The sequence below is a fragment of the Sinohyriopsis cumingii genome, chromosome 1 (assembly GCF_028554795.1).
Source record: "Sinohyriopsis cumingii isolate HCF-2022 chromosome 1, ASM2855479v2, whole genome shotgun sequence".
Taxonomy (NCBI): domain Eukaryota; kingdom Metazoa; phylum Mollusca; class Bivalvia; order Unionida; family Unionidae; genus Sinohyriopsis; species Sinohyriopsis cumingii.
The window spans coordinates 118,572,002-118,860,359 of NC_142961.1; the positions used below are offsets into that span (position 1 = coordinate 118,572,002).

General features: G+C 34.7%; 2 protein-coding genes across 4 annotated transcripts; one reads left to right on the top strand and one right to left on the bottom strand.

The window, feature by feature from the left end:
• Positions 1-8,189: 8,189 nt before the first annotated feature.
• LOC149807731 (receptor-type tyrosine-protein phosphatase T-like) lies at positions 8,190-143,837 on the bottom strand. 3 transcript variants are annotated; one of them, XM_089969937.1, is made up of 30 exons: positions 143,742-143,837; positions 141,108-141,203; positions 123,609-123,848; positions 109,942-110,160; positions 107,931-108,050; positions 85,773-85,892; positions 81,346-81,465; positions 80,371-80,490; positions 75,925-76,044; positions 74,950-75,069; positions 60,639-60,830; positions 52,342-52,530; positions 45,460-45,571; positions 43,894-44,009; positions 41,428-41,636; positions 38,632-38,719; positions 37,642-37,718; positions 37,373-37,409; positions 36,719-36,816; positions 33,788-33,907; positions 28,720-28,895; positions 27,250-27,385; positions 26,549-26,698; positions 26,208-26,307; positions 25,684-25,757; positions 21,309-21,440; positions 18,114-18,242; positions 13,308-13,453; positions 11,733-11,868; positions 8,190-10,035 (listed from the first exon to the last, which is right to left on the bottom strand). In XM_089969937.1, the coding sequence occupies exons 2-30, from the start codon at positions 141,199-141,201 to the stop codon at positions 9,955-9,957; spliced, it is 3,771 nt and encodes a 1,256-aa protein (XP_089826063.1). In that variant the 5' UTR covers positions 141,202-141,203; positions 143,742-143,837; the 3' UTR covers positions 8,190-9,954. The 3 variants fall into 3 exon arrangements, 2 of the variants coding, with proteins under 2 accessions (XP_089826063.1, XP_089826070.1); XR_016423352.1 differs by lacking the exon at positions 13,308-13,453; XM_089969944.1 differs by lacking the exon at positions 74,950-75,069.
• A 29,813-nt stretch (positions 143,838-173,650) lies between these two features.
• Positions 173,651-217,112, top strand: LOC149807732 (fucolectin-6-like). The gene is made up of 4 exons (XM_089944310.1): positions 173,651-173,716; positions 176,407-176,502; positions 201,898-202,137; positions 215,082-217,112. Exons 2-4 carry the CDS (start codon positions 176,409-176,411, stop codon positions 215,327-215,329), a joined length of 582 nt encoding a protein of 193 aa, XP_089800436.1. The 5' UTR covers positions 173,651-173,716; positions 176,407-176,408; the 3' UTR covers positions 215,330-217,112.
• The last annotated feature ends 71,246 nt before the right edge of the window (positions 217,113-288,358 follow it).

The window sequence follows — 288,358 nt, forward strand, 5'->3', positions numbered from 1 at the left end:
AATGTTAAGGGATAAAAGGCGATATCAGAAGAAGCAGCAAAAGAACACATGCCGTCTAAGGCGTTCAAAACATGAAACTCCTAGAGAACCTCCTTCACATGGCTGATATGTCATTGTTTTTCTCATTCACATTATGTGTAGAGGTGCTGTTTCTTTGCTCCTTGTGTATTTGATTCGGTTGGGGAATGATAGAGTAGTATCGCATTTCTGAAATAACTGGAAATCTTGTTCTTAAAATAAATAATGGATTTTTGTTTATCAGTTGTAATTTGTCTTAAACAGTTCTACCCATCCGATTCCACCGTCGCTGCTTTCGTGTAGTTGCTTAACCTTATGATTACGATGACGATGTTTTGAATTTTTGGACGTTAGTGTAACTTTGCTTCTCCTGGACGTTTCTAACACCATCATCTCCTTACTGTGTATGTATGTATGTATGTATGTATGTATGTATGTATGTATGTATGTATGTATGTATGTATGTAATGAAGCTTGTCAATGAAACTATCTATTTAATATATTCCATCTCCTTTCACACTGCATGTAGGTCGATGAGTGTTGGGCCGAAAAAATTATTTTGATTGTAATCAAGTATGATAAGAAATCTTAATATTTTGATATTTATATAAATCACCCGTGTTTGTACTTGTGTGGTGTTGGATAGTACGAGTCTGCGTTTGATTGTTTGACATAAGCAGGTGTGAGTAACCAGCTATCCCCGTTCACTCCACAGTTTTGTGTATATGTTTATTTATAAGTGTATGTAACATCCCATCCTAACATACTAGCTTAACCACAAACATTTATCTACATGGCATTATGTTGCAGAAGTTTCCTGACCGCAGCTTGTTTCATGATATGGTATTATGTAGCACACTGTCAATAATGGACGTCTTTAGTTAGTTGTGCATATGTTCATCTCATATTCTGATTTTACACAATTGTCATAAATGGCTAGTGTGGTCTTATTACAAGCATTATGTGCTGGTATTTTGTTTGTATATGTATGAATTTGTCTATTTTCTTATCTTCAATGCAAACAGTTGAAAACTCCTACCACCCGTGTGTCCTGTCCATGTGTGATAATATCAAAGCATGTTGGTCTGTTTGTTTCAGTGGTTGAGTACTCCAACTTATTTCTCCTATCCCCTACTTCGGATAGGTGTGGGTGACTAACAGCACGTGTTGCATGTTGTTCTTAACTAAATTTCAAACCTACCCTTCTGTTTTGTAATGCTAGATGTAAATATGAGTGTCATGTATTTGTTTACGTATGAAAATACCTAATCTTTCATATTATTTAACTTCTCTTTGTATCTATATAGTAGGCATTCTTCCAATATTGTTGATAATTTTGTCCTCTAATCAACCTAGTAAGCAGCTAGCATTATATTTCCTTAGACCAATGCTGGCGCATCATGGTAAACCTTAGATCTAATGTTAAATGTCCCTTTTTGCCGAGAGACCCAGTCAAATAGGGCTAAGTAATGATAAATTCACATTGTCCCCAGGGTATCCAATTTTCATGTAGGTTGTCCTTAGGCCATAACGCTAACAAAAAAAGCGTAAAACTAAAACCCGTGTCAGGAAAGTATGTTGCTAATGGGAAACCCTCTAATGTAATCTCGTGCATAAAATTAATTTTACAAACATTGATTGAGGTTGAAAATATTGCTGGTTTAATGGGCTAGTTTGAAAACTTCTAAACTATATTGTTTGGGAGATAGACTGGCGGATGAGATACGTTTTACAGATAACATAAAAAGATTTTGAACTATAAGGGACATTAGAAAGCAGGAGTAGCTTCGCTTATGATCGGGAAGAAATCCGAAAGAAATTATACTCTATGTCGAATACTTAGAGCGGAAATGTCAAAAACATGAAAAGAATTTCTAAGTATCCGAAGACTGGAATCGCAAACACTGATTCTGCAGCTAAACGTTTAGTAATGTCTTTGACAATTTATATATGGTGGTTTTGAGTAAAAGACTTCTCAACATTAAACCAAAGGAGCTCGAGAATTGGTTGTATGAATGCAAATCAAATCCGCAATTGAGCTTGTGTATTTGGAAAGGGCGTATCAAATCAAGTAAAACCTAATCTCGTAAAGTCAATTCAGTCCACCTAGCTAGTTACACAGGTAGTGAAATTGAATAACTGTTCGTCTTACATATGCAAAGGTATGTATTATTTATATAACTGGAATATGAAACACTAGAAAGTCCGGTATATACTACAAGAAATTCTAAAACGAAGTTACCTGACAAGTTCTCAATTATTTTTATGTTTGCCACGACGTACGTTCTCGTACTAAATATCTAAAATTCAAGGATACCAAGAAAACCCACTTACATGAACAGACACGACGGGGTAGGCATATAAAAGTTTGACCTGCTGGCAAATAACAATATCTTGTAAGTGTATGGAAAGATTATATGGCAAAAACTGAAATTTAAACAACACAATATATCGATGTAATAGTTGTTGGCTTGATGCGAGTATTAAGACCGGTTTGCAGAGTTCACCCACTTCATCCTATACTGAAAGTATGGTATTAACAGGAAACAAAACTCCCAAAATGGAAACACAACATTTCACTAAGAAAATTGTCTCTTAGTCAGTTGTCTATAAATTTTGGAGAATTTGTGAATAATTGACCCCAAATGTAGATGGAAGGTGTCCCAATAAATTGCCATGAAAAGAATGCCTCTTATGTCTAACATATGTGTTGCAAGCTCAGAATAACTATTTATTTATATTTACATGGTTCGTATGTTGTAAACTCGAACCAAAAGCAACCTCATCATCATCATCAGTCTCACGACTTAGTGTGGTCGTCGAGGCACTGTGCTGCTAAACATCTGACCAACTCCCTCCACTTGTCTCGATCATGTACCAATGCCTGCTTCTCCGCAATACTTTTCCTGTGCATTCTGTGATGTTGTCAGTCCACTTTTGTCTCTGTCTACCTCTCCTTCTGTCCCCTGGACATTTCCCTACAGGACCGTTGTGGATAGACTGTTGGCTCTAGTGACATGGCCATACCACTTCAGCTTTCTCTTTTTTACCGTGGTGAAGAGGACCTCATATTGGCTTACTTTGTGCCTGATGGTGTTACGCACTTCTTCATGTGTGATGTGGTCCAAGTGCGAGATGCCAAGGATGGTTCTGTAACATCTCATTTCAAGTGCCTGTATTCGTCGTTGTATATCTGCTGTCAGGGTCCAGACCTCACATGAGTACAAAAAGATTTAGATGACTAGTGCTCGCAATAGTCTGATTTTAGTGTTCAGACAGATATTCTCGTCACTCCAGATGGGTCTTGGCTTTGACATAGCTGCAGTTCTTTGTGCTGCTCTTGACGAAATATCTGTTCTTGATCACTCTTCGGTGATTATGGGACCAAGATGTTTGAACTGGTTCGCTGTTTCCAGTTCATGTCCTCTGACTTTAACCTTGGCGGAGATTTGTTTGCCACTATTTTTCATCCGCTTTGTCTTCTCGGTTTCAGTCTGTTCAAGATGATCTTCAGCATTACTTTACTAGCATGGAAGATGAAACTGATAATTCTGTAATTTTGGCACAACTGGAGACTGCCTTTTTGGGGGAGTGTTATAATCAGTGAATGGGTCCATTGTGTTGGCCATTCACCTGTCTGCCAGATATTGTTGCAGATTTTTGTTAATAGCTATTTCACTGATTCCCCTCATTCTTGATAAGTTCAGCTTGAATGTTGTCTACTCTAGCTGCCTTCCCATTATTCAGTGCTCTTATTGCTGATTCCACCTCGTCTTTGAGAATGGGGAAATCATCATCATTTGTGGAGTTTGGAACTTCAAGCACCTCTGGGTCTCCTGTGGACTGATGGCTGTAGAATTCTTTGCAATACTCAGTCAATCTTTCTGCAATGTCACTCGCTTCTGTGAGGCATTTTCCATTTTCGTCTTGAATGGTACTGACTCTTGGTTGTTTCTGTCTGGTGAGGTCTTTCACGATTTGGAATTCCTTTTTGGAATGCCAATTTGTAAAAATGACCTATTGTTATAATATTGACATAAAAATAGACAACTACTGTTTCGCCAAGCTTAATAGCAGCTGGACATTGGAGATCTGCGATTTAAGCTAGACGGGTAATTTGCCTACACAGCTCAAACCTCTAGTTCCTCTTTTCATAGACTCAAATTTTAACGCTGCAGAAAATAAAATTATATTGAGCACTATATAGCCAATTATACAACTCAATTTTCTATATATTCAAATTAACACAGAACTTCTGAATACTAACAGCTACGTGCTTCAAGGAATTTATTTATTTAATTCATGCAAAAGCTTCCTTAATCAACAGTTTAGCACCGGGAATACGACGTATGATTTGTTATGCCCGGAAGAAAATCGAAATCAAGTATGTGCACAAAGAGAATCTTTTTAAAAGTTTAAAAATGCTACCAAAAACAAATTCCGCGCTGATATTACAACAGTGAACCGAACAGAAAGTTTTAAGTATGCAGTCCAAGTTAGACACTAGTACTTTCCTGAAATACTAATTATTACTAATTATTAGTCCATGAAATAAGTAGATTGTAGTCTATAAAAACAAGAGAGAAAATGACAAGATCAAGAATAATCGCATCAATATATTCAAGTCTTGGGTAGATACGCCAAGTTTTCATACAGACGCGCAAGACTAGCACATGTGTCTATAGCTGATTTGGTCTCGTTCTCAACACCTCTCGTTCAATCTCCCTCACACACGAGTACAGGCACACATACTTTCAACACAGATCTCGTGCAAAATACCATCAGACTTTTTTTACAGGGAAAGACAGTGTCAATCCAAATGAATATAATTATAAGTGTCAGCTACAAGCCCTCCAGAAAATAAGGAGATAAAACGTTCCTAACAACAGATGGTTTCCATCTTAATTTTATCAAACTTCTCAGACATTGCTGCACCGCTCAAATAGTAGAGTCCAGAATAGATTGTACGACACGGTTTATTTTAAACTGAAGGAAGCCATTGCCCATCTCCGGAGGTTTGATATTCAGAATTTTTTAAAGCATTGTATTCGACACGGTGCCAGTATTTTATATAACACTTTGTTTCATGAAGGAACATACACACCAAACATTTGACGTAAGCAGCCAGTGGCGACTGTGAAGCGGAATATCATGCGAGCTTCTTGGGTGCAAAATCACTGCTTAAGTTTCCCCTCAGTCAAAGATTCACATAACTATAGTCGTCGCGGACATCAACGGTATAATAGTTCGCTTGAATCTAGATCTAGAGGATTCCTTCTCTACTGCAAAATACGCTTCTGGCAGCAAGAACACGACCGATGGTATGATGTGGCGATTCTAGTTCACTAAAACTATTCTTACAGTACGTTCCAGGTGTCAAACACATTCTTTAAAAAGGATTGAATTTACACTGCACATATAATAAGTCTGTATTACTTTATTTTTTATTTATTGCAAATGTTGTCAGGGACAAATGTTTACAGGCTGGATATTACTCATTATTCAGTCTGGGTGGTTGTCAGTGGGAGGTGGCAGGTTTTGATGACGCTAGTTGTGACAACGGATGTGGCTGCTGATTCTAAAGATCGATGCGCACAGGATATGACAGGTTGGCATGTGACGTCCCTAGACCTGATGGTCTGGGATGCTGCGATGTGCCGTTTTTCTCTCGTGGCTGTGAGGTGTTAGCGACGGTCATCATAGTTAGACTTGTCCAAGGCCGAGACTTACTGGTCGCTTGGTTGCATGCTCTACGATTGCAGGTTACACTTGAGTTTCTTTTTATACCTTTTCTTCGGGCGCACGTGGAAATGCTCGAGCTGCTTCACGTGCGTGTGGTATACAATTAATATTTCGCAGGCGTAGAGCAGGGATGCTTGGACAAGAGCTTAAAACACTGATCTTCGTGGGCATTTGAAGATATATAAATAAATAGATAGATAGATAGACAGACAGACAGATATCCACACAGACAGACGGACAGATAGATAGATAGATAGATAGAAAGACAGACAGACATACACATTAGTTCAGAGCATACTTGTAGAGTAAAACCATTAGACCTCTTGTAGCGAAAAGCACCATAACAGAGCATCTGGCTGTCACGCTGACAAGACGAAGAGAAAATATAACTAGCTCTTTAAAAAAGAGACTATAGTTTATTAGGCTTAAAATGAGCTACATTAATATAGTTTCATTGAAAATAATCATAAATGAACAATACAAACCTGCATTCGTAGAATAGAAATACTATAGTACCGGGTGATATTGGGACAAACAAGCATTGTATAATCAACATTAATTGCATTGTTTTGAAGAAAACGAAACCAGCTATAGTTTTAACATATATGTTACGCTCCAGTGCTGAGCATATGCACAAATTGTACATTAACTAGAGACTTATCTGAGGTGTTGTTCTTAATTAGAAACAATATAAATGACAAGACAAGTGGACATATTAATTGCAGCAGGTAGAACTTAACATATGCTAAATGATGTGTACATACATAATGACGATATAAAACTGTATAATTGTTTGACTACTATTCAAAAGGTCAAACAATTGAAAACCGATTAGCCTAAAGAATACGAGACTAGAAAGAACGTTTCATCTTCCTGCGAATAAAAGCAAACACGCCATCTTCATTTAAAGTTTTCGTCAGTTCTGCAAACGTAACAATTGCACCTTTCGTAAGTCAAGAAAGGTGATGAAGTCGTCAAGAAATCAAATTGGGTAAACTAGTGGCATCAGACCCAATATGTCCTCAGTAAAGTCCCCCTTTAAATATAAGCACTTGAACACAAAAATAAAGGATATCTGTGCATTCTTTCAAAGATTTAATTATTTATGTTATTAATACATTAAATAATTAACCCTTATTAAAATACCTTTCTGCACAAAAAATTAAAATTGACAAAAACTTTAAAGAACACAAATGAAGTGCATTTGATATCCTTCCAAGTGGTGAAAATGCACGAATCATATCGATTGCTGCGCCAACTTGTAGGGCAAATTTGGACAACGGTAGAATGGGTAGTTATAAAAATAGCTTTGGGCAAGCAATTTTACCTACAAGTTATACGATAAATTCATATTTCAAGAGACGGGTGGGTAGATAGCACATAATTGCATAAGAAAAACACAGATAATACATATTTACACTGAAGCAATATATATCAAAACGTTACAATGCCGGCAGTAACATAAAATTAAAAGACTGGAGTAAAATATCTAACATGCAAATATATATTGGCTTACTTCTGAATGTCTCAAGTCTACGATTACGTCCATAATATTATTAAAAACTTTTATAAGAAATGAAATTGTTTAAAAATTTGAAAAATGTCCTAACGATACAAGAGGTGCCCATAGTAAACAACAGGCTATCTGATATTTTATTCCTCGTGAGATTAAGTATTCTACATTATTTTATTTTCATGTTGGTGTATTCATTTTGGAAAATGCTAAAACAAATGACCACACAATGAACATCTCTATTTCATTCAAGACAGGTGAATATCTGATTTTATTTAACTTAGGGAAAAGACATACAATGTTGAAGAATTATCTTTTTTACACAAAAACGTAATTTCCAACACTCATTTGAACGTATACAGCCAACGAAAATACAATCTTATGAAATATCACAATTATATGCGGGAGCATACGTACAAGAGAATTTTTATGCTATAGTTTTGTTTGAACAGTGCTAACCTTTTATCCCTTCTACCCCATGTTTTGATAGGTGGGTGTGAGCGACAGTAAGTAGAATATTTACTAGAGCCGTGACCAAGAATAAAACACATTCTCTGTACAAAGTAGTGTATGCAGAATAATTACAGTGAACGATATGATGTAGCGAACCTGGTGAACTAACGGTAACGAGAACAGACCATGTAATCCGTTTGGCATAAACAAATAAACAATGTGTTTAATCTTACAGTGATGTGCGGGTGTAAAAATCAGTCTATACATTGACACATGTTGTAATGTGGGTATACGATGTCTGCACCATGTTGTCTCTCTGATGCTACAATAAGGTAATTTTAAAGAAAGCCCATTGGCTACATATATATATATATATATATATATATATATATATATATATATATATATATATATATATATATATATATATATATATATATATATATATATATATATATATATATATATATATTTGTCTAGAGTCGTGCAAATAGGCCAGCTGTGCCGAACATATCAAAGCCTCTTGAAATCTACATTGCATAAAAGATTTAACTGAAATGAGAAGGGGAAAATATAATTATATTTTAATCTAGAGTTTAGAATTTACTCGCATTACAAATAAGCGCATATTTATAAATGCCAAACAATATAAGGTAAAAGTTATCTGGAGAAGGTAACATAGAAAGATTGTTTCTAAATCAAAATACGTTGGAATCACGTAGATCAAAGAAAAGTAACAATCGTTTTGCTTTTCACGGAGTGGCTATATTACAGTACAGAGCATACGCTCAAAATGTACAAGTTACTAACACTATAAGAGGATAATCATAAGCAATGATTTTGTGAGCATTAATAAGAATTATACGACTGAGTAACATGCTAATTGAAACCAGTCCAACCTAATTTCTGCTGAATGGTATTTACATGCATACTGTCTGTAGAAAGCATAAAAAGTTCACAGGTTTTGCATACATTGCAAAGAGTTAATGGGGTAATGCTCGATAACCATTTTCGCTTGAAATAATACAGGACAATGAAATGCTCTTCAATATCTTTGTCAATGGAAGAAGTCTTGCCATCTTCATTACACCTTATCGACAGTCATTGCTGCAGACTTACCATACTTATTTGACAAAGATGGTGCATATAAAGATGAAGAAGCTAGGGAATATGATAACATGTGTCCTTTGTATAGTTTCTTCATACAGATAAGCAATTATTAAAGCACAAATATAAAGGATTAATCCGTATTTGTAAGTCAATATCAGATTATGACTGATTTACTTGAAATGAATGCTCGCAATCTTGTTTTCACTCTACATTGCATTCATCATGTGTCTATCATAAAACAAATGTAATTAAATTATATATGTGACATAAGTATTAAACATTTCAGAAACGTTGAAGAATACGAACACCAGGGAAAAAAGGTTGTGGAAGACGACAAGATACATAGATTAATCTGCACCGATGGAAATACAAAATTAGTGGATGACCTCGCTAAGTTCTGCAACAAAAACGCAATTAGGTTGCATATCATTTAGTGCTGCGTCACATTGCTACAGATTAGGTGGTACATCTGTATTGTGGGTAACAAATTACATTCTCTAGGCAAGCTACGTTCCGATACAAGGTAAGTACAACACATATTTTTTGTATGAGCCAAGAATGTATAAGTATATCAAAACAATACACATGTTATATTTTATAATGAATCAATATATCATAAACATTAAAATGCTAAAAGTAACGTAAGGCTAAATCCACGACAACAATACACAATATGCAAATATACTTTTGTGCAAGTACAGGATGTAAGTTAAGTCCAGAATATCATCAATATTTTCCGAAATTTGAGACTGCTTAAGAATACGAAGCTTACTGAACTAATTTACAAGGAAATCAATCTGATTTTGATCCCTGTGTGATTGAAAGTAGTACATGTTCTATTTCGATCGAGTGTGTTAATTTAGGACACTCTTTTATCTAACCATACATTCAACCCGTCCACTTTTTTCAGTGTAGCTAAATATCTGATCTTATTCACATAAGCGGGAGCACCATAAATGTAGAAGAAATGGCAATTAATAAAAAGACGCTTAATTTCCTGGGACCAAATTAAACGTATACAGTCAACAAAGTAGTTCTTGCAACATATAACAATAATATGGGTCAGCAGTCTAATCTCAAAGAGCAGATTACTACTAGATGATCTCATGTGCAGAAGTTCAAGGTCGTGAGAAGTTGGAGTGGCTCTCGTACTGCTCCAAGTAAGTCTTAATGGCATCATGGCAGAACTTGAACTGAACCTGTAATAACGAAAATAGAATAATACGATTGGGACCGGCCATTTATAAGGAATGTCAAAATTACCAAACTCTATAAATATATAATATTGGTTATTATAAACAAACTATGTGTCCAGAATTGTTTACATTTGGATTTTGAGTCATTTTGATATCGTTTTTGGACTATACGTTTTTAGAATTAGCTTTACTCTATGTCTAGCTAGCTTTGTTTGCTTTAAGTATATGACTATGGTTTTAAAGTATTTCTATGCGGTCTTCGTTAAAAGTACCTGCACCCCAATGACTGTAATATACCTCTGAGGCGAACTATATTTCTCATTCACCACTGCACTGAAATTGTGTTTGAATAACACTGAATAATAATTATTAGTTCAGTCTCTTTGCGATGCCTGATTTATGATGAATTTGCTGCAACATTTTACAAAGTTGTCCTTTATGTAAGCTGGATTTAGTGTTTCTTCATCAGAATTTTGTATAAAGATATCTACTATTGTCCTTTAGGTTGAGATATGTCATATTACATACTTTCAACGTTCCATGTTCCAGTTTTATGCTGTTGTACTTTGGTGTAATCATTTGTACTAAATTAAATGGGAATATGCTTAGTACACTGCATTTGGTAGATTGTTTTGTTGTTCAGACAACTCAAACTTTTATCCTAAGAGACGCCAATCAGGTAGAGGCAGCAATTTCTGCCAGACAACTTGTCCAGAAGTAATCTCTAAATAATCTTGAGAATTATTCGAGTTCTTTAACAATATATTAATTGCTAATATACTTTTCAATGACTTCGTAATGCACACAATTTCAAAAACAGGTGCTCAATGCAGCCTTTAAAAAATTACTCTGTCAATAAGTTAGAAAATATATCATTATACACTTTCGTGTTTGATTGCTTTTTGAATTTCATGCTCACGTGACAACAAAATGACACAGATATTATGTTTATCGTCACCAAGTTCATCTTCTTGCCTGACATTACTAAATATAATCATGATTGTATCACACTAGTTGACCAATTATTTCACCCTCCTTTCACCCTTCCATCGTCAACCCCATCTCCCTCTCTAATGCTGACAGATAAAATGAGTTCCCCTTCTTCCCTAAGTGATGTTAACACTCAATCAATATTCATGCTACGTTATAGAAGTACTTCATTATAAACAGTTCCTTTAAGATATACAAGTAAATTTAACTTCGCAACATTTTGCGCATATAAATGCTATTTTAAATTAGGAGTATAACTTAACAAAAAGTATCCATATATTTGTCAGCGTATTAACTATAGGCATGTGCACGTATGGTTTAAAAATATGACTTCATCACTCACAAAATCTTAAGATACATCATACAATTCTGAATAGGATTGTTTTAAGTCTTGCTGTAGTATATACTCATTTGTATAGTTACTGAACATAAAATTAATTCATCTTAATGGATGCCAGCCTTTAACTTCACTTTGTAATTCTCAGTTCTAAACTGTGTAAAAATATGATACAATTTCAGATATCTGAAATAATGGAGTTGATAAATTAAAGTGGCCTCAATAAAAAAATATTCAGTTTCCTGCATTGGAGCTAATATATATGTATAGGCCACATTCTGTTTGGTCACTATGTCACTTCCTTTCCAAGCGAACCACTGAGCAAATTGTTTATCACTCATGCAATCTCCCTTTTTTAAAAAGCTTTTCTCACCACGCTAGGAATGACTTGAGGCCGTCTGCTGCGCATTTGGTTTATAATTTGCTCAATAGCAACATCGTGTTTAGACATCATCCTTTCTATCAGGGCAGCAACAACACAAAACAATCCGCTTCTCTCGGCTCCATTCCTGTATGGGTTACATTTATATGTATTATTGGACTATTCTTGTTTTGAATTGTTCAAATTAAAATTATGCTATTTATTAAAAACAAGTACTACTCGATTATTTAAATTTCATGCTAGAAACAACTGTGTGCTCGTTTTCGTAAATATTATTGGATGAGGAAAACGTCGGAAACCATTAATGTACTTTATAGATGAGAGACGGAGAACAATGTAGTCGGATTTATTATCACAGACAGTGACACATCATTGGGTGTCAAACTGAATGTCAGGTTGATTTCGATGTAACCCACATAGACAGTTTATTTGGTACAAAGTATTATCTCAGTGCTTTTATATATCTTTAAGCGCTTGAGAAAGAACTATTTTGATGTCATATTTACCACAGTCCGGTAAGCAGGTCCAGTGTGCGTGTCCAATTTCAATACACATGCGCAAAATATTATTGATTATTGTCCCTCTCCATTGCCTTAACAGGCACATACATATAATTGATTCAAGGCAGGCAGATCATTATACATGCCTTCTTACAGCTAAGTAAGGTATTGCTTTTCCTTATAGGAAACATGTTTATGTATTTCTTGGGTGAAATGCAAAGAGAATAATCACAACATGTGAGCCATGACTTTTCAATAACACATTGGCAGCAGTTATTTAACGTTTAAGATCTGAATAGTACATAGTGATTTTTGGTAGTTGATGTAATGTTTTGATTCAACAATGAGTGTTTGCAGAAGCCGATGATCTTTTAATTTCGAAATTAATAATTTTTTGGAGAAGATATAAATATGTTGTTTTTCATTTTCAAAATAAACCGTTATATAAATGATCAAGTCCTTAAGGTCAATCACTTTTGCAGTTGTATGTTTTAGATGGCAGGTGTTCTCACATTCCTCATTAATGTATTGATTTTAGTGTTGGTGAGGGATGGGTTTAGGTGTACCGTGTAAAGACATTGTAATATTGAGATCGTTTGAAGTGCAGATTGCATTCAGTTTGTTACTCGTGATTATATAACTTTTTTAATTTGGTCATCTTTATTTTTATTCACTGCTGAGGAATTTCGCTTAAAGTGATTTAATGTTTTCTTATGAACAACACCGAGGTAATCTGATTACTCTCCAAACCACATATCGCACTACAAAATGATGTGCGTATTATTGTTAAAGGCCATCACATTTGACACTATCAAGAAGACATCGCACCAGAACGTTGTTGGATACTCTTTTATTGGGAAGAAGATTTATACAGTTGACACCAAAGCTAATAACTAAAACAAATAAGGATATATTTCAGAACGTGCACCAAAATTAATAATGCATTGGTTCTGGCATGTTCAATACTTAGGCAAGACTCGTCCTCTATATCCAACTGTCAACGGAATATTTGTAAACTCTTTGCCGTGTGCAAGCCAAGTTAATTTATATCATAAATGCATCTTACATGCAATGAACAATTATAGGCTTGTAGCCCGTTTCCTGTTGCCTGTTCTGTATCAGATCGATCTGCTTCAGCATTGCCGACGGTGACTCGGGCACTGGTTCATCATCGGCCCAGTACATTGCTCTGCTCAGCAGCACCTTGCGAAGCTGAAAATATTTGAATTGATTGCCTTGTACAAGATAAAGAGACCGTAATTCCTGTGTCATATCATCATACACTTTAAAGTGTTTCCAGCTGGACACGTGTACCGTTTATGAATGTATTTATTTTCCTTATTCCATTGCACATAATCCATAAACGACAATGTCTCGATAGAATTACACTGCATTACAGTTTCCGAATTTTAATCTTCATGTTTACGAGCATATAACCATATAGATCGGGCCAATTTATGGGTCTAATTATATTACAACAGTGAATCAGAAGCACAAACGTTATATAGTATATAAGACAATTTCAGTAAATTTTAAAATGTCAAGTAGAACGTAAATATTTTTACACCGGTCAATGCAATAAAGTAATAAGATGGTCAAGAATAAAGTATAACAGGGTGAACAAAACATAATATCATAAGGTTTGATAAATCCGTAAACTATGAACTACACAAGTAGCTCAAATACTACCTCAACATATATAACTTTGCATCTTTCATTATGATTTGAACTTTTAAAACATTATTATCTACATTATGCTCATACATTGGAAGATAAATGCATTTCCCAAGCAAAGAACAAAGAGGCAGCCAACTGAGACTGTCGAACTTGTCTATGGAACTCGCGACCCATGAATTACTGTTAACCGAGCTAGCGAGGTTAACCGTGAACACAGAAGAAACGCCACAAAGAAAACATTAGGAAAGTAGAACAACGGCGTCATAATATGAAAAAAGACCATGATTAGCCCCTTCTCTTTTAGACAATGATCTTTTTTCGTGCATGGATATGCTTACAACCATATGATGTTATTAGCTTTATTAATGATTACTAAATTGACGGTATGGAATATCAAAATACATATGTTATATGTTTGGCAAAGAAATTACATTTTACAATTAGTGTACACGGTAATACATCTTCACTAGATAAATAATTTATATTGAAATAATATGATGTATTAGTGTCAAACCCGTCGCACTACTGGATCTAATTACGTACATTGAAGTACAAGTACAATTAAGTTAACCAATTTGAAATCAACATGCCATTAATATCTAACAATGCCGATGTTTTCGTTGTTCGAACTGACATCTTATGTTATTAGAAAGATCTATTCGCTATAAATTAATAAATAAGAGAGACTTGATGAACTACATTTATTATTCTTAACGTAGTAAATATTTAAACCTTACCAAGTAAACGCATTATAGTTTACAAATTAAATTACAACATTTTTGGAAAAACCAATAGTTTTATCAGATTAGTTTATGTTAGTGATCCCTTTGTCTGTTAATATGACCCTTGGAAAACGAACTCGACTAAACAACGTCATCTGTGTTTAGCCACTAATCTTCAGTTTACATAGTAGTATCATCAACTACCTGCACTATGTACCAGAGACCAGCATTTGTTCTAGATAACGACCCCACAATATTCATTGAAATGTTTGAGAACGGTTCTTTTATCACCTGTGGGCAAACCATGCGTGCTTTCTCGCGTGAAGTCATTGCTTTAGGTTTGCCAGCTTCAATGTCATCAAACATCGTATTTATTCTTTTACGAAAAATATTGTTCAGCCCGTGTTGCTGTGTATTAGTGGGATTATAATCGTCTGCAGCCTCGACAACTGAACTGGAGTCTTTGCTCCTCCTTATCCACTGTACCTGATTATGTGGAAAGACTTTCAGGAACAATTCGTCACGGAGACAAATACGTGGGTCACGATCATCCTTGAAATGCTTTATGTCTTGATCTATCCTGGCCGTCAGTTGTATATGCGTCGTAGTAATTTCCTTCTTCACACCTATCAAAATTATCAATTAATCCATCCCTGAGACACCGTGTAATAACTACAAGCATGAGTTGTAACCTGTCTTGCCTCTCGTCTCAAAAGTGGGTTTAGTTGCAATATGTTCAGATCATCAGACTATTTTCCTTCTTTTGAAACTGCTTCAGTAATTTAATAGGACGCTCAGGATGTCTTATCCTAGCTCAAGCTTACCCTAATCGTGCAATGCAATTGTAAATGTTTTCCCCTCGCATATTCCTGATTTTTTACTCTAACTTAAGATGAAAATGCTTCATTTCCAATACATGTTCCATTCATAATTTTGTTCTTTCGAATTTAAATTTCATTTTTCGAAGTTCAATTTCCAATTCAAACTCTTTCTGTCTCAACTTCAGTTATTTTTCATTCTTCTTTGAGGCAGCTTTTCTCTTTTATTCCCTGTGTGGCGGCACGTCCTGAAGTTAACATTCTTTTCATACTCCAGTCTCAGCATCAGTAAACTCCGTTACCTTCTTTACTGACAGTTTTCGTCGAGTTTGTCTTAAAGCATACATACTTCATCATTTTCAACGTCACAAGTAACCGACATATTGACAAGCTATATGCACGTATTGCAAGATTGATCAATTTATCCATAGCCACTGGACTAGTTTTTTTCTTCCACGAATTTGGGGATATGTACATGATCACTCTTCACATTGATGCAAACTTTGGAGTCAACAATTGTCCGTTATTCGTTACAGTATAACCAGTTACTGCTCATAACACAAAAATGATCGCTGAATCCACAGCTTCTAGAATTGTGAATAAAATTCGAACAACTCCAAAATCAAATCTAGAAATAATGGATTCTTAACGATGCCATCAAAATTGTTTCATTTGGGTTTAAATGACACACAAAAAACAGGTAAGTGCTATACAGCTGTTTTGTAAAACTAAAGCTAAATATATTAATGCCAAAAAATGTATTGCTTACAGTAGGAAGTAAAACTATATAATTCCCTGCTCTCTCACTCTTATGTTGTTTTAATAAAGGTTGTAGATAATGGAACTAAATTAATTTAACATTTGTGTTTAATCTTAGGGCATGAACTGCTCAACGCTAAATTAGGTATGGGAAGATAACCAAAGGAACGGCGACTGTTAACAGTCTTGTCCGAAATATCCAGAATGATAGAATTCGTATTCTGGCCAGGTATTACTAACAATAGCTAGGCTCCGAAGTTCAGGGACAGCGCATGTACGCTGATAGCAGCATAGACTATTCAAGTGATGACTACGAATTTGAATGTGGCCGTGTAAAAACAGTGCATTCTTCACACATTCAATGGTGTGTATATATATATATATATATATATATATATATATATATATATATATATATATATATATATATATATATATATATATATATATATATATATATATATATATATATATATATATAGATACACACACACATACATATATATATATATAGTCAGAGAATTTTTAATTCGTACTCTACTTAGATTCGAACCCAGGTTTGCGGGTAAACGGCAGCGATCGCCTTGCATGCTTACACGAGCCATATTCTCTCACGACTAAGCACACTTCACCAAAAATGATGTTACTTAATCGGTGTTATATGCACTCGTGCGTAGCAGACACAATCGCATGACGACCTAGCAATTAATTCTCATGTATGTACACAGTCATTCCGGATTCCTATGAAAGAAATCAAGGTTTATAGAATTAATAATAGAGAACTATAAATATACACCATAAAGAACGGGAATTGCTATCCCTGGATTCTACAGAAGAATGCTTGATACTAGTAGGCAGAATTATTATATTAATACAAATAATTCTATCATACAGGCTAGAGAAGTTTTAATTCGTACTCTACTGAGATTCGAACCATGGTCCGAGGGTAAACGGCACCCATCGCTTCGACTGCACACACGAGCCCATATTCCCTCACGACTATGCACACATCACCAAACAATGATACTACTCAATCGGTGTTATATACACTACTGTTTTCAATCATCCACTAAAGGTAGGAAAATCAGATAATATAACAGCGCAAATACATGGTACTTGCATTGACCCATGCACCAACATAGTGATCATTGATATTTCAATTAGACTGAATAATAACTGTTCCTTGCGATTCATTGTGTTTGGGCAAATAATTAAATTAGATAAAGAATAAACTGATGCACAACGAAAGAGAAGACCATATCAGCGAGTTTTGTTTTTTAAGATCAATTTAATTAAGCCTCAACAGATTAAAATATGCTCCGAACTTATTACTTCATTTCAAGCTTTAGCCGTCATTGTGCATAAGTGAACTATTCATGTCCGATATTGATCAGCTTTGTTCCGGAAACTGCCTTAACGATCTTCGATTTCAAAAGGTGATATGTGTCGACTTCAGGTATACATACCTATGAGTACATGCGACACTTCTATATTCTAGACGTTGATTCTTTCAAAAGCAGCCAATGACATATCGCAGATCTTTGTAGAATTAGCGGATACCAAACAAAAATAGATCCATGCCCGATTTTCGATTAACTTTTATATTTACCTTTGATCCTGCTTGTGATATTAAAGCAATTTCATGCATGTTAATGGCAATAGTCTAGGTTATATAATTCTTTCTTTACAAATGGGTGTCAACAAATAGTTATATTTGTGACTATTTTAAATTCACCAACATATAAAGATTTTGAAAGCAAGAATTATTTCTGGAAGTGATTATGCTTAGCGATTTATTAGTAAGAATTTAATCAAACTAATGAGTTTATTTTTCATAGCGTAATATCATTGTCGTACTTCAATATCAAGCTATTTGTTGTTCATATAATTACTCACATGTTCCTGGTATCTAAGAGAGATGATGTAGTTGGTGTTAATGTCATCGGTGGATTTACTCTCCAGTGTGATTCGAAAAGGCGATATCTCTAACTCCTCTTCATCCTCCGGCCAGTAACACTCCTCATCCTAGAAAATGCTATATCGTCAGACGTGATCATTGAATAATGAATTAAATCATTGTTTGGCTATAATAGATTTGCGTTTAAGTTATTTATTTTATAACGATATAAAATCAAACCGTCGTTATTGAAATAGAAAACCTATATTTACGTGCTACTTTTAGGTAGGATATCCTTTGCTATCTTAAGGTAATATGCCTCCCAATATCCGACTACTAGGAAAAATAAAGCTGCACACATGACAGCCCCTAAACTAAAACCTTAGGAATAAAGGATTAAGTAACTCAGGTTACATCCTCCTGACGGCTGTAACAGGTATAAAATGATACGCCCAAGTTTAAAGAAAATTTGTCCTAGCTCCTTGTCTTTTCAATAGTGCGTTAGCCAAATCATAAAGGATGTGAATATTACATCTATGGCACAATTTAAACAAGATAGCAATCTCCTTGAGATATGTCATACAAATGAAAATATATGTTCTTTTCAAAATATAAGACAAAGTGGACCTGGTACGAATGGTAGTACTATTTGTTAAGATAGAATTAGGATACGAGCTACGGGTAAAAGATTTATATTTTTCGTAAGATTTTGAAACATCATTTGCGACGACGGATTAAAGCCTAAGAAAAGTAAATCTCCACGATATTCAAATTACCGCTTACATATTGTATATTCTCTCAACCCAATCTAAACAATGTGGAAAATGTGATAAACGATCATAACAGGGGGCCACTTGTGTACAGCACAAACTAGTATCTTCACAATTTATCTTTGAAATAAAATTCAACGGAATAAATATACTGAGATGCCCACTAGCGCTTCCAGAATCAACACCAATCATTCACAAAGAAAATGGTGAAACAAATCATGTTCTCTATGCTTTTCTGCACATTTGCCAGGCTGCTAATAGGTTGGAGCATTTTAATGAGTTTTAAATAAAGGATTAAAACAATCTTAAAGTATTTCATTTCTACCTTTCTACCAAATATAATATGTACCTTAAATAACCGAACTATTTTGAGATAATTTTTAAGTTATTCCTAAAATTGAATATATTTAAAATAACACAAAATTGCATTACATTCGGAAGTGTTATTAAACTGCCGAATTCATCTCGTTACTCCTAAATATTAATTACATTAAGATAAAAACGTTCTTAGTGTTCAAGTCTTCTGATTTAGTGCGAGCCACATTATTATGTTTTTATGCAAATGCACGTTGCAACACATTATGTATTCAGAGTGAAATGATTTTTTCAAGTCGCATGTAGACATATGTTAAGGTCCACCTAATATCTGGTGTTAAACAGAGTGTCCATCTATCCCAATCTGCAACCAATATTCAGTAATACTAAAAGTAATTGTTTTGCCTTATATGTAATTAAAATTTTTAGACAATCAGTTAGCAAATGTATGATTCATCTTTTCATTTTGTCAAAGATGTGGAAAAGACAAACACACGCTATCAAATCAAATAAACTTTCTATTTGATGAAGATAACCGTACTGTAAACGCTACAATCGTTCGCACACTGAGATCGCAGCTGTTAGTCGACTATATGATATGTACGATCAATTTTACTGCGAACTAATTCGATAGCCAACTGGAGTGAAATTTGCAGAAGGTAAGAAGCCAAAATAAAAACATGCATTATCATTCTTTGTAAATGTTTTCAAGAAAATACCCCGAGATCGCTGGCTAGTAGAGCAAGGGCATCTATATATTTTGCACACGAGCTAAGCTATGCTTTACTCCCTGTTTAAGGTAACGGAAAGCAGACTATTCGAGTCTAATCCTCGTGTGCCTTTTCATTCTTCTTAATCGAGTATAAGATAATTTCATACAAACTTTTAATCGTGGAAAATCTCTAAAATAAGTGATGACATGGGCGTCGTGATCAATATTTATTCCAAGGAAAGAATACCTATAATGTGTGATCTTATTCACCATTAATATTATGGTCAATATATGATCAAATGCAAGCCGACCACCTCTTGAATATAACAAATGAGAGTTTCTAGTGGGTTAAATAATGTATCTTTGAATTAGATTTTTAACCTAATTTTAACAATTATAGTCAAATCGATACGATGGTTGCAGTGTGACAGTTTCTAGTGATTGATGTATAGCACTTGGGCAACATGACATAGACATTTAGCATCATGTCTCACCCTATCACAGTATCCTGACACCAGTCCCTCCTATCCTAATACTAAGTTGTTAATGTTGAGCTCCAAGCTGCCTGCTGCTAGTACTATTATTATAAGTCTTTGGTATGACTCTGTCGGGTTCGAACCCACAACGTCCAGCATACGAGGCAGATGCTCTAACCACTTAGGCCATCCAAGGTGCTTGATTAAATATAGTGATGTTGAACTAACAAAATGGCCTTTAAAGGACGATCCATTTTCCACAAAAATATAACAAAACATTTTTTAATTTTGTTGATAAATTAGTTTGATAGTCCAGACGACCGTTAACGCTGCTTTAACGCTATATTTTCTGGCGTCTAAAAGAGTCCCACTACACGTAAAAAGTTGTTGCATGTGGTACCTGACTATACAGACCACTGACAAAGTAGCTATTTAACACGAATTTCAAACGAATATCACATATTTTCCGCGGAGTAACGTTTCCTACTAATATGTTCAGGGGATATAGTGGATGAATGTGATGCTTTTAAGATACAGTAATGTATAGGACTGTGCTTCAGACATGTTTAAAACTAAAAGACCTTAACCATTAATGTTTTGACTCTTTAAGCGTAGGTTAATCGTTGTTGTTCTACTTTCTCGTTTTCAATTGAAATTTTAAAAAAATCCGCGTGACTGCAGCTCTTCAGCTGACACGCAGAAGATTCAGTTTTCAGAATAAATGTGTCCTGTACATATAACCGATGTCTTGTTGCAAAGAATGTGTACCTATAAACAGACATCTGTCCACGTACAGAGTGTAACTATTAACGTTAGTATGTACGATTATTTTGTTGTTGTGCAAAGATGATCTGCTGCTTTTTGTCATCAAACATATAGGGGGAAAATATACTTCCATGCAGGTTCGTTATATAGTATTACCTTCATTTGGGACAGCGTATTCATCATGACGATCGAACGGACATCGAACTGATACACCATTCTCCAGAAATCCACTTTGGTGTTCTCCAGAGGGGTTTGGGTGATAATGAAGCTGTCATTTTTGTTGTGTGCCTGCAGAAAGTATATAATATATCGCATTCTTAATTCTTACGATAAATGTGGTGCACTGGAATATAATGCTGGTAGTTAGCAATTGAAGATAAAGAATAAAGAGAAAACAATATCAAGGTATTAGATTTGCAAACCACATCGTTATTCTTTTGAAAATTTTTGAGCTAAAACATTAACTCATGTATCATGAACAATACACTCTACATATTCCCCATTTTAAACAGTGTCTTCTATGACAACTAGCAGAGTAAAACTAACTTCTGGCTACATTGTCTGTCCGATCGCAATTACCTTGACCGTAACCTGTTCATTCTAAGAGGGACGAGCTCCTTCCCAGATGCAAGGGGCGGTAAGTTATGAAGTTTGTGCAAATCATATGAGAGCATTACCGTTAAATGGTGTATTGTGTTTGAGCTTGGGACATATACAGCCTTTGGTTCCTAATTATATACAATAGCAAGCCATGCATACAATTTGGTAAATTTATGGTGTAATTTGCTATAGGATCATTCTAACAACGGCGTTTTTCTTGTATGGTACTAACGTTTGCATCCCTACATCAGAATGGTGTCCTTCATTATAAATTGTCTACTTTGTACAAATTATAATTAAGGTATATATTATTGAATTACTGCTTTGACGAAGAAGATTTTTTTGTCTGTGAAATAACGTGCACTCCTTGATAAACATACGACCCACTCAAAATACACAAGTAGATTCCCTTCAGAAGATTTAGACTTGATATATAGACCAGAGTTTCAGTCATTGTTTGCCTTCATATTTGAATATTATAATTTAATCATTGAACTTTTCATCTTACCCTGAAAATATCCGCACTATATTGATGTACTCGTTAATACGATAATATTTTAGTGCAAACTGTACGGTTAAACATGATCGTAGTCTTTCCAATTTTGTTGACAATGGGCGGACCTAAATTTAGCTTGAAAGTACAAGATTATGCCAATTTCAGTTTAAACTCAAGCACTTCAATAGTTATGAAAGGAAAACGAGCGTCGCCATGGACGGGATCGAATGTAATGTGCAATGTCACGAGACGGACCTTAGTAACATTATATATTACTTCCATACATATGGCAGTGGCCTAAAGGTCAGAGCCATTCCTTTTATACCCCAAGTAACAACTATCCACAAAAAAGTTTCATAGTAAATGAAGGCATTCTGGAATTGAAATTATTGTTCCCAAACTGAATTGAACACATAAAGAATTGACAGACGATGTCATAAGATGGAGTCCTTCATCGTACGGATGGCGTATTAAAGGGTACTATAATGCTGAATATTCTCAGCGATTTCAACTCATATGTAGGCAGCTAAGGATAAAATGTACCATATCACAATAATTGCACATCATTTATGGATATAGCGAAGACAACAATGTCCATCACTTCAAAAACTTTCATCATAATAATTGTAATCAAATTAATTTGAGAATTGAACCAACTAGATATTCTGAGTAGAAAATATACCCAAAGTCAATCTGCAAAAGCTAGTTAATACATTTCGCGTAACTAATCGGTACAAGTTGCCACCGTTATATTCGCAAATATTGGTAACGCCGGTGACCTGATGGTGTTATCGCAAGAAAATTGCATTTGCTCAAGAGAGAATTCTATATGATATACCAATATCAAGAATGAACATTATGAAAATTTAAATGTACTTATTTATCACTCATAATTATGCTGAATGCATTAGATATTATGCCATTCACATTGGTGTTGGAGGTGGTAGTAGCGGTAGTAATGGTGATGATAGTGCGTGGTCTTTTTCTGGTAGTTCGGAAAAGGGAATGTGGTTATATTTATCGTGCAAGTATAATCAAATTCATGGAATGGAAAGGAAATGCATAACATAACTAATACAATTGAAGGCAAACAATAGATTTTAGCATTGTTCTTGCATTGTCTTTAACTATATTGTACGACACTAACTCAGTTTAAATTGACAAGTACCACTGTTGTCTTATGTAATAATATATTTCAAGTATTAAACGTGATGCCTATTATATCAAAGTGTGAATTTATCCCATTTAGAACTAATTTACTAAGATAGTCAAACTCGTACAGACATCAACCCCACAACCAAATCCATAATTATATCCGAAATCTTTGCGTATTATATTGTATCGCTGGTTTATATAGTATCCATGTGCGTGTCCTTGCCATATGGTTACTTTCCTACTCGATCATTATAGATTGGAAGATGAATTATTTTATAACAACTGGAATAGGTCACAATATGAGTATACAAATCCGACAATTGCACATGTAACTGTACTATTGAATGAACCTCTCCAAAAAGTCAATATAGCACATGTAACAGTAACATTGAATGAACCTATCCAAAAAGTAAATATAGCACATGTAACTGTAACATTGAATAAACATCTCCACAAAGTCAATATAACACATGTAACAGTAATATTGAATAAACCTCTCCAGTAAGTCAATATAGCACATGTAACTGTAACATTGAATAAACATCTCCACAAAGTCAATATAGCACATGTAACAGTAACATTGAATGAACCTCTCCACAAAGTCAGTATAGCACATGTAACAGTAACATTGAATGAACCTCTCCAAAAAGTAAATATAGCACATGTAACTGTAACATTGAATAAACATCTCCACAAAGTCAATATAGCACATGTAACAGTAACATTGAATGAACCTCTCCACAAAGTCAGTATAGCACATGTAACAGTAACATTGAATGAACCTCTCCAAAAAGTAAATATAGCACATGTAACAGTAACATTGAATAAACCTCTCCACAAAGTCAATATAGCACATGTAACAGTAATATTGAATAAACAAGTCTATATTGCACATGTAACTGTAATATCGTATAAACCTCTCCACAAAGTCAATATAGCACACGTAACAGTAATACTGAATAAACCTCTCCACAAAGTCAGTATAGCACATGTAACAGTAATACTGAATAAACCTCTCCACAAAGTCAATATAGCACATGTAATAGTAATATTGAATAAACATCTCCACAAAGTCAATATAGCACATGTAACAGTAACATTGAATGAACCTCTCCAAAAAGTCAATATAGCACATGTAACTGTAACATAGTATAAACCTCTCCACAAAGTCAATATAGCACATGTAACAGTAACATTGAATAAACCTCTCCACAAAGTCAATATAGTACATGTAACAGTAATATTAAATAAACCTCTCCACAAAGTCAATATTGGACATGTAACTGTAAACATCGTATAAACCTCTCCACAAGTCAATATAGCACACGTAACAGTAATATTGAATAAACCTCTCCACAAAGTCAATATAGCACATGTAACAGTAATATTGAATAAACATCTCCACAAAGTCAATATAGCCCATGTAACAGTAACATTGAATAAACCTCTCCACAAAGTCAATATAGCACAGCTGCAGCTCATATCCTCATAATTATCGGTGCTGTCTGTAATTTCGACTAGCAGAAGATGAAGTCAGTGCAGCTTTCGCTAACCTGTGTGAACATTATGTATGCTAGATTTGTATATTTGCCAAAACACATTCTAGTGATTGATAATTATCTAACACTGATATGTTCTAGGTCGTCGGTCGCAGATGCTACAGGAAGTTGCGACTTGAGTGCTCAGTGAGCGATGATCGATAGAAAATGTAACTTGCTGATTTAGTGATGACTGAAAACAGAAATGTTAAAGAGCTTTTTCGTCATGACTTCCACACTATTTCTTTTTATATAGTAGTAGCACAGTAGCCGTTCTTATTGCCGCTGGAGTAGAAATGCCAATGAATTTAAATGTACTATTGCTGTTTTCATAACCATAATGATACTAATGATCATAAAGATTTGGTCATAAAGTAAACAAGTTATATCCTATAAAAATATTATAAACTACCTGCAACCACATATCGTGTATGTTTTATTCATATTCTTTTCAATTCAGTCTATATAACCCTTAGTTGATCACTGTTTTTCAGTGACTGATCGTGCAGATTAATTTGACTATGTCATGTAGATACGTTTATAGACATGTGTCTATGGATACTGAGCCTTTTGCCGTCATTGACAGTTCAGAGAGATTTGTGTATTATTCACTATCACTGTGAATCTGACAAGTAAATGAGATTGTTCCCAGACCTTAATTTCGATAAATGAAAATTATTTTTACTGTATTTCTTCATTTTGCCACACTTGAGTGATATCATATCGGAACATGAACACTTACCGGTAATACTACCGCGTTGATATAGGAGTCTCGCCCTTCGACGTAGACGTTTAAGGATGGACAATAGTTCTTGTCTGGAATATCAACAAATTCACAGATCGTTTTTATTTATGTAAAAACACAGGCAGATAAATCGTTTGTTTTCTCTAGTTTTGCAAACTGATGTTAAAAAATAACTTGGTTTTAAATTCCTTCCATGATGATAATTAGAGCATAGGAATGAAAAACAATTTAAGCAAAACGTTGAAAAGCCTTAATCTGGGTCTGTCCTTTCGCTCCTACAAAATCTTTCTACTCTATTTAATGGATTGTTTTTAATGAAAATAAATGTTTATCGTATGCCGCAATTTAATATTTTTACCACTTTAACTTAAGGAAAAATGAGATGAATGTATATATGTCTTCCTAAAATCTCCTAATGTCTTACAGCTAGGACAGAATAAACATAAAACATTTTAAAAGTCACAAATGGTTTTAGGTATTTAATCCTAACAAAATATACGTGTGCTAAAGTTTAGTAATACCGGGTAAAATGTTTGAATATCTGTTCTTCTGTCTATTCTCTGTCCTCTTTCCATTTTCAAACACATCCTCGGTCGCTTCATTTACATACATGGTGAGCTTCTGAATATGTAAAATAGTTGTAGCTCTATTATATTAATAACATATATCGTAAGATAACGAACGAAACTTTAATGTTGAACTTTTTGCGTATAAAATTGTGAAAGAAAGTCACATGATCAATGCATATAATACAGAAAATCATTTAAATTTCGTTATTATTTACACCAAAAATTTGTTTTTTTCTTCTCATTAGTAACATTAAGTAAATGTTGTTTTGCATCCAATGAAACAAATTATTTACCTCAAACTCAAAGTCAATCTTCCGCTTTAAGCTGGTAACGTTTTCCTTCAGTAATGTACTGTATGTTTCAAGGAACTCACTGGTTGATAGTGTGGATGTGGTACACGTCAGCGCCTCTACCAGAGCTTCGTGGAGAAAAATGTACTGCTCCTTAAAGTATACAGAAAGGAGACAAATGGCGGCTAAATACATTGTCACCATTGATTGATGACGAAACGGAACTATAGTTGTTCCCTAGGTATCTACATTAATTTTAGTATACTAAATACTGATGATGATAACACAACCAACCACATATGCTGTTCACGTAATGGTATGTATCTACGTGCACATTTATGAACCGGTTATATTATTGCTTAGTGACAAAATTATTGCTACTAAAACTACTGCTGCTCTTGTTTTCGCTTTCAACACTTATTTACCAGTAGCTTGTTCACATTTTATACGACGCTTCGGTTTTTCCATCATCAGCTAAATACTTGTTTGCATTTGCTTCTTAATGCTATTACACTTATCATAATTAATGTTTTTATATGTTATCTTTATTCAATAGTAATTATGGAAATACTAATGATATCTATAATTGTAAGGATGGGCGAATTACAATGATGATACATTATGAAAGATTAGACATTCTGACATGAATCCATTATCAGTATTAAATACTATGACCTGTTTATATTATACACTTTGTTGCTTACAGCAGTCTGGACAAGACCCACTCGCTGCTTTCTGAAGGTCTCCAGACATTGGACCACATTGATGTAGCCGAGTTGTTCAGCCTGGTCAACAAGGTAATCGAGAGCCAAGAATGTTCCTGTCCTACCGATACCGGCACTGAATAGGGAAGAAATTTATATATGCACACACAAAGTATGGAGCAAGAACATTATCTTCAACATTTCAGATTCTTTTGAACAATCACATTTTACATTAGTTGCCTTTGTCGCAAAATATAAGACATACGTTTTAGCTATACATTTACTACACATGCTCCGTACATTCATGTGCAAAACCGTTATGCTCAACTGCAGAAACAAAACAAGATTTTGCTAGAAACATTTTAAGCTGGCATTGTTCTATACAGCGATATTCATGTCACCTAACTGTGATAGACGATGCCTAAAACTAAAGTAAATATTAATTTGTCTCATAAAGCTCCAATCTATAATTTTATTTTTTGAAAAACATGAATAACCCCATGACCGTCTTGTCTTCCGAATATCCGATTTCTAGACACCAAATCAGCGTTTTGTGTACAAAAGAGAATAAACTGAAAAAAACAAAGCAAAAATGTGTATTTAGACAGATTAATTAATTGGAACAGGGCTGGTAAGGAATTACATATGTCGAATATCTCTTGAAACACTTTAATAGTTATCGCTCTGCTGCGCATCATGCTTTTCATATGTTGATATATTGTATGGTGATCCTCAAGGCACGCAACTAGGTTTTTGTGTGACATTACTAGTATAGTTATTAAGGGACAGTATTTTATGGTGTATTTTTGGACGCATATAAAAGCACCGGTAACCCACATGGAACTGCTAAGCTCAAAGTATAATTTTACTGATACAAAAATTGTTCAATCTGAAAAATATACTACTAAATAAATTTGTCATCCATGAGTAATCATTAAGTGTCATAATGAAATAAGGATTTATTATTTTGATTATTACACTCAAGGGCCTATGACAATCATATTACACAAGACTATATTGTATCAACCTGTAACAAAAATCAACATCAAAAGTGTCCCTACTTATATATTCAATTGTTTAAACGTCACTCAGTGTAATACAATCATAGTTCCTAATAGTAATGCACTGAACTAAAGAAGTAAAAGAAATTATATGACTTCATAAGCTTAAATATGCTTCAACCCCTACTTTGCGCGTGTAGAACTTTTGCCACACTTGTTCATTGTTCCACCACAAGCCAAACACTCTTGTTTCAAATAAATTAATAACTAACTACATAACAAATGCATACATCCTACAATTAATACATTCAGAAGACAAATGCAACGATATTATTTAGAACAAGAGGGACTATATGAAGCACAGTGTGCAATTTTAATAAAAAAATAACAGTCGTCCGCCAGTATGATACTGGATATAAAAAAAATGATGCATTTGTATGAAATAGTAAAAATCAAATTAAATTCAAACCTGCAATGAACAACGATCAGACCGTTTGTGGACCCCTGTACCTTGGTGTTGCGAACTGTTCGGCGAAAATGAACTAAGGAAGACGCATATCTGGGTACACGCTTATATGGCCAGGCAGTGAAGTGAAACTGCTTCACGTGTCGTTGTTCTAGTTTTGTATTCCCTTTCTTGTGTACCTGCAGAAATAGCAATTAACTGGGTTTTATTTTTGGTGCTTTCTGCCCATAATTTTCCTTATCCTTATGGATCCAGGCTGACTTCTAAACAGTATGAACAGTACTGAACAATGTCGTATTTTGCTAGATGAGGAATTCCTGTCTCTTTTTTGATCTTTCTTTATCAAGCTGGATGCATAACAAATACTGATAAAATGATCAAATATAAAGTTAAATGAAATGAGTATGCTCCTACATGCAACTTTACGTTGCAAAAGCACAACGGCAACGGAAATGTATCATCGGGGACGTTTACTATACCAGCAATACTCGATGTGAAATGGTTGCGACTGCAACAGTCTTCCATATTTGGAGCAAGTGGATATTGTCATCTCTCATCAGGTAACTGGTCGTATTAAATACTTAGAATGTGTTCAGTTAATTAAATTTCCGGATCGTTCGTCAACATATATGATTAGCCTATTATTTGAAATGACATCACTGAAAACAACATAAACTGGAATTGAGTATTCTTTTATATAGCTAAACTAATAATTTCCATCAGGTTCTTACCTGATAGTGTGCGAAGAGTTTAGGTAATAGGTATACACGTTTAAACTTACATATTCTACATCCCTGTACAGTTATTATATCTTCGTCAGGCTTATAATCTAGTTGAAACAAGACATTGTATCAGAATTATCTATTAGTACTATTGTAAATTGGTCACCATAGTGTGCAAGGAAAACAATTAGTTATTTTGTGGTAATGTCACAGGGCACAATCTACAGCATGATGAAATAAATGTGTACATTGTACTTGACAATTTTAATATTTATATGTTCTGTAAATAGGCCTTATCAACCGTTTGCAATATGTCGTATTATTTAACAGAAATTGTCATGTGATACATTAACTTGTATTTGTATTTAAATACGATTATAATTTAGTGTGATCAACTTAAGCAGACTTAAACACTTTCTACTTCAAATTTCTGAAGTGATTTGAATTAATCGTAACATCGATTCACACATGTCTGATCGTATTATTTCAGCATAATCTTTTTTTACAATATGTAATACAGACGTTAGCCAACCCCTCTTCATTTCTTTTCGACTGCGAAGATTATACCACATATAACATCGAAAGGTTGCTGTATATATCGCGGAATTTTACGCGATGAACAGATTCACAAGGTTCGCATGTGCCATATAGCCCTCTCTTTAATGCCATTCTTCATAAACGACGTGTGCAAACTGGCGAACAATTTTTACATGGGGGGTATATCTCAGGCCAATCTGTCTAGTCCGATTTGGGGTCGAGTTTATCCAATAACGCAGCAGCAGATCTTCCTATCATATAGTATGAGAGAGATAAAAACTATGACTGAGACCTATACAGAAGCGGCAGAAACAATAGATTCAAGCATGAGAGGTTTAATCTAGAAATTAGAAAGAAAAGTTAAACCAGGAAACCTAATTAATGATTTATTCATATTGAGTGTTCCCTTGATTTCATAAAAAATGAACCTGAATTGCTTTTAAATTGTAATATGGTCATGTGCAGGGATATTGAAAACCTGAGATTGTTAATAAAGCAATTGAAGGCGAATGAAAATTTAATATAGTATAGTGTGCCTAAAGACCGGGTCAAGAAATGTGAGGAAAGCATAAACATCATTAAAATTTTATTTGAGATGTTGTTGGATTAGATTTGGAGGCGATGAAAGTTAAAAGTCCCCCATTAGGAAAAATCATAACGAAACCCATGAACAGTGATAGTCCAATTTTCCAAATATAAGAACAAACAGAATGTGTTGAGACGCTATAGAGAGGCATGGAAAGAAGCCGGTAAAGCAGCCGACAATACTACGGCAGCTTAAAGACCAACTGTTGTAGCTTAAAGACCAGTTAATGTGTCTCCAGCTGAGGGTTTCATATTCAAAGTAAGAAAGCTCGTGCCAGCCTCTAAAAGAATTCAGAAAATCCTTTAAAACAATGAAAAATGCTTTGTACAAATATAACAAGATAATAATATACTATTGCACCTCTATGTAGTTGATAAGACCAGAAATAATGATATAGTAGAAGAATGATTGGACTACGGCGGAATCGTACACAATGTCTAGCATGCGGACTGTTCTAATTGTGTATAAAGTTGTTAATGTAGAATATATCCGGACTAAATGGAACACATTATAGAGTAGAAGTAGGATTTTATTAATTATGTTATTATAATTAATGTAGATCCTGTATTAAGCAAAATATTTGCATCGATTTCAAATAATATGGATAAATAGATGGGCGGACAAAAATAAATTACCTGTCGAAAAAATTGCAGATTCTAGAGCGCGTTATTCAATAGTCGATGATATGTTTTGGATTATATAAACTAATCTGTAAATATTTAAGAAATCACAGGGCTAGATTCTACCATGTATTCATATATTATGAAAATTCCCTTGTTAGAGTTAAACCTATTGTGCCTTAAGGTAGTTAGAGAAATGACTAGAGGGAAAATGTTACGAAATTATTAAGGCAATGTATGATGATGAACAAGTATGTGTTAATTAGAACAATTATATTACCGATGGCGTTAATTGTTCAGTTCAGTTTTAGTGCATGCACCCCTAACCGTCGTTATCGGCATTAAACCCTTCTTTGATGACAGAAACGTGAATTTTCGCAAGGAAACGTTGAACTAATTTTACTGCTGTATCAGAATAAATGTTTGGTTTGGATGGCAATGCTCACCAGTTGAACAATATGTCTAAAAGACTTCATAATAATTGCGTAAGTGGAAATTGAAAGTGAACGCGTAAAAAAGAACCCAAGATTGATTGAATTTTGCAAAGGTGGTTGTCTGATTGAAGCAAATTTATATTATATATGACGGATATTTTGTTCAAACCTTTCACGGTATATATCCCGGAAAAATATAGTTGACGCTGAGGCATATCTGAAAGAAGGGCTTTAAACACTTGTCAAAACAAACTTAATTCGTTCGCTTCGTCTGACCGATTTGTTGTAGCACCCATTCTGAGGTCTGGAGGTTTATGATATCAGTTCTATTGAAGAAGGTTAAAACGTGTTGTGATAATATATTTTTGTTTACTATTCTGCATGCATTCAAATATAATAAATTATAAATTCCAAAAAAAAGACATCATAAGCGATGTTACAATTTACAACCATGATAGGGAGCAATGTGTGACCAGTGGGCTAAAATGTTAACAAGGTAATGAAGATAAAGGGATTCGGCAATGCTTGGTGTAACCATTGCATAAATTATGAACATTCTTTTCTTATAATGTTTAGTCAGAGAATTAACGACAATTTTAGGATAAACATCATAGATAAGATTCAATCAATTGAATGACAGAATTTACTTGTTAGCAATAAGGAAAATTAATCAAAAATTATTTACCCATCTTTTTAGGAATATTAGGGCTTTTATACAAATTATCCTTGGAGAACGCTGACGACTAACTTAGCAATGTTTACTATACAAGCCGTAAAGATTTCTAAAGGATTATATCATCATCTTGTGATACTGACGCTAGATCAATATCATTCATATTATGTTTGCTCCAATCAGTCTTTAGAGTTATCCTTAAATTATATTGTGTAATTAATGCGTAATATGTATTGTATTTCTCTCAGATAGAAAACTATACAATAGTGTTTTTTTACATATATAGCAATGCCTGTTGCTACAATGTTGATATGTTATACACTGAAATACCTTTTCGTACCGTATTATGGGCCAGTGGACTGTCATACAGACAAACACGAATGGTATTAATTTGTGTACAGTTTCCCTGATATGACTGGAGCAAAGTGCACACGAACCTTTTCATTATAAGGTTACCTTTTCTCAAATAAACAATCACACGGAATATTTATGATGATAGTGTCACAGTGTACGCATATATTTGTTTATATAATGGATATAAGTCGAAATGTATATGTCAATGAAATCTTATTTTATGCGACTATAAATATCAACGAAAATACTTGCATACTTGCTTCTTGTTTGTGCGATACGGATATAAGGAACGTTTATTCTTATCGAAGGTATAATAAAATGCGATATTCCATTCGAACGTATTACATTTATTTACTAAAAAAGTATAAGTTTTAATTTATTGTAAAAATACAAACAGTAATAGTGGTATCAAATTATCCAAAATGATTCCAATAACACCACTCTTACCGAACCAATCTGAAAACTTAAATATCCTAGCTTAGAAACGAAACAATGCGTTTCTACTGCATTTTGAACTCTACAAATAGCTATATAACATACCTTAGTTATTCTAATAAACGCCATGGGGCGGTATAATTTCCAAAAAGGGGTTTGGGAATACCGTACATAACTGTTTTACTGAATACGTTCGTAGATTATGTTGGTTTTATTTTTCTAACAATTGTAGAGTTATTCATGTAATATTTTAATTAGTTTGGACATACCATACTGGATATGTACTTTTCTATAAGCCTCGATAAGATAGGATTTTGTGGGGGGGGGGGTATTAGTAAAGGCGTTTTTAACAAAGTGCTTTTATTTTTTTAAAAAATGTATGGTATAATAACTTAAATGTTCTTAGAGATAAGCATTGCCAATAAAGGAAGGTGATAAATGAGTTACAAACATCAATACAGATCGAAATATCACAAATAAAACATAATGAATATAGAACGTATATGTATTGTGCTTAAACAATTATCGCGTATCTCTTTACTTTTGGGGATTAGGAAACCGCTATATCTGCTTGGTTTCTTTTGAAATAAAAAAATTAAAATCTAGTTCGTGTTCCATAACATAAACTCATTTATGAAACTAAAACAAATAACTTGATTTTCTCCACGCTTCATACTTGGACAGTTTAGCTAAATTATTTCATGTCATACCTTTGTAAGCTCTAGAGTCCTTACTGTGAAATCCGAAAATGATTCGCATTGAACAAGTCTGACAGAAATTGCACCAAATTCAATGGAACCCTCGTCAGGCCAATATTTCTCACACTGATGCTGCAAAATATTTATGAAAACATGTACATATTTTTATTCTGAAACAAAGCATACAATATGAGTAATCTGAAGGATATTTTATCCTGTTCAACAACGAGTCAGCTTCATTAATAGCAAATATTCCGGGAGACAAAATTGCAGATATGTTATAAGTAGCTGGAATATCATATTAGTAAAATGCAAAAATTTATATTTAATTAATTCGGTAATTCCGAGTTAATAATAATGATGATGATAATAATAATAATAATAATAATAATAATAATAAGTGATCTTCTGCTTTACGAAAACTTCCTAAGGCGCTCACTGGCATAAAGTCTGCATTGTCTACTTCAGCAAAACAACTTTATTCCGCATCAGCAATAGTTTCTGACTCTATGCGAATGTTAATAATGCACCGTTCTATAACAGGTAGCATTCAAAAGTTGACTTCATTATAGATTAAACAGCAGATCGACTTCCAGATCAATATAACTGTTAACAGAGGTAACCATGTTTCAACAATGGACCTATGCTGTAAACTTCGGAACTGTATGATGTCTCATCGTTTAGGCGTGCAAGATTATATAGGAGCAATGCAGTCAGTAGGCCTACATCGTTTTGATTGCCTAAAATATCTTGACCTAATGTGTGTCAACGCCGCTACTAAGCATTCTAATTTTGCGATAATCCTGTGAAATGCCGATGTCAGGATGTAGACATAACTTTTATAATGTATGTGTTCAAGGATTTTTGAATTATTTAATTTGGAATATAACTGGAGGCATGGACACATTTTATTAAAAGTTGAAATTGTATCGCATAATCAGGCACATCAGCAATGTTTGCACTTCAGCATAATCAATTATATAAGTAGATAATTACATTCGCGACCTTGAGATCAATCTGATTACTCTAGTCTTTCGAAGCTATTTTCCTCGAAACATACTCAGGTTAGAGAACTATCTGTCTGGGAGTCCGGTACATGTACGCCATTGTCTCGCTACCGTCTATGTTTTGTTTGATAACCTTAAATATATTTTTAACGAGCTCGATCGTGGCAAATTGTCCATATTCTAACCGACGTGACCTTTTCCAAAATGCCCCTCGGGCAAATGATGACAAATTTGGCTTCCTAGTATTGATAGTGCTGTCCTATAAGTTTACATTCCCAAAGTCTTCGCCAGTCAGTAGAAAGACTAATGCAATGAATTTCATGGGCCATCGAGGACTAACAAGAATGACATACGTTGATATGTCACATGTACTAAGATCAAAGTAATTAAAATAAACACTATGTGTGAAGCGTACCGATATGCATATATATACATATATACATATATATATATATATATATATATATATATATATATATATATATATATATATATATATATATATATATATATATATATATATATATATATATATATATATATATATATATATATATATATATATATATATATATATATATATATATAGTTGCAACTCTAAGGTAATAAGCTAAATAGCAGAGGGAAACAAGTTTTGTTAAACTTAACAGATAATTCAATTTTCTAAGTCGTTAAATTATACTGCAAGAGGAATTTACTGTATTGCTATTAAAAAAAATGTCTAAACAGTTGTGTCACACGTCCAGCAGCACAGTGCGCCGAATGAACATAACGTCTCAGATGTGTTAATGTGCAAGTGTCATTGAATATTCTAAAGTGACAAAAGTGATGATGTATCACAATGACAATCCAAAACTTGTTTGTATGAAGTCACTATGAACTCGATATATCGCTATAGTTCACGCTCAATGAGCACCTTACAACTCCATTAAATAACCCAAACAAGTGATTTCTCACATTTCATATAAAAAATCATTAAATACATCTTTAGAATTATTACACGACAAGAACATATTAAATAGGAATATGGGATATCTATCATACAATTCATCTCCTAGACTTTATTATGACTATGTCGTATTTCATCCGTGAAATATATATATATATATATATATATATATATATATATATATATATATATATATATATATATATATATATATATATATATATATATATATATATATATATATATATATATATATCCCCACCTTACATACACCTTTTTCGCAATAACTCGGTTATCAATTCAGAAACTTTCTGCAAACTGTAAGCAGGATTTTATATAATCCTTTACGGTCATAATCTAAAACTCAATCCAAATAAACCCACAATATTGTATAGGTGTTTGCAATCTACAGACAAGAAATAAACGTTTAAGATAATTCAATTTAACACCACACGGCTAATTTAATTTTTGCTGATAGTTGAACTTCCTCAGTTTGATTCTAATCGAGCTCTACATGTAACACATAGATCTGATATGCGCCGTTCAAGTTCATATAATGGAGTGTGTTCGTATTTCTGATACCCGTAGTGTTACCAACCAATTAGATATGTGTTGCTTTATGACTATGGGACACTTAATTTATTTAAACGATAAGCACACATTACATTTTTCACTTTCATGGACTTCAGAATTGTACTTTGACTGGTGAATCGAATATTTAGCTTCCAATGATCTCGAATTGGTGTATCTGACATACATCTGTTATGACGGTGATCTCGATTATAATCAAATTTCTAAATTCCGAACCTTTAAAAGATTTATGCCAATTTAGTGGAGTTCTGTTTTCTCTACGATAGTTGTAAGAAATGCAAACTAAATCCTACGGTTGGAAGTGATTTTACTGATGTTGATTTTCCTAGCAGCCTTGTCACATTTAAACATAATTTAAAGTATAGCATTGTTCATCTTCAGAGTATTTGAAATTACCTTTCCATCTTCAACCAAATTTGTTAGCATGACAATTTTGAGGGACTCGGTTTGCCATATCATTCTCCAGAAGTCGTTTAGAATTTCCAATGTGGGTCCTGTGAAAATATATTCATTGTTTCTTAAGCGTTGACTATTATGTGACCAATTAACTTTTAAGTAAGTAATATCCTGACTAACTAAGGATATTTAATATATTCATTGATGTGGCATTATACGTACGAGGTTAAAATGGTATAGTTTACCAATCCTAATATAATTATTTCATGAATAATTCAATATTTCATTTATAGTCCGTAATACTTGTATATCCGAAAAAAATTTATTCATTCACGGTAGATTGTGACTACTAACTTAAAGATAATCTGAGCTAATATTTCAATATAACAACTAAAACCAACAAAGGCTTTTGAAGCCAGAAGATATGGATAATTGAAAAAGATGTGGCAAATGCAACAGTTTGCAGATCTTTACGCTCATGACTGAAAAGAGATGGATAAGTTAAAAGTTACGAGCGAACTTCCTAATTTCCAAAAACTTAATAAAAACCGCTTGTCTGAAAACAAATACAAAATTTGGTATTTTTCAGAAATAAGACAGTAATAACCTGTGATAGCACTTCAAATTTCAAACATTGGCAGATAATGTACTCACCCTGTGCGGCAATGTAGGCATGAAATGACTTGAAACCCTGAAAAATAATTAACGCATCATGTAATATTATGTGTATGCTATCAGTATGAAATGATAATTTGTATTACTACTATAAATTAAAGCATTTCCCTCAGTCATTAATGCATAATCTAGATTTGCGCGTAGAAAATATAGATCAGTTCAGAGATCATAGAACATTTGTTGTGATGGAATGTGTATCCTTTTAATAAAAGATTTTGTACATGTTTTAAGATAAATTAGCTACTTACATTCACGTAACATGCATTAATATAATCAGTTTCAGTAGCTGGGTCCCATATCTCCAGCTGAACCCGTGTATCATCATCTGCAAAATTGAACATTGGACTCAATTGTTTTGGTAGGTAGGAAACATTATAAGCTGTTCATGTATTTACATTAGCTAATATACAATTCCAAGACGGTTAACCCTTGTAATAGACAAGGATCATGTTTCCGTTTACGTAAATCTTTGCGACAATTATGATACTGGTTTCTAGCTTTAAGACAATTGTAATGAAATATTTAATACCAGATATGATTAACCAACAAATTTATCACAACTCTCTTAAATACATTACATATAGGAGTAATATTCGCCCTGTCAACCCTTTTTTAATATTACATGCATTTTTGTTTCAAGGGACATATATATATATATATATATATATATATATATATATATATATATATATATATATATATATATATATATATATATATATATATATATATATATATATATATATATATATATATATATATATATATATATATATATATATATATATATATATATATATATATATATATATATATATATATATATATATATATATATATCTATATATATATATATCTATATATCTATATATATATAGCGTTACTTTTAAAATTATTCTAACGTTTCAGTACTTTGATAGCTTTCTCAAGATGATGCATATGCACTTAATTGGTTGTTACAATGAAAAATCCCCAAATGTATGTTACATACGTGTTTTGTGTACCTGTTATGCTTTAAAATTTGTAACATTCGGAATCTAATGAACATGATGGAATCTCTCTCAAAGAATAAATCAAGAATGTCGTTAACTAACACTTAATGCTTACTGGACGACCGAGACTAAACATGTAATACATTAGTTTATCCTCCAAATATCTTATTGTTGCGGTCAGTTGGATATGCGAGTGGTAGTGTAAAACGTCAAATACAAAACAATACATTCATGATATATACATACATGGGTAGATATTCTTATACCGATTTTTCTTCTTGTTCTCTGGCCGGAGTGCTGTATCGTGTCGCATAGTTAGTCCCTGTGGCAGTTTCTACATATATAAATGTATTGAGATCATAATGTTCATTTTGAACAATTCATAGCTTTTTTATTTACTTTTATTTCTGTAATAGAAACATTAGATTTCCCAAAAAGGATTTGCTTATCTGTATGTAATGGTACCATCTAAAATACAGACAGAGAAGCGAAATCTCTACGCATCAACCGGCTTCGCAACCCACCTCACATTCCAATTGACAATTCATCGCAAGACAACTGGAACGCTTATCAGTGCAAGCATTTTTTGCAGTTAGATGGTTAAAAGTAAGCACTTGGAAGACTTGAAAAGCGGAAGAATCCGGGAGTATGACCCATCGACCCCCATCGGGGATTCGTCCCCTAGACTCCTTGCCTAAATGTTTAATATGGTCTTCAATAATATTCTACACTTTGCATGCAAATTGTTAATTGGCGAATAAATTGCATACCCAAATAAAAACATGCCATCTAATGAAAAATAACATTTCTTCTTCAAGAAAGGATCTTGTCAAACACTGAGTAAACATATTACACACTGCTACACTTATACTGCTTTATAATTGATTAAAAATTATTTTTTGTATTAATTTTCCATCATGCTTTCAAAGAATGGCATGGCAATTTTACGAGGTTAGTAAGTACTGATTTCACTAGAAGATAAAGAGCTTGGTCAACAATAGCGTGTTGGTGTAAATTGCTCTAACGCTTATGCTAATATTACTACCACTTTAGGGGAAGGCCTGTGGAGATGGAATAAAAATGGGCATATATTTGATTCTTTTATAGGTATCCCTACTTTATGATTATTGCCCTATTTGGAGCCGTTGCAGATCATTTTGGTTATTCTTCACATTTATAATCCGTTTGTCACGTGTTCAGTACTTGCATCACATCGTGTGCGTGTTTGGATAAAGTTTTGTCAGTTGGGAGATCGGGCTCTTTCCACATTCTTCAGTTAAAGGAGGTGAGTTTTTTCACTTTTGAAAGATACTTAATCAACGCTTGCATATATGTTGGATTCTATATTACAGATATACCACCTCGTCCACTTCCAGCCCACCTGCCCGCAATAAACTAAGCAATAACTTTAGTTTTAATTGTTGCTGTTTATCTTGTCTTAGGGTTTGAAATCATTTTTCATATGATGATATTGTTACGCATGACAGAACAATCACCAGTGGGGGTAAATTAGCTATATTCTGACAGTTGAGACAGCTTTTCCGCAATTCCTGTTCGTCATTCGAGTCAACAAATTTCCTTCAAAATGTTCATTGCACACAAAACTTTCCAGTTAGGTTATAAAGGTTTTCGCCCAATTACAGCCAATCACTAAAGATAATAGAGCACGATAATTTCAACGGCTTATTTGGACCGACCGATCGAAATCACATAAAGTGACATTTAACAGGTTGTTATATCAAACACATGACATTGCAATACCATATGAGAACTGTACTAACTAGGTGATAATTGGAATACTATAGGATAACTGTACTAACTAGGTGATAAAACCAATAATGTATTGAAAGTGCCGTTACATTCAGCCGAACATAAAGTCATAAGCATAACCATACTTGCTGGAACGATAAGATAAATATATATGTGTAAACATTATGTACCTTAGTAAGACACAATCGTTACGAATATTAACTCATGTCGTATTTCCAAACTCTCATTAATTCTGTCTCTATTTACAACTTTGAAACTATTAATACCCCACTGTATAACGTTATTTACATTTCATGTAAATCAAAAGACGAAGTCAATCGTATCACCAGCATATGCACTGGAAAAACTTAGCATTTAAAGACTAACACATACACATATATAACATGTATGTATGTATGTATGTATGTATGTATGTATGTATGTATGTATGTATGTATGTATGTATGTATGTATGTATGCATGCATGCATGTATGTATGTATGTATGTATGTATGTATGTATGTATGTATGTATGTATGTATGTATGTAGGAATGTATGTATGTATGTATGCATGAAAAAGAGTGTTGCCAAGCGTTGAAAGTGATTTGCATGAACATTGTATTCACTATGTGATGTATTCTGCCTTACCGTACATAAAATACAAATACTTGTTATAGCTGACATTGTCCTCCTGATATACAATTGTATTCAATAAGTTAACAAGGAGCCTAAGGCTTGGGAATTCCGATGTAAACTTGAAAGCGTGGGTAAGTCACTTTTCGAAAGAAATAATTCACTTTGTTGAAGTCAGTTTACACAGAATTTGAAAAGTATATGAAGTTGATCATTTGTTTTAAAGATAGCTTGATACAAGAAATGGTCTTGCTTTTTATTATGTTATTTTGAATCATTGATCTAATATTATTTTATGGAATAAAAATTATGCATCATGAGTCAGTATCCCCTTGAGCGCACACATAGTGCTACAAGTTCACACTACAATATTAAATTTAATTTGTTATAAACTAATCTCCCCATATTAAATTCATTTATATACAACAGTGCCCCACAATGAAATCCGTTCATTACCACAATGTATCAACAATGGACATTGACTGGAAGGATATTTTAACAGACTTTGCGAGTATGGTATTCCAGTCATTAAACTCTGTGACATGACATAAAAGACATAAAATATACTCGAGGCACCTCTGATACGTTCTACGTCACCCTGTCATGCAAATCATCGTTCCGTCAAACGCTTAAATAATAAAAGGAAATGTAAAACCCACATTGTATTCCTCATGGTACAATTTTAGATCCATTTTGCGGCTGAGAAAGAAAGAAGTCAAATCTTCCAATTGGATTGCGTGTTTGTCTGTCACTTTCTTGGGAAGGTAGGAGGAGTACTCCATGGAACAATCGCCAGTAGTCGTGTACTCATTATTGCCTTTGCCCTCTGGCGTCATTGAAATTTGTTCCTTCATCTCTATAGGTTTAGCTGAAAGATATTTTGAACACAAGAATGATGATGTGGGCATACTGAGAGATGCATGAAAGATTTACTTTTTGAAGAAAATACACAGGCCAGACATGTGACAATCTGTGAGCTTGCTCACTGTGAAAATCATTGTTAACGAAAAATTCTAATGATGAAGTTTCGAGCTAATTATCCTAGTGAGAAGTATTATTTATAAAGGAATAAAATAGTGCATGTGTTGGCACCCAAGATTAAGTAACAAAAGTTGTATTCCTTGCACTAGGTCTTTAGCATCAATTGTTGTATGACAAAGCATAATGCACACGTTGACTTGCTTTATCTTCTGTTTATCTGTAACATAATGACACTCAAAAACGAGAACGTATCTAAACCAAAGACACTGCAAAACATCTGTTCTAACGATATTTTACTTTTAGATCCTATATTACGTATTTCAGGTCTGTTATCTTCCCCATATTTAATGCTGGCGTACCACAAATTCACAAAATATGATAACTGATGCGACTGTTGGTGTTGATGGCAACTGACACAGCTTATTTAAAGTCAATCCATTTATTGTGTCATAATTGTTATAGAAACATGTCATACTGCCACGAACATACATACATACTGGGAGAGTCGCTTTAGTATACATTATACACGATATAAGAAATTTGCTTTTTCTTTGATGAGAGATCTGTAACTATGGCGTGTATGGCTATATATTAAGAACTACTAGTATTTTAGATTTGTTCGTGCTGCTAGGATGAATAGCCGACAACGAGATAACGCAGATAATGCTAATTGTAAAAAGCACAATAAATGTAATTCATGATAAATTATATAAAAACTAAAGATTAAACTTAGAGACTCTCGACCAATGAATACGAGTATAACATAAACAAATGTAAATGCTCTTTCGCCAGCTCTTCTAAATAATTTTAATTAAATTTTCGATTAACCACTTGAATAGTTTGAATGAATGAAATAAAGCTTAAACTTGACAAATGGTCGCATATCTTATAAAATTATGTGATACAATCGGGGTTATTTTTTGTGGACCGGTATATTAATTTTTGTACTGGTCCTATAAACCACGCTGACATAATGAATGCTTACTAAAATTGTATTCATGAGGGGACACTCCTTGGACGTATTGTGTTTTCTATGCCTTCATAATCGAGTTAATTGCTCAGGAAATCATTCCCGATGCGACCGTCTCTCTTCTTCTGCCTTACAATCGATTCGAATGAACTTCACATTACAACATAAACACAACTGTCCTTTTCCGTCCTATATGAATTGTAAAGCTCAGATTGTATCATGACATCTAAATTTTCCAAGGCTTTGATAATAAAGGCCGTTTCAACAGCTATCAGGAATAGATGCACATCTTTTCTCTATCTCACCGACAGCTTGTCTACTTGTAATTCATTTTCGCTATATGGCTTTTGGTATGTTCTCGTGAAGGAATAGTTGTCAGTGACCACTAACATACGCGTTGATGGAATATTCATTTAAACATTAGTTATATAAACATTTATCATTCGGAACAAATAAAATAAAACGTGGTTGTTTAGAATCCAGGTCACTCTGCAACAATATATAGTTATCATGCAACCAACAAGTCACCTATACGTGTACATTCATATTTGACACGCAATGGTGACATAAGAATCATGTATCAATCATATTTGACACTCACTGGTGACAAAAGGATTGTGTATCAATCATATCTCACACGCACTGGTGACATAAGGATCATGTCTCAGTTGATGGGATGTAAATCAGTTATAACTTGTGAACATCACAAATTTGTGAAATCTCCAGTGCTCAATGTACTGACTAATGCATTCTATGTCGGTATGCGGCGAACAAATATTCACATTTTCTCAATTTATCTCTAACTATTACAAATGAGAACATTTAAACTGAAACAATGGGGATAAAACGTAGAATTTGGTTATGTATAATGGACAAGAATTTCGATGAAGGATTGAAATTTGAACTGAATGTAAATAGTACATACTGTAGATTGTATCAGCGTCAATAACTGCTTGAGGTATATAGAGCCTATAAATACGCGATATTAACTTTAGGGTTCATAACCAACCCATGCGGAGACAGCATTAACAACGGAAGAATAATACTTTAGAGCTCCAACTGTTGAAACTGACATTATTTGAAAGCTGTTAAAGGTACAATGTTATGTATGTGCTTTCGGGAAAAGTTCAGAAGGTGTTATTGAGTTTTAAACTATGCTTCTGTGCGAACATACCAAATATTACTTTGTGCGTGGTACTCTGTTCTCTGATTATATGAGAAATCCCTTCTGAGGATGTCGGGAGTTCCTCCGAAGCTGTTTCGGCAGTCTTGTCTAGACGGCTTCTTTTTCTGCGCATGGAAATATTAACAAACATCAACCAAATGAATCAACTGCGCATTAAAACGCAGGTTCAATGTGCAGTTTTAGTTTGAAACAAATTAGAAATGTACTCCTTGTTTTGTCTAGAATGAAAGAAGCTATGTCAATAATGAATCATTGGTTTGTCAAAATAAGCTCCGATATCTTGATCGGAAGATATGTTTCCTTGGGATAATTCATCAGTGCACTTTAGGGTACATTTTTAAGGGCATTTTAGACTTTAACTATGTGTACATTATATCGGTTGCAATGATCCGGTCAAAAGTAAAATATTTTGTCAAACTGTATGGTGGGGAATGATGACAGCGGGCTCTGGTATGACAATACTTTCTTTGCCTACTTTCGATGTGAATTAATAAAATTAACTGTAGCATTTTATGATATACACATTATATGAATCATAACAGTTGTTATAATCTCTCTGATTATATTAACCTGAGTTAACATAATTATGTTCACTAGCTCTTGTTCTACATCTGCTCAGGTCAATAACAAAATTAAACACTTTTAATAGCAATGCTGCCTGTAAAGATCGTGTGGCAAATATTGCAGACCAAAATGTTAGGATTTCTATCTAAACGACATTAATAAAAAGTCATCTCGAAGATCACGGTCCATTCTAGTCTTTTGTGTCCAGCTAGATCCAGAGTAAAGCTAGGTTTTAACCAAACTGAGAGGACAATCGGTAAACATAAAAAGCGCTCAAATTACAAACTATTACCTAACTATTTCTAATGGATTTAAAGCTTCCAAATGTTTGATGTTTCTCCTAGTTGGCATCACCTGTGCTGATTATGTGGCAAACTGGTTTCAATACAATGTATACCATATCATCAGCTTTTATTACGTCAGAAACAATCATTTACAACATCTTGTAATTTCAATTGTTTTTGAGTTTTTTGTTTGTTTTGTCAGATTTGTGTTTGCATTTAACAATTATTCATTTGGAGACAAGAGAACTTAGAATAATCACACAAACGAAATTTGACTGTTATATTTCTGATTTACTGGCATTTGTCAGACTGAAAACAAAAACTGAGATGACAATCAGTAAACATAAAAAGCGCTCAGATTACAAATTATTACCTAACAATTTCTAATCGATTTAAAGCTTCCAAATGTTTGATGTTTCTCCTAGTTGGCATCACCTGGGCTGATTATGTGGCAAACTGGTTTAAATACAATTTATACCATGATATCAGCTATTTCTTACGTCATAAACAATCATTTACAACTTCGTGTAATTTCAATTGTTTTCGAGATTTTTGTTTATAAAAAATATTTCTGAAACAATATAGCACAATGTCAGGTATGCCTTAACGTTATATATGAATTCCACTTGAGAACCATGTATATACAACGAACATTTAAACAATGCAAATTAACAATCCCAACATAAATGTTAGGAAAATATACAACCTACTGTAAACGAGGACACCAATGGCAGCTCCCATTACAACAAGAAACACTGCGACAACACCTCCTGCAACATATCCTGTAGCATGATAATCTGCGTGCAGAGATTCCATCGCTTCAGGGATTGTGGTGCCACAAAAGAAAGCATAATTTATGATAAATATTTCATACATAACTGTTTTATGTTGAATTGTATGTTTGTATATATATATATATATATATATATATATATATATATATATATATATATATATATATATATATATATATATATATATATATATAGATCTCTGTGTGTGTGTGTTGGCAAAAACACAGAACATTCAGTAACAATGATACTGTATACGTAAATATCTGATATATGTCTAAATAAAATCTGGAAACAATTAGGCATACTTATTTAAGTACGTCAAAAATGTGTAATTACAGACGACAAGGTAGGTGAAAGTACTGAAGATGGATTCAAAGAATTGAGGTCTAAGAAACAAACAAGATGCAATGTAAACAAACCAAATAGATAGATGTGTGAAAGTTCAAATTATGTGACCTTAATGACATTTTATTTTCAAAATCTTGTCGATGTCTCATATGTTGTGCAGTACTGAAAATGTAAAAGCACATGAAATTGAATTTTTTGCATATAGCTGTATACTACGTCAGTTTTTGTATGTTTGTTTGACACATATGTAGCGCATTTTACGTTATAATACGTATTGTGCATTAATCCATCGTGGTTATGAACAAATGTTATTTATACATTTAACAAAACGACAATTTTTCGAACAAGAAACATTGACCACATTTTGTGATATTGTGTTAATTAAAATGACGAATTATAAGTAGTCTTATTAATGTCTTCATTCTGAATTTAACCCTTCAAAGTATATAATGCTTACGTAGTTTGGAATGAGTAAGGAGAGACTAGAACACATCGTTATCGTATACATACACCAAGCAAACCTGGTTGAAAATGTTGGCTTCAATATTAATATTGGAGATAATGGGCGTTCTTTTTCTTTTAAAATTATACCTAGTTTGTCGAGTGGGAGCAGAATTTATATTTTCCTTTTGATATCCTTTGTCAGTATTGAAGGGTACAGAGGGCGCAAGTTATCATGAAATGCGTTATGTGAAATAAATAGCCACTCTCACTGCACCTATTTATTACAATTGTGGGAGGCAGCAGTGAATGGTATGAAACAATTATGTAGTGGGACTACCAATTGATAACGTAGGTTTGGTGAGTTATTCATCCAATCGATTTATTTTAATGTGTTTAATCACTAGAGTTGAATTTATCAGCCAATCAGATCAGATATGTCTATATAATACTATGAAGCAGGACGAAATCAATGTTGGGAATCGGTAATCTTCAAATTTAGTAATTCATTATTTCAGCTTTTTAGATTAATTGATTGACACTGTAGCAAGTACATTTTTTCTTTTAGTTTTGCGTATTTACGCCTTAATATTATTAATCATTTGTAATTGTTCTTTTCTTATAATATCAATCAATCAGTTAGCTATCGTGGCTGGGAATGGCTTGCCAGTTGCCAGTTTTGAGCAAGGCGCTAACACGGATTTGATTCTCTTGATTACACTATCCTAAACTTGCATCTGAATTATTTAAAATTGATTTCTTATAATACTAAGGTCTAATTCCTGACGAATCATCCTCGACTTAAGCAATTATATAATTTCGGCATTGCATATCCGTGCTTCTATGACATATCTAACTATAAAGCAATTCCATTCCATAACTGTCGTTGACTGAGTATGCGCGACTAGCAGTGCTTTTAATGTGTGATGCCTACTTTACAACCCACATGTATGTTTCTTGCAAAGTTGCAGCTAATCTTGTTAGCAGACGTCTCAAATCAAGCTTTGCCTGTTTCAGATGAATATGACATTTAATTGTTTTGTCATTGTCAAGGTACAGCTAATTTGTTAATGTTCGATACACGTATTTGCTATTTCAAAATATTGTATATTTAAATTACTTTGTCCTTATACATTTCTGGATGAAACATTGCATATTTTCAAATGTTATGGTCAGAGTATGCTTCAAACTGTTTCTAACAATTGCATCTCAATACTACTAACACATGTACACACCACTGAGTAAAACTATTGGGTAATACTAAGCGCATAAGTAGAGATAAAATATAATTTGAAACTTACTCATATAGATTACGATTCTGACGTGAGAAATATTTGAAGGAGTATTATTTTTGAAGTTAACATTTGTCTCAATTTTACATGACCTTATCCGAAGGAGATTACATTTCGTTTCTTTAAACAGACCATAATATGTATTCAAGAAGCTAGTCACGCTCTAATGTTTCACATTTATTCGTTTCATAACGAAACCACTGGTTTACTTAAATTGTATGTGGCTTACAAATAATTTTTATACCATTCTTGTTTAATGACACACTAATGCAGAGTTTATGTAATTATATACATTGTAAAGTTCATGAAACAACTGATTTAAAGTGGCCACAAATTAGACGCTGAAATAATACATACAAACCTAGGGTTTGTGATTATTCTGTTTGTTAAATAAACGAGAGAAAAAATGCATTCAATTGAAACCACATAAAATGATACTTCATCTGTATCGAGCGGGAGGGCTATGAGTCACGTGGTTGTAAAATAAGTATACACATTCAACAAAAGTGGCGTACGCACGAGCGAGACAATACGTAAAGATTGCCAGTTTTAGTCGCGTTCTGAAAAGAAACGTCAAATTATTGTCAGGAAAACCGAATGGAGCATATCATCTTGTTGACCACTTTGGTCTATGGAGAAGTTAGAAGTGTAATTTGAGACTGAAAAGCCGAAATTGTTTTTAAAATGGAAGGCCAGTGTCTATCCTATAAAGTGTTATCCACTTGTCATGTCTTGTTGATATGTTTTGAATCAGTTTTGTTAGTATTATCATTGGACAAGGATTTTACTTGCTTTGCAAGATTCCAAAACTCTTCATGTTTGACTAATCGATTTTTCACTCAGTGATTGCGTTGTGTAAGGAGAGAGGTATCTATCAGCATGCCCAGTTTATTTTGCATACATGTATATTCCCTTCATGATATCGGTTCTTTAAATTATTTTAAATGACTTGTATACATGTACACATGTTCTCTCCCTCTCTCCCTCCCTCTCTGTGGCATATACACACATATACACACACCCTGGAATAATGGGAAAAGAACATTGCTTACACAAAAGGTTAATAATATGTGCATGTAAATGTGTAGAACAAATAATAAATGTTTGATCTTGAGCTGTTCATAGAATTTTCTGGATCTGATAATTAAACTGTAAATTGTTCACCATTAACAGTCCGTAACAATGCTGTCACAGAAATTAAATTTATAACATTAAAAGGGTTCCATGTTTCATAACCCATCCCACTCCTCCTGGGTCAGGTGTCTTACAATATCCAAGAGAAAGGCAGTTATCTTTTGAATTCTTCTGCCTGAGAGTGCAAATAGCGCTGAATTTGTTTTTAAATACCTAGCAACCCATGGGCTAGCAAACGATCACATACAAACATGCTTGTCTTAAACATATTTACTTGAAATTGAACAAGTCAACCTCTAAATGCTTTTGAAGCCTGCGGTCATGGACTAAAGATATTTATTTCAGTTGCCAGTTATTATTCCATCTAAAACAATTAATATAATTAGTCTTGATCATATTGAGTACTTTATATGTTGATGTAGAGAAAGTCAAAGATTGATAGAGAGAAGTGAGTAATTAACTGTAAGTTTAAAATGTAGTTCTAAGTATGTTGCATGATATATACTGCACTAAATGTTTTTTGCAACTTCAGGTTATTAGTCTGACACACATATGAGTTACATCACATATAATGCACTACATATGTAATGTGACTGAAGAAGGTACTGGAACCCGCATGACTATATACCAGACAAGCTTAAATTAGAATAACATGTTAGGGATACTGTTATTGGAAATATTTTCAGCCTCTACAAGTAGGAACTACTAATTATGTGATGTATGCATTTTCTTTATGAAATGTGAACTGACCCATATAATAATCACCAGAAGAAGCGGGGCTGTCGAAAAGAAGCAACTGATTCTTTTGTTGACCCCTTTATGATCATATTTGTGGGCAATTGCAGCCTATTGTTTAACTGAGCAAAAGAGTAGCTTTATATAATGACAATTATTATCGTGAAAAATTCGTTGTAATTGGAAAACTATTTATGTCGTAATGGTTGCTGTTCATACAATTTCTACATTATTTTATCTGCCTTTTTCCAAAGGCGCCGAGAAAAGAAAATGTAGTTTGGTTGCAATGGTCCAAAGACATCTCTAAACATTTTTTTTATAAAAGACTGCCACTAGCTATGAACAATTTTTGGCGAGATATCTCTCCTTGTGTTTTGAACAGATAAATGTAAACGTTTGTAACTGTGTACTGATATAATATGTCTTGTATTAAAAACAAGACACATTTGATAATTTGTATCTTTTTATTTATGTTAATATGTATTTCATACATGTTTATAAATCATACAATTGTGTTGTTATGTAGTGTGTGGGAAGTAATCTCCTTTAAACGTCAGTGTAATATGGAATATTGAAGACCAATTGCTCTAATATTGAAAGTAAAGTCATTCTGAGTTGACACGAGGACAAACGTAAAAGAAATAATATTTTCTTTCAAACAGGTATCATCGATGATATAACAATAAAAGTGGCAGATTGCCTGCAAGGAGAATAACACATCCCCTATTTGGGAACTTATACAGAACTGAAATATAGCTCTACTTGAGGACGACCTGGGTATGAGATGGACAATGGAAGGCAAGGGGCGTGATCTCAGGTGAATTAGTAGAAACCTGGCGCCACAGGAACTGTAATCAACCTTAGTGTTTGTTAAGATATTTTGATTTTCACATTAGCTATATGCAGAATTAAATTGTGTCTGCTACGGAAGATTATACTTAACAGTATATGTGTAAAATAACAGCAAGTGAAAACAAAGTATAACGTAGTATCGGCAATCACTGAAAGCTTTATATGTTGATTGTTGCTCAGCTTGTTGTTCACATTGTATATAGGGCAGAAATAGCTAATGTTTTATAAAATCTGAATGAAAGCATTATTGTATGATGCAAGAAATAGGTAATATTATGTGCAGTTACAACGAAACAAAGAAATGTCACTTGTATTCATTTATATACAAATTCTTAAACACAAGAAAGTGTAAATTTTCATGCTATCTTACAGGGGAGAGGCCATGGTACTGTCCCAAAGCATCAGGATATTTGTCACGTATCTGCATTAATGTTTATGAATACAGATTGTACGGGGCATTGAGTAAACAAGTAATTAAACAGCCAATTGTGTCCACTGGGGATTGTACTTTGGGAAGACTTAATTTCATTTGAGTAATTATGGTTCTTGGCCTGTAGAACCCCTCAAGGTGAAACTTTAATAATGTTGTCGAATTTCATATGATCTGAATTCTGGTCACGTGTTTCCTGTTAGAAGATTTTGGGCTCACATGATATCTGATTAGTTTGGTGCTAAAGGACCCGACCTTGCCAGCATATGGAATGTTCTGGAAATGAATAATTGACCATCATCATCATTCTGCAATTCTGTCAGATTTTTTTTATAAAGGTAATGAATAACTAAAGTATTATTCCTATCGTGAATATCTATTGTGGAGTCAGTAATTTAGTTGTGTTCAATTATTGAGTCCATGTTAGAGGATTTATTTATTTAAATTATACATTGGAATTACAATATATAGTAATATATGGGATCTGTTTCTTTTCTACAGAATGTACAATTAACTTTCATAGCTGAAATGTCGCTTTCTAACACTATAACGAATCGAGTAACAATAGATTTGTTGCAATATTTTACAAAGGAAGTCTCGTACGATAAAATATTTTTAATGATAACTATGACAATTACTGCTAAATAAATCGCAATGCTTCCTCTCAAAATATTAAGTAAATAAGAGAGGGATCAGAAACAGAAGAATATCGTACTCACCGTTTTTTACATGTCTTGTGGTTTGGTAGTGTGGGTGTTTTACACGTCATCAGCTTCGGTGTACACAATATACAGCATATAATTATGCAAATTTAGGCTACCATCATTTTCCCCGGTTCTGTCGATCATTGCAGGGCGCGAGGTCGAAGATTGAGACATTGGATTTCTTAACACTACTTACAAAGATATGTGAGCACTCGTATTTCATAATTATGAACTATACGTACTTCATAATAATCACAATTTCCCTTTAACATAATATTTAATGAATTAGTGTACATAAATGTCACAAAAGGATCATAAGCATGTCAGCCTCATCTGCACCATTGTGCCTTTAAGTTTGTGCTGATGCTTTTGATTCTAATAAGAATGACTGTTTGTAACAGTTCAATCCTTTTTGATTGTGCGGATTAGTATGCATATCGATTTATTCAAGAATATTAACATTTGGGGCATTTCGATTGAGGTACAGGTACGAAAGATTCCCGTATAAAAAAAGGAAAGTCACAATTTTAGCAGCTATTTACGAATATAGTAAATTCAATACATTTCCCACGATTATAGATGTTGTTTGAGACCTTAATTTAAGAAAAGTCAGATAGCAATGGACTTATTTAAAGAGATATTATAAGGTTCTGTTTTTTGCGCTCGGCTTTCTTGTCATAACTGAACTACAGTCACCATGATATCAAGCATATATAATATGTAAGTATATATGTTTAGACCAAAGTATAAACATTTGTAAAAAAAGATATATCCTTATCCTTATTTCGTGGTTTACAATAGCTACGCCGATATTAGATTATACATGCAATACGCTGTCAAACAATCTAGCATACGTACCTACGCAGTAGCCGATAGACCCATTCCACTGACTGGAATGGTCACAACGAACCGTTTTGTTTCCCGTCAGCGTATAACCTTGGTCGCATGCAATAGTAGCGGTTGTATTATATGTCCAGTTGCCTTCAATACCTCCATGTATGTAGAGTATGCTATTATTTGGCCGTAAAAGCCCTTCGCAAAATATCACTGAAATGAGATTCCAAAATTACTAAGATATCGAACAATACGCATAATAAGCGGAATTAAAACAGAATGTTTGACTGGAATGCACACTGGTTGGAGCATTTCATTTACCGTCATCAAAATTTAAGTTGAAAAACAAAAAGAAGCTCAAACGTTGGGAATGTTAAAAGCATAGACACGAGGAACAGGTGGGTGTGGGGTGGGGGTGGGTCAACCGCCTTTTATCGGCGCGAGAAACCACCCATCCTCGGCCAAATCCCGTCATCGCCCCCACACTCCCTTCCATGGGATATGTTTATTTTTGAATTGCTATTAGCCAATCGTTACCTCGTATGCAAGCTTGGCTGGCTCCAAACAAAAGGAAACACAATTAATTAACAAAAGGAGATGACCACGCCCAACTGAATGAGGTTTGGGTTACTATTTCACGAGTACTAGTTAAATGTATTGTTAATTTGTCATAATTGTTAATTAATAATTAAGCACCCGCCTAAGTGAACCGAGGGTGCAAAATGAACACAATATTGGGTTGTGTGAGACCGAGGAAAGTTTCACCTGGGTTAAGTTATGTGTTTTACAATTAACCGCCCATTGAAATTTCAACATCTTCTCAGCCGAACGCTGCTGTACACCCAATTCTAATATATTTTTTTACAAACGCTGACAAATTGTCCGTCACTTGACTCGAACACAAGCACATTTTCCAATTGCCGACCAACGGGTCATTTGATAATAGCTTCCAAACTCGCTAACCTTTACACTACCCAACTATTTGTAAGAAATATATTGTGAGATTCATATAGACACATACAACGCCAATAACACAACAGGCATGTCTTAAACGTGATTCAGTTAAGTACATGTCACTGTGATTTATCAGTATTATTCTACCCCGCCTTTTATCAGTACATTTGTTTGTGTCGGACTATACCACTGCGCTGAAAATGACATGTTCTATTTTTAGACTCCAGAGGTCAGTAAACCAATATAGGCGCATCTGGGGAATTTTTGTTGTTAATGGAAGTGTTGTTGACAATTATCCGCAAGATGTTCCGGTAGATCGCTTAGTAGGTAATAAAATACGGTACATTACTTATCTATAATGAAATCTTACATTTGATTATACCGCTTCGATACAGCCGATTCTTTTTCTTCTAATTAATAAGGTTGATTTCTAAACACGTAAAATCTATAAAGTTTTACTAAGATAATCCTTAACTTTTTTGTGACACTTCGTCGTTCATAGCATCGATTCAGCGCTCTGTATTTTCTACCACAACAGGAAATACAAAGTTCGGAGTTTCCTTTCACCCCATTCCGCTTCTTTCTCGCATGGTTGTAGCCCTAAACATCCTCGCCGGACACTCTCTAGATGGATACACAAAATGGCATTCAAACATGTCTTATGCATGTTGTTTTCAACACAAGCATAAGCCATTTACTCGTATTTTTCGCTCGTGACATTATGAAATAATCTTCGGTGATAATGTTCAATTTTAGAGAAACCTTGCCTTAATTATACAATTGGAAGGTGGACTGAATCACTAAAAAAATGAACAGTATTATAATCTCACATTCATTAGGTGACCACTTTTTATTTAAAAAAAGGACCCATAAAATAATTCGAAATAAGATTAAATCGTTGGAAACTAACGGGGAATACTATGCAAGATAATCCATGACTAAACCAGCGGCGGCCAGGTTTCGTTTAGATCGAGTAGCCAATAAGAACGCCCACTGTTTGATTTACAATTGCACGAACAGATCACGACGGTATGTTCATTGATGCTACGATGATTTTTGACCGTTTAGACGATGATCTAAGGTATATATTTGTAATTATATTTTTTGTTGAACACGATGGCAGAGAGGATGGTCCAACATGAAATATCCGAGATAAACTCTATCCTGTTCAAGAATTACTAGTACATGACCAGCATATCACCTTCGCATATAAAAATTCTGCACCGAAAATGCTGATGGGCATTGACTAGCCATATTATGAAAACTAATTTCCTGCGACTGCTGTTGTTCACGCACTTTATCGTTGAAACGAGCTCAATATTAATGTTTTTTATCCGATGGGAATTTAAATTGTGTGGCTCAGATGATCACAGAACATTTTATGAACGCCTTACGATGATTTGGAAATCGACTTACAGAAAAACGAATGGAAAATATAAACGAATGGACACAGTGTTAACGACTCTGAATCCCGCATGGAAGACATCGAAATGTTTAAAAAGTGATTACAGTTTTCGATAGTAGTTCAAACAATAACCGACGAGGTTTTGTACGATTCCGACAACTTGTGTAGTATATGCGCCCAGATAGTGTAAGTTGACCTGAACGCTCACGCATGAGCGGCAAGTGTAGCGAAATACCCACCGAAAAAAACTACAAAAATTTACCACGTGGAAATAGTTTTGAGTAAATTTATAATATAATAGGCAGCAAGATCCTGTATCAGTCAGGCTGTTTCAGATTGATCCAGAATCGGAATTAGGATTCATATCTTGGTTTTATCAATACATGTTTCCGTCAAGTACATTTTATCGTGAAGAATCTCTCCGTGGTAAAATCAAACAGGTGGCTGTACAATACACGGACGACATAAATGTCGCAAATGAATTGTTGAATAATTGTTTTACAATCTAGTATGTGGTTGCTTGTGTGGCCGAACAAAACAATTCATTCCTGTAAACAGCGCAGGTACTACTTGATGATAAATCGCGTTCATATATTGAATTATGACAAAGAAGCCTTTGGAACACACAATAATAAGTGTCAATTCTTGCTAGCGCGAATCCAATATGGGGTAATTGTGTGTTTTCAGGAATTACCTGCAATTGCTCAATGACAAATTTACCACGAGGAACCGCTGAATATAGTCTGTAGATTGCGGGCCTACAGTATATCTTAACAGGCTGGAAAATTTATGTGTCGTTACTTTCCGAATAGGATCAATTGCTCTTTTTACCACCTTCACGTTCACATGGTTCGCAAAAATATCGGATTGTCACATTGCTGCCGTGCACTGGTCTCACCCGCGAGTAGCGATGCTCAGCTGGTATGTGTTTCTTGGCGCGATTGCAGCGATGGTTACATTGCAGGTCCTTGCGTGACTTTCTTGCCTAACGCGAATATAACGTGCGGTAGTCTCGCAACCCAATCATGAGATCTGATCTTGCCCAATAATTCCTGAGCGTTCTAAGTGCCAACCAATCTTTCAAAAAGTGTTAGATTCGATTGCTCAACCTTTGCCTGATGAAGATATCTGGTGGCGTGTACGCCTCTGATTGCCACGTTATGTTGTTGCATCAGCGATGATACTGCACCAATAAAGTGTTTGCTCTGATCATCCTGCAGCAATCATGACCAGCGAAGGTTGCCAGAAAGCCCGGGTCCACGGGAATACATTCGTTCAAACGCGGAGGCGACTTCAGGCCTGTTTGTATCCGATTGCAACATCGAAAACCGTCAACACGAATTTGCATGTATTAGTCTGTCGTTTGCTTGATGTTCCAGTGATAGTGACACGTAGAAAAACACAACATCTGCCTGAAGAACTTCGTTGCACGTCTTGACATCAAACTGTCTATGTTGAAACGTTTTATAAGGCGGCAGGTGCATTTGCCATATTGCTTCTCGAGACAACCAATCTACGGCAACACCACGCGAGGGCCCTGACGCATCGGAGAGTTTGCTAATCGCTGCTGTAACTTTTCAGCATCCTTTTTTTTGTCTGGTCTATAATAAATCAAGTCCATTAGTATAATTACCGGACAATTATTTGAATGCCTCCAAGGCCATAGCTGATCGTATCAACCAGTTTGTGACTTATTCTCGCATGTTTTTATTATTTTATCCACTTTAATGTATAAGATAACTTGCCATCAGGTATATGTCGTTGTTGAAAACCTTGATTGTTGTACGCGATATCATGAGCATGGCACGCTTCATCGAACTAATTTACTGGAAATTAGCTCGCGTTTGGTTGATTATTTTCGTCAGGTCTGATATCAATTCGGGTTCCATGATCATATTAATTATCTCTCGTAATGTTTCCAATCAAGATACAAAGCCATGCTTTTCCTGAACATTTTCCGAGAGTCGCGGCGATATCACCACCAGCGTCCATGGCGACCGGTGGTCGAGCGTCGCCACGTACAAACGTATATTTTTAAGTCATATTTTACACTCTTGCCTGTAAGAGCACGTCTGTTATTTGCCTTCGATGTAACTCTTAACGTAGTTGTATCAGTGACAGCCTTGCATCAAACAGAATATAGAATTATGATTATTGGTAATATATATTACTACAATATGAACTTAATTGGCCTTTCAAGCTATCACCCATCAAACATCATCCGCTGTTTCCGAATTGTATTCAAGTCATTAGCATTGGTCCGTTAATGTCTAGTTAAATCCAATATATGTTCAACGTGTAAATGATGCTGTTCAAAAGGGACACAGTTTATTTAGTAGCGCATTCTACAGACAACCAGGGATGTTATGATAACCTGAATAAATGTAGCGAAGCCGCGAGCAAAACAGGTGCTGTTGAATGTTTCACCAACATCAATGATGCATCTTCTATCGAAGATAGTAATGCTAGTATTAATAATCATGTGGCTTATGATGATGTCACGCTTAACAACCAAAGGAATCCAGAAAGAATATTTTTACGAGGCAGACATTGAAACACAGCTGTCATTTAAGTTACACAACGGTACACTCAGAATCCCAAACTGATCAAAGATAACTGTTCATGTTTGGTTATCTTTAACGGCGTTAATAAACATACACTGCGACATATTCATCAGACTTGGCGTCCCGGCGACATGGACAACGTTAAGTTTAAAAAGTTTGTTGCACTCGCTCAGAGAACTCCACATGGTTTCATTACAAACCAGTTCACATGATACAAAAACACATTATTCCATAGGTAACTATATAATATTTGGGTGAGCCCGCGCTGGTGGGAGTCTCCTTTTATTAACAAAATATTTTACTATATAATGAATAAAGACAATATTAACACAAACAACTCCATGAGTGAGAAATTACAAGAGGGTCTCGCTCTTCAACTTAATGTTGAAACAATTAACCATGATTTTGAAATGATAAAGCAACGAATGCTAGAGGGTTGATATACAATAACGGCAAAAGATACAATTATCAAATTACTGCAGCGCGAAATGGCATTGTTCCTGGCTGGTTTACCCGCCTGTGTCAACAATAATAGCGAGATTGTTAAATTTGTTCCAATGGCTAGCGCCATTGCAAATATCAGATCAGAGCTGTCTTGCCAATTTAAAACCCCAGCGACTGTAGGCAAACGTGCGAGACAGCTAATGATTGTTTGAATCCCGCATCCATATCGACTAATGTTGAATCGCTACGTAAACAATACGATAGGATATAAACATTAACATAAAGTTTCGCAGGACAAAACAATATGCCTTATATTAGTGTTCTTATTGGCTGAGTAATGCACCATTTCTTCACGGTCTGTCACTCAAATGCAAACCGACGAACTATACCTTCCCGTGGATGTCAAGCAGTTACACCTCTTGGTCTGTCAGGCGAAATCATATTCGTGACAACGATGGATTATGTCATCGTAAATAAGAAAGGATTCGTGGGTACCGATACAATCAAATGCCCCGTGGTGGGACCACTGGAGAAAAACTGTGAGGAACATATCCGTACTGGGCAAGCCCTCCACCTAGCTGGTACCAACTACTTCGTCACAACCATGATTTACATAAATCAGACGTCGACGAGATAATAACTATGCCCGGCGAGCTGTCTGATCGTTGTCGGAGAATATCTCTAGGGCATCTTATTTTATCCAATGCCTCAAAAATCTTTGGGCAATATTAGTGAATTATGTTATTGGGATCATACTGTATTTTATATGTATCCAGTAGGGGTAATTTGAACGTAAGCAGTTGGAATTCGGTGATATTACTAAGTAAAGAAATACATTTCTATATAATGATATGCTTCCTACTATCCTAGCATTATCCTTGTTAACTATTACTAATTTATTAACGATTTCTGCATTAGATTTCATTAGGTTCAGATATTATACTGTGTGAATGATCTTTAGTGTAAGATCATCATTCGAATAGTGAAGTATATACTGCTTAGGCAACTTTTCCGGAACATGTGTACTCGTTTGCTTCTGAACTATTTTATCGACAAGTGTTTTATTAGAAACTGGCAGCATTTGTCCGTCACTTAATTGTGATTCCGTCATACTTACATTGTGATATATCCATCCCAAATGTATCACGGTTTTCCCTAGTTCTCCACTGCGGGTGTCGTCTGATATACTCTGAAATTCTTATGGTTTTTTATTTGCCTCATAACTAATCAGATCGTTGTGGTTGTTGTCCAGCAAAAGCCGGTGCTACCCTCGGCCACCCAAAAAAAGTTATAATCGACGACCTGTATACGTCAACAACGCAATGGGAATTCTCGGATTCCGGCGCTGTTATTTCAATGTCGGAGATAAGCGCTGGCTCATGTATTTTGACAGAAGCCTTCGATTATTTTCCTGTTATAGATTTAATCTGCAATTAAATTCATGATTGATTTGATCGATTTGATATGATCCTGTTGAAATTCCTACGACACTCAAGTCGGTGAATACCCGATCCCTCTATACCCCTATACGCAAATACCAGTGAATTGTTAGCGTCTAATCCACCAGATGAGATTGATCTAATATTGGGCCATCTATAAACAAAGTCGTCGTAATTATACCGGTGCGATCTCAAGGACCAACAATTAAATGCCTTTATCGGCGCTGGAAACTAATATCGAATTCCGGCTGCGTTGACATTACTAATATCATCGGGGTTCTCGGTTTTGTTGTATTAGCGATATTCTGCTCCAGCCAGGTAGTTATTTATGCGGTCATGATTATATTCTTACAGATTCTAAATCTGAAATTTGCAACGATGTCTCCTGGAAGGCATCTCTGCTGACGTCTATCTTGTGATACCGAAAATAAATATAACCAATGACAGCAAACTCACTATCTAATATTACACCATCGTTTAAACCCGTTGACAGTATCAGTGATATATTCTTACATGCGTGCATCGCTCCCCATGCTATTTGTGTGTGTTCATGTACTTTATTACGACTACTTCTTCATAGTTTTCTTCGCGAATAATATTAAGGACGCAAGCAACACTGATAAAACAGCGACACCGATTCCAAGCACCGGCGATATCACGAGCCTCGCTGATGACGTACCTATTAACTTCGTTGCAGTAGTTACCAGTGAGGGTTCCGCATATACAATATTGTCGATGACGATATAGGTCTGCTGTATTTCTTTGTTTAGTCGTGTGCTCGTCTATGCTTTGTATGCGATGCCTTTCACGCACGTGCTTAATTATATCCGTAAGATTGTGTGGGATTCATTGCTATTGGGTAAACAAATGAGGTGTTTGCGCTATGATTTACAGATCCAAAATGAAAACTGAATGGATATTTTGATTCAACACGACGAACACGGTTCTGGAAAATTTATAGGTAGAAAGACGACGTGTTTACGTGGTCAATTTGTTAAATTTCGCCGAGTTAAAACTGGGGTGCAGATGGGAGTTGAAGACCATCAGCGCTATCCCCGGGTAATGCAAGAGCAGTATACATCACGGATAAGTGGATGGACAATATTTCAATATATCTAGTAATGTACCGTATCTTTTAACCACTACGACCTACTGGAACCCTTCGCGCACTGATTTATACAAGTGATTCCCGAGACATATTTCTGGTTATATGTCCTATAAGTAACACGTGTTTTTAGCGTACAGAACCATAATTGTAACACTTCTGTATATATATATATATATATATATATATATATATATATATATATATATATATATATATATATATATATATATACGTAATTCTGCAATCTTGACATTGTTACGGCCACAGGAATTGACTTTATACAAAGGCAGGACAAATTAGTTATTGTTGTTTCATCTATAGTTTTAAGATATGTTTTTCTTTTATTTTCAATACACATCTGTTGCACAAATGATATGTGTACAAATGCGTATAAAGTATATATTTACCCGAGCAAGTTCCGCTTGATCCCTCCCATTCACCCTGATCATTGCAACGAATCTGGGACATTTCGGTCAGATTATAACCTTCCTTGCATCTGGCTGTTACCACAGTATTGTACGTTCTACTGCCCTCAATGCCCCCAGTGTAAGTGAGTTCACTGTGGTCTGGTTGAGCAGGTTGTTCGGTACAATGTATCACTGAAATAAACGACTTTTGCAGATATAACACTTATTTTGTAATAAATATGTATCTTATGTAAAATATACAATAAATATGTTCGTTAATATTGATAAATTCAAACTTTCAGCCATGCATTTGCTATAACAACATTGACTAAAACTCAGATACAATAGTTTTTGATCTTAAATATGTTGATATAAAAATGATTATAGAATACAACATTACATAAGTTACAAAATCATGTTCAACGCCCAAGTTTTAAATGCAATAAATAACTGACTGTATTGCTGCCACTTTTTGCATCACATCTGTCATGCATTTAATAGTTAAGCTGTTATCAATGTGGTTATATGATTAAATATTCATGTGTGTCATGAATTTGATTAAATGTTTTTGTAATTCAATGGTCCATTTCATCTGGAGATTTATTTTCCTTAAAGTATCTTGGAAGAAATGTTTTAAATCCAGACACAACACTTAAAGGCCGCCTGTATGCTGCCATTAATACTAATTCGTGCATTACGAACATCATGGTCTCAAACTTCTGTATCAATTTTTCAAATGTCAGTTCCTAATATAGTTACAACACTACTTAAAGAGAATGAATCAAGGAAGGTTTTGATATTAAAAGTTATTACGTTTAGGATCTATTATTATATTTGTCAGACTATATCTTGAGATTATGTCAGTTAAATGTGCTAAAAGGAAGCCGTGTCACATTGGAGTTTCCAACCCGTCCCAGAAACAAAGTAATTTGACCTATACACTACACCATCGGCTACTTTATAACAAGGTAACATAGTCTGAATCTACATAGGTTCAATTATATGGCCGCAAAAGCTCAAATAAATCGGACATTTGTTTCTAAGTTTATCAAATTCCTATGCCATGGTGTACAATTTGTGTTAAAAGCATCAAGTTTTAAATTAAACACATTGATTCTAGACTTTAAATGTGTTTCGTCAAAACACTAAACTGAAACAGTTCTGCTATACTTTACAAGTAATCATGTTTTTATTGGATGTACCTAATACACACATGATGTCAAAATATTTTATTATCCTAGCTAGGTCCAGGGTATTTTCTAAATCCCCAAAATGTTTAGGAAGGGTGAGGTCAGTGACACGAATCGAATAATGTTGAGGTATGGTAAGACATAAACTGCAATGAACGGTTTAAACAAAACATTTTTGAAACACGTTTGTGATTCTTATTTTCGTTCCTTTTCCACTTAAAGGCAAACATTGGTGATGCAATACCACGGTGGAGGTTCTATACTAAATTATGAACTTTTGCATAAACATTAGTAATTTTTTTTGGTGTGTTCTCCATTGAAGGTACTCGATATGAAGATAAGACATGAAACATCATATATAAAATGGTGATTGCACGATGAACGTGGTACTGACAATGTGTATGATGCAAGAAAATGAGTAATACAGCAAAATAGATAACAGTGCAATGTATTCGAGCATGCTTAGAGGTTGCTAGTGATTGATATGATTTACTAGAAAACTTGCATACAGCTAGTGAGATGTAATTTACTTAAAGTTGAAAAATAGACTTGATGCGGTGTTAAAAATGTACACTAAATATCGTCAATAATGATTGACAAAATACGGTCTCTTATTTCAGCACGAAACCATAATTACACTGTATCTAAAAATAATGTTTTATCTTTCCTAACGTGGCACATTTTAATGCCTGCAGTTTTATCAACACATATACCCATACAAGCACTCATTCTTACACACACACACACACACACACACGCACACACACACACACACACACACACACTTACGCACGTACGCAAACAAGCACACACATACATGGATATATAGGTACACACACAAATTATGCATATATTTGCATTGCTTAATTGGACAGACATATCGATAGTAAAGTGCGACGGATATACATGTAATCAACTGTGTATTGAACATACTGTACACTCTATATAAGAAGGCATCTGCAACATATGTCTCATATACTATAAGTTTTTTGAACGAACTGCAATAAATAGACTGTTTTGACAGTCACCCTGTTGCTGAGAGAGATACAGAGAGAGAGGGCGGAAAAGAGTGAGAAGGTGTATGTTTGCACATGTGCGTGTCTGTTCCAGTTCATTACACCCACACATGACACTGGAAAGCTGTCGTTTTCTTTCCATGTAGTGGCAAGTCGTATACTACCACGAATATGCATTTAAGAAGTTCCTGAATCACACAGCAAATAACGCCCGAACGGCATTATATAAGCTTTTTAAGTCTGCAACTGACAAAATATCTAGAATCTAGTAATCTTCTCATAAAGGTATCAGCATAGATGACACATTACTTCATACAATTTGGAAAATAAAATGTATTACTCCAATGTTGAGGTTTTTACAAAACTAAACGTGATCGTACCGTGTGAAAGATGCAACAAAGGCTAATTCAGTGGCTCATCATGGAGAAACATCGTTCTATTTATTGCATATACCCGCCCTCCCGACGCCATCTTGAAGACTGTGAATCAATAGATAAAACCTTTAATCCGTTCCGTATGGGTTCTTTTTTCCTCGTGCTAAGATGTCCAACCTAACATTTGATCTAATTATATTTTGGAATGTGTTGGCATAGTAACACTTGCATAATAAACTTGTTCCCCTCCATGGGAAACGAGACGCAAACAACCAAGAATAATCTACATTATTGTAACTGAATTGGTAAAGTATGTGTCAAGTTTGATGACTTTCTACCAATAACTTTTCACAAAAGCGAGCACTAGTCTGAGAACTGGATTGACATTACTCTGGACTCTTGATTTTTCTTTCCCCCGTACTACTTTGAACAAATATGACGTAGCCTATGCACGTATTGTGCTATAACAACTAAATAAGAAAAACCAAAAAAGGTTAAAGTCATTTACACAGTTCTAAAGCACACAGCTTCATGTATTCAAATTAAAATCATAATTCGTTCACGTTTATTTGTGTGTATTCATGCCTGTGCCTAGCAGAGAGATACAGATTTTAAGTTGAAGAGCTAAGCTCTATTTTTTATTCCATACTTTCGAATCCTACAGGCGTAATCGTTTCTATATGAATATATACAAGTTATAAGTAGTTATACAGATGTACAAGCAGAGATGTGAATTATTTTCTGCTCAAATAGTCTCTTTTAAGTTATTAAAAAATGAACTTTCAAACGATTTATGCACTATCGATTGGCCGGGAGCTACTTCAACGGTCACAATGAATGGCAACAATTTATCAACAATAGAAATAGGAAAAACAATCTGATGACATGTGCAAAACTTAATTCAGCAAACGCAAGCATAAGACAAGAAAACACAAAGAACTTGATATAATTTCGGGTTCCGCGGAACATCTTCTTTTGGCAACCTTGTCCATTTTAAACTATATCTTGGTTACAGGTGCATACTCAATTTTTCACTAAAAAGTTCACTCAAGAATTTGTTTATTCAAACACGGTAGGTACATTTTGCATTTTGCCACATCTAAATATTATGCTTTTATGTGCTTCTATTTTGTACGTCAAATAGCCAAATTGCACATACCCAAAAATACACCTGTTTCCTAATGTGAAAGCAAAAATGTAATTTATAAACATGTCGTATGTGTTCTTCCTGCCCTCCCCACTATATACACACACAAGCATGAAGCATTCTCTATGAATAAATACAGTAATAAAAAGCGCGCGCGCAAGTTGTTTGGGTTCATGTACCTAACATAATTTTAACATAAACAAACACATTGAAAACTGTTGTGTCTTTAGTAAAATTAGATTAGCAAAACAGAAACAATTGCTCTTAAAATCGTTTGGTTGCGCTTCATTGCGGAAAATGCCCACACCCCAAAAATGTAATGAATGTCTAAATCGTCTTGAATACACTGAGACATATGAGCTTAATTAATGTTTTAATCCATCATTTCTGAGGTCCTAAACTCTACTCATAAGACAATGTTTGAATGTAGAACAGTGTTGACGATTTATCTAAGAAATTTATTGCGAAAGCTGCATGTTTTTTTCTGTCATAGATTTTCAATCATATACCCTGCCATATATAAAGGCTACAGTTTTCTATGTGTAACTATGTGTATCCAAAAGTATAAGAGAAAGCTTGCAAAGCTTTTATATATATATATATATATATATATATATATATATATATATATATATATATATATATATATATATATATATATATATATATATATATATATATATATATATATATATATATATATATATATATATCCGGTATGCAATCGCATCTTCTATGTGGTTTTTTCAGATAAAACAGTGTATCATTATTGATGAGTGTTATGCGAGATTTTTAACTTATACGTTGCTATCGGCGATTAATTTTAATTCACAGCAAACACAAGAGAATCTTACCCTTGTTAATGACTATCAATGATATGCATGTGTGACAATTCGTTATTTATATCGTATACCTAGTTTTATGACAGACTTACAGGTTACCAAATAAAGAATTTCCGATGCAATTTATACGAACAATATAGCGCCAATTCACGTAATGAGTTTTGTTGAACAATGTGATGAATTAAAATCAGCGGAGACCTTTGAAATAGCAACCAGTTTCTTGGTATCCCAGGTGGTGTTGTTATGGTTTTGGTTACAGGTTTGCGTGTGTGTGTGTGTGTGGTTTGGATTTTTAACGTAGCTTTAACATTTTTTCAGTCATATCGCTACGATGTCTGCAGTGTGACAGCTTAGAGTGATGTCTAGCACTGAGGCATCATGCCGCAGACATGTAGCATGATGTCCCACCCAGACACATTATCCTGACACCAGGCCGACCAGTCCTAACACTAACCTCTTAATGCTGAGCGCCAAGCTGGGCAGCTGTTAGTATCATTTTTGTAAGTGTTTGGTATGACTCGGCCGGGGATCGAACCTACGACCTCCCGCATCCGAGGCGGACGCTCTAACCACTAGGCCACCGAAGCGGTGTTTACATGTTTGCAATTGTTTTTATGTCATAAATGGTGTCATATTGACATGATAGAACATTTCGAATGCTTTTTGGTAATATTGAAAGAATTATTATTAAGTAAAGACAGCTCACGTTGAGAAACACGTTTTCGTCTTTTGACACTGAAGTCCAATTCATAAGCTTAAACGATCCCCTTTTAGGCAAAATTTGAAAATTCCTTATATTTACTAGACCATTTCTGTTCTTTCTTGGTATTCTGAAAATAAAGCAAATACAATTCATTTTTTCAGACATTTTACCCATCTAACACTGGAGTCACAGTAACAAAATTTACAGAAAGGTAAACTGACCTTATAATATCAATGCTTAGTATAAATATACAGTAACATTTCCGGTGGAATGACTATATAATTGGCAATCGCTGATCTTTCAGTCGAGATAGACCTAAAAGATGACTGATAGTAAAATGTTTCTCAGGGAATATTGTACTGTAAACCAAATGAAATTGGCAGAGGTTGACAGGCAATTATTCCGAATATCACATAGAAAATACCTCGCAATAGTTTCCTGAAATAACCTGCAAACTGTAGATACAGCGAAACCTCTGGAAGCAGGATTCTGTCCAATTCAGAGTTCTCTATGAAGCTGATATTTTGGTTTGCTGATGTTTCTTCCGCTACAAACTGGATTATCCGAGTTCCGGGTACCGTGGACAATTTCGGAACAATGCTTGCAAAGGTAAGGTAAACATATCTCGAAAAATAGGACGTGTTTACGTTGCTTCCTATACAAATTAATCCGTGAGAAGTGTTAACCTGTTAAGGTGATTACCTACAACTGATATACACGGTGTCGTGTTCTCTAGCGAGTAACGTTTAAATATATGCGCATGAATCACCTGTCAAATAAATCCATTAAATACAGTTGAAAACTAATCGTTTGTTTCTGAATTGAAATCTTCACAAGAAAATATATTTAACAAGGAATGTATCACGTGCTTTTGAATTCAATTTCATCCATTCTACAGAGATCGAAATAAAAGGTTGTTCAAAAGCAAACTATATTACTTAGAATAAATCAACGCTTCCTTGGCTGCATACATGTTGTATATATGCATAGTTCAAAAGTAAAGATTGCAATGAGGTCATTTAATAAGTTCGTTTGCTATACTGTGTTTATGTATACTACAAATTGTCTAAATTGCTGAACTGTCTCTTGAAGATAAAGTCGGTATGATAAGTCAGTGGGATGCAGTTCTGAAAGCCTTTCCAAACAAGTTCTGAAAAGCTTGCGGTGTCTTACATACATATGATGTATCTGATAGTCTGAAACGAAAATATCAATAGAAGGCATTGCACGAGAACTATCACATGCAACCGTATTTAAAATCAGCACATCTTGCAAATTTGCAAGGACCATCCAGTGCAATTTTTATTTCGGGTCCCATAGTACAGGGAAATACATATGAATTTCCATTTCAGTTTATCATTCCTGATTTCAAGGCGCCGAATATTCAAAGCTAATTATTTCACTAAAACGAGATCAGTGTTTGGGGCAGAACTGTTGCTTACACGAGATAGGGCATTAATGTGACCGTATCACAAACAAGGTGTCAGAATATCCTTCAGCAAAAATAAATTCAACTACGACATGGCTCTTTTATTCCATCTTTCATCTCCCATCTCTCTAGGACAAAGGTGTAAAAAGTACAACGGAAGATTTACGTTCATGCTAAGATGCAAAACGAGAATAATGAGAAATGCATGGCTACTTAAAAAATTAAAACAAAGTGGTTTTCCTGTTACTTGAGAAGATACGAGAACAGCTTGTATGGATTTTACAATATTCTGTGGCTGGATTATAGGTGTAAGTCGTACTATAACATGCGAAAATTGCTCAAAATTGTGTTCCATGACAACTCCATGTTGTATTATGATAGAATTACTCTGGCAAACATTACAGTATATTTCCTGCCTCCAGATATGCTATCGCATCTGTAGCCGCTGCTGCCTGTTCATTTCCTTTTTGGTTTTTGCGTTTTTATTTATTGAAATTTTTATCAGCATGCATTCATGAAAAATATAAATGCTGCTCGAAATAAGGGAGCCTGTTCATTAGAAGGTTTGCTTTTTTGATTTGTGCAATTACTTCCCGTACATTATCAAATAAAATAGCAATTTTGGCAAATACGATCTTTGTGGCCAATACAGCTTTACAGAAAGACAATTCTTTGTACGATGCCATAGTTTACATAATTGTATTGAAATTTTTACAAAATGTTTAAAACAAATATACGAGTATCCCCAAAGTTTGTAACATAAATATTTGGACGAAATATGCATTCTAATAAAACTTCGGCAATATGGGTCATCTGTAGTAAAGGGAACAGGAATCAATCGAAAAAGGACAAAACAAACAACAGTGGCCCTGCGCTGCACGTCCTCTTCCTTATTCATTCACTGATAATGGCTCTGCTGTGTTTACTTTTTGACCCAAACCTTTCTTTTTCTTTTACGGCTTGCCTTATCATATGAATCATTGTACTAAAATACTTAGAAGTCACATGTATAGCCTTTACGAAAAAGGCAAGCATATAAAAGACTCATGTGATAACTCTCCCCTCAATCAGTATAAAATGGCATATGATGAATACTAAGAATAAAATTGATTGATTCCACGATGCGGTAGTGATTTACGAATATAAGCTAATGGGAAATTTACAATACAATGTATCAGTATGCACGAAATGTCATTAACAAAATTTTAATTTGAACACTCCATGCATCTGGCACTTGAAAATAATAAAACTTTAACTGTCATCGCTACCATAAATTCTAAAGACACGAAATTGATAACAAGCATACACTTTGCTTCTCAATTTATCGTGTTGAGGTAGGGTATCTATTCAAACATTATAGTATGCTTACAAAACCTCAGTGAAGTAAAATTCAAAGCTTCTACACGCCAATCATGAAAACTTATTTCTTTCTGAATTTTTGTTTCAAAGGCATCTACGCCAAGTGTTTCATTGGACAATCACCAGTAGAACGATTAATATCGATGGGAAGATAAACAAAGACGCAAGAAACTGATGTAGAGCTAACTGCTTTATCATGATCATATAATTGGTAATAATTCACGAAGCACAATATTCCATATGCCATCACGCCTGACCATCAAGATCAGAACACAATTGTATCATATCTAACGATGAACGTCTTGTAGTGTTTGTAAAATCCAAAGAAGGACCTGTCCACATTTAATTTTTTAAGTAGCACATAAATTGGCGAATTGCTTTTCATGGTCAGAAAATTAATATGTATGTTAATCAGACCACAGAACACAGATCATATTCCTCTTATCGCTTCCTTGTGCTTCATATTGCTTAGAGCCATTAGTGTTAAGCGGGTTATGCACGAATATCCTTTAATAAAGAGATGAATTCATTTTGAATCGTGCTTAGGATTATACATGATATTAAATAGTCAAGATGATTATAGTAATGTATTGAACAGATGTCCTCCTATCGCTGCGATATCAAAATGGTTGGTTCTATATTTCAGATTCCATGAAATGGCTTCTTATACAGCAGAGAGGGTTTACAGATGGTTTCTATCCTTATATTCCTATTGTACAAAATATCATGTGCGGTATATAAGCAACATGCAATAATGCTCTTCTTGTGTGTATATTTTCCCTCATGATTCAGTCAAATTACATGATTTGTAATGAATCACTGCTAAATAATACTCACGAAATAAAATTAAGACAATGGAAGTTTCATTGACGAAAGGTTGATTCTTTTTCTGGAAAATATGCGCGTGGACTGCGAAGGATACCGTATTAGATCTATACAAATAAAGATGGTACCATCTTCCAAGCAAAACTTTATAATTGTAAAATAAAATGCACTAACTAAACCTACGTATGTATGCAGGAATGCATGTATGTTTGTGTATATATGTTTGTATGTATGTATGTATGTATGTATGTATGTATGTATGTATGTATGTATGTATGTATGCATGCATGCATGCATGCATGTATGTATGTATGTATGTATGTATGTATGTATGTATGTATGTATGTATGTATGTATGTATGTATGTATGTATGTGTGATTGGATGTACTTTTCTCTATATAAACCTACTCTAAAATTGTGACAGGGCCTCAGGAGGAGTTTCTGTTGTTGTGAACAATAGAACCCCTCATAGTGTCATTGATTTAAACACAAATTTGCAAGCCATTGCTATAAGCGTCAATCTACATCGAGCAATTACCTTTCGTTATATTTACTTAACACCAAACACCAAACTAGTACCAAACAAATTAGACAATCTTGTTCAACAACTACCCGCTCCAATTGTTTTACTCGAGGATTTTAATGCCAATAACATTTTATGGGGACCAAATCACACAAGTCACAGAGGCCACAAAATAGAAGATTTCATTTCTAGACACGATTGTGTCTATTTAACATAAATCACCGACATATTTACACCCAGGAACGGGTACATACACGTGTATCGATTTGACAATTTGTTCTCCATCGCTGCTTTTGAACTATGAATGTAAGGTCGATGATGACCTTCACAGCAGTGATCACTTTCCAATCTCTCTTAGGAACATCGTCGTTACAATAGGCTTAACAGGGATATCGTTTTAGGCGACAAAAACCCTTTTCAATATTTTATTTCTGTTTTAATCGAGGTTGCAGAAGAACATATTCCCAAGTCCTCATCGAACTATAAAAGAACCCCAAAACCGTGATTCACAAACGAATGTAAAGAGGCCAGTAGACAAAGCCTAGAAACATTGAAACAAATTGATAATCGTCCAACGCCCGAACATTTATCTAAGTACCGTATTGTTCTGGCCAAAACCCGCCGCACGATTAAAGAAAGTAAAAGAGCATCATGGAAAAAATATGTTTCAACTTTAAATTCTCTTTCCTCTATAAAGAAAGTTACGGATACGATCCGCAAAATAAATGGAAAGGGGAAACACAATTCCTTAAGACATCTCAAACTAAACAACAAGAATTTAAGTTCCAAACTTGACATAGTTAATATACTTGCTGGTAGTTTCTCTAAAACTTCCACATCGTCTAATTATTCAGAAGCCTTCAGAAGATTAAAAACTCAAAAAGAAAATACACAGTCGAAATTCACATCGAATAACTCAGAAAGTTATAATCAACCGTTTTCACTGTTTGAGCTGATGGAATATCTGAATAAAGCTCATGATACATCCGCTGGGCCTGACGAAAAACATTACCAGTTTTTGAAACACCTTCCAGAACCTCATTAACAGTTCATCTGGAAATCTTCAATGATTTATGGATTACTGGTAATGTACCAAAATTTAGAAAGAAGCAACAGTAACACCAGTTAAAGATAGCACAGATCCTAACAGGTATCGACCCATAGCTCTGACGAACAGCGTGTGCAAAACAATGGAACGAATGATCAGTTGTTCGATTGTATTGTAACTGGAAACTAACAATTTAATATTTCATTTCATTATGGCCGTAGCACCAATGATCATTCACTCAGACTTGAAATATTTATTCGCGACGCATGTATCAAGAAGGAACATTTATTAGCGGGTTTTTTATTTAGAAGAGGCTTATGGCTCGACATGGAAGTACGGGATACTAAATGACCTGCACGATCTGGGTCTAAAAGGCCGTCTGCCCTCTTTCATACCAAACTTTCTCTCATACGGAGAATTCAAGGTACGACTGGGCTCTACCCTCTCAGATTTGCACGAGCAAGAGATGGGTGTGCTCCAGGGCAATATTTTATCTGCGACGCATTTCAGCATCAAAATTAATAGCGCCACCAAGTATTTTGCTCCTGGTGTAGATTGCTCGTTATACGTTGATGATTTTCTAATGTGTTATCGATCAAAACACATGCATACAATTGAAAGACAACTCCAACACAGTATAAAGAAGATTCAAAATTGGGCTAGTTCTAACGGTTTCAAATTCTCTAAATCAAAAAGGGTATGTATGCATTTTTGTCAGTTACGAAGATATCATGATGAACCTAACTCACGCTGGACGGAACACCTATTTCAGTTGTTGAGGAAACGAAGTTTTATGTATTATCTTCGACAGAAAATTGACTTTTATTCCACACCGAAAGAACTTGAAAGCTAAATACCTGAAATCTTTAGATCTACTTAAATTAGTAGCTCACAGTGACTATGCTGCTGTTAGACCAGTCATCCTTAATGTGTATAGAACGTGTATTATATCCATGCTAGGCTACGGTTGCGTTTTTTTATGGCTCAGCCAGAAAGTCATATCTGAAAATGCTTAATCTAATTCATAATCAAGAAATACGACTCACTCTGGTAACGTTTAAGACATCACCCTGTGAAAGCTTTCTCGCTGAAGCAAACGAACAACCTTTATTACATCGTAGAGAAATGTTTTCCGCCCAGTATGCTCCCAAATTAAGATCAAACCCTCTACCCTGCTTTTTTGGCTGTTTTTCAACCACAATACAAAACCTTATTCGACAATAAATCCAACGCCATACCGTCCTTTGGCATTAGAATATCATCCAGCCTTGACAGTAGAAAAATTGATCTTTCTAAAATTCAGAAAAAGCCCATCTCCGAAACACCTCCCTGGCTATGTAAACAACCAAAAGTACTTTTTACGCTACACGATGAAAACAATCCGAGACAAACCCTTCCATCCTCTACAACTCTTATCATGAACTCCTCACCGAATTTAAAAACTACACAAGAATTTGTACTGGTGGATCAAAGGATGAGAAATAGGCTGCTGCAGACTTCGTTAGTGGATAACGCACAACACAAGTTCGCTTACCAAATAGCACATCACTTTTTTCTACCGAAATCAGAGCAATAGACCTTGCTCTGCAATACATCGAAAACAAATTTATTTTAAATAGCATCACTTCTCCGACTCCCTATCAGTACTTCAGTCACTACACAATAGAAAACTGGAGAACCCATTGTTGACCAGGAGTTTCGTGACAAATACTAAGCTGAGTACCTCCCACAATATCGTATACGGTTGGTTACCCAGCTGTGTTGATATTAAAAGTAATGAAAAAGCAGATCACGCTGTTAAAATGGCCCTAACTCAAAAATCATCTGATATTAAAATACCGCATGATGATTTTAAACTTAGCATCAAAGAGACATTACTTCAGATGTGGCAGGCATCACGGTATGATGCAGTGAATAATAAACTTCACGCCATCAAGCCAACCATATGAGAATGGACTCCTTCCTACAGAACCATGCGTAGGGAGGAGGTAGTCATTGCAAAAATTAGAATTGTCCTATGCATATAACCCACCGCCATATGCTAAAAGGCAAAGACCCACCAGAGTGCATTTCTTGCAATGAACCATTCACTGTTAAACACTTGACGATAGAGTGTTTCAATCTACAATCTACCCGCGATCAGTATTACAATGTGCATGACATGAAGGAATTTTTGGATACAATAAACATTACTTGTATTATAGAATTCCTGAAAGCAGTGAACATTTACTCTAATCTCTAACTTGTATGCATTCACTCTGAGAATTTCTATGCAATGTGTTTACCGTCTTTAATTTTCAACAACTTCTCATTTGTTTTTATTAACATATACCATTTACATTCCCCGTTGATCGCTAAGCTTTATATATTGCCATTAACCATCTTATCGTTCTACTTTCAACTATTTGGATTTCATATCGCTGGTCGATATAAAACCTTTTATCTCTTTTATATAATATACATATAACATTTTGTATAGTGCTAAATAACCTAACAGTGCTGATGCGCCGAAACAATAACAATCAATCAATCAATTTCTGTCTTAAAGAAGATATGTCGGCCGCTGTGTTTGCATTGTATAAAATCAACGCGTCACACAAAGCCTGCACAGAATGTAAAATCCTACTAGACCGACCAAATATGGATATGTGAAAACTATCCATATTTCATCATGTTCGTACTGTATGTATGTATGTATGTATGTATGTATGTATGTATGTATGTATGTATGTATGTATGTATGTATGTATGCATGCATGCATGTATGTATGTATGTATGTATGTATGTATGTATGTATGTATGTATGTATGTATGTATGTACGTACGTTTCAGTTGAGCTACAAGATTAATTTAATTTACCTTCTTCCTCATCTTACATTATCAAACACATCTATTTGGTCGAATATAAAATTAAACAAGTCAAAGAAAATCTAAACATTTGAAAAACACAACGATATAAATTAAATGGTACAACTAGGAAACGTTAAACAAAAATAATTCAAAATAATAATGAAACGTTTCTTAGATATATTATTTCTAGTATGACATATTTGTCTCAATATTTTTAAATTCCACAAGTCATCTCGACTACTTTAGATATTCTCGTCGGATTCTGAGCATGATTGCTGTAGTTTATTACTTCAAGGATATCACCTGTAATTCAATATAATCAAGGAATGATAATTATGTAAATATATGTAGCTCTAAATTTCTTCACAGGTCAAATAAGAGGTGATACCTTAAGTTCTCTCACATGAAGCCTATGTAATTGATTAAAGAACTAGCAGAAATATTGTCTTCCTTATGAACTGTTTCATAACGATTTAATTAATTGTAATGGACATGTAACCGAGTAATAAAGATTTATTCTTTGTTTTGTTTTTTTTGTATGGGTTGGGTGACGATTGTACAGTCGGATTTGGACAACGAAACTAAGATTTAGTGTTAGGTGAACTGTGTAGAATCACGTCAGTTATTGTTCATTTTGGAAGTATCACAAATATTTGATTTCAAACAGAGTATTTATTTTCTATAAATTTGTTTCTTGGTTCATTTTGATATTGATAGGAATCCTATTGTCGTTTCATATTATACTTAATGTTAAGGGCTTTTATAATTATTTTATTCTTGCGCAGTGAAATTGTGTCAGAACGCTTCTTTCATGTCTTTTTCTGATTTATAAGTGAATGAAAGTCTATCCCATTCGTATTGGCCTCATTTACACATTTGTTGTTATTCCTTAATGATTCCTATTTTTGTACCTTAGCATTTGTTGCACATCTACGATGTCTCGTTCATCCTAATTACGGAAATTACACTTCAGGGAAAGGAAAACAATCAAAATCCTTCATACCTGTGTTGCATATTTGTCCAGTGTAACCATCATGGCACTGGCAAATAAAACTTCCCAAAGTGTTGCTACATCTTCCGCGTCCGCTACAGACATTCGTACTACCGTTACACTCATTCACGTCTGGAAAACGAAAAAGATGTTTCGATTGTGATATTGATATATTGTAAACAAACCATCCTGTGTGTCTCTTCTAATATTGTATAAATATCTGCGGTTTTACTATAGATAATTAATACAAATTTACATACCTTGCAAATGTCGTGTAAGGCTAGCAATACACTTCCATCCTAAACATTACTTTATTCTTCAGATTAAGCGATATAATTGTTTTGTTTCAGTTGAGCTAGAAGATTAATTTAATTTACCTTCTTCCTCGTCCTACATGATCAAATACATGGATTTGGTCGAATATAATACTAAACAAATCAAAGAAAACCTAAAAATATGAATAACACAAAGATATAAATTAAATGGTACAACTAGGAAACGTTAAACAAAATAATGCAAAATAACAATGAAACGTTTCTTAGATATATTATTTCTAGTATGACATATTTTTCTCAATATTTTTAAATTCCAAAAGTCATTTTGACTACCTCAGATATTCTCGTAGGTTTCTGAGCAAGGTTGCTGTAGTTTATTACTTCAAGGATATCACATGTAGTTCAATATAATCAAGGAATGATAATTATGTAAATATATGTAGCTCTAAATTTCTTCACTAATAACATGTAGGTCAAATGAGAGGTGATACCTTAAGTTCTCTTACATGAAGCCTATGCAATTGATTAAAGAACTAGCAGAAATATTGTCTTCCTTATGAACTGTTTCATAACGATTTAATTAATTGTAATACATATGTCTATTTATATATTTGTATATTTATGTGTCTGTAATTCAACGGTGATGTAGTTTCGTTAACCAGAAACTACTTCAAGCTCAGTCAACTTGGTTTGCATGAAGACAAAATAATACCTGTTTCACAGTTTGTTCCAGTGAAACCTCCATAGCAATTGCAGTCGAAACTTCCTTGAGAATTATAGCATTTTCCGTTGTTGTTACAAAAACTGTCTCCATATGTGCATTCATCCACATCTGGAAAAAACAAATCTGAATTCAGCTTCACTTTCTGTCTTCAAACTATATTTTGTGTCTTATTCATTTAGAGTGCCGTATATTTGTAAAGTATAGGTAGTAATTAATGTTATCAGTAGAAATTAATATACTTTTGCATTTGGTGAGTAAAGCTGCTAAGTTGCATATTTGTACTTCTATTCATTTCTTTCTCGCTTTAATGCATGTGAGGAACGTCATAAGGGTAAGGAGTGATTGACATTTTGTCCCAAACACACATACTCAGCTATCTTTGTGGCAATATGGATATATATTTTAGCACAAAAATGTCATCATGAAGTGCTAGTCATGCTCGTTTTGAGTTTCTAATGATCACACATATATTTTTTGTAAGAGAGTGATATCACAAACTATAGGAAATGTAGTTGTGCACAGACGTTGCTCAGTGACATGATAGCTCGGCTTAATATAATCGGTTTACATGACATGCAATGATTCAAGACATTATGCTAACGGACTTTTACATTTTGTATCATTATTTCCTTATAAAATACAAGTTTTTAACTTAAAATCATAAGGCATCTATATCTTCCTTAATATGGATTGTACACAACTAGTTTTCAACAACTGAGTCATCAGTCTGGTGTTAGCCCTAACTTGCTTCCTGTACCATATATTGAGTAGATAATATGGATTGAGCTGCGGCCTTCGCTTGACCAATCAAACACGTGGATACATATTTAAAATGCTAATGAAATGGGTTATATATTTTCCTATCTCTTATCTCGATTTCAATTATATGCATCAAAGGTGGCGAAACACAACATTGAAGGTGGACATAAATAGCCTAATTGAACGATAATGTCAGGTATGTCACAGGAGGAAAAAGAACATAATAGGTACAATAATTGTAAACAATATTCACTAAATGACCTATAAATGTCTGTATGTATGTATGTATGTATGTGTCTAGGTAGGTACGTAGGTAGGTAGGTAGAAAGGTATATAGATAGTTAGGTAGTTAGTTATGTATGTATTTGTTTTTATGTATGTATGTATATATGTATGCATGTATGTATGCATGTATGTATGTATGTATGTATGTATGTATGTATGTATGTACGTACGTATGTATGTATGTATGTACCTACGTATGTATATATGTATGTATGTATGTATGTATGTATGTATGTATGTATGAATGTATGTATCAATAATAGTATGTATGTATCCATGCATGGATGTACCTTTCTGTATATAAATACAGATATGTCTGCTGCTGTGCATATATAATGCCTTGTATACAATCAACGCCTCACAGATAGCCTGCTCTAGATGTGAAATCCTACTAAATCGACCAACTATGAATATGTGACAACTAACCATATTTGATGATGTTCCTGCTGGAATGAGATATCAAACCCTGCACATACTATTTGTATAAAACACCCTCAATAACAACAGGATAACCTTCACATGATCCAAGACGGGGGTAAGAATGGCAAATTCCCAAACACTGAACACATATATATGACAAGTGCCCATGCTACATATGAATCATAGATAGAAACCTTAACAGGAACTATAAAAACGCTAGTTAACTATTGCGGTAATAGTCTGAACGTAGGAAACAGTTTGCGATAAACCTATTCTACGATGTTTAATGTGATAATGTGACATATCGAAATACAATAAAGTTCACGCAGATACAAATTTAGGAAGACATATGAACTTATCACTACTGTTATATAATAACTTGTCAACATTTTAAACTACCCATCATGGATAAAAGACTGTATTTACCAGTGCAACGTCCAAGAGATCCGTTCCATAATCCAGACTCAAGGCAACGCAGACCTGTGTCTTCAAATGATTGGTATCCCTTAGCACATTTTATTAAAACCGTCGAATTGAAAGTTTTTGTCCCAGCGATTGTGATGTTTGCATTACTCGACAGGTATTCATTGCATTCATTATGATTTGGGTCGTATCCTAGTCATATTTAGTTTTAAGTATTGGTTACAAAGATTCAGATGATGTGTAAGATTATTCTTTCTTGTGTTAGCATCCCGGGCTCAGTTTGTGTTCAGTTTTTAATTTGTGTGGATTTATTGATTCAAATTATTATATCTACTTTTTTCAGTATAATTATTGTCCTTATATGTCTTTGGCATTTTATTAATAACTGCATTGCTCAAGAGAAAGTTCACTACTTGTTATCGATATATATCTTCCTTCCATTTAACAATAGCTGAGTGCATGATGCCTATAGTTGTCACTGTGATGACAATTATTAACTTTGATATTTGGTTATTGCATTTACAGACTTAGAAGAAAGGGCATTATAATATGGTATGCATATTTAATCTGTATTATGTCTTGGATTTCGTCACTGTCTTGCCTACATAAATAATGCCGTTTTTGCAAGCATTATGTTAGATAGCTATTATTTGTTTGTGATTTTAGATTATATATTAAGATTACTACTTGGAGGTAAACATGTTTACTTGGATCCGAGTCAGGACATATCTAATATTCATGGGAAATACCTGCTCTTCCTGATTTTTTTACACGTTCTTTACTAAATGTTTAGTAAGAGACCTAACCTTGTTTAAATCGTAAGATATTTTGCAAACAAATTTTATGTGAAAATGACTCTCCACCTGTTGCTCTTATTATATTTTATTTTGTATATAAAGTTACTCAAAGACAAAGTTACTTATTCCATAGCTTATCCTCAGTCTTATTGCGATCAATTTTTGCTATCCGAGTTTTCATTTGTGAGCATGTATTTATTTTAAATATTCATTGGAATTACAAAGTGATCTTTGATTTTTGGAATTAATCAAAGTTTTAAATTTATTTTTAACGTATTCAAGGACGTTTTGGATTATGATATTGAAAAACGTCATCACTATTCATACGTCAACATTATATCAGATTATTCTCACATAAACACATTCCAAATTGGAATGGATTCGGAAATTCTCTGGAATTCATTGGTTGTAATTTATAGCGTTATACATGCGCTAGACCTTTTAGGACTAATTGAGATTGATTCAGAATAGAGTAAGTTCTTTATAAATTTCAATTTGCATTCAAGGTAAATAAGTTATTTGCTGAAATCGCTTGTTTTCGGTCTTTTTGTTATTTAGTTTAAGAACATAAAGTAGTAACAAATTGTACATTGTATGTATTGTTTAGTATAGCGTCCTAAGGACTATGCGACCAGGGTCTAATTTATGAATAATACAAACATGTCACTGATAAAAGATGACGGAAGGTTCTTCGTTACTGATCAGGTGTGGGGTGGGAATTAAGTCAGTGCAAAATTAAAATAAGTTATTTTGCTGCTGATTAATCAACCATAATACCAAACATCATTTGCATTATGTGTGTTAGGATCCTTTGATTGATGAAAAAAGAAAATACAATTGCATTGTGGTCATTTATGGTGCAGTGTTGCTTTTTCTTGGCATGACAGTAAAGGTGCTGGTGTCACGTATGCTAGGCGTTTGATTTTGAAGAATTAATTTTCGCTTGTGTAATGGACATGTAACCGAGTAATAAAGATTTATTCTTTGTTTTTTTTTTGTATGGGTTGGGTGACGATTGTACAGTCGGATTTGGACAACGAAACTAGGATTTAGTGTTAGGTGAACTGTGTAGAATCACGTCAGTTTTGTTCATTTTGGAAGTATCACAAATATTTGATTTCAAACAGAGTATTTATTTTCTATAAATTTGTTTCTTGGTTCATTTTGATATTGATAGGAATCCTATTGTCTTTTCATATTATACTTAATGTTAAGGGCTTTGATAATTATTTTATTCTTGCGCAGTGAAATTGTGTCAGAACGCTTGTTTCATGTCTTTTTCTGATTTATAAGTGAATGAAAGTCAATCTAATTCGTATTGGCCTCATTTACACATTTGTTGTTATTCCTTAATGATTCCTATTTTTGTACCTTAGCATTTGTTGCACATCTACGATGTCTCGTTCATCCTAATTACGGAAATTACACTCTAGGGAAAGGAAAACAATCAAAATCCTTCAAAATGTGTACAACTATCTATGAAATAATTTGGCAAGTCCATGATTGCGGACTGCTGCGCATTTGCAAAGAAATTTAACGACATTCCAAACATTTCTGCATTTAATGTTACCTTGGTCTGGAAGCGTTTAATGTCATAAATCATTTCCAAATTTATTTGCTGAATTTGCTGATTATTTATGAACAACACAATTTATATGTATCCATCGTTACTTTTAGGAATTTTTGTTTGTATCTGATTTTAATTTGGCAGGAAGAGCATCCATTAAGAAGTTATAATAACCATTGATACCTGTGTTGCATATTTGTCCAGTGTAACCATCATGGCACTGGCAAATAAAACTTCCCAAAGTGTTGCTACATCTTCCGCGTCCGCTACAGACATTCGTACTACCGTTGCACTCATCCACGTCTGGAAAACGAAAAAGATGTTTCGATTGTGATATTGATATATTGTAAACAAACCATCCTGTGTGTCTCTTCTAATATTTTATAAATATCTGCGGTTGTACCATAGATAATTAATACAAATTTACATACCTTGCAAATGTCGTGTAAGGCTAGCAATACACTTCCATCCTAAACATTACTTTATTCTTCAGATTAAGCGATATAATTGTTTTGTTTCAGTTGAGCTAGAAGATTAATTTAATTTACCTTTTCCCTCGTCTTACATTATCAAATACATGGATTTGGACGAATATAATACTAAACAAGTCAAAGAAAATCTAAAACTATGAATAACAGAAAGATATAAATTAAATGGTACAACTAGGAAACGTTAAACAAAATAATGCAAAATAACAATGAAACGTTTCTTAGATATATTATTTCTAGTATGACATATTTTTCTCAATATTTTTAAATTCCAAAAGTCATTTTGACTACCTCAGATATTCTCGTAGGTTTCTGAGCAAGGTTGCTGTAGTTTATTACTTCAAGGATATCACATGTAGTTCAATATAATCAAGGAATGATAATTATGTAAATATATGTAGCTCTAAATTTCTTCACTAATAACATGTAGGTCAAATGAGAGGTGATACCTTAAGTTCTCTTACATGAAGCCTATGCAATTGATTAAAGAACTAGCAGAAATATTGTCTTCCTTATGAACTGTTTCATAACGATTTAATTAATTGTAATACATATGTCTATTTATATATTTGTATATTTATGTGTCTGTAATTCAACGGTGATGTAGTTTCGTTAACCAGAAACTACTTCAAGCTCAGTCAACTTGGTTTGCATGAAGACAAAATAATACCTGTTTCACAGTTTGTTCCAGTGAAACCTCCATAGCAATTGCAGTCGAAACTTCCTTGAGAATTATAGCATTTTCCGTTGTTGTTACAAAAACTGTCTCCATATGTGCATTCATCCACATCTGGAAAAAACAAATCTGAATTCAGCTTCACTTTCTGTCTTCAAACTATATTTTGTGTCTTATTCATTTAGAGTGCCGTATATTTGTAAAGTATAGGTAGTAATTAATGTTATCAGTAGAAATTAATATACATTTGGTGAGTAAAGCTGCTAAGTTGCATATTTGTACTTCTACTCATTTCTTTCTCGCTTTAATGCATGTGAGGAACGTCATAAGGGTAAGGAGTGATTGACATTTTGTCCCAAACACACATACTCAGCTATCTTTGTGGCAATATGGATATATATTTTAGCACAAAAATGTCATCATGAAGTGCTAGTCATGCTCGTTTTGAGTTTCTAATGATCACACATATATTTTTTGTAAGAGAGTGATATCACAAACTATAGGAAATGTAGTTGTGCACAGACGTTGCTCAGTGACATGATAGCTCGGCTTAATATAATCGGTTTACATGACATGCAATGATTCAAGACATTATGCTAACGGACTTTTACATTTTGTATCATTATTTCCTTATAAAATACAAGTTTTTAACTTAAAATCATAAGGCATCTATATCTTCCTTAATATGGATTGTACACAACTAGTTTTCAACAACTGAGTCATCAGTCTGGTGTTAGCCCTAACTTGCTTCCTGTACCATATATTGAGTAGATAATATGGATTGAGCTGCGGCCTTCGCTTGACCAATCAAACACGTGGATACATATTTAAAATGCTAATGAAATGGGTTATATATTTTCCTATCTCTTATCTCGATTTCAATTATATGCATCAAAGGTGGCGAAACACAACATTGAAGGTGGACATAAATAGCCTAATTGAACGATAATGTCAGGTATGTCACAGGAGGAAAAAGAACATAATAGGTACAATAATTGTAAACAATATTCACTAAATGACCTATAAATGTCTGTATGTATGTATGTATGTATGTATGTATGTGTCTAGGTAGGTACGTAGGTAGGTAGGTAGAAAGGTATATAGATAGTTAGGTAGTTAGTTATGTATGTATTTGTTTTTATGTATGTATGTATATATGTATGCATGTATGTATGTATGTATGTATGTATGTATGTATGTATGTATGTATGTACGTACGTATGTATGTATGTATGTACCTACGTATGTATATATGTATGTATGTATGTATGTATGTATGTATGAATGTATGTATCAATAATAGTATGTATGTATCCATGCATGGATGTACCTTTCTGTATATAAATACAGATATGTCTGCTGCTGTGCATATATAATGCCTTGTATACAATCAACGCCTCACAGATAGCCTGCTCTAGATGTGAAATCCTACTAAATCGACCAACTATGAATATGTGACAACTAACCATATTTGATGATGTTCCTGCTGGAATGAGGTATCAAACCCTGCACATACTACTTATATAAAACACCCTCAATAACAACAGGATAACCTTCACATGATCCAAGACGGGGGTAAGAATGGCAAATTCCCAAACACTGAACACATATATATGACAAGTGTCCATGCTACATATGAATCATAGATAGAAACCTTAACAGGAATTATAAAAACGCTAGTTAACTATTGCGGTAATAGTCTGAACGTAGGAAACAGTTTGCGATAAACCTATTCTACGATGTTTAATGTGATAATGTGACATATCGAAATACAATAAAGTTCACGCAGATACAAATTTAGGAAGACATATGAACTTATCACTACTGTTATATAATAACTTGTCAACATTTTAAACTACCCATCATGGATAAAAGACTGTATTTACCAGTGCAACGTCCAAGAGATCCGTTCCATAATCTAGACTCAAGGCAACGCAGACCTGTGTCTTCAAATGATTGGTATCCCTTAGCACATTTTATTAAAACCGTCGAATTGAAAGTTTTTGTCCCAGCGATTGTGATGTTTGCATTACTCGACAAGTATTCATTGCATTCATTATGATTTGGGTCGTATCCTAGTCATATTTAGTTTTAAGTATTGGTTACAAAGATTCAGATGATGTGTAAGATTATTCTTTCTTGTGTTAGCATCCCGGGCTCAGTTTGTGTTCAGTTTTTAATTTGTGTGGATTTATTGATTCAAATTATTATATCTACTTTTTTCAGTATAATTATTGTCCTTATATGTCTTTGGCATTTTATTAATAACTGCATTGCTCAAGAGAAAGTTCACTACTTGTTATCGATATATATCTTCCTTCCATTTAACAATAGCTGAGTGCATGATGCCTATAGTTGTCACTGTGATGACAATTATTAACTTTGATATTTGGTTATTGCATTTACAGACTTAGAAGAAAGGGCATTATAATATGGTATGCATATTTAATCTGTATTGTGTCTTTGCTTTCGTCCATGTCTTGCCGACATGAATAATGTCGTTTTTGCAAGCATTATATTACGTAGCTAATATTTGTTTGTGATTTTAGATTATATATTAAGATTACTACTTGGAGGTAAACATGTTTACTTGGATCCTAGTCAAGACATGGACAATATTCATAGGAAATACCTGTTCTTCCTGATTTTTTTACACGTTCTTTACTAAATGTTTAGTAAGAGACCTAACCTTGTTTAAATCGTAAAATATTTTGCAAACAAAATTTATGGGAAAATGACTCTCCACCTGTTGCTCTTATTATATTTTATTTCGTACATAAAGTTACTCAAAGACAAAGTTACTTATTCCATAGCTTATCCTCAGTCTTATTGCGATCAATTTTTGCTATCCGAGTTTTCATTTGTGAGCATGTATTTATTTTAAATATTCATCGGAATTACAAAGTGATCTTTGATTTTTGGACTAAATCAAAATTTTAAATTTATTTTTAACGTTTTCAACGACGTTTTGGATTATGATATTGAAATGTGTCATCACTATTCATACGTCAACATTATATCAGATTATTCTCACATAAACACATTCCAAATTGGAATGGATTCGGAATTTCTCTGGAATTCATTGGTTGTAATTTATAGCGTTATACTTGCGCTAGACCTTTTAGGACTAATTGAGATTGATTCAGAATAGAGTAAGTTCTTTATAAATTTCAATTTGCATTCAAGGTAAATAAGTTATTTGTTGAAATCGTTTGTTTTCGGTCTTTTTGTTATTTAGTTTAAGAACATAAAGTAGTAACAAATTGTACATTGTATGTATTGTTTGGTATAGCTTCCTAAGGACTATGCGACCAGGGTTTAATTTATGAATAGTACAAATATGTCACTGATAAAAGATGACGGAAGGTTCTTCGTTACTGATCAGGTGTGGGGTGGGAATTAAGTCAGTGCAAAATTAAAATAAGTTATTTTGCTGCTGATTAGTCAACCATATTACCAAAGATCATTTGCATTATGTGAGTTAGGATCCTTTGTTTGATGAAAAAAGAAAATACATTTGCATTCTGGGCATTTATTGTGTAGTGTTGCTTTTTTTGGCATGACAGTAAAGGTGCTGGTGTCACGTATGCTAGGCGTTTGATTTTGAAGAAATAATTTTCGCTTGTAATGGACATGTAACCGAGTAATAAAGATATATTCTTTTTTTCATAGGGTGGGTGACGATTGGACAGTCGGATTTGGACAACGAAACTAAGATTTAGTGTTAGGTGAACTGTGTAGAATCACGTCAGTTTTGTTCATTTTGGAAGTATCAAAAATATTTGATTTCAAACAGAGTATTTATTTTCTATAAATTTGTTTCTTGGTTCATTTTGATATTGATAGGAATCCTATTGTTTTATGATATTATACTTAATGTTAAGGGCTTTTATAATTATTTTATTCTTGCGCAGTGAAATTGTGTCAGAACGCTTGTTTCATGTCTTTTTCTGATTTATAAGTGAATGAAAGTCTATCCCATTCGTATTGGCCTCATTTACACATTTGTTGTTATTCCTTAATGATTCATATATTTGTACCTTCGTATTTGTTGCACATCTACGATGTCTCGTTCATCCTAATTACGGAAATTACACTTCAGGGAAAGGAAAACAATCAAAATCCTTCAAAAGGTGTACAACTATCTATGAAATAATTTGGCAAGTCCATGATTGCGGACTGCTGCACATTTGCAAAGAAATTTAACGACATTCCAAACATTTCTGCATTTAATGTTACCTTGGTCTGGAAGCGTTTAATGTCATAAATCAATTCCAAATTTATTTGCTAAATTTGCTGATTATTTATGAACAACGCAATTTATATGTATCCATCACGTTACTTTTAGGAATTTTTGTTTGTATCTGATTTTAATTTGGCAGGAAGAGCATCCATTAAGAAGTTATAATAACCATTGATACCTGTGTTGCATATTTGTCCAGTGTAACCATCATGGCACTGGCAAATAAAACTTCCCCAAGTGTTGATACATCTTCCGTGTCCGCTACAGCCATTCGTACTACCCATGCACTCATCCACGTCTGGAAAAGGAAAAGATGTTTCGATTGTGATATTGATATATTGTAAACAAACCAACATGTACGTCTCTTCTAATATCTTATAAGTTTCTGCGGTTTTGCCATAGATAATTAATACAAATTTACATACCTTGCAAATGTCGTGTAAGACTAGCAATAAACTTCCATCCTAAACATTACTTTATTCCTCACATTAAGCGATATAATTGTTGTTTTTCAGTTGAGCTAAAAGATTAGTTTACTTTTCCTTCTTCCTCATCCTACATTATCAAATGCATACATTTGGTCGAATATAATACTAAACAAGTCAAGGAAAATCTAAATATATGGTTAACACAAAGATATAAATTAAATGGTACAACTAGGAAACGTTAGGTTCTCTTACATGAAGCCTATGTAATTGATTAAAGAACTAGCAGAAATATTGTCTTCCTTATTAACTGTTTCATAACGATTTAACTAATTGTAATACGTATGTCTATTTATATATTTGTATATTTATGTGTCTGTGGTTCAACGGCAATGTATTTTCTTTAACCAGAAACTACTTCAAACTAACTCATCTTGGTTTGCATGAAGACAAAATAATACCTGTTTCACAGTTTGTTCCAGTGAAACCTCCGTAACAATTGCAGTTGAAACTTCCTTGAGTATTGTAGCATTTTACGTTGTTGTTACAAAAACTGTCCCCATGTCTGCATTCATCCACGTCGGGAAATACAAATCTGAATTCAGCTTCACTTTCTGTCTTCAAACTATATTTTGTGTCTCATTCCTTGAGAGCGCGGTATATTTGTAGACTATGTGTAGTAATTAATGTTATCAGTAGAAATTAATATATGTTTGTATTTGGTGAGTAAAGCTGCTAAGTAGCTTATTTGTAATTCTACCCATTTCTTTCTCGCCTTAGTCCATGTGAGGAGCGTCATATGGCAATATGGATATATGTTTTAGTACAAAACTATCATCTTGAAGTGCTGGTCATGCTCGTTTTGAGTTTCTAATGATACACATATATCTTTTGTAAGAGAGTGATATCACAAACAATAGGAAATGTACTTGCGCACAGACGTTGCTCACTGACATGACAACTCAGCTTAATACATAAGGTTTACATGACAGGCAATGATTCAAGCCATTATGCTAACGGACCTTTACATTTTGTATCACTATATCATTTAATATGTTTTAACTTAAAATCATAAGGCATCTTTATCTTCCTTAATATGGAATGTAAGCACCTCTTTTTCAACAACTGAGTCATCATCCTGATGTTACTCTAATTAGCGTCTTTTAGCATATATTGAGTAGATAACATGGTTAGAGTTGTTGCCCTAGCTTGACCAATCAAATACGTGGTTACTTAATTAAAAGTCTATGGAAATGGGTCGTACATTTTCTTATCTCTTATCTCGATTTCAGTTATATGCATCAAATGTGCCGAAAGACAGTATCGAAGGTGGACATAATTGGCCTAATTGAACGATAATGTCAGGTTTGTCACTCGAGGAAAGGGAATATAATATGTTGAGGGAAAACATTAAACGCAATCGTGTTATAATTCAAAAATACCAATTGTATAATCCATCGATCTACACTTAACTCCAGAACCTATCCGATATCTTAGTACTTTGGAGAGTAGAAGTTTTGTATTATATTGAACTATAATTTTGTTTATCTCTTCATGTATGTGTTAAGTGAAGATCTGAATATTCGCCAACGGTTCGGAAAATGCAGTATTTGGCTAATTCGGATGAAAGTTTAAGGCTAGTCTTCGGGCAGCAAATTAAAACAGAAATTTTAAAATTTGAATTTGGCTGAAATTAACGTTTATATTTTTCAAAACTTAATCAACGGACTCTGCTGTACGGATTTCGAAAGTGTAATTTGTGTTAACGTGACAGAAATATTAAATATACCATATCCGTCTTGATCCTGTGAAATTTAACTCTTGAAGCAATTTGTTGTACCCGTGGACGAACAAATTATCTACAGTAAATATTTTCATGCAATGGAATGGCGGATACAATGCAAATTATATTTATAGAGTACTAGTAAATAGTCATGAAAAAAAGTGACTGTTCCTTGGATAAGTTCAAATATGCATGCAAAATGATGCTAGGAAGTTTGTGTGCAAGAAATCCATTTCTCTTCCGAAATAGGAAAGGTCATATAATCTGAATTTGTCTTTGATCATATGTTTAACACTTTAAATTCAGATTTGAGAGAAGATGTTTGTTTATTTATAAGCGTGAAAATAAACGTGGTATGGAGAAAATATATACTAGTGTCTGATTTTGTTACGGGCATCATTTGTAATCCCTTATGCCTTTCGCCACATCAGTGTTGTTAAGCAACGTTTGGTCTGTATATCTCTTGGTTTTTTGTTGTTTTTCTCGAGTTAGAGCGTTGGGATCGTTCATAGCGATATTTAGTATTGAGCTGTCAGTGACTTATTTTTCTCACACAAAGTAGCAATAAATAAATCATAAGTTATTATTTCAGATCTGATCATAAACTGAATCACACATATTTAGTCATTTTGTTTGTTGTCATCTGTCTTTCTGGCTAGCTCTGCTATAATATTTTGTTTTATTGTTCGGTAACTCAATTAAGTATTGACATTAGCGGCCAATTTATCTCCAATTTTTTATGCAAGCTGTATTATCGTCAACTAACATTTAAATAACTTAGACAGTTTGTATTTTCTTGATGTTTATACAAATTGAATCACGCATAGTTTGTTCTTTTGTTGGATGTCATCTGTCCTTCTAGCTAGCTCTGCTATACTATTTGGTTTTTTTTTTCGGTAACTACGACATTGAAAAATAATTTATCTGAGCTTACTACTGTGGAAATTTATTACCTTGATTTCTCCACTTATAATGCCGATATTCAAAACATGCACGTTTCTTCTTTGGACATGTTGGTATGTGGTATTTAATACATATTATACAAAATTATAATAAGAACATTAAAAAGAGAACGACTCCATGAAATTTGCCCCGTTACGTTGCATTAATTATTGTTGTTTTGTGTTTCTCTAATAAGGTAGATACCTTTAAAGCTTGAACATTTAACAAAATGTTTCCGAATAAACAGTTCCTTGCAGAGATGGCTAGGAAATCAATTCTACCTACTAGGATTTGCAATTTGTTATGTAGTAAGCGTTATAATTGCAATGAATGACCATAACTTTAAACAGTGGTTTCAACACTCAAAAAGATTATATTTTGGCTAGTTTTTGCATCAGTCATTCCATCTCTCATTGATCGTAGACATTTCAGTCATACAACCGCCATGAATTTATATAGCATTTGTTTCAGTTTTGTTATTATTGTAATAGAATATAGCGTTTCTCATAGTATGAGATATCATAATAACCGATGACAAAAGATACGTTCTGCAATAAAATTCATACTTTGCCATCCCTGTTGTCAAACATATTTATAAAATACGCGTATTTATATGGTTTTCCAGCTGTATTTATGGCTCTTTTCATTTATGTTGCAGAAATTAAACAGTTAACGTTTCAAGAACTAATAAATATATATTTTAAATCAGCCTTGTTACTTCCGCAATTAGAAAACGTCATGTGTGTGCGGAAATCTTTCCCTATTTTGTCATATATATATATATATATATATATATATATATATATATATATATATATATATATATATATATATATATATATATATATATATATATATATATATATATATATATATATATATATATTATATCAACCTTCTTTGCGTTTGCCAATAACGCAACTTTCTATGTTAATTGCTCACTAGATTGTAGCTTAAAGATTTTGCTACACACCATACCAAACTTGCAGCAAAACTACATAACGCTAGTCGAACCAGAAGGCCTGTTGCAATTCTTCTAATTTAAAAACAACCAGTTGTTGTAACCATTCCACCTGAAGCTGTTGCCAAATTAATCTATACTATGTTAATAATGTAGATGCTTTTTGATGCCGTCTTCGAACATGCTTCTACTATTTGGTTTATAGTATCAGAGAATTGTTGGTTGTGTTTGCAACCTAAAATAATGATGTTGTTATGTTGGTGGTAATATTGCTTACATAGGTAATACATTTGGCATGTCTCCCAATTTGAATCTAAAGAACAGCAAACCACTGAAAATATAGACTACAACATATTGATACAACGGAAAGATACTAGTGAAATCACAAAAGAAGAAACATGGTAAGATGATCGAGAATATCGCATTCAAATATTTAAAATCAATATGTACAGAGGCCCAAGGAAACGAAACTGTTTTAGTATTTCAACGAGTAGCTACTGGTAATAATCAGCTTGTGGTCTTGCATTTCATTTCATATTTAAGGTATAAATGTAGCCACAGTTATTTGTATTAGTAAAACAGAATAGATAGGAACTATTGTTACTCTTATTTGAAGCCTTTATGGTTTATGAAGCAATTGCTGTTCAAATGTGATATGTCGCTACATTCACGATCTACTGGTACTTCCTAAATGATCGTCATACTTATAGATAATGCAAATTTACACGATTATGATTTCTTGTCAACAAGAAAAGATTTAATACTCCAAGTCAAGGAAAACATACACACATGAGAAGCTAAATGGAGAGATTGTGTCCTTCAAATAATCTGGATTTCTTATTTGATCGATTTTTATAGAATGTGTTCAAATTCATTGTATAAGAAAACAATTACCTAGATGTTGTCTACGTCTAAGAGAAACTAATTGCTAAACCTGTACGAAAACGCTAATAGAATGTATGAAAGCAAACATAATTAACATCATCGTCACTCAACAGCTAAAAGCACTTACCAAGGATGTGTGACATAAAGACATTAACGACAATGCAGATCAAAAACAGCATGCATACTTAGTTAAGAAATTGTACGACAAATTAAACGTAGGCAAAGTTCTAGTGCAACGATGATTCAGTAGTAGCATTTACTTGTCTACGTGACCTAAGATAGGGAAACCTTTAGATATTGATTCAAAATTCAGTGCAATGTGCTCATATTTACCACTAACCTAACGGTCCTGTCTAGATCGCGCATTTATGAGCACATCTATACCATTTAAAAGGTGTTTTTATATTTATTTGATAGTTATCCAATGGACTACTTGTGTCTAAGTGTTTTACTTGTGTTTCTTTATCACAACGACAAGATGTAACGATGTCATAAATATCTCAATAATTAGTGGATTTATGCTCCCTTAATCTATTTTTCTCTCTCTTTTGCAATCTTTCGAAGTATCAGTCCTTATCAGATACCACTGAAGAGATTCACCATCACAGTTTTAATTCCGGAAATATTGATCTTAATCATTAAAAAAGCAAATGACCCATACATTACTAATTGCGAATAGAGAGGTCTTCCTGATTAGAGAAAATGGACAAAATGTTTCTTTAATGCGTGTAATTTACTATAAAAATAAACTATAACCAATTTCGTTTTCATAATCACATCCATTGCACATCTGAATGGGGACATATCAAATCTGAATCAGGATTTGACTTCTTTAATTCACGTTCTAGAATACACAAGTGCTTGAATCGACATTTAAAAGTTCGATTTGTTCAGTGACATTTTATTCCAGCTTTATTCAATATTTATTATCAACTTTCTTTCTCCATGATTTTATACTTTTCAAATCGAAATTGGAGGAAGTTATACATATTTGTCTCACGTATTAGTTTTCACATAATATTTGTTAAATTTGCATCGGCCATTTCCTGCAAGAATTATATTTGCAACTTGATGGTTGATTATGTCTAAGACACTATCCATTGATCTGCTGCATCAACTTATCTGTTTGCTACAGACTAAAACCTAAAATACCTAAACATACTTATCCGGTCATGGTAGTAAGTATGCATACTTTTTAAAAAAAACGGCAAAGCGATTTCACTGAGTTTTACTACCTTGGAGATTTAACACCGTATAGTCTTTCTATAAACGCCTATATTAAACATATATATGGTTCCTCTTTGCAGTTGTCTCTATGGACTATTTATAACATACGTAATCGAATCGTCGTAAAGGATAATCAATATGTTATGGGGATTTTGACACGTATGAACAGCACCTTTGAAGTAATTATGATGAATTTACTTTTTAATTGGCATAAGCATTTAGCTTTCAAATTCCCCCAGACTGAGTAGAAATGAGTAGATGTATGCACATATTTTTAGAGACTGAATTATATCAATATATAGTTGCAGTTTGTTTTGTAGATTGTTTAATTATCGTTATGTATTAGAACACAGTTTAAAAATTGCTTTAGAAATAAGTCAATACCTTTTTGTTCCACATTTTATTAGAAGATAGTCATAACAGTTTTGAATCTGTTAATGTACAAAATCATATAATACAGCAAGAGTTTAAACAGTGGCCTTATGATTTTCATAAGTGAGTAGTATCATTAGGCCACTTTGCATTTCTTTGCATTCTATTTCTTCATATACGTCACATGCTCTAGACCCTCCACCCATAACCGCTCCGGTTGCATAGTGGTTAGAGAGTCCGCCTCGGTTGCGTGAGTTCGTAGATCCAATCCCCAGCCGAGTCATACCAAAGACTTACACAAATGGTACTCACAACTACCACGCTTGGCGCTTAGCATTAAGAGGTTAGTGTTAGGACTGGTCGGCCTGGTGTCAAGATAATGTGACTGGGTGGTTCATCATACTATATGCCTGCGGCATGATGTTCCAGTGCTAGATATCACTATAAACTGAATTTTTTTTATAGCTACGTTAAAACTCTAAGTCACACTTACAGACCCCCACCCATGAATTGTGCGTAATGTTGGCAAGCACGTAATATATTATGTGCAACATGTGGATTATAAATCACGAAAGTGCTAATGAATACATGTTCTTGAGCTAGAGTCTGCATACGGCATCAAGCTCATATCTGCGCCGTATATAACAAAGTTTGTTCTGCTAATATTGGAAAATACTTTGCAATTTTCGACTGCACACTCTGGCAATATCTAGTAAACCTAAATTTAATATTTCTTTACTACGCATGCTTATTATTAAACGGGTTTGTAGATATGCAAAATTTCATAAATGGTATTTTTCCGATTTTAACTTCCTACGATGAGATGTCACTTGCAGGTTTTCTAAACATTTCTTAACCTAAAATGCGAATTTTTTATTTACAGTATTAACATCGACAATGGCTGCGAAAGCCAAATTGTCGTGCTATCAACCATAGCAATAACGAGTGGAGCCCCAGTCCCGCAGACACTTTCTTTTTTATCATTTAGGGTAGCCTAATAGCCTAATCTGGTGCAATATGAACATGAAATTCAAGTCGGTTATGCAAAGTCGATTTCAGTTACCGGTACGTGACACGCATAATCCTTGAAGCATATGCGATTTACAGTGACATCTGATCCTTCATCGTAATAGTTCAGATCAAACGGTTTACAATTAGCAGCGTTCCAAAAATTCCCAAAAAAATAATTAAAAAGGAAAGCTCGGACTGTTAGACAGCCTTTCATATTAAAGAATTGCCGCGGCAAACACAGACACATGCACACACACACAAACACACACACAAAATATATATATGTGTGTGTGTGTGTGTGTGTGTGTGTGTGTGTGTGTGATGCCAATATCAGATTGAGTATCAATATATTTTGAAGGAAATTATGGTGGTCCATAAAAATGCCGTTAATTTCCCAGATTACTGGATTGTAAGCCATGTACTTTTTAAAAAAATGGTGTTTCGTCTTAATGCATCAGATAACTTCAACAAACTCGATCAAAATATGTTACATGCGTTTTGAGGCATATATGTTATATGCGCTTATAGACATAATCGTAACATACTGATACATTCGTCGACTGATGATCCCCGACGTGGAACGCAAACAACATGGCCAAGCTGATTAGCAGGCAAATTCAAAAATATATATACTAATGTGCAAGACAAAATGTAGTCTGTAAAGCTGACTAAATCATCCGCTATATTAGATGCGAGCTAGAATTCCTATTCAAAATAATCTAAGAAACGCTGTATAATGAAGCAGAAGAGGAGAAAGGGAAAAACAATTTTCAGAAATATTGCTACAAGAAACAAAGACAAACTAAGAGGATAGTTACCAACACTGTAAGACATTTGCTGTTATTGCATGCAAGCGCACAAAGTCTGGCCATACTCGAGTTGTAATTCTCAGTGATGAATAATTCGAGTTACATTGTACTGATTTTAATTTGTACTGGATTTTATCCGCATTCGCGGATGAGTTTACATATACCGTTTGAATATATTTTGTTGATTCAAAACGGATCAGTCCTTTTTGTTTGCGAAAGCATGATTTTAAACATTATTTACCGTACATTCCATGCATTCACGTAATGGACAGTGTAAAGTTGTCTATCCGCCTAACCTTAATATAATTTTATCATATGATGCGAATGAGGAGATACAAACGCTGAGAGTGTTATCTGGTGGTTGCGCAAACCTGAAAATACTATTAAGACACTTAAATTCACATCTATGTGAACTTTTCAATTGAATATATTTTGCATGTATCAAAACTCAGTCGCATTAGGCGCAAGAAACGCAACGCGGTATGGATTGTAAAATATGAACTCTGCGTTGTAATGCAATTTGCCGGTCACTTGGATCTGTTAGTGAATATTATCGTTCTCATAAACACAGACCGACACGAACATGCTCAGAAATATATGAAACAGACACCAAACTAGATAAAACATGCAGGAATAAATACAATAGATTCAGAAATAAATGAAACAAAAAAAGCAAAAAAAAAAAGAAAAAACAACTACGATTAAAGCGACCAGTTTCTGATCCTGGTAGAATATACAATTACAAAACAATTGACGTCGTTGATGGACTACTTGATTAGAGAATTTCGTTTCGTTTGTATGATGATATCGTTAGTGCTTCAACTGAAACAAATCGCACAACACTATTGGATGCAAATGCTGCTCGGTATGTGATAATCGGACATAACTTAATTATTGAGACCGATAATTGCACTCGATCACCTTGTTCCAACATCAGTCACCAATACAACAATAGCTGTTAATACAATAACAGCACTATAACCGAAACAATTTGCACGTAAGAGTAATATAGGAATACCAAGAGGTGCAAGAACAGTTAACATACTTGCGATATTATGTGCGCTTGAGGAGTTAAAACCGACATGTTGATGAACAAAATCGCCATCGGTAATAACCAAACACGTATTGCATATGCTATTGCTACCGAAGTTGCTTAGTATGTTCGAGAACGAGCACAGCAATCTAATTTATCTGAATTTAAATTTCAAAAGCGTTGTTGTTTATTAGACATTCGAGTGGCATTTATCCCACATAAACCTAAAAAGCATACAAAGACGCTTGACTATTAACGAATATGATTCCTAGAATCACGTCGATATTGCAACACAATGGTCACTCTGAGTTAAATCACCTATTGTCCATATTGCGCATTTGGTTATGTTACTATCTCGTGGCAATGATTGGTTGTAAACAGTACACAAGTTCAACATATGGGTCAGGAGTTGATACATGAATACACGAATGACTTTTCAAGCATCTTTTTAAGTCACACGAGTGACTTTTTTGTGCCTCATTTCAGAAATAATGAGGAAGAGCTGAATACAGAATAAATTAAGATATGTAACGTAACTAACCGTCGAACTCGTTGTTATAATCTTGTCGCCACCAGTCATTAACTAGGGGAACCTATCAATCTGTTCTTGAAACGTCGCTGAGCAATTATGGACTGCTAATAAAATGTCATAGCTAGATTGCATCGCATAGTCTCTCTCAACCTATTTAGCTGATAATTATCCCATTACATTGTAGTAATCGCAAGGACAAAAGTACAGATAAGCAAAAATGCAAATAACTAATGGATTTATGCTTTCTTCTGCTCCATTTTCTCTGTTCATTTTTGTTGTGGGTTTTTTTTTTTTTTTTTTTTTGTTGAGAAGATTTGCTCCTCATCGTTTGCTAATGAAGGCACTGGTCTCTGCAGTTTTCACTCAGGGAGTATTGATTCAAATTATAGAAAGAGGAAAACGGCTCCTAAATTGCGAATTATATTTATAGAGGTCTATCTGATGGCGTAAATGAAGAGAATGTTGGATGCAAAACCTCGAACATTTGTCGGGTTAATATCCACTTTACACCAGAAACACAAACTACTATAAATTTTGATTTGGATTTCGATTGTATATTTGGCTATATTAATGCTCATAGGAGAGGAAACGTCTGTTTCATTATGCTAGTGTCCGTTTTGGTTTAGAAACATCAGATGTAATCATTTATCCTAGCTCTTTTAAATGTTTCTTAATCATTTGACTTTGCAGTATAATACATTTGCGTGTGTGTTTGTATTAAATCATTATTGTTAACTAACTGCAAAACTGTATGTCTTTTCGGGCTGTCGAATTCAGCATTGGTTTCATTTATATAGATATTTGCTCTTTCACGGCCTTACATTTGTCACCTAAGCAAAAAATATATTAATCGTAGGTCATGCGTTTAGATTTAATCATTGTTTGAAGATTATAATTATTTTGTTTTTGTTGTTGTCTATCTTCAGGCTAGATATGTGAAAATTATTTTTGCAAATAAATTTTAGCGGTCAAATTAGTTTCCAAACGTTATCGCACCAGCTGTAAAGTCGTCAGTAAACTTTGAAATATCTTATTTATTTTGTAGTTTTTCCTAATGTGTAAGTCTTTTGTCATTATTGAAGTCATTTTTGCAAAGTATTGTAGTTTTCAGGTGATGCTTCAGAGGCCTTGATATCGGTCATTCTGTTCACTATCACACTGTTTACAATTTGTTTCCTGCGATGTATGCATAGATGCAACTTGGGCATGTTTGTATTTCTTTATGACTGGTTTGTGCAATGTAATGCACGGGGATGCAATAATTAATCTGTCATAAAAATGAATCCAGATCAACCGCCCCAACCCATCTTCTTCTAATATAATATATTATTTTCTCAATAATCTAATGCTAAATGATAAAAACTACGATCTGCAATGAAATTCGTAAAGCAATATTTACAAATATATTTGAAACATATATTTACTTTTCCATGTGTAATGCTTTGGTAAGGACACGTTTGATTTAAGTTGAGGAAAATACAACAGATGACATTAAATTAACTAAAACATATAAGATTTGACCATTGATCAAAGTCAACATATTTTAGATGGCAGAACCGTGTATAATACAATTTTATTAGAACTTATAGTATTGTTTTAGATTTGATATTCCTCAAAAGGAATTGCTACTGGAAATCTTGTAAACGCACCGACTATGGTCAACAAATATAGGTTCTTTGATATGTTCATATGTAAATGACCAAAACACTCAACCATTTTCAGCTAAATCTTTCGTCAAATGCAGGAACAGGCTGAAAATGAGCCTGATTCATCTTCTGCTTTCGTTTCTAACCATTTAAGAATTGTGACAAGATATAGAATATTTACACCCCTTCTTTATTTTAAATAAGCGATTCAAGATATTGTGATAAGCTGTATTGATCCCTATATGACTATCCAAAGGAGCGTTCTGTCTACACGAATTTGCAGCTACATTGTGGTAGCTAACTCTCATCCATAACCAATAGCTACCTGACTGTATGTTTTTGTCTCATAAGGATTCTTATAATACTCTGAGTAGCTCCTTTCACTCTTCAAATATTAACCCGCATTGGGTTGGTATATTCAACCAATAGTGATATAGCACCGTTCGACTTCAATGGTTGATAATTCTCCATAATAACACTGGTATATGTTTGACCCAACAAATGCATTGTTTTCAACGAATGACCGTGACGTTCACCTTTTAGAACTAAATACAGTTTGGGTAGGTCTGTGTTGATTCTTTGTCGTTTCTCAATTTTTAGCAATAGTAAATAACGTGGTCTTTCTTCCTGCAATAGATACACAAAGAAAGACGCAAGGATTTCTGATCAAAGTTTTCAGAATCTTGATTTCTAAAATATGTGACAGGTTCAGGTTTGGAAAAGCTCGTAGTGAATTCAACCGTTTTTCTTTTTACCATGCGACTTATTAGTGGAAGTCTTTCTGACAAAATAAAACGACGTCGAGTCCACCCCTACTAGATGTCGAAAACCCCCTTATTTTAACGTTTTTTAATAGACAAAGGACATAACCTCTTGCCCATTACCTCCCCTTGATAGCACCAAGTGTCGCAAGTTTCTAGTTGAGATTGATAATAACGAGGATGCTCGTATGACGGGGCGGGGGGGGGGGGATTTAAAATAATGTGATTGGGTAAATATTCTCGGATAAAAATTTAGTATTCGTATGCAGGGTAAATGAGCCACGTGCCCTTTCAATCGACCCGAACTATTTTCCGTTCAGCTAAGAGTGTCCTACTTATACAATAAGGCTCTGTAGCTAGAACCGGTTACCGTCCGTCGGTAACCAACGATTCGTCATTAACTCCCTCTCTTTCAAAGATAAGTTGAGATCAGCAACCATTCAAGGTAGAAACGTTAGAGAAGTGTGGGCTAAGGGCTCGAGCTCACGTGAGTTGCGTTATGTTAGAACTCATTTCAGATTCTATTTTGGAAACGATCAGAATCAATTCGCACTTCCGTCCCCGGTACTTCTGGATTATTGTTGGTATCAGCACTGTGGGTGGGAAGGCAAAGGCACACAACCCTTCCAACTGCTTGACAACACATCAACAGCCCAAGCTTTAGGACCTGGACTGGAGATACGTAGGTGGGAAAATTCTCATTCCACTTCGTCGGAAAAAGGCAGATTATCGGGTCTGCTGAAGATCGATGCGTTGAGATTCCATTCACAGTGAAGGATTTGACCTCTTCTGAATAGACTGTCTTCCAAGACAACCAGTCCGCCGAGAATGTGTGAGACTTGGACGTCACTATGGAAACGGTCGCACAAAGAAACTGCAAAATCAGGACACGGTGGTCAGGTGAGTTGGTGAACCCTTATTATGTGAGGAGATAGGTCATCATATCGAGTTGTCGATCATAATCTGAACCGTTTCACCCCAGAATCGATTTTTCCAGAAGTGAAAACCTTGACGACAGTCCTCATTTCGAGACGGTTGATGTCCCGAAGTTGCTTCCATGGTTCCCACGTGCCGCACCCTGGTAGTGAAGTCGGACAACAGGTGGGAACAACAATTACACATAAGGTTATTAACGTATGGGGCTTTTTCAGTGGGATTACCATGGTCAGCCAACCTGCGTTGCGCCACTTACGCTGCAACGATCATATTTTGCTCTTGAACAGAATGCCTTGAACGAGGGGACTTGTAAATATACACAACTGTGGAAGTGATGTCATTTGTAAAGGCGCATAAAAGTAGACAGAGCGTGATCAGGTCAGCTCTCGCATTGAAAATGCGATGAGTTCCAAAAACTATCTTGCTGAAATCCAAGTCTTGTTGGAAACCGACTCGACGTTTTCCACGATTCTGGTGACTCGAAAACAATGAAGCCGCAGCAAATTCCGGTTCGTCAAGAACGCCATACCCAGATGGACAAAGTTCTGAGATGGACGCAGGTCTGGTTTTCCCCATTTCACTAAACAGAAGATCGTTCCTACCTTTGAGTAGGATATAACTTACCATTTGATTCTTAATCATATAGTTCCGGGTATGTTTCCGCCGTTGTACATAACATCGACTGAAATAGGAAGACAACGCAATACATAATTTGAATGAAAGTCGAGGAGCAGATGTTGAGGCCAAAAGGAAGAAATGTGAATTGATAAAATAAATAGTCGCTATAAGCGAAACGGAGAATCTTGTGGGAGACGGAGTGGATAGGGACATGAAAGTGTGCGTCTATATAATCAATACTGACGACATACTCGCCCCGTCAGACGGAGAGGCTGATAGACATCGCCGTCTCCATGATGAATTGGTTGAGCGGACTCCAGTCGATCGTTGGTCTCAACCTGCTGTTTGCTTTATGAGAAAGAAACAGTCTTTAAAAAAGGACCGAGGAATGTGGCCTTTTCACACGCAGCACCGAATTTTATGAGGAAGCGTATCTCCTGTTGCAAAAGGCATCCTTTACATGATTGATCTGAAGTTGTATTCGTGAAGAAGAGACAGAAGGATGGGGAGAGGATTGTTGATGAACAAAACACGAACCTCCTCCGAATGAGCTTTATCATCCCCTCCCCCGTTGTTAGGGAATAGGGAGAACCAGTGAGTTTACCGTCTCTATGATTGCTTCCTAGGGTTAGATGATAGTACACATGTGACTGAGAAGATCATTTGTCCTACGGCCGCCTCACATACCTTCACACTGACGGTGACTGAGGATTGCAAATACCTTTGTGGGTTGAACTGCGAGGTAGAAAATCAGATCTTTAGCTTTCCGCCTCCTAACGTTCTATATTCCTCAATCCGGAAAGGGTGTGGACGATCATTTTGGAGAGACGTGGTTTGCACATATGCCAAACGTCGCATCAAGAGTAAATTGGCAGCCCTATTCATTGACCCTAGCAATCATGACCTTCTCATCTCAAGCGTAGCTATTGCCGGCTGTCTGCAGCAACATCGCGAACCAGGTTTGATTGATATGAGGCAGATAGTCAGCCCTATACAAAGACGGCTTACATATGAACAGCCTCGTCCTTCATTTCAAGTACAGGGAGATCAACTCTGTCCCTGCCTTCCTTCTCATCGAGATCAACATATTGTTTTGTTAGCGGTAAGGGTGGTGGACATTCTGAAGAGGCCGACACCCTGGTTTTGTTACGTGTTTAAACTCAGAAACAGTAACAAATGAAAGAGACAAAACAACAAGGTTTGAAAACTTTAACAAATATTTTATTTCCCTGGAAACACTCTGTAAAAATGAAGAAAAGAACTTACGGAGTTAAGAATCAAATCCAAAAATAATCGAAGAATAATCCACGAATTAAATTTTAGAAGTCCTAATAATGAAATGTTCTATTGCAATCCAAGATGGAAGGCGATGAAGTATAATGTAGCTATTATTGTGCTGTTTTGTCTACAGTTCTGTGTTATTCATCAAAAATAATCCGGTGTTTGAATTTCCCATTAACATTTAATAAAATGTCTTTGTACAAGATTTCTGTGTGAGCACTCATATATTTCCTGGAAAAAGAATTAATCCTTTAGAATCCAAATAATTCGAATAAACATTAAACAAATTCTAAAGTGACACAACAAAGTAAAACATTTACGTCCCAGTGATGTTAAGCCCGACTGAGAAATATCTCTATAAATAAAGATTATATAGTAAGTTGAAATGCAAAACAGATTTAGGTGTTTACAACTGAAGAGACAATGTCAAACTACTAGCTGAAAAATAACGAGGTCCTAGCAAATAAAGCTACAATATTTTGACATGTAATGAAATACAAAAATATTAAAGATTTTAAAACTTGCAAACAATTTAAGTAAATCCAATATAAATTAAGTCAAATATACGTTTCGCCATATAAAAATCATCGAAAGGTTGGCTCTGAGTAATATGTGAAAAATGGTTGATGTGAGAACGTTGCGTCGCACTCCCTGTGCGTCGAGTCCCATCTATGTCTGTCTGCAGCGTTATGGAAGACAAACCAGGTGGTATGAAGACAGACCAGGTGGAATGAAGTCTCAATTATATTCCTATTAAAATTTCACCAATTCTCCATAGTGGACATGTAATAAACATACGGAAGCAGGCACTTCCGGCACGGCGCCCGGTAAATGGTCGGCCTGGAAGCTGGCCGTAAAGAGGACGGTCCGGCTATCAACGTTACTGGCCGGTCGAAAGGCACAAGATCCCCGTAACTCATAATTGGCGGGACCGATTCGATGAAAATGTCCCCGTGTTGGAATAGTTGAACGGCCGGGGACGGTCCGGTTTTAAATATGCATTATATCCGATATATCCGGTGTGAACTGCGTGTGATCAGCCCGGATGCTGGCGAAATATAAAAAGGTCTGCCAATAGCCGGCACCGGCGTCACCAAAACGCTTAGTTCAACGGACAGATTTGTCATTGAAATATTTGGTATAGTAATGATTAGATTCCGACGGAGTGACTAGAGGGACAGATTTGCCATTAAAATTCCCGTATGAACTATTTTCGTCGACCATTTCAAAAACAAAGTTCCCATGCTAGTATGGCTGGACAGCCGGTATGGGCTGGGCTGCTGATGTAGGCTGGATTACCAAGGTCCCCATGCTGGGACAGCTGGACTGTTGCTGTCGACTAGACTGTCGGTTTCTTCCGGGATACCGGTGTTGGCAGGATTGCCAGTAACGGCTGGTCGGTTGGCGATGTCGGTATAGCCGGTGACGGCTTGATGGCAAATAATTTTATGACAGCATTCGGGATTTGTATCCAAGGGATCCGGTATGAACCCCAAGCGCCCGGAATTACATCCTTAAGGTCATGCTGGGATATGCGTGGGTACATACACCTCGTGGGCTACCGATAATCGGGAAATACTCTTAATGAACTTGTATCGCCAGCAACGAATATTATGTTATCTTCCTGGATTTATTCCTTCTTTCCTTCCATTCAATGCCGAACGGACGATTGCATTGAACGTAAATGTTATACTGCAGTAACCATTTCTCGGTTAAATACTATCGTAAGTAAAATAGCACTGAACGTGTAGTATCATATACCTTTGGCAATGTTATGAACTTTATTCACAATGCTTAGTTAATAATCAAACCAAAATTCTGTCAGCAGCACTTGAGAAATTTGCTAAAAGATGGACGAAGTAAGCAAAAAAGTTTTAGTTAATTATGTATAAGGTCAGTGATAGCGTGGTGGAAAGGTGATATTAAAACAAGTAGTTCCGAGAGGTCACAAAATAAATCAAATTTGGCAGAAATTGTGAACTAGTGCATACAACCTGCATTAGATGGTAAATTTGTTGTTGATGTTGTTGTTGTAGGGATTAACGCAATTTTTTCAGCACACGATAGGCCATATATGGAGGCCAGTATAAATGGTGGACGAAGAACCCAGGAAATCCACGGAAAGAACCACCGACCCACGAGAAGCTACTGGCAAGCTTTCTCACATACCCACATTGGCCGAATCCGATACTCGAACCCACGCAGACAGAGGTGAGATGGCAGTGATCCGTAACGGAAAGCACCTTAGACAACTACGGCCCATCGGGACCCCTGATAAATCTACAACATAAATCCAACATGAACGTTTGATGGGTGTATAATAGCACAAAAACGGCTGGATTGTCGGAGGATGAATTGTACGACGTGTAATCTATACAGCAGGGAAGCTAAGAACTGTCTACACCTGTTGGTATCAAGGGGAGGTAATGGCCAAGAGTTACTGCCCTTGTATATTTAAAATAGAAAGAATAAGACCAATTTCTGATTTTAGTAGGAATAACATTCCTGATTAAATGTGACTGGGGAATGTATTTGAATACTAAATTTGTCAGCTGTGCGAGCAATATTTTATGAAGTCTGTACCTTGTTCTCATCAAAGTAAGTGTTAATATCACCACTGAGGCAATTCTTGAAATATTTCACTAATATGAGTTGTCAGCGATCTTCATAAACTTTTTCAACAATCTGGCTAAGCAAAACTGATAAAACATCTGCTCTTCCTCTCTTGCAAAATGGACATGGGTTTGTCCAGTTTTTAATAGTTCCTAAACTTTGTCGATAAGCTTCGGGTACCAAATCATAACCCTTTAAGATACATTACTTAACCTAATCATAATCAACACTGTTCCGACAGGGATCTTTGTATGTAATGAGCTTTGCCAAAACGTGCAATTTGCAATAACATCCGGGCTGCTCACACTTTCTTGGACATGTCAAATTTTCAGACATTTTCTTTTTCAAAACAAGGACATCATACATCTACCTCCTTCTCCTTAAAATGGGTAATTAGGTTTAGTATCATCAAAACCTGAATTTGTGTGTAAAATTGGAATGCGCATTTCACCTACCAACTCTAATTAATTTAATCTAAATTGAAATCCCCTTTCTTCCTTTACTCCTTCTCTCTGTGTCTTCATTTGTCTTTCGTCCTTTATCTTTGTATCTTAATTTGCAATAGCCTATCTTCTCTTTCTCTCTCTCTCTTTCCTATTTCTGAAATTGCAATCATTTGTATTCTCTCTGTAGCTTGGTTTGTCTCAATCTCGTCCGTGTACAACTGCATTCGTTTTTCTTCTTCCTGAAGCTAAAGGATTCTTAACTCTATTTCCTTCTTTTATTTTAATTTCAATTCCAAAACTTTCATGGCAAATCTAGAAAGAAATCCAATCCAAAACTCTTGTATCAAAAACATTCTTTTCCAACAAAAAATTGGACCAAAATAATTTGTATTCCTTGCTTCGTTAAAGATGCATGCACCTCATAACGATAATATTAAAATTAAGGTCTTCACGTTATATGATATTAAGAAAAATTGTTGGCTTCAATAAAGATGTGTAACATATGAAGTAATAATTAGGACTTAGAAAATTCCAAAACAACGTAAATTTAAAGTTCAAAAGTACGTTTTCCTGAAATGTTTTTAAAGTAATTATTATCCCAAGGACGAGTGAACAATCTTCCATTACGATTCTACAGTCTTATGAAAAGTATTAGACAAAAGTGAGAAACAATAAGGTTTGTAAATTTTTACAAATAATGTATTTCCTTCAGTACAAAGTAAAAAATGTTAAAATAACGTACAGTATTGCAAATTAAAAAACACTCTTAGAATTAGTGACACAAATCCTTATTATTTAAGTTATTAATATCCTTCGGTGATATTCCAAAAAAAAAATCCAACACTGGAAGCGTTGATGTGTTTATGGTGGCCCGTGTCTTGGTTATGTACCAACAGTTTTCTACTGAACCACAATATTACAATCCAATAATGTTTCCGTCTTTCATTATAAATACGAGTCTCAATTTCCAAAAATGTTACATTTGTGCACTTAGCATTTCGATGGAATAATACCTTGCATGTTATACTTTGAATAAATAATTTTCAACTACAATATTAAAATGATACATTATGAGTGTAGCATGTACTGTGGTCATTGAATACCAGTCGGGTGGCTAAGTAAATATTAAATCCAGTTAACAAACTTGTCCAAAGACTTTTCAATAGTTCCATTCAATTTATCCGTTAACCTACAACTATTGAAACATATAACTGAGTTCTTCCAACGCCAACGAGAAGTTACTATGCCTCCTAATAAAATGTCATACCTACATGCAGGATTGTAAGGCGACCTTTTAACAGTTACAATATATTTCAAATTTTGTTGTACTTAAGACATGCCACAGTATTTAATAGTGTGCTGCTATTCACATGTAGAGACATCTAAATACAAAACTGACGCAAAATAATTCTGCAATAAGGAATACAGTAATCATTGTTACCTGTGTCACATGCTTTTCCAGTGCAACCATCATAGCATTGGCAACTGTAACTTCCCCGTGAATTAAAACCCATACAAAGTAGTTATACCACAAGTCCAAATCTATGAAGTGCCAATTTCATAAAAGTGGTGTTAAATTATATTGCAATATTACATGTGTTTCGCGTGGATGTGGTCACGAGCTTGCTAAGATACAAATCGCATGAAATGTGGTGATATTTTCACAGTTTTTATCTATTACAATAACATAATCTAAAATGACATTTGCAGGTTTCGTTATACTTCCAAATTAATGTTTAATCAAAAGATATTAATGCGCACTTTGTAATTCCGGTGAATAATAATTTCAATAAATAAATCCACACTAATTAAAAATTGAACACAGTAATAGGTCAGATTCAGCTTCGGATATTAAGGAAAGAGTGAATATTTTTTAATAAACAAACTTATATGAAAAGGTAAGACACAACATTATGGCTATTATCTAAGTATGTTTCCTTCCTTAATCTTTCAGTGTTGTCAAAACCTTTGAGAAATTTCGAGTGAAATAATAAAATCATACATTCCTGTAGAAGTTATCATGTTAACCTCCACTGGTGATAATCCAAACATTCAATCCACACCCACAGAGAAATATCAGCTATGTAACACGTTGCTTTCGAGGTAAATTTCACTTATGTACATCACATGCGCAACAGGACAACGTTGAGTTAGAAAATACAGGTATTCACAGCATACAATCAATGAGAAAAGCCAACGAACAATACATCTCAAGAACACATAGCTGTGCATATTATTAGTTTGGCTGTACATCATATTAAACAGCAGTAATAAATAGAAGGAAGACAAATATACATGTAGAAAAATGAAGTGATTATAAATAAGCAATATTAAACGCTAAACAAAAGAAAACACGAAGTAACCTTTAAGTGTTTTTACGGTGTTAATGTTAGCAATATGACATGTGTATCTTTGTGTTTTTTCTTTTTTCTTTCTATAATAAAACGAAGCCTTTGTAATGGAAATTATGGAGAGTAAGGAACAATTATGATTGACATTTTCAACCAAATAATATAAACGTTATTATCGGACATATACCAAACATTTGGGTATTATCTTGGCTAGTGATTCCTCATGGTACACATATGTTCAATATGTTTTTTATATAAAATCTCGGAGGATTTTCAAAAATTTAAAAAGGCTTAAATTAAAACCAGTTTGACTATCTTTGGTAAAATTGTCACAATTGTTATATTTTAGTTGTTTTGGGCAAAATGCAGTTTTTTAACTTTGGACTTGAAATGACGTGAAGGACATAATAATTACTGCATTAAGATTCATGTACAAATCTGTTTAAAGCATGACAAAAATATTTCACCTTAGAAGATATGGAGATTGTCATACCAAGTTATCAGTGTGTGGAAGGGGCATCGATTTTCTTGTTTCATGTTTTAAATTTATATTTGCGTTTAGTATACAGAATGCTTCACTCAGCATACATTCCATGAATTCTGTATTTTTCAAGAGCAAATATAAGCTACCTGTGTAAACATTTAATAAAATGTATAGCCATGCATGTGTATCTTTTTTTGAGATACTATTAGAGTGGCATGTGTATGCATGCATATAACACACTAGGGCTGCATCGGTTATTAAATTCCTTAACAGGTGAACTATAATACATTAACCGAACCTATATTGTTAGGTTAGAATATTTCTGTTCAAAACTTTATATGCATCACATATGTAAACCACATAGTGAAACATATTTATACAGTGGAATCCGATTGAATTTCTTGTTATATAGTTTTATATAATTTGTACACAATAAATACATTTTGAAAGAGAGGTAATCAATGATTTCTGTATACAAGTGATAAGACACCATCTTAAACCAGGTTTTTACAAGTAGTTTCTGACATCAGCACTATTTTTGTGAAAAGATTTTTCATTTACAAACCCAAACCAATGAAAATTACCACATAAATATAATCATTTATTAATAATAAATGGTTAAGAGCTGCATAAGTGAGTATGCTTAGAACAGACTGATGCAGAAATAGTCATACAGTTAACAAGATTCTGAAAAATTGATAGCATCATAGCTTTTGAGTACTAACTTTACCTAGTGTTTTATAAACTGAATTCTCATTATACGTTAGTAGGAGAGAAAGAGAGGGAAGTGGGTACACAACATATGAGTGCATAATGCTTGCAGCTTAAAAATACTTATAATAATCATTTCAAAATAGACACAGTTCTAGATGTAAATGGTCATGATTTATGTACTTGCTTGAAAAATCCTCATGTAATATGGTTTTGAATATTATAGTTTTTTCTCCTTTTTTCTTTAGTGCTTTTAGTGAACTGCTAGTTCCATTTCGTTAAGTAGTGTACACTTTTACAGGTGCGGGGGATCTATTCACATGAAATTATTGATTCTTATTAGATTTAGGTATTTTTTCCTTCACCTATTTTTATATTTATTTACCTAGCTAGCGGTACTTAAACATTGATATACCCATCTCCAATTTATTGTACCTTTCTCTAATTTAATATACCAGAAAAAAATATCAGACTAACTCAAATATATTTGCATGAACGTGACATAATACCTAATCCACAGTTTTTTCCAGTGAAACCTTCCTTGCAGTTGCATTTTTGGCTGCTTTGGGTGGTGATGCAATTCCCGTTGTTGCTACAAACACTTGTTCCATCCATGCATTCTCGCAAATCTGAAAGAAGATGAGATTGAAATTGTTTATTCTTATGGCAGTAAAATTACTGTTTCATTTCTGTATATTCAAATGATTCACTTTTCTCTTAGATTGAACTGTTCCATGCTTATACCGATTCCAATATATTTGTAAAATGTAGCTAGCAATTGCTTTTTTCGTATACATTAGCAAAGGTATGATACTTGGTGATACAATCCGCTTATTTTGTACTTAAACCTAAATATAATATTGTAACGCTTTCAACATGAAAAACTGTATATGAGTATTGCTAGACAACGTTTTCTAACGTACGTTTTTGAAGTTGATGATATACAGTTCGTGTCATTCGTAGGAAATTTTAGTGCCAACACATCATGAAGTTGTTTTCGGGACAACTTTTATTTGGTATGTAGAAATATCAAGATTGTTAACAAAATCGTAAGCGGTATACTCCCAAACCAAACTGATATTTTAGGTCAACTAGCACGACATTGAAATATAACAATGGCTCTCATATGAAATGTTTGTTAATGAATAAATTTGATGTTCTGTATTTGCACATTGCCGTCACTGATTGTCACATTGATGCTTCTGAAACTGACATAAATGTAAAACGTCACCGCAGTCACAAACCCGTCAAAATATGCACAAATGCATGCTTTCTGGCCAAACCTACCCGAGAAACTGGCATGACCTTGGTGAATTCGGACTGTATTTACCTAGGTGCATTAACAAACAAAGCTGAGAAACCTGCGCAATATCGATATCTGAGAAAATGACCAAGCAAAAAACAACAACTTAATCAAAGTCTGTGAAAAACGAACTTTGCAAATTCTCCAGGTAATGGAATTATATTTACTAATTGTCTGCATTGCAAGCAAAGTGTCAATGCTGCGATTTTAACATGGCCTGTGAAATTAAGATAAAGGCAAAATACGGGGACTGAGTAACGGTCGGACGGACGGAAGTGGAATGGTACTTTACCTTCGATCTGCATTTGTGAAAAGTCTCAATAAACCTCTATGAAGTTATGTACATCGGAAACAAACATTAGCAACGTCTTGGGACATATTACTTCCAGCTTTAAAAGCATACAATTCAATAACAAAACACAGCAAAAAATGCAGTATGCCTATCTTCAGAACCAAGTCATAACACAGCGCATGTTTACATTATTTTCTGATTACAATCATTAGAAACTTAGCTAATAATTATCGTCACATCTTTGCGATATGGATTACAATCAAGCTAAGTTGAACAGACAAAAGAGAAAGAACTCAAAAATATATAAGTGATACGTCAAATGTTACATCACTCGTACAAATCTGCTAGAAACTTTGTATTTAATCACATATATTTCATATCGTATGCTTAGCTCTAGCTAAAATATTTCTAATTATGACATATCAGCGGAGCACTGTGCTTGTTCATAATGCACATCTCAAAATATTGACCATAATCCAGACGGTCTTAATAGAGTGAGGGGTCATGAGATTAGCGTGTTTTCTTCTGGCTCGCTCCAGTGATATAGAGAACTTGAGCAAGCTAAACACAGGACTTGTTTACGGTTTCAGCTGTTAGTTTGACCATAATTTGCACTAAATTTCCACAGCTACTCATGATAAAGCAACCATAGTCGTATTCACAAGATAGTGTTAAACGGAATAGCAGACAGAAATAAGTAATTAAACACACCATTTAAACAGGTACGTATTTGCATTTATAGTCTGATGTAATATACTTTCTCTTCTGGCAACTATATAAATGACGGAGCGTGACAAACTCAAAGTCGATTTTCGTCATAATCATTGCAATCTTTTCAGTACAAATGCTTTGATAAAATGTATAGTCTTTGATTTGTGAGGAAAGTGTAGATCTTATCACATCTATGTACCATTTGCCGTCTTACCTGCAAACACCTGGACTTCACATAAACATACAAAGGCATTGTTGTTATCGCGCCCCAATCGTCTTTCGTTAGTTATCCTTATTGCCTTGAATAGTGTCCAGGGCGATATATCTACTGTGACTACTAGAGGATCATTCTTGTTTAACGTTGTGAGCATTTTATTGACATTGTTTTCCTGTTTTCCATATATCGTGGACCCGTCATAACGATGCGAAAAGCCTGAAAAAAGCAAACAAACATATCGTATAATAAGGAAAGATGTTCATCCAGTACTGCTGCTTTTCTGTGAGAAAAATAAATCTTAAAAACAATGATCCTAATATATCCACGAAAGTCTCTTTGCCTGTATATTTGTATGTTCTCTCCTTGTTCTCATTATCTATGTCTGTACGACATGTGTAATATTAACATCATAAAATATATATATATATGCACACCGCTGAATGTATGGATAGTTAACATATGATAACAAGTATCATCTTTGCCATTGCAGGGTTCCTTTCCTTTCATTTATTTTTTATTCTCAGAACAATCTATTGGCTATTTGAATGATTATGTTTATAGTTGTGTCAGACATCATCATTTAAACAATGAGACGCAAAATAGAGAGAGAATATTTGTTTGTAACTAGTGTATAATAAAACCTAGAATGGCGAAAGATTCACCAAGTCTTTCTGTAAAAGTACAATGGAATACAAACTGGCAGCAAGATAAGTATAGATTATCACAAACATTGATAACGCAAATGCAAACCGTTTCGAGCTTAGAAAGGTTTTAGTCATGGGAATCAGCAATATACAGCCACAAAGCAATTACTAAGCAGAAATCCAAGAAAAAGTACAGATTCGTGTTTGTTTTAATAACAGCATGGATCTACAAACAAGATTTACTAAATGAAGAAAGACAAAAGCATTGAAAGCGAAAACTGAAAGTTGAAAGCATTGAAACATGGTCTTAAAATTGGCAAACTACAGGTCTATTTGCGCCTTTGTAAGTTCAACGTAATTATATCAAAACAATCAAAGGTTTATCGTGTCAATCGCACGCAGAGTCAGGATGCAGCCCCACACCCCTACCCCCGGCCTATGAAATTAAGATGAGAGGATTGGATAAAGCGAAGAAGAGAGCCAAAATCCTAAATTTCGTTGTAAGTAATGGGGTATTGGGGACCATTTCTCATTGTTTTTGTGTCCACGACATTTGAAATTAAGCAGCTGACTGCATGATCTGACCTGATTCCAGGATGGGGACAGAAGACTAAAACCATGCGTAGCCAGAAATCAATATCATGTACAAACTTTACTAAAGAAAGGCTACTCATGCGTTCCATATCGGTCCACCCCTGGTTAAATTAAATCGGTACCCTCCCTAAAGACTGCTTTACACTGAAATTGTTCAGAGGTTTGACGACAGGAGTAACCTGGAAATCAGTTTAACGTTAGGATACCTAAACAATAATATCACCAATATCCTGATATGCAAGATATATAACACCTATTACATTGGTTAAACCGCTTATTTCACACAATGAATGGATAAGTCCCAGATCCATATTAGCAAAACTATTAACATTCCAATGCAATCTTTTCTAAAGTATAGCCAGGCATCATTTTATAACATGTCTACCCAAGTAAATGTTCCGCAACTATTTAATATTATTATTATTAGTAGTAGTCGTAGTAGTAATAATAGTAGTAGTAGTTGTTGTAGTAACAATATTTGAACGCTTTAGAATATTTCTGGACATACACCAAATATAGTAGTCAATACTGTGATAAACACATTCAATCCTTTGAGGTTTTTATGCAGCTATGTTGCTTTGAAAATCATCAGTTGGGGGCGGTTTGGTAACTTCCCATATGATCGCCAATTTCCGTTTCGATGGTTCAATATCAATGATGGTTTGATCTAATCCAGATCATAAAGTTTTAAATTCATCATTCCTCTCCCAATATATGTTTCCAAAGCACCTAGTTTGTTTGGCAATAACAGCAATGTCATCGCTGATGGAGTTCTTATCAACAACGGCAAAATCTGCGTATAATCTTGATTATACGGAAATATTCAAGATTTATTTCAGATTGTCACCATTTAATACTACTGTTCGATGTTTCCAGCGTGGTGAATTTCATGGTAATATAGACAAGATTTAATGTGATTTTCTTGGGTTATCTAAAAGAGTTGGCTTCAGAGTCTCCCTGGAGTTTGTACTTAACCGTTCAAATAGCTTTTTTGTATTCATCATACAATTCTTTATTTTCGAATCTTGAATCTGCCCAACACCAGACGGCAAGATCCCCCCTCTTCAACACCTTAGGGGCCGTATCCGTCACATTCAAATTATTAGTTTTAGTTGGACCAAATTGATTCTGAAACAAAACGTTTATTTCGATATACATCGTTAAGGTCACTTCATTTGACTAAATCGTCCCTGGTGGCAGATTTTGCCAAGTGCATGACAGCAATCTCACCCTGTCCGTGTGGCATCTTGATCGTATATATATTTCCACGGTTATATTTATAACGCGATTAAATTGCCAGTCGTGTTTGTTTTGTGTTGAGGCGCTTGAGCCTTGCCGACAGAAATGATAATTTCAAGCGGCCCTGCAAACCTCTATGAATGAAAATGAATAATCTGATTGCGTATGCAACCCACTGAGTACCAGGACGTTTGCTGGGATTTACATTGATTGTTCATGTTTCACGTATATGTAGCCACGCAGGTAGTTGATACAATCTGCATGGAAATATGTGAATTGTAATCGCCGCGCCAGAACATTCAATTCTACATTCGAGATTGGTACTTTATTCTCGGTAGTCGCATTTCCAGGTCAATATTAGTTCACAAGCAACTTGTTATTGTATTCAACGCAGTCCCCAACTATGTTGCATTTTTCGCCGTCTTATTTATCTTGCTTATTCCGTCAACGGTTCGAACGGCACCCAACGTAGGGGCTTTTCAGCAGCTTGTGCTGCAATATCAATTAATGCTGGTAATGCAGCAAATAATGGAAGTATTTCCCTGGTTTTGCCAATATCGGCTAACCCTGAAGCTGATCTTGTTAATGTTGAACTCCCTTCCTTAGTACTTCAATAAAATGAACCATCTTTCGTTTGATTAGCGCTCGTTTATTTGGTCCGTGATGCATTGGCTAGCCCTTTAATCGTATTGTTGCTTCATAGTTGGCTTTCGCTCAATCTCAAATGCACATGGTCGTACGTCATTGTATTATACTTTGTGTATTTAACTTTGTCAATGACTTTCATTTGTCCATCAACCCCATCAGACTTGTATCAGACAACCATACGCTGATAAATCTACAAGCGACAGCTTGACCAGGCACCGCTACCAATAGAGCTCGAAAATGGATAGACACTAAGTCTTATCTGAATACATTCTTACGTCCCAATGAAGAACAATACCTGACTTCAGCGTTGTATAATCGGTCTGAGGTATCTGAAGTCATGTACCAATAGTTCAATCTCTCGTCCACATGAATGACATCAGTATGTGGTATGCTCTCTCGACAGGGTTCTGCTGAAAATCAACGACGACCTTTGATGGTTGATGCCGAATATGTAGCTATAACTGAGACATGTTAATCTGGTCAAGTTCCTTGTTGGACACTGAACTGTATCTAATGGACCCTCTTATTGTGTACTGAACCATATCTGACGTCATCATGGACCAAAACATCGTTGTCAGACACGATGACGACTTAATAAAAGTAGTATTGTTCTTCTGCCAGCGTGACCAGTCACAGCGAGAGTTTTATTAATGTAATTTGTGCCTGTAGAACTGCAGTCGAGGCAGTATGTGCACATTCAGTGTGGCAGAAAACTTAAGCGTCAGTACCACGGTGGGCCAGCTTTGTGTTTAACTCTGAAAGTAACTTGTCTGAAAGCCCTAGAAAATCCGAAAATATGTGGAAGTCAAATTAAACAACCAAATTTTCCTAGCACGTTAATTTGCTGTTTGCGTGCTGAGGTTTTGCAAATGTTGCGCTATTTTTTCAGCTGGTTGGGGAACAAAAGCCGTAACAGTCTGTACTTTGAGAAATTGTTTATCATCGGCTATTTAAGTGATGTCGCTAGCAAAAATCACTGGACGGCCTTAATACAAGAATAATCATAGGATTATCATAATAGACGAATAATCGTCGTTGCGATATCAACGTTTACCAGGCATGTATCGATGTATTTGCCGAATTATCACTCTTGCCCGGATAACAACACATATATCATTTTGGGCGCTGTCCTTTATACCTGCGAACACTGCAATTAGTTGATGATGAAACACCCCAGAGAAATTTTTGATGCCTTCGTAAATCACACTGAATAATTGAGTGATACATTCGACTCGGCAAGATTTCCCATATTTGACCGTTCGATACAAATATGGATAATCTACAAGGGACGTGGCTTTTGACATGGTTAATCCCTATGGTGAATGAAAGACACCAAGAAAGAAGACATCGCACTTTCGTACATTGACCACGTCATTCATAAAACTGTCTTATGCGGAATGTTTATACGCTCCATCTGATATCTTCGAAACGTTGTTTTGAACACGATTATCACCTTGGTGGTACTCGAGTAGAACTGGCATGCCTACAAATATTGTATGATGAAGATTAGAAACAGTTTGCTGGCTACCATCGCGAACTCTTTTTCTTGAACAGGGGCCCACGTCTCAATAAAAGACTAGTTGGAAGTCTCTGTAATTGCTTTACGCATATCTTCACTCTGAACGTGGTCGGATTTTAAACGCATTTAAACTTTTAGCTGTTTGAAAAGATAGTTACTGGCACGATAATCATCGATAACATATTCGTAGAAATCGAAGTAGCTATGTACCCAATCGTTGGTAACTACACCGGTGATCGGAGGAAGTCGACACTGATCTCCGAACGCGATAACTGCAACTGGTTTAGTTTGCAACCATATGAGAATCATTTCCAATATTTTCACAGGCACAGTACAGATCTCATCACATATAATAACACAAGGAATGTATTTGGTTCCCATTCACGCAGAATCACTTTCGCCGCAGCTCCATCGAAATAAACTATGCTATGGATGTACGCAAACCTTCTTGATAATTTCGCGATAATGTCAGCGTTGGGGCTGATGCACACTAACTAGGTTGCTGCCCGGGTAGTTTTACCAGATATCATGCGCTGGATCTTTTCCGGATGGCTCTGTTGCGAATTCGGCTAAATTACTCGCGGATACATATTCTTGCGCGGCGTGAGAGTTAGCAGCTTCTGTGAAGATTTTATTTGTTCTTTCTTAATTCTCCTAATAACGTATGGAACAGATTCATCAGGTGGTGATATCCAGAGTTCAAAAATAAAACAATGCAGAACTAGTTTTGAAAAAGGAAGATTTTCAAGAATACATATCTCATTTCTCAATGCAGAATGAAACTTTGGCAACTCGGACTGGAGATCTATTACTCATTGACAACAGGTACAATTGGTTTGCATATGCACGTTTCTAGGACCTTAAATGAGTGTATTGGGGACATTTACCGTCGTTATACCAGATTACATACTTTCGAAGGTCCTCAAATAAGTTGATTTACATTTAAGTAACGAATGTGCCCTTGTAAACTGTGTACCTGATGAGAAGATAAACTTCAGCTTTGTCGACAACATGCCTCTTACTCGGATGTTTAGATTCCGCAGATAATCGACGCCCCATATATGTTAAGTCATATTTATCAGACACGTATGCATACGCGTAGAGAATTTCAAGCCAGACTTGGTTAAACGTTTTATACGAAATATCAGTCAGTCAATTATTGGATAAAGTTTAGCGTCTTCTATGAGGAACGGTTACTGTTTAACGATTTCAAAACTGAACATTATGGTTACCATCGTGTAGGGAAAACAAAAGGTCAATACGATGAAACTTAGACAAAGAAACACCATACCTTCTCTAAAATAATCTCTAAGTAGATAAAAACAAATGCATGTGAAGTGCGACAAGTATGTGTTATTTCATAGCAAACTTCTGGAAGAACACGTTTGCAGTTTAACTTATCACAAACAGGGATATTTGGAAAATATTTCAGTGGAAAGAAAAAAGAACTGTACCCAAATCTGCATAATATAAATAACTAGTATGATGTACCGGTCTGAGGTAGGCTGTAGCTTAACGGTCAAAACCTTCTTTACATGAATAATTTAGAAGGCGCATTGTAGAACTTGTATTTTTCTGATGGGAAGACATTTAGACTTATTTGTACTCATTCAAATGAAACATAAATAACAAATAATCGCAGTTATTGTTTGACAATTGGCATCGGACTTGGATAAGCAGGCTTATCATGAAAATATAAAGAAGTTCAATGCCATGATTTTTATACTGTCTTCTAAGTAATTTTCATGAGAAAATGTCTTGCAAAGAACTTAGGGCTTTGCAGATTGTTATGTGCATTTACAATAGTTAAAGCCAAATGACGATATCCTTTCAGTTTGGGACAAAATGTAGTCTGTTGTAATCATCATGTAATTTCTATTTCAAACACCTTAAAATTACTTTTAGCAAGTTAGTCGACATTGCATAAAGAGACACGACCACAATGACGACAGCAACACATACTCTGCCTGTTCATAAGAAAATAGTTATATTAAAAATATTGCAAATAAGATAAGCACAACTCTTTATCCGTGTTTATTGTCAAAGTACGTTTAATGCCTCACCTCTCTATATCAGTCTCTATCGTACTAATTATATTAAAATTGTCAAAAGTGTTCCAAAACAGGACTGATATATTATATCATTCCTTTCTCAGGTATAATATTAATCATTGACCAAGATATAAATCGTGTACTTGTACACATTAATCGATCATATCACTATGTAATGTATAAATAAATCCAGTTTTATACCATGGATAACAATATAAGCTATAATATGTTTATATACATATTTATATAGAGATGGAAAAACGAGGAGCTAGTAGTCAGCAAAGAAACTATCATACTAGATCTTTGTTCCCTTGAAAGTTTGTATCTGTTTGTATGAAACCGGTTAATGTCAGTAGTAAGTTTTCACAATGTCATTCTTTATTCAGTCATATAATTAAAAGTGATACATCTCTATAGATTAAGACTAAATTATTTTGCAACACGTGCAAGACCTTATATTGCAAAGTAAAGAGTAGTTCACACATACCAACGTTACGTTACGTATGTGTACGCTTAAAGTGATGTCTACTCAATAGAGAGCTGGCGTTTTGTATATCAGTTCACTTATATATCTATCCAAAATATAATTAATTTGGTAGATTCCGATTTAAATACATATGTAACAAGTTAGCAATCAACTTCAACCAAATGTTGTGTCATTTCTCTAACAATGTATTAAAAGGCACATTTACATCTCACAACTGAAGACATTGGTTACATACTAGGTAATAGAAGATAATGGATTTCATTTTCTATTGACCACTGCAATTATTATATTTAAAAGAATGTATTTTCAATCAATATATGTGCATTTGCAATCGTAAAATGTATATCTTCTGCTCCCTCACACTCTTTCTTCTTACATCCCCAATAACGTACATATGAAGTGATAAGAAATAGAAATCAAATATGGAAAATTAAGAATACTGAATGTGCTTATTTGTTCTCTCAAGACATGCTAGTGTGTATATGTAGGGTATTAGAACAAACGAATGTGTGTTTGTCAAATGTTCTGTTCTGCATTTGCTAACGCCACATTGATGCAATATATGTCATACAGGAATGTAACACACATGCTGGTTTCGCCAATATCTGATTTTTTATAATTTTACGAGATGAACTATCCTTTCCTATCAAGTCAAATACTTACAGCCCATCAATTGTATCGTTCCCACACGATGTTTATTTTTTAAAATTAAATATTCAAAAATTGAACCTTCCATTGAGATCAATAAATTGACTATCGGCACAAAAGATATTCATTTTTAATTACATAATCTCAAAAATGAAATCATTAGTTTATATATTTATAATGGTAGCTGTATCAAAATCCGTATTGATATATGAAAAGATGAGAAGAAAAAATAGTATATAATTGGGTGATGCTGACCAGCCTCAAAACATAGACAACCGAATACTGGTATACTTAGTCATTGCTGTTTTGAACACATTCTGTGCAAAAGAACAAACAATGCAATTGTCTTCCAATGATCAACATACATATTATCAATTACATATTTCTTACATCTTTTCGTAGTTAGAAGTGCCTTAATAGGCCAATTATATTGTTATTCTCATATGTCCCAATGAGCTGAAACGTTTCGAATATTTGCCTACATTAACGGATGGCCTTTTTGTGATCTGGTGTTTTTAAGGTATATAGGCCACTGTTTACACATTTGCATAACAAATCACGTAACCAGCAAAAGTCAATCGCTACATAATTTTTCTTTACTGGCCATACGTAACTCATTTTCCAAAAACTGCTCCTTAGAAGCTTTAACTACATCTTTTTACCAAACCCGTTATTAACCATAATGTTTCGTTATGATGTCAAAGTTTGGCAGTTATTTGGAGATATCTTTACAGTACGTACCTTTTTGTTTGATATGTGTATATAGCAGTTTGGTTTATTCGATGTAATGCTTTCTTAAAATGAATTATGCTCATGCGAACTCGAGATTGTAGAGTAGGCTTGATGCGTCAATATGCATGTTGTAAGAGGCGATTGAGTAGAAAGCCTCACATTTTGTCGGGGATGCATATCCTATCATTGTAAGAGAGGGTAGAGATGATCCCGATGACTTACACTTTAAAGCAATACACTACTTAGGCGAGATCAGAAGGTTAGTCACTGAGAGATTCAGAGACTATGCTAAAAACATAGTCTAATTCAATGATCCTGTTTCTTTTAAGCGTCATCATTAAAATAGAAGGAATAGTATGATGTGTTGGAAACCTAAAGATGTCATAAATGTCATATCATCTGAGTGCGATGGAAAGTATCAATTCTGCAACGCATGTTCTTTCCCCGTGTATGTCACTATCTGATGTCCCCATATGACAAACGCAATAGCTGAGGGCAAGTCTTTGTTCCTTTGTAAGGCTCTGATATCTGATGGAGAGCACGTTTTGCGAAATAATGGTATTTTGTTCTGAGTGATAAACAAAGCCAAATATCATTAAATCTGAGAGACATGGGCACTTACTCGACGAAGGGTCGACGAAATTGACCTAGATTTTTAATCAATGAATACAATGACGAAAACCAAACTGCCACTTCGTGATTGTTGTGACACTTCTGATCATGGGTGGAGAGTCAAAGAATGTAGACAATCTAGCAGAAGTAACTGCATCGGATACATAGCTTCAAGGATCACCCGAAAATACCTTGTTTTGTGTAGATACCATTTCCACATAACTGTCAACTTCTCTAGATTTGTGGGGCTGTGGTAGGACTGTGATGGTCAAACATCTTGCAAGAGAAAATAATCGAAGTTCTCAGTAAAGCAAGTAGTTTGACACGAACACTAACATTTTCACTTTCCATTGCTCTTCAATGTATACATGAATCAAAGTTTGGTTCATGTGTATACCAATTTACCTTGGCATATGTTAATGAATTGTATACAATTTGTTTGTTTACATTTTAGTGGAATATAACGTACTCGTTCATTTATGTGTAGAGCGTTGCCTGAGGGTGCTTTATAAATATTAAACATTATTTCGATACAGTGAATTCAGTTCACTCCATGCTGCATAAACAAAGTGCTTATGATGAGAAAACCGATATATCTTGAGCGCATAGATCTTGCATTGCTTCGTAGCCTGTGCAGATATATACTCATGATAGAGACAAACATTACATTACGGAAGGTCTTTACGACGCGATATACCCAGTTGTAGAGGTATGTGGATTGTGAAATTATTGTCTTATTTGCACTATAGGATAGAATAAATTCATTCTATTATGTACTCTGTATTTAGGTAGTTCCGACATGAGTCATAAAATGCGATGTTATTACAGTATGGTTTCTAGTTTACTGGTATGTTCGTCTTGCTACATCGCCCTTAATCTTATGCAGTGATTTAACTGCCAGAGATATGGTCAACAAAAGATGGGTGAAGGTAGTCTGCATCAGAAGCGGGCACAAAGATGACAATGGTTCGACCTGAGCTAACTAAGAAAATATTTTTGTGTAATGCCTGTGCTACCACTTGTGATTTTATAGAGGTTGACCTAACTAGAAGTAAGATAATGAAATAGAGCGTATGCGACAGGTCATATGCATGTCATTCTCTGAAGCGAAAGACAGGTTAAAAGCAACAATTCCACAAAATATACTCGGCAAATCTGGATCAGCTATGCTATGACTGATAAGTAATATTAAGCAAATTTAAATATTTTCTGGCCATTAGTCCAGACCACGGTTAGGTTCTTGACCAATCCATAACCTGTGCAAGCATTCACAAATAATGTGGATTGAGAGAACGTGGATATCAAAAGAGCCTCTGAGGAAGTGTCCATTTTCAAAACCAAAAAATCTTAACAGCCCAATGTACCTCAGTACTGTATAACAGTCTACAGTTGTAAGTCTGCATAACACAAAACTCTTGCATTCTGCTCAACTTGGCCCAACCCAATCACTAAAATCAATCAGACTATCAAGACAATCATATTGAACAGTTACCAACAACCCGAGACTTACTAGGGCTTTAAAGCTACACTAGTACTTTAGGACTGTAAAGATATGGACGAAAAAGAGAATGAAATATAATGATCATCTTTCAATGATACCTTACATATCTTCGCACCATATGATCATGCCGTTCCGTACGTGTTATCATCTGCAAGTAATCATGTTTGCTTGACTTCTGATGAGAAGCTGGTGATCACTTTTATCACAGTGACCACTTTACCGTACACTTAGTAGATAATACTCCCATACTTCAATGGCTAGAACAGAGAATAAACTTGAAAAAGGCAAATTGGGAATCATTTCAGTTTTTTTTTTGAATCACATTTGGCAGTTAGTGGTTTCATAAACGTGGTGAACCAAATTATCTTACTTCCAGAAATACCCGAACATGTTACATGGTTAAATTACCTATGACTTCGGCGACTCTTAAATGTGCCAACAATCTCCACTGTTGTGATGCTTATGAAAGGAAACTTATGTAAGGAAACTTATGAAATTAATTAGAAACATCAGCTCCAAACTAACAGCTGAAACCGGAAACCAGTCCTGTGTTTAGAGACCAAGAAGAAAACAAGCTAATATCATGACCCCTAACTCTTCTATTAAGAACGTATGGATTGTGGTACAGAAAATCATTGGCAAATGTAAACAAATGTGTATAATGCACTTCCATTTTAACCTCTGAAATCACAGCCGTACTTAAATGAATGAAATATATTGAAACCCCACAAACGAAATTACCATTTTTTTTTTGGGGGGGGGGATCTCTTTAAACACGGAACGCCATTTCAAACCATGATTTGAGAAACCGATAACATTCCAATCTTACTGGAACACGAACTGCTCATAAAATTGTCAGGTTGGTATTATTGAGAATGAAATGTCAAGTTCGGTTGGCAAAGCTGTCACGCAGTCTAAATTTTGAAGGAATTATGATTATAAAACAACTTTGACGATGCGTTAGAAGCATATTACATGACTTGCCGTATTTGTTTGTTTTATTTTATATACCCTTTTCGTAATTGTAACAATTTTATTAATGCTTTTTTATTGCTGGGCATCTCATGTTTATGAATATTTTGAAGGGTTTTTATTACTATGCATGAGCAACTACTTTATCAAAACTCGGAGATATTAGCTTTTAATCCGCTATATATAGCCAGAGTTGTTCTGATGTACCGCTGTACAGTACTGATACTGTTCCTGCTAAAATTACTAAAGCTTATTATGTAGCACTATACCTGCATGTATTAGACCGTTTCTATTAAATGCGGCGATAATAATTATACAGAAGAAAGTATTTAGGTTATTAGTCATGCTTATTTTGAATAATATATTGGACATAAAACAGTAGCAGAAATTCTCCATTTAGGTTTGTAGCCGTTGCGATGAACATTGCTTGCTTTGTCGGTCATTTATATTGAACGTTTCATTTAGAAACCTTTACTAAAGTATACAAAATTTCTGCACTCTAGAGTATAGAATTTTGTTTTAGGACTTTGATATACAGGATGTGCCGTGTCTTGGTTTCTGTTCCTCTGTGTTGTTATATTGTTTTATTTTGAGGCGGTTTCTTGAAGAGCGTCAACTTTCTGCCATAAGGACATTTTGATATAATGCTGTAATAAATGCATCATTCAAGATAAGCGAGACAGCAATACACAAAAGTAAGTATTGTATTCATCTCGTCATTCGGTGTCTTTTCTTATGATGGTTCCCATGTTCTTCTTTCACCAAAGTACTAGGCGTCATATATTGCTCATCGTGTTTGGCAAAATGAAATTCAACTCACGGCAACTACAACAACAACAGCATCAACAACAAAAAATATTGCATTTCTAAAGTAATATCAACACAGCTTCGTTATACGGCAGCGAAATTAAAACTGTCAAACATTTCAAGATATACTGTGGTAAACTTAGCCTTGTGTAATGAAATGGGTTGTTTGCAACGACTCTGTAATTCAAAAATGTCGGTCAAAAAGTTACAACAATATCGTATATAATCGGAAACCAAAAAACATAAACACACAAAGTAGCTTGGATTCTTATAGGGGAGATAAATCGTCGTGGCAAAATATATGTTAATGAATCTTGTTGGATACATGCTGATCGTTTCAGATGAGGTATGATCCCTATCCATGCAACAAAAGTGTGTTGGTTCGCAGGGAAATAATATCTTAACCAAGCAGATTAGTGGCCTTAAGCATTAATGGGAGCTCTAATATAAATCCTCCAAAGTGCATATATATATATATATATATATATATATATATATATATATATATATATATATATATATATATATATATATATATATATATATATATATATATATATATATATATATATATATATATATATATATATATTCTTTCAAATTTGTTATCATATCATTCTTAACATCGCGTCAAAATAGGCATGTCAATCTATGGGAGAATATAGTACAGTCGGGGACAATGATTGCATTAGTATCGAATAGTGTTAATGTAGTAAACACGACCTTATGGGATAGCAAAATCGAAAAAGCATGTGCAATGATTCACACAATAGTTAACTCAAGGACGTATCCTTAGCGGAAAATGATGTATTCACTGCATGATTCTCTTTTTTAGAAAGAAGTCTTAAACTAGTGAACGGTTCATATGTGGAAAAGAATATTATTTTACCACCCTGATACAAGTCAAGAACCTTCTCCATATTTGTCGACAGTAATTTTCAGTGTTCTGCTTATGGAATACAGAAAACGAACTCAATCTTGTCATTATCAAGTCAGATCTCATAATTTACACAACTCAATCTTGTCATATCAAGTCAAATCTCATGATTTACACAAATCATTGTGATTGAACCAAACAGTGTCCGTCTCCCTTATATATTTAACTAATGCATTATAGACTTCAGTTACGTAAGAGTGCTTAATCGGTAGATAGCCATGAACAACATATTTGCATTGGGTAGTGACTAAACCGGAATTACTTTCAACTTACCATCACCTCTTAGGGATATAATCACTTTAGTGATCGGGTAAGAACCTTGTAGATCTACCTCCCACCAGGCACTGTCGTGACCTGCATCTGTACAGCTACAGCTATCAAGCTTAAAGTTGGTGGAATTATTTCCGTCGACAGCCAAATATGCTGAGTAATGGAAATATACTGTATCACGATACTCCGCACTTCCAATGTAAGTGGATGACTGGCTGGCAGGTTTCCCTAATGCAACGTTTACTGAAATGAACAAAATGTATGCATTTATGTTTTAGGATTCAGAACTAAAAAGGACGTGGACAATATTCTAAAAGTGAATTCTGTAAATTTTCCGCTTAAGCAAATACAAGCCATACTGAACATTATATCTGCTGCTGTGATTTAACCTTAAATGAGCGGAATACGTGACATGCATGCGACATAGGGTGATACATATAAATTCAGTCTTTAGCTCCCACTTTCATTTCTATCCAACTTTATTTTATACATGAACGTTTCGTATCTCTTTGTCTGAGTTTTAAGTTTCAGAAAAGTCATCGTGTAAATTCGGAGGTACTATATTTCCCAATTACTTTTTTTTTCAGCATAGCCCTAGGTATTAACAAATGGTCAATCTAGTATATGCATGTAATGTGACATTGAAGTGCTACTTAAGGTTGATTGACATAGGGTCCAGATAGGATTACTTGATGACACCCATTCAACAAATCTATTTATTGTATTTGTATTAATATTTGACAATAATATATCAGCAAAATATGTTTCTGTTGTTAGCGATATCCCACACAAAGTGACTTTGATATCTATAGATGTCATTTTATCCTGTGACATGTTGGCAACATTCTCTGTCGCTGAGATAGCTCTATGAAAACTTGGCCTGACGGGTGGACCTTCACATAGTGTCAGATAAAGACACATTTTACAGTCTCTCCATTGCAAGTGTAATTGACAACTGCTCAGGTTTAATACAGCGTAACCTATCTGTAGCTGGGATGTACAGTTCGCATTCAATATATATGTAATGCAACGATCACAACCACATTTTGCCCGAGGGAAATCAATCAAACGTCCTCGACACCAATAAATATATTTAACATCAGGAACTCTAGTGCAATTTTCAAACGGAATTTTGGATCGTGGGAGAAGGATATGATCTTACTGCACATAGGCACTAACGAAGTTGCCGCACACTGCAAAACACAAAGGCAAAGCTTTAAAATCAGCCCCTTTAAAGACAATTTAAGAACTACATAATGAAAAAATTTAATTATCACTTTTTCTTTTCCTTTCTATAACTGTGCAACTTGATTTTTCTATTCTTACAAAGTCAGATTATCGTACTTTAAACCTGTGATCACTTGTTTTTACTTATCAACTCATTTCTCTACCTTATGTGAATATACAACAGCATGCACTTAACATCAAAGCGAATTGGTGTTTAATGATGCAATATCACATACTGTTAAATCAGGTACACTTACTGACAATAAGAGTAGATATTTGTATCTGTCTTAACATAATTCAGTAGTTTGAATTATGAGTGATTTGTTTATTCGGATTGCGTATATTAAATAAATGAAACCTACATTAGATGACAAATGCAAAACTGTATTGAGAACATGAAAATGAATATCTTAATAAAGACGGATTCACTTTTACATCTTTGCAATATGATTCAATACAGATATTCAGTTCGTCTCTTCCGATCAAAAATACATAAAAAATAGTTGAATACGTATATACATTAAATTTTAAAAAATTCTAATGTGCATCGGATTATTTTCAAATCTTAAAACTGTGTATATGCGGCACGCGTGATATAACCATTGAAAATAACCCATTAAACTTGGCTTTAAAACTGTGTGCCCGGGTGTATGTGTAGTTTCGACGCAACACATGCTCGAATTGGTGATGCATACACACAATAATTATAAAGTATGTAGTATGAAATGAGAGAAGATGTTAAATGTTCTGACGAGAGTGCACTGCCTTTATGAAAGGTAATACATTTACGCAGTAGTTCAGCAACAAGTTTTATTGAAATTGGGTCTTTAACAATCGTCATTGTACTTTAAAGCAACTATTTGGTATATATAATTAATGTATTTTGTTTACCTGAATTTTGTTATGTTCGTAATTAAATTTTGTGATTCGATGTTTCCTATCTGGCTTTTGTCATGATTATAGGAAGCGATCAAAATGATTACCATAATTTCGTTTCAATAATTAGTTGAAGTTTCCAGCGGAAATTTAATTTTTCTAGAATATTTAGTAGCATAATAGGCCAGATGATCATTTGTGTAAATAGAGTTATGGAAACAATTATAAATTCGTATTTAACATTAGCATTTGAAAATCTATGATCAAAGTTTGAAGTTGTCGTCAAATATTATTTTTGAGAGGAGTTAATTATTAAATTATTACTTGGAATTACAAATTATCCATTGACTTATTGGACTAAAGCAGGATGCTTTATATTGAGAACTCAAAAAATTATATTATTACATCATTGCGGTACATCAAGGGACTTAAATGTATTGGAAATTATTCGGAATATTCTATACCTCTATATTCTATTATTTGGAATTAATTCACAATACTGTAAGTGTCTTTCTAATTTTCATGTTTATATTTCTTTGAAAATGATTGTTGGTTTCAGTTACTTTAAGTTATTCATTTTATGACCACGCAGCCTAACACTATATTTTAATATAATTCTTATAATTAGAGCTTATTAAAAATTAGAATATACAGATTATATAGTACTAGATATGATGTATCAATGTATGTATGTATGTATGTATGTATGTATGTATGTATGTATGTATGTATGTATGTATGTATGTATGTTTAGTATAGTATAGTATTGCTGACTTAATGCAATACCATTTCCTGATAAATGTAATTGGTTTCGTTATTTACATGTTTGACTGTCTGGTCCCTGTGAGCAGTTTTATATCTGATCATTTGAAAGGACTGTCATTGTATTACGTGCCATAATGTTATACACTCAATCTGCTTTTAAAGATTTGACACAAATTTAGGCAAACACCGGTATATTAACAATTTTTGTTTGGTTTTCAAATTTTTGGCGATGATATATACATAGGTGGCACTAAATAACAACTTTAAATTGTAAGAAGTACCCCTGTCAAAGACAATATCATGATTGCACGACTTAGGTATATTGCTCACGGAATTTAAGTAGGAAAGGACAGGAACGATACTTAATTATATAGTAAAACATAATGTTTCACAATCTTCGATAAACATAGACGAGTGTCATCTCCTGTTGAACGGTGCATTCAATGCAAACGTAGGCTGCATTAAGTGAACGTGCTATTATACGTACAATACCATATGTAAAGTGGTTAATGATCATAGCAATATTGTGAACGAATCAAACACAATGATGAGAAAGGATAAACACGAATTCTTAACAATATAAAATATATCGCATGTGGGGGGTTTGCATTAATTTTGAACAATTGTATTTTAATCTCCTTGCAAAATGTTTTAGATCAAATATGTTTTAGAAAACCGTACACATGTTGAACTGATAGCACGTTAACGGACCGTTACTTGTTAGGATTACCTGAGCCTAACATCCAAAAGTGCATTGCTCAGCAAAACTTCTAACTCTTGATTTAAACTATATAAGATATAGTAAGCAAACGTCATTAATATGGATGACATTAGGAATGAAATATGTTGTAAAATACTGTTATACTATCGTTTGAAAATGTTGTTTTACATTAAAAAAATATAGACCCTTGATTGAAAGCATAAAATCCCTATATCATATTGCACCAGCATACGATGAATTGAAATTGGTATATATTTTATGTCTATATTTCAATCAAATATCGGTAAATATTGTTAATTAACTTATGCTATGATGTAACGTTCTGCTACTTTTATCCTATTACTCGTCATTATCAGATAATTTCCGTGCATCAAATACAAGACGTGCGGAGTTATGTAGTTTTATGAAGTTTTACCTTCATTGGAAATAAAGGTAACGCATGGAATAAACAAGTATTCACCACCACAAATGTTTAATTACACATATATTATATCCCATTCAACAGTTTTATCCATTTTAACAATGAATACCGGTCATAGATCTGGCGATTTTGTTTAAAGACCATTGATTTTATTATTGCATTTTCTCCTGTCGGATAAAGAAAATTTTTAAGACTTGTTACTAAGAGGGTCTAGGAAAAACAAATAAATGAAATCAAAGAAGAAATTTATCATGCCTGCAGGATTCGCTGAATGATCCATAGAGTGAGAAAAATGTCTTATTAGTTTTATAACAAACATTATTCCAATTTCGATTTCAATCAATGACAGGTGTAAAGCTGTGGATGCCATGCATATGTATACATTGCCAAAGAAGTTTCAGACAACAGAATGATCAAACTCCCTGAGCTAAACTCCGAAGTAGATGTGTATTATACATGACCAATACTAAGCAACAGAGGCAATGAAGCCGGTATGTGCGAGTATAGAAGTTATAAGCCAGACATTAGGGTACGAGTGGGTATAGATACTCTAAGAAAATGCAAGAAATTTCGTTACGAAGGACAAGTCTGTAAACGAAGCCACATGAAGAGAAAGACATGGAGAAATAGGCAAAACCGAAATACGTGACCGCAATGACATAAGCACCTGAAAGAATATCATTCCCGCAAATAGATAGACTAAACTTCCCTACAGAATGTGACAGAAGACATGAAGACATAAAACACCAAACTAAGATAATATCAGCAAGTGTCAAAAGGTACGAGGTCGTCAGTATGCAATATATAAAAACAATAATAATATAAAAAGATTAACCATTGTTAGGTATACAGATCGCTTGATCGTTAAAAACAATAATAATAGCTACATCATCGCAATACCAATCATGGCAATACTAACAATAACAACAGCAATAATGATAATAATAATAATAATAATAATAATAATAATAATAATAATAATAATAATAATAATAATAATAATAATTGTATGGAAGCCACACAGCTATAAATGAAGCAGTAACAATAATTCAAACTTACTACGATGGTGAAAAATCTAATTATGATCAGCAGAACTAAAATGCATTCTAGTATACAGAATAACTGCTAAATCAAGTCCGATAGATCGGCATTTGGAGAGGCCTCCGTCTCAAATGGTGTCGGTGGATTATACATAATACAATTAGTCATCTATCATGGAAGTAGTATATAGAAATGGGAGTTCTGGCTCGCCTTTATCACTGCATGATAAAGAGTGGTTGAGAGATCTTTCCATGGATCTAAATACTACTGGGGTATGGGGTTTCTGGCTCACTTGTATCTTGGGGGGGGGGTTGTGTCGACTCCAGCGCAGAAATAATGTGTGTGTCTGGGACCTGTAAGATGGCTCAATGTGTGATTACTAATTTTCCTTGTCCATATACTAGGGACTTCTGACTCACTTTCTATGTTGTGTTAGAGGTGTTCTTGTACGATAACGAAAATGTATCTTCCGTGTTATCCAACAAGTGTAGATCGATTGGGATTGAGTGAGATTGGCAAAAATCCAGTTCTGGAATGAAGTGAGGAGAAGTCCAGAGAGTGGTTGAAGCACGCCAAGGAGTTAATAGCGCACGCGAATAAGGATCTGAGTTATTTGCCAGAGATGATTTATTGTCAGGAAAGCGAAGACGTGTGTGAGAATGAGAAGTGAATGAGACACAGTCATAGTCATCAGGTATTTGTTTTGTAATACCTGCTTGTAAAAGGAACCCTGTATGTGATCTCCCGAGGAATCTTTGAGCATGTACATGATCGGAATGATTTTTGACCATCTTCTTTGGACCAGTCAGGGGCTTTTCCCTTTTCGAAGTAGTTTGTTTTCTCTGCTGATTTTGATGTGGTCTCATGCTTTTAATTTTCGATTTAAAAAATAAGTAGTCTGTGGCCTGTTTTTAGTCAGCCGAAGAAGCTTCCGTAAGTGTCAGTTTCATGTTTCGACGCCATGTATGATTATATTGGTCTACGATGTATGGCAAAAATCTAAGTATAAGTTGCTGTTATCTCTGGAAATTCTCCTCAGCGTGTGATTTTTTAGAGTTCTGTTAAACCCTTTCTACGAATGCCGCTTTGATTGTAGTGTGTGTGCTGTACAAGATAATACTATTTTTTGGAGGCCAAACTGAGACAATTTTGTTATAAAATTGAGTACTATGGTCTGCCATTAATTTATTGGGCTTTCGTGTACCTACAATTGCATCAAACTTTGTCTAAATAGAATTTACTTTTTTGTTTTTCAGAGGTACTGCTCATGCGTATTTCCTGAACACATCGATGGCCGTAATAAAATATTTAAAATGATCGCTGTACGCCCTGTAATCTCTCATGACGAGGAGATCTACCGACCATATATCGTCTGACACGACTTCGATGACTCTGCGTCGTGGAAAATGCTTGCGTGCTGGTTTATGCAGTTATTCTGCGAGCGTCGAAAGATCTTCTAACTTTGCCGACTTTTTCATTCTACCTGGAATCCCGATGGCCAGCTTAGGTTTCGTGCCAATTATTCCACGCACAAGAGCTTGTTCTCTGAATTTGTTTGGTTTGAATGTTTTTAATTCCCTCAGCATGACTCGGTCGCATCCCGCTTTGTCGTCGGGTTGATCTCTGTAATATACATTATGTTGCATTGCCCTTCTAGGGCTCTTGACTGAGCCGCGGATGATTGTTTTCATTCAGTTTCTGTGCTAAAGCCATTATACAATCCGGTATATTATGTCCTGGCAACGTCCATCTGCCATGGGGTCTTGGAAGGTTTGAGATCAGCGCATGGACGTCAACGGCGCCACAGAGAATTTGTTTCTCTATGCAGGATTAACAGTCTCCCACGCACAGATCTTTACCACGCGAAGGTCTTTGCAGCTTGTGTCCATGCCACAAGGGTACATTTGTTACACTTAGTGATAACACTAAGTCGCACACAACTCTGTTGTAGGCATCATAGTTGCACATAGTCTATATTTTACTGGTCTCCACTGATGACACTGTTACTGTCGGCGTCGCTTTACCGGTAACTATGTTTGCTTCTTTGGAACCACATACAGTACACCTCAATTTGGACATCAGGAGATGCTTCTTTGGGACCATCTAGACGGGAGCGATACTCCCCGTTCTGCTTTGACAGCTCCGGTGGCCTAGTGGTTAGAGCGTCCACCTCGGATACAAGTGGTCGTGGTTTCAAACCCCGGCCGAATCATACCAAAGACTTTCTAAAAACTGTACTAACAATTGCCTCGAGTGGCGCTCAGCATTAAAAGGTTAGTGTTAGGACTGGTCAGTCTGGTATTAGGATAATGTGACTGGGTGGGACATCATGCTACATGTCTGCTGAATGATGCCCCAGTGCAATACATCATTATAAGCTGTCCCACTGATAACATCGTAGCGATATGACTGCAAAATTGTTAAAGCTACGTTACAAATCTAAATATATATATCTCTCTCTCTCTTTCTCTCTCTCAAACAAACAAAACATACACATAAATTTCTGCCACGAAGACTTTGGCTGCAGGAAACACCATTTCCCATCACCGCTTTATGTATTGCAAACGTAATGAATACGATTCACCCAGCAAGTCCTAGTGGTGCAAGAACCGATGCGAATGTTTTTGGAGTCATAATCATCACGAATGAAGAATCGCGCTGCGATGGATCCTCTGTCTAGTTTGGATCTCCGTTCTTGTGACGACTTTTTCTCCAGCAATTCTCTATACAGGAAAGGAGGATGTTCATTTTTCCATTGAGCACATCCAATGTAACGTCATGAGTCGTTCTGACGTCAAGAGCGCGTAACAGATGTAATCAACACCCGGAGCAGTTCATCTGATTTCAATGACTTCAGGAAAATCTTTGAGGCGCTGAGAATGTTTGTAGAGATCAAAGTGGAAGATCGGATACAAGTCAGCAAAATTGTCCATGGAGATCTGCTTGCCCGTGTCCACGTTCTGGTTTTGATCAGCATCATGTTCACACAAGAATAATTTTGGGTGGCGACGACGAAGTTGAACTCGAATTCTCGCTCTGGATAGTACTGTAGTTGATGCGGACCTGAATGTGAAACAAATTGATATGGTTAAAAACGTTTGTTTTGAGTTTGATATCGCCATTTTTTCGAGCAGCTAAACGCCACGAACACGTGTCTAGGAACCTCGCTGCCTGGATTGGTGGCGACTCTCCACGGCGTGGTCGCCTGAGTAGCGATAAATTGTTGTATATAAATGCGGTGTTGCTCAAAGTAAAGTTTTTTGGTGAATGTTGCCAACGACCATTCCAGTTCGAGCATATGGGTCGTAAATGGAGTGATTTTTGGCATCCACAGCGACAACCACGTCATGGTGAATTTCCCGTCTGCATTAACTACTGATCTATTCATATACTGTTCGTCGGAATCTCTTTTCAGCTCCAGAGTGTGATTGACACCAGTAATCATCGTTCGGATATCTCTGCACTCACTGTATATGCTGCCGAGAGGGGAAAAGCTGCAGATCTCATGCCTGGAATCGGTGAGAGTGCGTCGAGCTGCGAATCCCTCATTGTAGGTAGAGGTACGTGCCTGTGCAAGCGGTGTTGCGATAGCGTTGTTCAAAAGGGTCGATCCCTGCAATGTTAGCTGTCATATTGGTCAAACGATACGCGCCTGCTCATACACTTACTGGTCCGTAAACGATAGCGTTAGCGGTTTCTACATAAGTCAGCACAGCGGCATTGGCTCGGTGTGTACTTGTGCGAAATTTGTTGATGACAGCCCACCGGTTTTCGTATCCCTGAACCACCACGCATTTGTGGCACACGTTCGCATGTAGTCATCGCTGAACATGATCCGGTTCAGGATAGCGATGGACTGGGGCAAGTATCCACTGATTTCACCCACAGTCTGATTGTTCACTTGGTATTGTGCCGACTCAAGTAACGACCACCCGTTATTTTCAGCTTGCCTTATGCACCCACCGCATAGTTTCTCCCCGCCACAGGTTTAAGTATCCGCGGACCTCCAAAAAGGCTTTATTGGGAAGCAAGTACACTTCTTTGCCATGCGTCTTATTTTTCGATGCGTGGTCGCGTTGAGACTGATGATATTCGTGTCCTGGAACTGGAAGTATTCATACTCTTTTGTCCTGTCGTCGATATGAGTGTCATTACGCAGCGAAAGGTAATCGGGAATAAATCTCGCATACATGATGGACGTTATATAATAATGCAGCTAAGTTTTAAGTGTATGGCACAAAACACGTGATTATTAGAAGGTATTATATTATTGCCACAGTCTTTGTAACCCATAACTGCACATAATGGCGCCAAGACAGGATTGCAGTGTACTTTCCACACCGCTGACCTTTTTCTCTACATCCTGTAAAATTCTTTCTGATATTGCGCCAAGTACCGTTTGGGTTAAATTAAGAGCCTGTTTAGCCTGTTTGGAAATATCTGACAACAGCGAGTACATTTCATGCGATGATAACATTGTGAGTGGCAACTGAGTTGAGACCGACTGCTTGTGTTATGATGTTGCCAGTGACTGTCACATGCATGATTTTGCTGACTATCTTTTGTCCTACGGACAATTCCAGTGTCAGATGCCACTCCGTTGGCTTAACTGCTTTGAGGGATATCGGAGATGCTTTCGTTGAAATACATGGATGTACTGCTCGCACCGACGAAACAGCGTGGATAAAAGTCCACCCACGATTTTACGACGTTTTACACGTGATCGTCTCATTGTAACAGCTGTCATTTTACCTGCAAATATTTTCTGGTGAGCCGGCATAAGGCTTTACGATGCATTCCTCCGCTATACGTTATACGTCCAATATATATTTGCGTCAAAACGCCCTGCGTCTCACATGCAGGTAATAGGTGATTCTTTCACGGTTATTATCGACGAAGTTTCCTGTCTGATCAGTGAGCTATATAGTGCTTTCAGAAATCGCGTACGTGTTAATAATGAGATAATAATTGAATGAATTATGACGAATCAGTGCGAGCGATTCCGGTGGGACGTTAATCGCCGTGGAGTAAATCACGTTTTAGGCCGAACTGAGCGAGGAAAAACGACCCCAGACCAATCGAGCAGCTGCTGAGGAGGCTGTCCACGTCACTAGAGGATCTCCCTATTGTGTTCCATTGACGTTTAAAATGGTGCCTTCGCTAAAGCCGACAATGGATCCGATCGAATTAGGAATGTCAATGTCCACGCGATAACCCCACCCTGTAGTAAGGGGGTTCGGCTTTAATATTCGTAGCGGTGTGTCCGTTGTCGGTGATCAGTGTGGAGGCTTCCATAACGATGAGACGAGCTCCTCACGTTATTGTACAGAACCACCGCGGCATAAAATACGCTTTTTTATTCGTGAACACAAAATTTGTTTGACCATCTGTCAGGACTTTATCTCCAAGTTGTCGAGCCGATTATTGGATTTTTCTCCGTTGCGATGAACGACACAGTACCCTATGGGAACAACTCCACTATGAGTTTGAAGCACAAGTTGACGCTACGGTCGTGCAGATGAACGATGAGTATCCGGTGGTACCAAATCTAACCATGTGTCTGATCTACATGCGCTATAGACGGACCTCTTCCTCCACGTTAGCTTCGTAATTACTAAACACGGGATGAACTTTCTACGGAAACGCAGTTTCCCGAATCGTGGTTAATTTTGTTACAGCATTATGCTTAATCTTAGCCATAAATTCGTCGAATATCGCCGAATGGTATTTGGGTCACTTAGTTTTTCTCAATTTTTTTTGTAATATTTAATCGCCCTAATGTTTTGACCACCGCAGCAGTGGCACAAATGGAGTTGGCCTCGAACTCCTTGATAACCCAGTGAGGGCTTAAATCGAGGAATTCGCCGCTTGATAATGGCATTATTCTCCGTGTAATACTCTTCCATGCACGTCTTGTTGCACTCTTCCGTGCTGCCTTTCAGTAATTATGCACACTTATAAGGTCCACGAAGAGGCATTTTGCTTTACATTTTACAAAAATAACAAACAATTAAAGAGATGATAACTTTAACAAGCAATTAAAGGAATGGCAGACTCGACTATATTATATCATCGCAATGAAAAACTTGAATCTTCCCTAGTATAAATGGAACGTAAAATTCCGCAATGATAGCTGAAGATCCAGAAAAAGATGTTATCCTGTGGTATGATATTGCTAGTTAACTCAAGGGCTTCGCGCGATCCATACAATTTATACTCATACCCTATCCCAGATCGAAGGCCTAACTCCACGCATTGATATAACGAGTCACAGGATCCTTAAAGTCGATGTGGAGAAGGGATCCTGCACGCCGTAAGCTTGTGTACGAGTACAAAGTGCAAGGGGACGAGATATCCTTATGACTCAGCAGTACACGAAGCAACTATTAGACAATTACAAAGCACTCGCGGAAAATAGCTAAAGCCTTTCAAACTCTTTTGACTTCAGTACAAAATCATGATCCGATCACGACGAGCTTAAATAGAAAATAAAGCAGCCAAATTTGATTCACAAGCCATTCAACGACAACGCGTTAAGTTCGCGCGTTTTCCTAGACCCAGGCGCGACGCTAAGGCGTACGGAGGTGGTAAAAGAAGATTTATTTACGATCAGCCTCGTGTGAATGAGCGAGGAATCGATAAAGAACTCTTTGCGTATTCTAAAACCTAGAGTGACGCAGAACTGCGCATACACACGGCTATTAAATTCGGAGTAGCTCGTAGCATTCATTTTTTGCGGCGCCAAAGGGTGGATCAGACAGAAATGGTTGATCGCGTATCGTAGCGACGATACCAGTCACATTGTCGACGTCGTCTGGTTGTTTATCCAAAGTCGCATTGAATATCATCACGAATCAGGATCAGCATGGGTTTTTGCCGGAGTCAATTCTCTCTCGTTTCAAACTTCCAAATTCAAACCCACGCAAGGCAAATCGTGGCCACCAAACCATGCATGAATGTAAATAAAGAACGATAACTTCTGCCTCGTATGGGCAATCCTTTCCGCGTTACATTCCACAGAGGACAATGCAGATCGAGTCTACAGGTACATTCCGTATTTTTATATCATCAAAGCCACCTGTATCACCTTTTCTTTAGCGGTCAAAGTCGTCTTTAAACTAGAATCGTTCAAAGATGAACTCTCCATCAACGTGTTCGGACTCGATACAAAGAAAACAGGGATACACAGATAGTAGTCTATCCAATGTTAATCTCCAAAATGGCCTCACACTGCAGCATTAATTTACTATATTACCGTCATCATCAAAGACTTCAGCCGAGCATGTCGATCGCATTACACGCAACATAAAAGCATGCATATTTGTTATATCGCTGCTTGCAATGTTTTCGTCAACCGGAGCGGCTACACGACCATGTCACTTCCAGATACTGTCGCGAGGAAACACTGCAGTTCGAAAACCACTACAGAAAATATGTGCATACGTTGTATATCGTCTTCGACTTGGAAGCGATCCTTGAAAAATTATTAGAACCCTCATCTGATCCAGTCCACTTTTTCACCCAAGTGGAAGAGAAGCACATCCCGTGCACTATCGGAAATAAAATGTGCTACTATGTTGATCATAACTTGTCTTCGCCGTATCGACAGCATCGAGGTGAGAATGGCGTCGTGTGGTTCTTTGAGCAAATTGTAGTTAAATGGAACGCATCAGCAACATCCGGAAAATTCCAACGCCTATAATTTCACTCACACCGTCACAAATTCGGCAACATAAATCAGCGCAGCAATCCATATCTGCGAGGAGCACTTTAATCGACATTATAAAAAGTCAAAGATCATTACACAGATCATTGTCGAGGGGCCACCAATGCTGATTGTAATGTACACTTCAAAGATCCTGACTTCCTACAGGTGTTCGCGTATAATCTACGAGGATCTACGAGGATACGATGGACATTTCATCATCAGAGCGCACAGTCATCCGCGCGTTAAACAATAGAGGAAGGATCTAAAATCAAATGTATCCTACGCAATTTTGATAAGTACATGTAGTTATCGATTGGACTTTTTAGTTTCATCGATTAGTTCCAGTTCATGGCGTTGTCACTGGAAAGACTCACAGAACCTGTCATAAGTACACACACCTAGAAAATTAATATGGTTCCATGCAGATCTATGCCAACAAAAAGGATCGATATTCCATGAAAACTCGTTGCCGCCACAAGACGCCTTCTATTCCCACTTACGTCTGTCCGACGTCACCGATGAGGAAATACCAGTACTCGAGCAAGATATGGATAGACTTCGGTTGCCAAACTCTGAAATTAACACTACTTATACCTGAAAACAGATGTACTTCTGCTCACGGATATCATTGAACATTTCAGGCATACATGTTTGGATCATTACCGGCTCGATCCACTCAGTTACTTTTCAGCACCAGGCCTCACCTGGGATGTTCTCTTCAAGACAAGTCAACCCAGCTTTAACTCTTTACCGATCCAGGCATAGCATTGTTCACCGATCATAGGATCGTCACCAACTCGATGCTGTCTCCACAACAACTTGAGCAAGCATGCCAAGGCGGACTCGGTGACGCCATGATAAAAAAATCTAGTGCTCAGTCTCAAGTGCATAACCCGGTACAAGATACAGCATCGACTGCTCGAGCAAGCTCTCTAGCGTGAATTCGTTCTTGACAAAGTTCATTGTGTTTCCCATTTTTAAACAATCTGCATGGATGACAACTGTCACGGAATTAAACTCTCTTGTTTATTGAATACATGTACTCGGGTTTTGTTTTTTGTGTACAACGATACCCGAGCGTGATTTGTGTATATTGTGTCGTATATCGAAATAGTGAGTTCGGTTCATACCATGCCGCACGTGCGAAGTGCTCTTGATAGGACGAACCCAATGCCTACAATGCACAGACTGTCTGTGTATAAATACCTCACCGTATGTACATTTCTTTACAATCAATACGAAATAGTTTTTTCAGCGGGCAGTCTGCTTCAATAACTTGCACATCTTCAGCTGTAGAGCTGTCAAGAGTCTGTGACCGGAATTTATACTGTCTGTGACCGGAGTGTATATGTCTGGAGTGACCAGAGTATCTGTGTCTGTGTCTGCGTCTGAAGTGACCAGAGTGTCTAATGTCCGGAGTGTCCAGAGTGTCTAATGTCCGGAGGGTCTAATGTTCGGAGTGTTCCGAAGTGTTCCGAGTGTCCATAGTCTGTAGCAGCTGTGAAGCTGGACTGTAGCAGCCGTGGAGCTGAAACAGTGTACTGATGACGGAGTGTATCTCCGTACATGTAATCTGTAAGCCGTGGGCTAATTTTGGGGTTCGTAAAACCCAGTGTTTCTTTCGGGACTGTAAAGATAAGTTGTATATCTGTTCCTTTGTTATCAACATAATTTCGCTACCTGAGTGAATGCATTTTACAACATGAGTAAAGTTTTACATCGTTTACTACACGAGTAAACTATATCCATCTTTTCATTTGTCAAATATTTGTGACCCATTTACCTCTTTAAATTAATTTATTTGTATTTTTCATCATTGAGTCTGTTCGTTTTTATGCTAATTAAATCCAATATATGGATTATTTATACACGCACATATTCATAAGTAGTTGCTCATTCAAGTCATCCATTATTAAACATTGTATTTATATCATTGTCAAAAGTGTTCTCTTGTAAATCCGAAAATCCTACCCGATTATCGTGTTACAACAGCCTAAGCCGACACAAAACAAAGAGTCAAAGCTACTACGGATTTCGATAAGAATTTCTTCAACTCATGAACAACATCGTCTTCGGAAAACCATGGAAGAAAGTAAACGCAGAATGTAAATCTAAATCATAAATAACCTATGACAAAGGGATAGGCCAGTGGCCGACGTTGCCTTCGTCAGCATGAAAACCTTTAACGAATCGAACAAAATAACAACACATCTCAAGCTAGACAAACCCAGCTACGCTGGCGCAGCCGATCTCGACCTCTCCGAAATGCTCATGCTTGAATTTTATCATGATTTCATCAAACGCCAATGCAGAGACAAAGCCACACTGCCCATGACCGATACCGAATCACTCATCAATGAAGTTCACACGGACAAAGTCTACGCGGATCTGTATCAACATCGATACCTCTTTGATCTTAGCGATTATCCAGAAGCAAGTCTTTTCTACTGCAAACATAATCAAAATAAACTTGGAAAGTTCAAAGATGAAACTTGAGGGATAAACTTCACATAACTCATAGGACTTAGATCCTAAATATATTGCCACACATTCAATGATGTCATTAGGACGAAAGGAAAAGATATCATTGGTCATATCGCTCCTATCGATCATTACAGACAGTCACTACAAGGACATCTACGCTATTACTCCATGAGAAGTTTCTGATCACAACGACATAAAATATCTACTAGGATCATCAACAAAGAGGGACTATGTTCCTTTCAAGATAGGAGATACTTCACCGATGGTATTCACACACACGTACACGTACATCATCGCGTGCAAAATTAAACCTCTGACAAGGAACCACTCTTTATCACGCAGTGAGCCACCATACAGGTCCGAAACATACCCACTTTGTCTGCGCTGAAGTCACCACACAACCCCTTAGAAAACGTGGGCCAGAAACCCCATACCTCAGTAGTATATAGATCCATAGGAGCTCTCTTAACCAATGTTTATTACGTAGTGAATAATGAGCCAGAACTCCCATTTTCATACTACTAATAGAGTAGCCGCCAGCTCAGTCGCATTTTTGCACGAATACTGCATCGCTTATGAATGGCAGCAATGTTTTAATGACCAGATAAAATAAACACTAAGACTAAGCAGGTGACATTCAATAGTAATTGGATATAGGGCCAAATACACCTGGTGGGATGTATGTGTTCTTTCGAATATCGAGAAGACGTCGTCATAAACATGATGATGTTTGTGATGACACAACTCACAATTCTGAACAAATATTTTGAGGATGTTCCGATCACTGGAAGCATCATCCAAGAAGACTCTTAGTCTCCGGAAGCAATTGTGATTACGATCATTCGCATGATAAAGTGGTCATACATCATACTGACAGAACTCATAAGGGACAAACTAAAGGTTTCCGGTCAAATTGCAATATAAACTAGATTTCCTGCTCCTGACAGTAACAATTTTTAAAGCTTACAACGCAAGCAACTCCAAATTGATATGTACCCTAATTACATGAATCAGGTGTGCCAGAAAATGAAAGATTCAAACAACCGGTAAGGATGAGTAATATACGTTCCAGAACTTCGTAAAAAAAATAATACATACCACGTAGAAAAAAGAAGAGGAAATAAAAGAGAAAATGTAGCAACGTACGGTGGAGTTGCAACGGTTGTAGATAATCTACCTTAGCAGACTAAGAACATAAGGAGCTGGTAGTCTTCGATAATGCAGGTCGCACCCAAATAATAGTACAATACACAATGTGAGACAGGAAGGACAAGTAATATAAAAACATTCAAATCTGATAGAAAATTCATTAACGTTTACGTTTGAGGGGTGCATTGATTAAGTGAAACAGTACCCCATAAATCATACGCACGTGAAAAACAATTGAAAAATGGAAAGCGTAAGGTGGGGAAGACAAGAACGATCCCTTAGATCACAAAAGAGACATATTGGTTCAGAATAGCAAGCTGAAATTAAGAAGTTTAACATCCACCACAACTACATTTAACAGAAATGTAGGCCATATCTAACTCAAGTTGATAAGAATATGAAACTCTAATACAACAAAGCACTCATAAGCTGTCATATTCCTCAGAAACATCACAAGCTACTATCAAATTACAATACACTTGCCAGCAAATATAAAAAGGTAATTAAAGGTCTAACTTATCTTTTACAGGAAAACTGACAGTAATACAGATCAATGTACGAGACAATCTAATGGAGCTAAGAATAGCAGCGAAACTATTTCTAATACAGAAAGAGTCACTACTAGAAAACAAATAAACATGCTAAGGCCACTGAGATTTTTGACCACGAGCAAAAGCCAATATTAGGCAAATGATCAACGCAGATTACATTCGGATAATGAGGAGCAAATGACAATGTGACGGGAATAGAGATAATACATATTGTTATTTGCACCAGAGCAAGTGGAACCCAGTTTTATACAACTAATAATTCCATTCCAACTTCCGCCTTTATTTTAAAAGTCTGAATTCATTTGAGCCTGTTGTATTTATACTCATCGCTTATTCAAATATGTTGAATTTCATTATTCAGATATTTTAATCTTGTACCTCAGAGTAGTTATGGGAAGTTTTAGCCTGATTTATTTGTATATATTGATTAAAGCATAATTTAGAATATTTGCTATCGAAAATGCCTAACATACTTGATGCATACAATCTTGTATGTCGATGTACATGGATATCCTTATATTGTTACTGTTTAAACATCATTATGGTGCTAGATATTTACCCAAAGAATGAACCATTCCATAAGTGAAGACATTCTCGTTAGCGAATAGTGCACATACGGCACAAATGATGATAAAGTTACCTCCGGACCGCATATCTGAAAGAATATAACATAATCATACACATTGTTTCATGTGGTCCTATTTCAAACCAGTACTATAAAGCCAAATTTAATTTGGTAATGTTATCCATACACGTATAATTTCCACCTTGCACTACAAAGAACAAATAGCTTTTACATAAATGTTTTATTTTAAAATTGGTCGTTCGTATATATATATATATATATATATATATATATATATATATATATATATATATATATATATATATATATATATATATATATATATATATATATATATATATATACTTGTGTGTATGTGTCTCTGTGTGTGCACATGTGTGTGTGTGTTTGATTGTGTGCTTAGGATATATCTCAGAAGATGCTCTTATTCGCTCAGTTCACTCCAAAACTTTCATATAGCACTGAATCAGCAACACCGGGTATACTTGCATGTAGAACTCATTTGCTACAATGCTGATGAATTTAGCATGAACAGTCTGATCAGCGTCTAAGGGCTTAATGTAATTCTGTCAGTTTTTTTACTAATCTGAAATGGGAAATAACTGGTACTCCATCGGCATGTGACAGACCCAGAACAATGCAGTCGGTGGTTATGCTACATTAATATATTTAAATTTAATTTTGTATACGTATATTTAGCAGCAGTAAATAAAATATAAAGAGACGTGTGAATTGATGCAAAACTGTGCATGTGCATATTGTTCAAGTCCAAGGAAGGCGTATATTTCAACGGAATATCTTTAAGGGTAGCGATATTGTTCCGTGTATGCACCAGTCAGAACCCTTCACTCCACGAGTTCGAGAAAGCAAAAACAACTCATATATAACTTTATGCATCCCACAACGTTTGACAAAGTTGACGGAATCTGACAATTTGAATCCTGCTGCTACATTGCCTTAAATGTGTGGTTTCCGATTGTGATTGGTGAAGAGAAACTGAAGAGGTTGCGCTGGCACGAATTCAACTAATATAATTCTCACTTCTGATTTAATTATTCAATTACAAATATTGTATATACTTGCATATGGTTGACAAGAATATGATACCATATGTTGATTCTGTTATAGTGATATCGAAACAAGCCTTCAAACTGAAATGCAGAATTTGGGTCATACATTTATTATTTTGTGGCAGAAGATAGATTATTTGCCCTCAATTAAATAGTTTTAATTTCCACTGTTCCCAGGGCCCACTCATTCAAAACATATACTCCAACGCTGTATTATCGTGGGCTCTATATTATCGCGGCAAACGGGATTTTCCGGTTAATTTTGGACACCCGATTTCATGCAGTTGTTTACAGATATAAAGATGTAGCCAATAAGGACCCAACTATCTTATAGAACAGTTTCCTCTAAAAATGTAAACATTTTTAATAAGTTTAAATTGAAAGAAAATGAATATTACTTTTCTTGTAAAATTTAATCATCGTAAACAAAGCTCCAGCCGAATTTGCTATACATGCATTGTCATTGATTACGAAATATATTCAGTGTATCGTCCTATGTTTGAAGATTATATGTCATACACTGATGGTGACACGTGATACGTGTCCTTACATGGCTAAGGGTGCAATTTCATTACATGGTATCAGTATGGACCAACATTTACAAAAGTGTCGCTTATGATCATACTTCTCGTACGTAAATAAGAATACAATAACAGTTAAACATTCTTGAAATCAGTAATATTTAATTATAATAATGATACTAATGATACTTTCTTATATATTTATATTTTTTTTCAATCACATTACATTTAAAATTCAGATAAAGTTCAATAATAATTTTTTTCAATTTGTAATGTTGTTATTCATGGATTTTCACTTTACATTTGTGGATTCAATTTAATCATCGGATCTTTTAGTTTATGTGAAAATATTCTGTAAGTACATGCGTGGACATTCATTCTCATAGGTAAGTTGCAATTTATGTTTATTATTATACTTGTGTGCTGCCATACTTAAGTTAGGCGAATACCGTGATTAAATAGAGTTGTTCGATCCCATGGTACGTTAAACTTGATCAGCCACCCTATACTGTTTTATTTACTCTTATGCACTTCCATAGACAAAGATCTTTACAAGAAAAGAAAGAGGGAAAGACACTAAAATTTTACAAATTATAAGTAAGTAGCAATAGCAAAGCAGTTTTAATATATATCGATGAGAACATTAAGTTCCGAGATAATACAGCGTTCCAAAATCCTACAGCACAGCGCTCTGGTCAAATATAGAGAGAGAGACAGATTATACGCGTAACGTAACAGTTCAGACTCGATAAAAAGTCTTTAAGCAAATATATATTAATAATGCAGAAATGTATAGCTTCTCCAAGTATTTCTTGTTACTTAACTAAGAATTATACAAGTCTGAAAACATACTTTTTTATTGGTACATGACTTAACCTTTTAAAGCAGATTAAGAATATACACGTTTCAGACTATAAAAAGGATACAGAGCGAACATTGAGTGTTATCAATAGGTAGATTCGTTTCAAAATAAGTAAACTCTCACATCAGTAGCAATTACCATATAATCGACTTACCTTCTTTAAGTTTTATGCTTAAACGTCATTCCGATAGAGCAAAGGCAGACGACTTTGACGAGTTTCTTCTTTCCAAAAAGCATATATCACTTGACCTTAGAGCTACTTCCTTGTTGAATTTAACAGCTTAATATTCAGTTTTGATGACATGAATAATATCATATTTCTTTACTACAAACTCAGTTTCAAGCAGCGGCCACTTTGTGTTGCAACTTAATGTGTGCGATTATATTTATCTAACTATCTATCTGTTTATCTATCTGTCTATTTATCGCTATCTATGTATATATATATATATATATATATATATATATATATATATATATATATATATATATATATATATATAGAGAGAGAGAGAGAGAGAGAGAGAGAGAGAGTATCATTACACAGAATGTGTTAGCGAGATTTTTTTAAAATTCCATGATAATATTAATTTGTGTCGACATTAAAGTTTATATTTATAATTATGTTAAATTGTTCCATGTGTCGTGTCAGATACGTGTAGTTGTTTTCTTGTATAACTTTGAATAATTAAAATGTGGCATATACAATAAATACAATGCGGAAGTCGATTCGAAAGGTTTAATGCACATGAAAACCATGTTTGTTTCAATATTTTAGCTTCACATTATTTTATAAAATATATAACCCATGGAACAATACAGACACAATAATGACCGTAAAATCAATTACTGTGGTATATACATTGAACGTTTTAGTTTTCATTAATATGACTCAATGTGGCCTTAGTATAAATTTATGTATTCGAATTTCATATTTAAGCAGATGTATTCAAAAATGTATGCATTAATATGTATTTTCTTTTGAAGAAATATCGTAAGGGCATAGAGAATGTATTACTTTGTATTCTTGTTTGCATTAGTATTTGAAGAATGTATGATTGTATAGTTAACCGTTGAATAACGCTTTCGTTGTGGTTTTGGTTTTTCGCCGGTGAATACATTTAGTTGGTTATAACCGTATAACGTAGTTCAGATGTGTTTTGGGAGTATTGGTGAGTATTCAATTGGTTGCGACAATAACGGTTGAACACATCGTCCAGTCGTTTTTATACTCGTTTAGTAATTGTTACCTTTCACATTTCAGAGAACGTTACATTTGTGCACATTTATTAAACAATTTTTTTAATAAAAGTTTAATCCCTCTAAACGTACAGAATGAAAATATATTTATTACTGCAACGACGCCTGTTACCCTCGAGAACATTTCTATTTAGCAACATAGTTCTTATATATGTAGCCTCCATCTGATCTGCACCATATTGTGCTAAGGATGCAATGCCAACTAATAAACATATGAACCTTGAAATCATAATGTGAATAATGTTTTACCTGTAATGTTCTGCTACAACCCACCCACCCACCTAGTTAGCACAGAGTAATTATTTGTGAAGATTGATAATAATTCGTGTTCGAATAAAGACAACAATAATTCGTGTTTTTTATGTTGCTTGAATACAGAAGACATGCCTATACCCATGTTTAATGTATAGGTTCAAACCTAAACTAAATAATTATATTTCGGCCAATGGGCGATTTATTAATATTTAATATAACTCGGCGAATATCGAAAGTCTGACCCGAGTCATTCGAATGAGACAATCTAGCTCATGAAACACACATTTTATAGTTACGCTCCTGATTAAAGAGGATATAATACATTTTTGTATTGAACAAAACCTGCAGATACCACCAATCGCTCGACTTACCATTGAGGTTTGACGCAGTATCATTTTATGCAACGTGCACTTACATTAATAGGTAGATGATCAAACGCAGCGTTTAGAGAGGTACGTGAAGTTAGGGGATACATTGTCATACTATTCACTAAAAACGATATTTCACAGCGCAGTAGCATTAGGAACTATTCAAATAGCTGTTTTATGATATCTAATGTAATTCTAAAGTTCGTTGTGCTTGAAAAAAAACACAGACATAATTTGTTTGCCCCTACAAGAAAGTATGTATACTGAAATTAACAAGAAAGCAAGTATACTGAAATGAACAAAACACAGCACTGAATATGATTTTAATTCATCATGATCTAATCGGTCATAGAGTTTTAAAATCAAATAGTTGAATACACATGTGCAAAGCATGCCGTTATCTAATGGCGTAGCGATATATATATATTTGTGCCGATTACATCCCTATATAAACGAAGTTTCTCTTAGTACATTTCATGATACGTCGTGAAACGATATGCTGAATTTTCAAATCAAATTTAATCGATATAGTATTAAAGATGTTTGCTTCCTTCAGTATGTAAGTATTTTCTGGAAAATCTGAAATAAAAGGTTGATGGTACAGTACCAATGTTTTTGTTTGAAGTTTTAAAACCAAACGTAAATCTGTTATATTGGAGTACACTACTGCCTCAAACGTGCAATAACTCATACAAATCGCCATTCAAATAAATTATGACATAACGTCTTTTTTCATTGAAGAGATATGAACCAAATGGGACTTTGTTCGGGTCTCAAATAATAACATGCAAAAGAGATAACTGTATCCATCACTCACTGGAAAAAAAGCAAGTTTCTTTCTGAATATATCCGCTTCAAAGCAGTAGTTAGTGTTAATTTCTTTCATAAAAAGTGTTATTTTTAAAGCCTCAGCAATCTGACATAGAAAATTGTTCGATATATTTGGATATACTGCAATCAGTTTATTGTTATGAACCTCGAAGTACCTAATCATCATAACTGATAATCATTCGATGAAACGTGGAGCAGCGTCTGCTGATCCATCCAGTTATAAATGATTCTGGTGTCTTGTATGCAACTGTGTGTGCGTCAATTTAATTATTTTGTAAGGGTTCAAGTGATGATTGCTGTGAAGCGCCATCAATCATCCAGGTTCACTGTATCACTCCATCCAAAAATCCATATATCAGTTTAAGCTGGCAGATCCGCCTTCATTGTGAACATTCGTTTGATTTCAAACATGTATCAACTAAGATGGCAAAATGACAGGACTGGAATTAATTACGCCAATAATGAGAACAATGAACATGCCGCTGACATGTTTAATATCCCTGAAGCCGTAATACGACATTGGAAAATAGCCATCAACAAGAAATGTAGTAAACATATTTTGTGTTGGATTCTGTATCGAGCGCAGTGAAGGTTACATAACTAAAGGGGTGTTGGCTAGTTCTTGGTACTCTAGGGATGGACCAAACCTGTTTGATCTTTTTGAAGTTTCTACAGTATATAGAGAGACCACCCAGATAAAAGTGAATAACATTAGTCCAATTCGTAATGTTCAAAACAATCGCAGGGGTTTTTGTGGCGTCAAGATGCAAAGTTCATGATAGGATATTATTAATTTAATACATACAATGTTAAATTGCAAGTTGTCTGCAGGTGGATCGAGGACCCTAATTCGACCAACAAACAGTGTTGTCAAAATCAATCACGACATAATATATTGAACCACTCCAGCGTCACAAGTCAACAACGGATTGCCTGAACAACTCGATATGTTCGAATAAAAATAATAAATTGGATGTAATGTACGAAATTAATCTTGGTAATTTTGCAAACCAGAATCAAGATTTGAAACCAGTCGACTTAGGACCATAATTTGTGATTTGTATGGGCAATTTGATTGTCTGGGCAGCTAAACAAACTTTATTCATTGGGTTCCTGATGATCGTTTAACAGCACATACAAGGCAACCACTACAAAGTTGTCAAATGTTTTCTTATTGGTGGCATGTCATTCTTGATTTTTATGATGAAACCGCACAAGTGCATGCTTTGCTGTGGTTATACAATGTTTAGTATATATTATTATTTACAATGTTCTTCGCTATCGCCTATCGGGTTTGCATGTGTGGTGTGACTGCATACATGATAGCATGAGTGATTCTGTAGAACACGAAAGGGTTAGCACAGGCATTTGCAAAGTTAATCTTGAGAACTCAGCAATACCAGAATTAAATCCATCATGCCTGATTACCATGTTGTTCTTACGAACTAATATTATTGTCAGTTCAACTCCACCCGAGAACCGACCCAGCCACCCACCCAAAAAAACAAAAAGCCACAAAACAAACAACACAAAGCAAAACCCTGCGAACATATCTGCAAAACCCAATTATAACCACTGAGGGTAAAATATCCTGAACCAAGTTGCAATTGACGCTATAAAAACCCAGAGCTGAAATTTGTTTTGGTTCATTGTCACATTTCTGACGTTCTTAATAGTATACGGTATACTATCTACATAATTTAATGTATTCTTCACAAACGTTATAATTGAATAAGTGGATCTCGTGTGATCGTCAACATATCTAGCTAGTCAGATAGTAGTCGATATTAACGCATAGGATGCCTCAGTCAATACAAACACAGGAATTATCTAACCGTTAGCAAATATTACACATTTTAACTACCACTGATGGCTTCACAGCCTACTAGCCTGGGTCATGGTGGTAAGCTGAAAATGTCAGGCGCGAGAATGGGTTGGGTTTTACGCGACTGAATTTATTTTCTTTCCGATTCTCCAAGATACATTAACATGGTAAAAATGTTCTAGACTAAGGTAACTTGTCCATATTGAGCGGTAATACATACTTACTTGTTAAAGCTACATGACTAACTGAGGCTTCTCCCAACCTAGTTATTTTCCTATATATCCAGCTGTCCCATACATAAGTGTTCAATGAAAAATAATGGATATATTTTTTACGGTCGATGTAAATGTGATGTAAATGTGATGTCGATACTAAATAGTTTTGTGAATATAAGCATAACCAAATAAAACCTTAAAACTGAAGTGCTGATTTTCCTTCATAAATGTAATGTTTTTTTTATATCAGATAGAGCGATTAGAGCCATTTTATCAGCCTTAAGTTATGTTGTTTTATCGACTTGGTAAGTCACCGTATCGCTTGGAATGGTTACCGTAGTGTTATGAGGAGTTCCCCTTAGCGAATACACATCACTGCGCTATTAAAATAGGAAATGCAATTTCCCGTACATGGTTAAATATGTCTGACTTATGATAATTAGATAAAAGTTAGATCCGATATAAGATATAAAGAATAACAAAATTTGTCACAAATATAGCTTGTATATTGTTGCAGATGACAGATGTATGATATTACCATCATGTAAGTGCCTTTGTTCAAGACGGTTGAAGTTCTTTGCCGCAATCGGTTTGAATTCCAGTCGGGGAATCTAGATTACTGGATATGTAGTTTTGTATTTGGCTCATCTTTCGGAGAGAGAGATAGAGAGAGAGAATGTTATACAGGTTAGATGGTTTCCATTCGTCTCATGCTTTTACTAGGAGAATATCCCCTACTAAGACAAAACTTGATGGATCCTATTCACGCATACATATGGTGGGGACTACCGCCATAATTATATCCATATATTTTCTAATCTTCCTTGATGCATTATTGTAAATGGGTGCTTGTAAGTGCTACTTTCATAGTTATATCAATGTATATTGTATTCTTCATTGACGCAGATTGTATGTGGCAGTTTTCAAGTGCTACTTTCCTTAAGTATTATTGTCAATGGCTGCTTGCACGTGCTACATTTATAATTCTAGTCATGGATTTTCTATTTTTCATTAATGCAAGCTGTAAATGGCTGCTTGAAAGTGCCTAGATCTACTTTCAGTCTGCGTCATTGTATCTTGCAATTTACCATCTACTAAATAGATTATGTAGTTTATCGTATGACAAAATGCTATGTCAGTTATTACAAGTTTTCACATTCTAATTATACACTTGCTATATCACAAGTTACACAAACTGCACCTTCCAAAATCATGACTATAATGCAGCCTCAAGCACGTTGCAGGTTGGAATCAAGGAAGTTAGCATAACATAATGCCTCATTATGACAACAGATGGCACTGTGACAGGTCTATTCCTTACAATACGACTACTTATATATATATATATATATATATATATATATATATATATATATATATATATATATATATATATATATATATATATATATATTAAAGGAGACTAAAAGCAAATAATTTCCTTTTATGTATGTAATTCTCTACAAATTTTAATTGGACAGTGGTGTTTATAAATTAAATATCGTAGGCGGGTAGTGATTATATTGCGCGGAAGATACCACGATTCCGTAAATTGCCGAGTTTTTCCGAGCTTTGATTAGACGACAGATCACGTGGTCCCGTGACGCAGTACTAACCAGTCCTCAAACACAAACATATACATGGCGAGCGAGACAAGAGGAGACCAGATTTGGGTTGCGTATTCAAATGTTGAATATGCTTCCGAGTTATGTGTTAACAACGTGTTTAAGACCTGACAGCAGAAAAGTACAACAGTAAGAAGGTGCTCATATTTCATATTTTGGAATTTAAAAAATGCAATGTAATTTTGAAATAAATACTTATACATCGTGTGCTGTGCACAAATGTGATAAGGATTAAGTGATGGTGCCCAATGTAAAAATTACAAATTTATAAAACAACCATTCATAAATAGATAAAACGTATACAATCCACAGAGCAAGCAGCCATTTACAATAATACATAAAGGAAGATTAGGAAATACACGCATATAATTATGGCGGTAATCCCCCTCCATATCTACATACATATATTTATAATTGTTGGTACAGATCGTTGTGTAACGACAGCATGCTTAAATGGCCTTTTCGTTTTGAAGCCACACAATCCACTTGACCCAACTGTTACTTCCTTGTTTCACTTAATGTGGGGTTGGATATCAGAATAGTTGTACTTCCGTTTTATGAATACACTCTCAAGACTCGGTAGCATATATATACATAATGATTTATTCATGGTAAATGGTATATCCATCTTACATGTCTGATCTAATGTTCGATACAACCTGTGAATCTTTATCGTACAACTACATTTTAAGTATCGCACACATTGTCTGGGTCTACGTTGAGGACAATACATATTTAATACTAGTCAACATATAAAACATCTGGAATGATTTATTATTATGCAGTTTATAATATTGAAATATGTCAACACACGTTTTTACGTTGACGTTGAGGAAACATTCTCATATTTGCGTGAAAAGTGATACTGTTGTCGCAGTGGATACTTGGGGAGTATGGTTTATGCCATGGAGGAGTGTATAGACATTTCACGGTATCTATAGCCGAGTGGGGAAGTACTGTTTGTGTTGTTAAGCAGTATATGGGCATTTCAAGAATTGTGATAAAAAAACAAAACAAACGCCGAAAATTCTGTGCAACTAGTTTCTCATTTAATGTATGCTTCTTCAGGCACGAAATGTTTTGAAAGTAACAGATGACGTCTTTTATTTTGAAACAACATTTACGTCATTACGTAACGTCATAAATGATATGCATCATCATAACAATTATATATCACAGGATCTAAAAGATACACGAGTCCCTAATGAAACTTGAATTAGTAAAATAATAAAATAAACTAGAGACAAACATACATATAATTATATTGTTATAAAGGATATACAATATATCAATCTAAATTATACAATATATATATATATATATATATATATATATATATATATATATATATATATATATATATATATATATATATATATATATATATATATATATATATTAGGTAATGAAGGATCGTATAGGTCGTATAATTAATAAATATTATAGTCTCTTAAATTTATCCAATAAAACTAGCGTCAAATCACTTTTCAAAATTAAACCAGTTCTCGCTTATAGAAGACCCAAGAATTTGCAAGATTTTTCATCAGAACTAAACAGATAGAAAATAAAATATACACTTTTCGTCATCTAAATGTAACAGACACCGGTGTTCTCAATGTGCAAACATAAGGGAAAGTACTTCTTTCAGTAGTGCTAATACAAAAGAGGTATTTTATCTACGCGATAACACTAACTGCATATCAACTGATGCGATTTATTTAATAACCTTTAAAAGATGTAGCATGCAATATGTTGGACAAACGCTACAACAAGTTTCTAAGAGAATGAATAATCATCCCTTTCATATAAAAAGATTATAGAGATCCTCAATTTTCCTCTAATGTTTCAACACACTTTAACACCAATAATCACTCTCTACTTGATTTTTCTTTCATGCCAATAGATATTGTGTATGGTAACATGAATAGACTCATAAAAGAAACTTATTGGATTCATAAGTTAGATACTCTGCATCCTAATGGACTTAATGCTAATGCACTATATACAATTGTATAATTTACATTGATTTATTGTATATCCTTTATAACAATATAATTATATGTATGACTGTTTGTCTCTAGTTTATTTTATTATTTGGACATTTCAAGGTATCTACAGCCGTGTTGGGGAGTACTGTTTGTGTCGTTGAGGAGTATATGGGCATTTCACGGTATCTACAGACGAGAGATTACAGTTAGTTGAGGATGACAACAAGTTTGTAGATGGAATGTCTGACAATAAGTTATGAAATTAAACTGGTGTGGAAAGCGACACCATACTTATGAGAGAGGAAGATAATACAGGTACTTTGAAGGTGAAGCCTTGTATTAAATTATTAAAAGAGTTGTAAAAACTCCAGGTAAGAAATACTCGGGGGTCCTTTGTCAAGATAAATATATAATCAGATGGCAGTGACTACAACTACAGCATTTAAAGTTTAAAATTAAACAAGATAAAAAACAATCTTCATTAATAAGGAAACAGAGACGAGACAATTCACAATGTAAATCATCAAAACTTTCACATTCTCGCCAACTTTATTTCAGCTTTCAACAATTTTAGGTTGGTTACCTCTCAATGTGTATATTAATATTACTGTTGGATAGAATCGTCAGTAAATCTGATGATAAATCTGACAACAAATTTTCAATATAAATTAAGCAGCATGACGGAGTGTTGAAATTCCTTTGACTGTGATGCAAATGTTTAAGAGTTACATAGTGTTATACTGTTTTCGAGACTTTCTGATCACTAAGGCACAAGTATGGAAATGTATGTTTACATTTTAAATTCTTTCTACTGTTCAAATAGAAAATAAAGAGAACAAAACAGTTTAACATTGATCATATTTTGTCATGTTTTAAAATATTCGACTCAATTTAAACTTCTAGTCCTAATGCTAGAAGAGACCAGATCTTCGTTTTCTTAAAACAATGTATGATTAAACTTACACTTTTTCAGTACAAAGAATTAGTAAAGATTTGGAATCCAGAGGGAAGTTTCCCAAATTCATATTTACGTTTAATTCACTTATTGTATTATTTTCTATCGACAGTACTATTTATACAGATAAGTATGTTCTCTTGTTCCACATATCATTTCAAGTACATGCGTTTGGCCATGCACTAAGGTCCAGGTTTTGGAAATACGTTATGCGATACGTACAGATAGTTATAACTTTTGTAGCATGTGTTGAGCTGAAATTAAAAAAAAAATTAGGAAGCAAATCTACTATTTTGACAAAATAACTGTGTGGTCCAACCTATATGATGTGTGTTTGAACTTTTAAGTTCGTTTTTGTTACGGCACCTTCATGTGTATGCACTGTGATTATGGCAATAACGCTTGAGTATTGGAATCTCATTTGAAGATAATAACATTTTTGTAAATTTAGGAAGTAAATTATTGTGGCCCAAAACTTTAGTCCCCCTAAAATTATCTAGTATATGTATTACTGCAATATTTGCATCTACCATGACGAACATTTCTGGATGTTTACAACTGTAATTTTACGTCAGTGACCCCTTTCTCATTAGGAAGTAATGCAAACTAGTCAAACATTGACTTTAGAACTTATATTAAAGTATTGATATGATTAATTGTTTGGTTCAGTGTGTTATTATATTACTCTTCCTTGATGACATATATTCATGTTTCGTGTGGTTTGGTAATAATTTTTGTTGTAATAAAACAATTATATTTATTTGTTTGAATGTTGCTTGAGTGCGGCATAAAAGCATGTATCGCTTTTTTAATTTGCATGTTAAACCAGACACCAAACTTTTATATTGTTTTTAATCGGAAATTTGCAATATTATAATTGCTAGTGATTAAGAACAAATTTTTTTTAAAAATTTAATGACACTAAGATATTGGAATTTAAATTAATTATTGCAGATTGTTAGGTGTCGTGGAATGCACGGAACCGGAATGGATTATGTGAACGAAACAATGCTGCCTCATTGTACAAGAATGATGCGTGCAATGAAATAATTAACTATATTTGCTAAACAATTTCTTATATTGAACGTAATAAATAAGGCTAGAAATTAAAATTTCAACCGAAAATGAATTCATACGAGGCATTTAACATCATGCATAATTTCCTGGTTTATTTGAATACCTAAGTAAAATCGGGTGGGTATGGGGATGATGATAGAAAGACACTGCCCATCATAAAAGGAACATAAACTGATACTTAATTTTAAATTTGTCATTTTATGTTCATTTGAGAAGTGTAAAGAAGGAATGAGTGGTGTGTTCAAATAATTACTGCATATGAGGACAACAAATACATATTTGTATTAGTGCACAATTCTTCACTGTGCCTCTGCTAGATAACCGCTATTGAAGAGTGTGGAATTTATCTATTACAGTGAACACATTTTCATAGGCGAAAATGAAAAGAATGTACATAATGAGTAAATTAGATCTGATTCACTTATATCACGTTATAAAAACACAAAATAAGATAAATAGCACATTGTGTGTTTACGTTACAGAGAGACTTAAAGCAGTATTGTATTAAGCCCTGCGACGAGTTATTAAGTCAAGCAGCACATACTATACAAAGAGACATTCAAGCTTATGCTTCGAGTTTTGCATCAGTAAACGATCATAACATGATAGAATCTCATGCAGTTTGCAATTTGTTAATTATAACATTTTAAAATTTGAACCATTTACTGACGGGAATTGCATTTTAAAATCTTAAAATTGCGAAAGATAATTCAATAAAAATTTATAAAAGTTATATTTTCTCCTTATAAGTTTTTTATGTTTAAACATTCATTGAAATACGCAAATTAGGGTAGGTATTTCACAGGCTTATGAACCTATGTAAACTGAAATATACAAACACCACTGAAATTATGTTAAGCAATACAACTGATCCTTAGGTTTTGAAATCTCTCCACAGTAATACATCCAACAGCTTGTTACATGTTACATAAAATTAGTTAACAGGATGATAAAATAAACCAGATGATTTGTTCATAGAACGTCGGTGATGCTTCCCTACTTTCGTTTTACAGAGATCACACGCATTAGGTTATCGATACCAATTTAATACTAATCAATATATTTATCTTCAAATGTTTATCAAGCTATGACAAATATTGCAATAACAGCACAACAATGAAACAAAATACCTTGTAGGATTGTTGCAACATTAAATATATTACGTATATTCTTCGTTAAGACAATACAGAATCAGGTTCCAGGTTTATATTCTCATGTTGGTATTGCACCTTACATTTGGCTAAAAAAATGATTTTAAATATGCATTGCAATTAATCCGTACTACTAGCAGCACCTGTATTATACAGATGTAATTAAACATTTGTAAAATACTAAATAAATTGCCAAGAGAATAAACACACTATTTTGGTATAGTTTCCAAGCTATTCACGTGCATTTTTTTTAAACATTAACATGTAGTTGTAAACATATAATCACGTGAAACGGTCGATAGGAAACAATAAAAATGAATATTTTCCAATAACAAGGCGACATGTAGTTTTTAATCAGTCCAAATTAGCCGGTGGTTATCAACGAAGAAATAAATTATATATGTGCTTTTTGCATATTTATTAAGCTAAAAACTGTTTGCTTGTTTACATCTTCCAGTTTTTCAGTATTTTGTACAATGTGCATGAAATGTATTGCGGTCACAAAATTTGACAATGTATTTACAAGACTGACATCAAAACCGATGTGAACATAAATTTACGCATGTAATTTTGTGCTCTATCATATCATTTCGAGTATTTTGCTCGATTTAAAGATGATCCCTAGGTCATGGAATGTGATCAAGGTTCCAGAAGACAAGTATTATCTGAAATTGCCGAGATGGAAGTGGCTGCAGTTAAATGGGTCATTGATGAAAATGCTCCCTATAATATGGAGGTTGATTCAATTTTAAGGGGCAATAAGTAGTCAACTGTAAGTTTTAATAAATCGAAGAATCATCTGATGATCAGAAAGGATACTGAAACATTGCACCGGCATATGTTGAGGGCTGATCAAACAGAGATTCGGATTGAAATCGCCAAAACAGCTGCTTTGCGTGCCCTCATACGTTGAATGAGATTATCAGGTGATGAAATATTGATTACAGTTTCTTTGATCCACCCCAGAGAGAAGCAGTAGATCCCAAATAGTTTCTCAAAGTTGATCATTATCGTTTGAGCAACTTTCATTGGTCTGCAAAATTTCATAGAGTTGTGATAATTTAAATAACATATTGTACAGTGCAACAGTATTTTCAACTCCTAATTTAAGTCAATCATTTAAATTGTCTTTTGATGCAAGTGATGTTGGGTTTGATACATTATTGATTCAAGAAAACATCAATGGTGTAGATCGTCCAGTTGGGTATTATTCTAAAAAATCAAAACAAATCACCACATATTTTATTCTACAATCGAGAAGAATGTCTGGCTTTGATATTGGCTTTGCAACACTTCAATATCTCTAATAGTTCAGTTCCTTCTTTGATTATTGTGTTTAGTGATCACAAACCACTTACTATCATTGACATGATCAAAATGAAAAAAAAAATCAGATATAGTCATTAGAAGTCAAAAATAGTGTGTTTATTATATTGGCAATTTATTTAGTATTTTACAGATGTTTAATTACATCTGTATAATACAGGTGCTGCTAGTAGTACGGATTAATTGCAATGCATATTTAAAATCATTTTTTTAGCCAAATGTAAGGTGCAATACCAACATGAGAATATAAACCTGGAACCTGATTCTGTATTGTCTTAACGAAGAATATACGTAATATATTTAATGTTGCAACAATCCTACAAGGTATTTTGTTTCATTGTTGTGCTGTTATTGCAATATTTGTCATAGCTTGATACACATTTGAAGATAAATATATTGATTAGTATTAAATTGGTATCGATAACCTAATGCGTGTGATCACTGTAAAACGAAAGTAGGGAAGCATCACCGACGTTCTATGAACAAATTATCTGGTTTATTTTATCATCCTGTTAACTAATTTTATGTAACATGTAACAAGCTGTTGGATGTATTACTGTGGAGAGATTTCAAAACCTAAGGATCAGTTGTATTGCTTAACATAATTTCAGTGGTGTTTGTATATTTCAGTTTACATAGGTTCATAAGCCTGTGAAATACCTACCCTAATTTGCGTATTTCAATGAATGTTTAAACATAAAAAACTTATAAGGAGAAAATATAACTTTTATAAATTTTTATTGAATTATCTTTCGCAATTTTAAGATTTTAAAATGCAATTCCCGTCAGTAAATGGTTCAAATTTTAAAATGTTATAATTAACAAATTGCAAACTGCGTGAGATTCTATCATGTTATGGTCGTTTACTGATGCAAAACTCGAAGCATAAGCTTGAATGTCTCTTTGTATAGTATGTGCTGCTTGACTTAATAACTCGTCGCAGGGCTTAATACAATACTGCTTTAAGTCTCTCTGTAACGTAAACACACAATGTGCTATTTATCTTATTTTGTGTTTTTATAACGTGATATAAGTGAATCAGATCTAATTTACTTTTTATGTACATTTTTTCATTTTCGCCTATGAAAATGTGTTCACTGTAATAGATAAATTCCACACTCTTCAATAGCGGTTATCTAGCAGAGGCACAGTGAAGAATTGTGCACTAATACAAATATGTATTTGTTGTCCTCATATGCAGTAATTATTTGAACATACCACTCATTCCTTCTTTACACTTCTCAAATGAACATAAGATGACAAATTTAAAACTAAGTATCAGTTTATGTTCCTTTTATGATGGGCAGTGTCTTTCTATCCTCATCCCCACACCCACCCGATTTTACTTAGGTATTCAAATAAACCAGGAAATTATGCATGATGTTAAATGCCTCGTATGAATTCATTTTCGGTTGAAATTTTAATTTCTAGCCTTATTTATTACGTTCAATATAAGAAATTGTTTAGCAAATATAGTTAATTATTTCATTGCACGCATCATTCTTTTATAATGAGGCAGCATTGTTTCGTTAACATAATCCATTCCGGTTCCGTACATTCCACGACACCTAACAATCTGCAATAATTAATTTAAATTCCAATATCTTAGTGTCATTAAATTTTTAAAAAAATTTTGTTCTTAATCACTAGCAATTATAATATTGCAAATTTCCGATTAAAAACAATATAAAATTTTGGTGTCTGGTTTAACATGCAAATTAAAAAAGCGATACATGCTTTTATGCCGCATTCAAGCAACATTCAAACAAATAAATATAATTGTTTTATTACAACAAAAATTATTACCAAACCACACGAAACATGAATATATGTCATCAAGGAAGAGTAATATAATAACACACTGAACCAAACAATTAATCATATCAATACTTTAATATAAGTTCTAAAGTCAATGTTTGACTAGTTTGCATTATTTCCTAATGAGAAAGGGGTCACTGACGTAAAATTACAGTTGTAAACATCCAGAAATGTTCGTCATGGTAGATGCAAATATTGCAGTAATACATATACTAGATAATTTTAGGGGGACTAAAGTTTTGGGCCACAATAATTTACTTCCTAAATTTACAAAAATGTTATTATCTTCAAATGAGATTCCAATACTCAAGCGTTATTGCCATAATCACAGTACATACACATGAAGGTGCCGTAACAAAAACGAACTTAAAAGTTCAAACACACATCATATAGGTTGGACCACACAGTTATTTTGTCAAAATAGTAGATTTGCTTCCTAATTTTTTTTTTAATTTCAGCTCAACACATGCTACAAAAGTTATAACTATCTGTACGTATCGCATAACGTATTTCCAAAACCTGGACCTTAGTGCATGGCCAAACGCATGTACTTGAAATGATATGTGGAACAAGAGAACATACTTATCTGTATAAATAGTACTGTCGATAGAAAATAATACAATAAGTGAATTAAACGTAAATATGAATTTGGGAAACTTCCCTCTGGATTCCAAATCTTTACTAATTCTTTGTACTGAAAAAGTGTAAGTTTAATCATACATTGTTTTAAGAAAACGAAGATCTGGTCTCTTCTAGCATTAGGACTAGAAGTTTAAATTGAGTCGAATATTTTAAAACATGACAAAATATGATCAATGTTAAACTGTTTTGTTCTCTTTATTTTCTGTAGATACCTTGAAATGTCCAAATAATAAAATAAACTAGAGACAAACAGTCATACATATAATTATATTGTTATAAAGGATATACAATAAATCAATGTAAATTATACAATTGTATATAGTGCATTAGCATTAAGTCCATTAGGATGCAGAGTATCTAACTTATGAATCCAATAAGTTTCTTTTATGAGTCTATTCATGTTACCATACACAATATCTATTGGCATGAAAGAAAAATCAAGTAGAGAGTGATTATTGGTGTTAAAGTGTGTTGAAACATTAGAGGAAAATTGAGGATCTCTATAATCTTTTTATATGAAAGGGATGATTATTCATTCTCTTAGAAACTTGTTGTAGCGTTTGTCCAACATATTGCATGCTACATCTTTTAAAGGTTATTAAATAAATCGCATCAGTTGATATGCAGTTAGTGTTATCGCGTAGATAAAATACCTCTTTTATATTAGCACTACTGAAAGAAGTACTTTCCCTTATGTTTGCACATTGAGAACACCTGTCTGTTACATTTAGATGACGAAAAGTGTATATTTTATTTTCTATCTGTTTAGTTCTGATGAAAAAATCTTGCAAATTCTTGGGTCTTCTATAAGCGAGAACTGGTTTAATTTTGAAAAGTGATTTGACGCTAGTTTTATTGGATAAATTTAAGAGACTATAATATTTATTAATTATACGACCTATACGATCCTTCATTACCTAATATATATATATATATATATATATATATATATATATATATATATATATATATATATATATATATATATATATATTGTATAATTTAGATTGATATATTGTATATCCTTTATAACAATATAATTATATGTATGTTTGTCTCTAGTTTATTTTATTATTTTACTAATTCAAGTTTCATTAGGGACTCGTGTATCTTTTAGATCCTGTGATATATAATTGTTATGATGATGCATATCATTTATGACGTTACGTAATGACGTAAATGTTGTTTCAAAATAAAAGACGTCATCTGTTACTTTCAAAACATTTCGTGCCTGAAGAAGCATACATTAAATGAGAAACTAGTTGCACAGAATTTTCGGCGTTTGTTTTGTTTTTTTATCACAATTCTTGAAATGCCCATATACTGCTTAACAACACAAACAGTACTTCCCCACTCGGCTATAGATACCGTGAAATGTCTATATACTCCTCCATGGCATAAACCATACTCCCCAAGTATCCACTGCGACAACAGTATCACTTTTCACGCAAATATGAGAATGTTTCCTCAACGTCAACGTAAAAACGTGTGTTGACATATTTCAATATTATAAACTGCATAATAATAAATCATTCCAGATGTTTTATATGTTGATTAGTATTAAATATGTATTGTCCTCAACGTAGACCCAGACAATGTGTGCGATACTTAAAATTTAGTTGTACGATAAAGATTCACAGATTGTATCGAGCATTAGATCAGACATGTAAGATGGATATACCATTTACCATGAATAAATCATTATGTATATATATGCTACCGAGTCTTGAGATTGTATTCATAAAAAAGGAAGTACAACTATTCTGATATCCAACCCCACATTAAGTGAAACAAGGAAGTAACAGTTGAGTCAAGTGGATTGTGTGGCTTCAAAACGAAAAGGCCATTTAAGCATGCTGTCGTTACACAACGATCTCTACCAACAATTATACATATATGTATGTAGATATGGAGGGGGATTACCGCCGTAATTATATGCGTGTATTTCCTAATCTTCCTTTATGTATTATTGTAAATGGCTGCTTGCAGGTGCTACTAACATAATTCTATCAATGTATAGTGCATTTTCATTGATGCAAATTGTACGTGGCAGTTTGCAAGTGCTACATTCATAATTGTAGTAATAACGTTTCTATTTTTCATTGATCCACGCTGTAAATGGTTGCTTCCAAGTTTTTCGATCTACTTTCCTTCTGCGTTATTGTATCTTGCCATTTGCCAATTACTGAACTGATTCTGTAGTTTGTCCTATGACAAACGCTGTCAGTTCTTACAAGTTTTGTATATTCTGTTTTTAAACTTTACAATTACATCATTCCAACTGCTGTTTTCATACAGATTTGGCCTTGCAACAATGTAAATATTAAGTTTTATCAGTATCGTCTTTGTTGTCCAGCTCGTGTCGCCATCTGTTGTCATAATGGCATGCTAGAGATTAGCATGGCATTATGACAACAGAAGGCACTCTAAATTACTAAAGTTTTTCCTTTACCAAAAATAATGAATGTTCCCCACGGACCTTTACGGCATTCATTTTATGTCGATTACTCTTTCTGTCCCTTTTTTAAGGTGTACGTTAGCAACAAAATTGTAATCGTCTCTAAAACCATATGCTTTCTTGAAGATCTAAGCGATTTATTACACCTTACGAAAACAAAAACGCATACACTACAGCAGGGTGGTCCATCTTTTTCTACCCCAGTTTTGACGCACTTAAGTATTTACCTTCACCGTTTAAGAAATCTACTTCTTAGCGATATCTCTCATTACTTTGGAAACATTATTTATTTTAGAAAAGTTAGGATCGTAAATGCAATGATATATTCCCTTGTATTCTTCTTAACGAGCTTTCATCCGACGAACTGGGGCTGTAAAGATTGTATTGAACGTCACCCATTTTGACACACCTCACAGACATCTATCTTTTCCTGTGATACTCTTGTACATAAGCTCCCGCGAAAATAAAATATTTCAGCGCAACATTAATAGCACATAAAAAGGTTTATTGGTAAAATGACATTAAAACAATTAATCAGTCCTATCAGGTGTTATTATTCTTATCAAGATCTTCATTTTGGAACATATTTAGCCGCTATAACCAAAATAATCCAACTGTGGACAATCATGTTCGTATCACGATAAAAATGTTTACTTGCAATTTGAAGTATTTTATTTAGTATAAGATTGTTCTCCAGTACTTAGTTTGCATTGTTAATGTACAGAATCTCAACCTTTGAATGTATTTATATTTGAAGAAAGAAAAGAAAAACAGCTTTAAAACTTGTTTGCATCCCTTAAAATATTTGTCTCTACAAGTGAAAATAATCAGAGACAAAAGATGTTACAGGAGATTCTACTTTTGTTTATTGTAATTCGTACCATGATCAAAACCAATTCAAATTAATAATTTGGTTCAAGAATTTTAAAAATATAAATATAGCACCCTTAGGATCTAATTATTCAGCTGCTCTTTGTCACATTTAAGATTTAGAGAAAAGGTTTAAAGAAGTTGTGAAATAAGAATGTAGTGACGCATGATTCTGACTTGTTAATTGTGCTGCTCTTTCCAAAATGAAAGTAGTTTAGTGAACTATCTATGATCAGAAAAAACAATAAATAACAAAAACAAAAAAAAAGACAAAAAAAAAAAAAAAATGAAAGAAAGAGATAGAGGGAGAATGCACCAAAACAGCATATTTCATTAAGTTATTGTAACTGTATACATGTATCCTGGGTCGATGAGTGTGTTTTGGGACAGTCTTCAGCAAGTATCAAAAAAAGAATAAACTCTACTGATCTTACTCGATAATTATACAGGGTGGAATTTTACAAAACACTGTCTTTTTATTTGGTTTTATTATCTTAAATTGCCTAAATTTATCCTGGGTAGCTGGGGTTGTTTTGGGACAGTCTTTTGCTGTCCTAGGGTATTCATAGCGTCTTTCATTTGGTGATAATTACCAATATGGGAAAAAAATCTCCTGATCTTAACCAATAATTATAGAATGCAGGATTTTACTGATCACTGTCTTTTTTTTTAAAGATTTGATTGATTATAATGGTATATATGTATCCTGGGTAGGTGAGAGTGTATTCGGATACTCTTGAGCTAGCCTCATTACTTTCAGGGTGATAGATAGAAAAATAAACATGCTGGATGTCTAATTCCTGCAAACGTTGTTGGAAATAATCAAACATAAAATTAGCTAGACAGATTTGGGGAGGTAAACAAGTATTAAAACATGGCCTAAACGTTTAGAACAGTTTTAAAAGAATAATATTCTTCAAAGGAATAGACTATGAAAATCTTGAGGACGCACGCATTATGGTCAACAAGTATTGGTTGCTTGACTTTGTATTAGGTATTAGGAACTGACAGTCTACCATTTTTCTGTTAAATGGCTTGTCAAATGGTCAAATACAGGAATAGGTTGCAGATGTACCTTATATAGCTTCTAATTGGCATTTTCTACAATTTGACACGTGTGACAAGAGATAAGGTACTTAGATACGTCACCTTAAAGGAGACCAGAAACCAATGGAAATACAGAATAATAATAAAAGCACTATAGAAGAAAACCTAATTCTGAAGTATCATCTGCGACCGTAATGCCAATATTTAAATATTGGCATATTTTCTAGGCGCTGAATTTCCGTGACCTCTTATGCAAAATTTCCGCGCCTATTCGGTTACTTTCGGATGTGACGTCATAGTAGCGACTCCAGCATCCCAACTGGGAGTTGCTAGAGTAAAAGACAACGCCGTTTTGCGTTGCTTACGCGTGTACTAGCCCATTAAGAAAAGCCCGTGGACAACATTTTTTTTTCTTTTCGAAAGATAAAGGCATAAAGAAAGGATGGATATATTATTACAAGCGAGTCGATTTCAAAGCAACACCATACAGCACACTATGATCATTACATTTCTAAAGGAATTTTACGAATAGGGTCCTGAAAAAAATGATAGCCCGACACCAGGGGCCCCTCTAATTTTAGCATAATAGCTAAAAGTTAGACTTGAGTACACAAGCATAAGGCCAGTGTGACTAATTAACTGATAATCCTTATCAATTCATTTATCTTGTGAAAAGGACTGCCCTTCGGACATACTTCAAAGAAACCATGTTCTACAATATGTATATGTAAACATCATCATTGATTGGAAAATAAAGGATGCCCTATTTTTATTATAACTTACGATGCCTAGGACTTCATTTTAACAGTTAAAATCTCTTTTTCCCACATTTAAATCCCACCTTATTTCCTTAGGTTTAAGTCTTAATGCGTGTAACACTATTTACTGAATAAAATATTTATTCTGACTTAGTTCTTTCTGGGCACATATACTGCATGTCATATTTTCTTTTATTCCTTCTTTTAATTTAATCATGGTAATTAAACTGTACATATACGGTAGAGGAATGTCAGGCGTTAACTGGTCGAGTTTCTTTGGTGGAAATGGAGATTGATTTTGTTTGCAGAGAAAAATATGCAACCTTCACAGTGGTCATTCGTGGGATTTAAGCTAATTGGCGACAAATTTTTATAATGTTCTAATTACTACAGTTCTGTTGTAGTGTTTAACAAAATATGAAATTTACATGAATAATGTTTAATCTTAACATTCTTTTTACTGAAGAAAAAAAAACTCGTGTGATATTTATTATTTCATCACTACAATATACACAAGTGATAAAATCGAATATGGGATCTGTGGATTGTATACGTTTTATCTATTTATGTATGGTTGTTTTATAAATTTGTAATTTTTACATTGGGCACCATCACTTAATCCTTATCAGATTTGTGCACAGCACACGATGTATAAGTATTTATTTCAAAATTACATTGCATTTTTTAAATTCCAAAATATGAAATATGAGCACCTTCTTACTGTTGTACTTTTCTGCTGTCAGGTCTTAAACACGTTGTTAACACACAATTCAACAGATATAGTTATGGGCATAACTCGGAAGCATATTCAACATTTGAATACGCAACCCAAATCTGGTCTCCTCTTGTCTCGCTCGCCATGTATATGTTTGTATTTGAGGACTGGTTAGTACTGTCACGGGACCACGTGATCTGTCGTCTAATCAAAGCTCGGAAAAACTCGGCAATTTACGGAATTGTGGTATCTTCCGCGCAATATAATCACTACCCGCCTACGATATTTAATTTATAAACATCACTGTCCAATTAAAATTTGTAGAGAATTACATACATAAAAGGAAAGGTTTTGCTTCTAGTCTCCTTTAATATCTATCTATCTATCTATCTATCTATCTATCTATCTATCTATCTATATATATATATATATATATATATATATATATATATATATATATATATATATATATATATATATATATATATATATATATATAGTAGTCGTATTGTAAGGAATAGACCTGTCACAGTGCCATCTGTTGTCATAATGAGGCATTATGTTATGCTAACTTCCTTGATTCCAACCTGCAACGTGCTTGAGGCTGCATTATAGTCATGATTTTGGAAGGTGCAGTTTGTGTAACTTGTGATATAGCAAGTGTATAATTAGAATGTGAAAACTTGTAATAACTGACATAGCATTTTGTCATACGATAAACTACATAATCTGTTTAGTAGATGGTAAATTGCAAGATACAATGACGCAGACTGAAAGTAGATCTAGGCACTTTCAAGCAGCCATTTACAGCTTGCATTAATGAAAAATAGAAAATCCATGACTAGAATTATAAATGTAGCACGTGCAAGCAGCCATTGACAATAATACTTAAGGAAAGTAGCACTTGAAAACTGCCACATACAATCTGCGTCAATGAAGAATACAATATACTTTGATATAACTATGAAAGTAGCACTTACAAGCACCCATTTACAATAATGCATCAAGGAAGATTAGAAAATATATGGATATAATTATGGCGGTAATCCCCACCATATGTATGCGTGAATAGGATCCATCAAGTTTTGTCTTAGTAGGGGATATTCTCCTAGTAAAAGCATGAGACGAATGGAAACCATCTAACCTGTATAACATTCTCTCTCTCTATCTCTCTCTCCGAAAGATGAGCCAGATAAAAATCTACATATCCAGTAATCTAGATTCCCCGACTGGAATTCAAACCGATTGCGGCAAAGAACCTCAACCGTCTTGAGCAAAGGCACTTACATGATGGTAATATCATACATCTGTCATCTGCAACAATATACAAGCTATATTTGTGACAAATTTTGTTATTCTTTATATCTTATATCGGATCTAACTTTTATCTAATTATCATAAGTCAGACATATTTAACCATGTACGGGAAATTGCATTTCCTATTTTAATAGCGCAGTGATGTGTATTCGCTAAGGGGAACTCCTCATAACACTACGGTAACCATTCCAAGCGATACGGTGACTTACCAAGTCGATAAAACAACATAACTTAAGGCTGATAAAATGGCTCTAATCGCTCTATCTGATAAAAAAAAACATTACATTTATGAAGGAAAATCAGCACTTCAGTTTTAAGGTTTTATTTGGTTATGATTATATTCACAAAACTATTTAGTATCGACATCACATTTACATCACATTTACATCGACCGTAAAAAATATATCCATTATTTTTCATTGAACACTTATGTATGGGTCAAGTGGATATATAGGAAAATAACTAGGTTGGGACAAGCCTCAGTTAGTCATGGAGCTTTAACAAGTAAGTATGTATTACCGCTCAATATAGACAAGTTACCTTAGTCTAGAAAATTTTTACCATGTTAATGTATCTTGGAGAATCGGAAAGAAAACAAATTCAGTCGCGAAAAACCCAACCCATTCTCGCGCCTGACATTTTCAGCTTACCACCATGACCCAGGCTAGTAGACTGTGAAGCCATCAGTGGTAGTTATAATGTGTAATATTTGCTAACGGTTAGATAATTCTTATGTTTGTATAGACTGAGGCATCCTATGCGTTAATATCGACTACCCCGACGCCTCAATGAATTTTTATTCCATAATAATCTGTTTAAATATATTCGTTTTACCCTTGTACTCAAAGTCACGCATATGTTGCTGTTCATGATTTTGTTAGTAGATTTAGAAATATAGCAAAGGTGCTCTAGGCTTTTTCATCGCATTCTGCACTAATCACTAAATGGGTTTCTATATTAGTTGTTGATGCTATTGAAAACGTTGCTGTTGATTGGTTACAATATTTTGATTGCAGATTACAGGCGCGGTTAGTGATTCCACAATCACGAAAATAAAATAAATAATAAGAGCCGTAATTGATAATATTATTAATGAAGCGCTCAATAACGACTATCAAATTCAGAAACAGCTCAGCGGTGTATAGCCTATGCAGTGACTGGAAATACGGTAAAGAGAACTGGTGCGTTTTTTAAACGATATTGAACAAAATCAATAATGTATAAATAACGGCTCAAGTCAAAGATACACCAAAACCCCACATGTGACATTGGTAAGACTGTTTCGGTCTATCGAAGGAAAAGAGAGTATTAGTATTATTCATTTCCAGGCAGGGTTCCTGATCAACACAACATAAAATTATAAGTGCAACACACCTCTAGTTTTTTTTCTACCACTTGATGCTTTCAAGGAAGCTGAGGGGAAACTTGAACAAAACGGTTGACAACAATGGCATCATTGGGTTGTTGAGCAGTACAAGCTACTGCAGTAGACGGAACGGAAATTGAAGCAATGCTCGACAACTTTGACATTTCCACGACGACTATCTGACTAGCTAGATATGTTGACGATCACACGAGATCCACTTATTCAATTATAACGTTGTGAAGAATACATTAAATTATGTAGATAGTATACCGTATACTATTGAGAACGTCAGAAATGTGGCAATGAACCAAAGCAAATTTCAACGCTGGGTTTTTATAGCGTCAATTGCAACTTGGTTCAGGATATTTTACTCTCAGTGGTTATAATTGGGTTTTGCAGATATGTTCGCGGGGTTTTGCTTTGTGTTGTTTGTTTTGTGGCTGGCTTTTTGTTTTTTTGGGTGGGTGGCTGGGTCGGTTCTCGGGTGGAGTTGATTGACAATCATATTAGTTCATAAGAACAACATGGTAATCAGGCATGATGGATTTAATTCTGGTATTGCTGAGTTCTCAAGATTAACTTTGCAAATGCCTGTGCTAACCCTTTCGCGTTCTACAGAATCACTCATGCTATCATGTATGCAGTCACACCACACATGCAAACCCGATAGGCGATAGCGAAGAACATTGTATATAGCAAATACATACTAAAAATTGTATAACCACACCAAAGCATGCACTTGTGCGGTTTCATCATACAAATCAAGAATGACATGCCACCAATAAGATAACATTTGACAACTTTGTAGTGGCTGCCTTGTATGTGTTGTTATACGATCATCAGGAACCCAATGAATAAAGTTTGCTTAGCTGCCCAGACAATCAAATTGCACATGCAAATCGCAAATTATGGTCGTAAGTCGACTGGCTTCAAAACGTTGATTCTGGTTTGCAAAATTACCAAGATTAATTTCGTACATTACATCCAATTTATTATTTTTATTCGAACATATCGAGTTGTTCAGGCAATACGTTGTTGACTTGTGACGCTGGAGTGGTTCAATATATTATGTCGTGATTGTTTTTGACAACACTGTTTGGAGCGTCCGGGGTTGGTCGAATTAGGGTCCTCGATCCACCTGCAGGCAACTTGAATTTAACATTGTATGTATTAAATTAATAATATCCTATCATGAAGTTTGTGACATTAAGAAAATGAAATGAGACAGAAAATTAAATTGGAATTGTCCACGTGTTGTTGACCCCAAAATAACTTAGTCAGATTATTGATACGTAAGAAAATAATACGTCCGTGACTTTTAAATTGTTGAAGTCAAACGTAATGCAGCTGCACCATCCATTGAAATATTTCCATTCCTGTTGCAATAGGGACTGCTTGAGGTGGTGTCGGAATGGCATCAAAAATGGTTTTGAAAAAGCTATCACAGGATGCATAGTGCAAAGTAAACAAATATACAAGACAAAGTTTGGATTATCCAAGCATTGAAACCAATAGTTCCGGAGCGGAAGTTATCTGATTGTGGCCTCACCGTTGACCAAGTTCGATTTATTGACAATGACAAAATTATCTGACCAACATTTCCGACGTGATCTTTTCTGCAGGATGAACTTGAAATGATGATTCCATACATACGTCATACTCGCATCTTTAACCTAGATTATTGAAGACGATCTGGAATGAGTGGGATGCTCATGTTGTGGCATATAATTACTTATTGTACATTGACTCACAGGACTTAAAGTAGTTTAGTATTTAATGATTGGCTGACAAAGTAGTTGACCGCTTTTTTATTCCAGTATATCCATGCCATCTGGATTGGATGGGCCAATGTGCGGCCATCTTATTGCTGAAGAGATGCATGCCGTTGAGCGTCACCATCATCGCAAACATTTATTGGTCTTGCATTTAGATACAATTAATACAAAATGCCTATTGTCATTTATAGACGCTCTACCATCTCTAACCTCGCATCCTAAAAGTGGTGTTGTACAATAACAGTATTAGAAAAAACACGTCATTATTTTCTACCAGCATCTCATGTCGGCAATAGTAGTGTTCCTGAACCTTTCAAATTCACATTACCAGGACTGTTGGTCGGTGACAATGACACCCAGTTTGAAGGACTCAACACCTATCTAGTTGCGCCTTTAACCGTCTTTGAAGCTTATGCTTAAAATTTGATTTATCACTACGTATAGGAGCGGATGTCACGGAACATAGTGCAAATGTGACTGACAACCTAACTAAGGATGCCAATATCAATAGTAATTTGTTCCACTCCTCACTGAATATCTGCCTCAATACGGTGTTACCAACTCTTGGTATGCACTTAAATATAATCTTGTCAAGTGCCAAATAGAAATAGACGACTGTAATATTTGTCCTTTTCTAATGGACACAATGTAAGCATGCATTTAGGACGCGAACACAACATTTTCAGTTACAATGAAAACCATTTGTCACATGCTATAAATAACATAGTTTATTAATGCCACGTATGTTTTGAAACTGATAAACAATATGAAATTATTTTGATTATGTCAACCAGTACTTTGCACGAAAATCGTGGTTTTGTTGCACAGTTGTTACGCAGTTATACTTTCCATGTAAAGTCATGGCTGACATTTAAATAGCTGCACATAAATGATGATAAAACTGAAGAAATTCTGATTATATATATATATATATATATATATATATATATATATATATATATATATATATATATATATATATGCAATCATGCATATCGAGAGCTGAGGATCATCAGCACCATTCGTAATTTACTTGGGTTGACGACGCAAAAACACCTGCGATTGTTTTGAACATTCCAAACTGGACTAATGTTATTCACTTTTATCTGGGTGGTCACTCTATATACTGTAGAAACTTCCAAAAGATCAAACAGGTTTGGTTCATCCCTAGAGTACCAAGAACTAGCCAACACCTCTTTAGTTATGTAACCTTAACTGCGCTCGATACAGAATCGAACACAAAATATGTTTACTACATTTCTTGTTGATGACTATTTTCCAATGTCGTATTACGGCTTCAGGGATATTAAACATGTCAGCGGCATGTTCATTGTTCTCATTATTCGCGTAATTACTTCCAGTCCTGTCATTTTGCCATCTTAGCTGATACATGCTTGAAATGAAACGAATGTTCGCAATGAAGACGGATCTGCCAGCTTAAACTGATATATGGATTTTTGGATGGAGTGATACAGTGAACCTGGATGATTGATGACGCGTCACAGCGTTTATCGCTAGAACCCATGCCAAATAATTAAATATGTGTCACGCACACACCGTGGTATACAAGACACCAGAATCATTTATAACTTGATGGATCAGCATGAGCTGCTCCAGTTTTCATCGAATGATTATCATTTATGATGATTAGGAACGTCATAGTTTATAACAATAAACTGATTGCATTATATCCAAATCTATCGAACACTTTTCTATGTTAGTTTGCTTAGGTTTTAAAAATAACACTTTTTACGAATGAAATGAACACTAACTACTGCTTTGAAGCGGACATATTCAGAAAGAAACTTGCTTTTTCCAGTGAGTGATGGATACAGTTTTGTAGATCAACTTATCTCTTTTGCATGTTATTATGTGAGGCCCGAACATAGTCCCATTTGGTTCATATCTCTTCAATGAAATAAAAGACTTATGTCATAATTTATTTGAATAGTGATTTGTACGAGTTATTGCACGTTTGAGGCAGTAGTGTACTCCAATATAACAGATTTACGTTTGGTTTTAAAACTTCAAACAAAAAACATTGGTACTGTACCATCAACCTTTTATTTCAGATTTTCCAGAAAATAATTACATACTGAAGGAAGCAAACATCTTTAATACTATATCGATTAAATTTGATTTGAAAATTCAGCATATCGTTTCACGACGTATCATGCAATGTACTAAGAGAAACTTCGTTTATATAGGGATGTAATCAGCACAAATATATATATCGCTACGCCATTAGATAACGGCATGCTTTGCACATGTGTATTCAAATATTTGATTTTAAAACGCTATGACCGATTAGATCATGATGAATTAAAATCATATTCAGTGCTGTGTTTTGTTCATTTCAGGATACTTGCTTTCTTGTTAATTTCAGTATACATACTTTCTTGTTTGGGCAAACAAATTATGTCTGTTTTTTTTTCAAGCACAACGAACTTTAGAATTACATTAGATATCGTAAAAGAGCTATTTGAATAGTTCCTAATGCTACTGCGCTGTGAAATATCGTTTTTAGTGAATAGTATGACAATGTATCCCCTAACTTCACGTACCTCTCTAAACGCTGCGTTTGATCATCCACCTATTAATGTAAGTGCACGTTGCATAAAATGATACTGCGTCAAACCTCAATGGTAAGTCGAGCGATTGTGGTATCTGCCGGTTTTGTTTAATACAAAAATATACTATATCCTCTTTAATCAGGAGCGTGACTATAAAATGTGTGTTTCATGAGCGAGATTGTCTCATTCAAATGACTCGGGTCAGACTTTCGATATTCGCCGAGTTATATTAAATATTAATAAATCGCCCATTGGCCGAAATATAATTGTTTAGTTTATGTTGGAACCTATACATTAAACATGCGTATATGCATGTCTTCTGTATTCAAGCAACATAGAAAACACGAATTATTGTTGTCTTTATTCGAACACGAATGATTATCAATCTTCACAAATAAATACTCTGTGCTAACAGGGTGGGTGGGTGGGTTGTAGCAGAACATTACAGGTAAAACATTATTCACATTATGATTTCAAGGTCCATATGTTTATTAGTTGGCATTACATCCTTAGCACAATATGGTGCAAATCAGACGGAGGCTACATTTGTAAGAACTATGCTGCTAAATAGAAATATTCGCGAGGGTAAAAGGCGTCTTTGTAGTAATGAATATAGTTTCATTCTGTACGTTTCGAGGGATTACACTTTTATAAAAAAATTGTTTAATACATGTGCACAAATGTAACGCTCTCTAAATTGTGCGAGGTATCAATTACTAAACGAGTATAAAATCTACTGGACGATGTGTTCAACCGTTATTGTCACAACCAAATGAATACTCACCAATACGCCCAAAACACATCTGAACTACGTTATACGGTTATAACGAACTAAATGTATTCACCGGCGTAAAACCAAAACCACAACGAAAGCGTTATTCAACGGTTAACTATACAATCATACATACTACAAATACGAATGCAAACAAGAATAAAAAGTAATACATTCTCTATGCCCTTGCGATATTTCTTCAATAGATAATACATATTAATGCATATATTTGAATATATCTGCTTAAATATGAAATTCGAATTTATTAATTTATACTAAGGCCACATTGAGTCAGAATCATGACTAAATACAAACTTCAATGTATATATCACAGGTAATTGACTTTACGGTCATTATTGTGTCCGTATTGTTTCATGGGTTATATATTTTATGAAAAAATGTGAAGCTAAAATATTGAAACAAACATGGATTTCATGTGCATTAAACCTTTCGGATCGACTTCCGCATTGTATTTATTGTATATGCCACATTTTAAGTATTCATGGTTATCCTAGAAAATCTACACGTATCTGACACGACACATTTCAACATAATTATAAATATAAACTTTAATGTCGACACAAATTAATATTGTCATGGAATTTAAAAAAATCTCGATAATACAGTCTGTGTAATAATACTCTCTCTTTATATATATATATATATATATATATATATATATATATATATATATATATATATATATATATATATATATATATATATATATATATATATATATATATCTATATATTTATATATATATATATATATATATATATATATATATATATATATATATATATATATATATATATATATATATATATATAGAGAGAGAGAGAGAGAGAGAGAGAGAGAGATAGCGATAAAAAGATAGATAGATAAATAGATAGATAGATAGATAGATAGATAGATATAATGAAACACATTAAGTTGCAACACAAAGTGGCCGCTGCTTGAAATTGACTTCGTAGTATGGAAATATTATTCCTCTCATCAAAACTGGATATTAGGCTGTTAAATTCAACAAGGAAGTTGCTCTAAGGTCAAGTGATATATGCTTTTGGAAAGAAGAAGCTCGTCAAAGTCGTGTGCATTGGCTCTATCGGAATGACGTTTAAACATAACACTTAAAAAAGGTAAGTCGATTATATGGTAATTGCTACTGGTGTGAGAGTTAACTTATTTTGAAACGAATCTACCTATTGATAATACACAATGTTCGCTCTGTATGCTTTTTATAGTCTGAAACTTGTAAATTCTTAATCTGCTTTAAAAGGTTAAAGCATGTTCCAATAAAAACGTATGCTTTCAGACTTATATAATTCTTAGTTAAGTAACAAGAAATACTTGGAGAAGCTATACATTTCGGCATTATTAATATATATTTGCTTAAAGATCTTTAATACTTTAAAAGTTAATGGCCCAAAGCGTAGCTTTTTATCGAGTTTGAACTGTCACGTTACGCGTATAATCTCTCTCTCTCTCTCTCTCTCTTTCTCTCTCTCTCTCTCTCTCTCTCTCTCTCTCTTATAGCTATATTTTACCAGTGCGATGTGCTGTAGGATTTTGGAAGGCTGTATTATCTTGGAACTTAATGTTCTTATCGATATATATATATATATATATATATATATATATATATATATATATATATATATATATATATATATATATATATATATATATATATTTATATATATATTAAAACTGCTTTGCTATTGCTACTTACTTATAAGTTGTAAAATTCTAGTGTCTATCCCTCCTTCTTTTCATGTAAAGATCTTTGTCTATGGAAGCGCATAAGAGTAAATAAAACAGCACAGGGTGGCTGATCAAGTTTAACGCACCATGGGAGAACAACTCTATTTAATCACGGTATTCGACTAACTTAAGTATGGCAGCACACAAGTATAATAATAAACCTAAATTGCAACTTACCTATGAGAATGAATGTCCACGCATATACTTACAGAATATTTTCACATAAACTAAAAGATCCGATGATTAAATCGAACCCACAAATGTAATTGAAGTGAAAATCCATGAATAGCAACATTACAAATTGAAAATAATTATTATTGAACTTTATCTGAATTTTAAATGCAATGTGGGTGAAAAAATATAAATATATAAGAAAGTATTATTGATATCATTATTATATAATTAAATATTACTGATTTCAAGAATGTTTAACTGTTATTGTATTGTTATTTACGTACGAGAAGTATGATCATAAGCGACACTTTTGTAAATGTTGGTCCATATTGGATACCATGTAATGAAATTGCACCCTTACCTTGTAAGGACACGTATCACGTGTCACCATCAGTGTATGACACATAATCTTCAAACATAGGACGATACACTGAATATATTTCGTAATCAATGCCAATGCATGTATAGCAAATTCGGCTGGAGTTTTGTTTACGATGATTAAATTTTACAAAAAAGTAATATTCATTCTCTTTCAATTTAAACTTATTAACAATGTTTACATTTTTAGAGTAATTGTTCTATAAGATAGTTGAGTCCTTATTGGCTACATCTTTATATCTGTAAACAACTGCATGAAATCGGGTGTCCAAAATTAACCGGAAAATCCCGTTTGCCGCGATAATATAGAGCCCACGATAATACAGCGTTGGAGTATGTCTTGAATGAGTGGGGCCTTCGAACAGTGGAAATTAAAACTATTTAACTGAGGGCAAATAATCTATCTTGTGCCACAAAATAATAAATGTATGACCCAAATTCTGCATTTCAGTTTGAAGGCTTGTTTCGATATCACTATAACAGAATCAAGATATGGTATCATATTCTTGTCAACCGTACGCAAGTATATCCAATATTTGTAATTGAATAATTAAATCTGAAGTGAGAATTATAGTAGTTGAATTCGTGCCAGCGCAACCTCTTCAGTTTCTCTTCACTAATCATAAACGGAAACCACACATTTAAGGCAATGTAGCAGCAGGATTCAAATTGTCAGATTCCATCAACTTTGTCAAACGTTGTGGGATGCATACAGTTATATATGAGTTGTTTTTGCTTTCTCGAACTCGTGGAGTGAAGGGTTCTGACTGGTGCATACACGGAACAATATCGCTACCCTTAAAGATATTCCGTTGAAATATACGCCTTCCTTGGACTTGAACAATATGCACATGCACAGTTTTGCATCAATTCACACGTCTCTTTATATTTTATTTACTGCTGCTAAATACACGTATACAACATTAAATTTAAATATATTAATGTAGCATATCCACCGACTGCATTGTTCTGGGTCTGTCACATGCAGATGGCGTACCAGTTATTTCCCATTTCAGATTAGTAAAGAAACTGACAGAATTGCATTAAGCCCTTAGACGTTGATCAGACTGTTCATGCTAAATTCATCAGCATTGTAGCAAATGAGTTCTACATGCAAGTATACCCGGTGTTGCTGATTCAGTGCTATATGAAAGTTTTGGAGTGAACTGAGCGAATAAGAGCATCTTCTGAGATATATCCTAAGCACACAATCAAACACACACACACACACACACACACACATGTGCACACACATAGACACATACACACACAAGTATATATATATATATATATATATATATATATATATATATATATATATATATATATATATATATATACGAAAGAACAATTTTAAAATAAAACATTTATGTAAAAGCTATTTGTTCTTTGTAGTGCAAGGTGGAAATTATACGTGTATGGATAACATTACCAAATTAAATTTGGCTTTATAGTACTGGTTTGAAATAGGACCACATGAAACAATGTGTATGATTATGTTATATTCTTTCAGATATGCGGTCCGGAGGTAACTTTATCATCATTTGTGCCGTATGTGCACTATTCGCTAACGAGAATGTCTTCACTTATGGAATGGTTCATTCTTTGGGTAAATATCTAGCACCATAATGATGTTTAAACAGTAACCATATAAGGACACCCATGTACATCGGCATACAAGATTGTATACATCAAGTATGTTATGCATTATCGATAGCAAATATTCTAAATTACGCTTTAATCAAAATATACAAATAAATCAGGCTTAAACTTCCCATAACTACTCTGAGGTACAAGATTAAAATATCTAATAATGAAATACAACATATTTGAATAAGCGGTGAGTATAAATACAAGAAGCTCAAATGAATTCAGACTTTTAAAATAAAGGCGGAAGTTGGAATGGAATTATTAGTTGTATAAAACTGGGTTCCACTTGCTCTGGTGCAAATAACAATATGTATTATCTCTATTCCCGTCACATTGTCTGTCATTTGCTCCTCATTATCCGAATGTAATCTGCGTTGATCATTTGCCTAATATTGGCTTTTGCTCGTGGTCAAAAACCTCAGTGGCCTTAGCATGTTTATTTGTTTTCTTAGCTCCATTAGATTGTCTCGTACATTGATCTGTATTACTGTCAGTTTTCCTGTAAAAGATAAGTTAGACCTTTAATTACCTTTTTATGTTTGCTGGCAAGTGTATTGTAATTTGATAGTAGCTTGTGATGTTTGTGAGGAATATGACAGCTTATGAGTGTTTGTTGTATTAGAGTTTCATATTCTTATCAACTAGAGTTAGATATGGCCTCCATTTCTGTTAAATGTAGTTGTGGTGGATGTTAAACTTCTTAATTTCAGCTTGCTATTCTGAACCAATATGTCTCTTTTGTGATCTAAGGGATCGTTCTTGTCTTCCCCACCTTACGCTTTAGATTTTTCAATTGTTTTTCACGTGCGTATGATTTATGGGGTACTGTTTCACTTAATCAATGCACCCCTCAAACGTAAACGTTAATGAATTTTCTATCAGATTTGAATGTTTTTATATTATTTGTCCTTCCTGTCTCACATTGCGTATTGTACTACTATTTGGGTGCGTCCTGCATTATCGAAGACTACCAGCTGCTTATGTTCTTAGTCTGCTAAGGTACATTATCTACAACCGTTGCAACTCCAACGTACGTTGCTACATTTTCTCTTTTATTTCCTTTTCTTTTTTCTACGTGGTATGTATTATTTTTTTTACGAAGTTCTGGAACGTATAGTACTCATCCTTACCGGTTGTTTGAATCTTTCATTTTCTGGCACACCTGATTCATGTAATTAGGGTACATATCAATTTGGAGTTGCTTGCGTTGTAAGCTTTAACAATTGTTACTGTCAGGAACAGGAAATCTAGTTTATATTGCAATTTGACCGGAAACCTTTAGTTTGTCCTTTATGAGTTCTGTCAGTATGATGTATGACCACTTTATCATGCAAATGATCGTAATCACAATTGCTTCCGGAGACTAAGAGTCTTCTTGGATGATGCTTCCAGTGATCGGAACATCCTCAAAATATTTGTTCAGAATTGTGAGTTGTGTCATCACAAACATCATCATGTTTATGACGACGTCTTCTCGATATTCGAAAGAACACATACATCCCACCAGGTGTATTTGGCCCTATATCCAATTACTATTGAATGTCACCTGCTTAGTCTTAGTGTTTATTTTATCTGGTCATTAAAACATTGCTGCCATTCATAAGCGATGCAGTATTCGTGCAAAAATGCGACTGAGCTGGCGGCTACTCCATTAGTAGTATGAAAATGGGAGTTCTGGCTCATTTTTCACTACGTAATAAACATTGGTTAAGAGAGCTCCCATGGATCTATATACTACTGAGGTATGGGGTTTCTGGCCCACGTTTTCTAAGGGGTTGTGTGGTGACTTCAGCGCAGACAAAGTGGGTATGTTTCGGACCTGTATGGTGGCTCACTGCGTGATAAAGAGTGGTTCCTTGTCAGAGGTTTAATTTTGCACACGATGATGTACGTGTACGTGTGTGTGAATACCATCGGTGAAGTATCTCCTATCTTGAAAGGAACATAGTCCCTCTTTGTTGATGATCCTAGTAGATATTTTATGTCGTTGTGATCAGAAACTTCTCATGGAGTAATAGCGTAGATGTCCTTGTAGTGACTGTCTGTAATGATCGATAGCAGCGATATGACCAATGATATCTTTTCCTTTCGTCCTAATGACATCATTGAATGTGTGGCAATATATTTAGGATCTAAGTCCTATGAGTTATGTGAAGTTTATCCCTCAAGTTTCATCTTTGAACTTTCCAAGTTTATTTTGATTATGTTTGCAGTAGAAAAGACTTGCTTCTGGATAATCGCTAAGATCAAAGAGGTATCGATGTTGATACAGATCCGCGTAGACTTTGTCCGTGTGAACTTCATTGATGAGTGATTCGGTATCGGTCATGGGCAGTGTGGCTTTGTCTCTGCATTGGCGTTTGATGAAATCATGATAAAATTCAAGCATGAGCATTTCGGAGAGGTAGAGATCGGCTGCGCCAGCGTACCTGGGTTTGTCTAGCTTGAGATGTGTTGTTATTTTGTTCGATTCGTTAAAGGTTTTCATGCTGACGAAGGCAACGTCGGCCACTGGCCTATCCCTTTGTCATAGGTTATTTATGATTTAGATTTACATTCTGCGTTTACTTTCTTCCATGGTTTTCCGAAGACGATGTTGTTCATGAGTTGAAGAAATTCTTATCGAAATCCGTAGTAACAGCAGAAGAGAGTCACAGACCAGGGTCGAATTCAAATTTAAAACTTCCTACAGGAAATAATTTTGTAGAGACCTTTATTTTCACTTTTAAGGGCTGCTACGAGGGTTATTTTTCGTCATTAACAGACTCATGTGACTATGACATATACATCAGCGTATAGGCATATTGTTTTTGAAACAAAGTAGAAGAGAGTCATAGACCAGGATTTCCAATCAAAATAAAGCCTTGTACAGAAATAATTTTGTAGAGACCTTTATTTTCACTTTTAAGGGCTGCTACGAGGGTCATTTTTCGTTATTAACAGACTCATGTTACTATGACATATACATCAGCGCATAGGCATATTGTTTTTGAAACGGATTTTAGAATATTTTATCAAGACCAATTCGATATCTACATCGTGGATAGTGTAAATTTATCGGATAAAGCCGTGTGGAGTTGACTGAGCGTTACTAAACACATTCTTAAACGCATTTATATCCATGTCACCGTTGCACCAAGTTTGGTGAATATTTCGTAACGTATGCGTATCTACGCCGTTAAATACCGCCAAAATATTACAATTATCTCTGATAACTTTTTGAATCTGCGTATAGCGCTGAGTAACGTAAATAACATCGGTATTTTTATGCCGGCCGCGAGAAAATATCCTAGCTGGATTTGTTTGTTTGTCCAACATTACGTCATCGTATACGACTAAATTATTTATTTCTCCGTCAAGATCCTCCATGGATGGCGCTTCATCTATATCTGTGATAAATTCTATAATGTTTTCGGATATTTCTGACGTATTGTCGCTAAAGTCTTTCAAAACTTGATAACAACGTTGATCGTAAACCGATGGTGCAACCAAATACAACTTGTCCCATTTTAGCCATCTCATTATCAAATTTAACAAGAATTGTGTTTTGCCAGATCCGGATGGGCCAATTATTATCATTCTGATCGAATTCGGTAATGCCGCGTGATGTTTCACTTGCTCGCGTTTCTTCGTGGCTGAAAAATCAATTACATCCATGATATAATATATTATGGATTTATATTGTGTAAAATGTCGCACGCGTACCGGCACGGATAACCTAACTGAGGTCAAGACGCGTAATAATAAAAATGCAATTACAGGTACGTGCGTTAAATGTGGCACACGTAAGTTCAGATTTACTAAAAAAAAAGATACGGAGGTGACATCGCCGCAACCTTGGGAAAATTGCCCGGACTGCCCTGGGCAAAATATCCCGGAGAAAAACATGTCCCCGGATATAATTACTGCGGACCCGGAACGCGATTAGATATCAGACTTGACGAAAATAATCAACCAAAACCCGGTGAAGATCCAGTAAACGCCATCGATGACGCGTGTTACATTCACGATCTCGCCTATCGTAGCGGAGATTTAGAACAAAGACATCTCGCTGATGTAAAATTAATTCACGCAATAAACGCCGTCCCCGATAAATCTTTCAGAGAAAAATTAGCAACATTGATAATCAAAGGTGCAATGTAGGGCAAATTAGTGCTCGGCTCTGGTAATAAATAATAGAGGAAATATACTATTCTCCGCGAGGATTCTGGCGAGGAAAATCTGCAATTGCCAAACTCGCGAAGGCCGCCAAAGTAAAAATACCCGTGGCAGCTTCCTGGTTATCAAAGCAAGCGGTCTGGCAAATTTATCTTCCGCCACCTAAGAAAATTCCTTACGCACATTTCGAAGTTAGTGTTCCTAATGAAGTTCATCAGGCTGATATTATGTTTCTTCCGCATGATATCGTTGACGGAGTTACATATAAATATGTACTAACTATCGTTGATATCGCTAGCAGATATAAGGAAGCGGAACCATTGGCAACTAAATCAGCCAACGAAGTCGCTAACGCATTTAACAATATTTATTCGCAATCTCCATTAACATGGCCAAATTTACTTCAGGTTGATCCAGGTAGGGAATTTCTTGGTGCGGTATCGTCACTTATGAAAAAAAATAACGTTAATATTCGACGCGGTCACGCTGGAATTCACCGAGATCAGGCGATCGTTGAACGATTTAACAAAACACTAGCTGAGCGATTAGCGATCTAGTGAATGGGTATCGAGATTGCCAGATGTTATTAACGCGATAAATAATGAAATAACTCGAACAATAAAAATGAAGCCAATCGTCGCTATTACAAAAACAATCATGCCAACGCGACGAGATTTCTCAATACAGCCTGTATTAGGTAGCATCATAGTTAGATATTTATATAAGCAGGGCGAAGCTGAAGGTGGCCGAAAAAGAGCAACAGATCCAATCTGGAGCGTAACTTCGCATAAAATATCCGCTGTGACAAGATCGTCTGGAAGGCCCGCCATGTACACGTTAGATTCACTTGCTCCTCAACGCGGATTCACCAAAGAAGAATTACAAATAATTCCTGCCGATAATCAATTTCCACCAAAATCACTTAAATGAATCCATCCCAATTGAGATAATTTTCTAACTCTAGATACAGCTAAATAAACTAAATTTGACCACATAATTCTATCATCGACAATCCAAACTTGACTTTCTATAGTTAATCCTTGAGATGAATGTATCGTTGTTGCATAACCTAATTTCCACGGAGATTTTTCTGCGTTTAGCATATCATTAACGAAATCAATATTAACATTAACGATATCATTTATCACCAAATTCTTTTTTTCTCCACAAACAATTACGTCAATATTTTGTTTTCGAGTATCTGCCGGCCTACAACATAACGGTACTGGCAACGTTGGAAATTTCTCACGATGCAACTTAAATAATTTTACCTGAAGATCATCACGAATTATTTTTCTGCTAGCGACGATTAAATGATCAGGACGCCATAAATTAAGAAAATCACTCATCGGTGTCTCCCTAATTACTTTTCTCATGACCATACACTGAATTTCATCAGGTTGTAATCGAATTAATTTCTTAAATTCTGTCAATAATTTATCTGTCGATCTATAATCGGCGTCAATTTCTTCATGATAATCAACAAAATTCTTAAGCCAGTCATGTGGTGATTCACCTTCGATCAGATTTGGTTGGCCATGATCTCCGCACATTATCACGGCGGTATTTTTCTGTGACAGCCATGTTAGAAATAATTTCAACGTAGACAAATTTATCGTACAAACTTCATCAATAACTATGATTTTATTTACATATTTATCGCCCATCCGCACAGGATCCCACGCACCACCGCTGTATTTGAAATAACTGTGATAAGTACAAGATTTAACGCCGCGTTGTTTCATTTCTCGTGCTAATCTATGTGTTGGCGTCAACACAATCATGTCTGAATTCGAAAACAATTTTATCACTCTTGAAGTTTTACCACTGCCGACGGGTCCGTTCAAATACACGAATTTATGTCTGAAATTGGATCACCCACGGAAACTTCCGTAGATATTTCTTCGATATCTCCGTGGCGAAATTCATCACGATCTTCAAAGTCGGCATCTTCACAATAATCAAGAATATCTTCATCTTTCTTTCTCCAGGTGCCCCATGGACCATCTTCGGTGAGATATTTTTCTACCAGGGGAGAATATTTACTATCGATGTAGAACGAATCTGTCGCTACGCGCACTGCAATATCGGAGAATTTATTTATCATCGAAAGTAAATTAATACTTACATAAGCGAGCATTAATGATCTTAAATGTGTATATTGAGGACATTCTCCATCAAGATAACTAACTACGGTACCTAACTTTGTTTCATCGACGAAAATATTTTCTCTGTCACCAAATACACCTATCGATGTTGTATCATTAAGAATAAAATCTAATTCCGCATCGTTCATGAATAACCTAGCATGACGTCGTTTATGATCAACGGAGCCACCTTGAGTAAATTTACCTATTATTTTTCTTCCTATATCTGTGGCGTTATCACAATCAGTCGGCAACCACACATTAGTCTGTTTTTTTATACGAAATAATTGCCTCGCTGACCGTTAATCGCGTCAACATCGCCGAATCTAGCATATACTGCAACAGCGCTATGTCTGCCAAACCAAATATAGCAGATTTTATGCAAATTATCTGCGAATTTGAACGATGTAACGCGCGAGAATCCCGTCAAGGGAAAATTCGGTAATGGTCCATTTATCGCAACTCGCGTCATTTCACTGCAGGGATGCCCGTATTTAGCGAAATATTCAGCAGCGTCGCCATACCCTAGAAAACTTCCTGGATAGCACGCGGACATATCGATGGATGTCATATTTGTGAAATCATATTTAGTATTCCATAATCCTCCGTGGCCATATTCAACGCAACTTTGTTGAACATCTTTGAGAAATTCGCATCGTACTGGCTTCCATGAATTTTTTTCTCTAGCGACGTGAGCAGCAACCGACGGAATAGTGAAACAATTTGTTAATAATTGCTCGGGGTTTGTTGAATATTTATACGCTAATTCGCTCATTGAATCATGTAGAGATTTATTTCTGTAAATGTCACCACGCGGTAACACAAATTGATCGTATTTATCGTCGCTCGAGAATAACCAAACTGAAATTGGATCTAATTTACTTAATTCACTAATAAATTTAAATATATTCAAATAATTTTCTTCGGGGAAGAATTTAACCGTACGTTCTCGCGGAAATATCGTTACCGCGCTCGACCATGTATGAGAATTATGATCAACAATTATTATTGACGATCCTCCAGATTTATACATAGAATCATACAAAATTTCACCCGATAATGTTTTGACCGCGATGGGAAATTTTAACTTCCGTGATAACTCAGCTACGTCATTTATTGACACACCATCAACAACCGTTCCCGCCCATGTATTTATCTTTGATAATCTTAATTCGGTTAATCCCGACCCGCGTTTTGAATTTTTCATATGTTCTATTACGCGCTCAGCTACACAATTTATCACTGAAGATTTCTTTATCAAGGGTAATTTTTTCACGTCCGGATTATTCATCCGATAAATTCCATAAACGACAGCGCTGACCGGGTAAGCCTTAACATAATACGGTTTATTAATACCTAATAATACGCCAGGCCGGCTATTTGCATCAAAAATAACATCTTTTTACCTCCGATTACAGGATCTCGTTTATCACGAATAATCCATACGCCATTTGGCATTTGTACAATAAATTTTATTCCAAAGATGAATTTCTCGTTAGGATGATTTTTCTTGATATAATCGATTATTTTCTTGGCTCGTTCATCGGTCATTGTATTATCGATCGAATTTTTTTTCCATGTTGACCATGCATGGACCGCTCCGTCTTTTAAAAATTCATCTTTGGCTTGATTAGCTTCGTAAATCACATATTCAGCCTCATCAAGATCAAATAATTTCATTATTATATTTTAAACGAATATCAAAATAATAATGAATCACTGCAAATGGCTTCCGGTTGGTTCAATGAATTACTGCGATAAATTATGTAAAAAAGAATATTGTGGCACTCATATGCAAGCTGTTCGAGATGGAAGTTTAGGACCACAGCGTTGTATGAAATGTCAAGTTGGCACGCGAGGAAAAACTCGATTATTCCTACAATGCGGTGGAAAACGTTATCGAGATCTAAAGCATCATTATGATAAAAAATCTGTCAATGACGTAATAATTTGTGAAGAAGATTATCTTAATAAGTTTCAAACGAATTTTGATTTAAACTAACGAATAATTATATATGGAGGATTTTAGAAGTCATCCAATAATCGATAACTACGAAGCATCACGAGATGGTATTGTTAGAAATATCAAAACAAAAAAATTAGTTGGTAACGTCAATAATTCTGGTTATCTTCGTTTTACCACCAGAGAGGGAAATTATTTAAACCACAGATTCATATACGAATGTTTTCACGGACTTATCAAAGTTGGTCTTGTAATTGACCACGTCGACGGAGATAAACTTAACAATAAAATATCTAATCTTCAGGCGGTTACTCCTAGTGAAAATAACTTGCGCGGTAACGCTGGTAGATTCCCAAAATATCCTAAAGCAGTTAAATCAATAAATTCAAGTACTAACGAGGAAATGATATTTCAATCGATGAACGCTGCTAGTAAATATTTTGGTATTGACCGCGCATCGGTTCGACGAGCTGCGGAAAAAATATATAAATCAACATTTTCATATAAAATTGGCGAATGGATTGAGTTTTACTACGTTCCGTTAATACTTGACGATTAAACATATAATATTTATAATATGAACGAGGAAAATATTAATAATATATTCGACGCTATCGAAGATTTGAAAAATAAGAACATAAATTTACATATAGATTTAGACATAGATAAAATTGTCTCTGAATATGAGATACTCGTTCAAAATAAACTCGATCATAGATACGTTCTGCCGTCCGAATATAAATTTATGAAGAAAATTCAATCGGCGATGTATCAGTCGTTGGCGTCCGTCAATGAGACGCAAATTAAGGATTTTATTCCGCTATCTACGGCCGTCGAAAAAATCAGACCAGAGTTGTCTGACGAATACGAATCAAAGAATGTTATTAACACCAGAGCTAGACAACTAAAAAAATTAGTAAATGAAAATTAATTTATTTTACTGAAATTATATTTTTTAAACAAATTTCTTAATTAAGAATCTTCGATTCAAAGTACCAACTACCCCCATCAAATTGTTGAAATTGCACAAATTTATTGATTTTGAGTACCAACTGACCCATCAAATTGTTGAAATTGCACAAATTTATTGATTTTGAGTACCAACTGACCCGTCAAATTGTTGAAATTGCACAAATTTATTGATTTTGAGTACCAACTGGCCCATCAAATTGTTGAAATTGCACAAATTTATTGATTTTGAGTACCAACTGACTCATCAAATTGTTGAAATTGCATAAATTAATTGATTTTGAGTACCAACTGACCCGTCAAATTACTAAAATTACACAAATTTACTTTATTTTACAAATTATTTATTTACTGAAAATATTTTATTTATTTTATTTATTTACTGAAATTTTATTTTTTTACTGAAATTGCACAAATTTCTTGATTTTGACTACCAACTACCCCCTCAAAAACGAGGAAAAAACAATAATTTTTTTACAAAATACAACAAAATTGTACAAATTTCTTCATTTTGAGGGGGTAGTTGGTACTCAAAATCAAGAAATTCTTCATTTTACTAAATAAATTTATTTTACAAATTGTTTATTTACTGAATTAATTTATTTTATTTACTGAAATTGTGCAAATTTCTTCATTTGGCTACCAACTACTCCATCAAATTACTGAAATTGTACAAATTTATTGATTTTGAGTACCAACTACCCCATCAAATTGAGAAAAATTACACAATTTTGACTACCGACTAAAAAATTAAATAAATTTGATTTTTTTGCCGTATTTTATTTATTTTTTTATGTCATTTTTTCAACGTGGACAGGCTACGATTTTACTAGCAGATTAATACTTAACGTTTCACCGCGGATGTCAAGTAAACGTCCATGTTGATCTGTTAGTTTAAAATTAATTCTCGATAATAATCGATTATGACATCGCAGGTAAAACAAATTGACCGGCTCTTTTATAATCAGGTATACGGGAGAAACGTCCGGTGAAAACGAATATAAAACAAATCCTTGTTGTGCTCGTTCTGATACATCTGCGTTCTACGTTATAACTACCATCGATGACGTCCGCGTGAAGATTAACCGCGACAACATTGTTTATGTTTACGATGCCCGGCGAAATATGCCTTCCCTGTCCATCTGGGTCATTATTATGTTTAAGTATCGATGTTGGCGGTAATTTTTTTGTCCATGCGTCGTGTAATCGCGAAAATGATTCATCAATTGCGTCAGTGACAGATTTTCTTAATTCAGGTGCGTTATAGTCGGCGATTTTATAATTTTGCAGCGTTTCCTCGGTTAGTTTATGCGCGGTCATGAATATTTTTTTATTCAATGTTTTATCATCAATAACCGCCTGAAGTAATCGCCGATGATAATATTCCATGTCAGGTGCAAGCTGATTTAAAATTTCCACACGTTTAATAATCTCACCACATGAGCCCGACACATTAAAAATACATTCCTGAAAATACTGCCGCAATTGCTACAATTGTTCCTGATGTTTCTCATTAATTTCCTTGAAAGTTATCACAATATCTTTGTAGAAAAAAGTAATAACACTAAGGGACTTACTTTCACTAGGAAACATCCAGTTGAAAATAATATCATTTATCATAGTAGCTTCGCCGTCTTTTATGAATTTTTTTTTCAGATCGAATAATTTTTCCTTGTACGTTGGAATAATTTCATGATAATCTTCCTTGTCGCTGACGTAATCAGATTTGTTAGGTTCTGGTGGAGCTGGCGGAGCTGGCGGTATATTTTCAGGCCAACCTAGCACGGATCTAATCGAAGATTTATAAACATCGACGATGTACGGTGATTTTAACTCAATCGTCGAAGTTAGTGTTGGCTCGTGTAAAGATATTTTTATGCCAGGTTCCTTATCGCCGGTTATATTTTTTATCTTATAAATAAATTCGGTATTTATTTGTTCAATCTCGTAACTACCAGTTGGTAATCCAACTGTGATCCAGTCCGGAGTACCGTCAGGTTTATTTTTATCAGCGAAAACAAGTGTATTATTTGACGATAATCCGCCAAATGATTTCGATCTGATATTAGGCCAACTATAATAAACACGCAACTGTAATAGTGCAATTTCATTAACGGGAATCGCTGTTGGAAAATTAATGTTAAATTCAGGTTTAGTCGAGTTTGCAGATATCATTGTTGTTGTTGGCGGCGTTGTGTTTGTCACAATCTGAGATAACTCCGACATTATTAATATCAATAACCTTTAACATTAGTGAAAATTCATAATCGGATATAATTCCGTCATAGAGACTTTCAGAAAGCAACAATCATAATTTCGAGTACGCGTTCGTCGCTATATTCAACTTATTCACGTACGAGGTTAATTTTTCGTTCTCGCACGAAGATAGATTTTTTGCAATAATATTAGCAACAGCAGCTATCGTCGTTGATACAGAAACAGCGATAGTTACAACGATCGGCGCCATCATTGTTACCGCGGACAATATTATTCCAACGCTAGCGATGACTGCACTTGTCGTATACACAGCTACGTCAATGGCAACTAATCTACGCTGATATTTTTTTACCTTTGCCGCGTATACATCTACGGACAATTTCAGCGAATGTTGCCATGAACGCGCCTGATTGTATCTGTAGTCGCTCATTATTAATTTTGTGTCCAACTAAATGATGAAGGTATTCCGGCGATAAATTCCGCGCACCACCAGTAATCGGTTGACGCTGTTACGACCCTCTCTGGTGGTTCTAACTCGAGTACTTCTTCGGAGTCTTTCTCTAGCGAAATATTTAAAAATCCAAGAAATCTATCGCTGGTGTGTCGCCATTTGTATTTTTTAGATATTATTCTGAATCTCACCTTGGATAGTACGTATAACTGATACAGGCCTGTAATTGGCGCCTTGTATGTGAAAGTATTATTTTCTGGCGTCCATGTTGCTAATCCCGACATTGTCGTGAATGTTAAATTTACAAAATGACTTGGCGTTGCTGCTGGCGAAAATTTAATAAAACTCGTCTTAGTGATAATTCCAGGAATTAAAGCGCTGGCTCCACCAAATAAATCAACGGTGGTTTTAATTTCAGTGATTTTCGTGTTAATATTAGCAATTTTTACGTTAAAATCGCGAATTTCTCCGTCGTACAACGACATATCAACTTTGTTACGAACCAAATTATTAATATTTGCTATCAAATTATTCAGCGTCGCAATATCCTCGCTGACTTTCTTGATGGCGTTAAATTCATTTACATGGGAATCATACTCAGCTCGCTTGATTATATCAATTATTTTAACATTGCTAGTTCTTAATTTCCCGTGCTGATCTTGAAAAATAACAACATCGTCAGGATCTATTCCTGCTATCGATAGGAGATTATTAAGATCGTCTTTGGTTGCGTATTTGGATAAATCAACATCAGTTTTTTTTTACCTTAAATACGGACCTTCCATAAATGTCAACCATATTTATTAGATGTGTATTTAAGTAATGTTTTACGATATGGATCGATTGCACGTGAAATTGCATCAAGAACGTTAATCGACTCGGGTCCACATATTGGTGGATCTGTTAACGTTCGTGTAGGTAGCGTCGAGTAATAAACTGGAATATTTAACTTCGATGTGTATTTAAGAAATTCTTTCGGTGGCGCTAGCCCGTATGAATCAAAATAAATAGCCTCACGCGAATTTATCGCGTAAGTGACCCAATGTGTCCCCGGACCAATACTTGAATCGAGATTTATTATCTCGCATAAACACACCTCTGAAGAATTTTATTTTTTTACGCGCTGCCTCGTTAGATAAATCTAAATTTGACATCGGAGTTATGCTAGCTTTAGGTCGCGTCCGTATTTCGGGCGTCCCAGGTAAGCGCCGCTTCCTCGTTTTAACGAGGGTAGAATAAGCCTTCCCATTGCTGGGTTGGGTATGTTTAATTTCAGGTTGCCGCCTTTTTTTTACCATATTGCCCTCCGGTTATTTTTTCTAGTAATTTGCTAGCTCCGAATCCGGCCGCGCCCGATAGTGCGCCTTTTAATAATAACGGAACAGCGGTGGCCAATAAAGGAAAAAATCCATCGATTTTGATCATATCTTTGATGGCGTTAGGACTAAGATTAACATGAACGCCTGAATTTGCCGATTTAGCCCTGATGAAATGTCCGTGTTGCGTCTTAGTTAATGACAACTTATTTGGCCCACCCTGAATTTGAGCGTTTTTTAACGTTAAATTTATCCTGCATTTTTTCGTCGTCGATGATTGGAGTTTTCTTACCTGACCCGGAGTCAGAGTCACACTAACATGATCGTATGGCATTTATATTAATTCGTTGATCTAAATTTAGATCACATTTTCTCCACTGGTGCGTCAATGACTCTCATTCGGCCGCTGACTCCTTCTAAAAGCATTGTTCTATCACTAAGTATTACCGCGAATGTTCTGGCGGGTCCACCTGTGTTAATTCTAACCTTGAAATGTATATCAACGACGGATTGCTTTATCAAATCAAGATGTTCCAATGAAAAATAATAGATCGGGTAAGATTATTAAAATCTAACTGTGATATTTGTAATCCTGTATCAATATTTTGATCTCGTCCCATATAACTTAATATGCGATGATATGCACGAGCCGTTGAATTAGTTTCAAAATCTATCGATATTTCTTCGGATGGTTCTTGTTGTCCGTTTATTCTCAGTGATACCTCTGTTGCAGCAAAATTATCGAATATCATATGACTATGTTGCTGATCGTATCTATCAGCGGATTGAAGAGCAATGAAAATATGTCTTGGTGCAGAGACACCTTGCTGGGCTGCAATGCACCAAGAAAAATTACCGTTGATATTTACGTCGATAGAGTCGGTGGATGTTGTTAGCCAGGACATAATTGATTTACCGCCATGCTCCATAAACGATAGTAGTTTTTCATCTTCGAACATTGATGGAGTTATTGCTGACATCCAGAGGACAAATTTATCTAATATTACTTAGTTTCATCACCAACACCAGTACCACCTTCTCGCCAGATGGCACGATTACTACCATTTCGAATGAAAGTGATTGTGTGTTTCGCCCCGAAAATAACTTTCCTGAAATGTCTGCAAAATCCAAATACATGTGATAATGGAATCGCGCAGGAGAATCTTCTACGACCAACCTTCAACATTGATCTTCGCGTTGCAAATCCGAGGTTGTAATTGGTATTAACGTGTTTTATAACATTAAAATCGGTATTATTACCTGGTCTAACTTCGTGCTCACCATCAACACTCTGTGCACCAACAGTATCAACAGTTGCTGTCATTACTACCTTAGTATACTGCACATGATCAGGCTGATTAGTATTATCCTTGGCAAACATCATACTCGGACCGGCCGATCTGGTAAAATCATCTGAATATCTTGCTAGGCCTATAATTGTCGTAGCGATATCAACATCGCTGGTGATTGACTCAATTTCTCTTCCATCAATCATGTATGTGGCGCTCTTAAATAACGCCATAATACCGTTATTGACAAATCCGATTTTGAAATCATTGTTAAATGTGTGAATAGGACCGGCGGCCGGCGTAACTCTTAAAATTTCCCAAGTAACTTCAATAAACGCCTCAGATGGAAGAAAATATCTTGTTGTGTCATGAACCTGAACTTCAACGCGATTGTCAGTATTCGGATCCACTGCGGGATATGAATAAAATTGATAATCGCGCACTGACGTGTCCCTACTTACAGGTTCGTCCGTGTCAAATGCCTCGTTAGATGTCCGTGCAAACATTGTTATAAATATTATCTTCTAAAACGAGACCGCTGCCTGATATAAAACTTGTATTTGCTATTTCTTGACGCGCCAACTCTTTACCGACTTCCTGATTTACTAATTCCGTTAATTTCTGATTTGCCGCGCCATTTATTATTTTACTAATATCGCTAGGCATAACCTCGGTGCTAGGTAATTTGACTGGCTCAGGTGGTTGTTTTTTCTTTCCTCGACCTATTAAATTTAATATTCTACTCTTGACAGCTTCAAAGCCTTTACTAGCTAAATCACAAACTTTGGAGAGAGCTGTTTCGCCAATTTTTCCTATAGCTTTCATCGCAAGTTGTTTAGCGACGGGTCCAATTTTTGGGGCAATTCTCGTAACGAGAGTCGTAGCAATATCGCCTAATCCGTTGCCGTGAACGTACTTGTATACGGGCAATCGAGAATTCACTACGCGAACCTGAGTTGGTGTGCGTTGATGTTTGTGAACGATCATTATTTATTTATTATAATCTAATCGATGAGTTCGTCGATGAGATTTCTATATGCATGTACATCTGTGATGCCACCACGAAATAATCGTTGACAAATATCTGAAGCTTCATTGATTATTTCGCGCGAGTTATTTCCGGCTCGTTTTCCTCCGATATGTACTTCTAGTCGAGATACGTCGTTGACAACGCTATCGGGGCAGATTGTATTATAGCCGCTGCCGAAAGCGCTAGGTGATTGTACTGGTGAGAAAAATACTTCTTTCTCTTTGCTTTTTGCGGCCTTAATTCGTTCTCGGAATACATTTTTCCTAAATTCAATATAGTTCAGATCGTCAATATCGACTAGTCCACCTTTGTGGGCAAAATATACCGCAGGAATCCAATCATGATGAGAAATACCCTTAACATGAGGTTGTTTTAGGTAATTTTCTCTATCATCATAATCAAGCGAGGCTACCCTAACCAAACGATCTTGATTAGATTGTTTTATTTTCCTAAGAACATCTTCCCTGAACATGTTTTCAACTTGTACATTGTTTACTGTTGATTTATCTTCTGGAATATCTTCTTGAGGTTCTCTTTTTAGTTCTTCTTCTTTTTTCATTTCTTCTCCTTGTAGTTGCCTTAGTTCATCTACTGTTTCGATAAAATTTTTATAGCCAGGATCGTTTGTATCAATTTATTTTCTCTTATGAGCAAAATATAAATATGTTGGCCACTCATCTTCACTAATTTTATCGACATAATCTGGCACGAAATATTTATCTCTGGAATTATAATCATATGCAGCAATTTCAGCTACTCTATCAAGATCTTGTATTAACTTAATAGAGTCTATCTCAATCATCAACTTGGGTAATCTTTTTTCTATTGGTATTTGTGCAGGAGAAATTTCCTCCTCTCTCTCTCCTGGCAAAAATTCTTCCAGTGGAGCAGGTTCCGTCTTTGCTCTGTAATATCCGAGCTTAAACGCTTGATAATTACTTCCAGCTTTTTGTTTATCAGTTATTCTGCTAATACCTAACCGCGCCTTAAACATATGATCGGCAAATACCTGACGTGATTTAATTTCAACGTTGGGATTTAAAAATCTATCTTTATCTCCAAAAGATCCATAAGCAAATTCACCAAATTCTTCAAAATCATACCGGTTATTAAGCGGGTATTGACCTATTTTGGCCAATCAATACGGAGTAAAACTTTCATCGTATCTTTTGGCAGGTTCTTCTTCTTCTTCTTGAGGTTCTTCTTCCGCTTGCAGAGCTAATTCAGCGGTTGCTGGTTTAGGTACGGGTCGAGTTTGCTCCTCAATTTGTTTTAACACAGGAAGAATTCCGCGTTTTCTCACCTCAGGATCTTTAATATCTCCAAATACAACTTTCTCAGTTTTTTCAGTGATAGGCTTGAATAATTCCGTGGACAATTCACTAAATCCGAGTTTCGCGTCTTCGTATGCTCTTATTTTTCTCTTGAGAGATTCTCTCACAGGAATATACGTTTTTAACACAGCTAATTTTTCTCGTGCTAATCTAGCAGAATGTGGCTCTCCGACACTCGTTATTATTTACATGTAAGTGATTTTAATTTATGACAATATTTTTATTTTTACACCGCTTTGTTTCAAAAACAATATGCCTATGCGCTGATGTATATGGCATATGCATGATAGTCTGTTAATGACGCAGAATAACCCTCGTAGCAGCCCTTAAAAGTGAAAATAAAGGTCTCTACAAAATTATTTCCTGTAGGAAGTTTTAGATTTGAATTCGACCCTGGTCTGTGACTCTCTTCTGCTGCTCCGTAGTAGCTTTGACTCTTTGTTTTGTGTCGGCGTAGGCTGTTGTAACACGATAATCGGGTGGGATTTTCGGATTTACAACAGAACACTTTTGACAATGATATTAATACAATGTTTAATAATGGATGACTTGAATGAGCAACTACTTATGAAAATGTGCGTGTATAAATAATCCATATATTGGATTTAATTAGCATAAAAACGCACAGACTCAATGATGAAAAATACACATAAATTAATTTAAAGAGGTGAATGGTTCACAAATATTTGACAAATGAAAAGATGGATATAGTTTACTCGTGTAGTAAACGATGTAAAACTTTACTCATGTCGTAAAATGCATTCACTCAGGTAGCGAAATTATGTTGATAACAAAGGAACAGATATACAACTTATCTTTATAGTCCCGAAAGAAACACTGGGTTTTACGAACCCCAAAATTAGCCCACGGCTTACAGATTACATGTACGGAGATACACTCCGTCATCAGTACACTGTTTCAGCTCCACGGCTGCTACAGTCCAGCTTCACAGCTGCTACAGACTACGGACACTCGGAACACTTCGGAACACTCCGAACATTAGACCCTCCGGACATTAGACACTCTGGACACCCCGGACATTAGACACTCTGGTCACTTCAGACGCAGACACAAACACAGATACTCTGGTCACTCCAGACACATACACTCCGGTCACAGACAGTATACATTCCGGTCACAGACTCTAGACAGCTCTACAGCTGAAGATGTGCAAGTTATTGAAGCAGACTGCCCGCTGAAAAAACTATTTCGTATTGATTGTAAAGAAATGTACATACGGTGAGGTATTTATACACAGACAGTCTGTGCATTGTAGGCATTGGGTTCGTCCTATCAAGAGCACTTCGCTCGTGCGGCATGGTATGAACCGAACTCACTATCTCGAAATACGACACAATATACACAAATCACGCTCGGGTATCGTTGTACACATAATACAAAACCCGAGTACATGTATTCAGTAAACAAGAGAGTTTAATTCCGTGACAGTTGTCATCCATGCAGATTGTTTAAAAATGGGAAACACAATGAACTTTGTCAAGAACTAATTCACGCTAGAGAGCTTGCTCGAGCAGTCGATGCTGTATCTTGTAGCGGGTTATGCAGTTGAGACTGAGCACTAGTTTTTTTTATCATGTCGTCACCGAGTCCGCCTTGGCATGCTTGCTCAAGTTGTTGTGGAGACAGCATCGAGTTGGTGACGATCCTATGATCGGTGAACAAGGCTATGTCTGGATCGGTAAAGAGTTAAAGCTGGGTTGACTTGTCTTGAAGAGAACATCCCAGGTGAGGCCTGGTGCTGAAAAGTAACTGAGTGGATCGAGCCGGTAATGATCCAAACATGTATGCCTGAAATGTTCAATGATATCCGTGAGCAGAAGTACATCTGTTTTCAGGTATAAGTAGTGTTAATTTCAGAGTTTGGCAACCGAAGTCTATCCATATCTTGCTCGAGTACTGGTATTTCCTCATCGGTGACGTCGGACAGACGTAAGTGGGAATAGAAGGCGTCTTGTGGCGGCAACGAGTTTTCATGGAATATCGATCTTTTTTGTTGGCATAGATCTGCATGGAACCATATTAGTTTTCTAGGTGTGTGTACTTATGACAGGTTCTGCGAGTCTTTCCAGTGACAACGCCATGAACTGGAACGAATCGATGAAACTAAAAAGTCCAATTGATAACTACATGTACTTATCAAAATTGCGTAGGATACATTTGATTTTGGATCCTTCCTCTATTGTTTAACGCGCGGATGACTGTGCGCTCCGATGAAGAAATGTGCATCGTATCCTCGTAGATCCTCTTAGACCGGTAGGAAGTCAGGATCTTTGAAGCGTACATTACAATCAGCATTGGTGGCCCCTCGACAATGACCTGTATAATGATCTTTGACTTTTTATAATGTCGATTAAAGTGCTCCTCGCAGATATGGATTGCTGCGCTGATTTATGTTGTCGAATTTGTGACGGTGTGAGTGAAATTATCGGCGTTGGAATTTTCCGGATGTTGCTGATGCGTTCCATTTAACTACAATTTGCTCAAAGAACCACACGACGCCATTCTCACCTCGATGCTGTCGATACGGCGAAGACAAGTTATGATCAACATAGTAGAACATTTTATTTCCGATAGTGCACGGGATGTGCTTCTCTTCCACTTGGGTGAAAGAGTGGACTGGATCAGATGAGGGTCCTAATAATTTTTCAAGGATCGCTTCCAAGTCGAAGACGATATACAACGTATGCACGTATTTTATGTAGTGGTTTTCGAACTGTAGTGTTTTCTCGCGGTGTCATCTGAACGGTGTTTAGTTATTGACAGTATCTGGAAGTGACATGGTCGTGTAGCCGCTCAGGTTGACGAAAACATTGCAAGCAGCGATATAACAAATATGCATGCTTTTATATTGCGTGTAACGCGATCCACATACTCGGCTGAAGTCTTTGTTGATGACGGTAATATAGTAAATTAATGCTGCGATGTGAGGCCATTTTGGAGATTAACATTGGATAGACTACTATCTGTGTATCCCTGTTTTCTTTGTATCGAGTCCGAACACGTTGATGGAGAGTTCATCTTTGAACGATTCTAGTTTCAGAACGACTTTGACCGCTAAAGAAAAGGTGATACAGGTGGCTTTGATGATATAAAATGTACCTGTAGACTCGATCTGCAATATCCTCTGTGGAATGTAACGCGGAAAGGATTGCCCATACGAGGCAGAAGTTATCGTTCTTTATTTGCATTCATGCATGGTTTGGTGGCCACGATTTGCCTTGCGTGGGTTTGAATTTGGAAGTTTGAAACGAGAGAGAATTGACTCCGGCAAAAACCCATGGTGATCCTGATTCGTGATGATATTCAATGCGACTTTGGATAAACAACCAGACGACGTCGACAATGTGACTGGTATCGTCGCTACGATACGCGATCAACGATTTCTGTCTGATCCACCCATCGGCGCCGTAAAAAAATGAATGCTACGAGCTACTCCGAATTTAATAGCCGTGTGTATGCGCAGTTCTGAGTCACTCTAGGTTTTAGAATACGCAAGGAGTTCTTTATCGATTCCTCGCTCATTCACATGAGGCTAATCGTAAATAAATCCTTTTTTACCACCTCCATACGCCTTAGCGTCGCGCCTGGGTCTAGGAAAACGCGCTAACTTAACGCGTTGTCGTTGAATGGCTTGTGAATCAAATTTGGCTAATTTATTTTCTATCTAAGCTCGTCGTGATCGGATCATGATTTTGTACTGAAGTCAAAAGAGTTTGAAAGGCTTAGCTATTTTCCGCGAGTGCTTTGTAATAGTCTAATAGTTGCTTCGTGTACTGCTGAGTCATAAGGATATCTCGTCCCCTTGCACTTTATATTCGTAGACAAGCTTACGGCGTGCAGGATCCCTTCTCCACATCGACTTTAAGGATCCTGTGACTCGTTCTATCAATGCGTGGAGTTAGGCCTTCGATCTGGGATAGGGTATGAATGTACCTTGTATGGATCGAGCGATGCCCTTGAGTCGACGAGCAATATCATACCACAGGATAACATCTTTTTCTGGATCTTCAGCTATCATTGAGGAATTTTACGTTCCATTGATACTAGGCAAGATTCAAGTTTTTCATAGCGATGATATAATATAGTCGAGTCTGCCATTCCTTTAATTGCTTGTTAAAGTTATCATCTCTATAATTGTTTGTTATTTTTGTGAGGTAAAATGTAAAAGCAAAATGCCTCTTCGTTGACCTTATAAGTGTGCATAATTACTGAAAGGCAGCACGGAAGAGTGCAACAAGGCGTGCATGGAAGAGTATTACACGGAGAATAATGCCATTATCAAGCGGCGAATTCCTCGATTTAAGCCCTCACTGGGTTATCAAGGAGTTCGAGGCCAACTCCATTTGTGCCACTGCTGCGGTGGTCAAAACATTAGGGCGATTAAATATTACTACGAAAAATTGAGAAAAACTAAGTGACTCAAATACAATTCGGCGATATTCGACGAATTTATGGCTAAGATTAAGCATAATGCTGTCAACAAAATTAACCACGATTCGGGAAACTGCGTTTCCGTAGAAAGTACGTCCCGTGTTTAGTAATTACGAAGCTAACGTGGAGGAAGAGGTCCGTATATAGCGCATGTGGATCAGACACATGGTTAGATTTGGTACCACCGGATACTCCATCGTTCATCTGCACGACCGTAGCATCAATTTGTGCTTCAAACTCATAGTGGAGTTGTTCCCATATTATTATTATTATTATTATTATTATTTTTATTATTATTATTATTATTATTATTATTATTATTATTATTATTATTATTATTATTATTATTGCTGTTGTTATTGTTAGTATTGCCATGATTGGTATTGCGATGATGTAACTATTATTATTGTATTTAACGATCAGCGATCTGTATACCTAACAATGGTTAATCTTTTTATATTATTATTGTTTTTATATATTGCATACTGACGACCTCGTACCTTTTGACACTTGCTGATATTATCTTAGTTTGGTGTTTTATGTCTTCATTTCTTCTGTCACATTCTGCAGGGAAGTTTAGACTATCTATTTGCAGGAATGATATTCTTTCAGGTGCTTATGTCATTGCGGTCACGTATTTCGGTTTTGCCTATTTCTCCATGTGCTTTCTCTTCATGTGGCTTCGTTTACAGACTTGTCTTTCGTAACGAAATTTCTTGCATTTTCTTAGAGTATCTATACCCACTCGTACCCTAATGTCTGGCTTATAACTTCTATACTCGCATATACCGGCTTCATTGCCTCTGTTGCTTAGTATTGGTCATGTATAATACACATCTACTTCGGAGTTTAGCTCATGGAGTTTGATCATTCTGTTGTCTGAAACTTCTTTGGCAATGTATACATATGCACGGCATCCACAGCTTTACACCTGTCATTGATTGAAATCGAAATTGGAATAATGTTCGTTATAAAACTAATAAGACATTTTTCTCACTCCATGGATCATTCAGCGAATCCTGCAGGCATAGTAAATTTCTTCTTTGATTTCATTCATTTGTTTTTCCTAGACCCTCTTAGTAACAAGTCTGAAAAATGTTTCTTTATCCGACAGGAGAAAATGCAATAATTAAATCAATGGTCTTTAAACAAAATCGCCAGATCTATGACCGGTATTCATTTTAAAATGGGTAAAACTGTTGAATGGGATATAATATATGTGTAATTAAACATTTGTGGTGGTGAATACTTGTTTATTCCATGCGTTACCTTTATTTCCAATGAAGGTAAAACTTCATAAAACTACATAACTCCGTACGTCTTGTATTTGATGCACGGAAATTATCTGATAATGACGAGTAGACATAAAATATATACTAATTTCAATTCATCGTATGCTGGTGCAATATGATATAGGGATTTTATGCTTTCAATCAAGGGTCTATATTTTTTTAAACGGAAAACACAACATTTTCAAACGATAGTATAACAGTATTTTACAAAATATTTCATTCCTAATGACATCCATATTAATGACGTTTGCTTACTATATCTTATATAGTTTAAATCAAGAGTTAGAAGTTTTGCTGAGCAATGCACTTTTGGATGTTAGGCTCAGGTAATCCTAGCTAGTAACGATCCGTTAACGTGCTATCAGTTCAATATGTGTACGGTTTTCTAAAACGATATTTGATCTAAAACATTTTGCAAGGAGATTAAAATACAATTATTCAAAATTAATGCAAACCCCCCACATGCGACATATTTTATATTTTTAAGAATTCGTGTTTATCCTTTATCATCATTGTGTTTGATTCGTTCACAATATTGCTATGATCATTAACCACTTTACATATGGCATTTTACGTATAATAGCACGTTCACTTAATGCAGCCTACGTTTGCATTGAATGCACCGTTCAACAGGAGATGACACTCGTCTATATTTATCGAAGATTGTGAAACATTATGTTTACTATATAATTAAGTATCGTTCCTGTCCTTTCCTACTTAAATTCCGTGAGCAATATACCTAAGTCGTGCAATCATGATATTGTCTTTGACAGGGGTACTTCTTACAATTTAAAGTTGTTATTTAGTGCCACCTATGTATGTATCTTCGCCAAAAATTTGAAAACCAAACAAAAATTGTTAATATACCGGTGTTTGCCTAAATTTGTGTCAAATCTTTAAAAGCAGATTGAGTGTATAACATTATGGCACGTAATACAATGACAGTCCTTTCAAATGATCAGATATAAAACTGATCACAGGGACCAGACAGTCAAACATGTAAATAACGAAACCAATTACATTTATCAGGAAATGGTATTGCATTAAGTCAGCAATACTATACTATAATATACATACATACATACATACATACATACATTGATACACCCGGGCACACAGTTTTAAAGCCAAGTTTAATGGGTTATTTTCAATGGTTATATCACGCGTGCCGCATATACACAGTCTTAAGATTTGAAAATAATCCGATGCACATTAGAATTTTTTAAAATTTAATGTATATACGTATTCAACTATTTTTTATGTATTTTTGATCGGAAGAGACGAACTGAATATCTGTATTGAATCATATTGCAAAGATGTAAAAGTGAATCCGTTTTTATTAAGATATTCATTTTCATGTTCTCAATACAGTTTTGCATTTGTCATCTAATGTAGGTTTCATTTATTTAATATACGCAATCCGAATAAAGAAATCACTCATAATTCAAACTACTGAATTCCGTTAAGACAGATACAAATATCTACTCTTATTGTCAATAAGTGTACCTGATTTAACAGTATGTGATATTGCATCATTAAACACCAATTCGCTTTGATGTTAAGTGCATGCTGTTGTATATTCACATAAGGTAGAGAAATGAGTTGATAAGTAAAAACAAGTGATCACAGGTTTAAAGTACGATAATCTGACTTTGTAAGAATAGAAAAATCAAGTTACACACTTATAGAAAGGAAAAGAAAAAGTGAAAATTAAATTTTGTCATTATGTAGTTCTTCAATTGTCTTTAAAGGGGCTGATTTTAAAGATTTGTCGTTGTGTTTTGCAGTGTGCGGCAACTTCGTTAGTGCCTATGTGCAGTAAGATCATATCCTTCTCCCACGATCCTAATTTCCGTTTGAAAATTGCACTAGAGTTCCTGATGTTAAATATATTTATTGGTGTCGAGGACGTTTGATTGATTTCCCTCGGGCAAAATGTGGTTGTGATCGTTACATTACATATATACTGATTGCGAACTGTACATCCCAGCTAAAGATAGGTTACGCTGTAATAAACCCTAGCAGTTGTCAATTACACTTGCAATGGAGAGACTGTAAAATGTGTCTTTATCTGACACTATGTGAAGGTCCACCCGTCATGCCAAGTTTTCATAGAGCTATCTCAGGGACAGAGAATGTTGCCAACATGTCACAGGATAAAATAACATCTATAGATATCAAAGTCCCTTTGTGTGGGATATCGCTAACAACAGAAACATATTTTGCTGATATATTATTGTCAAATATTAATACAAATATAATAAATAGATTTTTTGAATGGGTGTCATGAAGTAATCCTATCTGGACCCTATGCCTATCAACCTTAAGTAGCACTTCAATGTCACATTACATACATATACTAGATTGACCATTTGTTAATACCTAGGGCTATACTGAAAAAAAAGTAATTGGGAAATATAGTACCTCCGAATTTACACGATGACTTTTCTGAAACTTAAAACTCAGACAAAGAGATACGAAAAGTTCATGTATAAAATAAAGTTGGATAGAAATGAAAGTGGGAGCTAAAGACTGAATTTATATGTATCACCCTATGTCGCATGCATGTCACGTATTCCACTCATTTAAGGTTAAATCACAGCAGCAGATATAATGTTCAGTATGGCTTGTATTTGCTTAAGCGGAAAATTTACAGAATTCACTTTAAGAATATTGTCCACGTCCTTTTTAGTTCTGAATCCTAAAACATAAATGCATACATTTTGTTCATTTCAGTAAACGTTGCATTAGGGAAACCTGCCAGACAGTCATCCACTTACATTGGAAGTGCGGAGTATCATGATACAGTAAATTTCCATTACTCAGCATATTTGGCTGTCGACGGAAATAATTCCACCAACTTTAAGCTTGATAGCTGTAGCTGTACAGATGCAGGTCACGACAGTGCCTGGTGGGAGGTAGATCTACAAGGTTCTTACCCGATCACTAAAGTTATTATATTCCTAAGAGGTGATGGTAAGTTGAAAGTAATTCCGGTTTAGTCACTACCCAATGCAAATATGTTGCTCATGGCTATCTACCGATTAAACACTGCTACAATTATACGTTCTCTACGTAACTGAAGTCTATAATGCATTAGTTAAATATGTAAGGGAGACCGACAATGTTTGGTTCAATCACAATGATTTGTGTAAATCATGAGATTTGGCTTGATATGACAAGATTGAGTTGTGTAAATTATAAGATCTGACTTGATAATGACAAGATTGAGTTCGTTTTCTGTATTCCATAAGCAGAACACTGAAAATTACTGTCGACAAATATGGAGACGGTTCTTGGCTTGTATCAGGGTGGTAAAATAATATTCTTTTCCACATATGAACCGTTCACTAGTTTAAGACTTCTTTCTAAAAAAGAGAATCATGCAGTGAATACATCATTTTCCGCTAAGGATACGTCCTTGAGTTAACTATTGTGTGAATCATTGCACATGGTTTTTCGATTTTGCTATCCCATAAGGTCGTGTTTACTACATTAACACTATTTGATACTAATGCAATCATTGTCCCCGACTGTACTATATTCTCCCATAGATTGACATGCCTATTTTGACGCGATGTTAAGAATGATATGCAAACAAATTTGAAAGTATATATATATATATATATATATATATATATATATATATATATATATATATATATATATATATATATATATATATATATATATATATATATATATATATATATATATATATGCACTTGGGAGGATTTATAGTAGAGCTCCCATTAATGCTTAAGGCCACTAATCTGCTTGGTTAAGATATTATTTCCCTGCGAACCAACACACTTTCTGAAGCGATCAGCATGTATCCAACAAGATTCATTAACATATATTTTGCCACGACGATTTATCTCCCCTATAAGAATCCAAGCTACTTTGTGTGTTTATGTTTTTTGGTTTCCGATTATATACGATATTGTTGTAACTTTTTGACCGACATTTTTGAATTACAGAGTCGTTGCAAACAACCCATTTCATTACACAAGGCTAAGTTTACCACAGTATATCTTGAAATGTTTGACAGTTTTAATTTCGCTGCCGGATAACGAAGTTGTGTTGATATTAATTTAGAAATACAATATTTTTTGTTGTTGATGCTGTTGTTGTTGTAGTTGCCGTGAGTTGAATTTCATTTTGCCATACACGATGAGCAATATATGACGCCTAGTACTTTGGTGAAAGAAGAACATGGGAACCATCATAAGAAAAGACACCGAATGACGAGATGAATACAATACTTACTTTTGTGTATTGCTGTCTCGCTTATCTTGAATGATGCATTTATTACAGCATTATATCAAAATGTCCTTATGGCAGAAAGTTGACGCTCTTCAAGAAACCGCCTCAAAATAAAACAATATAACAACACAGAGGAACAGAAACCAAGACACGGCACATCCTGTATATCAAAGTCCTAAAACAAAATTCTATACTCTAGAGTGCAGAAATTTTGTATACTTTAGTAAAGGTTTCTAAATGAAACATTCAATATAAATGACCGACAAAGCAAGCAATGTTCATCGCAACGGCTACAAACCTAAATGGAGCATTTCTGCTACTGTTTTATGTCCAATATATTATTCAAAATAAGCATGACTAATAACCTAAATACTTTCTTCTGTATAATTATTATCGCCGCATTTAATAGAAACGGTCTAATACATGCAGGTATAGTGCTACATAATAAGCTTTAGTAATTTTAGCAGGAACAGTATCAGTACTGTACAGCGGTACATCAGAACAACTCTGGCTATATATAGCGGATTAAAAGCTAATATCTCCGAGTTTTGATAAAGTAGTTGCTCATGCATAGTAATAAAAACCCTTCAAAATATTCATAAACATGAGATGCCCAGCAATAAAAAAGCATTAATAAAATTGTTACAATTACGAAAAGGGTATATAAAATAAAATAAACAAATACGGCAAGTCATGTAATATGCTTCTAACGCATCGTCAAAGTTGTTATATAATCATAATTCCTTCAAAATTTAGACTGCGTGACAGCTTTGCCAACCGAACTTGACATTTCATTCTCAATAATACCAACCTGACAATTTTATGAGCAGTTCGTGTTCCAGTAAGATTGGAATGTTATCGGTTTCTCAAATCATGGTTTGAAATGGCGTTCCGTGTTTAAAGAGATTCCTCCCCCCAAATGGTAATTTCGTTTGTGGGGTTTCAATATATTTCATTCATTTAAGTACGGCTGTGATTTCAGAGGTTAAAATGGAAGTGCACTATACACGTTTGTTTACATTTGCCAATGATTTTCTGTACCACAATCCATACGTTCTTAATAGAAGAGTTAGGGGTCATGAGATTAGCTTGTTTTCTTCTTGCTCTCTAAACACAGGACTGGTTTCCGGTTTCAGCTGTTAGTTTGGAGCTGATGTTTCTAATTAATTTCATAAGTTTCCTTACTATATAGTTGCGTGCATCACAACAGTGGAGATTGTTGGCACATTTAAGAGTCGCCGAAGTCATAGGTAATTTAACCATGTAACATATTCGGGTATTTCTTGAAGTATGATAATTTGGCTCACCACGTTTATGAAACCACTAACTGCCAAATGTGATTCAAAGATAAAATTGAAATGATTCCCAATTTGCCTTTTTCAAGTTTATTCTCTGTTCTAGCCATTGAAGTATGGGAGTATTATTCTACTAAGTGTACGGTAAAGTGGTCACTGTGATAAAACTGATCGCCAGCTTCTCATGAGAAGTCAAGCAAACAGGATTACTTGCAGATGATAACACATACGGAACGGCATGATCATATGGTGCGAAGATATGTAAGGTATCATTGAAAGATGATCAGTATATTTCATTCTCTTTTTCGTCCATATCTTTACAGTCCTAAAGTACTAATGTAGCTTTAAAGCCCTAGTAAGTCTCGGGTTGTTGGTAACTGTTCAATATGATGGTCATGATAGTCTGATTGATTTTAGTGATTGGGTTGGGCCAAGTTGAGCAGAATGCAAGAGTTTTGTGTTATGCAGACTTACAACTGTAGATTCTTATACAGTACTGAGGTACATTGGGCTGTTAAGATTTTTTGGTTTTGAAAATGGACACTTCTTCAGAGGCTCTTTTGATATCCACGTTTTCTCAATCCACATTATTTGTGAATGCTTGCACAGGTTATGGATTGGTCAAGAGCCTAAACGTGGTCTGGACTAATGGCCAGAAAATATTTAAATTTGCTTAATATTACTTATCAATCCTAGCATAGCTGATCCAGATTTTCCGAGTATATTTTGTGGAATTGTTGCTTTTAACCTGTCTTTCGCTTCAGAGAATGACATGCGTATGACCTGTCGCATACGCTCTATTTCATTATCTTACTTCTAGTTAGGTCAACCTCTATAAAAGCACAGGTGGTAGCACAGGCATTACACAAAACTATTTTCTTAGTTAGCTCAGGTCGAATCATTGTCATCTTTGTGCCCGCTTCTGATGCAGACTACCTTCACCCATCTTTTGTTGACCATATCTCTGGCAGTTAAATCACTGCAAAAGATTAAGGGCGATGTAGCAAGACGAACATACCAGTAAACTAGAAACCATACTGTAATAACATCGCATTTTATGACACAAGTCTGAACTACCTAAATACAGAATACATAATAGAATGAATTTATTCTATCCTATAGTACAAATAAGACAATAATTGCACAATCCACATACCTCTACAACTGGGTATATCGCGTCGTAAAGACTTTCCGTAATGTAATGTTTGTCTCTATCATGAGTATATATGTGCACAGGCTATGAAGCAATGCAAGATATATGAGCTCAAGATATATCGGTTTTCTCATTATAAGCACTTTGTTTATGCAGCGTGGAGTGAACCGAATTCACTGTATCGAAATAATGTTTAATATTTATAAAGCACCCTCAGTCAACGCTCTACACATAAATGAACTCCGAGTACGTTATATTCCAACAAAATGTAAGCAAACAAATTGTATACAATTCATTAAGATATGCCAAGGTAAATTGGTATACACATGAACCCAACTTTGATTCATGTATACATTGAAGAGCAATGGAAAATGAAAATATTAGTGTTCGTGTCAAACTACTTGCTTTACAGAGAACTTCGATTATTTTCTCTTGCAAGACGTTTGACCATCACAGTCCTACCACAGCCCTGCAAATCTAGAGAAGTTGACAGTTATGTGGAAATGGTATGTACACAAAACAAGGTATTTTCGGGTGATCCTTGAAGCTATGTATCCGATGCAGTTAATTCTGCTAGATTGTCTACATTCTTTGACTCTCCACCCATGATCAGAGGTGTCACAACAATCACGAAATGGCAGTTTGGTTTTCGTCATTGTATTCATTGATTAAAAATCTAGGTCAATTTCGTCGACTCTTCGTCGAGTAAGTGCCCATGTCTCTCAGATTTAATGATATTTGGCTTTGTTTATCACTCAGAACAAAATACCATTCTTTCGCAAAACGTGCTCTCCATCAGATATCAGAGCCTTACAAAGGAACAAAGACTTGCCCTCAGCTATTGAGTTTGTCATATGGGGACATCAGATAGTGACATACGCGGGGAAAGAACATGCGTTGCAGAATTGATACTTTCCATCGCACTCAGATGATATGACATTTATGACATCTTTAGGTTTCCAACACATCATAATATTCCTTCTATTTTAATGATGACGCTTAAAAGAAACAGGATCATTGAGTTAGACTATGTTTTTAGCATAGTCTCTGAATCTCTCAGTGACTAACCTCCTGATCTCGCCTAAGTAGTGTATTGCTTTAAAGTGTAAATCATCGGGATCATCTCTACCCTCTCTTACAATGATAGGATATGCATCCCCGACAAAATGTGAGGCTTTCTACTCAATTGCCTCTTACAACATGCATATTGACGTATCAAGCCTACTCTACAATCTCGAGTTCGCATGAGCATAATTCATTTTAAGAAAGCATTACATCGAATAAACCAAACAGCTATATACACATATAAAACAAAAATGTACGTACTGTAAAGATATCTCCAAATAACTGCCAAACTTTGACATCATAACGAAACATTATGGTTAACAACTGGTTTGGTAAAAAGATGTCGTAGTTAAAGCTTCTAAGGAGCAGCTTTTGGAAAATGAGTTACGTATGGCCAGTAAAGAAAAATCATGTAGCGATTGACTTTTGCTGGTTACGTGATTTGTTATGCAAATGTGTAAACAGTGGCCTATATACCTTAAAAACACCAGATCACAAAAAGGCCATCCGTTAATGTAGGCAGATATTCAAAACGTTTCAGCTCATTGGGACATATGAGAATAACAATATAATCGGCCTATTAAGGCACTTCTAACTACGAAAAGATGTAAGAAATACGTAATTGATAATATTTATGTTGATCATTGGAAGACAATTGCATTGTTTGTTCTTTTGCACAGAATGTGTTCAAAACAGCAATGACTAAGTATACCAGTATTCGGTTGTCTATGTTTGGAGGCTGGTCAGCATCTTTCCATATATCAATACGGATTTTGATACAGCTACCATTATAAATATATAAACTAATGATTTCATTTTTGAGATTATGTAATTAAAAATGAAGATCTTTTGTGCCGATAGTCAATTTATTGATCTTAATGGAAAGTTCAATTTTTTAAAAATAAACATCGTGTGGGGACGATACGATTGATGGGCTGTAAGTATTTGACTTGATAGGAAATGATAGTTCATCTCGTAAAATTATAAAAAAATCAGATATTGGCGAAACCAGCATGTGTGTTACATTCCTGTATGACACATATTGCATCAGTGTGGTTTTAGCAAATGCAGAACAGAATATTTGACAAACACACATTCGTTTGTTCTAATACCCTGCATATACACACTAGAATGTCTTGAGAGAACAAATAAGCACATTCAGTATTCTTAATTTTCCATATTTGATTTCTATTTCTTATCACTTCATATGTACGTTATTGGGGATGTAAGAAGAAAGAGTGTGAGAGAGCAGAAGATATACATTTTACGATTGCAAATGCACATATATTGATTGAAAATACATTCTTTTAAATATAATAATTGCAGTGGTCAATAGAAAATGAAATCCATTATCTTCTATTACCTAGTATGTAACAAATGTCTTCAGTTGTTAGATGTAAATGTACCTTTTAATACATTGTTAGAGAAATGACACAACATTTGGCTGAAGTTGACTGCTAACTTGTCACGTATGTACTTAAATCGGAATCTACCAAATCAATTATATTTTGGATAGATATATAAATGAACTAATATACAAAACGCAGCTCTCTATTGAGTAGACATCACTTCAAGCGTACACATACGTAACGTAACGTTGGTATATGTGAACTGCTCTTTACTTTGCAATATAAGGTCTTGCACGTTTTGCAAAATGATTTAGTCTTAATCTATAGAGATGTATCACTTTTAATTATATGACTGAATAAAGAATGACATTGTGAAAACTTACTACTGACATTAACCGGTTTCATACAAACAGATACAAACTTTCAAGGGAACAAAGATCTAGTATCATAGTTTCTTTGCAGACTACTAGCTCCTCATTTGTCCATCTCTAAATAAATATGTATCTAAACATATTATAGCTTATATTGTTATCCTTGGTATAAAACTGGATTTATTTATACATTACATAATCGATTAATGTGTACAAGTACACGATTTATATCTTGGTCAATGATTAATATTATACATGAGAAAGGAATGATATAATCTATCAGTCCTGTTTTGGAACACCTTTGACAATTTTAATATAATTAGTACGACTGATAGAGACTGATATAGAGAGGTGAGGCATTAAACGTACTTTGACAATAAACACGGATAAGGAGTTGTGCTTATCTTATTTGCAATATTTTGAATATAATTGTGTCCTCATGAACAGGCAGAGTATGTGTTGCTGTCGTCATTGTGGTCGTGTCTCTTCATGTCGACTAACTTGCTAAAAGAAATTTTAAGGTGTTTGAAATAGAAGTTACATGATGATTACAACAGATACATCTTGTCACAAACTGAAAAGATCTCGTCATTTGGCTTTAACTATTGTAAATGCACATAACAATCTGCAAAGCCCTAAGTTCTTTGCGAGACATTTCCTCATGAAAATTACTTAGAACACATTATAGAAGTCATGGCATTGAACTTCTTTATATTTTCATGATAAGCCTGCTTATCCAAGTCCGATGCCAATTGTCAAACAATAACTGCGATTATTTGTTATTTATGTTTCATTTGAATGAGTACAAATAAGTCTAAATGTCTTCCCATCAGAAAAATACAAGTTCTACAATGCGCCTTCTAAATTATTCATGTAAAGAAGGTTTTGACCGTTAAGCTACAGCCTACCTCAGACCGGTACATCATACTAGTTATTTATATTATGCAGATTTGGGTACAGTTCTTTTTTCTTTCCACTGAAATATTTTCCAAATATCCCGGTTTGTGATAAGTTAAACTGCAAACGTGTTCTTCCAGAAGTTTGCTATGAAATAACACATCCTTGTCGCACTTCACATGCATTTGTTTTATCTACTTAGAGATTATTTTAGAGAAGGTATGGTGTTTCTTTGTCTAAGTTTCATCATATTGACCTTTTGTTTTCCCTACTCGATGGTAACCATAATGTTCAGTTTTGAAATCGTTAAACAGTAACCGTTCCTCATAGAAGACGATAAACTTTATCCAATAATTGACTGACTGATATTTCGTATAAAACGTATAAACAAGTCTGGCTTGAAATTCCCTACGCGTATGCATATGTATCTGATAAATATGACTTAACATATATGGGGCGTCGATTATCTGCGGAATCTAAACATACATGTAAGAGGCATGTTGTAGACAAAGCTGAAGTTTATCTTCTCATCAGGTACACAGTTTACAAGGGCACATTCATTACTTAAATGTAAATCTACTTATTTGAGGACCTTCGAAAGTATGTAATCTGGTATAACGACGGTAAATGTCCCCAATACACTCATTTAAGGTCCTCGAAACGTGCATATGCAAACCAGTTGTACCTGTTGTCAATGAGTAATAGATCTCCAGTCCGAGTTGCCAAAGTTTCATTCTGCATTGAGAAATGAGATATGTATTCTTGAAAATCTTCCTTTTTCAAAACTAGTTCTGCATTGTTTTATTTTTGAACTCTGGATATCACCACCCGATGAATCTGTTCCATACGTTATTAGAAGAATTAAAAAAGAACAAATAAAATCTTCACAGAAGCTGCTAACTATCACGCCGCGCAAGAATATGTATCCGCGAGTAATTTAGCCGAATTCGCAACAGAGCCATCCGGAAAAGATCCAGCGCAAGATATCGGGTAAAACTATTAAGTTTTCTGGCACATTGAAGGTATAGATAATGCCTCGACCGCAGTTCTACAGGCACAAATTACATTAATAAAACTCTCGCTGTGTCTGGTCACGTTGGCAGAAGAACAATACTACTTTTATTTAAGTCGTCATCGTGTCTGACAACGATATTGTGGTCTATGATTCTGTCAGATATGGTTCAATACACAATAAGAGGGTCCTTTAGATGTAATTCAGTGTCGAACAAGGAATTTTACCAGATTAACATGTCTCAGTTATAGCTACATATTCGGCATCAAGGACCATCAAAGGTCGTCGTTGATTTTCAGCAGAACCCTGTCGAGCGAGCATACCACATACTGATGTCATTCATGTGGACGAGGGATCACAACATGACTTCAGGTACCTCAGACCGATTCCACAACTCTGTAGTCAGGTATTGTTCTTCATTGGGACGTATGAATGTATTCAGATAAGGCTTAGTGTCCATCCATTTTCGAGCTGTATTGGTAGCGGTGCCTGATCAAGTTGTCTCTTGTAGATTTATCAGCGTATTGTTGTCTGATACCAGTCTGATGGTGTTGATGGACAAATGAAAGTCATTGCCTAAGTTAAACACACAAAGTATAATACAATGACGTACGACCATGTGCATTTGAGACTGAGCGAAAGCCAACTCTGAAGCAAGAATACGATTAAAGGGCTCGCGAAGGCATCGCGGACCAAATAAACTAGCTCTAATCAAGCGAAAGATGGTTCATATTATTGAATTACTAAGGAAGGGAGTTCAACATTAACAAGATCAGCTTCAGGGTTAGCCGATATTGGCAAAACCAGGTAAATACTTCCATAATTTGCAGCATTACCAGCATTAATTGATATTGCTGAAAAGCCCCTACGTTGGGTGCCGTTGGAACCGTTGACGGAATAACCACGTTAAAAAATGCAAAATAATTGGAGGACTACGTTTAACAAGTTGCTTGTCAACTAACATTGACCTAGGAATGCGACTACCGAGAATAGAATACCAATTTCGAATGTTGAATTGATTGTTCTGGCGCGGCGATTACGATACACATATTTCCATGCAGATTGTATCAACTACCTGCTTGGCTACATATACGTGAAACATGAACAATGTATGTAAATCCCAGCATACGTAATCAGATTATTCATTTTCATTCATAGAGGTTGGCAGGGCTGCTTGAATGTATCATTTATGTTGACAAGGCTCAAGCGCCTCAACATAAAACAAACCCGACTGCAATTTAATCGCGTTATAAATATAACCCTGGAAATATATAAACGATCAAGATGCCACACGAACAGGGTGAGATTGCTGTCATGCACTTGGCAAAATCTGCCACCAGGGACAATTTAGTCAAATGAAGTGACCTTAACGATTTATATCGAAATAAACATTTTTTGTTTCAGAATCAATTTGGTCCAACTAAAACTAATACTTTAAAAGTGACTAATGTGGCCCCTAAGGTGTTGAATAGGGGGATCTTTCCGTCTGGTGTTGGTCAGATTAAAGATTCAAAACAAAGAATTGCATGATGAATACACAAAAGCTATTTGAACGGTTAGTACAAACTCCAGGGAGACTCTGAAGCCAACATTTTTGGATAACCCAAGGAAATCACATTAAATCTTGCCTATATTACCATGAAATTCACCACGCTGGAAACATCCAACACTAGTATTAAATGGTGACAATCTGAAATAAATCTCGAATATTTCCGTATAATCATGATTATACGCATATTTTGCCGTTGTTGATAAGAACTCCACCAGTGATCACATTGTTGTTATTGCCAAAGAAACTAGGTGCTTTGGAAACATATATTGGGAGAGGGATGATAAATTTAAAACTGTATGATCTGGATTAGAATAAACCATCATTGATATTGAACCATCGAAACGGATATTGGTGACCATATGGGAAGTTACCAAACTGCCCCAACTGATGATTTTCAAAAGCAACATAGCTGCATAAAATCCTCAAACGATTGAATGTGTTTATCACAGTATTGACTACTATATTTGGCGTATGTCCAGAAATATACTAAAGGTTTTAAATATTATTACTACAACTACTACTACTACTACTAATAATAATATTACATGTAAAGAGTTGCGGAACATTTACTTGGGTAGACATGTCATAAAATGATGCCTGGCTATACTTTAGAAAAGATTGCATTTGAATGTTAATAGTTTTGCTAGTATGGATTTGGGACTTATCCATTCATTGTGTGAAATAAACGGTTTAACCAATGTAATATGTGTTATATATCTTGCATGCCAGGATATTGGTGATATTTTTGTTTAGGTATCCTAACTTCCGACATATTTCCAGGTTACTCCTGTCGTCAAACCTCCGAACAATTTCAGTGTAAAGCAGTCTTTAGAGATGGTACCGATTTAATTTAACTAGGGGTGGACCGATATGGAACGCACTAGCAGCCTGTCTTTAGTAAAGTTTGTACATGTTATTAATTTGTAGCTACGCATAGTTTTAGTCTTCTGTCCCCATCCTGGAATCATGTCAGATCATGCCGTCAGCTGCTTAGTTTCAAATGTCGTGGACACAGAAGAAATGAGAAATGGTCCCCACTACCCCATTACTTACAACGAAATTTAGGATTTTGGCTTTCTTCTTCGCTTTATCCCATTCCCCACCTTGCATTTCAAGGGTTGGGGGTAGGGGTGGGGGCTGCATCCTGACTTTGCGTGCGATCGACACGATAAGCCTTTTGATTTACTTACTTTGAATTTACAACGGCGTAAATAGACGTGTAGTTTGCCAATTTTAAGACCATGTTTCAATGCTTTCAACTTTCATTTTTCGCTTTCAATGCTTTTGTCTTTCTTCATTTAGTAAATCTTGTTTGTAGATCCATGCTGTTATTAAAACAAACACGAATCTGTACATTTTCTCGGATTTCTGCTTAGTAATAGCTTTGTGGCTGTATATTGCTTATTCCCATGACTAAAACCTTTCTAAGCTCGAAACGTTTTGCATTTGCGTTATCAATGTTTGTGATAATCTATACTTATCTTGCTGCCAGTTTGGATTCCATTGTACTTTAACATAAATACTTGGTGAATCTTTCGCCATTCTAGGGTTTATTATACACTAGTTACAAACAAATATTCTCTCTCTATTTTGTGTCTCATTCTTTAAATGACGATTTCTGACACAACTATAAACATAATCATTCACATAGCCACTATATTGTTCTGAGAATAAAAAATAATTGAAAAGGAATGTAACCCTGCAATGGCAAAGACGATACTTGTTATTACATGCTAACTATCCATACATTCATACAATGCAATCAGTGGTGTGCATATATATATATATATATATATATATATATATATATATATATATATATATATATATATATATATATATATATATATATATATATATATATATATATATATATATATATATATATATAATGTATGTGTTTGTGTGTGTATGCGTTATAATGTATCTTCAAATCTTTGTGGAAAATGGTGTTCGTTTACATTTTCAGATTATAAACAGATGAAACAGTGTACTCTTTGAATTTCTTAAATGTTCTTGTCCGTAATAATCCACAAATACAATACTAACTGTTAGGTGCCAATACATCAAGTTCACAGAGACACAGGATTCATTCGTTATAAACTGTTTAACGTTGAACAGCACATTGACATTTAAATTACCAATTTTATTTATTACAACTATAATTGATACTAACGCTTTAAAGCACATACTTATATTTCCCTATTCTGATTTTTTAAAATCATTTACTAATTTGATTTTTGAACAAAGACTTGTTCGGTATTTGATTTAAACACAAATTTAGCTTCTTCACAAACATGTTTGGAAATGCGTTATGTGCGGAATTGTCACTTTTAGTTTTTACGTGATCTGTTAAGTACAATGTCCCTGGCGGAATCCAATCGTATTGAAATGAAAGCGGTTATGAAAATAATACAATATAACATGTAACAATGTTTTAAACTAATGAGAGATAGCAAGCGAAATGGTAATATATTGCAGACATTTTAGAGTAAAGTTGTCCATCCCGAACAGTATGTTTTCTTTAAGCGTGTGCTTATATATTACGAGTGGATTGAGATCGTTGTAACTTTACATTTATAATAACGTCCAGGTTGGGCTGACTCAATTATGGTATCCATGTTTTGCTATAATACACAAATAATGTGCATTGTAGCATTCATTGGTTAGACATACCCCTATCATCATTTTGTAATATCCTAGAATATATTTTCAGGAGTGCAATATTTTTGCATATTATGCAAGCAGTTTTATAAGTTCATTTTATGATGTTAATATTACACATGTCGTAAAGACATAAATAATGAGAACGCGGAGAGAGCAAACGAATATATAGGCAAAAAGACTTTCGTTGATATATTAGGATCATTGTTTTCAAGATTTCTTTTTCTCACAGAAAAGCAGTAGTACTGGCTGAACACCTTTCCTTATTATACGATATGTTTGTTTGCTTTTTTCAGGCTATTCACATCGTAATGCAGGGTCCACGATACATGGAAAACAGGAAAACAATGTCTATAAAGAACTCAAAAAGTTAAACAATAATGATCCTCTATTTGTCACGGTAGATATCCCACCCTGGACACTATTCAAGGCAATAAAGATAACTAACGAAAGACGATGGGGGCACAATGAGAACAATGAGAATGCGTTTATAACTTTATGTGAAGTCCAGGTGTTTGCAGGTAAGAGGGCAAATGGTACATAGATGTGATAAGATCTACACTTTCCTCACAAATCAAATACTATACATTTTATCAAAGCATTTGTACTGAAAAGAATACAATGATTGTGACCAAAATTAACTTTGCGTTTATCACGCTTCGTCATTTATATGGTTGCCAGAAGAGAGAGTATATTACATCAGATTATAAATGCAAATACGTACCTGTTTAAATGGTGTGTTTAATTACTTATTTCTGTCTGCTATTCCGTTTTACACTATCTTGTGAATACGACTATGGTTGCTTTATCATGAGTAGCTGTGGAAATGTAGTGCAAATTATGGTCAAACTAACAGCTGAAACTGTAAACGAGTCCTGTGTTTAGCAAGCTCAAGTTCTCTATATCAATGGAGCGAGCAAGAAGAAAACACGCTAATCTCATGACCCCTTCACTATATTAAGACCGTTTGGATCATGGTCAATATTTGGAGATGGGCATTATGAACAAGCACAGTGATCCGCTGATATGTCATAATTAGAAATATTTAGCTAGAGCTAAACATACGATATGAAATATATGTGACTAAATACAACGTTTCTAGCAGATTTGTATGAGTGATGTAACATTTGACGTATCACATATATATTTTTTGAGATTTTTCTTTTGTCTCTGTTATACATAAGTTGGTTGTATTACGTATTGCAAAGATGTGACGGTAATCATTAGCTAAGTTTCTAATGACTGTAATCAGAAAATATTGTAAACATGCGCTCTGTTATGACTTGGTTCTGAAGATAGGCATACTGCTGTTTTTGCTGTGTTGCGGTATTGAATTGTATGCTTTTAAAGCTGGAAGCAATATGTCCCAAGACGTTGCTAATGTTTGTTTCTGATGTACATACTTTCAGAGAGGTTTTTTGAGACTTTTCACATTTTTACTTAAATCTGTAGGATGGAGCAAATGTATTAGTTTATTATAGATTAAAGATGAACAATATACACCACTGTTAAAGGAATCATCTGACCACAGTTCATACAGTCCCTACTGAGTAAGTTGGTAATTTCAAGTCCATACCATGAGCGCCGGAACATAGGGGCGATGAGGGTAATTTCCACCAACAACCGATTTCACCTCAAAACATGACTTGGCCTCGATCTGTAAGACGTAATTTCTGACCACTACATGTTTTCCCCCCACCCAAAAATAATTATGTTGGTGACCCTGGTTCTGACTTGCTTAGAAAGTTTGTGAGGATGGTACAAGACAGGTACACAGAACATGTTAAGAAGCCAGTGGGGCCTTTATAAATTCTTTAATACCTGATGAATCTATTTAAACAGAAGAAACAGAAAATGAGAAGAATAAAGTAATTCTTTCCGATTGCAAGACAAAATTACTAGACATTAGTATGTTACTGCATTCCACAAGTTCATGTAGTGAACTATCTAGTAATCCACATTTTTAGAAAAATGGGCCAGGATTATGTGATTATTCCAATTTCCTGTTTGTTTGTATTCGCTTCACCCTCTATTCAATAGCATAAATCACCATTTGCTTATGTCCATCGGTATGTGTCTTTGTAATTATGTGTTTGTTGGTATGCCCATCCTGAATTCATTTTAGCACAATGGCAAACATCTAATAAAGCTAAAATCATATTATTTTGGACATGTTATAATGATTATAAATAAATGCCCTAATTATAATTTTAGAATTTTATGCAATTCCTCAACAATGTTTTTCACATATTAGATTAACCTTTTGGACTGGCAAAATAACTTGATTAATGTTAAATATTATCACATAATTTAATTATTCTTACATATATCATCTCGTTGTTGGCATTACATACGTATGATAAAAATAGCTACAATACAAATTATTATTATTTTTTTTATTCTTCTTAGTTTAATAGATTTCATTAATGTGTAATAAATAAGTATTCCAGCAGCAAGTTCATAAACATTTAAAAAGTTATCTTTGTCTGTTGGTTTTGATGATATCTTATTACAATTTTTTGTTGCAATGTGTCCAAGCAATTATACAGTTCATAATTTATGTTTCATTCCTAACGCATAGGAATTATATTAGGAAATGTAAATCCATGGAATGGAGCAAGTGTTTAGTTATCTAGCGATAAAATATAAAGGGTGTTCACAGAGTTATTTGTCTAAATACTATACCCTATTAAACACAATTTCAATGAATTTATTTGTATGTAGCAGCATTTTACAACACCCAATAACAGTTATATGGTAATTTGTAGAATTATATTGCAATATTCCTTATTTAATAAGGCATATCACTTTCAATGAACGTCTTTATGAAATGTGAATATATGCTGTGGAAGAAACACAATGCTAGATATGTTTGGTATATGTCCGATAGTAACGTTTATATTATTTGGTTGAAAATGTCAATCGTAATTGTTCCTTACCTTCCATAATTTCCATTGCAAAGGCTTCGTTTTATTATAGAACGAAAAAAGTAAAAAACCCCAACAAGATGCACTTGTCATATAACTAACGTTAACAAAGTAATAACACGTAAAGGTTACTTCATGTTTTCTTTTTTTTAGAGTTTGGTATTGTTTATTTATAATCACTTCATTCTTCTACATGTATATTTATCTTCCTTGTACTCATTACTGCTGTTAAAAATGATGTACAGCCAAACTAATAATATGCACAGCTATGTGTTCTTGCTATTTATAGTTCGTTGGCTTTTCTCAATGATTGTATGCTGTGAATACCTGTATTTTCTAACTCAACTTTGTCCTATTGCGCTAGTGATGTACACCAGTGGAGGTAAACATGATAACTTCTATATGAATGTATGATATTATTATTTCACTCGAAATTTCTCAAAGGTTTTGAAACACTCAAAGATTAAGGAAGGAAACAGACTTATTGAAATTATTATTCACTGGAATTACAAAGTGCGCATTAATATCGTTAGATTAAACATTGATTTGGAAGTATAACGAAATCTGCAAATGTCAATTTAGATTATGTTATTATAATACATAAAACTGTGAAAATATCACTACATTTCATGCCATTTGTATCTTAGCAAGCTCGAGACCACGTCCACGCGAAACACATGGAATATTGCAATATAATTGAATACCACGTTTATGAAATTGGCACTTCATATATTTGGACTTTAGATAGGCTACTGCAAATAAAGATGCAAAGATAAAAGGACGAAAGACAAATGAAGACACAGAGAGAAGGAGTAAAGGAAGAAAGGGGATTTGAATTCTGATTAAATTACTTTGAGTTGGTAGGTGAAATGCGCATTCCAATTTTACACACAAATTCAGGTTTTGATGATACTAAACCTAATTACCCATTTTAAGGAGAAGGAGGTAGATGTATGATGTCCTTGTTTTGAAAAAGAAAATGTCTGAAAATTTGACATGTCCAAGAAAGTGTGGGACTATGTTATTGCAAATTGCACGTTTTGGCAAAACTCGTTACATGCAAACATCCCTGTCGGAACAGCAAAATGTGATTATTATTAGGCTAAGTAATGTATCTTAAAGGGTTACGATTTGGTACCCGAAGCTTATCGACAAAGTTTAAGAACTATTAAAAACTGGACAAACCCCTGTCCAATTTGCGAGAGAGGAAGAGCAGATTTTTTTTTTATTTATCAGTGGTGCTTAGCCAAATTGTTGAAAAAGTTTATGAAGATGGCTGACAACTCATATTAGTGAAATATTTCAAGAATTTCCTCCATGGTGATATTTACACTTACATTGATGAGTACAAGGTACAAACTTCATAACATGTTGCTCGTACAGCTGACAAATCTATTATTCAAATACATTCCCCAGACACATTAAATCAGGAATGTTTTTCCTACTTAAACCCGAAATTGGCCTTATTCTTTCTATTTTGAACATACTAGGGCAGTAACTCTTGGCCATTACCTCCCCTTGATACCGCCAGGTGTAGACAGTTTTTAGATTCCCTGCTGTGTAGATTACATGTCTTACAATTCATCCTCCGATAATCCAGCCGTTTTTGTGCTATTATATGCACATCAAACGTTAATGTTGGATTTCTTTTGCAGATTTATCAGGGGTCCCGAGGGGCCGTAGTTGTCTAAGGTCCTTTCCGTTACGGATCACTGCCATCTCACCTGAGAAAACTTGCCAGTAACGTCTCGAGGGTCGGTAGTTCTTTCCGGGGATTTCCTGTGGGTTCTTCCTCCACCGTTAATACTGGCCGCCATGTATGGCCTATCGTGTGCTGAAAAAAATTGCGTTAACCCCAACAAACAACAATCACAACAACAACAGCAAATTTACGATCTAATGCAGGTTGTATGCAGTAGTTTACAATTTCTGCCAAATTTGCTTTATTTTGTGACCTCTCGGAGCTACTTGTTATAATATCACCTTTCCACCACGCTATCACTGATCTTATACGATGTCATTACGAGTTAGCGTAATTACGTATAAATTTTTCCTTACTTCGTCCATCTTTGAACAAACTTCTCATAGTGCTGCTGACATAATTTTGGTTTAATTATTAACTAAGCATTGTGAATAAGTTCATAACACGGCCAAATGTATATGATGCTACATGTTCAGTGCTATATTACTTACGACAGTGTTTAAGCGAGAAATGGTTACTGTACTATAACATTTACGTTCAAAGCAATCGTCCTTTCGGCACTGAATGGAAGGAAAGAAGGAATAAATCCAGGAAGATAACCTAATGTTCGTTGCTGGGGATACCAGTTCATCAAGAGTATTCTCCTCTTTTCGGTAGCCCAAGAGGTGCAAGTATCCACGCATATCCGAGCATGGCCTTAAGGATGTAATTCCGGGCGCATGGGGTTCATGCCGGATCCCTTGGATACAAACCCCGAATGCTGTCATAAAGTTATTTGCCATCAAGCCGTCACCGGCTATACCGACATTGCCAACCGACCTGCCGATACTAGCAATCCTGCCGACACCGGTATCCCGGACGAAACCGACAGTCTAGTCGACAGCATCAGTTCAGCTGTCCCAGCATGGGGACACTCGTAATCCAGCCTACATCAGCATCCCAGCCCATACCGGCTGTCCAGCCATAATAGCATGGGAACTTCTTTTTTGAAATGGTCCACGAAAATAGTTCATACGGGAATCATAATGGTAAATCTGTCACTCTAGTCACGCAGTCGGAATCTAATCATTAATATACCAAATATTTCAATGACAAATCTGTCCGTTGAACTAGGTGTTTTGGTGAGGCATATTAAAACCGGACTGTCCCCGGCCGTTCAATCATTCCAACACGGGGACTTTTTCATCGAATCAGTCCCGACAACTATGAGTTACGGGGACCTTGTGCCTTTCGAGCGGCCAGTACCGTTGATATCCGGACCGTCCTCTTTACAGCCAGCTTCCAGGCCGACCATTTACCGGGCGCCGTGTCGGATGTGCCGGCTTCCGTATGTTTATTATATGTCCACGATTGAGAATAGGTGAAATTTTAATAGAAATATAATTGAGACTTCATTCCACCTGGTCTGTCTTCATACCACCTGGTTTGTCTTCCATAACCCTGCAGACAGACACAGATGGGACTTGCCGCACAGGGAGTGCGACGCAACTTTTTCAGATCAACCATTTTTCACATATTACTCAGAGCCATCCTTTCGATGATATTTATATGGCGAAACGTATATTTGATTTAATTTATATTTGATTTACTTAAATTGTTTGTAAGTTTTAAAATCTTTAATATTCTTTATTATTTCATTACATGTCAAAATATTGTAGCTTTATTTTCTAGGAACTCGTTATTTTTCAGAAAGCAGTTTGACATTGACTCTTCAGTTGTAAACACCTAAATCTGTTTTGCATTTCAACTTACTATATAATCTTTATTTATAGAGATATTTCTCAGTCCGGGCTTAACATCACTGGGACGTAAATATTTTCCTTTTTTGTGTCACTTTAGAGTTTTTTTTAATGTTTATTCGAATTTTTTGGATTCTAAACGATTAATTCTTTTTCCAGGAAATATATGAGTGCTCACACATAAATCTTGTACAAAGACATTTTATTAACTGTTATTGGGAAATTCAAATACCGGATTATTTTTTTGGTGAATAACACAGAACTGTAGACAAAACAGCACAATAATATCTACATTATACTTCATCGCCTTCCATCTTGGATTCTTCTTCGTGACTCGAAAATGAATTCAATAGAACATTTCATTATTAGGACTTCTAAAATTTGATTCGTGGATTATTCTTCGATTATTTTTGGATTTGATTCTTAAAGCCGTAAGTTCTTTTCTTCACTTTTACAGAGCGTTTCCAGGAAAATAAATTATTTGTTAAAGTTTTCAAACCTTGTTGTTTTCTCTCTATCATTTATTAGTGTTTCTGAGTCTAAACACGTAACAAAACCAGGGTGTCGGCCTCTTCAGAATGTCCACCACCCTTACCGCTAATCAAACAATATGTTGATCTCGATGAGAAGGAAGACAGGGACATAATTGATCTTCCTGTTCTTGAAATGAAGGATGTGGCTGTTCATATGTAAACCATATTTGTATAGGGCTGACTATCTGCCTCATATCAATCACAACTGGTTCGCGATGTTACTGCAGACACCTGGCAATAGCTACGCTTGAGATGAGAAGGCCATGATTGCTAGGGTCAATGAATAGGGCTGCCAATTTACCCTTGATGCGACGTTTGGCAGATGTGCAAACCACGTCTCTCCAAAATGATCGTACACACCCTTTACGGATTGCAGGAATATAGAACGTTAGGAGGCGGAAAGCTAAAGGTTTGATTGTTTACCTCGCAGTTCAACCCATAAAGGTGTTTGCAATCCTCAGTCACCGTCAGTGTGAAGGTATGTGAGGCGGCCGTAGGACAGATGATCTTCTCAGTCACATGTGTGCCATCATCTAACTCTAGGAAGCAATCATAGAGGCGGTAAGCTCACTGGTTCTCCCTATTCGCTAACAACAGGGGAAGCGGTGATAAGCTCATTCGGTAGAGGTTCGGGTTTTGTTCATCAATAATCCTCTCCCCATCCTACTGTCTTTTCTTCACGAATACAACGTCAGGTCAATCATGTAAAGGATGCCTTTGTGCAACAGGAGATACGCTTCCTCATAAAAATCGGTGATGCGTGTGAAAAGGCAACATTCCCCGGTCCTTTTTGAAAGACTGTTTCTTTCTCAGAAAGCAAACAGCAGGTTGAGACCAACGATCGACTGACGTACGCTCAGCCAATTCAACATGGACACGGCGATATCTATTCGGCTCTCCGTCTGACGGGGCGAGTATGTCGTCAGTATTGATTATATAGACGCACACTTTCATGTCACTATCCACTGCGTCTCCCAGAAGATTATCCGCTTCGCTTATAGCGGCTATTTTTTTATCAATTCACATTTCTTCCTTTTGGCCTCAACATTTTCTCCTCGACTTTCATTAAGAGCATGTATTGCGTCGTCTTCCTATTTCAGTTGATGTTATGTACAACGACGGCAGCATACCGGAACAATATGGTCCAGAATCAAATGGTAAGTTATATCCTACTCAAAGGTAGGAACGATCTTCTTTTTAGTGAAATGGGGAAAGCCAGACGTGCGTCTATCTCAGAACTTTGTCCATCTGGATATGGCGTTCTTAACTAACCGGAATTTGCTGCGGCTTCATTGTTTTCGAGTCACCAGAATCGTGGAAAACGTCGAGTCTGTTTCCAACAAGACTTGGATTTCAGCAAGATAGTTTTTGCAACTCATAGCATTTTCAATGCAAGTTCTGACCCGATCACACTTTTATGCGCCCCTTACAAATGTCATCACTTCCACAGTTGAACCGGTCTGGTGGCCTAGTGGTTAGAGCGTCGGCCTCGGATGCGGGAGGTCGTGGGTTCGATCCCCGGCCGAGTCATACCAAAGACTTACAAAAATGGTACTAACAGCTTCCTCGCTTTGCACTCAGCATTAAGAGGTTAGTGTTAGGATTGGTCGGCCCGGTGTCAGGATAATGTGACTGGGTGGGACATCATGCTACATGTCTGCGGCATGATGTCCCAGTGCTAGACATCGCTATAAACTGCCACGTTGCAGAGATCGTAGCGATATGACTGAAACATTGTTAAAGCTACGTAAAAAATTCAAATCATATCACACACATCACACACTTCCACAGCTGCGCATATTTACAAATCCCCTCGATCAAGGCATCCTGTTCAAGCACAAAATATGATCGTTGTAGCGTAAGTGGCGCAACGCAGGTTGGCTGACCATGGCAATCCCAATGGAAAAGCCCCATACATTAATAACATTATGTGTAATTGTTGTTCCCACCTGGTGTCCGACTTCAATACCAGTGTGCGGCACGTGGGAATCACGGAAGCATCCTCGGGACATCAACCGTCTCGAAATGAGGACTGTCGTCAAGGTTTTCACTTCTGGAAAGATCGATTCTGGGGCGAAACGGTTCAGATTATGATCGACAACTCGGTATGGCGACCTATCTCCTCAAATAATAAGGGTTCACCAACTCACCTGACCACCGTGTCCTGATTTTGCAGTTTCTTAGTGCGACAAATTCCATACTGACGTTCAAGTCTCAAACATTCTCGGCGGACTGGTTGTCTTGGCAGACAGTCTATTCAGAAGAGGTCAAATCATTTACTGTGAATGGAATCTCAACGCATCGGTCTTCATTAGGCCCGATAATCTGCCTTTTTCCGACGAAGTGGAATCACAATTGTCCCGCCTACGTATCTCCAATCCAGGTCCTAAAGCTTGGGCTGTTGATGCGTTGTCAAGCAGTTGGAAGGATTGTGTGCCTTTGCCTTCCCACCCACAGTGCTGATACCAACAATAATCCAGAAGTACGGGGGACGGAAGTGCAATGTGATTCTGATCGTTCCCAAAATATAATCTGAAATGAGTTCGAGCCTTTAGCCCACACTTCTCTAACGTTTCTATCTTGAATGGTTGCTGATCTCAACTTATCTTTGAAAGAGAGGGAGTTAATGACAAATGGTTGGTTACCGACGGACGGTAACCGTTTCCAGTTACATAGCCTTAGTGTGTAAGTAGGACACTCCTATCTGAACGGAAAATAGTTCAGGTCGATTGAAAGGGCAGGAGGGTCGTTTGCTCTGCATACGAATACTAAATTTTTATCCGAGAATATTTACTCAATCACATTACTTTAAAGCCCCCCTAACCACCCTGCCATACGAGCATCCTCGTTATTATCTATCTCAACTAGAAACTTACGACACCTGGTGCTATCAAGGGGAGGTAATGGGCAAGAAGTTCTGTCCTCTGTCTATTTAAAAACGTTAGGATAAGAGGGTTTTCGACATCTAGTAGGGGTGGACTCGATGTCGTTTTATTTTGTCAGAAAGACTTCCACTAATCAGTCGTCTGGTAAAAAGAAAAACAGTTGAATCCACTACGAGCTTTTCCAAATCTCAACCTGTCACATATTTTAGAAATCATGATTCTGAAAACTTTGATCAGAAATCCTTGCCTCTCTTTTGTGTAACTATTACAGGAAGAAAGACCACGTTATTTCCTATTGCTACAAATTGAGAAACAACAAAGTATCAACACAGACCTACTCAAATTGTATTTAGTTCTAAGAGGAAAACGTCATGGTCATCATTCGTTGAAAACAATGCATTTGTTGGATCAAACATATACCAGTTTTATTATGGAGAATTATCAACCATTGAAATTGAACGGTGCTATATCACTGTTGGTTGAATATACCAACCCATAATCATACGAACAGAATGTGGTTGCGCTGCGTGATGTTTAATTGGTTCTCGTCGTTTTGTAGCAGAAAAGTCAGTGATTTCCATTAGCAAATATATAAAAAGAATATGGATTTATATTGTGTCAAATGTAGGGCGCGCACACCGACAATTGATCTAACAACCATTACAACAAAAAATAAAAGATCTGCGGTTCCGGGTAAGTGTGAACGATGCGGTACAAAGAAATTTAAATTTATCTCCACTGGCAAGTCAGGTGAAAAACCAAAACCTAAACCAAAACCAAAGTCAAAATCAAAGCCAAAACCAAAATCAAAACCAAAGTCAAAATTGAGTAAAAAAAAAAGCAACACGGCGGTGATATTGCAGCAAAATTAAGAAAACTACCCGGTACTCCGTGGGCTAAATACCCAGGAGAAAAACATCTTCCAGGATATAGTTACTGTGGCCCTGGAACCCGACTTGATATCAGACTTGATGACCAGGATCAACCAAAACCAGGTGAGTATCCGATAAATGCTATTGATAAGGCGTGTCATGCTCATGATGTAGCTTATAAAAGCAAAAATCTACAAGATAGGCATCTAGCGGATGTAACATTAATTCACGCGTTAAATTCCATCACTGATAAATCTATCAAGGGAAAATTAGCTAGTTGGTTAATAAAATCCGCGATGAAAGGTAAATTAGCGCTAGGTGCTGGTAATTAAGTATAATGGAGTCGATTTATTATTCCCCAAAAGGATATTGGAGAGGTAGCGCAGCAATTAGTAAACTCGTGAAGCAGCAAAAGTTACGCGAGTTACTGCTAAAAATTGGTTATCCAAACAGGGAATATGGCAGATTTACCAAACACCGCCTAAACAAATTCACTTTGCGCATTTTAATGTCAGTGTGCCAAATGAAGTTCACCAAGCTGATATATTATTTCTGCCACAGAATACTATTAAAATCCGAAGACGTCAAAACACATACAAGTACGCGTTAACTGTAGTTGATGTTGCAAGTAGATACAAAGATGTTGAACCTTTAACGACTAAAACAGCATCTGAAGTAGCCAGTGCTTTTGAACAAATTTATCAACGAGGCGGTCTACGATGGCCAAATCTATTACAAGTTGATACTGGTAAAGAATTTCAGGGTGCAGTATCGTCACTGCTGAAACAACATAACGTTACCATCAGACGAGGGCATACTGAAATTCATCGTGATCAGGCAATTGTTGAGCGATTTAATCGAACACTTTCTGAGCGGTTATTTGGATATCAATACGCGAAGGAATTCATTCAAGATAAAAGATGACGCGAATGGGTCGCAAGATTACCAGGTGTGATAGCTGCATTAAATAATGAAATAACTCGAACAACCAACATGAAACCTGTTAATGCAATTACCAAAAAACATATACCCGTACGACGTGATTTTTCAGCACAACCAATAATGGGTGATGTAACTGTGAGATATTTATATGAACCAGGTGAACTTGAAGGTGGTAAAAAAGAGCGACTGACCCTATCTGGAGTATCACTACACACAAGATAGCTAATATAACTAGATCTACTGGTAGACCAGCAATCTACAGGTTAGGTTCAACTGCTCCTCAACGTGGATTCACACGTGAACAATTACAAGTAATTCCCGAGGATACACAATTACCACCCGAATCACTTAACTAGCACCCCGACTTCGATTACACTCAAGACAGGTCAGCATCACATTCTCTCGTGTATGACCAAGACGATTATCTTGTCTATCTACGGTGAATTGTTTTGGATGTTTTTCCGAATACTTCCATAACATCATACAATTACAGCTCGCACAGTGATTATTCTGCTGTTGTTTCAGTGCCATGATAAATTCAACATCAAGGTCAAAATTGCGATTATTTTTTTTGTCACTCTGTAACCAGCTAATTTTGTTCTGATGATATCACTGTTGTTTTCATTATTAATTTCATCAGCTATTGACTCTTCCAATATAACCCTTCGCAGCTGAGATATTCTTCTGACTCTGGATACAGCCAAATAAACTAAATTTGACCACTCGATAAGATCATCAACGATCCAAACAAATGTATCAGAGATAGTTAGTCCTTGAGATGAATGAATTGTCATTGCGTATCCTAGAGTCCACGGGGATTTGTTCATTTTTAATGCATCTTCAACAACATTGACATCAGCTGTAACAATATCATTTAATACTAAATTCTGTTTCTCGGTCTGTCCTGGTATATCAATGTCAATATTCTGTAACCGCGTATCAGCTGGTCTATAACACAATGGCACTGGCAGTGTTGGGAACTTCTCTTTGTGTAATTGAAATAACTGCCGCTGAAGTGTGTCTCTGACTATCTTTCTACTTGCTACTATCAAATCGTTTGGTTTCCATGTTTTCCAAAAGTCGTTCAAAGAAGTTTCTGAAATCACCTCGCGCATAATTTCACATTGAATTTTATTTGGTTGTAGTCTGATTAATGTTTTAAATTCTTTTAATTCTGCATCGAGAGATCTATGATCATCAGTCACTACTTCGTAATAATCAACAACATTCTTTAACCAATCGTGTGGAGATGGATCAACAAACGGAGGTGGTTGACCGTGATCACCGTACATAATAACAGCTCAGTATTTTCAGAATATTTCTGTGCGAGTTTTCTCATTTCTTCGTGGACAGATTCTTTACGATATAATTCACCGTTAGGTCTTACAAATTGATCATACTCACCTTCTTCTTACTTTTAAATAACCACACTGACACAGGGTCGTTTTTGCTTATTTGGATAATAGCCTCAAATATTCCAGCCCAGAAACTCTCTGACGAGTAATATCTCACAACACGATTTCGTGGAAATATTGTGACTGCATTGGTCCAAGCGTGAGAGTTATGGTCAATAATTTCAATTGGTGTTCCTCTTGATTTACTATTATCTGATTCATATAAAACCTCCCCCGTTAATGTTTTTATTATCATTGGAAAATTTAATTTACTTGGCAACCCAGCAACATCGTCTATTGACGCTCCTTATCCTTAACTGATTCAGCCCATTTGTTTATTTTTTCACGTCGCATTTCAGTTAAATTGTGTCCACGCTTCGCATTTGTAAAATATTCTATTACTCGCTCGGCTATACAGTTCAGCCTTGATAAAGTCAAGGATGAAAATCTCATTGGAGTAAGTTTATTTTTGTTAGGTATTTTATCGGATAAATTCCATAAATGACCGGCTGTTACAGGATACGCTGAAGCGTAATATGGTTTGTCAATTCCGGTCAGTATTCCTGGTTTGGAATCTTTACTTAACAGAGCGGTTTTTCCACCCGCAAGGAGAGGGTCACGTTTGTCACGAATAATCCAAGTATCGTCATCCGAACGTACAATAAACTTTATTCTGAAATAGTATTTCTGGTTGTCTTGATGAATATCAAGGTAATCGATGATTGTGTTTTGCTCGTGTATCATTCATTATAGCGTCTTTGATTTCGTCGACATTGACAGAGTCAGTGTCGGGTATAATTTTGAATGTGGACCACACGTGAGATGCTCCATCTTTACGAAATTCGTCTTTGGCATCTCTGATAATATCAAACAGATTAGTTAATGCTCGTCTTCGCGAATCAGGGGTTAGTCTGTCGAGATCAAATCTAGAAGCCTTTCTGAGCTTGATTGCAGATAAGTTCTCAAATTCTTCCATATTATATTAAGGCAAACATTTAAATAAGAAATATTATATATATATATATATATATATATATATATATATATATATATATATATATATATATATATATATATATATAATGAACTATTGCAAGTGGTTCAGATGGGGTATGTGACTGTCTGTAACAAATTATGCAAAAAAGAATTCTGCGGAGAACATTTCCAAAGTATCAAAAAAGGAAAGTCATGACCAATAACATGTCTGAAATGTGGTATTGGGGTCAGAGATAAAACACAATTATGCGCAAATTGAGGGGGTAAACGATACCGCGAACTTAAGCGATATTATAAAAAAAAATGATATATTGAAATGCGAGCGCGATTATATAACTAAGTTTTCAGACAAATATAAATTAGATAAATAACATTATTATAATGAACCAAGAATTTGTCCGACACCCTATCATCAAGAATTACAAAGCGTCACGCGATGGCACAGTTAGACATTGCAGATTAAAAAAACCAGATGTTGATATTAGTAATGCTGGTTATCTAAAGTTCAGAGCTGGAAATAAAGGTTACCTCTGTCATCGTTTTGTGTTTGAGGTATTTAACGGAGTGATCGAAGATGGACTTGTGATCGATCACATAGATAATAATAAACTTAATAACTCTCTTCAAAATTTACAAGCCATCTCACAGAGTGAAAATACCGCACGTGGGAATGCTGGGGGGAGCAGAAAGAAACCTAAGATGGTTCAATCTTTAAATATAGCCACCGATGAAAAGAGTGTTTTTCATTCGATGCATACAGCTAGCAAATATTTTGGTATTAACCGGATGTCAGTTAAATTTGTTGCAGATGAGATAATCAACTCAACATTTTCATACAAATTTAATAGCTGGATTTCATTTCGTTATGTAGATACAGGTAACGGAGATAACTCTGTAGCAACTGTGTAAAAGTCAATGACGCAGTTATCCTGAGTCAAGGTCATTACCTGTAAATCAGCGAGCAGAACTATAGATAGTTTTTTTTTACACAGTCAATAGTAACAACAGTCTATTTTCACCTTGCGATTGTCAATCCAGGTAAATATTGCGTCAGGGAGATAGCACAACACATTTACCTGTAAAAATGCATTATCCAGCGGCGGGCAGAACTGTATATATTTTTTCACAGCCAGTTGTAACCGTCATATTGTGTACACACTAGTAGCAGTCTATTTTCGCATTAACACTTCCGCGTTTGATTGTCAGTACGAATAAATGTTATTTTCACACAATCAGAACTTAAAATCTAGTTCAGAACTTGAAATCAAGTTCAGAACTTAAAATCTAGCTCAGAACAGAATTCAACTGCCAAGCTCTGTCAAGTTACCTATATGATATTTTTTAAATCTTATATCTTCAGATTGCGATCGGTGGCGCAGTGGTTAGCTCACTTGACTTTCATCCCTGTGACTTATCACTGTCTTCGGATCGAATCTCGTCACGGACAATTGGTTCGACGGGACCGATTATGATGGTTTGTATAAGATTGGGGGACCCAAAAAGAGCCCTCATGTATATATCAACCTCACGTTAAATCATGGGGTGACGTTTTATCACCCCGGGATTTAATTCACAGGGGTGGGTATGTACATGAAAACACAGACAGCTTTTTGAATACTCTAACGTTTCGCCTCGCTTTCGCTTAGAGAATTCGCTGGAGGTATGTCTGTGAATAACGCCCCCCAAAAATAAACAGTTGCCTTGGATGCAGAAAGCACTACGTCACATGGGTCCCACAAAAACAAAACATTCAGAAAGAATGTGGCCAAAAAGAAACCAATCACTAAGGATGCCAAGAATCGACAAGAAACGATCTGTACGACAAAATTCTCCGAAGATAAAATCTTGTAACTTAAAGTCTGAAAGGACCTTCGTAGAAGATACACAGGCCAGTGCAAGACCCATGATTGATAACCGCTCATCAAGAAACAGTTTATTTTTTATTTTAAATTTATAATTTATAATTATATAAATATGAACTACGAAAATATCAACCAAGTAATTACAAGAAAAAAAAAATTAATGTATCTGATGACTTAAATCCTGAAAAAATCATGTCTGATTTTGAAGCGTTATATGAAGCCACATTAGAAGGTCGGTATATTTTGCCTGCTCAGTATAAATTTATAAAGAGAATACAAACAGCGTTGTATAAATCACTAGCTACAATACAAGAACAGCAACTAGATTATTTTGTCTCTCTATGTCGTGCCATAGAAAAAAATCAGGTTAGTGTTATTCCAAGAGTACGAGGCTAGGAAAATAATCGTACGCGTGTAAGGCAGTTAAATTTTTTTTATGTCAGACCGTGAGTTAAACCCCCTTGATGAAATCAAGGATGAACTCAAGGATGAAATTACTGGGAAATCAAGTACCTTAGAAATTGAAAGTAGACCTGGTACGTGGAAATGAAATCGAAAGTAAGCCTGGTACGTGGAAATGAAAGTAAGCCTGGTACGTGGAATCGAAAGTAGAAGTCTACTGGACAGAAGACAAAATATTTTACCCGCATTTTTTTAATCCACATTAATCTGACCTGAATCAATCCGATAAGTTATCTTCACTTGTATCCTCTGCATCTGGATTTGGATTAATTTGATCCACAGGGTTAAATAGAAGTTCCTTAAGTTGATTAAGTGTAATACACGAATTCGCGTAATTTAAAATCTGATCTCTGTCACATGTGATCATACAAATACGTTTTTGCTGTAGTTCATCGAACTGTTCCTGCGTTAATAGAAAATCTTCATTACCGAATATATAAATAACCAAATCAACCGTGCTGACCGGGAATTGCACAAACACTTTCTTGATATATTTTTGAAGCGCTTGCTTGTCGTGAATAAAAACCTTCATATGCTGGTTCATATATGATACTCGTTTGATTAATTTGAAAGACTGTCAGGAATTCTTCACAGGTATTTTTTTCATACTGAATTTGTACAACGGTTGATTTTTATAATTCTGAAAGTATATTAACCCTGCAGAATTGAGAAATTTGACAGTTTTTCAGTAAAAAATAGATTTCTTATAATAAAACACCCTGACTGTCAGGATTTTTGTGTGAAAATCTTTAAGATTTCACAAGCTGATTAATATGCAGAGTTTCATGCCTTAAATCCAGAAGGTGTCCAGACTGGTCTGTTAGTTTGAAATTTATTCTTGATAACAGTGTATTATAACACTGCAGATAAACCTGATTGATCGGCTCTTGCACAATCAAATATCCAGGTGGTATATCTTTCGGGGTGCTGAGCTTGATTTGATAATGTTGTGTCAGTGCTGTAGCTGCCATCAATGACATCACACACAAGATTGATCGCGACCACTTCGGTTATATTTACGATACCCGTGGATACGTGCCGGCCTGTCCCTTCGGGGTCATTATTGTGTCGGAGAATAGCTGCTGGTGGTAGTGTTTTTCTGTACTGTGCGAGTATGTCATCAAAGAACTCATCAATGAGATCGCTGACTGATTATTTTTAGCTCGTCTGAGCGATCGTTAAGAAATTTAAAATTCGGCAGATCAGCCTCTTTTATTTTGTAATAATTGAGAAACAATTTCTTGGCTTCATTATTTTTAGTGTCAGTTACCGCTTGTTTACTTTTTTGAACAATGAGTTCATAACGAATCATTTGATGTAAATAAGAAAGTAAATTAATAATGTTACTACGATCTGATATTATATCGGAAAGGTATTCTATGAAATGATCACGTAGCAACTTGAATGCTTCTTTATAATTTTTTCCATATCATCCGGTATACTGTTCATTTCACTCGCTATGGGACTATAATTACCGCCATATTTCCACTGCGGAAATCTAGCTTCCACATAACGTTCCTCGAATGGAGAGTTTGGTATTTTTCTTTTGCTTATTTTTTCATAAATACCTAATTCAAAATCATTTGCAAACATTAAATCAAATTTTGGTCGACCGAGTGTTCGCGACATAATAAACTCGCTAAGTCTTGTATGAGGCTGATAATTCTTATCAAACGCTGTGAAATCAGATTTCTTTTGTTCTGGTGGTATTGGTGGTGCTGGTGGTGGGATTTCAGGCCATCCTAAAACTGTTCTGATCGAACTCTGATATATATCCACAGCGTAGTCCGGGGTACTTATTTCAATCGCAGAAGACAGGGTTGGTTCATGAACAGTTATTTTAATTTTGGATTATTTTCCTGTGATATTTTTTATCCGTCGTTGTAATTCCTCATTGATTTCTTCGATTTGATAAAACCCAGTTGGTATTCCAATGACATTCCAGTCGGGAGTACCATCAGGTTTATTTTTATGTGCAAACACGAACAAATTATTCGCTGGTAATCCACCGAACGAATTTGATCTGATATTAGGCCAACTGTGATATACTCGTAATTGTGCTAGTGCGATTTCTTTTACGGGAATCGCAGTTGGAAAATTAATACTAAATTCAGGGTTAGTCGAACTTACCGTTATCATCGAAATTCTCTCAGGTTTTGTATTTTCGACTATGTCGAGCAGAGCTCGATGAAGTAATTCCGTCATTATTGTTCTTGGTTGTTTTTAAATGGCGAGTGTAGTCTTCGGAATCTGATATTGTTGTATCATCAATACTTGACGATATCAGCGACGATAATTTTGAGTATGCAACTGTGGCTGTGTTTAGTTGCATGGCATAATCGTGGTATTTTGTGCTCGTGCACGAGGATATTTTTCTCGCGATTATATTAAAAACCCCTGCGATGGCAGTTGATGAAGAGACGATTATTACTAAAACAGTTACTGGTGTTAGTGCTGCTATCCTGCTGTGTTTGTTTGATCGTGTTAATATTGGTATTGATATTAGTAAGTTTTATGTCAACGGTGAGCTGATCACCAAATAATTCTTCTGCGATTCTTTGATGAGTTCTAAAATTTCTACGAAGATTTGAAAACGCGCTTACGTGAACGTCGTATTCAGCCCGTAACGTGGATAATTTATTATCTACCGTGCCATAGTTAATGTCAACATAATTTTTCGTTGCAGCATCTTTACCGGATGTTGGATCTCTTAAAACAACTATTTTATTCCCGTTCATGTTGAGTTCGCCTGTCATTATGTCACCGGTACTTTTTAAGCGATTAGTTACACTTGCTGCGATTTGATCTTTGATATTTGCAAACGATATACTTGAGTCTCTGACTTTTCCACTGTCAGTAAACACAGGAATGTTATCCGAGACAGCTCCAAGAACCCTGCGAACTATATCATTCCATTTGATATTACTGGATTTTAGTTTTCCGTATTGGTCCTGAAAAATAACAACCTCATCTGGGTCTATCCCGGTCAGGCTTAAAAGATTATCAATTTCATCTTTGGTTGCATATTTTGATAAATCTATATCAGTGGGTTTCATTTTTCTGTTGAGAAGAGATCTTCCGTAAATATCAACCATTATTTGATAGGAAACTGTTTAAATTGACCCGCGGTATACTCATGCACGACTTTATGAGGCGGTTTGGTTAATGTTTATATCGCGGTGAGAACATTTAATACCTCACGACCACATATCGGTGGATCGGTCAGTGTTTGTGTTGGTAGCGTTGAGTACCAAACTGGGGTTGGAGTTGGAGTACTTTGCACATATTTCAGGAATTCAAGGAATGCTAACCCATACGAATCGAAATAGATAATTCCACGTGGATCGATCGCGTAATCAACCCAGTGAGTCCCTGGACCGTTACTGTTATCGAGATTAATAATTCCAGTTTCTGGATTATTTGGTTGTTCTGCTAATTGATCTCGCATAAAAACACCTTTGAAATTTTTTATATTTAATTGTTTAGCAGCATCGAGCAAATCAAAATTTGACATTGGTAGAAAACCAGCGGTTTTCAGAACCATTTTGGGTACCATGATGGCGGGGTTCCTGGAAGTCTGAGACCTCGTCCTTTTTTTGTATCCTTTTCCAGTTCTTTCTTTAATGCCAATTCGGCAGCTGTTCCAACAGCCCCCAAAGCGGCTGCTTTAGGGACAGCTGGGGCAGCAGCTGCTATCAGTGCTGGTATTGCTGCGAGAAGATGAAATATACCACCTGATTTAATCATATCTTTGATAGCTTTTGGAGCGAAATCAAGTTGAACTCCAGTTTTTGCTTGATTTGCTTCATTGAAACGTTTCAGTTGGGTTTTAGTCAGCGATAACCTGTTTGGACCACCGCCAGAGATTTGATCGTTTTTTAGTGTTATTGCCACCCCACATACTTTTGCGTTTTCCGATTGTAATTTCTTTACCTGACCAGAAGTCAGAGGAACATTAACGTGACTATATGGCATTTTTATAATAAACGCAGTTGATTTAATTGTCTTTGAAAACTACATGTTTTCCACTGGTGCATCAACGAGTCTCATTCGGCCACTAATACCTTCAAGTAACATTGCTTTATCACTAAGTATAACAGCAATTGCTCTGTAAGGACCAGTAACACCTGCATGCGCAGGATCGGGAACTGGTAACGCGCCGACACGAGCTCGGAAGTGAATATCAACAACAGACTGATTGAATAAATCAAGATGCTCCAGCGAAAAGTAATAAATTGGATACAACTTTGTAAACTCAAACTGTGATATTTGCGTCCCAGTATCTATATTTATGTTACGCGCCAAGAATGTCAACCAGCGATGATATGCGCGCTACATGATTATTATTGAAATCTAATAATATATCTTCGGATGGTTCTTGTTGCCCGTTTATTCTCAAAGAAACCTCGGTAACATCAAGTTTGCCAAATATCATATGAGATCGTAGCTGATTATTCACTCGATGAATACCTTGCAGCGCAATAAAAATATGTCGTGGTGCAGAAACTCCTTGCTGTGATGCTATATGCCAGGTAAATATATCTCTGACGGAACTTCGGATGGCGTCTATGGTTACTGTAAACCACGATAGCAATAATTTACTACCTTGATTCATAAAAGAAAGTAATCGTGGCTCTTCCATGACTGATGGAGTTAATACCGGCATCCACAGTGATAGTTTCGTTATTTTTACCATACCAGCTTTAGCATCACCAGCAGCACCAGCTCCTCGCCAGATCGCATCATTGTCATCAGTTTTTCTTACGAGCACAACTGTGTGTTTAGCTCCAAAGATGACCTTTCTAACATCCGTACAAAATCCGAAGATATGAGAGAGTGGAATCGCGCATGAAAAATTTCTTCTATTTCCTGACAACATTGCTTGGCGTGTTGCAAATCCCATGTTGAAAGTCGGGGCAATACCTTTTATAATTTCAAAATTATCACCTGGTCTGGCTTCACGGTCTGGGTTGGCAGCTTCTGCCTGATTATCAACTGCAGTAACCCTTGGCGTGAATAACTGGGTATACTGATTATGGTTAGCGTTATCGGTGATATCTTTAGCAGACATCATTGATGGACCAGCTGATCTTATATAATCGTCAGAATATCTTGCTAGACCAATTATTGTTGTAGCAACATCGACATCATTCTGAATAGATTCGATATTTTTTCCATCAATCATGTAAGTGGCACTGTTAAATAACGCCATAATCCCGTTATTGACAAAACCAACTCGAAGATTATCATCGTATACAGTATCATCCCTCTTTACAAGCTCACCTTCTACTTCAATAAACGCCTCACAAGGCAGAAAATATCTACTTGTATGACGAACTTGAAGTTCGATACGCCCTGATTTGGAGTTTTTGCATGACAGGAATAAAATTGATAATCATGCACTGAGTAATCTCGCTCGACTGGCTCATCTATGTTAAATGCTGTGTCGGATATACGCTTGAACATTTTATACTAGTGCGTGTGTTTTCAAATGATGATTATCTTCGTTGAACACGAAGTCAACTTCCTGCTATTAAATTCGCTGTTATATTTTTTTAGTGCGTCAGATTCTAACGCTGCTAGTCTCTGATTTGCAGCTTGATTTATTACCTTGCTGACCTCCGCGGGCATAATTTCAGTACTCGGTAATTTCACCGGTGCTGATTTTCGTCTTATTTATCGTGCTAATCTTTCTTTGATCGCCGAGAGCGCCTTACCAGCAGCACTAACAACTGCACCAGGAGCTTTTCCACTAACCACATTAATAGCTTTCATCGATAATTGTTTTGCAAGGGGATCCAATTTTGGTGCTAACCCTGCAAATAATCGTTGAGTTACATCACCAAGTCCGTCTCCGTAAGCTGCTCTGTAGATTGGTAATCGTGAGTTTACTGCTCTGATCTGCACAGGTGTATGTATGTTATATATAACCATGTTATGCTATTTACTATTGTTTAATCGCTGTAATCATCAACGAGTTCGTCAACGAGTTCTCGGTAAATACCAGCATCCATGACACCACCTTGAAATAATCGCCGACAAATATCAGCTGCTTCATTAATTATTTCAGGTGAGTTATTTCCAGCTCGTTTTCCTCCTATGAGAACTTCTAACCGCGAAACGTCATTGAAAATACTATCATGACAAGGAATACTTCCCAATCCACTACCAGTAGCAGGTGGTTTTGGAGTTCGTTGTGATCGTCGTTTTTCTTCGACTTGTTTCATAAAATTCAAGTATTTGGGATCATTTAGGTCAACAGGTGATACTCTATAAGTAAAGTATACTGCAGCAGGCCACTGCTCACGTGTTACTCTTTCACGATATTCAGGGTTTAAATAAAGATCAGTTCTGTAATTCAAAGCAATAGTGGTCAAAAATTCTTTTAAATTTCCTCGAAAATTATTTATGGCACGTTTGTTAAACATTTCTGTGGGGTTACTTGGTAAATCACCCCAGAATTGTTCTTGCTCTGTTTGCTGCAGTGGCCGAGGAAGTTGATAGGAGGAATCTTCCTCCTGTCTTCTCTCACTTTCTTCTTCTTCAGGTGCGAAAGAAATCTCAGTGTGCGGAACAGTAATATAATCTTTCTTTTTTCTCTCTTTCCTTTCTTGTTTCTTTTGTTCTCGTACTTCCAGTTGATGTTTCCTCTTTTCGTCCATCGATATTCGTCGACGTTCTCGTTTCTCTTCTTCTTTTTTAAAATTTGTTCTTTTTCTTCTTGTTGTTCTTTTTGATTCCTATTATAATCCGTTATCGCCTGCGAAAAAATTTTATAATCAGTACTCTTCTTGTCCAGTTTACCTAGATTTATTTTATACAACCAATCATACCACGTGTTTCTACCTACTTTAGTATAATCGGATTTTAAAATTATACTTCTGGTATTAAATCTTTCGGCAGCAAACTCACCAAAATTGGATATTCCCCGGTGAGTTTTTGTCTTATAAGTTTGAATTTGTTTTATACCCTCCTCAGTAAATTTTTCTCTAAAATCAACTCTCTTTTTTTCTTTTTTGGTTCTTCAACAACACCTTCAAGTTCCCCAACAGCGCCTTCAAGTTGAGGGTGAACCGCAACCACTTTTTCAGCAGTTTCTTTTAATACTTGAATAAGACTTTCTTGTTTCTCACCTGGTTCTTTTTTAGGTCCCTTGATAGCAGTTAAAACATCTCCAGTAACCGCGGTAATAGTTTTAAACAACTGTTCCGTTTCCGCTGCGTACTCGACTTGTGCTTCTTGTCGCGATTGCACATTTGTTTTGAAATCCTGTTTTACAGGGATATACTTTTTGAGTGCTTGTTCTCGCTCTCTAGCTAGTCTAGCTGTGTAGGATTCAGAGTGTACCATTATTTGGTATAGCAATTTTTAATTCAGAGCAGCAGGGAGTGCGACACTCTCAACGCGTCACTGACATTATCGCGTAATTTTTCTTAAGTTACATCGAAGAAAAAAACTATCAGCGATAACACGTAAACCAATTTGTCGGTGACGAGCTTGTTTTACACTGAATATCGCTTTTTTTAAAATGATTTTTTGGCGATCATATTTCATATTTTGGCGAAATACAGGTGAACCAATTAGAGTCTGTTCGCCGTCCCTGCTGCTCCATACAATATTGATTATCCTTTACGACGATTCGATTACGTATGTTATAAATTGTCCATAGTGACAAATGCAAACAGGAACCATATATATGTTTAATATAGGCGTTTATATACAGACTATACGGTGTTAACTCTCCCAAGGTAGTAAAACATGACCGGATAAGTATGCATAGGTATTTCAGGCTTTAGTCTGTAGCAAACAGATAAGTTGATGCAGCAGATCAATGGATAGTGTCTTAGACATAATTAACCATCAAGTTGCAAATATAAATTTTGCAGGAAATGGCCGATGCAAATTTGACAAATATTCTGCGAAAACTAGTAGTGAGACAAATATGTATAACTTCCTCCAATTTCAATTTGAAAAGTATAAAACCATGGAGAAAGAAATTTGATAATAAATATTGAATAAAGCTGGAATTTTAAAATAAAATGTCACTGAACCGCAACACCAAATCGAACTTTTAAATGTCGATTCAAACACTTGTGTATTCTAGAACGGGAATTAAAGAAGTCAAATCCTGATTCATTTTTGAATTGCGCCCATTCAATTGTGCAATGGATGTGATTATGAAAATGAAACTGGATATAGTTTTTTTATAGCAAATTACACGCATTATAGATACATTTTTTCCATTTTCTCTAATCAGGAAGACCTTTCTATTCGTAATTAGTAATGTATGGGTCATTTGCTTTTATTAATGATTAAGATCAATATTTCCGGAATTTAAACTGTGATGGTGAATCTCTTCAGTGGCATCTGATAAGGACTGACACTTCAAAAGATTGCAAAAGAGAGAGAAAAATAGATTAAGGGAACATAAATCCACTAATTATTGAGATATTTATCCCATCGTTACATCTTGTCGTTGTGATTAAGAAACACAAGTAAAACACTTAGACACAATATTTCATGGGATAAATATCAAACAAATATAAAAACACCTTTTAAATGGTATACATGTGCTCATAAATGCGCAGTCTAGACATGACCTTTAGGTTAGTGGTAAATATGAGCACTTTGCAATGATATTTGAATCAATATCTAAAGGTTTCCCTAACTTAGGTCACGTAGACAACTAAATGTTACTACTGAATCATCGTTGCACTAGAACTTTGCCTAAATTTAATTTGTTGCACAATTTCTTAACTGAGTATGCATACTGTTTTTGATCTGCATTGTCGTTATTGTCTTTATGTCACTCATCCTTTGTATCTGTTGAGTGATGATGATGTTAAATATGTTTGCCTTCATATATTCTATTAGCGTTTTCGTACAGGTTTAGCAACTAGTTTCTCTTAGACGTAGACAACATCTAGCTAATTATTTTCTTATACAATGAATTTTAACACATTCTATAAAAATCGATCAAATAAGAAATCCAGACTATTTGAAGGACACATTCTATTTAGCTTCTCGATTGTGTATGTTTTCCTTGACTTGGAGTATTAAATCTTTTCTTGTTGACAAGAAATCATAGTCTTGTAAATTGCATTACCTATAAGGAAGTGCTAATAGATCTTGGATGTAGCGACATATGATATTTGAACAGCCATTGCTTCATAAGCCATAAAGGATTCCAATAAGAGTAACAATGGTTCCTATCTATTATGATTACTAATACAAATAACTGTGGTTACATTCATATCTTAAATATCAAATGAAATGCAAGACCATGAGCTGATTATTACCAGTAGCTAGTCGTTGAAATACTAAAACAGTGTCAGTTCCTTGGACCTCTGTACATATTGATTTTAAATATTTGAATGCGATATTATCTATCATCTTACCATGTTTCTTCTGTCGTAATCTCACAGGTATATTTCCGTTGTACCAATGTCTTGTAGTCTATATTATCAGTGTTTTGCTGTTCTTTAAATTCAAATCTGGAGATATGCCAAATGTATTACCTATGCAAGCAATATTACCACCCACATAACAACATCATTATTTTAGGTTGTAAACACAGCGAACAATTCTCTGATACTAGAAACCAAATAGTAGAAACATGTTCGAAGCCGGCATCAAAAAGCATCTACATTATTAACATAGTATATATTAATTTAGCAAAAGCTTCAGGTGGAATGGTTACAACAACTGGTCGTTTAGAAATCAGAAGAATTGCAACAAGCCTTCTGGTCCGACTAGCGTTTAGTAATTTTGCTGCACGTTTGATATGGTGTGTAGCAAAATCTTTAAGCTAAAATCTAGTGATAAATCAATATAGAAAGTTGCGTTGTTGGCAAACGCAAAGTAGGTTGATAGAATATATATATGTATTATATATAAATATAAATGATAAAATAGGGAAATATCTCCGCATACACAGGATGTATTATAATTGCGGAAGTAACATGGCTGATTTAAAATATATATTTATTAGTTCTTGAAACGTTAACAGTTTATTTATGCAACATAAATTAAAAGAGCCATAATCACAGCTGGAAAACCATATAAATATGCGTATTTTATAAATATGTTTGACAACAGGGATGGCAATGTATGCATTTTATTGCAGAGCGTAGCTTTTGTCATCGGTTATTATGATATCTCATACTATGAGAAACGCTATATTCTATTACAATAACAACAAAACTGAAACATGTGCCATATAAATTCATGGCGGATTGTAAAATGTCTACGATCAATGAGAGATGGAATGACTGATGCTAAATATAGTCAAAATATAATCTTGCTGAGTGTTAAAACCAGTTTAAAGTTATTGTAATTCATTGTAATTATAACGCTGACTACATAACAAATTGCAAATCATAGTCGGTAGAATTGATTATCTAGCCATCTCTGCAAGTAACTGTTTATAAGGAAACATTTTGTGAAATGTTCAAGCGTTAATGTTATCTACCTTATTAGAGAAACACAAAATATCAATAATTAATGCAACGTAACGGGACAAATTTGATAGAGTCGTTCTCTTTTTAATGTCTTCATTATAATTTTGTATCATATGCCGTAAATACCACATACCAACATGTCCAAAGAGGAAACGTGCATGCTTTGAATATCGGCATTAGAATTGGAGAAATCAAGGCAATACATTTCCATAGTAGTAAGCTCAGATAAATTATTTTTCAGTGTAGTATTTGAAGAGAAAAAAAACTCCAATATTATAGCAGAACTAGCTAAAAAGACAGATGACATCCAACAAAAGCAAAAACTATGCGTGATTAAATTTATATAAACATCAAGAAAATATAAAATGACTAAGATATTTAAATGTTAGTTGACGATAATACAGCTGGTGCAAAAAATTGGAGATAAACTGGCTGCTAATGTCAATACTTAGTTGTAGTTACCGAACAATAAAACAAAATAGTATAACAGAGCTAGTGAGGAAGACAGATGACAACAAACAAAATTAGTAAATAGGTGTGATTCAGTTTATGATCAGATCTGGAATAATAACTTATGATTTATATATTGCTACTTTGTGTGAGAAAACAAGTCACTGACAGCTCAATATTAAATATCGAAATGAATGATCTCAACGCTCTAACTCGAGAAAAACAACAAAAAGCCAAGAGATATACAGACCACACGTTGCTTAACAACATTAATGTGTCGTAAGGCATAAGGGATTACAAATGATGCCCGTAACAAAGCCGACACTAGTATATATTTTCTCTCAAGTCTGAATTTAAAGTGTTAAACATGAGATCAAAGACGAATTCAGATTATATGACCTTTCCTATTTCGGGAGAGAAATGGATTTCTTGCAGACATATTTGAACTTATCCAAGAAACATTCACTTTTTCTAGACTATTTACTTGTACTCTATAGAAAAAATTTGTATTGTATCCGCCATTTCATTACATGAAAATATTTACTGCAGATAAATTGGTCGTCCACGGGAACAACAAATTGCATCAAGAATTAAATTTCACAGGATCAAGATGGGCATGGTATATTTAATATTTCTGTCACGCTAATGCAAATTACAGTTTCAAAATCCATACAGCAGAGTTCGTTGATGTAAGATTTCAAAAATATAAACGATAATTTCAGTCAACTTCAAATTTTTTAATTTCTGTCTTTATTTGCTGCGCGAAGACTAGCCTCAAACTTTCATCCGAATTAGCCAAATACTGCATTTTCCGAACCGTAGGCGAATATTCAGATCTTCACTTAACATACATGAATAGATAAACAAAATTATATGTCAATATAATACAAAAATTATAATCTCGAAAATAATAAGATATCGGATACGTCATGGAGTTAAGTGTAGATCAATGGATTATACCATTGGTATTTTTGAATTAAAACACGATGGTGTGTAATGTTTTCCCTCAATACATTATATTCCTTTTCCTCGAGTGACAAACCTGATATTATCTTTCAATTAGGCTAGTTATGTACACCTTCAATGTTGTTTTTCCGCATTTTTGATGCATATAATTGAAATCGAGATAAGAGATAAGAAAATATATGACCCATTTCATTAGCATTTTAAATATTATCCACGTGTTTGATTGGTCAAGAAAATGCCGCAGCTCAATCCATGTTATCTACTCAATATATGCTCCAAGAAGCTAGTTAGGGCTAACACCAGAATGATGCCTCAGTTGTTGGAAAATAGTTGTGTACAATCCATATGAAGGAAGATAAAGATGCCTTATGATTTTAAGTTAAAAACTTGTATTTTAAAAGGACATAATTATACAAAACGTTAAAGTCCGTTAGCATAATGTCTTGAATGATTGCCTGCCATGTAAACCGATTATATTAAGCTGAGCTCTCATGTCACTGAGCAACGTCTGTGCACAACTACATTTCCTATAGTTTGTGATATCACTCTCTTACAAACTATATATGTGTGGTCATTAGAAACTCAAAATGAGCATGACTAGCATTTCATGGTGATATTTTCGTACTAAAACATATCTCAATATTGCCATAAAGATAGCTAGCTCTGTGTGTTTGGGACAAAAGGTCAAGCACTACTTACCCATATGACGCTACTCACATGGATTAAGGCGATAAAGAAATGGGTAGAAGTACAAACAAGCAAATTAGCAGCTTTACTCTCCAAATACAAAAATATATTAATTTCTACTGATAACATTAATTACTACCTATAATTTACAAGTATACCGCACTCTCAAGGAATAAGACACACAATATAGTTTGAAGACAGAAAGTGAAGCCGAATTCAGATTTGGTTTTTTCCAGACATGGATGAATGCAGCCATGGAGATAGTTTTTGTAACAACAACGGAAAATGCTATAATACTGAAGGAAGTTTCAACTGCATTTGCTATGGAGGCTTCACTGGAAAAAACTGTGAAACAGGTATCATTTTGTCTTCATGCAAACCAAGTTGAATTAGTTTGAAATTGATTCTGGTTAAACAAAATACATCACCGTTAAATTACAGACACATAAATATACAAATATATAAATATACATATGTATTAGAATTAATGAAATTGTTATGAAACAGTTAACAAGGAACCCAATATTTCTGCTAGTTCTTTAATCAATTACATTGGCTTCATGTGAGAGAACGTACGGTATCACCTCTCATTTGACCTACATGTTATTAGTGAAGAAATTTAGAGCTACATATATTTACATAATTATCATTCTTTGATTATATTGAGTTACGGGTGATATCCTTGAAGTAATAAACTACAGCAATCATGCTCAGAAACCTACGAGAATATCTAAAGTAGGCGAGATGACTTTTGGAATTTAAAAAGATTGAGACAAATATGTCATACTAGAAATAGTATATCTAAGAAACGTTTCATTGTTATTTTGCATTATTTTGTTTAACGTTTCCTAGTTGTACCATATAATTTATCTCTTTGCGTTATTCATATTTTTAGATTTTCTTTGACTTGTGTAGTATTATATTTGACCAAATCCATGTATTTGATAATGTAGGACGAGGAAGAAGGTAAATTAAACTATTCTTCTAGCTCAAGTGAAACAAAACAATTATATCGCTTAATGTGAAGGATAAAGTAATGTTTAGGATGGAAGTGTATTGTTAGTCTTACACGACATTTGCAAGGTATGTAAATGTTTATTAATTATCTAAGTTAAAACCGCAGAAATGTATAAAAGATTAGAAGAGACACACAGGATGGTTTGTTTACAATATATCAATATCACAATCGAAACATCTTTTCCGTTTTCCAGACGTGGATGAGTGCAAGGGTAGTACAGATGTATGTAGCGGACGCGGAAGATGTAGCAACACTTTGGGAAGTTTTATTTGCCAGTGCCATGATGGTTACACTGGACAAATATGCAACACAGGTATCAATGGTTATTATGCTTTCTTAAAGGATGCTTTTCCTGTCAAATTCAAATCAAATACATAGAAAAATGCCTAATAGTAACGTGATGGATACATATAAATAGCGTTGGTCATAACTAATCAGCAAATTTAGCAACTAAATTTGGAATTGATTTATGACATTAAACGCTGCCAGACCAAGGTAACATCAAATGCAGAAATGTTTGGAATGTTACATTTCTTTGCAAATGTGCAGCAGTCCGCAATCATGGACTTGCCAAATTATTTCATTGATAGTTGTACACCGTTTGAACGATTTTGATTATTTTCCTTTCCCTGAAGTGTAATTTCCGTAATTAGGATGACCGAGATATCATAGATTTGCCACACATACTAAGGTACAAATATATGAATCATTAAGGAACTACTACAAATGTGTAAATGAGGCCAATAAAAATGTGGTAGACATTCATTCACATATAAATCAGAAAAAGACATCAAAGAAGCGTTCTGACACATTTTCACTGCGCAAGAATAAAATAATTATCAAAACCCTTAACATTAAGTATAATGTGATAAGACAATAGGATTTCTATCAATATCAAAATGAACAAGAAACAAATTTATAGAAAATAAATACTCCGTTTGAAATCAAATATTTGTGATACTTCCAAAATGAACCAAACTGACGTGATTCTACAAAGCTGACCCAACAATAAATCATAGTTTCGTTGTCCTAATCCAACGGTCCAATCATCACCCAACCCATACAAAAAAAGAATAGTACTTCAGTACTCGGTTACATGTCCAATACAAGCGAAAAATTAATTCTTCAAAATCAAACTCCTAGCACCTTTAGTGTCATGCCAAACAAAGCAACACTATAAACGCCCACAATGCAATTGTATTTTCTTCTTTAATCAAACAAAGGATCCTAACTCACATACTGCAAATGATGTTTGGTAATATGGTTGATTGATCAGCAGCAAAATAACTTATTTTAATTTTGCACAGACCTAATTCCCTCCCCACACCTTAGCAGTAATGAATAACCTTGCGTCATCTTTTATCTGTGACATATTTGTATCATTGATAAATTAGACCCTGGTCGCATAGACCTTACGAAGCCATACTAAACAATACATACAATGTACAATTTGTTACTACGTTATGTTCTTAAACTAAATAACAAAAAGACCGAAGATAAACGATTTCAACAAATAACTTACTTACCATGAATGCAAATTGAAATTTTAAAAAGAACTTACTCTATTCTGAATCAATCTCAAATAGTCCTAATAGTTCTAGCGCAAGTATAACACTATAAATTACAACCAATGAATTCAGAGAAATTCCGAGTCAATTCCAATTTGGAATGTGATTATTTGCGAAGAATCTAATGTAGTGTTGACGTATCATTAGTGCTGACGCATTTCAATATCATAATCCAAAACGTCCATGAATACGTACAAAATAAATCTAAAATTTTGATTTAGTCCTACAATCAAAGATCACTTTGTAATTCCAATGAATATTTAAAATAAATACATGCTGATAAACGAAAACTGGGACAGCTAAAATTTATCTCAATAAGACTGATGATGAGCTATGGAATAAGTAACTTTGTCTTTGACTACCATTATATAGGAAATAAAATATAATAAGAACAACAGGTCTAGAGTCATTTTCCCATACAATTTGTTTGCAGAATATCTTACGTTATAAACAAGGTCAGCTCTCTTACTAAACATTTAGGAAAGAGCGTGTAAAAGATCAGGAAGAGCAGGTATTTCCCATGAATATTAGCAATGTCCTTGACTCGGATCCAAGTAAACATGTTTATCTCCAAGTAGTAATCTTAATATATAATCTAAAATCACAAACAAATATTAGCTATGTAATATAATGCTTGCAAAAACGATATTATTCATGTAGGCAAGACATGGAGGAAGGCCAAGACACAATACAGATTAAATGTGCATACCGTATTATAATGCCCTTTTTTCTAAGACTGTAAATGCAATAACCAAATACACTGGACAACAAATTTTTACAAAAGTCATGTTACTGAAATAAAATTAGTCAATTCTTATCAATTTTTATGTGCTGAACACGAATATGACAGTCAAATTGCAAAATTGGCTCTAGTTTTTTTGTAATCTGCAAGAAATTAATGTTTACATAACGAAATGCATTCCTATAGTAAAAGGTCAACTGTAATAGCCTACCTATAAAAAATCAAGTCATTGACTACATCTTAGATTTCTTCGCCTGTCCCTTGTACAGCTGTTCGGGAGCATCTCTGAGGAGTGTCCAGCAGTAGTCAGCCAGCATTGTAGTGGACCATTTTCCCTGGTATCTTTGTTCCATTGTTGCGATATCTTGATGAAAACGTTCGCCGTGTTCATCACTAACAATACCACAGTTGCTAGGAAAGAAATCCAAATGGGAATGAAGGAAGTGAATCTTTAGAGACATATTGCAGCCAAGTTTCTTATACTTCATCAACATGTCTTCTACTAGTTCCTTATAGTTTTCTGCCCTAACATTTCCGAGGAAGTTTGTAGAAACTAGGCGAAAAGCATTCCATGCTTGTTTCGCGTCACCTTCCAGCAAGTTGTTGAACCGGTCATCTTTGAAAAGCTCTCGAATCTGAGGACCCACAAAAACTCCCTCTTTAATCTTTGCTTCGCTGAGTCGAGGAAATTTTTCATGCAGGTATCGGAATGCTGGCAAAGTCCGGTCAATGGCTTTCACGAAGTTCTTCATCAAACCTAGTTTGATGTGAAGGGGTGGTAGCAAGATTTTCTGAGCCTCAACCAGAGCTGGGTGTTGGATATTCTTCTCTCCAATGGCTACATTCTGCCTGTGAGTCCATTCCTTCCTCATGTAGTGCATTTCCCTTGCTCGGCTATCCCACTCGCATAAGAAACACATGTATTTTGTATATCCTTGCTGCAGTCCCATTAAAAGGGCAACTACCTTCAAATCACCACAGAGGTGCCAGCTGTACTTGTTATACTCAATGGAATTCAGTAGCTGCCTTAAGTTATCGTATGTCTCTTTCATGTGGACAGCATACGCTACTGGAATAGATGGAAGAATGTTTCCATTGTGCAAAAGCACAGCCTTGAGACTCAGTTTCGAAGAGTCCACAAATAGTCTCCATTCTTGTGGGTCATGAGTGATTTTTAAAGCATTCATGAGGCCCTCAATATCGGAACAGAATATCAGATTACTTTCCTTTCTGAAGAAAGGCTCCAATTGCTGGTGGCGCTTTCGATATGCAGTAATTGTGACATCTTCTTCTAGAAGATTCCATTGTTGGAGTCTTGATCCTAGCAATTCTGCCTTGTTCTTTGATAAGTCCAAATCACGAATCAGGTCATTTAGTTCTTCCTGTGTTATTCTGTGTGGGGTTGATGATGCACCACAGTGAAAATCTGGATCACTGCATGTTGATGGACCAGGAGAAGAACAGGTCGACTCATCTTTGTCTTCGTCAGATGAATCAAGAGAATATTCTGCTGGAGGTTCTGGAATAGGAAGTCCCTCACCATGTGGAACTGGTCTCAATGCAGACGGAATGTTTGGGTAGACTATTCTCGACTTCTTTCGCTTCGTTATTCCGCCGGAAAGAGGAGGAACCAAGCAGAAGTAACAGTCATTTAGGTGGTTGCTTGGCTCTCTCCACACCATTGGGACTGCAAACGGCATTGATGACCTTTTGCAATTCAACCACTGTGAAAGCTGTGTTGTACATGTAGCACAGCATATATGCGGAGCCCAAGGCTTGTCTTGGTCACCAACCTTGCATCCGAAGTAAAGATGATATGCCTTCTTCACTTGAGAATTGATACTTTTCTTCTGGTTGGCAAATGTCACTTCCCCACAAATATAGCAAAAATTGTCCGCGGTATTAACACACTTTCGAGGCATTACTGTTCTTTATTGTACGTAAATGGATAAAATAATAAGTTTTATGTAACAGTAGCTTGAACTGTCTCGCACAACGTCTAAAATATTTTAAATGCTGAACCTATCTGATTGGGCTTTATATAGTACACTGCTTACGTCAGCTTCAGCAGCCGCCTGGCATTAGTATAATAGGCCTACACATGTATAGTACACTGCTGACGTCAACTTACTTCAGCAGCCGCATGGCATTAGTATTGCATTGCATCAGAAAATGATGCAATCAACTGTGGATGATGTGAGCATGATGGTATTATGCAATGTTACATCATTATTCCGGATGTTGCTGCAGTCCTACTGGAGAAATTTACACAGTGAAACATAGAAAATGAGGTATATGAATATCTTCAAAACGAGAGCCAATACAAATTTTTCACGGTTATATTCGTGTTCGGCACACCAAAATACTACAGATTAGGGCCTTTTCAAGTCAGTAATGATTTCACTGTTGACCAGTGATATCAAAGTTAATAATTGTCATCACGGTGAGAACTATAGGCATCATGCACTCAGCTATTGTTAAACGGAAGGAAGATATATATCGATAACAAGTAGTGAACTTTCCCGTGAGCAACGCAGTTAGTAATGAAATGACGAAGACATAAAACGAAAATAATTATACTGAAAAACATAGATACAATAATTTGAATCAAGCAATCCACACAAATTACAAACTGAACACAAACTGAGCCCGGGATGCTAACAAAAGAGATAATCTTACACAGCATCTGTATCTTTGGAACCAATACTTAAAAGGAAATAGGACTAGGATACGACCCTAATCATAATGATTGCAATGAATACCTGTAGATTAATGCAAAGATCACAATCGCTGAGAAATGGTAGTATTTCTTTCCATTCGGAATATCTTGACGTTGTTTCATATTCATATTTATTTCAGTACATGTATTTGTTGAACATTATGTGCAGTACTGTCAATGTCTCCTCCAAGTGTCATACAGAACTCAAATTAATCTAATGCTCGTGGTATAGATTTCATTTTAATGAATATAAGCCTAACATAATTTCAGCAATACAGTGCAAGGATCTTGTAACACCAACCCATGGCAATCTAAGATATGAAAATGGGATTGAATTGAGGACAAAAACTTTCACTTCGACGGTTTTAATGACATGTGCTAATGGATACCAATTATTTGGAGACACAATTTTGCGTTGCCTTCAGTCTGGATTATGGAACGGATCTCTTGGACGTTGCACTGGTAAATACAGTCTTTTATCCGTGATAGGTAGTTTAAGCTGCTGACAAGTTATTATATAACAATAGTTATAAGTTCATATTGCTTCCCAAATTTGTATTTGCATGAACTTTATTGCATTTCGATATGTCACATCATCACATTAAACTTCGTCGAATAAGTTTGTCGCAAACGGTTTCTTACGTTCAAGACTATTACTGCAATAGCTAACTAGCGTTTTGATAGTTCCTGTCAAGGTTTCTATCTCTGATTCATTTGTATCATGGATACTTGTCATAGATATATATGTTCAGTGTTTGGGAATTTGCCGTTCTTACCCCCGTCTTGGATCATGTGAAGGTTATCCTGTTGTCATTGAGGGTGTTTTATATAAGTAGTATGTGCAGGGTTTGATACCTGATTCCAGCATGAACATCATCAAATATGTTTAGTTGTCACATATCCATAGTTGGTCGATTTAGTAGGATTTCACATCTAGAGCAGGCTTTCTGTGACGCGTTGATTGTACACAAGGTATTATATATGCAAAGCAGCCGACATATCTGCTTTTATATAGAGAAAAGCACATCAATGCATAGATACATACATATATACTATCACTGATACATACATGCATACATACATACATACCTAATTACCTAACTAACTAGCTACATTCTTACCTACTTACCTACCTACCTACCCACCTACCTACCTACATAGATACAAAGATACATACATACATAAATAAATATATACATACATACATACACACATACATACATACATTCATGCATACATACATACATACATATATACATGCATCCATACTTACATACATAAATACATACATACATACATACACACACAAACATGCATGCATACATACATACATACTTACATACATACATACATACATACATACATACATACATACATACATACATACATACATACATACATACATACATATATGCATATATTCATGCATACAGACATACATACTTTCATAGGTCAATTAGTGAATTTGTTTTTCAATTGTTGTACCTATTATATCCCTTTTCCTCGTGTGACAAACCTGACATTATCGTTCAATTACGTTATTTATGTCCACCTTCAATGTTGTTTTTCTGCATTTTTGATGCATGTAATTGAAATTGAGATAAGAGATAAGAAAATATATGACCCATTTCATTAGCATTTTAAATATTATCCACGTGTTTGATTGGTCAAGAAAATGCCGCAGCTGAATCCATGTTATCTACTCAATATATGCTCCAAGAAGCTAGTTAGGGCTAACACCAGAATGATGCCTCAGTTGTTGGAAAATAGTTGTGTACAATCCATATGAAGGAAGATAAAGATGCCTTAGGATTTTAAGTTAAAAACTTGTATTTTATAAGGACATAATTATACAAAACGTTAAAGTCCGTTAGCATAATGTCTTGAATGATTGCCTGTCATGTAAACCGATTATATTAAGCTGAGCTCTCATGTCACTGAGCAACGTCTGTGCACAACTACATTTCCTATAGTTTGTGATATCACTCTCTTACAAACTATATATGTGTGGTCATTAGAAACTCAAAATGAGCATGACTAGCATTTCATGGTGATATTTTCGTACTAAAACATATATCAATATTGCCATAAAGATAGCTAGCTCTGTGTGTTTGGGACAAAATGTCAAGCACTACTTACCCATATGACGCTACTCACATGGATTAAGGCGATAAAGAAATGGATAGAAGTACAAACAAGCAACTTAGCGGCTTTACTCCCCAAATACAAAAATATATTAATTTCTACTGATAACATTAAATACTACCTATAATTTACAAGTATACCGCACTCTCAAGGAATAAGACACAAAATGTAGTTTGAAGACAGAAAGTGAAGCCGAATTCAGATTTGATTTTTTCCAGACATGGATGAATGCAGCCATGGAGATAGTTTTTGTAACAACAACGGAAAATGCTATAATACTCAAGGAAGTTTCAACTGCATTTGCTATGGAGGCTTCACTGGAAAAAACTGTGAAACAGGTATTATTTTGTCTTCATGCAAACCAAGTTGAATTAGCTTGAAATAGTTTCTGGTTAAAGAAAATACATCACCGTTAAATTACAGACACATAAATGTACAAATATATAAATATACATATGTATTACAATTAATGAAATCGTTATGAAACAGTTAACAAGGAACCCAATATTTCTGCTAGTTCTTTAATCAATTACATTGGCTTCATGTGAGAGTACGTACGGTATCACCTCTCATTTGACCTACATGTTATTAGTGAAGAAATTTAGAGCTACATATATTTACATAATTATCATTCTTTGATTATATTGAGTTACGGGTGATATCCTTGAAGTAATAAACTACAGCAACCATGCTCAGAAACCTACGAGAATATCTAAAGTAGGCGAGATGACTTTTGGAATTTAAAAAGATTGAGACAAATATGTCATACTAGAAATAATATATCTAAGAAACGTTTCATTGTTATTTTGCATTATTTTGTTTAACGTTTCCTAGTTGTACCATATAATTTATCTCTTTGCGTTATTCATATTTTTAGATTTTCTTTGACTTGTGTAGTATTATATTTGACCAAATCCATGTATTTGATAATGTAGGACGAGGAAGAAGGTAAATTAAACTATTCTTCTAGCTCAAGTGAAACAAAACAATTATATCGCTTAATGTGAAGGATAAAGTAATGTTTAGGATGGAAGTGTGTTGCTAGTCTTACACGACATTTGCAAGGTATGTAAATGTTTATTAATTATCTAAGTTAAAACCGCAGAAATGTATAAAAGATTAGAAGAGACACACAGGATGGTTTGTTTACAATATATCAATATCACAATCGAAACATCTTTTTCGTTTTCCAGACGTGGATGAATGCAAGGGTAGTACAAATGTATGTAGCGGACGCGGAAGATGTAGCAACACTTTGGGAAGTTTTATTTGCCAGTGCCATGATGGTTACACTGGACAAATATGCAACACAGGTATCAATGGTTATTATACTTTCTTAATGGATGCTCTTCCTGTCAAATTCAAATCAAATACATAGAAAAATGCCTAATAGTAACGTGATGGATACATATAAATAGCGTTGATCATAACTAATCAGCAAATTTAGCAACTAAATTTGGAATTGATTTATGACATTAAACGCTGCCAGACCAAGGTAACATCAAATGCAGAAATGTTTGGAATGTTAAATTTCTTTGCAAATGTGCAGCAGTCCGCAATCATGGACTTGCCAAATTATTTCATTGATAGTTGTACACCGTTTGAACGATTTTGATTATTTTCCTTTCCCTGAAGTGTAATTTCCGTAATTAGGATGACCGAGATATCATAGATTTGCCACACATACTAAGGTACAAATATATGAATCATTAAGGAACTACTACAGATGTGTAAATGAGGCCAATAAAAATGTGGTAGACATTCATTCACTTATAAATCAGAAAAAGACATCAAAGAAGCGTTCTGACACATTTTTACTACGCAATAATAAAATAATTATCAAAACCCTTAACATTAAGTATAATGTGATAAGACAATAGGATTTCTATCAATATCAAAATGAACAAGAAACAAATTTATAGAAAATAAATACTCTGTTTGAAATCAAATATTTGTGATACTTCCAAAATGAACCAAACTGACGTGATTCTACAAAGCTGACCCAACACTAAATCATAGTTTCGTTGTCCTAATCCAACGGTCCAATCGTCACCCAACCCATACAAAAAAAAGAATACTACTTCAGTACTCGGTTACATGTCCAATACAAGCGAAAAATTAATTCTTCAAAATCAAACTCCTAGCACCTTTAGTGTCATGCCAAAAAAGCAACACTGCACCATAAACGCCCACAATGCAATTGTATTTTCTTCTTTAATCAAACAAAGGATCCTAACTCACATAATGCAAATGATGTTTGGTAATATGGTTGATTAATCAGCAGCGAAATAACTTATTTTAATGTTGCACACACCTAATTCCCTCCCCACACCTTAGCAGTAATGAATAACCTTGCGTCATCTTTTATCTGTGACATATTTGTATCATTGATAAATTAGACCCTGGTCGCATGGACCTTACGAAGCCGTACTAAACAATACATACAATGTACAATTTGTTACTACGTTATGTTCTTAAACTAAATAACAAAAAGACCGAAGATAAACGATTTCAACAAATAACTTACTTACCATGAATGCAAATTGAAATTTTAAAAAGAACTTAATCTAATCGGAATCAATCTCAAATAGTCCTAATAGTTCTAGCGCAAGTATAACACTATAAATTACAACCAATGAATTCAGAGAAATTCCGAGTCAATTCCAATTTGGAATGTGATTACTTGCGAAGAGTCGAATATAGTGTTGACGTATCATTAGTGCTGACGCATTTCAATATCATAATCCAAAACGTCCATGAATACGTACAAAATAAATCTAAAATTTTGATTTAGTCCTACAATCAAAGATCACTTTGTAATTCCAATGAATATTTAAAATAAATACATGCTGATAAAAGAAAACTGGGACAGCTAAAATTTATCTCAATAAGACTGATGATGAGCTATGGAATAAGTAACTTTGTCTTTGACTACCATTATATAGGAAATACAATATAATAAGAACAACAGGTCTAGAGTCATTTTCCCATACAATTTGTTTGCAGAATATCTTACGTTATAAAGAAGGTCAGCTCTCTTACTAAACATTTAGGAAAGAACGTGTAAAAGATCAGGAGGAGCAGGTATTTCCCATGAATATTAGCAATGTCCTTGACGCGGATCCAAGTAAACATGTTTATCTCCAAGTAGTAATCTTAATATATAATCTAAAATCACAAACAAATATTAGCTATGTAATATAATGCTTGCAGAAACGATATTATTCATGTAGGCAAGACATGGAGGAAGGCCAAGACACAATACAGATTAAATGTGCATACCGTATTATAATGGCCTTTCTTCTAAGTCTGTAAATGCAATAACCAAATATCAAAGTTAATAATTGTCATCACGGTGAGAACTATAGGCATCATGCACTCAGCTATTGTTAAACGGAAGGAAGATATCTATCGATAACAAGTAGTGAACTTTCCCGTGAGCAACGCAGTTAGTAATGAAATGACAAAGACATAAAACGAAAATAATTATACTGAAAAACGTAGATACAATAATTTGAATCAAGCAATCCACACAAATTACAAACTGAACACAAACTGAGCCCGGGATGCTAACAAAAGAGATAATCTTACACAGCATCTGTATCTTTGGAACCAATACTTAAAAGGAAATAGGACTAGGATACGACCCTAATCATAATGATTGCAATGAATACCTGTAGATTAATGCAAAGATCACAATCGCTGAGAAATGGTAGTATTTCTTTCCATTCGGAATATCTTGACGTTGTTTCATATTCATATTTATTTCAGTACATGTATTTGTTGAACATTATGTGCAGTACTGTCAATGTCTCCTCCAAGTGTCATACAGAACTCAAATTAATCTAATGCTCGTGGTATAGATTTCATTTTAATGAATATAAGCCTAACATAATTTCAGCAATACAGTGCAAGGATCTTGTAACACCAACCCATGGCAATCTAAGATATGAAAATGGGATTGAATTGAGGACAAAAACTTTCACTTCGACGGTTTTAATGACATGTGCTAATGGATACCAATTATTTGGAGACACAATTTTGCGTTGCCTTCAGTCTGGATTATGGAACGGATCTCTTGGACGTTGCACTGGTAAATACAGTCTTTTATCCGTGATAGGTAGTTTAAGCTGCTGACAAGTTATTATATAACAATAGTTATAAGTTCATATTGCTTCCCAAATTTGTATTTGCATGAACTTTATTGCATTTCGATATGTCACATCATCACATTAAACTTCGTCGAATAAGTTTGTCGCAAACGGTTTCTTACGTTCAAGACTATTACTGCAATAGCTAACTAGCGTTTTGATAGTTCCTGTCAAGGTTTCTATCTCTGATTCATTTGTATCATGGATACTTGTCATAGATATATATGTTCAGTGTTTGGGAATTTGCCGTTCTTACCCCCGTCTTGGATCATGTGAAGGTTATCCTGTTGTCATTGAGGGTGTTTTATATAAGTAGTATGTGCAGGGTTTGATACCTGATTCCAGCATGAACATCATCAAATATGTTTAGTTGTCACATATCCATAGTTGGTCGATTTAGTAGGATTTCACATCTAGAGCAGGCTTTCTGTGACGCGTTGATTGTACACAAGGTATTATATATGCAAAGCAGCCGACATATCTGCTTTTATATAGAGAAAAGCACATCAATGCATAGATACATACATATATACTATCACTGATACATACATGCATACATACATACATACATACATACCTAATTACCTAACTAACTAGCTACCTTCTTACCTACCTACCTACCTACCTACCTACCCACCTACCTACCTACATAGATACAAAGATACATACATACATAAATAAATATATACATACATACATACACACATACATACATACATTCATGCATACATACATACATACATATATACATGCATCCATACTTACATACATAAATACATACATACATACATACACACACAAACATGCATGCATACATACATACATACTTACATACATACATACATACATACATACATACATACATACATACATATATGCATATATTCATGCATACAGACATACATACTTTCATAGGTCAATTAGTGAATTTGTTTTTCAATTGTTGTACCTATTATATCCCTTTTCCTCGTGTGACAAACCTGACATTATCGTTCAATTACGTTATTTATGTCCACCTTCAATGTTGTTTTTCTGCATTTTTGATGCATGTAATTGAAATTGAGATAAGAGATAAGAAAATATATGACCCATTTCATTAGCATTTTAAATATTATCCACGTGTTTGATTGGTCAAGAAAATGCCGCAGCTGAATCCATGTTATCTACTCAATATATGCTCCAAGAAGCTAGTTAGGGCTAACACCAGAATGATGCCTCAGTTGTTGGAAAATAGTTGTGTACAATCCATATGAAGGAAGATAAAGATGCCTTAGGATTTTAAGTTAAAAACTTGTATTTTATAAGGACATAATTATACAAAACGTTAAAGTCCGTTAGCATAATGTCTTGAATGATTGCCTGTCATGTAAACCGATTATATTAAGCTGAGCTCTCATGTCACTGAGCAACGTCTGTGCACAACTACATTTCCTATAGTTTGTGATATCACTCTCTTACAAACTATATATGTGTGGTCATTAGAAACTCAAAATGAGCATGACTAGCATTTCATGGTGATATTTTCGTACTAAAACATATATCAATATTGCCATAAAGATAGCTAGCTCTGTGTGTTTGGGACAAAATGTCAAGCACTACTTACCCATATGACGCTACTCACATGGATTAAGGCGATAAAGAAATGGATAGAAGTACAAACAAGCAACTTAGCGGCTTTACTCCCCAAATACAAAAATATATTAATTTCTACTGATAACATTAAATACTACCTATAATTTACAAGTATACCGCACTCTCAAGGAATAAGACACAAAATGTAGTTTGAAGACAGAAAGTGAAGCCGAATTCAGATTTGATTTTTTCCAGACATGGATGAATGCAGCCATGGAGATAGTTTTTGTAACAACAACGGAAAATGCTATAATACTCAAGGAAGTTTCAACTGCATTTGCTATGGAGGCTTCACTGGAAAAAACTGTGAAACAGGTATTATTTTGTCTTCATGCAAACCAAGTTGAATTAGCTTGAAATAGTTTCTGGTTAAAGAAAATACATCACCGTTAAATTACAGACACATAAATGTACAAATATATAAATATACATATGTATTACAATTAATGAAATCGTTATGAAACAGTTAACAAGGAACCCAATATTTCTGCTAGTTCTTTAATCAATTACATTGGCTTCATGTGAGAGTACGTACGGTATCACCTCTCATTTGACCTACATGTTATTAGTGAAGAAATTTAGAGCTACATATATTTACATAATTATCATTCTTTGATTATATTGAGTTACGGGTGATATCCTTGAAGTAATAAACTACAGCAACCATGCTCAGAAACCTACGAGAATATCTAAAGTAGGCGAGATGACTTTTGGAATTTAAAAAGATTGAGACAAATATGTCATACTAGAAATAATATATCTAAGAAACGTTTCATTGTTATTTTGCATTATTTTGTTTAACGTTTCCTAGTTGTACCATATAATTTATCTCTTTGCGTTATTCATATTTTTAGATTTTCTTTGACTTGTGTAGTATTATATTTGACCAAATCCATGTATTTGATAATGTAGGACGAGGAAGAAGGTAAATTAAACTATTCTTCTAGCTCAAGTGAAACAAAACAATTATATCGCTTAATGTGAAGGATAAAGTAATGTTTAGGATGGAAGTGTGTTGCTAGTCTTACACGACATTTGCAAGGTATGTAAATGTTTATTAATTATCTAAGTTAAAACCGCAGAAATGTATAAAAGATTAGAAGAGACACACAGGATGGTTTGTTTACAATATATCAATATCACAATCGAAACATCTTTTTCGTTTTCCAGACGTGGATGAATGCAAGGGTAGTACAAATGTATGTAGCGGACGCGGAAGATGTAGCAACACTTTGGGAAGTTTTATTTGCCAGTGCCATGATGGTTACACTGGACAAATATGCAACACAGGTATCAATGGTTATTATACTTTCTTAATGGATGCTCTTCCTGTCAAATTCAAATCAAATACATAGAAAAATGCCTAATAGTAACGTGATGGATACATATAAATAGCGTTGATCATAACTAATCAGCAAATTTAGCAACTAAATTTGGAATTGATTTATGACATTAAACGCTGCCAGACCAAGGTAACATCAAATGCAGAAATGTTTGGAATGTTAAATTTCTTTGCAAATGTGCAGCAGTCCGCAATCATGGACTTGCCAAATTATTTCATTGATAGTTGTACACCGTTTGAACGATTTTGATTATTTTCCTTTCCCTGAAGTGTAATTTCCGTAATTAGGATGACCGAGATATCATAGATTTGCCACACATACTAAGGTACAAATATATGAATCATTAAGGAACTACTACAGATGTGTAAATGAGGCCAATAAAAATGTGGTAGACATTCATTCACTTATAAATCAGAAAAAGACATCAAAGAAGCGTTCTGACACATTTTTACTACGCAATAATAAAATAATTATCAAAACCCTTAACATTAAGTATAATGTGATAAGACAATAGGATTTCTATCAATATCAAAATGAACAAGAAACAAATTTATAGAAAATAAATACTCTGTTTGAAATCAAATATTTGTGATACTTCCAAAATAAACCAAACTGACGTGATTCTACAAAGCTGACCCAACACTAAATCATAGTTTCGTTGTCCTAATCCAACGGTCCAATCGTCACCCAACCCATACAAAAAAAAGAATACTACTTCAGTACTCGGTTACATGTCCAATACAAGCGAAAAATTAATTCTTCAAAATCAAACTCCTAGCACCTTTAGTGTCATGCCAAAAAAGCAACACTGCACCATAAACGCCCACAATGCAATTGTATTTTCTTCTTTAATCAAACAAAGGATCCTAACTCACATAATGCAAATGATGTTTGGTAATATGGTTGATTAATCAGCAGCGAAATAACTTATTTTAATGTTGCACACACCTAATTCCCTCCCCACACCTTAGCAGTAATGAATAACCTTGCGTCATCTTTTATCTGTGACATATTTGTATCATTGATAAATTAGACCCTGGTCGCATGGACCTTACGAAGCCGTACTAAACAATACATACAATGTACAATTTGTTACTACGTTATGTTCTTAAACTAAATAACAAAAAGACCGAAGATAAACGATTTCAACAAATAACTTACTTACCATGAATGCAAATTGAAATTTTAAAAAGAACTTAATCTAATCGGAATCAATCTCAAATAGTCCTAATAGTTCTAGCGCAAGTATAACACTATAAATTACAACCAATGAATTCAGAGAAATTCCGAGTCAATTCCAATTTGGAATGTGATTACTTGCGAAGAGTCGAATATAGTGTTGACGTATCATTAGTGCTGACGCATTTCAATATCATAATCCAAAACGTCCATGAATACGTACAAAATAAATCTAAAATTTTGATTTAGTCCTACAATCAAAGATCACTTTGTAATTCCAATGAATATTTAAAATAAATACATGCTGATAAAAGAAAACTGGGACAGCTAAAATTTATCTCAATAAGACTGATGATGAGCTATGGAATAAGTAACTTTGTCTTTGACTACCATTATATAGGAAATACAATATAATAAGAACAACAGGTCTAGAGTCATTTTCCCATACAATTTGTTTGCAGAATATCTTACGTTATAAAGAAGGTCAGCTCTCTTACTAAACATTTAGGAAAGAACGTGTAAAAGATCAGGAGGAGCAGGTATTTCCCATGAATATTAGCAATGTCCTTGACGCGGATCCAAGTAAACATGTTTATCTCCAAGTAGTAATCTTAATATATAATCTAAAATCACAAACAAATATTAGCTATGTAATATAATGCTTGCAGAAACGATATTATTCATGTAGGCAAGACATGGAGGAAGGCCAAGACACAATACAGATTAAATGTGCATACCGTATTATAATGGCCTTTCTTCTAAGTCTGTAAATGCAATAACCAAATATCAAAGTTAATAATTGTCATCACGGTGAGAACTATAGGCATCATGCACTCAGCTATTGTTAAACGGAAGGAAGATATCTATCGATAACAAGTAGTGAACTTTCCCGTGAGCAACGCAGTTAGTAATGAAATGACAAAGACATAAAACGAAAATAATTATACTGAAAAACGTAGATACAATAATTTGAATCAAGCAATCCACACAAATTACAAACTGAACACAAACTGAGCCCGGGATGCTAACAAAAGAGATAATCTTACACAGCATCTGTATCTTTGGAACCAATACTTAAAAGGAAATAGGACTAGGATACGACCCTAATCATAATGATTGCAATGAATACCTGTAGATTAATGCAAAGATCACAATCGCTGAGAAATGGTAGTATTTCTTTCCATTCGGAATATCTTGACGTTGTTTCATATTCATATTTATTTCAGTACATGTATTTGTTGAACATTATGTGCAGTACTGTCAATGTCTCCTCCAAGTGTCATACAGAACTCAAATTAATCTAATGCTCGTGGTATAGATTTCATTTTAATGAATATAAGCCTAACATAATTTCAGCAATACAGTGCAAGGATCTTGTAACACCAACCCATGGCAATCTAAGATATGAAAATGGGATTGAATTGAGGACAAAAACTTTCACTTCGACGGTTTTAATGACATGTGCTAATGGATACCAATTATTTGGAGACACAATTTTGCGTTGCCTTCAGTCTGGATTATGGAACGGATCTCTTGGACGTTGCACTGGTAAATACAGTCTTTTATCCGTGATAGGTAGTTTAAGCTGCTGACAAGTTATTATATAACAATAGTTATAAGTTCATATTGCTTCCCAAATTTGTATTTGCATGAACTTTATTGCATTTCGATATGTCACATCATCACATTAAACTTCGTCGAATAAGTTTGTCGCAAACGGTTTCTTACGTTCAAGACTATTACTGCAATAGCTAACTAGCGTTTTGATAGTTCCTGTCAAGGTTTCTATCTCTGATTCATTTGTATCATGGATACTTGTCATAGATATATATGTTCAGTGTTTGGGAATTTGCCGTTCTTACCCCCGTCTTGGATCATGTGAAGGTTATCCTGTTGTCATTGAGGGTGTTTTATATAAGTAGTATGTGCAGGGTTTGATACCTGATTCCAGCATGAACATCATCAAATATGTTTAGTTGTCACATATCCATAGTTGGTCGATTTAGTAGGATTTCACATCTAGAGCAGGCTTTCTGTGACGCGTTGATTGTACACAAGGTATTATATATGCAAAGCAGCCGACATATCTGCTTTTATATAGAGAAAAGCACATCAATGCATAGATACATACATATATACTATCACTGATACATACATGCATACATACATACATACATACCTAATTACCTAACTAACTAGCTACATTCTTACCTACTTACCTACCTACCTACCCACCTACCTACCTACATAGATACAAAGATACATACATACATAAATAAATATATACATACATACATACACACATACATACATACATTCATGCATACATACATACATACATATATACATGCATCCATACTTACATACATAAATACATACATACATACATACACACACAAACATGCATGCATACATACATACATACTTACATACATACATACATACATACATACATACATACATACATACATACATACATACATATATGCATATATTCATGCATACAGACATACATACTTTCATAGGTCAATTAGTGAATTTGTTTTTCAATTGTTGTACCTATTATATCCCTTTTCCTCGTGTGACAAACCTGACATTATCGTTCAATTACGTTATTTATGTCCACCTTCAATGTTGTTTTTCTGCATTTTTGATGCATGTAATTGAAATTGAGATAAGAGATAAGAAAATATATGACCCATTTCATTAGCATTTTAAATATTATCCACGTGTTTGATTGGTCAAGAAAATGCCGCAGCTGAATCCATGTTATCTACTCAATATATGCTCCAAGAAGCTAGTTAGGGCTAACACCAGAATGATGCCTCAGTTGTTGGAAAATAGTTGTGTACAATCCATATGAAGGAAGATAAAGATGCCTTAGGATTTTAAGTTAAAAACTTGTATTTTATAAGGACATAATTATACAAAACGTTAAAGTCCGTTAGCATAATGTCTTGAATGATTGCCTGTCATGTAAACCGATTATATTAAGCTGAGCTCTCATGTCACTGAGCAACGTCTGTGCACAACTACATTTCCTATAGTTTGTGATATCACTCTCTTACAAACTATATATGTGTGGTCATTAGAAACTCAAAATGAGCATGACTAGCATTTCATGGTGATATTTTCGTACTAAAACATATATCAATATTGCCATAAAGATAGCTAGCTCTGTGTGTTTGGGACAAAATGTCAAGCACTACTTACCCATATGACGCTACTCACATGGATTAAGGCGATAAAGAAATGGATAGAAGTACAAACAAGCAACTTAGCGGCTTTACTCCCCAAATACAAAAATATATTAATTTCTACTGATAACATTAAATACTACCTATAATTTACAAGTATACCGCACTCTCAAGGAATAAGACACAAAATGTAGTTTGAAGACAGAAAGTGAAGCCGAATTCAGATTTGATTTTTTCCAGACATGGATGAATGCAGCCATGGAGATAGTTTTTGTAACAACAACGGAAAATGCTATAATACTCAAGGAAGTTTCAACTGCATTTGCTATGGAGGCTTCACTGGAAAAAACTGTGAAACAGGTATTATTTTGTCTTCATGCAAACCAAGTTGAATTAGCTTGAAATAGTTTCTGGTTAAAGAAAATACATCACCGTTAAATTACAGACACATAAATGTACAAATATATAAATATACATATGTATTACAATTAATGAAATCGTTATGAAACAGTTAACAAGGAACCCAATATTTCTGCTAGTTCTTTAATCAATTACATTGGCTTCATGTGAGAGTACGTACGGTATCACCTCTCATTTGACCTACATGTTATTAGTGAAGAAATTTAGAGCTACATATATTTACATAATTATCATTCTTTGATTATATTGAGTTACGGGTGATATCCTTGAAGTAATAAACTACAGCAACCATGCTCAGAAACCTACGAGAATATCTAAAGTAGGCGAGATGACTTTTGGAATTTAAAAAGATTGAGACAAATATGTCATACTAGAAATAATATATCTAAGAAACGTTTCATTGTTATTTTGCATTATTTTGTTTAACGTTTCCTAGTTGTACCATATAATTTATCTCTTTGCGTTATTCATATTTTTAGATTTTCTTTGACTTGTGTAGTATTATATTTGACCAAATCCATGTATTTGATAATGTAGGACGAGGAAGAAGGTAAATTAAACTATTCTTCTAGCTCAAGTGAAACAAAACAATTATATCGCTTAATGTGAAGGATAAAGTAATGTTTAGGATGGAAGTGTGTTGCTAGTCTTACACGACATTTGCAAGGTATGTAAATGTTTATTAATTATCTAAGTTAAAACCGCAGAAATGTATAAAAGATTAGAAGAGACACACAGGATGGTTTGTTTACAATATATCAATATCACAATCGAAACATCTTTTTCGTTTTCCAGACGTGGATGAATGCAAGGGTAGTACAAATGTATGTAGCGGACGCGGAAGATGTAGCAACACTTTGGGAAGTTTTATTTGCCAGTGCCATGATGGTTACACTGGACAAATATGCAACACAGGTATCAATGGTTATTATACTTTCTTAATGGATGCTCTTCCTGTCAAATTCAAATCAAATACATAGAAAAATGCCTAATAGTAACGTGATGGATACATATAAATAGCGTTGATCATAACTAATCAGCAAATTTAGCAACTAAATTTGGAATTGATTTATGACATTAAACGCTGCCAGACCAAGGTAACATCAAATGCAGAAATGTTTGGAATGTTAAATTTCTTTGCAAATGTGCAGCAGTCCGCAATCATGGACTTGCCAAATTATTTCATTGATAGTTGTACACCGTTTGAACGATTTTGATTATTTTCCTTTCCCTGAAGTGTAATTTCCGTAATTAGGATGACCGAGATATCATAGATTTGCCACACATACTAAGGTACAAATATATGAATCATTAAGGAACTACTACAGATGTGTAAATGAGGCCAATAAAAATGTGGTAGACATTCATTCACTTATAAATCAGAAAAAGACATCAAAGAAGCGTTCTGACACATTTTTACTACGCAATAATAAAATAATTATCAAAACCCTTAACATTAAGTATAATGTGATAAGACAATAGGATTTCTATCAATATCAAAATGAACAAGAAACAAATTTATAGAAAATAAATACTCTGTTTGAAATCAAATATTTGTGATACTTCCAAAATAAACCAAACTGACGTGATTCTACAAAGCTGACCCAACACTAAATCATAGTTTCGTTGTCCTAATCCAACGGTCCAATCGTCACCCAACCCATACAAAAAAAAGAATACTACTTCAGTACTCGGTTACATGTCCAATACAAGCGAAAAATTAATTCTTCAAAATCAAACTCCTAGCACCTTTAGTGTCATGCCAAAAAAGCAACACTGCACCATAAACGCCCACAATGCAATTGTATTTTCTTCTTTAATCAAACAAAGGATCCTAACTCACATAATGCAAATGATGTTTGGTAATATGGTTGATTAATCAGCAGCGAAATAACTTATTTTAATGTTGCACACACCTAATTCCCTCCCCACACCTTAGCAGTAATGAATAACCTTGCGTCATCTTTTATCTGCGACATATTTGTATCATTGATAAATTAGACCCTGGTCGCATGGACCTTACGAAGCCGTACTAAACAATACATACAATGTACAATTTGTTACTACGTTATGTTCTTAAACTAAATAACAAAAAGACCGAAGATAAACGATTTCAACAAATAACTTACTTACCATGAATGCAAATTGAAATTTTAAAAAGAACTTAATCTAATCGGAATCAATCTCAAATAGTCCTAATAGTTCTAGCGCAAGTATAACACTATAAATTACAACCAATGAATTCAGAGAAATTCCGAGTCAATTCCAATTTGGAATGTGATTACTTGCGAAGAGTCGAATATAGTGTTGACGTATCATTAGTGCTGACGCATTTCAATATCATAATCCAAAACGTCCATGAATACGTACAAAATAAATCTAAAATTTTGATTTAGTCCTACAATCAAAGATCACTTTGTAATTCCAATGAATATTTAAAATAAATACATGCTGATAAAAGAAAACTGGGACAGCTAAAATTTATCTCAATAAGACTGATGATGAGCTATGGAATAAGTAACTTTGTCTTTGACTACCATTATATAGGAAATACAATATAATAAGAACAACAGGTCTAGAGTCATTTTCCCATACAATTTGTTTGCAGAATATCTTACGTTATAAAGAAGGTCAGCTCTCTTACTAAACATTTAGGAAAGAACGTGTAAAAGATCAGGAGGAGCAGGTATTTCCCATGAATATTAGCAATGTCCTTGACGCGGATCCAAGTAAACATGTTTATCTCCAAGTAGTAATCTTAATATATAATCTAAAATCACAAACAAATATTAGCTATGTAATATAATGCTTGCAGAAACGATATTATTCATGTAGGCAAGACATGGAGGAAGGCCAAGACACAATACAGATTAAATGTGCATACCGTATTATAATGGCCTTTCTTCTAAGTCTGTAAATGCAATAACCAAATATCAAAGTTAATAATTGTCATCACGGTGAGAACTATAGGCATCATGCACTCAGCTATTGTTAAACGGAAGGAAGATATCTATCGATAACAAGTAGTGAACTTTCCCGTGAGCAACGCAGTTAGTAATGAAATGACAAAGACATAAAACGAAAATAATTATACTGAAAAACGTAGATACAATAATTTGAATCAAGCAATCCACACAAATTACAAACTGAACACAAACTGAGCCCGGGATGCTAACAAAAGAGATGATCTTACACAGCATCTGTATCTTTGGAACCAATACTTAAAAGGAAATAGGACTAGGATACGACCCTAATCATAATGATTGCAATGAATACCTGTAGATTAATGCAAAGATCACAATCGCTGAGAAATGGTAGTATTTCTTTCCATTCGGAATATCTTGACGTTGTTTCATATTCATATTTATTTCAGTACATGTATTTGTTGAACATTATGTGCAGTACTGTCAATGTCTCCTCCAAGTGTCATACAGAACTCAAATTAATCTAATGCTCGTGGTATAGATTTCATTTTAATGAATATAAGCCTAACATAATTTCAGCAATACAGTGCAAGGATCTTGTAACACCAACCCATGGCAATCTAAGATATGAAAATGGGATTGAATTGAGGACAAAAACTTTCACTTCGACGGTTTTAATGACATGTGCTAATGGATACCAATTATTTGGAGACACAATTTTGCGTTGCCTTCAGTCTGGATTATGGAACGGATCTCTTGGACGTTGCACTGGTAAATACAGTCTTTTATCCGTGATAGGTAGTTTAAGCTGCTGACAAGTTATTATATAACAATAGTTATAAGTTCATATTGCTTCCCAAATTTGTATTTGCATGAACTTTATTGCATTTCGATATGTCACATCATCACATTAAACTTCGTCGAATAAGTTTGTCGCAAACGGTTTCTTACGTTCAAGACTATTACTGCAATAGCTAACTAGCGTTTTGATAGTTCCTGTCAAGGTTTCTATCTCTGATTCATTTGTATCATGGATACTTGTCATAGATATATATGTTCAGTGTTTGGGAATTTGCCGTTCTTACCCCCGTCTTGGATCATGTGAAGGTTATCCTGTTGTCATTGAGGGTGTTTTATATAAGTAGTATGTGCAGGGTTTGATACCTGATTCCAGCATGAACATCATCAAATATGTTTAGTTGTCACATATCCATAGTTGGTCGATTTAGTAGGATTTCACATCTAGAGCAGGCTTTCTGTGACGCGTTGATTGTACACAAGGTATTATATATGCAAAGCAGCCGACATATCTGCTTTTATATAGAGAAAAGCACATCAATGCATAGATACATACATATATACTATCACTGATACATACATGCATACATACATACATACATACCTAATTACCTAACTAACTAGCTACATTCTTACCTACTTACCTACCTACCTACCCACCTACCTACCTACATAGATACAAAGATACATACATACATAAATAAATATATACATACATACATACACACATACATACATACATTCATGCATACATACATACATACATATATACATGCATCCATACTTGCATACATAAATACATACATACATACATACACACACAAACATGCATGCATACATACATACATACTTACATACATACATACATACATACATACATACATACATACATACATACATACATATATGCATATATTCATGCATACAGACATACATACTTTCATAGGTCAATTAGTGAATTTGTTTTTCAATTGTTGTACCTATTATATCCCTTTTCCTCGTGTGACAAACCTGACATTATCGTTCAATTACGTTATTTATGTCCACCTTCAATGTTGTTTTTCTGCATTTTTGATGCATGTAATTGAAATTGAGATAAGAGATAAGAAAATATATGACCCATTTCATTAGCATTTTAAATATTATCCACGTGTTTGATTGGTCAAGAAAATGCCGCAGCTGAATCCATGTTATCTACTCAATATATGCTCCAAGAAGCTAGTTAGGGCTAACACCAGAATGATGCCTCAGTTGTTGGAAAATAGTTGTGTACAATCCATATGAAGGAAGATAAAGATGCCTTAGGATTTTAAGTTAAAAACTTGTATTTTATAAGGACATAATTATACAAAACGTTAAAGTCCGTTAGCATAATGTCTTGAATGATTGCCTGTCATGTAAACCGATTATATTAAGCTGAGCTCTCATGTCACTGAGCAACGTCTGTGCACAACTACATTTCCTATAGTTTGTGATATCACTCTCTTACAAACTATATATGTGTGGTCATTAGAAACTCAAAATGAGCATGACTAGCATTTCATGGTGATATTTTCGTACTAAAACATATATCAATATTGCCATAAAGATAGCTAGCTCTGTGTGTTTGGGACAAAATGTCAAGCACTACTTACCCATATGACGCTACTCACATGGATTAAGGCGATAAAGAAATGGATAGAAGTACAAACAAGCAACTTAGCGGCTTTACTCCCCAAATACAAAAATATATTAATTTCTACTGATAACATTAAATACTACCTATAATTTACAAGTATACCGCACTCTCAAGGAATAAGACACAAAATGTAGTTTGAAGACAGAAAGTGAAGCCGAATTCAGATTTGATTTTTTCCAGACATGGATGAATGCAGCCATGGAGATAGTTTTTGTAACAACAACGGAAAATGCTATAATACTCAAGGAAGTTTCAACTGCATTTGCTATGGAGGCTTCACTGGAAAAAACTGTGAAACAGGTATTATTTTGTCTTCATGCAAACCAAGTTGAATTAGCTTGAAATAGTTTCTGGTTAAAGAAAATACATCACCGTTAAATTACAGACACATAAATGTACAAATATATAAATATACATATGTATTACAATTAATGAAATCGTTATGAAACAGTTAACAAGGAACCCAATATTTCTGCTAGTTCTTTAATCAATTACATTGGCTTCATGTGAGAGTACGTACGGTATCACCTCTCATTTGACCTACATGTTATTAGTGAAGAAATTTAGAGCTACATATATTTACATAATTATCATTCTTTGATTATATTGAGTTACGGGTGATATCCTTGAAGTAATAAACTACAGCAACCATGCTCAGAAACCTACGAGAATATCTAAAGTAGGCGAGATGACTTTTGGAATTTAAAAAGATTGAGACAAATATGTCATACTAGAAATAATATATCTAAGAAACGTTTCATTGTTATTTTGCATTATTTTGTTTAACGTTTCCTAGTTGTACCATATAATTTATCTCTTTGCGTTATTCATATTTTTAGATTTTCTTTGACTTGTGTAGTATTATATTTGACCAAATCCATGTATTTGATAATGTAGGACGAGGAAGAAGGTAAATTAAACTATTCTTCTAGCTCAAGTGAAACAAAACAATTATATCGCTTAATGTGAAGGATAAAGTAATGTTTAGGATGGAAGTGTGTTGCTAGTCTTACACGACATTTGCAAGGTATGTAAATGTTTATTAATTATCTAAGTTAAAACCGCAGAAATGTATAAAAGATTAGAAGAGACACACAGGATGGTTTGTTTACAATATATCAATATCACAATCGAAACATCTTTTTCGTTTTCCAGACGTGGATGAATGCAAGGGTAGTACAAATGTATGTAGCGGACGCGGAAGATGTAGCAACACTTTGGGAAGTTTTATTTGCCAGTGCCATGATGGTTACACTGGACAAATATGCAACACAGGTATCAATGGTTATTATACTTTCTTAATGGATGCTCTTCCTGTCAAATTCAAATCAAATACATAGAAAAATGCCTAATAGTAACGTGATGGATACATATAAATAGCGTTGATCATAACTAATCAGCAAATTTAGCAACTAAATTTGGAATTGATTTATGACATTAAACGCTGCCAGACCAAGGTAACATCAAATGCAGAAATGTTTGGAATGTTAAATTTCTTTGCAAATGTGCAGCAGTCCGCAATCATGGACTTGCCAAATTATTTCATTGATAGTTGTACACCGTTTGAACGATTTTGATTATTTTCCCTTCCCTGAAGTGTAATTTCCGTAATTAGGATGACCGAGATATCATAGATTTGCCACACATACTAAGGTACAAATATATGAATCATTAAGGAACTACTACAGATGTGTAAATGAGGCCAATAAAAATGTGGTAGACATTCATTCACTTATAAATCAGAAAAAGACATCAAAGAAGCGTTCTGACACATTTTTACTACGCAATAATAAAATAATTATCAAAACCCTTAACATTAAGTATAATGTGATAAGACAATAGGATTTCTATCAATATCAAAATGAACAAGAAACAAATTTATAGAAAATAAATACTCTGTTTGAAATCAAATATTTGTGATACTTCCAAAATAAACCAAACTGACGTGATTCTACAAAGCTGACCCAACACTAAATCATAGTTTCGTTGTCCTAATCCAACGGTCCAATCGTCACCCAACCCATACAAAAAAAAGAATACTACTTCAGTACTCGGTTACATGTCCAATACAAGCGAAAAATTAATTCTTCAAAATCAAACTCCTAGCACCTTTAGTGTCATGCCAAAAAAGCAACACTGCACCATAAACGCCCACAATGCAATTGTATTTTCTTCTTTAATCAAACAAAGGATCCTAACTCACATAATGCAAATGATGTTTGGTAATATGGTTGATTAATCAGCAGCGAAATAACTTATTTTAATGTTGCACACACCTAATTCCCTCCCCACACCTTAGCAGTAATGAATAACCTTGCGTCATCTTTTATCTGTGACATATTTGTATCATTGATAAATTAGACCCTGGTCGCATGGACCTTACGAAGCCGTACTAAACAATACATACAATGTACAATTTGTTACTACGTTATGTTCTTAAACTAAATAACAAAAAGACCGAAGATAAACGATTTCAACAAATAACTTACTTACCATGAATGCAAATTGAAATTTTAAAAAGAACTTAATCTAATCGGAATCAATCTCAAATAGTCCTAATAGTTCTAGCGCAAGTATAACACTATAAATTACAACCAATGAATTCAGAGAAATTCCGAGTCAATTCCAATTTGGAATGTGATTACTTGCGAAGAGTCGAATATAGTGTTGACGTATCATTAGTGCTGACGCATTTCAATATCATAATCCAAAACGTCCATGAATACGTACAAAATAAATCTAAAATTTTGATTTAGTCCTACAATCAAAGATCACTTTGTAATTCCAATGAATATTTAAAATAAATACATGCTGATAAAAGAAAACTGGGACAGCTAAAATTTATCTCAATAAGACTGATGATGAGCTATGGAATAAGTAACTTTGTCTTTGACTACCATTATATAGGAAATACAATATAATAAGAACAACAGGTCTAGAGTCATTTTCCCATACAATTTGTTTGCAGAATATCTTACGTTATAAAGAAGGTCAGCTCTCTTACTAAACATTTAGGAAAGAACGTGTAAAAGATCAGGAGGAGCAGGTATTTCCCATGAATATTAGCAATGTCCTTGACGCGGATCCAAGTAAACATGTTTATCTCCAAGTAGTAATCTTAATATATAATCTAAAATCACAAACAAATATTAGCTATGTAATATAATGCTTGCAGAAACGATATTATTCATGTAGGCAAGACATGGAGGAAGGCCAAGACACAATACAGATTAAATGTGCATACCGTATTATAATGGCCTTTCTTCTAAGTCTGTAAATGCAATAACCAAATATCAAAGTTAATAATTGTCATCACGGTGAGAACTATAGGCATCATGCACTCAGCTATTGTTAAACGGAAGGAAGATATCTATCGATAACAAGTAGTGAACTTTCCCGTGAGCAACGCAGTTAGTAATGAAATGACAAAGACATAAAACGAAAATAATTATACTGAAAAACGTAGATACAATAATTTGAATCAAGCAATCCACACAAATTACAAACTGAACACAAACTGAGCCCGGGATGCTAACAAAAGAGATAATCTTACACAGCATCTGTATCTTTGGAACCAATACTTAAAATGAAATAGGACTAGGATACGACCCTAATCATAATGATTGCAATGAATACCTGTAGATTAATGCAAAGATCACAATCGCTGAGAAATGGTAGTATTTCTTTCCATTCGGAATATCTTGACGTTGTTTCATATTCATATTTATTTCAGTACATGTATTTGTTGAGCATTATGTGCAGTACTGTCAATGTCTCCTCCAAGTGTCATACAGAACTCAAATTAATCTAATGCTCGTGGTATAGATTTCATTTTAATGAATATAAGCCTAACACAATTTCAGCAATACAGTGCAAGGATCTTGTAAGACCAACCCATGGCAATCTAAGATATGAAAATGGGATTGAATTGAGGACAAAAACTTTCAATTCGACGGTTTTAATGACATGTGCTAATGGATACCAATTATTTGGAGACACAATTTTGCGTTGCCTTCAGTCTGGATTATGGAACGGATCTCTTGGACGTTGCACTGGTAAATACAGTCTTTTATCCGTGATAGGTAGTTTAAGCTGCTGACAAGTTATTATATAACAATAGTTATAAGTTCATATTGCTTCCCAAATTTGTATTTGCATGAACTTTATTGCATTTCGATATGTCACATCATCACATTAAACTTCGTCGAATAAGTTTGTCGCAAACTGTTTCTTACGTTCAAGACTATTACTGCAATAGCTAACTAGCGTTTTGATAGTTCCTGTCAAGGTTTCTATCTCTGATTCATTTGTATCATGGATACTTGTCATAGATATATATGTTCAGTGTTTGGGAATTTGCCGTTCTTACCCCCGTCTTGGATCATGTGAAGGTTATCCTGTTGTCATTGAGGGTGTTTTATATAAGTAGTATGTGCAGGGTTTGATACCTGATTCCAGCATGAACATCATCAAATATGTTTAGTTGTCACATATCCATAGTTGGTCGATTTAGTAGGATTTCACATCTAGAGCAGGCTTTCTGTGACGCGTTGATTGTACACAAGGTATTATATATGCAAAGCAGCCGACATATCTGCTTTTATATAGAGAAAAGCACATCAATGCATAGATACATACATATATACTATCACTGATACATACATGCATACATACATACATACCTAATTACCTAACTAACTAGCTACATTCTTACCTACCTACCTACCTACCTACCTACCCACCTACCTACCTACATAGATACAAAGATACATACATACATAAATAAATATATACATACATACATACATACACACATACATACATACATACATTCATGCATACATACATACATATATACATGCATCCATACTTACATACATAAATACATACATACATACATACACACACAAACATGCATGCATACATACATACATACTTACATACATACATACATACATACATACATACATATATGCATACATTCATGCATACAGACATACATACTTTTATAGGTCATTTAATGAATTTGTTTTTCAATTGTTGTACCTATTATATCCCTTTTCCTCGTGTGACAAACCTGACATTATCGTTCAATTACGTTATTTATGTCCACCTTCAATGTTGTTTTTCTGCATTTTTGATGCATATAATTGAAATCGAGATAAGAGATAAGAAAATATATGACCCATTTCATTAGCATTTTAAATATTATCCACGTGTTTGATTGGTCAAGAAAATGCCGCAGCTCAATCCATGTTATCTACTCAATATATGCTCCAAGAAGCTAGTTAGGGCTAACACCAGAATGATGCCTCAGTTGTTGGAAAATAGTTGTGTACAATCCATATGAAGGAAGATAAAGATGCCTTATGATTTTAAGTTAAAAACTTGTATTTTATAAGGACATAATTATACAAAACGTTAAAGTCCGTTAGCATAATGTCTTGAATGATTGCCTGTCATGTAAACCGATTATATTAAGCTGAGCTCTCATGTCACTGAGCAACGTCTGTGCACAACTACATTTCCTATAGTTTGTGATATCACTCTCTTACAAACTATATATGTGTGGTCATTAGAAACTCAAAATGAGCATGACTAGCATTTCATGGTGATATTTTCGTACTAAAACATATATTAATATTGCCATAAAGATAGCTAGCTCTGTGTGTTTGGGACAAAATGTCAAGCACTACTTACCCATACGACGCTACTCACATGGATTAAGGCGATAAAGAAATGGGTGGAAGTACAAACAAGCAACTTAGCAGCTTTACTCCCCAAATACAAAAATATATTAATTTCTACTGATAACATTAATTACTAACTATAATTTACAAGTATACCGCACTCTCAAGGAATAAGACACAAAATGTAGTTTGAAGACAGAAAGTGAAGCCGAATTCAGATTTGATTTTTTCCAGACATGGATGAATGCAGCCATGGAGATAGTTTTTGTAACAACAACGGAAAATGCTATAATACTCAAGGAAGTTTCAACTGCATTTGCTATGGAGGCTTCACTGGAAAAAACTGTGAAACAGGTATTATTTTGTCTTCATGCAAACCAAGTTGAATTAGCTTGAAATAGTTTCTGGTTAAAGAAAATACATCACCGTTAAATTACAGACACATAAATGTACAAATATATAAATATACATATGTATTACAATTAATGAAATCGTTATGAAACAGTTAACAAGGAACCCAATATTTCTGCTAGTTCTTTAATCAATTACATTGGCTTCATGTGAGAGTACGTACGGTATCACCTCTCATTTGACCTACATGTTATTAGTGAAGAAATTTAGAGCTACATATATTTACATAATTATCATTCTTTGATTATATTGAGTTACGGGTGATATCCTTGAAGTAATAAACTACAGCAACCATGCTCAGAAACCTACGAGAATATCTAAAGTAGGCGAGATGACTTTTGGAATTTAAAAAGATTGAGACAAATATGTCATACTAGAAATAATATATCTAAGAAACGTTTCATTGTTATTTTGCATTATTTTGTTTAACGTTTCCTAGTTGTACCATATAATTTATCTCTTTGCGTTATTCATATTTTTAGATTTTCTTTGACTTGTGTAGTATTATATTTGACCAAATCCATGTATTTGATAATGTAGGACGAGGAAGAAGGTAAATTAAACTATTCTTCTAGCTCAAGTGAAACAAAACAATTATATCGCTTAATGTGAAGGATAAAGTAATGTTTAGGATGGAAGTGTGTTGCTAGTCTTACACGACATTTGCAAGGTATGTAAATGTTTATTAATTATCTAAGTTAAAACCGCAGAAATGTATAAAACATTAGAAGAGACACACAGGATGGTTTGTTTACAATATATCAATATCACAATCGAAACATCTTTTTCGTTTTCCAGACGTGGATGAATGCAAGGGTAGTACAAATGTATGTAGCGGACGCGGAAGATGTAGCAACACTTTGGGAAGTTTTATTTGCCAGTGCCATGATGGTTACACTGGACAAATATGCAACACAGGTATCAATGGTTATTATACTTTCTTAATGGATGCTCTTCCTGTCAAATTCAAATCAAATACATAGAAAAATGCCTAATAGTAACGTGATGGATACATATAAATAGCGTTGGTCATAACTAATCAGCAAATTTAGCAACTAAATTTGGAATTGATTTATGACATTAAACGCTGCCAGACCAAGGTAACATTAAATGCAGAAATGTTTGGAATGTTAAATTTCTTTGCAAATGTGCAGCAGTCCGCAATCATGGACTTGCCAAATTATTTCATTGATAGTTGTACACCGTTTGAACGATTTTGAATGTTTTCCTTTCCCTGAAGTGTAATTTCCGTAATTAGGATGACCGAGATATCATAGATTTGCCACACATACTAAAGTACAAATATATGAATCATTAAGGAAATACTACAAATGTGTAAATGAGGCCAATAAAAATGTGGTAGACATTCATTCACTTATAAATCAGAAAAAGACATCAAAGAAGCGTTCTGACACATTTTCACTGCGCAAGAATAAAATAATTATCAAAACCTTTAACATTAAGTATAATCTGATAAGACAATAGGATTTCTATCAATATCAAAATGAACAAGAAACAAATTTATAGAAAATAAATACTCTGTTTGAAATCAAATATTTGTGATACTTCCAAAATAAACCAAACTGACGTGATTCTACAAAGCTGACCCAACACTAAATCATAGTTTCGTTGTCCTAATCCAACGGTCCAATCGTCACCCAACCCATACAAAAAAAAGAATACTACTTCAGTACTCGGTTACATGTCCAATACAAGCGAAAAATTAATTCTTCAAAATCAAACTCCTAGCACCTTTAGTGTCATGCCAAAAAAGCAACACTGCACCATAAACGCCCACAATGCAATTGTATTTTCTTCTTTAATCAAACAAAGGATCCTAACTCACATAATGCAAATGATGTTTGGTAATATGGTTGATTAATCAGCAGCGAAATAACTTATTTTAATGTTGCACACACCTAATTCCCTCCCCACACCTTAGCAGTAATGAATAACCTTGCGTCATCTTTTATCTGCGACATATTTGTATCATTGATAAATTAGACCCTGGTCGCATGGACCTTACGAAGCCGTACTAAACAATACATACAATGTACAATTTGTTACTACGTTATGTTCTTAAACTAAATAACAAAAAGACCGAAGATAAACGATTTCAACAAATAACTTACTTACCATGAATGCAAATTGAAATTTTAAAAAGAACTTAATCTAATCGGAATCAATCTCAAATAGTCCTAATAGTTCTAGCGCAAGTATAACACTATAAATTACAACCAATGAATTCAGAGAAATTCCGAGTCAATTCCAATTTGGAATGTGATTACTTGCGAAGAGTCGAATATAGTGTTGACGTATCATTAGTGCTGACGCATTTCAATATCATAATCCAAAACGTCCATGAATACGTACAAAATAAATCTAAAATTTTGATTTAGTCCTACAATCAAAGATCACTTTGTAATTCCAATGAATATTTAAAATAAATACATGCTGATAAAAGAAAACTGGGACAGCTAAAATTTATCTCAATAAGACTGATGATGAGCTATGGAATAAGTAACTTTGTCTTTGACTACCATTATATAGGAAATACAATATAATAAGAACAACAGGTCTAGAGTCATTTTCCCATACAATTTGTTTGCAGAATATCTTACGTTATAAAGAAGGTCAGCTCTCTTACTAAACATTTAGGAAAGAACGTGTAAAAGATCAGGAGGAGCAGGTATTTCCCATGAATATTAGCAATGTCCTTGACGCGGATCCAAGTAAACATGTTTATCTCCAAGTAGTAATCTTAATATATAATCTAAAATCACAAACAAATATTAGCTATGTAATATAATGCTTGCAGAAACGATATTATTCATGTAGGCAAGACATGGAGGAAGGCCAAGACACAATACAGATTAAATGTGCATACCGTATTATAATGGCCTTTCTTCTAAGTCTGTAAATGCAATAACCAAATATCAAAGTTAATAATTGTCATCACGGTGAGAACTATAGGCATCATGCACTCAGCTATTGTTAAACGGAAGGAAGATATCTATCGATAACAAGTAGTGAACTTTCCCGTGAGCAACGCAGTTAGTAATGAAATGACAAAGACATAAAACGAAAATAATTATACTGAAAAACGTAGATACAATAATTTGAATCAAGCAATCCACACAAATTACAAACTGAACACAAACTGAGCCCGGGATGCTAACAAAAGAGATGATCTTACACAGCATCTGTATCTTTGGAACCAATACTTAAAAGGAAATAGGACTAGGATACGACCCTAATCATAATGATTGCAATGAATACCTGTAGATTAATGCAAAGATCACAATCGCTGAGAAATGGTAGTATTTCTTTCCATTCGGAATATCTTGACGTTGTTTCATATTCATATTTATTTCAGTACATGTATTTGTTGAACATTATGTGCAGTACTGTCAATGTCTCCTCCAAGTGTCATACAGAACTCAAATTAATCTAATGCTCGTGGTATAGATTTCATTTTAATGAATATAAGCCTAACATAATTTCAGCAATACAGTGCAAGGATCTTGTAACACCAACCCATGGCAATCTAAGATATGAAAATGGGATTGAATTGAGGACAAAAACTTTCACTTCGACGGTTTTAATGACATGTGCTAATGGATACCAATTATTTGGAGACACAATTTTGCGTTGCCTTCAGTCTGGATTATGGAACGGATCTCTTGGACGTTGCACTGGTAAATACAGTCTTTTATCCGTGATAGGTAGTTTAAGCTGCTGACAAGTTATTATATAACAATAGTTATAAGTTCATATTGCTTCCCAAATTTGTATTTGCATGAACTTTATTGCATTTCGATATGTCACATCATCACATTAAACTTCGTCGAATAAGTTTGTCGCAAACGGTTTCTTACGTTCAAGACTATTACTGCAATAGCTAACTAGCGTTTTGATAGTTCCTGTCAAGGTTTCTATCTCTGATTCATTTGTATCATGGATACTTGTCATAGATATATATGTTCAGTGTTTGGGAATTTGCCGTTCTTACCCCCGTCTTGGATCATGTGAAGGTTATCCTGTTGTCATTGAGGGTGTTTTATATAAGTAGTATGTGCAGGGTTTGATACCTGATTCCAGCATGAACATCATCAAATATGTTTAGTTGTCACATATCCATAGTTGGTCGATTTAGTAGGATTTCACATCTAGAGCAGGCTTTCTGTGACGCGTTGATTGTACACAAGGTATTATATATGCAAAGCAGCCGACATATCTGCTTTTATATAGAGAAAAGCACATCAATGCATAGATACATACATATATACTATCACTGATACATACATGCATACATACATACATACATACCTAATTACCTAACTAACTAGCTACATTCTTACCTACTTACCTACCTACCTACCCACCTACCTACCTACATAGATACAAAGATACATACATACATAAATAAATATATACATACATACATACACACATACATACATACATTCATGCATACATACATACATACATATATACATGCATCCATACTTGCATACATAAATACATACATACATACATACACACACAAACATGCATGCATACATACATACATACTTACATACATACATACATACATACATACATACATACATACATACATACATACATATATGCATATATTCATGCATACAGACATACATACTTTCATAGGTCAATTAGTGAATTTGTTTTTCAATTGTTGTACCTATTATATCCCTTTTCCTCGTGTGACAAACCTGACATTATCGTTCAATTACGTTATTTATGTCCACCTTCAATGTTGTTTTTCTGCATTTTTGATGCATGTAATTGAAATTGAGATAAGAGATAAGAAAATATATGACCCATTTCATTAGCATTTTAAATATTATCCACGTGTTTGATTGGTCAAGAAAATGCCGCAGCTGAATCCATGTTATCTACTCAATATATGCTCCAAGAAGCTAGTTAGGGCTAACACCAGAATGATGCCTCAGTTGTTGGAAAATAGTTGTGTACAATCCATATGAAGGAAGATAAAGATGCCTTAGGATTTTAAGTTAAAAACTTGTATTTTATAAGGACATAATTATACAAAACGTTAAAGTCCGTTAGCATAATGTCTTGAATGATTGCCTGTCATGTAAACCGATTATATTAAGCTGAGCTCTCATGTCACTGAGCAACGTCTGTGCACAACTACATTTCCTATAGTTTGTGATATCACTCTCTTACAAACTATATATGTGTGGTCATTAGAAACTCAAAATGAGCATGACTAGCATTTCATGGTGATATTTTCGTACTAAAACATATATCAATATTGCCATAAAGATAGCTAGCTCTGTGTGTTTGGGACAAAATGTCAAGCACTACTTACCCATATGACGCTACTCACATGGATTAAGGCGATAAAGAAATGGATAGAAGTACAAACAAGCAACTTAGCGGCTTTACTCCCCAAATACAAAAATATATTAATTTCTACTGATAACATTAAATACTACCTATAATTTACAAGTATACCGCACTCTCAAGGAATAAGACACAAAATGTAGTTTGAAGACAGAAAGTGAAGCCGAATTCAGATTTGATTTTTTCCAGACATGGATGAATGCAGCCATGGAGATAGTTTTTGTAACAACAACGGAAAATGCTATAATACTCAAGGAAGTTTCAACTGCATTTGCTATGGAGGCTTCACTGGAAAAAACTGTGAAACAGGTATTATTTTGTCTTCATGCAAACCAAGTTGAATTAGCTTGAAATAGTTTCTGGTTAAAGAAAATACATCACCGTTAAATTACAGACACATAAATGTACAAATATATAAATATACATATGTATTACAATTAATGAAATCGTTATGAAACAGTTAACAAGGAACCCAATATTTCTGCTAGTTCTTTAATCAATTACATTGGCTTCATGTGAGAGTACGTACGGTATCACCTCTCATTTGACCTACATGTTATTAGTGAAGAAATTTAGAGCTACATATATTTACATAATTATCATTCTTTGATTATATTGAGTTACGGGTGATATCCTTGAAGTAATAAACTACAGCAACCATGCTCAGAAACCTACGAGAATATCTAAAGTAGGCGAGATGACTTTTGGAATTTAAAAAGATTGAGACAAATATGTCATACTAGAAATAATATATCTAAGAAACGTTTCATTGTTATTTTGCATTATTTTGTTTAACGTTTCCTAGTTGTACCATATAATTTATCTCTTTGCGTTATTCATATTTTTAGATTTTCTTTGACTTGTGTAGTATTATATTTGACCAAATCCATGTATTTGATAATGTAGGACGAGGAAGAAGGTAAATTAAACTATTCTTCTAGCTCAAGTGAAACAAAACAATTATATCGCTTAATGTGAAGGATAAAGTAATGTTTAGGATGGAAGTGTGTTGCTAGTCTTACACGACATTTGCAAGGTATGTAAATGTTTATTAATTATCTAAGTTAAAACCGCAGAAATGTATAAAAGATTAGAAGAGACACACAGGATGGTTTGTTTACAATATATCAATATCACAATCGAAACATCTTTTTCGTTTTCCAGACGTGGATGAATGCAAGGGTAGTACAAATGTATGTAGCGGACGCGGAAGATGTAGCAACACTTTGGGAAGTTTTATTTGCCAGTGCCATGATGGTTACACTGGACAAATATGCAACACAGGTATCAATGGTTATTATACTTTCTTAATGGATGCTCTTCCTGTCAAATTCAAATCAAATACATAGAAAAATGCCTAATAGTAACGTGATGGATACATATAAATAGCGTTGATCATAACTAATCAGCAAATTTAGCAACTAAATTTGGAATTGATTTATGACATTAAACGCTGCCAGACCAAGGTAACATCAAATGCAGAAATGTTTGGAATGTTAAATTTCTTTGCAAATGTGCAGCAGTCCGCAATCATGGACTTGCCAAATTATTTCATTGATAGTTGTACACCGTTTGAACGATTTTGATTATTTTCCCTTCCCTGAAGTGTAATTTCCGTAATTAGGATGACCGAGATATCATAGATTTGCCACACATACTAAGGTACAAATATATGAATCATTAAGGAACTACTACAGATGTGTAAATGAGGCCAATAAAAATGTGGTAGACATTCATTCACTTATAAATCAGAAAAAGACATCAAAGAAGCGTTCTGACACATTTTTACTACGCAATAATAAAATAATTATCAAAACCCTTAACATTAAGTATAATGTGATAAGACAATAGGATTTCTATCAATATCAAAATGAACAAGAAACAAATTTATAGAAAATAAATACTCTGTTTGAAATCAAATATTTGTGATACTTCCAAAATAAACCAAACTGACGTGATTCTACAAAGCTGACCCAACACTAAATCATAGTTTCGTTGTCCTAATCCAACGGTCCAATCGTCACCCAACCCATACAAAAAAAAGAATACTACTTCAGTACTCGGTTACATGTCCAATACAAGCGAAAAATTAATTCTTCAAAATCAAACTCCTAGCACCTTTAGTGTCATGCCAAAAAAGCAACACTGCACCATAAACGCCCACAATGCAATTGTATTTTCTTCTTTAATCAAACAAAGGATCCTAACTCACATAATGCAAATGATGTTTGGTAATATGGTTGATTAATCAGCAGCGAAATAACTTATTTTAATGTTGCACACACCTAATTCCCTCCCCACACCTTAGCAGTAATGAATAACCTTGCGTCATCTTTTATCTGTGACATATTTGTATCATTGATAAATTAGACCCTGGTCGCATGGACCTTACGAAGCCGTACTAAACAATACATACAATGTACAATTTGTTACTACGTTATGTTCTTAAACTAAATAACAAAAAGACCGAAGATAAACGATTTCAACAAATAACTTACTTACCATGAATGCAAATTGAAATTTTAAAAAGAACTTAATCTAATCGGAATCAATCTCAAATAGTCCTAATAGTTCTAGCGCAAGTATAACACTATAAATTACAACCAATGAATTCAGAGAAATTCCGAGTCAATTCCAATTTGGAATGTGATTACTTGCGAAGAGTCGAATATAGTGTTGACGTATCATTAGTGCTGACGCATTTCAATATCATAATCCAAAACGTCCATGAATACGTACAAAATAAATCTAAAATTTTGATTTAGTCCTACAATCAAAGATCACTTTGTAATTCCAATGAATATTTAAAATAAATACATGCTGATAAAAGAAAACTGGGACAGCTAAAATTTATCTCAATAAGACTGATGATGAGCTATGGAATAAGTAACTTTGTCTTTGACTACCATTATATAGGAAATACAATATAATAAGAACAACAGGTCTAGAGTCATTTTCCCATACAATTTGTTTGCAGAATATCTTACGTTATAAAGAAGGTCAGCTCTCTTACTAAACATTTAGGAAAGAACGTGTAAAAGATCAGGAGGAGCAGGTATTTCCCATGAATATTAGCAATGTCCTTGACGCGGATCCAAGTAAACATGTTTATCTCCAAGTAGTAATCTTAATATATAATCTAAAATCACAAACAAATATTAGCTATGTAATATAATGCTTGCAGAAACGATATTATTCATGTAGGCAAGACATGGAGGAAGGCCAAGACACAATACAGATTAAATGTGCATACCGTATTATAATGGCCTTTCTTCTAAGTCTGTAAATGCAATAACCAAATATCAAAGTTAATAATTGTCATCACGGTGAGAACTATAGGCATCATGCACTCAGCTATTGTTAAACGGAAGGAAGATATCTATCGATAACAAGTAGTGAACTTTCCCGTGAGCAACGCAGTTAGTAATGAAATGACAAAGACATAAAACGAAAATAATTATACTGAAAAACGTAGATACAATAATTTGAATCAAGCAATCCACACAAATTACAAACTGAACACAAACTGAGCCCGGGATGCTAACAAAAGAGATAATCTTACACAGCATCTGTATCTTTGGAACCAATACTTAAAATGAAATAGGACTAGGATACGACCCTAATCATAATGATTGCAATGAATACCTGTAGATTAATGCAAAGATCACAATCGCTGAGAAATGGTAGTATTTCTTTCCATTCGGAATATCTTGACGTTGTTTCATATTCATATTTATTTCAGTACATGTATTTGTTGAGCATTATGTGCAGTACTGTCAATGTCTCCTCCAAGTGTCATACAGAACTCAAATTAATCTAATGCTCGTGGTATAGATTTCATTTTAATGAATATAAGCCTAACACAATTTCAGCAATACAGTGCAAGGATCTTGTAAGACCAACCCATGGCAATCTAAGATATGAAAATGGGATTGAATTGAGGACAAAAACTTTCAATTCGACGGTTTTAATGACATGTGCTAATGGATACCAATTATTTGGAGACACAATTTTGCGTTGCCTTCAGTCTGGATTATGGAACGGATCTCTTGGACGTTGCACTGGTAAATACAGTCTTTTATCCGTGATAGGTAGTTTAAGCTGCTGACAAGTTATTATATAACAATAGTTATAAGTTCATATTGCTTCCCAAATTTGTATTTGCATGAACTTTATTGCATTTCGATATGTCACATCATCACATTAAACTTCGTCGAATAAGTTTGTCGCAAACTGTTTCTTACGTTCAAGACTATTACTGCAATAGCTAACTAGCGTTTTGATAGTTCCTGTCAAGGTTTCTATCTCTGATTCATTTGTATCATGGATACTTGTCATAGATATATATGTTCAGTGTTTGGGAATTTGCCGTTCTTACCCCCGTCTTGGATCATGTGAAGGTTATCCTGTTGTCATTGAGGGTGTTTTATATAAGTAGTATGTGCAGGGTTTGATACCTGATTCCAGCATGAACATCATCAAATATGTTTAGTTGTCACATATCCATAGTTGGTCGATTTAGTAGGATTTCACATCTAGAGCAGGCTTTCTGTGACGCGTTGATTGTACACAAGGTATTATATATGCAAAGCAGCCGACATATCTGCTTTTATATAGAGAAAAGCACATCAATGCATAGATACATACATATATACTATCACTGATACATACATGCATACATACATACATACCTAATTACCTAACTAACTAGCTACATTCTTACCTACCTACCTACCTACCTACCTACCCACCTACCTACCTACATAGATACAAAGATACATACATACATAAATAAATATATACATACATACATACATACACACATACATACATACATACATTCATGCATACATACATACATATATACATGCATCCATACTTACATACATAAATACATACATACATACATACACACACAAACATGCATGCATACATACATACATACTTACATACATACATACATACATACATACATACATATATGCATACATTCATGCATACAGACATACATACTTTTATAGGTCATTTAATGAATTTGTTTTTCAATTGTTGTACCTATTATATCCCTTTTCCTCGTGTGACAAACCTGACATTATCGTTCAATTACGTTATTTATGTCCACCTTCAATGTTGTTTTTCTGCATTTTTGATGCATATAATTGAAATCGAGATAAGAGATAAGAAAATATATGACCCATTTCATTAGCATTTTAAATATTATCCACGTGTTTGATTGGTCAAGAAAATGCCGCAGCTCAATCCATGTTATCTACTCAATATATGCTCCAAGAAGCTAGTTAGGGCTAACACCAGAATGATGCCTCAGTTGTTGGAAAATAGTTGTGTACAATCCATATGAAGGAAGATAAAGATGCCTTATGATTTTAAGTTAAAAACTTGTATTTTATAAGGACATAATTATACAAAACGTTAAAGTCCGTTAGCATAATGTCTTGAATGATTGCCTGTCATGTAAACCGATTATATTAAGCTGAGCTCTCATGTCACTGAGCAACGTCTGTGCACAACTACATTTCCTATAGTTTGTGATATCACTCTCTTACAAACTATATATGTGTGGTCATTAGAAACTCAAAATGAGCATGACTAGCATTTCATGGTGATATTTTCGTACTAAAACATATATTAATATTGCCATAAAGATAGCTAGCTCTGTGTGTTTGGGACAAAATGTCAAGCACTACTTACCCATACGACGCTACTCACATGGATTAAGGCGATAAAGAAATGGGTGGAAGTACAAACAAGCAACTTAGCAGCTTTACTCCCCAAATACAAAAATATATTAATTTCTACTGATAACATTAATTACTAACTATAATTTACAAGTATACCGCACTCTCAAGGAATAAGACACAAAATGTAGTTTGAAGACAGAAAGTGAAGCCGAATTCAGATTTGATTTTTTCCAGACATGGATGAATGCAGCCATGGAGATAGTTTTTGTAACAACAACGGAAAATGCTATAATACTCAAGGAAGTTTCAACTGCATTTGCTATGGAGGCTTCACTGGAAAAAACTGTGAAACAGGTATTATTTTGTCTTCATGCAAACCAAGTTGAATTAGCTTGAAATAGTTTCTGGTTAAAGAAAATACATCACCGTTAAATTACAGACACATAAATGTACAAATATATAAATATACATATGTATTACAATTAATGAAATCGTTATGAAACAGTTAACAAGGAACCCAATATTTCTGCTAGTTCTTTAATCAATTACATTGGCTTCATGTGAGAGTACGTACGGTATCACCTCTCATTTGACCTACATGTTATTAGTGAAGAAATTTAGAGCTACATATATTTACATAATTATCATTCTTTGATTATATTGAGTTACGGGTGATATCCTTGAAGTAATAAACTACAGCAACCATGCTCAGAAACCTACGAGAATATCTAAAGTAGGCGAGATGACTTTTGGAATTTAAAAAGATTGAGACAAATATGTCATACTAGAAATAATATATCTAAGAAACGTTTCATTGTTATTTTGCATTATTTTGTTTAACGTTTCCTAGTTGTACCATATAATTTATCTCTTTGCGTTATTCATATTTTTAGATTTTCTTTGACTTGTGTAGTATTATATTTGACCAAATCCATGTATTTGATAATGTAGGACGAGGAAGAAGGTAAATTAAACTATTCTTCTAGCTCAAGTGAAACAAAACAATTATATCGCTTAATGTGAAGGATAAAGTAATGTTTAGGATGGAAGTGTGTTGCTAGTCTTACACGACATTTGCAAGGTATGTAAATGTTTATTAATTATCTAAGTTAAAACCGCAGAAATGTATAAAACATTAGAAGAGACACACAGGATGGTTTGTTTACAATATATCAATATCACAATCGAAACATCTTTTTCGTTTTCCAGACGTGGATGAATGCAAGGGTAGTACAAATGTATGTAGCGGACGCGGAAGATGTAGCAACACTTTGGGAAGTTTTATTTGCCAGTGCCATGATGGTTACACTGGACAAATATGCAACACAGGTATCAATGGTTATTATACTTTCTTAATGGATGCTCTTCCTGTCAAATTCAAATCAAATACATAGAAAAATGCCTAATAGTAACGTGATGGATACATATAAATAGCGTTGGTCATAACTAATCAGCAAATTTAGCAACTAAATTTGGAATTGATTTATGACATTAAACGCTGCCAGACCAAGGTAACATTAAATGCAGAAATGTTTGGAATGTTAAATTTCTTTGCAAATGTGCAGCAGTCCGCAATCATGGACTTGCCAAATTATTTCATTGATAGTTGTACACCGTTTGAACGATTTTGAATGTTTTCCTTTCCCTGAAGTGTAATTTCCGTAATTAGGATGACCGAGATATCATAGATTTGCCACACATACTAAAGTACAAATATATGAATCATTAAGGAAATACTACAAATGTGTAAATGAGGCCAATAAAAATGTGGTAGACATTCATTCACTTATAAATCAGAAAAAGACATCAAAGAAGCGTTCTGACACATTTTCACTGCGCAAGAATAAAATAATTATCAAAACCTTTAACATTAAGTATAATCTGATAAGACAATAGGATTTCTATCAATATCAAAATGAACAAGAAACAAATTTATAGAAAATAAATACTCTGTTTGAAATCAAATATTTGTGATACTTCCAAAATGA

What these genes read in the sequence shown, in the direction of transcription:
- LOC149807731 (XM_089969937.1), bottom strand. Translation starts at nt 141,201, where the DNA reads ATGCGGTCCGGAGGTAACTTTATCATCATTTGTGCCGTATGTGCACTA. An exon ending in TGGACAAATATGCAACACAG is followed by an intron (nt 76,045 to 80,370) that starts GTATCAATGGTT and finishes TGTTTTTTCCAG; the next exon opens with ATGTGGATGAATGCACATAT. An exon ending in CTCTTAGATACCAGGAACAT is followed by an intron (nt 13,454 to 18,113) that starts GTGAGTAATTAT and finishes AAATATTTTCAG; the next exon opens with CTTCGCAAGGTGCTGCTGAG.
- LOC149807732 (XM_089944310.1), top strand. Translation starts at nt 176,409, where the DNA reads ATGCGGTCCGGAGGTAACTTTATCATCATTTGTGCCGTATGTGCACTA. An exon ending in TGGAATGGTTCATTCTTTGG is followed by an intron (nt 176,503 to 201,897) that starts GTAAATATCTAG and finishes TGTTCATTTCAG; the next exon opens with TAAACGTTGCATTAGGGAAA. An exon ending in TATATTCCTAAGAGGTGATG is followed by an intron (nt 202,138 to 215,081) that starts GTAAGTTGAAAG and finishes TGCTTTTTTCAG; the next exon opens with GCTATTCACATCGTAATGCA.